At 34.5% G+C, this 256,093-nt stretch overlaps 21 protein-coding genes and 4 non-coding genes across 33 annotated transcripts; 10 read left to right on the top strand and 15 right to left on the bottom strand.

The window, feature by feature from the left end:
- Positions 1-13,492: 13,492 nt before the first annotated feature.
- Positions 13,493-17,055, bottom strand: LOC104906401 (uncharacterized). The gene is made up of 4 exons (XM_010695142.4): positions 16,116-17,055; positions 15,956-16,026; positions 14,775-15,845; positions 13,493-14,566 (listed from the first exon to the last, which is right to left on the bottom strand). The coding sequence occupies exons 1-4, from the start codon at positions 16,402-16,404 to the stop codon at positions 13,835-13,837; spliced, it is 2,163 nt and encodes a 720-aa protein (XP_010693444.2). The 5' UTR covers positions 16,405-17,055; the 3' UTR covers positions 13,493-13,834.
- A 27,278-nt stretch (positions 17,056-44,333) lies between these two features.
- LOC104906402 (hypothetical protein) lies at positions 44,334-51,762 on the top strand. Of its 3 annotated transcripts, none has more exons than XM_048641025.2 (5): positions 44,334-44,611; positions 45,467-45,714; positions 46,272-46,479; positions 46,593-46,681; positions 51,467-51,762. In XM_048641025.2, exons 1-5 carry the CDS (start codon positions 44,540-44,542, stop codon positions 51,483-51,485), a joined length of 636 nt encoding a protein of 211 aa, XP_048496982.1. In that variant the 5' UTR covers positions 44,334-44,539; the 3' UTR covers positions 51,486-51,762. The 3 variants fall into 3 exon arrangements, with proteins under 3 accessions (XP_048496982.1, XP_048496980.1, XP_010693445.2); XM_048641023.2 differs by lacking the exon at positions 51,467-51,762 and adding an exon at positions 47,833-48,875; XM_010695143.4 differs by lacking the exon at positions 51,467-51,762 and having other exon boundaries at positions 44,337-44,611; positions 46,593-46,888.
- On the bottom strand, positions 48,894-50,594 carry LOC104906405 (peroxidase 66). Of its 2 annotated transcripts, XM_010695145.4 has the most exons (3): positions 50,191-50,589; positions 49,719-49,907; positions 48,894-49,610 (listed from the first exon to the last, which is right to left on the bottom strand). In XM_010695145.4, the coding sequence occupies exons 1-3, from the start codon at positions 50,407-50,409 to the stop codon at positions 49,047-49,049; spliced, it is 972 nt and encodes a 323-aa protein (XP_010693447.2). In that variant the 5' UTR covers positions 50,410-50,589; the 3' UTR covers positions 48,894-49,046. The 2 variants fall into 2 exon arrangements, with proteins under 2 accessions (XP_010693447.2, XP_048496973.1); XM_048641016.2 differs by having other exon boundaries at positions 48,894-49,907; positions 50,191-50,594.
- A 2,048-nt stretch (positions 51,763-53,810) lies between the features above and the next one.
- On the bottom strand, positions 53,811-55,745 carry LOC104906403 (peroxidase 66). The gene is made up of 3 exons (XM_010695144.4): positions 55,481-55,745; positions 54,794-54,982; positions 53,811-54,598 (listed from the first exon to the last, which is right to left on the bottom strand). The coding sequence occupies exons 1-3, from the start codon at positions 55,688-55,690 to the stop codon at positions 54,035-54,037; spliced, it is 963 nt and encodes a 320-aa protein (XP_010693446.2). The 5' UTR covers positions 55,691-55,745; the 3' UTR covers positions 53,811-54,034.
- Positions 55,746-59,660: 3,915 nt separating this feature from the next.
- On the top strand, positions 59,661-60,840 carry LOC130590755 (uncharacterized). The gene is made up of 2 exons (XM_057393297.1): positions 59,661-60,007; positions 60,042-60,840. Exons 1-2 carry the CDS (start codon positions 59,886-59,888, stop codon positions 60,838-60,840), a joined length of 921 nt encoding a protein of 306 aa, XP_057249280.1. The 5' UTR covers positions 59,661-59,885.
- Positions 60,841-67,535: 6,695 nt separating this feature from the next.
- Positions 67,536-68,643, bottom strand: LOC104906406 (peroxidase 66). The gene is made up of 3 exons (XM_010695146.3): positions 68,581-68,643; positions 68,247-68,435; positions 67,536-68,127 (listed from the first exon to the last, which is right to left on the bottom strand). The coding sequence occupies exons 1-3, from the start codon at positions 68,641-68,643 to the stop codon at positions 67,555-67,557; spliced, it is 825 nt and encodes a 274-aa protein (XP_010693448.2). The 3' UTR covers positions 67,536-67,554.
- Positions 68,644-81,839: 13,196 nt separating this feature from the next.
- Positions 81,840-81,946, top strand: LOC125496130 (small nucleolar RNA R71). The gene has a single exon (XR_007272832.1). It is a non-coding gene; the product is annotated as a small nucleolar RNA R71 (small nucleolar RNA).
- A 10,228-nt stretch (positions 81,947-92,174) lies between these two features.
- On the bottom strand, positions 92,175-95,091 carry LOC125495474 (protein FAR1-RELATED SEQUENCE 5-like). The gene is made up of 7 exons (XM_057393296.1): positions 94,533-95,091; positions 93,299-94,092; positions 92,842-93,138; positions 92,657-92,731; positions 92,462-92,536; positions 92,345-92,372; positions 92,175-92,242 (listed from the first exon to the last, which is right to left on the bottom strand). Exons 1-7 carry the CDS (start codon positions 95,089-95,091, stop codon positions 92,175-92,177), a joined length of 1,896 nt encoding a protein of 631 aa, XP_057249279.1.
- Positions 95,092-98,491: 3,400 nt separating this feature from the next.
- Positions 98,492-100,449, bottom strand: LOC104906407 (transcription factor TCP19). The gene is made up of 2 exons (XM_048641017.2): positions 100,319-100,449; positions 98,492-99,999 (listed from the first exon to the last, which is right to left on the bottom strand). Exon 2 carries the CDS (start codon positions 99,969-99,971, stop codon positions 98,898-98,900), a length of 1,074 nt encoding a protein of 357 aa, XP_048496974.1. The 5' UTR covers positions 99,972-99,999; positions 100,319-100,449; the 3' UTR covers positions 98,492-98,897.
- Positions 100,450-113,956: 13,507 nt separating this feature from the next.
- LOC104906408 (hypothetical protein) lies at positions 113,957-116,284 on the bottom strand. The gene has a single exon (XM_010695149.4). The coding sequence runs from the start codon at positions 116,154-116,156 to the stop codon at positions 114,207-114,209; it is 1,950 nt and encodes a 649-aa protein (XP_010693451.2). The 5' UTR covers positions 116,157-116,284; the 3' UTR covers positions 113,957-114,206.
- A 3,131-nt stretch (positions 116,285-119,415) lies between these two features.
- Positions 119,416-123,527, bottom strand: LOC104906490 (uncharacterized). Its single transcript, XM_048641030.2, has 7 exons — positions 123,372-123,527; positions 122,434-122,517; positions 122,113-122,334; positions 121,402-121,572; positions 120,918-120,971; positions 120,392-120,538; positions 119,416-119,956 (listed from the first exon to the last, which is right to left on the bottom strand). The coding sequence occupies exons 1-7, from the start codon at positions 123,525-123,527 to the stop codon at positions 119,564-119,566; spliced, it is 1,227 nt and encodes a 408-aa protein (XP_048496987.1). The 3' UTR covers positions 119,416-119,563.
- Positions 123,528-134,499: 10,972 nt separating this feature from the next.
- On the top strand, positions 134,500-142,716 carry LOC104906491 (subtilisin-like protease SBT5.4). Its single transcript, XM_019252369.3, has 11 exons — positions 134,500-134,565; positions 134,721-134,830; positions 134,940-135,037; positions 135,689-135,847; positions 137,460-137,574; positions 140,248-140,782; positions 141,091-141,185; positions 141,280-141,525; positions 141,625-141,739; positions 141,854-142,067; positions 142,169-142,716. Exons 1-11 carry the CDS (start codon positions 134,500-134,502, stop codon positions 142,714-142,716), a joined length of 2,301 nt encoding a protein of 766 aa, XP_019107914.3.
- Positions 142,717-146,061: 3,345 nt separating this feature from the next.
- On the top strand, positions 146,062-149,544 carry LOC104906409 (putative F-box protein At1g49610). 2 transcript variants are annotated; one of them, XM_010695150.4, is made up of 3 exons: positions 146,216-147,644; positions 147,929-148,123; positions 148,953-149,544. In XM_010695150.4, the coding sequence occupies exons 1-3, from the start codon at positions 146,445-146,447 to the stop codon at positions 149,085-149,087; spliced, it is 1,530 nt and encodes a 509-aa protein (XP_010693452.2). In that variant the 5' UTR covers positions 146,216-146,444; the 3' UTR covers positions 149,088-149,544. The 2 variants fall into 2 exon arrangements, with proteins under 2 accessions (XP_019107940.2, XP_010693452.2); XM_019252395.3 differs by lacking the exon at positions 148,953-149,544 and having other exon boundaries at positions 146,062-147,644; positions 147,877-148,072.
- A 186-nt stretch (positions 149,545-149,730) lies between these two features.
- TRNAL-UAG (transfer RNA leucine (anticodon UAG)) lies at positions 149,731-149,810 on the bottom strand. The gene has a single exon. It is a non-coding gene; the product is annotated as a tRNA-Leu (tRNA).
- Positions 149,811-165,606: 15,796 nt separating this feature from the next.
- On the bottom strand, positions 165,607-165,686 carry TRNAL-UAG (transfer RNA leucine (anticodon UAG)). The gene has a single exon. It is a non-coding gene; the product is annotated as a tRNA-Leu (tRNA).
- A 3,298-nt stretch (positions 165,687-168,984) lies between these two features.
- Positions 168,985-169,064, bottom strand: TRNAL-UAG (transfer RNA leucine (anticodon UAG)). Its single transcript has one exon. It is a non-coding gene; the product is annotated as a tRNA-Leu (tRNA).
- Positions 169,065-170,413: 1,349 nt separating this feature from the next.
- Positions 170,414-174,752, bottom strand: LOC104906413 (protein HOTHEAD). Its single transcript, XM_010695154.4, has 5 exons — positions 174,311-174,752; positions 173,237-173,878; positions 172,119-172,516; positions 170,849-171,411; positions 170,414-170,668 (listed from the first exon to the last, which is right to left on the bottom strand). Exons 1-5 carry the CDS (start codon positions 174,387-174,389, stop codon positions 170,632-170,634), a joined length of 1,719 nt encoding a protein of 572 aa, XP_010693456.2. The 5' UTR covers positions 174,390-174,752; the 3' UTR covers positions 170,414-170,631.
- Positions 174,753-189,745: 14,993 nt separating this feature from the next.
- LOC130590693 (uncharacterized) lies at positions 189,746-190,713 on the top strand. Its single transcript, XM_057393242.1, has 2 exons — positions 189,746-190,413; positions 190,488-190,713. Exons 1-2 carry the CDS (start codon positions 189,936-189,938, stop codon positions 190,490-190,492), a joined length of 483 nt encoding a protein of 160 aa, XP_057249225.1. The 5' UTR covers positions 189,746-189,935; the 3' UTR covers positions 190,493-190,713.
- Positions 190,714-212,513: 21,800 nt separating this feature from the next.
- LOC104906416 (uncharacterized) lies at positions 212,514-212,933 on the bottom strand. Its single transcript, XM_010695156.3, has one exon. It carries the CDS (start codon positions 212,931-212,933, stop codon positions 212,514-212,516), a length of 420 nt encoding a protein of 139 aa, XP_010693458.2.
- Positions 212,934-223,255: 10,322 nt separating this feature from the next.
- Positions 223,256-226,009, top strand: LOC104906417 (pentatricopeptide repeat-containing protein At2g29760, chloroplastic). Its single transcript, XM_010695157.4, has one exon. The coding sequence runs from the start codon at positions 223,629-223,631 to the stop codon at positions 225,417-225,419; it is 1,791 nt and encodes a 596-aa protein (XP_010693459.2). The 5' UTR covers positions 223,256-223,628; the 3' UTR covers positions 225,420-226,009.
- Positions 226,010-226,728: 719 nt separating this feature from the next.
- On the top strand, positions 226,729-229,460 carry LOC104906418 (sorbitol dehydrogenase). The gene is made up of 6 exons (XM_010695158.4): positions 226,729-226,993; positions 227,396-227,463; positions 227,892-228,128; positions 228,270-228,560; positions 228,664-228,851; positions 229,106-229,460. Exons 1-6 carry the CDS (start codon positions 226,882-226,884, stop codon positions 229,296-229,298), a joined length of 1,089 nt encoding a protein of 362 aa, XP_010693460.2. The 5' UTR covers positions 226,729-226,881; the 3' UTR covers positions 229,299-229,460.
- Positions 229,461-230,335: 875 nt separating this feature from the next.
- LOC104906419 (zinc finger CCCH domain-containing protein 48) lies at positions 230,336-238,356 on the bottom strand. 2 transcript variants are annotated; one of them, XR_007272442.2, is made up of 10 exons: positions 237,596-238,356; positions 236,920-237,012; positions 235,472-235,561; positions 235,268-235,369; positions 234,524-234,670; positions 234,279-234,398; positions 234,053-234,112; positions 232,044-232,128; positions 230,925-231,022; positions 230,647-230,677 (listed from the first exon to the last, which is right to left on the bottom strand). XR_007272442.2 is itself a non-coding variant. In XM_010695159.4 (9 exons), the coding sequence occupies exons 1-9, from the start codon at positions 238,082-238,084 to the stop codon at positions 230,536-230,538; spliced, it is 1,341 nt and encodes a 446-aa protein (XP_010693461.2). In that variant the 5' UTR covers positions 238,085-238,349; the 3' UTR covers positions 230,336-230,535. The 2 variants fall into 2 exon arrangements, 1 of the variants encoding a protein (XP_010693461.2); XM_010695159.4 differs by lacking the exon at positions 232,044-232,128 and having other exon boundaries at positions 230,336-230,677; positions 237,596-238,349.
- Positions 238,357-242,065: 3,709 nt separating this feature from the next.
- On the top strand, positions 242,066-247,191 carry LOC104906421 (pentatricopeptide repeat-containing protein At2g33680). Of its 4 annotated transcripts, none has more exons than XM_048641003.2 (3): positions 242,066-242,084; positions 242,811-245,010; positions 245,567-245,701. In XM_048641003.2, exon 2 carries the CDS (start codon positions 242,857-242,859, stop codon positions 244,972-244,974), a length of 2,118 nt encoding a protein of 705 aa, XP_048496960.1. In that variant the 5' UTR covers positions 242,066-242,084; positions 242,811-242,856; the 3' UTR covers positions 244,975-245,010; positions 245,567-245,701. The 4 variants fall into 4 exon arrangements, 3 of the variants coding, with proteins under 3 accessions (XP_048496960.1, XP_048496959.1, XP_048496961.1); XM_048641002.2 differs by lacking the exon at positions 242,066-242,084 and adding an exon at positions 242,100-242,271; XR_007272441.2 differs by lacking the exons at positions 242,066-242,084; positions 245,567-245,701 and adding exons at positions 246,519-246,619; positions 247,151-247,191 and having other exon boundaries at positions 242,318-245,010.
- LOC104906420 (stellacyanin-like) lies at positions 245,959-247,687 on the top strand. Its single transcript, XM_010695160.3, has 2 exons — positions 245,959-246,619; positions 247,151-247,687. Exons 1-2 carry the CDS (start codon positions 246,457-246,459, stop codon positions 247,543-247,545), a joined length of 558 nt encoding a protein of 185 aa, XP_010693462.2. The 5' UTR covers positions 245,959-246,456; the 3' UTR covers positions 247,546-247,687.
- A 624-nt stretch (positions 247,688-248,311) lies between these two features.
- On the bottom strand, positions 248,312-250,158 carry LOC109136354 (uncharacterized protein ycf20-like). The gene is made up of 2 exons (XM_048641027.2): positions 249,996-250,158; positions 248,312-248,940 (listed from the first exon to the last, which is right to left on the bottom strand). Exon 2 carries the CDS (start codon positions 248,916-248,918, stop codon positions 248,451-248,453), a length of 468 nt encoding a protein of 155 aa, XP_048496984.1. The 5' UTR covers positions 248,919-248,940; positions 249,996-250,158; the 3' UTR covers positions 248,312-248,450.
- Between the last annotated feature and the right edge of the window lie 5,935 nt (positions 250,159-256,093).

Here is a 256,093-nt window from a genome sequence, read left to right as displayed (position 1 = left end):
GCCATATGAAGAAAAGCAATTAGAAATAGAAAAAAATATGGGACTCATCACTCATGTGATATGAGAGAGATGACCCGGAGAGAGGGTAGGCCTTGGGAGATCTTTGTACGTTTTAGGAACTTGATTGCAGATGACTAACCCATCCGTCTCCATAATAAATGAGGGAAAGATCCAAAGTCCAAACGTTAGCCAAATCAGAGAAAAACTCAACCACCTATCTCCTCTTCCCCAAAGAAAAAAAAGAGAGAAATATCCAGAGTGGAAAATGACTGATGAGGGGGCTGGGACTTGTGAGTGTCGTACAAATAGCGGGACATCTTTGTTCCCTCCACTGAATTTTTTTATCACTGATTTTTGGAAGCTTATATGGTGCTGATGCAAAATGGTCCACCACCATTTGAGAATCACAGGGCTGCGGAAACCTCCAAGGACATTATGATTTATGAGTTAGCCTCACATAGTCACAGAGTTGGATGTGATAGTTGTTTTGTCTCTCATGCCCCCCATAACCTCTTTTTTTTTTTTTGTTTGGAACTCGGATTTAGTTTCAAATACAGGTTTCTACAGCTAGTTAGCTTTCAAATTTTGGAGGAATCATATAGGATGATGTTTTATTATATTTACTAGGATACTTTTTGCCAATTTTGCAGGTAGTAATTTCTTTTTGTTTGAAAGCTGAGGAATTTAGGTAACCCCTTTTGTTTCAGGGTGGGTAATTTCATCTTTTTGCGCCATACATGTTTTTTTGGATCTTATTATCTTTCATTTGCATTTAGCAAGTCTTTTTCTTTGAGTTTTAGGTTTCTTTTTTTGAAGGGAACTTTGGGTTTTAGGTTAGTAACATATATGGTGTGAGAGTTTTTGGTGGGGGAGTTTTAAATGTTGGAAACGAAAACACGAACTATTTCTGTTAGTGTTGTTTGGTACGAAGGATGGGGTAATGATTTTAGTTTCTTTAGATTAAGTATCTCTTGGAAACGAAAACACAAACTACTTCCGTTATTGTTGTTTGGTATGAAGGATGGGGTAATGATTTTAGTTTCTTTAGATTAAGTATTTCATCCCATTAGTTGAAACCCATTGAAAACCCATTCTGAGTGTCCCACATTGGAGTAAGAGGAGAGAATTACTCCTCCTATCATCAATTGGGTTTAGGATGGAACCTCCTAGCTTGTAAGTCGGCTAAACTCTCTTCCTTATTGGATTACCCAAACCCATTTTCATATAATCTAAAAATTAACATGGTATCAGAGCCCGGGTAGGATGTCCAGTCCCTAAGAGGATTATTGCTCTGACATTTCCAGTTAGCTCTGAATTTCTAAGGACACTCACAAGTGAGATGGTGTGTTGAAACCCATTGAAAGTCCACTTATGAGTGTCCCACATTGGAGAAAGAGGAGAGAATAAACCATTTTATAAGATTAAGAGTTACTCCTCCTATCACCAATTGGCACCAATTGGTTTAGGATGAAACCTCCTAACTTGTAAGTGGGCTAAGCTTGCCTCCTTCTTATTGGGTTACCCAGACCCATTTTCATATAATCTAAAAATTAACATGGTATCAGAGCCCGAGGGGGTGTGTTGAAATCCATTGAAAGCCCACTTATGAGTGACCCACATTGGAGAAGGAGGAGAGAATAAAACACTTTATAAGATTAGGAGTTACTCCTCCTATCACCAATTGGTTTTAGGATGGAACCTCCTACCTTGTAAGTGAGCTAAACTCTCCTTCTCGTTATTGGGTTACCCAGGCCCATTTTCATATAATCTAAAAATTAACACCATTCATTACCCTTCCCATCCCCTATGAAATCTCATACTTATAAGTCTTCTCTACTTATAGTGAACAAGACACCCAATAAGAATAGCAATTATTGTAAGTGTTCTTTCTCTTCAATTGATTTCATGCCTTTCTATTTCCTAAGTCCATATTCAAGCAGCACTATTTTGGGCGGATTGAGGTTGTGTTGCTAACTCGTGGCTGATTACAATTAGCGTTTGGTTGATGTAGAATCGCACGAAACTGTAATTTGGGAAGTTGAAATCCCGGGAGTTATATTGCTGAGAAGAAAGTTACACTTCACGAATAAGTTTCACTCCCCACAAAATCGGAAAAAGTTGCTTACCTATCCTAGTTTATTATTTTGTATCATTTCTATATAGGCTGTATTTTGTCCATCACTCAGTTTAAATGTATTTATGTCGGAAGATCTTCCTCAACGTCGACGATATGGAACTTTACCTTCCTTTAATGAATGACTTTTACCAAGTGGCAGTGAACAGTGTAATACTCAGCCTATAAATGATCCTGAATAAATAGACTGGGGTAATGTTGAACTGAAGAGACAAAATGATGAAAGGTTGTGTGGACTGTGGAGGATGAATATGCAAAGAAGTTTATATTTCCAAAAAAAACTTGACTTGTATTTGCATCATGAGAAGCATCTGCTGGCAGTTTTATCTTGATAACACAAGTGGGATTTTCTGCATCCTCTGCTGCTTGAATGAATGCAAGGTGCAGGATATTTTTACCTATTCAAAAAGAGAGTAAAAAAGTGAGACGTAATTACTACGTTTCATATTCTGACCTGAGACTGAGAGTGATAGTTGTTCCTCATGCATGCCCCAATCATTTTATTGCTGACAGTTACGTACATGGACTCCCCTTTTTTTGGGGCTCCAAAATTTTCATCTTTTAGGTAATGTTTTCATTTTCAGTCCATATTTTTAACTTCTCTGTGTGGAAGAAGTTATATGTATGAGAAGATAACTTCTGTGGTATAGTATAGAGCTTACAATTTGGACAAACAAGTCTTCGATTTTGGATTGTTCACAAATCACAATACATATCCAATATATATAAAATTATCAGGACTACTGCATTATTAGGACAATGTGATCAAATTGTTTGTATCAAAGGACCAACTTAATCAAAAGCTTAAGCTGATGGTTGAGGCCCCAGGAATAGATTTATACTCGATCAATTTGGGTTTTTGTCGCAATAACTTTTTGTTCCATAGTGTTGGTTTTAGTTGAGTTATTAATGCTCAACTCTCTATTCTATGAGGTTATGAATTGGTGATTCTTGTAGCGATACATTTTTTGCGATTTGATATCAGTATATCAATATCTCTAATCACGGTCAATCAAGCTGTATTTGAACAAATGTACATTTTTAGAGGTTTTTATTTTTATGGTAAATTATGTACAATTTTTTTAATTTTCATCATCGTTAACATAAATGAATTTCATCTTGAACTTTAGTCTATGTTTTTAGATTTGTTTTTGTTGAAATGAACTTATTTTGTTAAAATAAATTTCATTTTTGTTATTTAAAGCATATATGAATTTATTTTTTAAAAAATAAAATTGGCTAAGCAATGCCTTTTTGTTTTGCTGCAGCAAACTTATTTTGCATTGAACTAAGCTTATTTGTCTGAAAGTTAAAGGACATGAAAAATCTCCAAAATCATTTATGAATGTTGGTGACGAACAAATTTGATAAGCAATAAAGGCCCTTACTGATCATATAGGAAATGAAACGGAGTAAGTGGTTACAACCAACAAGGCTTCTAATGAACTGAGAGGGTTGCTATTTGCCTGTCTCCGTGAGCTTCTTGCAACTTTTACATGGAAGAGGACAAGAAGCCCAATTAAAAGTGCATACAGATTTCCATTAATAAATTGTACTGTGGTGTTGGTTTTTCAATTTGTAAAAGCTAGTACTGTAGTTTGAAAGATTTCCTAATTTATATTTTTATGTAGTACTCCTTTTCAAAAATTAATTTTGTAGATAGTAAAACAATTTCTTTTTACTAGGAAGTAAAATGTGAAATAAACAATATTATCTCACTTTTTTATTTATTTAAAATCATCAATATGGTAACAGACAATCAGCCCAATATTGGGAAACTTGTCCCGTACCATGACATTTTAATAATTTTACTAGTAATTTATACAATACAATATACCATTCACTTGATATGATTAGATGCAGTCAGGTCTCAGGATATGATATAATAGCCAACTGATATGATAAGATGGTATTAAGATATGATATATTAGTCATATAGTACATCAATTAATAAAAATATATGAAAAAAATATTTTATTATTTATAATTTTTTAATATTAATTTTTGTCATAAAAATTACTAAAATGCCAAATTATTAGGTAATTTGTCCAATATCGGATATGGGAATATCATTGCTCATGTAAGGATATAGATGGGATGATTCATTGAGCATTTCCGTGTGACTGAGAGTCTGTTCTCCTTAGCTTATTTTCAGTTCAGTTCAGCTCTAGACAATACTTTTACTCTCACATATCACTATTCATTTCTTTTCAGTTCAGTTCAGTTGTTTTATGCTGAAGAGAACAAACCCTGAGAGTCCTTTGATGATTGTTTTTCTTACACACTATATCTATTTATTATAGACTTCTATAAATGTTACAAAAGTAAGCTTGTTTCTTTTACTTGAGGGAGCTTAGAGCAATTTCAATGGTTATTTAAAATAAAACTTGGTTAAAGATGTTATATCATTGTCTTTAGCTAACCCAGACTCATTTTTAACCAACTAATGGTGTAGCTAAACTATTTGTTGTTGAATAAGTCCCACAATCACCTTTTATATATGAATTCTCACTTATTAAAAAGAGTTATGGAACCTATTTTCTTTTTCGGCAAAACCAGTTTATTTTATAGATCACTTTTTTCTTGGCAAAGCAAAACTCCAACTTATGTTTTAATGGTTTAGCAACTAGCTAAATCTTTCTTCTTTTTTTTTCAAAATTGCTAGCTCCTAAGTCCTAACAAGTTCTTTTTTACACCATTGAAATAGCTCTTGACTCCCATAAGGCCATAACTAGCTAGTGTACCTTGTAACTTTGGTTTGCCACATGTGATCCCCAAGCAACAATATTTCAGTGCTTGATGATGCTCCAGTGGTTAGCTCCAACTTCTTCCTCTTGTTTGGGTCGCATTACTAGATCACGCACCACTACAATCCTTTTTTTTCTCAAGTTTGAAAATATGATTCCCTTATTTGCAACCATTGTATTTGTGGCAAAGTGACACCAGAGGTAACTTCCCCTTCGTTTCCTCAAACACAAACAAGGATAGGCAAAACCCTTGGAAGTTGTAAACAAATCTTATATGTTTAGGACTGCGACACCATAAACAATTGATTGACTTCTAATTGAATAGTTGTAAACTACAGTATTTTTACTATTGTGATTTCAATAAACTTTCTTTGAATTTGAGATCGATCATGAGCTGCATTATCCAACTTGTCGAGCAGTTAATGCTTACCCGCATTAATTGTATGGCAATCCCAAAATATTTCTCAAAGTTATCAACAGATATATTTTGCCAAATTTCATGTATATATGTGGATTTCATCTAGCTTAATTGGTAAAATTTTGTGTAAATGGTATTAAAATTTGAGATCAAATTCCGTTTACGTCTTAATCGCTATTGATAATCTGATATACTCAATGTCTCAATCTATAACATGGAGCCAGAGCCCAGAGTACTCCCATGTATATTTTCTTAAAGTCTCCCAAGTTTTCACTATTTATACCCTACACTTTTAGACTTATTTTTAGTTCAGTTTAATTTTTCTATGACATTTAGTTCAGTTTAATTTCTTTATGGCATTGAGTTTAGATTTTCTTAGTTGAAAAGAATGGGGCCTAAATAGTGAAAACTGAAAAGAGAGGATGTATGTCTATATTGGAGAATTCTAACATATTGTCTAATCATGTTGTCTTGAAGGCTTAATTACATAATAACAATGTGCTTTTCACTTTGATTTTTGGAGCCTAGACTGAAAACCATTGTTGTATGTCAAAAACAATAACAAATAAATCATGATATAAAACTTCACATTTTAAGAATTTGAATAATTTATTAAAATTTGCAAATTTACTGTTTCTATATAACCATCCTTATAAATTACCCTAAGTTGGCAGTTATTAACTTGTTATGGTAGCACCGTTAGCACCAGAGGGGTAGATGAGGGTGTGCAAGGAGCCCAACAGCACAGGGCCCCCAAAATTATAAAGGTCCCAAAATATATTATTTTGAAAATTTTACTTCATATTTGAAGAAATCGAGCTTGTTTCCCACTCTTAATAAATTTGTCAATGATTTATCTTTAGATTTTCAGCATTCTATCTTTAGAACTCACACCTTCCATCTTTATTTTCTATAAATTAGGGCCCAATTTTCATATTAGAACCGGGGCCCCAAAATTTACTGTTTCTATATAACCATCCTTATAAATTACCCTAAGTTGGCAGTTATTAACTTGTTATGGTAGCACCGTTAGCAACTTAGCACTACCCATCTACCTCTTGACAACTTCAAATACTACCTCCGTTTTTTATTATATAACAATTTGACATAAAGTAGAGAGAAAAAATGTCTAATTGTTGTAAATAATAGAAAACGGAGGTAGTATAGTAAATGAAGCTTGAGAATTTGAGATGATAAAGTGATGGAAAAACAAAAGTTGATTTTAAGCATCAGATTCCCAAAACATATAGAAGTATTTGAAATTTGATACTCTTGTTTTGCTCTGTTTTCACGTACGTATATTCGTTCTTCTTGGTTTATTTTTCTATTTTACCTTCTGTATATACATCACTATGTAACACGTTGAAGCCACCATTACTTGCTTCAAAACATTTAAAAAATACAAACAAATGATTTCCCACTTTTTTCTCCATGAAAATAAGTTAAGGCAGCACTTACTGACAGGTCGCTGGGTCAGTAACCATCACTTTCGGCTTTCATAGAAGAGTCAGTTCCAACTTAGGAGAGAGGAAATTAAAGTGTCACTTTTACCCTATTTTCCCATTTCCTTTCTTGAGATTATTCCAAGGTCTGTATATATATAATCTCAATAATTTCTTTTAGCCAAAAAGAAAAAAACTAGGGAGGAATTCAATTAACCGGCTATCCTAAAATATCCTTACGGATGATATATGATCTCAATATTATTACTGTTAGGCAATGTTCTTTTGATGTTAATTTGTTGAACTGAATTAAAATGAATTGAAATTGTCAAAGTAAAGATGCTGAATTGAACTAAATTTAATATTTCCTCCATTTTTTTAGATGTTACACTTTTCTGATCACGGACTCTAATTTTTGGAGAGGAGAGAGATCGAGAGAATGAAAAACAAAAGGGTTCCATGTGAACATCTGATAGAAGAGAGATACAAAGAAATTATTACCCAAAATAAAAGTGTAACATCTAATTTGAAACTTTCTAAAATAAAAAGTTTAACATCTAAAAAAACGGAGGAAGTATAGAAAAATTGAGTTGAATTGAATTAAACTTAAATATCTCTAATTTTAAAACTGAAATTGGAGAAACCCTGATGTTTATATTTGCAATGCGGACTCTGTACCTAGCAGGCTAGCAGCGCACCACATATATGGATACCAAACACATTACACACTTCTAATTGTGTATTTTCATTTGAGTGCCTTTCAAACGTTTATCACACGAATTTAGTAGTTGCTAACTTGCTAACTTGCTACTTGCTAAGTATTGATCACTTTGTTCTCTCGGGTTATTCATTTCACATTTTCGGGAAAAAAAAAAACATTATTATTTGTATCTTGAAAATGATATTGATTCATATTGCAAAATGTTGTATTTTACATTTCTTTGAAAAGTAATTCCGTAATGTTTTTGAAAAATTAACATTTATGTAAGATATATACAAGAAAATAATGGTCTGTTTATTTTTAAGACTGTACTAGTCAGGAATAGAAATAACTCAATATAATGGAGGAGGGTGTATAACATAGTGAAGGTGGATAATATTGCATTGATATTTTACAACGATATCTATGTATTTCATAATTATTCATTGACATTATAAGTAACAGATCAGATAATATGTAGGTTTTTGAAGTGGTTAGATTATATGTAATGCAGGAAATATATTAGATATATGGTGGTGCTAATACTATGTAATATTTATATGTTTTTTAAACAATTTTGACACATATCATTACGATACTGGGGTCATCAAAGAGCAAGCCATAACTTTTCCAACTTATTGAGTTGGTTCAACTTGACTTGTAAGTTGTAACACTTCCAACGAGATTTGAATTAGCTGAGCATCGCCTCTGAGGTGTAAAAGATAATGTTCAGATAGAAGAAGCAACATTTGTAAATATTAATTATAATGAGAATAATTCATCCAAGATTCAAGCCATTTTCTTTTGGGCACATTTTCAATTCAGTTCAGTTTAACTCACTTCAATTGATTTCTTCTCAGAATTTCAATTCAGTTCAATTCAGCTCAATTAAATCTAGTTTAGTTTAGTTCAATTCATTTCAATTCAACTCATCCAAAAAGAACAAACCTTCATCTTATGTTCGACATAACTATTCTCAAAATAAGAAAAAACAACAAAATAAACTAAAAGGAAACAAATAGTAGCAAATACAGGACCTGTTGATACACCTGCAAAACTAGACTTGAGTATTACCAAAAATGCACCCCTTTCACTAAGAAGTAAGAACCCTCCATGAGCGCTTTGAATATATAGTTATATACTGAATACTACACTACTACTCCACTAAAGCTTTCTTTTAATTTCACCTCTTTCCTTTACACTGACATCTGCAAAATTAGAGAGTTCTCTCTGATATTATAGTAAATTGGTAAATAAATGTGGATACATGTAAGAATCTTTGCAGTTTTGTCCCTATATTTTACTGAAATTTTTTATCTAATTAATTCTTTTTCACTGTACCTCTCTGCTCTTCCATCTCATTGAATTCTATGATATGACAATACATTAGTATTTACTATGGCTGAAAATTAGCATGGCAATGGCAATGGCAATGGTAATGGCAATAATGCATGCCAGTGCCCAAAACTCCCGTAAATTATGTTAGGGAAATCAATTGATATTGTTGGGTAAGGATATGAGTTATTTCAAGTGGGTAGAACGCTCCCCCTTGGTCCCTGAGATTAGGGGTTCGATCTTTACTTCCTTGGTGTTTCCTATAGACTAGTAGCCTTGTAGGGGTTAGCTCTTGAACTGACTTAATTTCCTAATATAAAAAAAAAATGATATTGTTGGATAATTTTGGGATTAAAGTTGGGTATATCCGTATAAGTAAATATATTAGCATGAAGTCGTGAACCTATGTTTATTTCTTTTTTGACGGGATGAACCTATCTTTATTTGCTGTAACATGAACTTGCATTAGAAAGTAGTCAATTAGTACATCTTTTCACCCTTTTGCACGAGGGAAAAAAGAGATAAGGTTACCAGGAGATATTTGAATTGTGAAGTTTCCAAATAACCAAACCAAGTATCTCCTGGTTCTTTTTTTTTGTTGGCTCAACCATTAATCATGATTGATTGATTTTAGCACAAAAAGATATATAGATATCAATATCATGATTATAACTGAATAAAGGGTATACATTATTAGTCCAAAAGAAATGAAAAATGGTCATTTCTACAACAATAATTATCAAATAAAAGATGATCTAAAACATCAATGTAAAATTCTTCATTCAATTTACTAGTATAAACATTACGGTAGCACTTCTTTGATATGGTAATATTCCAATCATAAATGAAATTTGATGACTCAACATCTTTTATGCCTGATGTCATAATGAATAGATATTGAAATTTTCCTTGTCGATCTTGGTATTCAACCAATGAATTCGATTTCTCACATCTTCAATCCTACAAATCAAAAGACAAACCATAACTCTAAATGTGGGAGTATGTAGATGACAACTAGCTTAGTTGGTCAAAATCTTGAAAGGTGATGTCCAAAACATGATATTGAATCCCGTATACATCATTTACCCTTATGACACTCTTTAAACCAAAAAAAAAATATGTGCGAGTATATATAACCATCTTATTAATTGAGTAAATCCTCGCATAAGAAGGGAAAATTATAAAAAAAGAAACTAAAAACTGATAAAACTTATAATTAAAGAGACAAAACTAACAAAGTATACTAATAGAGGTTAGGGTTTGTGTAAAACACAAGCCACCTTGCAAATCTTAATAGTATGAGACAATTAATAAGAATTCTTAGCATAGTTAAGGGAAAACTAAAAAGGTTAGACGTAAGCAATTCAACCTTTACATTGTTGATTGTACTACAATGTACTCTTCCTCCATTAGACTAATGATGATAATTGTTAGTAGCATGTTCCAAAATCACTTTATTAGTAGTTTGTCTGCCTAATAAAAAGATCATTAAGCTCAAAATAAAGTGAGTGAAGAAGCTCATCAAAATTGCATGGAGAAATTTTCTTTTGAGGATCTAACCATAGGAAAAGGCAAAAATAACAAACAACCAAAAGTGAAAGAATCAATTTTTTCTTTTTTTAAACTGTCATTTGTTGTCTTTTTGCTTGCCAATAACTACAGTTATTGTTGGCTAGCCACAGTACGGTCCCCAAAGCTTTTTTGCAATTAAACAGAATTTTAATGAATTAAAGAATAATAAGAAGAAAAAAAAAAAAAGAAATAAAGAGGAATAAAAGTATAAACATCCCACGTGTAAATTCCAAATTTTAATTTAGCACTCTCACTCTGTATATGGGTAATTCCAAGCATGGGCTTGGGACCATTACCAACAAAAATATTTTTGCAGCACCTTCATCACGTGAATGGCCCATGTGCAGATGTGCTTCTTCTCCCCACACTATACAATACTCTCCCTTTCATTCAGGTGTGTATTCATTCATTTCTCTGACTATCCTCACTTTGTCTTATCACACAAGTTTGAGAACAAATACTATCATTCCTTTCTTTTAAATTATATCCTCCATTATGTATGTAATTAAGTATGCATGTAAATAGCAAGGAAGTGTGTGATGTGTCTAGTGTTACCTTCATAACTCCAATTCACGCGTACACTAATTGAGCAGTGGATTACATAATTTTATATTTTGTAATTTATGTGAATTTTGGATTTTTGATTCGTTAGGTCTTTTTCCTCCTTAAGTAGAGTTTCCTAATGAAACTTTTCTTCAACCTTTACTTAAAAAAAAAAAATAATCTAATGATATGCGATTTCGATCTGTCAAACACAAGTCTCTCTTTTCCTACGGACATGAAATATAATTAGTTAGTGACTATCATGAGAGAGATCCAATGATATTATCTTATATACGTACTTAAACTTAACAATATATAAATATACATGTTTTGTTAAGAAGCATTATTTTAAAAACTCACAAACCTAGTCTGCTCTTCTCTCTTCTTTTTCCTTTTAAAAAAAAATCCTAACCCTTTTCTTCTCGTTTGGAGCAGCCATCATCTTTTCGATGGTGGTAGCTCCCCCATTCTTCTTTTTTCTTCTAACTTTTATTACTTTTGTTATTATTAATTCCCCATTCTCTCTCTTTTTGAGAGTTTTCTACTCAATTTTGGGTTCTTTCTCTTTTTTTATGGAAGTTTAAAATATGATATGAGAAATTGTTATTATTGGTTAAAGTTCAAGACTATCAACATGAAGGTATTGAAAATTCGAATGCAGTCAACATGGTTAAATCAAGAGTTTTCTTCCCAAACTATCTCAGAATGATAGACCTTCCCCATCAATAGCTGCTTGTTCAGCAAATTCAAGAGAGTTATGGTGTATTGCTCGATCTGGTTCATTATATTTTATTTGACCTCCCCATCATTTGTTCAACAAATACAAGGGAGTTATGCGTTGTATTGCTCGATCTGGTTCATTGTAGTTTCTTTGACCTCTGATTCCCATCAATAGCTACTTGTTCAGCAAATACAAGGGGGCGGGCAACATTATATTACTCGAACTGCTGGTTCATTGTAGTTTTTTTTAAGACGAAATTGATTTGATTTTGTTTTTCTTTATGACTTATTAAAGATTTTGTTTGACGTTCAATTAATGAAATTTCTCTTTAAAAAAAATATAGATTTTGTTTATATGTATTCCTGACCAAAATGTTTTTTGTTGACCAAGATATGGCTAGAGACCTTTAGATAGTCTGTTTGGTATTAAGTTGACTTGAGAGTACATTAAAAATTGTAAATTCTATATCTATGTTTTATATCCATTTACAAATTACAACATTTAAATTTTTTAATATAGACTTTGTTTGACACATTATTTGTAGATTTAAAATAAAATAAGGCTAACCATTACAGCTATTTTTTATCTATAAAATAAGTGAATAAAAGCCGTTGAAAAAATTCCAATTATTTGAAATTAAGTTAAAATGAAGTTACTTTCTGTAACTTGTAGAATGTTGGATAGTTGATTCTTTTTCACAATTTTATCTTTTTATCATGATTTAGCTAACTCTTTTAGATGGTCTTTTTAACTTCTTATTGATAGGTTAGATGTAGTTCGTGTCAAAAAAAAAAACTTTCAACTAATATTTTATCTATTTTGGGATTGTGCCTCTCTTATGCACCAAAAAAAATATAAGGCATTTTGTATCGATTTTAGCTTCTTACTAACCTTTCATTTAATTTATACCTTATCAAATACTCCCTCCGTCCTTTATTAGTTTACCCCTTTTGACTTTTCACATTTATCGATGTAAAACTTTGAGTAATAATATCTCTAATTATGTATTTGTAAAAATTATAAAAATTTAATATTCCAAAACTACATATTGAGACGAATCAAACAATATTATACATGATTATATTTTCCTAACATATAAAGTATAAATGACGGTCAAAGTAATAAATATGAATAGTGTTATAAGTCAAAGTGGGTAAACTAATAAAGGACGGAGGTAGTACTCTATATCATAGTCTTAAACTCTGACGGCCCGTTTCGTAGTCAGTAATAAATTGCGGTAATGGGAATGAATTTCAAGTGTAATTTTATTAGGGAAGTACCCTCAAAATCTCCATGGGGAGGCATTTTTTCTCCATAAGTAAGCAATTTCACCCCTAAACTTTTGTTTTTGTCTCCAAGGGGAAGCAGATTTTATTACCACTCATTACCACCTACAAGGTGGTATTTTAAGAAAGAAAGTGAATACTTTAGGATAAATTAGCATTACCATGGGAATGGACAATGATATTTTTCATAAATTTACACACAAATTTATTCCCATTACCACCATTTATGACCAACTACCAAACAGGCCGTGAAAGAAAAAGGACCTTGTTGATATGGTTGTGAACTTGTGGTTGCTATTGTAAAGTAGAACCATACAATATAGCGTTTGATTTTAAGTATTTAACATATAGTAGAGCTTTAATAGCTCACATTTTTCAAGAAATTTAATTACTTATTAGCATTATTACTTTACCTTCTGGGAATATGGATTCAACTTAGAAGGTGTGAAATGAGTAAACCAAAGAAGGACCTTTTAACTAGAAATTAACCATATACGCCATTAATTAACATAGACTTTCGCAAATTTAGTAAAAAAATTGCTGTTCTGTATGTCCGAGATTAAGGGTCAAAACATCTTCAAATTCGAAGAAAGATTCATAGTATTAAGCTTCAATAAGGTTAACTATATAGTAACAGGAGTAACCAACAAAATACAGTTTTGACTTCATAAAAAGAGCCTTATTTGACTATATTTTCAGGCCCTCATTTACATAAGTAATTAATAGCACTAATAATGATGTTAAGGAAAAACAAACAAGAACCAACTAACAAAATCATTGATTAGCACCATTTGACTAATATTATATACAAATATGGCCCACTCCTAAAAAAAAAAACTTAGAATCTAACAAGAAAATTCTAACTAAAACAAACAAACTTCTTTACATCATCATTAACATCACACTAATCTTTTGCATGGAACTGCTAATTAATCTTTAATTAAGGCAGAAAATTTCTTGGACTAATGAATCCATGATAACACGTTCAATCTCTGAAACAATTTCTCCACCATCTTCTTGGTAAGCAATCATATTACTTTCTACTCCAAATCTTGGTAAATCTTTCTCAACTAGAGCATCAATGTCTTGAAGAGTTTCACAATCTGCACTAGGAAAACTTCGAATTTTTGTGCACAAAATCTTCACCAATTGAAACCCATTTATCTGTCGATAATCCTGCTTATAATCATGATGATAATGATGATGATGATGGTGGTGATGATGTTTTAGTTTAACATAAGGTTTTAACATATCAGCTAACATTTCATCTACTAGATGAAAAAGTAACTTTCTGTTAATTGCAAGGTTTAACTGTTGACAAGAATTATCATCAGTTGTTGTAAGATAATGGGTTGCTTCTAAACTGTGGAATATTGATGGGTCTAGAGGGTGGGAAGGTAAGTACCATCTCATAAAGGAAATAGGGGTATCTCTGTCAATTCCAGTACATTTTAGTATTCTAGTGATATACTGGAACTCCATTATGGAGGTGCCTGAAGCATCCTTCTTGCTCCTCCAATTATCAGCGGCTGGTGCATGCATCGCTTCTTCTTGTCTTTTTTCGTCTATCCGTTGTCTCGGATAACGAGATAACCGTGTGGTGGTGGTGGTCGTGGTCGTAGTACTTTTATTGATGGGTTTGAAAGGCTGAACATTTGACGAAATTCCCTATATTTTTTAAAAATTATTATTAAGACTAATTCGATCATAAATACTTCGATCCACTCAATATTAAAAAATAAATAAAGAACCACTAAAGGCTTATCCATTATCTTTTTGTTTTCGGTTTTTTTATTAATAAAAAGACCGAAAACATAAAATTGATATCGAACAGGCCCTTAGCACAATACGGAAAAACGTAGGTTCAAAAAGTTACCTGTTTGTGAAGTAATTTTGCAGGAGTTACTGAAGAAAAATCCTTCTTGAGGGGGACAAGTGATGATGGGACAGTTCCATGAAGGAGATCACTAGACAACATATTCTTTTTACATTTCTTGTTCGTCGTCATCAAAGGCCGAACAAATTGCTCCTCTTTTTTATTCCTTATTGAATTGTAAAAAGATTTATGAGGCTTCTTACTACTACTATTAGTAGCAAATTTCTTACTTAAGCTCTCATTTTCTCTTCTTGTAACTTCCTTTTGCTCTATTATCGTCTTTGAATCAACGATATCCGAAAATACTCTTGCTACGAGTTGATGATCTGATTTAGACGACAATGATAGATTATGAGTCTGATCTTTTTTGGATTTCTTGGGTTTTGTCGTTGTTGTTGTTGATGATGATAAAAGATGTTCATCTCTTCTTTGATGATCTTTTCCTCCATTATTATGATTATTAATGGTGTTTGTAATATCAACTCCAACTCTCCTACTAACTGTTTCCTTCACTTGTTTCATAATCTGCCTAGCATAATAGCTAGGACTTTTAGTAACTTCTTCATCATAGTTTCTTCCATCTTTTCTCTTGGTATGTATTGCGGAACATGAAGGACGTGCTAACTCCATCTCTTTTACAATGCTGTTCTCCTTGTTGATTTGTAGAGAGAGTCGATGATGATCCACCACCACGTCTGTGGACCGCCTCCTTGTTGATGTTGATGATCTCGGTGTCTCCGGCGAGGAGCGTAGGCCGCCAGAGACGTCGGTGTGATAGGAGGTGGTTCGAGTTGATCGAGGAGTAGTAGTTTTACTTGTTTTGGTGGTTATGGGTGGAGTTGAGGCTCTTATATGTGGAGAGATTTGAGAATGAGAAGATGATCTTGGAGTTGTAGTGTTGGATTCTGGGAGAATTTCTAGGCCCATAAGCCTAGCAACAAGATTTGGTGTCCTTGCACCTGCTGGAGAGTAACTACTTTCTGATGACAAATCCTCTATTTTAGTTCTTGGCACTTGGACTAACTTCAGTCCTGTGTCTCTTCGATTCGTTTTTATCTGAATACCCTTCTTCTGTAAATATCGACATTATCATTATCATTATCATTATTATTATTTACTATTAAAAAAATGTCACTTCTATGATAATTAAGTTAATATATTTTGAAGGTAGAAAAACTTACAACAATGAGTAAATGATCATCCTTTTCTTCTCCTGTAATCGACTCTAGACTGTTTCTTGGCGCTTCTACACCTGAATTACGTTTAAAAAAAAAACATTAGCAAAAAAAAAAAATAGTGTTAATTTCTTTGTATTTGATAATGTAGTTTTAAAAAAGAGACCTTTTAGAGGGGTGGGGTCATCTGGGAGTAAGGAGCTATCTTGAGGATGCAAGCACAACTGAAAATGCTGAAAATCAAACAGATGAAGGACAGCATTCATGCATCCTCCTGTACTTGCTACTGCAGCCGCCGCCGTTGCTGCCGGTGGCGCAGTCGATTTTCTATCCAATCCTTGACTACTATTACCATTACGACCACTACTACCGCCACTGCCACCGCCGCCACCACTAGTCCTTCCTTTCTTGGAGGATGACTTGGTACCCCAGTTTAGGTACCATTCTCTACCCATAACTAAACTAGCTCTATTTTTCCCTCCAATATAGTTTGTTTAAAATTTGTGTAATGGGTCTAAGAAATATATATGTGTGTGCAAAGAAAAGGATAAAATGATAATGCAATAGTGAAAGCAGAAGAAATGGGTCAATCTTTGAGTTAGTGTAAGACTGAAACTTTTTGTTGTTTTTATATGAGAGCACTCACTCCCAAGTATTTACAGCAGCAAAGACCGGGAAAAAGACCAACCTTACTTTCTCCCATTGGGAATTTGAATTTAGTATAAGGATTTCATTTTTTTATTTTTTCTTTTTTTTTTTGCTGACAGGTCCATAACCATGAGGTTTTGCATTCAAAAAAAAACTGGTAAGAGTAATAATAATATTGAATAATGGGTGTTGGTAAGTTATGGTTAATTAAGATTTGTTTAATTGATGTTTCATGGACCACACTATATGTATGCAGCTATGACTATAACTATGAAACAAAATATATAGCTACTGCTACTCTATACATGAGTATGTATCTACACATCAAATTGTTCTAGACTTTTATAGGCTTTTGATTGCTAGCTAGCTGTTCTATTATAAATATTTGAGTGAATGAATGAATTCATATTTGTTATAATGGATTTCTCTATATCTCTCTATTTATGTCTACTTTGACAAAATTGTTTCTGTGTCCCTATCAGATTGATTTATCTATATCTAATTATCTATAGGTCTGGTTGCTAATTTTAACTTTCTTTGTATGTTTGTATGGCTGCTCAATCACAAGGTTTTTTAAAAATTCTATGGTGTTATCATATTCTTAGATAATTTTTCATAGTTCCCTTGTGATTTTAAATTTTTGTCATTTGTACCCGTGTTGTAATGTTTTGAATAAATTAGTTAGTAAGGCAATTTATTTTTCCAATATGCATTTTGTATTTATTTTATATTTCTCACTTCTGGTTCTACAATAATAATATTTCAAAAACTTAATCTATTATTTTTCGTTTTCCCCATTGTTATAAATGTCGGATACACAATTTTGTACATAAGTGGGCAAAATTCTAGATATGTTAGGTGAATGCATTCAGTATGAAAATAATACGTTTTATTGAGTTCCACAAATTATTTTAGGCTTGTACTCATTTTGCTAGCTTCAAAATCAAGAATTTGAATAGAAAATTTTGATATATATATATAAAAAAAAGCAACAATCAACCTAATGAATTTATATCAGATTTTTAATGAGAAGGGTAATATGTCATATTTGATTTTGAAAATAGAAATATAAGATATTATTGGTTTGGGGAACAAAGTTGTTATGAACTTAATTGAGTTTGTGAGATCAAGGCCAACTTGTGAGAATGAATGTTGTGAAATCCATCAAATCATGAATGATATATATTAAGTGAAGGATAAATTTTAATAAGGGAATAAGTAATGGAGTATTGTTCGATTCTAAATATGTTCCATAAAGAACTTATTATTGTTTGGCGTGTTCGACTAATCGGGCGTCTTAGCGAACAACAATCGAGCGTGGTCGTCCGATCGGGCCCGTGTCTATTCTGGATTTGGGGAATTACCGTCTGATCGGGTGGATGTCGCCCGACTTGATTGGGCAGTGGCCCGTTTCGACGCGGAAACGCGTGTTTGATGCGGGGGTATAAATAGGTTGTTAACCTAATTGTTTTAGACTACGAATTAAGTCTAATTCTCTCTATAATCTGGTTTTCCTCACATATTAAAATATTCTCTCTCTGCTCGTGGACGTAGCCAAATCGGTGAACCACATAAATCTGTTGTGTGTTTTTTATTGTTTTACATTCGATTATTTGTTTCTTTCTCGCATCCGTTATGACAAATTGGTACCAAGAGCTTTATGTTCGATCTGGTGAGAAAGATGTCTGGGAGAATGTGAAAATTGATAAATTCACTGGGAGAAATAGTTTCAGTCTGTGGCAAATCAAGATGCGGGCTTTACTGAAGCAACAGGGTTGTGGACACCATTGACAAAGAATCAACAGATTCAATTACCGCTGAGATGACCACTCTAGAAGAGAAGGCTCATTCAACTATTATGTTGTGTCTGGATGATGACATAATCACTGAAGTCGTGGAGGAGGAAACCGCGTTTGGGTTGTGGTTGAAATTAAAGAGTTTGTATATAACAAAATCTCTAACCTACAAGTTGCTTTTGAAGCAATGTCTATTCAGCCTGCGAAGGAATGAAGGTACACCTCTTAGAGCTCACCTAGATCAATTAAATACAATAGTGTTAGAATTGCAAAATATTGATGTTAAGGTGGAGGATGAGGATGCCGCTTTTATCTGCTTATTTCTTTACTGTTATCATATAAAAATTTTGTGCAATCTTTCATTGTTGGTAAAAATTCTGTGTCTCTAGAAGAGGTTAGATCATCTCTGCATACTAAGGAATTGCGCCATAAGGCATCTGGTAGTACAGGTACAGATAATCAGAATTCTGGATGAGGAGCGAGTAGTGGTGGTAAAGGACGTGGTAAAAACAATTTCAAGAAATTTGGAAATTGTAAAGGGGGTCCTAAACTTAACGATGTCTATAGTTACTATAAGGACAAGGGGCATTGGAAAAAGGAATGTCCTAAAAAGAAGCATCAGAAAAATAATTATGGGTCTAGGTCTGGTTTTGCTGCTGTTGCGGCAGAAAATTCGAATTCTGAGGATGATCTTGCTCTAATTGCTAATGAACAAACATATTGTAATGATGTGTGGGTTCTTGATTCTGGAGCGTCGTATCATATGAGTCATATAGAGTGGTTCACTACTTATGAGTAGGTACATGGAGGTAATATTTCAATAGCTAACAGTGAAGTCTGCAACACAGTTGAAATAGGTTCTATCAAGATCTTGACCCATGATGGTACATTCTGCACTTTGAATAATGCCAGACATGTTTCACAGATGACCAAAAATGTGAGTTCACTTAGTTTGTTAGACAGTAAGGGGTTCAGTTTCAAAGGTGGGGGTGGAGTTGTGTATGTCTGCAAGGGCTCAAAGGATGTATTGATGGGGGGGGGTCAAGTGTGATACCTTGTATGTGTTGCAAGGTTCTACTCTCTCAGGTTCAGCTGCTGTTGTGTCATCTGAAATTCAGAAGGAGGATATGACTAAGCTATGACACATGAGACTTAGACATATGAGTGAGAGAAGGATGCAAATCCTCTCCAAGGTTGATCTTCTTGGTGGCCATAAAGTCACAAACCTGGAGTTTTGTGAGCATTGTGTTTTCGGGAAACTACATCGTAGCAAGTTTCCTAAGGGCATTCATAGAACAAAAGGTACTCTAGATTACATCCTTTCCGATTGTTGGGGTCCTTCACGTGTGAAATCTTTGGGAGGTCACATGTATTTTGTATCCTCCATTGAAGATTTTTCAAGAATGACTTGGTTAATTGTTATGAAGTTAAAAGGTGAAACTTTCAAAAATTTCAAGCAGTGGAAGACATTGGTGGAAAATCAAACTGGGAAGAAGATCAAAAGCCTACGAATTGATAATGGTCTAGAGTTTTGTTTGTCTGATTTCGAAGAGTTATGTAAGAATGAAGGGATTGCTTGGCATCACACTGTCAGAAATACACCACAGCAGAATGGTGTAGCAGCGAATGAATCAGACACTTCTGGAGAGAGCTCGGTGCATGCTCTCTAATGCAGGGATGACTAGAAGGTTTTGGAGATAAGTCGTCAGTACAACATGCTATCTGATATATCAACCATGGACCTCACTCTGGAATCAATCTCAAAACACCATATGAGATTTGGCCAAGTAAACCTGCAGATTTCTCAGACATGCGAGTTTTTGGTTATAATGTTTACTATCTTGTAAATGAAGCTAAGGTAAGTTAGAGACAAGAGCTAAAAGGGGAGTATTTGTAGGATATTGGGATGGGATTAAAGGTTATAGAATCTGGTCCCCATATGAGGGTAGAGTTATACTGAGTAGAAATGTTATCTTTGATGAAAATTCTATGTTTAATCCTACTGTGAAGTCTATTGTTGTAGCAGATAGTGGTAGTGTTGATAAATAGGTGGAGCAGCAAGTCACTCATGATGAGAGTAATGATTATTATTTCTAAAGCACCACTATCTTCAATACCAAAGGAAGAGGCGTCTAGCCTCGGGAGCATCCTATGAGGACAAATTTTGGGAAACCCCTAAACAGGTATGGTTTTGAAGATATAGTGGCTTATGTACTGCAGGTTACTGAGTAGGTGGATGTCTATGAGCCATCCACATACTGGGAGGCAGTTAAATGTACGGAGTCTACCCATTGGCTTGCTGCAATGAGGGATGAGATGTAGTCACTTCACAAGAATGAGACTTGGGAGTTTGTACTTACGCCTTCAGGGAGAAAAATTATTACATGTAATGTGTTTTCAGGAAAAAGGAGGGGTAACATCTGCAGAGGGGGTCAAGTATAAGGCTTGACTGGTTGCAAGAGGGTTCACACAAATAGAGGGTGTCGACTACAATGAGATATTTTCACCTGTAGTCAGACATACTTCCGTCAGGGTGCTATTAGCAATAGTTGCACATCAAGATTTTGAGCTTGAGCAGCTAGATGTGAAAGCAACTTTTCTACATGGAGAGTTGGAGGAGGAAATATACATGGCTCAATCAGATGATTTCCAGGTTTCGGGGAAGGAAAATTGTGTTTGCAAGTTGAGGAAGTCCTTATATGGGCTAGAGCAGTGTCTGAGGCAGTGGTACAAGAACTTTGATGGCTACGTGATGAAGGTAGGCTACAACAGGAGTTCATATGATTGTTGCGTGTATCACAACAAGCTGACAGATGGAACTTTGATCTACTTAGTGTTATATGCAGATGATATGTTGATAGCTGCTAGAAACAAGTCGGATGTTCAGGAGTTAAAGGAGCTCCTCGGTGCTCAATTTTTAATGAAGGATTTGGGTGCAGCTCGAAAATTTTTGGGTATGGAGATCTATAGGGAGAGGGCTCAGAAGAAGCTTTTCTTGTCCAAAAAAAAGGCTACATTGAGAAGATATTGTCAAGGTTTGGCATGTCAACAACAAAACCTATAGATAATCCAAGTGCTTCCAATAGTCATTTGTCCGTTGCGTTTGCACCAAAGTCTGTTGAGGAGGAGTACAGGACTCGGGTTCCTTATGCTAGTGTAGTAGGGAGCTTGATGTATGCTAGGTTTGCATTAGGTCGGATCTTGCACATGCAGTCGATGTTGTTAGTAGGTTCATGGGTGATCCTGGTAAGGAGCATTGGTAAACAATCAAGAGGATCTTTCGGTATCTTAGAGGTACGTCAGATGTTGGTCTCATTTACGGAGGTGATATGGCATATTTAGTTGCCGGTTATACTAGTAGAATAAATGCTTATTGCCGCGGTCATTAAGTGCCATGTTGCGGCGGTTTTGACCACGCAACAATTAAGGGCACAACAATAGGTAATTAAACTATTGCTGCGGTTTTTAACCGCATCAATATTACAACGTATTGATGTGGTTTCTAGCAAAAACTGCAGCTTTACGGTTATTTTTTATTTGAAAAATACGTATTGCTGCGGTTTCTAGCGCAAACTGTATCAATATATTTATCTTATTGCTGAGGTTGTATCCCAAACCGCAGTAATAGGTACAGGTGAAAAACAAATTTTAAATTTTTTTTTTTAGCATGCTAAAATTTTTTTAAAGCCAACAAGAAGATGCAATGGTAGCATTTCGCATCTGCAGAAGAGGAGGAGTAGAGCAACTGCGAAGTTGGGACGCGGAAAGGAATGGTGTTGGAGGATGATGGCGTCAAGGAATGGTGTTGTGGTGGTTCAAAGGGTGGTGCGTCAGGTTTTTGGGCTGACGAAAACAGAGGAGAGAGAGAAAATGAGGGTTTTTGAGGGGGGGGGGGGTCTTTTGACGAATGAGATCAACGAAAATAGTGAAAGATTGACGAAGGGTGAACGAAGGAGAGGAGAGAGCGTGTGTGTGTGAATTAATGAGTGAAAAAAAGGGTGCCTAAGGCCGAAGTAAAAAAGATGCGGAAAATCCTAATAAACCTACACACATTTTTAAAAGAGGCGGGCCACACCTTCAACTAACGTTGTGGCCACGCGCCCTTTCTCTCTCTTTAATTTTTTTTTTGTGATTAAGAAAACAAACTCTTTCTTTTTTTTTTCTTTTTTTTTTCTCTTTGATGTCTCTCTCATTTTTCCTATATTTTTTCTCATTTTCTACCTACTCTTATTTCCTCTAAAATTTTACCATTACCACGTTGATAAATAAGGACATTGACAGCTAATAAGAAGCCCAAGTTAGGCCTTATAATGATCCTCGCGTCCCCTTTAAAAAAAGCCCAAGTGTGAATCCGTTTTCAGATAACCCTATCTGAATGTACGTGTAACCCTTATTATTTGTAACCTTATTTTATGATACGAGGAACCCATTACTTCATAATAAGTAACGATTATTATTTATACCCTTATTTTATCATACGAGTAACCCATTTATTCTACAAGTAACCCTCATATATTTTTCAGATGACACATTATATTATAAAAGTAACCTCATTAGTTAATAAAAGTAACCCTAATTAAATATTTGAGTAACCTTATTTATTTGTCGAGTAACCTCATATGTTCACAAAAGTAACTCTAATTAATATATAATAGCTTGAAATGTTTATAGAAAGTAATCATAAGAAAGGTACAAGTATCCCATTAATAAGTTCATAAAAAGTATCCTCATTATATATTTAAAGTAATCTCATTTATTCATAAAAAGTAAAACGCATCGCTTTTCAATGCTAAGGTGTTAACTTTTAGTGAATTAGAGATTACTTTATCGAATGCTAAGGGGTTATTTTACTGACACTAGGGATTACTTTTTATAATGCTAAGGGGTTACTTTTACTGAAAATATAGGTTACTTTTTGTAACTATAAGGGAGTTAATTTTATTATAAATAGGGGTTACTTTTACGATAACTAGGGGTTACTTTTACTAAAAGTATAAGTTACTTTTTGTAAATGTAAGGGGATTACTTTTACTAAAAGTATAAGTTACTTTTTGTAACTGTAAGGGGATTACTTTTACTATAACTAGGGGTTACTTTTTGTAATGTTAAGGAGTTACTTCTACTAAAATTAAAGTAGGTGCTACTTTTGTAATTATAAGGGGTTACTTCTTACGCCATAAACACCACCACATTCATTATCCTCCTTTTCTCTCTCCTCAGCTCCACCGTCAATTCTACCTCCATCATCCTCGATCATCGTTGTTCACCTCTTCTACTCTCCCTTTATTGTACCCCCACCCGGACTCCTCCTATCACTGTCTCTCTCCGCCTCCTCCACCTCCTCCCCCTTCCTCATCCTCTCTCTCCTCGCCTCCTCCGCCTCCTCACCAATCAACACCACCTAACTTCACATGACGACAATGAAGTGATGTTAAGTAGGGTATGCTGGAGCTAAGGCCATCACAACTTTAATGGCGGAAGAAGCTGAGGAGAGAGAAAATGGAAAATGGAGAGAGATAACTCGCTAGATCTCATTGCATTAACTTTCGCCAAAAACTCATCCTCCGACAAGTTTCCGACACCAATCGCCGGCGAATTTCCAGAATTAGTGGAGAACGACTGTGATTGCGATTGCGTCACCGCCATGGATGACGTGGTTGTTGACGCAGATGATGATGATGAAGAAGAAGTCGAAGTTTTGAGGAAGGAGGAAGAGGAGGGAGAAAGAAGGAACTGAGGAGATGGGGATGGCTAGTGATGCGCACAGCCGCACGGTTTCCTTTTCGTGTGGCCTGCGTTACAGAAAACGGAATAATAAACCTATTGTTGCAGTTCCTCTTGGAAACCGCAACAATAGATTAAAATAATATTTTTTAAAATAACACGTGTTTTGTCCTTTCACACATAGCATGTTGTTGCGTACGGGTAAAACAACTAATTTTCTACTAGTAGATTTTGTTGCAGCATCTGACAAGGATTGCAACAATATATTAAAATATTATTTTTTTAAATATATTGCTACGATTCTTCCCAAAAACCGCAGCAATATGTTGATTTTACATTTTACCTTTTCTTTTAACGTGATATATTGCTGCGTATGGGTAAAACTGCAGCAATACCATCACAATAATAATCAATTATTCTACTAGTGTTATTCTGATTCTGATTATGCTGGGGATGTGGATGGTAGGAGATCTATGACTGGTTATGTGTTCACTCTTGGTGGTTCTATTGTGAGTTAGAAAGCGACTTTGCAGCCTACAGTGCCTTTTTTTACTACTACGGCAGAGTATATATGGCCTTGACAGAAGCAGCTAAGGGGGGAAGCAGCAAAGTAAGTTTCAACATTGTTTGAACTTGCTCAATGTTCGTGATTGTTAGTTGCCCTTGTGGGGAAAATCTGGGGTCCTTAGGGGCTAATCTGGTCTGGTTGTCTTTTGAAGCAAATCTATTAGCAGGGAGAATCTGGGCGTTGTGATCAATGCATTTATTTTCCGATTTATTATAAGAGGATTCAAGTCGAGGTGGAGATTCGTAGGAATCAGGTCTTGAATCTGTTCGACGAAATGCATCGAAAAGGCAAGTCTGGAGGTATGCCCGATCGGGTCGGGAAGAGGCGCCCAATCGAGTAGGCTGAGCCGCCCGACCGGGCTAGAGACGAAAGTTTCAGCTAGTTGGTTTTGTAGGGCACTCGATGGCGTCGAGCGTGTTAACATGCCCGATAGGGTGCCTTACCAAACAACGACCAGGTGTGTTCGCCTAATCGGGCCCGCATTTGTTCTGGGGTTTGGGGAGTTATCGCCTGATCGGGCGGTGGCCCGTTTTGACGCGAAAACGCGGGGGTATAAATAGGTTGTTAACCTAATTGTTTTAGACTACGAATTAAGTTTAATTCTCTCTGTAATATGATTTTCCTCACATAATAAAATATTTTCTCTCTATTCGTGGACGTAGCCAAAATGGTGAAACACGTAAATCTGTTGTGCGTTTTTCGTTGGTTTACATTCGATTATGTGTTTCTCACATCCGTTATAGCAGATATCATGTCTAAAAGCTTGTCTTATGGTTGTAGTCATTCGTTGGTTTCCCTTGTTCTTATTAAATTGTCATTCCTCTAACAATTAAATTTTAAAAAACCTCCTAGTTCTTATTAATTGTTCCTTTTTTTCCCTTGCCTTTGTAAAGTCAAGATCCACTCCCCATTAATGGAAATTCCATGAAATCTATCAAGTGTACCATGCATTCAGCATTATTTTCTACTTAATTACCCCATTGGAATACATTAGTTCAAAATTTTGAGCTCTTTCAAAAGATAAGATATCCGAGATATCCCTCCAAACTTAAAACTAGGGACTACAAAATTAAGGTACAAGGTTCAAGGAGGTGGGGGAGCTGTTTGTTGGGGATCTGCAAAAATTAACTCCAACCATTACGCTCATGTGACGTCCTGTTAAGTACTAATTATCCGTTAATTAAAAAACCCTTATGTTATAATTAAATTAAGCACAATGATGATCTTGCTAAGATTTGTATCATGTACTATATTACTTCTCCATTGGTAAAATCAAAATTATATCCGTTAGTTGTTTCATGGGTGACGCAAGAGCAAATTCAAGTATTCCTCTTGGGAACAGGGAAGGCCATAGATCAGGTGTGGCATAATATATGAATACATGACTTTGCAAGGTGTCATCTTCCTCTGTGTTACCAATTTTCATGTCCCTCCTCTGACCTCTCAACTGGTGTATCATGTTATTCATGTATGGGGGTGCTCTTGAGTTGGCCCATTTCCAATCATTCTCTAGTCACAAACTCACAAGAGTGATACTATTTAAGAATAACTAACCATTTTCTACTATCTTCCTTAGTCTCTAAATACATGCAAAATTTGAATATTACCGCTATTTATTTACCAACTTTGTCATATATGTACAAGAAAAGAAACGGTTAAATGTGACCTTATTTAATTCGTTTTAATGCATACTTTCATGATGTTATTTTTTTTTAATAATTTTTACTTGTAAATAAGAATCACATATAAAAGTAATAGAAGAGAGCATTGGATTGATTGTATGCAGGAAATGTTGCATGTATTTAAAAGCGTAAGAATTATATTTATTAGAGGTGATCATGGGAAGGGTCAGACTTAGCCCAAAGCACATAGCTCATTTCGAGCCCACTTTTTCGCGCCAAAACACTATTATTCGAGTCCGACAAAGTTTCAACCAGAGCCAAAATTTAACCCAAATTTTCAGATTTAGGTTGTCCAAGACCTGTCTATATATTTTGCCCAAAAAGCGGGCCAGGCCAAATCGTTGGCCGGACTTTTATGCCTAAAACCTGCTATTTTCCGTGGCTGGGAGGCCTTGTAAACTTAGTTAATATTAATCACCTTTAATAATAATTTATTTGTTCTGACTAAATTTACTGTGGTTCACAAATAATATTAAGGCCTTGTTTGGTTGACAAAACAAATCATGTGAAGTGCAAATTCTTAGGAAGTAGAAGTATATTAAGTTGTTTGGTTGGCAAAACCATGGAAATTTGCACTTCCTAGGAAGTTCTTCTTCCTCCAAAATGGAGGAAGTTACTTACCTAGGTCCCCCTAGGTAAGTAGAGCTTCCCATAGGAAGTTCTACTTTCCATTATCAACCAAACACAATAACACTTCATACGAATTTCAAATATATGGAAAAAATAACTTCTTAGAAAATATGACTTCATATATACAACCAAACAAGGCCTAAGATTATTGATAGTCCTCGTTGGATGTGGATAACGGCTAGGTGAATAACACTTTTTTTTTGTTTTTATGGAAGCAGTCAAGCAGGGAATAACACTTCTCTTTATGCAAGTATTTTAATAAAGAAAATGATGATTATAGAAAAAAATATGTGAGATGACTATTGAAGATCCGTTGTAAGTTTGGAAAATTTTGGAGATCGCACATTATAATAGGTAAGAATCAAACATTTATCACAACTCAAAAGAGCAAAAGGAGAATATTCAACAAAATAAACCAACCTTAATTCTTAGCCCTATTTACATTGTTACTTTAAGGAGAATATGTCAAATACAAGTATGAAGTTTTCTATATTATGAATAATTATTATCTAAATTAGTCTATGATTGGATGCTTATATGTGGTATGGTATGCTGAATTGAGGAATGGGAAGCAATGTAAATTTTATTTTGTTGCCAATTGTTAGATGATAGGGGTTAGCTATTTGCGCTCTATTTGGTAAGCATTTTACCGATTATTTGGGATTGTTTGTTTTAAAATATGGAATGAAAAGGGAATGTACGCAAATAAAATGGTAATAAAAATGGTTATTTTTATTAAGTGTTTGGTTCAAGTCAAGGAATGGAAATGAATAATGATGATAGGGGTTATCTATTTGCGCTCGATTTGGTAAGCATTTCACAGATTATTTGGGATTATTTGTTTTAAAATATGGAATAAAAAGGGAATGTACACAAATAAAATAACAATAAAAATGGTTATTTTTATTAAGCGTTTGGTTCAAGTCAAGGAATGGAAATGAATGCGTGCTAATAATTACCACCAAATAAAGATTTTGTTACTTGAGGGGGAGGGGAAGGTAACATATTGGGGAAATATGTTACCATCAAGTAATAGTAATGTTCTTTCAAAAAAAAAAAAGTAATAGTAATGTAATAAATTGATGAGGGGTTGAACCAAACTAGAAGAAAGAAAATCACTAATTGATTATGTTTTCTGAAACCTAAAAAATTAGTGAATCAAACAACCTTAATTTGGAGTGTTTGTGCGTAAGAACACTAGCTAGCTAGGTTTTAGTTTACATACTTGTGAAAACCTAACTAAGGGCCTGTTCTCTTCGGCATAAAACAGCTGAACTGAACTTATTGGAGCTGAACTGAACTGAACTAAACTTATCAGAGCTGAACTGAACTGAACTGAATTGAATTGAATTTAATTGAATTGAAATAAACTGAATGTAATAAATATATAAATAATATTTTAAAAAAGTAATATGAATATTAAATAATAATTATAAGATAAGTAATAATAATGAATAATAATAATAATATAGTATTTTGGATATTTTAATGATAGTTATAATATATATATTATAATCATAAATTAATAATAATAATAATAATAATTAATGATAATAATGATAATTAATAATAATTATTTTATATATTTGTATTAATATATTAATACTTGATGATGATATATAATAACATAATATCTAAGAAGTAAATTAATATTAATATTACTATTTTAATAATTAGATTTAATAATATAAAAATATTTAGTAATAAAAATAATGATTGGGTTGGACCGCAAAAATTACATCATAAACCGTCTTGACGCGATTTGATTGGTTTATGGGCTAAAAAAAGTGGGTTTATTTGTGCGTTGACCTAAATCATGTTCCTCCTAATAATAATAGTAATAATAATGAGTAAAGCTATAATAAACAAAATAATATATAGAAACAACAACAACAACAACAACAATAATAATAATAATAATAATAATAATAATAATAATACTTAATAGTAATGATATATATTTAAATAATAATAATAATCATAATAATAATAATAATAATAATAATAATAATAATAATAATAAGAGTAATTAGTAAAATAAATTATACCAACATAATAATAATATTTAACAAAATAATTATAAAAGAATGGAGCTGAACTGAACTGAACTGAACTGAACTGAACTTATTGGAGCTGAACTGAACTGAAAATAAGTTGGGGAGAACAGGCCCTAAGTTTTCAATAAGAGTGTTAAGTTTTGGAATGAATGGTCAGCTTGCATTAAAAATAAATTAAAGTCCTTAACATATTCAAATTAGGAAACCACACTTTCATAAATACATGCAAAATCTATTACAACTCCTTTCCTAAATATATACAAAGTCTATAACAGGGAGAATAGAGTAAATGGGGATAATATACTGAATTATTCCCTTCGTTTCATAATATATAACTTACGTTTTATTTTGTGTGTCCCTAAATATTATGTTTACTTTATTTTTTATCAATTTATTTGGATTAAATTTTCTTCAACTCTTACACAAATTTTCTAAAATACTTTTTTTTCAAAATGTGTGCTCAAATTTATTAATTTGCACCATTTCAAGGAAAGTTTATTTCTTTGTGAGTTTTTTTTTTAAGGAAAAGGAAACTAAAGAAGTACTCCCTCTGTTTTTTTTTATCTTTCTCACTTAGAATCTTGACACTATTCATGCATAGAGAGAATCTTCTCAAATGTTCTCAATTTATAAGAAAAAACATAGTCATGTGGGGTCTTGTTTGATTCGTCTCAATTAGTACTTTATTAAAATTCAATCGTTATAATTTTTACTAATATATAATGAAAGATATTTAAGTTTTAAAACGTGCATTGGCAAACGTGCAAAGTCAAAGTAGGAATGATAAAAAAAAAAAACAGAGGGAGTAGATCCAAAACAAAATTACTTCATCAAATATCTTTTTTTAGAATTCTACTACTCCATTCATTCTCTTTAATTCCTGTGAAAAAAAGAAGTAAATATATTAAGGGGCGGATGGAGTAATAAGAATAAATGGCATAAATTGTGGTACAAATTAGTGGCTTAAAAGTATTTAGATGCATGGTAATTATGTTGTTCTTTTAGAAAGTAACTAGTTGTTGACCTAGGCGATGCCCCAAATCATCTACCAATGTGAATTTGAAGTGTTAAATCAAACACTTGAGAGAAATGGAAAAAAAGTTATAGGCATTGGATTGTGCTCGTGAAACAATCTTGCAGTTCTTTTTAAATTTCTACATAATAAAGTATAATATGAATTATTGATCAGTATAACTCTCAACTTCAAGAGAGTACATATATAAAAATATATAATTAATTACAAAGACTATAATACAACCTTATTTTTGAAATTCAGGTTAATGTGTAAGAATATAATAGGATGCAATTAAATAGTATAATGGTGTTGATCAGGGAGGTTATAAAAATTTTAAGAGTTTTTTCTTTATAATATAATAGTACTGGAAAGTAGCACAAACCATTATTACCATTAAGATTAATGAGTATTAATATATATTTGTACTTAATTATTTTTTAAAAAGAGAAATATTATGTTATCTTTAAATAATTTTGTTTCCTACGAAGTCCATGTAGGCGGCAAGTTCAAAAGAAATTTAGGTTGTCTCCTTAATAGTTGTGGGATGTAAGTAATTATGTGTAAATGATTTTCCCCCATAAGAATAATTGGTTAGCGTGTCAAATGGGAGGTTGTGTTTTCGAGTCTTTACATATACGTACATTTTCGTTGATTACTTAGTATCTTTTATTTGAGAGGGGGAAAAGTACATGTCAATATGTGACAGCATGACATTTGTTTGTATTGGATTTTAAATATATATATAGATAGCTAGCTTTTATTAGGGGTGGTTACTGTAAATTGCAACATGAGTACTGACTATTTGTCCAAAATATTTATTTTATCATTCTCAATAATACCTTTCAACTTTCAATACCTTCTTGTTAGCTTTTCAGCTAAATTTCAAAAATTAGCCAGTTTTAAATGTCATGCATCCAAATATTAATTCTACTATCAAAAATGTTTAAATTGCACAACCTTTCCAAAAATATTAAGTGTGCAAAGCGAAATTAGTTGAAAGTTCGAAGAGGTGGTAGTTAAAACTTACTAGTAGTTACAAAGGTGGTAGTTGAAACGCTTTAGTGCATATATATATGATAAAGGTCAACTGACGGAAAGTCAGCTAGGAATAAATTGTGGTTAGATACTAAAATGATAGCTGAAAAAAGTACTCGTACTTAATAAAATAAGTTACACATCATTAATCTAAATAATACTCTCCTATATATCTAGCTATTAGAGATAGATGGTTCTAAATTTAGTTGAAAGTAATAAGCTAACTAGCTTAATCACCAAAAATCATTGAGAAAACCATTAGGAGACTCAGAAACCTACATATACTACTTATAGATTACCTAATCTAGTTGACGGGGTTATCAATAGAGCCTCAATAGAAAACTTTTGAAATATATATACAACGCATGATTTTCATAGTATAGGTAAAGTTGTTTTATTTATTTATTTATTTTTTTTGGACATTGGAAAAACGTACAAGAACTAAAGCAAAATTAAAGGGTGACCATTGGAAGTTGTCCCCGGCGGACCTAATTAGCCAGGTCATGGGCCATCTGAACTTGTGGCCGACTAACCTTTGTAATCCGACACCATTGGAATTGTTGGCCCAGGTAGCGAATGTCAGTGAGAGTCCAGGCGATCGAAATCGGTTGTATGCTATGTTGAGGTAAATTCCGGACCAAGATCTCAGAATCTGTATAGAGCATGATGTGATGATACCCCCGTGCTTGAGCCCAAATCAAGGCCTCCAGACAAGCCCGTGCTTCAGCAACCAGAGCGGAAGAGGCATGAATGCAACTTCCTTGCCCCTCCCGAGCGTTGGTAATAACATGATCCGCCACCCATGCAATACCAGCCAAAGGTGAGGACTTCGCCCAAGAGCCATCCACTTGGATATGTAACTATGGACTCCCACAGAAAGATGCCCCAAAATGGGCAAAAAGGAACCCTGGAGGACCAGGCGTTTCATGCAAAGGCTGAGACTGTGGAAGAGGAGTGGCCATAAAGGTGATGTGTTGTTGAAGGCCTTGGTCTGCTAGAAGGCGTAGTAAAGCTAAATCTGGTACTAACCCATCGAAAATATGTTCATTTCGACCCTGCCAGATAGCCCATAAAATGGCCACAAACAAGGGAAGACGATCACCACTGTACCCATCCTGTTGATAGAAATAATGAATCCAGGCGATGAGCCAATCTTTGAAGGCCATAAGTGGAGAAGAGTTGGAGATAATACCCAATTGGCTGGTTTGCCACGCCACCGTGGATAAATGGCAAAACCTGAAAAAGTGCTGGCATGTCTCAGGTTCGACATTGCAGGTTGGACAAACATCTGACGTGGACAGACCACGGTGTGAAAGGTTAGCTGTTGTAGCTAAACCGTTGTGGAACAATTTCCAGAGGAAAATTTTTCATTTTGGCATGATGCGCAATCCCCATAGAAGTCGAAAAAATTTCGAAACTAGAGGGGGGTTCATGCTGTAGGTATCGTTATTTTGAGAGAGGAAGTAGTATCCAGATTTAGTGGTGTATTGGCCCGATGTGGTAAAGGGCCAAATAGGAGTGTCGACAGGGTTGGAGAACCGCGGAATCTCTAAAGCAGTAATGGCGCGAACAATAGTGGGATGGAAAAACGAATGAAGCCGGGAAATATTCCAACCTTGTTGTTGGGGCAACAAAAGAGATCCTATGGTGACCGTAGCAGCAGTTCCAAGTGGAATGTTATCGCGAAAGAGGGGAACCGTCCCATTGACCCATCGCTCTTTGCCAGCAAGTAGTGTGGAATTTGATCCATTTTTCCAAACATAATTTTGCAAGAGAACCTTCTCCGCTTGATGTAAACCTCTTGCACCCCAAGAGCATTGTGCCCGCACGGAACTTAGTGTAGTAAACGATGAAGCAGGAACCAGGGACACCCTAGAAAAAACTTTGGAAATGAGTAAATTGGAATTCCGGTGCATACGCCACACTTTTTTAATCAGAAGTGAGCGATTGTACATCGTAATACTACGTAACCCGAGACCACCATCACCCTTTGGCATCTGCAAGAGATCTTTACTTCGCCAATGAATTCCTTTTCCAGAGCAATTAGACCAGAAGAAACGGGCCAGCATAGCATCCACCTTGTTAGCTATGGTTGTAGGGATTAAGAACACAGAAAGGATATGGGCTATCGAAGCAATCAGGACAGAATTGATGAGAATCAATTTCGCAGCTTGCGAAAGCGGTGAATGAGACCATGTTGTTATGCGCTGAGAAATTTTATCCAGTAAGAATGTAAAGTGCTGAGTTTTTTTGCCTTGAATGTCCACAGGAGCACCAAGATATGTCCCCAGGGACTCTTTCGTTTCCAACTGTAAAATATCTTTATATTCTTGACCCATGTTTTCAGGAACGTTAGGGCTAAAATTTAACATATGACTTACGTAAGCTGATCATTTGTCCAGAAATATGGCAGAATCGGCCCAAGAGGTTGGAAACTTCCGTGCAGGAGGCATGAGATGCTTTAAAGAAAAGAAGGGCATCATCAGCAAAAAACAGATGAGATATAGAAGGGGCATACCTGTGCGCTCGATATCCATCGAATCGGCGAATATCTGTAGCCAGCTTTAACATGCGAGACAAGATATCCATACAGAACAAAAATAGATAGGGAGAAAGGGGGTCCCCCTGTCGGAGACCACAATGCGCTGGAAAGGCCTCGGTAACCTGTCCATTGACCAAGATGCGATAAGTCACTGTGGAGATACATTGACTAATCAACTGTATCCACTGGGCAGGGAACCCATAAGCTTGAAGAACTTTTAATAGAAACCTCCAGTTAACCCGATCATACGCCTTATTCATGTCAATTTTGAGAGTCGCGAGATGAACATTACTGCGTCGATGCTTATTCAGAACATGGGTTAACTCATGGCTTATCAAAATGTTATCATCCATATGTCGACCTGGAATGAAGGCACTCTGAGCAGGTAAAGTTGTTGTAGCATCATGATTCATGCATATAACTTAGTGTTTTTTTATTTTGATAATCAAAAGTTGATTTATGTTCACTCGGTTCTTGAATTTAGCAAGAACAATGTGTAGCTACTAGGAATCGAACATATAACTTAATAATATTATATTATCATTTTCAAAAAAATATAAGAGGAAACAATATGTTTTTCTCTTGATGCGTCACATGCTCAAATGATGGTCCTATAATATTATAAGTAATTTTTTAAGTACATGTTTTATCGGCAAACTCATTTATACGTGTGAGTACTATCCCCATATATGCATTTAGCAATTACAACCTTAATATATCTTATCGAGATATCCATACAAAAATAATAATCAGCATCACATACATTTACTCTAATCCATTTCTCATTTGGCAATTGACATCATCAATCTATATATATAGACTATAGTACACAATGTGCAATGTAAAATTTTATATAGAATAATTGATTCACTACTCCTCTTGTTTAGAGTATTCATATTTATCTTTTCGTCCTAGAGATTCATAAATCAAGGTACTGAAGGTACAAGTGACTAGTATATATCAAGCCCCATTTCAAATAATTGAACTATTTCATCTAATTTTCATTTAAATCAAGATTCCTGCAGTGGACCCGAAAACAATCACCTCCACTCGGCCACTCCTTAGTAAAGATGTGCAAAATGTTAGTACTTGTTAGTTGTTACGCCATGCAGTTAGTTTGTTATTAGTACTCTTCCTACCTGTTACGTTATTAGGCAGTCGGCGAGGTACGGTATACATTTTACATCTATGCAAATGCAAGTTTGTTTGCAGCAAACTTTAGAGATTATATGCTTTATATGGCCCCCGCTAATAATCCACACAGACTGTCTACTTTTAGATTGGTCCATATATCTTTTCTAATGGTCCTCAACAAATTTTTTTTTTATATTTTATGTTTCAAGGTATGTTCTAAATTAATCCTACTATCCCTTTCACTCTTAACATGGGCATGAAATACAAATTCATATTTATTATATGACGTTATTACATGGTATCTACTAGCTATCTTCCAATATATAGTGCACTCTCAAGCATGAATACATATATAGAGTACCATATTTGATGATGTTACATAATATAGCTATTTTTAGGTATAGCCGTATAGAAGATAAGATGTACATATATACAAATTAAATTTCTTCATCAAGTTTTGTTTCCCAATTTATTTGAGTTGAGAGCCGAATTAGCTAAAATTGCAATTCTTTTTCGAACAAAATCATTGGTTGTTGACAAAATTAAGTTGTACTAGTGTTTTAATTATCTGCATCAAAAGATTTGACATTTTAAATTACAAGTACTTAGCTTGAAGAAAACATGACATAAGTATCCTTCACAATATTAATTAATATTTTTGGTTTACCTTTTCAGTAAATATTACTAGTTCTTCCACCATTATACTCCAAAGTTCGTTCTATAAAATTCTTCCTATTATGTTTTTCACCTTCTTCCATCAGTATTTGGTTAAAATGTCAAATAAAAGGCTAAATTAATGAAATATTGATCTATATTTTGAAATTATACATTCAAACAAACCCATAAAATCCCATTATATATAGACATATAAGTATTAAATACATGTCTTAAAATGAAAATAACTTATGAATTCATGACAAAATTTCACATCATTTAAGGTAATAAATGTTTGATTCAAATTTTTATTTCTATTTTAACCTTCTTATACATAGCCCTAAGGGCTATGTATATCATTTTCCTTATATATATACCAAATTATTTATGGTCAAAGTTTACAGATTTTAGTTGGAAAAACATATAAAAAAAATCTATTATGGTATGTTTGGGAATGTGGAATTCATTTGCAAATTCTGAATTGAACCAATTCATCTGTTTGGGAAAGATATATAATCTGAATTGGATTTGACTCAATTCCAACATATGACAAAATGGGGTTAATAACTAGAATTCTGAAATTCCTCTTAGTACCTTGTCATTTGCAAATCCATCATTTAGAATTCCACATTTGAATTCCATAATTTCAAATGAAATCCATGTTCCCAAACACTACCTTAAGAAACTTTGAAAAGTAGGAGTATATGAAAAGTATATAATGTGTAAGCCATTCCACATATAACAAAGTGACACATACTCCCAGTAACTTAAAACTAGCTACTCCCTCCGTCTTTTTTTATTTGCTACAAGCACTTTTTCACAAAGACCAAGGAGGGAGTGGGGACCATTGACATAAATGAAATTAACTAAAGGGCAAATAGGTAAATTGTGGGACCTATGTATTATATATGGAAACATTTACAAAATCAAGAAGGAGTGATGGCAAATTTGTAAATAAAGTGTGGGACCTATGTACTATATATGTAAATATTTGCAAATGTAGCAAATAAATTGAAACACCCCTAAATGGCAAAATGTAGCAAATAAAAAAAGACGGAGGGAGTACTTTAGTTTCCGCCAAGAAAAAAAAAAAAAGTTGCTTCAGTTTCCTAAACCATTTTCCTATATATTTACCTTTTGCTTACATCATCAGGTATACTTTTCTTTTTTTTGATAGGAATCGATCATCAGGTATACCTTATGCATATACTAGTAATACTACAGTTATGTAAGTAACTATTGCATCTTACTAATATTAATTGTACTGTGGAATCAATAGTTTCATAAGGTACTCTTGTAGGCCATAGATCACCTGGCCTGTGAACTATCTAAAGTATAAATCCATATATGCTGCTTATAACTGCACTTTGACCCAAATTTTGTGGGAATAAATAATTGAATCATGGGAATTGGGAGACAAGAGCTCTCATTTCTCAGTAGTGTCTCTAAGGTTGGCCTGGGATGTTTAAATTGAAGACAGTAATACTAATACTAATAGAGAAACAGAAAGAAATTAAATTAAGCTCTTTCTTGCATAATTAGCCATGTAAAAATATGATTATACAACAGAAAATACTACTGATCACATTAGAGTATAATACATTCACTAATGGCACTAATTTTTATAATGATTTTTAATTAACGACTTCGAATTATATATAAGTATCAATTAAATTCATTCTTTAAAGATAATTCCAAACTCGGATTTTCGAGGTTATAAGAATTAGTAGAGATAACATATGTATGTATATATATATGTATGTATGTATGGATATCTAATTTTAATATTAGGCCAGTCATAATAGAGATGTTACCAGAGCTAACAATTCTTATAAACACTAATAAACATAAATAAAAGTTTCAACTCTTTCTTTCTACCTTTTGTCGTGAAAGTTATAGAAAAACTAATCCTAGATGTTTATATTTTTTTTTTCCTGAGAAGGTAAAGAAATATACAAAATGTTATACTATATTAATGTAATGTTTGGAATACTAGTTAGATAACATCATATATCTAGTTTATTTGAGTGAAGAAAACACTTCATCCATGATCATTAAGCAATTTTTTTAATTTTTTTTGGGGAATTAGCCGAATTACCTAAAGTTTCCTCACAATAAATAATTATATACAATAGGAGCATTATCTTTAATGTCCTATAACTCCCCCCCAATTATTATGTACTTCCATGCACGCACCTGTACTAATTCTCGACGAGAACGTCGGCCATGCATTAGAAACAAAATACGTAGATCAAAAAAGTGAAAAAAAGGAAGAAAAAGCAACAAATTTATCAGATTCTCAAAAGTAAAATTACACACTTTAGAGAAAGATATATCTTCACCAAAAGAGAGACGACAAAGCACAATCAAAAGAACTAAAATGTTAACCTTTTTTTTTTTTACGTAAATACTTAAATCTTTTCTTTTGGCTTTTACATTTATTGAATTCGTTAAAATATTATGCTTCATGTCATAACAGTTTCTTGTGCAACGGCTAAATTTTAACATGTCATCAGATTCTAACAAAAAATAATATAGCGCTCAAAAAACATTGAAGATTCCTCTCAACATGTATGATATTCCTGAGCCTTCACTAAATTCAAGGCTCCCCACAACACTGACACACCCAGAGAGAAGAAAGGAGGAGAGAGAAAGAGTGAGCTCAGATCAACGTAACTGTTTCAAAATTTGAAGTTAGGAAGCTAAATGATTGAATACTAGTATACCATAATGTTAATATGTAAGGATAACGTCTCATTTTGACTATACCATAAAATAATGAAAATGCTACGTAGCTGGCTATTTTTGTATAGATTAAATGATCATATAAACAGTGGAATTATAATATGTGGAACAAATGTAGGCAAGAGGACAACAATTAGGAGCGTCTGTTTGGAGCTAAGGCAAGAGAAAGTAAAATGATTTTTGTTTATGTAAAAAAAAAAAAATAACCCTTTATTATAGGGTCTACTAAATTTCGACTTATTTAGATTTAAGCTGAAAACTATTTCAAACAAGAGAAGAGTTTCATTTATAAACAAGTAGTTTTTAGCAAAATCTTTAAATTTCAACTATAGACATTTAGTTAAATTGGAACAACTATTACTAGCTAATTGAAACACTTGATGGTTATACTCATCATTGAGGTGAAAAAATAAAGTACTTGACGAAAAATATTGAAGGGACAATGTGAATTTTATTTCAACTTATTAACAAGTTTTTTTTTTTTGTGTAATAAGATAATTATTTAATTATTTGTTTTGTATTGTCTACATACATGCATTTGATTACAAATATTTTAAATAAAATTTGTAAAATTAAAGCTTATGTTTTAAATATACACATATCAATAAATAAATTAAATAAAATTACGTAATAATATTAATTTTTCTTTTATACTAAGGAGAGTGGGAGACGATCCTCTTTAGGTTTTTAAATTTTTGTTCTCAATTCTTTGAAAAATTATAACTCACAACAGCAGCAAATATACTCTAAACTAGTAGATATTTTGGTGTATGATTTTATTGAAAGACACATTGGTCTACAAGGGTAATATTGAATTATGAGTACACGAAAAACAGAGATAATATATGTTTTAAGAAATGTTATTGTACTTGACTGATGAGAAAAAGCGTGACTAGAGAGACAGATAAACAAATCTAAGAATAATACATTTTTACATGAGAAATGAGAAAAAATGTAAATCCAACCTTTTAAAAAAATTGTTGCGGCTTTAAGTAAAATCATATATGATTCTGATGAAAATGTGATGTGACTCCAACCTTTTAAAAGAAATTTGTTGTGGCTCTAAGTGAAAACTTGTGTGATTCTAATGAAGATGTGATGAGACTCCAATTTTAATGTATAGGATACAAGGGTAATTGATTTGAATTACGCTAAGGTACTTGACTAATGAGAAAATATGTGACTACAGAGACAAATAAACTCATGTGGGAATAATACTTTTTTACATGAGAAAAGAAGTGACTCCAACCTTCTAAAAAAGTTTGTTGTGACTTTCAATGATGTGACTGATCTAATGAAGATGTCATGTGACTGTAATTCTTTCATTTTACTTGCATGATTTTTCATTTTTGGCAATTCTACATTAATTGCGTCTTTTCGATTTTTGGCAATTTGTTATCTCTTTCTCTTTTATAGCACATGGGTTTTTTTTAATCTTTCTCCTCGATCTCCTTCGTCCTTGTGCAAATACAAATAATGTAAGAAAAAACAAGGAAAGTATATGATATATGTTCAAGGTTTAGTCACACAAGTAAAACGCCACATAGCACTCCCAAACATTAAACTATCTTCATTTATCCATCACATATAATTAAAAAAATTAAAAAGAGTTCAGTATGACAAAAGGTTACGACGCAGTCGGAAAATATGGAGATAAGCAAGCACTAATCTCGATTAAGAACGAACAGATTTACAAGCGATAAATCTGTAGAAAATCCGGAATCCACCAGAAAAGAGTAGGGACTCTGTGATATTATTAAAAGTCAAAAACTGCCTCCCAATAATGACCTAATAATGTTTAAATACTTAACACAAATCCTAATACGAAATTAAGGAAATAATAAAATCTGAAAATAATTAAAATGCTGATTTCGGGCCTTAAACGAACTCGGATGGCTTAGAGGGAGGAAGGAGAATTCTTATTTTTGATTTGTTGGTGAAATTTTGATGTACAGTTTTTAAATATATGCCGTGAAGTGAATGTGAGCCAATTTATTTATTTATTTATTTTGAGGGGGAGCCAAATTAATTATGGTATTTTAGCAATATTATGAATCTTTGATTATGAGCTAGTAACATTATTATTATTATTATTATTATTATTTCATTACTATAATCATAATTCTTATCACCTTCTCGTTAAAAAAATAATTATCAAAGCACCCTAACTATACAGTTATTCCTATAAAAAAAACTGTACACTTATTATTATTATTATTAGGGATATTTCATTTGGTATCATTGTACTTTTGGCTTTTCCATTTGGTACCACAATTTTTCAGATATTCTACATGGTACCACTATAATTTGAATTTATTCTCTATTGTAGCATTGAATTAAGTAAAGTGTTAATTTAAGTTAGAATAGGCTAGAGTTTTACTTCGATTTACATGTTTTAATTTGCGTTAAGATTTTAGTAATTGTTTTAGTCGTTAAGGTCAAAGTTGAGGTCATATTTGACAATAAAAAGACATAGAATATTATGATCATTTTTATGAAAATTTTGACTGAAAAATAGAGCTTTCAGGGTTAAAACGACACCCTAAAATCTTAATTTATTAAATTTTTGCAACTGCAAATAGAAACATGCAAACTCAAACAAAATCGTATTCTTATTCAACCATTAACTAACAATTTACTTAAAAAAATGGTATGATAAAGATTAATATTAAATTAGAGTGGCATCATGTGGAAGTTTAAAATAACAGTGGTACCAAATGGAAAAGCCAAAAATTCAATGGTACCAAATGGAATATCCCTTATTATTATTATTATTATTATTATTATTATTATTATTATTATTATTATTATTATTATTATTATTATTATTATTGTTATTATTATTATTATTATTATTATTATTATTATTATTATTAATAATATAAATTAAATGTATGAGGTGTGCTTGACGCTTAACGTTGTCATATCATAATTCTACCGCCAAACCAAATCTCTTTATTTGCAAACTAGTTTTGGAAGTTTTTTTGTTCGTAAAATATTAATAAGGCAAGTGCTAACGGGCGCCCCCGGACATTAGATAACACAAATATATCTCGCTTGTATTAATTCTATTCCTAAAATAACTTTTTAAAGATTAAATACCTTTTAGCTTTTTTTAGCCTTTCCCGTCATCGTTTGAATACTCAACCTGCTTCTATCTCAATTTCAGCTATTAAAATACAGGTAAATGTTAAGATGTCATATGAACGTCCACCAAAAACTCATTGCAGTGGTAGATGTTGATATCTTGAATTTTAATTTTGATACGGTGGCCATCATGAATCATCATAAAGTTTGTTTCGGATGCAAGCTCGTCTCCTTCTTTCTCATCAGATGTTAGGTGGCTGCATATGAAGCAAAAGCTCGTCTTGTACAAAAGCATGCTCACAATGATAGAGCCCTTGTTACCAAGGCCCGTGATACCATGACTAATACAAAAAGTTTTCAAGTGACTAATATGTTGAACAAGCTCCCTCCTCACCCAAATGGTGAGAAAAGATTCCAACCATCTGCTTACTCACAATCAAACTGTATTTTTGGTTATGTCCAGAAGAATTTGTGATTTCTGGAAAAACAAACACCATTTGGCCTGTCATCTTCTTCTTATGAGAAGTCATCATCGCTGAAATTACTTTGTTGGCAGTGGAAACAAGAATCTCTTGTGTATCTTCTCTTTAACTCCGAGACACAATTGCAAGTCTTGAGCCTTTTTTTGCTTTCTGTCCTAAATTGCTCTCACGGCTTTGAGCGAGTACTTAGGAAAGAATTGCGTCAATGCTTCTAGCGTGCGACGCACATAGACTGACGCATATTTGCATTTTTCTACTAGTGTGGGGGTGTGGTAATTTTAAGGGTGGGGTTGGTTATACTTAGAGTGTGGTGGTTGGTGATGAATCTGATGATGGTACAAGATAGATAAGATGATTAGATGATGAATGAATGAGGAAGGAGAAGACTTTGGGAAGAATCATGGGGGTGTGGTAATTTTTTGGGTTTGTTTTATAAAAATAAAAATAATTAAAAGAACCAATGTTAATAATAATTAATTACATCCGTCAAAAAAAAAAAAAAAAAATTAATTACATAATTATATACAAACTAATAGTTTTAATCTAACGTCCTGGGACGTCCGTTAGCGCGCTCGTATTAATAATTGACTATAAAAGTAACAAAATTGTATAGATATGTATTTTTTTTGTCCATATAACTCTATTTATTAAAATATATTTTTGAATATAATGATTAGGTACAATTATGTGATAGCTAATGTTAACATTATTATGAATTTATGATATATTTCTTATTATAAGACAATCTTTGAAACACCCGTCAGAAATAATGTTATAACAATTAGGTTTTCTTAATGAATATTGTCGTGATACTAATTTGTTTTGATGTAGTTAAGTAAGGCAATAATTTTAGAAGACAAATTTTGTTTAATCAAGCTGTAAAATTATATTCTAAATAGATATTCCAACACGTTTATTAAAAAAGTTATATATAGGTCAAAATATTCTAAAATAAGTACTCCATCTGTTTTTTTTTCATTTCTATTTAATTGTTACACTTTCACTTTTCCTTATATGGTAATCTATCACCTTAACTTGATACACTTGTGTATCTCATACACCCCATCACCCATTGTATCCATCGAAAAATCTTTTCTACCTCATACTTTTCTCTTTCCTCTAATTGATAGTTCTTTTTTACATTTTTCAAAACCAAATATTATTTAGTTGTAGTTCATTTATGTATTTTTGCAAAATTTCCTTAATTTTCTCCCTAAGTGAAGCGTAACAATATATTAATCGTAAACGTAGGGAGTATATGAGTTAGATCCTAGATGAATTTTTTAAATCCATTTATTATCGACATGAGCAGAAATGAACTTAACCTGTTAATCATCCATAAGTATTAGGTAAGGACTAGACCTGGCAAAACTGTCTCAGCCTAATTAACCTACACGAGACTAAAAAAACGTAAGAGGAATTGACATGGGGGATTAAACTACAATCAGACATACCTAAAGTTCTTAGTTTTACCTGGCTTGTATGAAACGCCTCGAATAAAACCGAACCATCCCGTCAACTATTTTAGCGAACCAAACTTTAATTTCTTGTTTTTTTCAATACTCTATTATCTACTTTAATATTATCTCCTACTACCTTCTTTTTTTTAATTGTTACACTTTGACATTTTACCGCATTTACAAATTTCACTTTAACCATCTTTTGTGATTTATATGAGAATAAAAATATAATCATGTAAAATCTTGTTAGATTCGTCTTAATATGTATTTTTATAATTATTGCAAATACAAAACTATAGATATTACTCTTCAAAATTTTGCATTGGCATGCGTGAAAGTTGTAAACGTAACAATTGAAAGAAAACGGAGGGAATATTTGTTTCTCCCTTTCTTTCAAATTATAAGGCATCTAAACCACCTTTACACATATTAAGAATTTAGCGAGTTTTATGTAGATTTACATAGGTTATAAGAAATGACTTTAAATATTGTATATATAACATAAAACAACCTATGATTATATCTTATTAGTATAAAGTGGCATTTGATTTTTTATTGATATAATAGAATGCCTTATATTTTGAGGCAAATTTTTTTAGTTGAAATGGCTTATATTTGATGCAGAGGAAGTTTTGGCTTAAGATATATTTTTTAATTTAAATATTGTCTTGACATAAAATAGACCCATCTTAATCCAAAATCCGACCAAAACCAAACTTAAACAACCCATTTACCACGTATAACAAGGACTAGCTAGAGGTGATCAAGAGCCAGGCAGGGTCGAGTTTTGACAAAAATAAAGTGGCCTGTTTTGGACCGGAATTTTCGCGTCAAAATCCACTAATTCAAAAAGGGCCAAGTAGGCTTTTCGGACCAGATCAAAATTTAGCTTATTTTTCCATATTCGCGTTGCCTGTGGCCCTTTTTTACCCAAAAATCGGGCCGGACATGTCCCGAACTACGGGCCAAAATTTTGTACCAAAAACCTGCCCATTTTTGGGCCGGGCCGGGCCTATATTAATCACTTCTAGGACTAGCATATAACACACTTTTCCATAAAATCCCTTTTAAAAAAAAATAAAAGGACGAATACCATATCATAGCAGAAGCCCAAACCAATTTTCTCCAGATGAAACTTTTGGTTGGAACTTGGAACTTTGGGTTAGTCGATACTCAAGTTATCAATTGGGCTTATTTTTTTTTCTTGACGGTCCAAATTGTGAAGGCAGATTAGAGGATTGGACATGGCAATCCAATCCAGAAGGTAGAAAAAGAGGAGAGAGAAAGTGGGGGAAACCAAAGTGGAAACGAGGAAGACGAGGGAAGAGAGGATGGAATTTCCAGCTATCAAACCTAAGCACAAACTTCAACTCAATTATCTCAAAGGAAACGATCTCATCACTGTAATAATCTTTCTTCCTTCTAAAATTTTGTGTTTTAATTTTATTTTTGTAGTTTTTTTTTTGTTAACTTGAAATTTTGATGAGTATATATTCTAGTACGTGGAAATTTGTGCTATATGTTTATGTGAATGGATGATCCAAAATTGGGAATGAATGTTTATGGGTGCAATTAGTGTTTTTTCTAGGTTGCATTTTCAGGGGTTTTAGTGGGTTAAGCTTTGAGAAGTTTCTTTTTAGCAAATTCAGTTTTTTTTGAATATGGGGGATTCCTTTTTTGGTGGGTGAAAAAGATTTGAGTAGAATTATTACATGTTAGCTGTATTGTGAATTTGTGATAAGAGGGGATTATGTTGAATGTCAAAGAAGTAGTCTTTCTGGGTTATGAATTATGATCATATATAGCTTCTCCATTAGGTGATGCGCATAGACCCTTAAACATTTTAAAAGAGGCGAAAAACATGGTTTCGGCCTTAGGGTGAGGGATTGAGGATGGTATGAAACTAGGGTCAGCATCTATGTCAAATGTTTGATATTAGTAGCTAAGTCCGAGTAATCACTAGCAACTGGCAAACAATATTGCACTTCATTACATCTTGGTCCATCTGACTGTTGTTTATGCATATCCTGCAGTTCTAAGGTGCATTAGCCATATAGCCAAATTAATTTCTATGATGGGTGATTTTAGACTTATAGTAGTGTGTTACTTTTCATGATTTACAAGTTTACATACGTCTTGATGATTGACCTCGTCATTTGTGCGTATATTAAATATTGTTGCATTCTGTCTGGAGTCTCTGGAGGGTGAAACTTAGACATTGATTAGATCTGAATTTCAATCTTGTTTAAGATATTCAGGTTCCAAATTTCTTCACGTCTTCTGAGTCGAAGGCTTTTATCAAATCTGCTGAGTCACTTGGTTTCACGCACCAAGGGAGTCTTGGGCCAGCTAAAGGTGAAGCTTTTAGAGACAATGATCGAACCTCTGTGAATGATCCTAATCTTGCTGAGATAATTTGGGAGTCAGGACTTGACAAATTATTTGAAGATATCAAAATACGAGGGAGAGTTGCAGTTGGGCTTAATCCAAATATCAGATTCTACAGGTTTGTTTTATGGTCGTTTGATGAACATTTTGGGTTCTGCTTATCAATCAAGATTGAAAAACCTTGCTGGATAATACTCTATAAGCCTTTTATTTATTGGCGTACCCCCCCCCCCCCAAAAAAAAAAAAAGAAAAGAAAAGAAGAAGACAAAGTTTCAAATTTAAGTAATTCAATACGCCCTCAAGATGATTATGATCTGTTTTCTACTTTATTTGTCTTGATTCCTAACTAATTAAGATGATTATGAACTGTTTTCTACTTTATTTGTCTTGATTCCCAACTAATTAAATCTTAGATGAACTGTGACTGATAAACAATTTTGGATGTTCATCACTATGGATTTATAGAATTAATGGCTTATCTGTTAAGACATCATTGACCCACGAATAAGAAACTAATGTTGCTCAAAGAGATTTCAGTTGTAGCTCTGATAAGGTAATTGGGGCCGATGGTATAACCATAGCTATTTATGATACTGGAACTTTTGTAACAAATTGTTGGAATAACTCATAGATGGATGCTATACTGAAATGAAGCTCGTCTCTTGCATTCTCAGGTACAAGGTTGGTCAGCATTTTGGGCGTCACATTGATGAAAGTGTTGATCTTGGTGATGGAAAGCTCACCCATTATACACTGCTAATATATTTAAGTGGCAGTCCTCAATCCAAAGGAAAAACTGATCTGAAAAGCCTTGGTAACACAGAGCCCCTAGTTGGAGGTGAAACAGTCTTCTATGGTTCAAGAAATAGTGTGGTGGCTGAGGTGTGTTCTCCTTTCCACTTTTAATTGACTGTATTGGTTTTCTCATATAAAAATATATCTTACTATTGTGCCTATCTACTGTAATATGAACAATCAAAGGATTTAATATGTAGGTGGCTCCTGTAGAGGGGATGGCACTCGTCCATATCCATGGAGACAAGTGTATGTTGCATGAAGCTCGGAATGTCACCAAAGGGGTCAAGTATGTTTTCCGTTCAGATGTAGTTTTTGCTTGAATTAGCTAAGCACTACTATTAATATTATAATTACAATCACACAATGCCAATGCTATCAATGGCCTTCTGGTTACCGTTACATAAATATAATCTACAATGTATATGGTGATGTACATTAATTCAACTTGAATTATTGATCGTGAATTTTGGTGGACATTACTCATTAGTGCTCATTTTGGATGGAAAGACCTCTTTATATTGTGATTTGAAGCAAAATACAAATAAGTTCAAAGTTTCCTATATTGAGTAACATAAAGAATAAAAAGCACCACTGTAGTTGAAGATCCCAACTATAATCTTTTAAGCCCTATTCTCTTTCCTTACTTTGGTATCAAACATCTGTGCTTCCCTATTTTGAGGCTTTTATTTAACCTCAATCGGGAAATTTCTTCATTACTGACTACTCTGATCTTCAGAAGTTTTAGCAAGTGAAAAGTTAGGTATAAATTTAAATCGTCACATGTACCTATTTGAGGTATTGTTGCTATGAATTAACATTGCTGGGACACCATTAATAGCAAAAATTAAGGAAGAAATAGAAGATTTGATTCATTAACTGAAATTACAGCAACATAAAAGATGATTAAAAGCTTTCGAGAGGCTTGTTCTCTCCCATTGAACTACTAAGACCTCACCCAATTTTCTTATCAATATTCAGCGGGCGTTTCTCTCTCTAATTAACCCTATATATTGAGTAATTTCCTTAGCACAACTACCTAGCTTATTTCCCAAGCTAACTAATGAAGATAATATCGAAATTACCCTTCCCCCTAAAATGGATTCATAGCAGTTGTAAGAAAGGAACTTTTCCCAAAATAACAGCATAGACTGTATAGTAGTAGATTATGATTTCCATGATAGCCCCAATTAAATTTCATGATGAAGAGAGAAAAAGAATGACAAAGCTGTTACAAAGGAGTTTTGAACTGAATTGCACTGTCTTGAATTGCTAAGGGTTGATAGAACATGACCATTATCTCTATTCTCTAGAAGTAGTATAAAGCACACAAAAGAAAATGAATGAGGATTGGAGAAAGATCCTGCAACAGCTAACACAGTTTTACTTAAGATTTTTGAGGTAGTTTACCTTCTATGCAATGCTTGCTGCCCTATGCAGGATGGTGGTTGGCTATGCTGATGTCTGATGAGACGTTATTATGGATTTGTTTCAAGTTGTTCGCATAGATGAAAGATGAGTAGATCACATATAAAGATTTATGTAGTGGAGAATGTGGCAAAAGGCTGAATTGGACGCAATATATTTTAATACAAGCAGTTTCAGCCAACATTAACATTACCGGCAGTACGCTTAAAGAGGGTCATGGTAGGGTTGGGGGTGGAGGGTTGGATGTTCTGGTTGACCTTTGATCCAATATGGAACGGCTGTTTCACAGTAAGCATGAAGCACAATCAATTAATGAGCCATTTTAATTTAGTCCATTATAATCAAAGTGTAGAACAGAAAGCCTTGCCTCCATTCCAGATGAAGAACAGAACTTAGAGCCTTGAGATGCTAATAGGTACATGTTTCTTGGAAAATGAATTTGAGCTGATGATCCATAGGATATTCTGAGCGACACTGAGCAAGTATTGGCATGTTAGGCACGACTAGGTTATATGACAGGGACTAAGGATATATCGGAGCATCTGAGCTTCCCCTGGCTGCCTGCTAAGATAACTAAAATATGTAATGTTGCAACCTTAATTTTGGTTTTCCTTCTATAGAGATGGTTTGATTGATAGATACTAAATGACATTGCATCTCTTCGATTAAGTTGCTTTCTCATCCTCCACATTACTGGATCTTTTTTTCTTGTTTTTCTGAGCTGCAGCGTGACTACTTTTGCAACTTGACCATGCATATGAGTTTAAGGACCAAATTTTTTTCAGAATTTCCCTACAAACTTGAGTTTCCCCTGACTGCCTGCTAGATAACTAAAATATGTAATATTGCAACCTTAATTTTGGTTTTCCTTCTATAGAGATGGTATATTTGATGGATACTAAATTACTTTGCATCTCTTTGATTCAGTTGCTTTCTAGTCCTCCACAGAACTGGATCGTTTTTTCTTATTTTTTCTGAGTTGCTACATGACTTCATTGGCTGACTTGACTGTGCATTGAGTTTAAGGACCATACCTTATTTCAGTTTTTCCCAACTTGAGAAATTTTGCTGAGTATATGAAAATAATAAATTTTGCATTAATATTAGTCAGAGTTTACAAAATAAAACTCACATTATTACATCTCTAAAGATACAAGCAATGGGTTACTTTCTCTCTCTTCTCAGTTTCTCTCTTGTATATATGCACATCATGCCTGTGTCTGTACTTAGTTCACTCTTCCGCAGCTCAGCCGCACTTCTCCTACTTCTTTAACTCCTACGTTTCCAAGCTTTATCATTGAAGCTGCAAACTCTTTGAAGAATAAGTTTTGGTTATTGGCGAATGCCTCAATCATCCATCTGGTCCTTGGATCATCATACATGACTTGGTCTGTTCCGAAAACACCCTTTCTGGCGATGATCTGTTTGTAGTAGATATTATCAAATTGTGATGCGGTTGAATCTAAGAACTGCCCTGCGTCTCCGTTATTGTTTGATCTTGGACACTTTTGCCTAAGCATGCTGGCAAATTCGGAGTTCATGCTAGGATCAGTATAGTGTACTGTGCTAAAATTATGAATGCGAGCCACAAAAGAAGAACAATGTGAGAAGCCTAGAGTGTGGCCACCAGATAGCGCGACCAAATCTTTAATCCCCAAACCTCTTTTAGCAAAGGTCTGAATTAGTCGAGTCGCATTCAAGAATGCGGGTGGAAGGTTTGTAGTATCAGTAGCTTTTGACACCCTTCCATCTTTTCTTCCTTTGAGCACGTTCCAGAATGGTCCTCCAGTCTGAAATTTAGGTAGCAACAGTGTAAACAGTGGATTAATAATAATCCATGGAGTACTATCATAGGAAAAGAGTGAAAGAGAGAGATAATGTGAAGGACAAGAGCTTACCATAGTGACAACATCCCTGGCAGCCATGGCGATTATGTCTGCACATGAAACTGTGTGTGGACATGCCTTCTCGAGCTTAGCCTTTGCATCCTCAATGACGTAAAATGCTCGAACCGAGATGTTAGGAGGTCCATCCTTCTCTGCTTTGTTCCCGGGTGTAGAGTCTAGTAAAATTGATGCATCACATCCCTAAAATGATTCAATACATTAGTTAAAGTATATAAAAGAATTTCAGTCAGTCTGGACTAGTTAGAATTAATATTGGTAAGGCTGTCAACTTATGGGCCGCCTTGCACATCTTTTTCCGCCCTAAATAAATTCGATTCACAGCTATAACAAGTTTAGATATGAGTTTTCAAATAATAGTGATTCTACTGGGTGGTGTTGGTTGTATACTTTTATGAACACTAAAGAAGTCGTGCATGCATTCTTTTCTCTCTTTTTTTGTGGGGATGGGGGTGGAGGTTCTTACCCTGATGAAGCAGTCATGGAAGAACATGCGAAGGAGGCGAGCGGGCACTTTGGGATCATATATAGAAGCATTACGAATTGTCTGTGCTATAATATACTCTGCCTGAGGACATGTTTGATCATAATAATGAGCATCGAGTGCAGCTTGAGAGCTGAAAACTGCAATAGAAAGAAAAATTAAGGCTGACAGGAAGAGTGTTTGGGTTCCTTGAGCAGCCATTTGATATTTCAAAGGGAAGAGAATTGTTGTTGGCTAGGCAGGCTTGTTGTGATGGATATTCCATAAACTTGAAGGTCTATTTATAGTTAATGTAGTACAGTGATAGAACCAAAGTTGGCATGGCAAGGACTGCGCTTTTAAGGCACTCATTGGACTCAGAATCCTCTATAAACCACCTCACTTTCTGTACTTTAAGATCAAGTAATTCTTTTTTTTTTTTGGATATATGTTAAGCCCTTGTTAGAAACATTATGCTCTTATTTGTTTAAGCTTTTATTCAGAAGCGTAACTGTGAAGCTAACTGCAACAGTTGTATGTGTTCCCCCTTGTACCTTGTCACATTTAAAGGTTTTGCTAATCATAAGTCCATAATTATATATCTCAAATTGGTATAAAGTTGGGAATTATGAGAAAATCATGTGTTGTTTGATATGCTATTGAATGTTTAGTGTTTGTACTTTTAGCTCTATATCATACCGATAGGATTACTTGTGGCAAAATTTCCCTTCTTAGTTTCACATATTTCCGCCGTTGAGTATAACCTTCTAACAAGAGCTTGGTGATACTTAATTCTCAATCATGACCACTAAGTCGATCTCATTTGTTTAGTTAGTGACTTTGTGTTACTTAATTTGCTATACTTCATGCAACCCGTGATCGGAAAAATGTGAATTGCTATATGCAAGTGATTGGGCTAATTTAACAAAATTTCGTAGAAAATTTCTTTGCTATTTTGTATAGCAAATTAATTAATTAGTTTGAAATATTAATTTAGATGATGATATAATTGCATTTCTATTGGAGTTGGAAAGAAATAAATTGTTAAGAACTGTTTGCTGTGGTGCTAACCAAGGCTGATGGTCCATGTTTGCTTAATATTTCAGTGCTGTGTGGTAAAATTCACCAAATAGTTAGTTGCCTTGTTTAATTTTTTAATTGCTGGTTTTGATTTACAAATACCTTTTGCCTTTGAGAAATATTCTTAATTACCAAGTAAGCTCTTGAAAGTTGAGACTTTCACCCAACATAAGACTGTTGGTTCATACTGATTTATCAGGCCAGATATGTTGGAGTAGTACGGTTGGTGACCTTTGAAGTACATCTACATAATATATGTACTTCTACTACATGTTTTCTTGCCATATTAATGTCTTGGACTGGGTTTGGCCTGTGAGAGGCTATGATTCCTTAGGATTCTTCTCTTAATTATGTAATTCATGTATCTATATGTAACTAATGTTGTCTCATAAAATATTCTATATGACCAATGTATATCCTATGAAGTGTAACCTATAATTTCAACTAATTTAGCAATTTCTCTTGTGAGAAGGGTCTCCTAGAGCTTTTTTCTTATCTTTCGATTGTTAAACTAATTAAACTAATTAAACTAATAAAAGTCCTCTATTTTGGGTTGTAAGAGGGTTACATTGCATATGGTGTAACCACCGTCTTATAAGAACACGAATTTATGTAATGATTATACCCTTTTTGGTGGAGCGAGACATAAGATTGGCGGATCTATATGCAACCTATTAAGTACTCCCTTCGATTTTTATTAGTTTACTCGTGACTTTTGACACTACTTACATACATGACTTTGACTAGCTCTTGTAATTTGTAATTAAGGAAAAATATAGTCATGTGAGATCTTGTTGGATTCGTCTCAATGTGTGTTATCCAAATATCAACTTTTTGTAATTTTGCTTATTGAAAATTAGAGATATTAAGGTTCAAATTAGTGTCTCGGCAAATGTGCCCCAAAGAAAGTGGTAACTAATAAAGTCCAGAGGGAGTATTACCTATGTATATCCTACGTGGTGCGAACGACTATACATTACGAACCAAATAATTTTATAATATTTTTTAAATTAGATTCTCACATTGTTCTTCCTTTTTTTAGTATATACGTGTTACTTTTTCATATTTGTTATCCATGATATTTTATACTTTTATAACATGGAGTACATTGATAAACAACCCAACTACCCAAGTTTGGTGTTGAGATCCTCTAGAGGATCCGAACCCCAAGTTTGAGCTATTTTTCACCATCAATCCCAAATTTGATTGCTCCTTTTCCTTAATGGTCTCATCCCTTGTTGACTTGCTCGGCAGATTAAAAATATTGTGGGGCCCATGATATTAAGTTTTTATTCCCTAAAAATGTTTCTCCTTCACAAATATATATGTGAATTTTTGCTAGATTTATCTCCATATATATTTTATTTTATATCCGTTTATATAAGATTTTACTTATACTGTTATACATACTTAAAGATATTGATAATCAAAATATGCATTGAAGACTGTACAAATAGGTAATAGGTTGAACCCTTCAAAAAAAAAAAAAAGGTAATAGGTTGAACATTTTGAAATGGATAAGTACTTTAAAGTAGACCTGGCAAAGTTGGTCCCGATCCGAAAATCCGGTCCGAAATATCCGATCCGGGTCCGAACGAAACGGTCCAAACTTTGATCCGAATCCGAAATGGTCCCGATCCGGTCCGAATCCCGATCCGAAATAATCTTTATCCGAAACTCATCCGAAATCCGAATGATTCGATATAATCTTACCCGATCCGACTCGAAGGTAAACCGATCCGAAATTATTGGTTTCGATTAGGCTTTGATCCGAAATACCCGAAACATACCCGTTTTTTTATATAAAAAAAATATCATTGGCATAAGTATTCCATTTATTTCACCATAGTCCGATTCCGATTCGAAATAATAGTCCGAATGATGACCCAATCCGAAACGATCCGATCCGGTCCGTTCTCGGTCCGAATGTAACTTGATCCGAAAACGGTCCGATCTGAATTGGTCAGGTCCGATTTCGATCCGAAATAATAGTCCAAACGATGACCCAATCCGAAACGGTCCGATCCCAGTCCGAATGTAGATTGATCCGAAAACGGTCCGATCTGAATTGGTCCGGTCCGAATCCGATCCGATTGGTCCGATTGCCAGGTCTACTTTAAAGTGTCATAATAGGCTAATAAATACTGACTTATTTTTCTATAAATTGCTTTTGAAAATCATATTTTTACATAGCAATGAAAAATAATAATGAAAATTAAACTCTTATTTTCGGAGTGGACGTACAGTGCCATAAACATTTGAGCCCTCTTTATTTGAAAGTACATGTAAACTCAGGCCTGTTTTCCCCAGCTTATTTTCAGTTCAGTTCTGGACAATATTTTACTTTCACATATTACTATTCATTTCAGTTCAGTTCAGTTTAATTCAATTCAGTTCAGTTCAGCTGTTTTATGCCGAAGAGAACATGTCCTCCTTCCTTTCATGAAAAGTTTATAGCGCTGTATTAAATGAGTTCTAATCTTTATGGCGTTTTCATGTAAGAATTTGAAATAGAGACATATAGATCATCTTAAGAGAGTATATAAACGTAAAAAATTCTTTAAATTATTAACAAACACAGAATACAAACCTTCATTATGTTAGAGTATACAAACATAAAAAAAAAAAAACATCTTTACATTATTACATCTCTCAAGAATATAAAGAAATTAAGTAATGATAGCTTTGTTTCTCTCACTCATAAATCATTTCATCTCTCAAGAATGACAGAAAATAAGTGATCTCTTATTTTCTCTCTTACTAGAACTCAGTTTATCCTCCGGCAGTTCACTCTGACTTCTCCTACTTCATTAACCCCCACATTTCCAAGCTTTATCATTGAAGCTGCAAACTCTGTAAAGAACAAGTTTTGATCTTTAGCAAATGCCTCAATTATTGGTCTACTCCTCTGATCATTATACATGGCTTGATCTGTTCCGAACACACCCTTTCCTGCAATGATCTGTTTGTAGTAGTCGTTATCGAATTGTGTTGCAGTTGAATCCAACAACTGTCCTGCATCTCCATTATTGTTTGATCCTGGACATTTTTGCTTAAGTACGCTGGCAAATTCAGCGTTCATGCTAGGATCAGTAGCATGCACTGTACTGAAGTTATGGACGCGGGCTACAAAGGAAGAACAATGTGAGAATCCTAGAGTATGGCCACCAGATAGCGCGACTAGATCCTTAATGTCTAGACCTCTGTTGGCGAAGGTCTGAATGAGTTGAGTCGCGTTCAAGAATGGGGGTGGAAGGTTTGTAGTATCAGAAGCTTTAGACACTCTTCCATCTTTTCTTCCTTTGAGAACATTCCAGTATGGTCCTCCAGTCTGAGAAAATTGAAGTCAGAATTAGAGATTTACTAGTAAACATGAAGACTTGATGAATATAGGAGGAACTTTTGTGGGTTTGGGGACAGAAAATCAGTAAGTGAATTTTGTTCAACACACCTCTGAGGAAAATGTAAATCCACCCATGATAGTGTACAGATGGATCGGATGAATAGAAAGAAGTAAATAACTTACCATGGTGACGACATCTCTAGCAGCCATGGCGACTACGTCAGCACATGAAACTGTGTGTGGACATGCCTTCTCAAGCTTAGCTTTTGCATCATCAATAACATAGAATGATCGAACTGAAACGTTAGGAGGCCCATCCTTCTCAGCTTTATTCCCAGGTGTTGAGTCGAGTAAAATTGATGCATCACATCCCTATTATGATTCAATAGTATTAGTCTTATTCAATGCAAAAGAATACTAGTCTAGAGTGATTACATAAGTTGGGAGTAAGTGTTTATACATTCAAGTATTGATTGGTTGCTAATAGGGAGAACTAGGTAAGTAACTTCCTCCATTTTGCGGAGTAAAACTTCCTAAATTTTTGCCAATTAAACAATCTTACCTTATTTTACTTCCTAGGAAGTTCTGGTTCCCATATATATTTATGTCAACCAAAACCTTGTAGTAGGGTCAGACCCATACTTGATAGTAGTTGTATTAATAAAGAGCAAAGTGGAAAGACAAATGTAAACATGTTCTCCATTAAATAGAGTTTAGGAATTGATGTAAGACCTACACCAAATGAATTTATGAAAATTGCCCTTCCTCTCATGTTATGGAGAACCACTCTCCAAATGACCTGACTCAATATGATTAGAAAAAAAAGATCAATGAAAATAAGCCTTTTCATGGGTTATAGAAGATGCTTACCCTTATGAAACAGTCATGGAAGAACATGCGAAGGAGGCGAGCAGGGACTTTAGGATCGAATAAGGAAGCATTGCGAACCGTCTGTGCTACAATAAACTCAGCTTGTGGACATGTTTGATCATAATAGTGCGCATTGAGCGCTGCATGAGAGCGAAAAATTGCGAAGGAGAGAAGAATAAAGAAGATGGTTTTGGTTGCTTGAGCAGCCATTTTTAGTATTCTTATCTAGAATGGTGTTCGAAAGGCTATTGATGATGGAAGTACCCTGAACTTGGAGAAACTATTTATAGTTCTGGTGCTTTAGTGTAATATGAAGGGAATGTGCTTTAAAGGCACTCATTGAACTTGAAAATTTCTGGAAATTAAACCAACTCTTTAGTGTGCTTTAAGATCAAGTATTGCCATTTAAACTTATGAGAAAATTTTAAGCTAGCATATATTAGGAAAGTTTTTACTCTTCTATGGTTGTGTTTTTATTGTTTAATATAAAATAAATTACTGCTTGTGATAATTTCTGCCGAGTTTCATATACATATATATATTGTTACTCCTTAAAGAGGTAAGATATATAATCCTTCGGTGTTCAAGATATATACAAAATGGCGGTATGTTTAACTGTTATCTGTGGTCTAAACAGTGTATCTACCACCTAGTAATATGAGTTTTTGATCTAACGATATGTTACCATGAAAAGCGTAACTTGGCAGTGGATTTCTTCATATAAAGGAAAATTTAAGGCGGTATAGGTACATGGGTGTTGTTCAACTGATGCATCATGCATGCGCGCGCCATGCACTAAACCAATGCAAGCTTATTATGCATGTTCGAAAGGTTGAGTGCACAACAAATTAAAGGACCGGGGTGTGACTTAGCAAATTGAAATACTAGATCTTTGAGCGGGTGGTTAAGTTTAAGAAAAGTTTGGCTAAATATCAAACAATTATTGGTAAAGAAGATATTGATATCTTTATTAAGGATATAAATATGTTTTCACTTTAAAAACATCTAGTTAAACACCAAACGTTTCAGTGGAGAAAAGGGGTATAAAGATAGGTAACTACGCAAATTTGTGTATTATTGTAATTTTTGGTTTGTACTTCATATTTGTGCATGTTATATTGTATATGACAGTTAAATGTTATAAGAATTAGCCAGTTAGAACTCCATTGCTAGGAGCTACTATTAGTATTCGACTATTAAGGTGCGTTCTTAGGAATGTGGTTGGAAAGATACTAGAAGCAATACCCAATGTCATAAAAAAAAAGAACTTAGAAGCATAGTTGTCTACTTGATCTTGATACTTTGAGAGTAGGTGGTGTTGATCTTTCGAATATTGGCTTTCATATTTTATTTTTTATTTTTATTTTTTTATTCGAAGCATGATTGTCTAATGATATGTGCGTATGTCAAAATTGCTAACACTTTTCCTCTCTCTATTTCTCTAATAAGAGTATAAGACATTTCCCTCTATATCACCCTAATAAGTAATAAGAGGGTTGGTAATCATATACTCAAAAGAACACTTTCCTCAACAAACATAAAGTTTAATTAAGTACATTCTACGGATACATGGTACTCAAACTCATGAATACCGAACTTTTTGATTCTGAAGATAACGATATTACGTTAACTTATGGATGTCGTCGAAGCCAAAATTATTGTTCATACTGATGCATCAACTCGGATATCTTGGATTATGGTGGGTGAGACATGGAGTACACATATTTACGCCTATTGTACATGTGTTCGTTATTTTCTTTTTCTTGCTTTTTTTGTTCAAAGAAGGTTTAAACTTTAAAGGGAGAGGTATAAAGAAGATTATGGCAAAATTTTAAAACCCAAATTGAACTCAAATTATACCATTTTGTTCCTTCTATAGTTTTGTACGTGGAGCAAACATATTTGTATGTGGTGCACACTGCACATGCACATGGGTCGAAAGAACAATCGTAGTGTTTATCACATAGAAAACTCTAAATTTCTCATAGCAATAAATTATAACGAAGCAATTTACACCTAAAAACTTACTCTTCCCAAAACCAGCTTGTTCTTCCCATGATTGTTCAAAATACCTTGTTATAACTGATAACAGTTATAAATATATATGCAACACCTCCTCATGACAAGTATAAGTAGTATAAAGTATATATATATATATATATATATATATATATATAATATATATATATATATATATATATATATATATATATATATATATATATATATATATATATATATAGGAATGAGATCTCGTGAAAACTATCTTTAGGCTGAAAACTGAAAACAAGGGTAACTTTTAACCCCTTTAGGGTAACTTTTAACACTTTTAGGATAACTTTTGCCAGTTTTGGGGTAACTTTATTATATTAAGGGTAGTTGTATATATTTGAAGGATAACTTTATTTATTATAAGACTAAATATTACCACTTTTAGGATAATTTTTACCGTTTTTAGGCTAACTTTTAGCAATTTTAGGGTAATTTCATATATATTTCAAGGGTAACTTTATGCACTTTTAGGGTAATTTATATTGCTGTTTATGAAATCTTATGGTTACATTACTTGGATGTTGTTGCTTTCTCTGATGTAAAACTGATAATTTTAATTTTCCTAATCTTTCGTTTCATGTGGTATTGTCTACTTTTTACTTTTGGTGTTCTCTCTGTTATTTTTATCTTGTTCATTATGGTGTAGCATACTCTGTTTTTATTAGTTTCCAAAAATTGTTATTAGTTGCTGTATTAAAGCTCTTTGTTACCCCCTCTCACTAACATATATTTGGCGAAATTCATACAACCTATTAGCTCAATTGGCAAAACATTGTGTAAGACACAACGATGTAGGTTCGAATCCTTCATAGGTTTAACTATAATCAAAGTTAAAATAAGTTACCCTTAAAATCTAAAAAGTTGTCCTAAAAATGGTAAAAGTTACCCTAAAAGTGGTAATAGTTACTCTTATAATAAATAAAGTTACCCTTGAAATATATAGAACTACAAATATAATAAAGTTATCCTAAAACTGACAAAAGTTACCCTAAAAGTGTTAAAAGTTACCCCAAAGGGCTTAAAAGTTACCTTGTTTTCAGTTTTCAGATTAAGAGCTGTTTTCAGCGGATCCTACCCCTATATATATATATAATATATTATTATATATATATATATATATATATTATATATATACTTCCTCCGTTTTTTTTAGATGTTACACTTTCAAAAATTGTGGTTTTCTAGGCAAAAATTGGAGGAGTGATTAGGAGAGAATAAGTATAGGGGATTAAAGGGTGGGGACCATTGCATATGGGGGTTTAAGGGAAAGGAGGAGAGAGAAAAGAGGGACCACTAGTTGGTTCCCTCCAATTCTCTATTACCTACACCTGATGAGAGAGGGAAGGGGAGCCAAAATTTTGGCAGCAAAACCAATTCCCTCCAAAATTTTCATAAAGTTGAAAATTTGCAAAAAATTGAAATTCAGCATTTCAAACATTGTTTAAGGCTACATTTTCCAAACTCTATCCTCTATATAAACCCCCAAAAATTAAATGAGGCTTATTTCCCAAAATGAGGAGAGAGAAAATATTGTTTAGCACCATGGTTTAGTTTCTTTACAAAAATCATATTGTTCCCACAAATCACTGCACACACATTGCACAGGAACAATTTCAAAAAATTCCTACTTAATTAAGAACTGAAGTTTCCACAAAAAACTTCACACTTCAGTCTTCAAAAAAGCTGGTCCAGCTTATAAACAGATGGGGTCAGCAATGATGGAGGAGCAGGGGAGTTTTGCCTTCAAGAGCTGCTGGAAATAGAAGGCATGGAGGATGAGTTGCTGATGCATGAGATGTGGACACATTACAACAGTGATGATGACAACGAGGATGATGATGATGGAGGTACAGCAGCAGCAGATGGCAGTCAATCAGAGCAACTCACCAGGGTAACCCACAACAACAAAACACAGAAATAGAACACAATGTAAGTTCAACAACCCAAAAACCACACTTAACTTTAACAAAAAGAAGAATGTTGGTTGATGACCTACTTACCTCTGAAGTAAATGGTAAATTTGCATGGGGTTTAAAAACAGAAATAGCAAAAAAGCATGGCATAAGTAGGATGACATTAGATAGGATATGGAAAGATGCAAAAAAACAGAGAGAAGCTGGGCATGCCATAGATGTGAGAAACAAAAAAGCAGGAAGATGTGGTAGGAAGCTTAAAGTATATGATGACAAATGGCTTCAGTCAGTCCCACTTAATCTGAGGACAAGTATAAGGGCATTTGCTGGATATCTTAAAATCCCCCCTCCACTGTTTACAGTCTATTGAAACGGGGCAAGCTGAGAAGTCACACTAGCAGCACCCACCCAAAACTGACTGATGATCATAAGATTCAAAGATGAAGTGGGTGTTACAACACATATTACCAGCAATAAGGACACAATCACCTAAATTTGTTGACATGCAAAATGTTGTTCACATAGATGAGAAGTGGTTTTATTTAAGTCCAGATATGAGAAGGTTTTTTTTTTTTTTTGGTAATTGATATAAGAAGGTTTTATTTGCTTCCTGCTGAAGATGACCCTTATAGTTGCTGTCAGTCCAAGAGGTTTAAGATAAAAGCCATGTTCATGTGTGCCACATCTAGACCTATTAAGGACAGTGAGGGAAGGATGATACATGATGGGAAATTTGGTATCTACCCTTTTGTTGAGTATGCAAGAGCTAAGTATTCAACAAAAAACAGAAGGGCAGGTACTATGTTGACAAAGGCAATTGAAAGTGTTACACTACCAGTTATGAGGGATATGATAGTTAACACTATCATACCTGCCATAATGAGGAATTGGCCAGAAGGTATGTCCAAAGAAATCTACATACAACAAGACAATGCTAGACATCACATTCATGCATCAGACCCACAATTTATTGCAGCAGCAACTCAGAATGGATTCAATATCCAGTTCATCAATCAGCAAGCTCAGTCCCCTGACTTAAATGTGCTAGACTTGGGGTTTTTTAGAGCAATTCAGGCACTACAATATCAATCATTTCCTAAGAACCTAGATGAACTGATTTTAAGAGTGCAGGACTGTTATGATTTTTTTGACCCAGAAGTTTTGAAGTACACTTGGTTGCAATTACAATATGTTATGGTAGAAATACTAAAGTGCAAAGGGGGAAACAATTTCAAGAATCCACACCATGCAAAGAGAAAGTTAGAGAGATTGGGATTACTTCCAGAAAATGTAACAGTGGACCAAGCTGTGATAGATGAGGCAGTTACATACTTGAATGAGAGGTTTGTGAATATAGGAGAAGCATTTGACTACTTAGATGCACATCAAGAGTAGAATGGGCAGAAGATGTGGCAAGTTTTTTTTGAACATAACTACACTGTGTATGAAGGAAAAGAATGGGGAGCAACTTTTTGGTATATATCTAGTATAGAAGAAGATGAAGGATCTACTTGCACAAATACACAGGATCTACTTTTGTTAAAGATTATAGACAACATGAAGCAACACTTCTAAGCAAACCAGAAATTTTTTGGGGGTTCTTGTTTAGTTATTAGACTATTTTGTACATGTTGAAGGACTGGTTTGTATAAGCAGTGATGCAAGCATTTAATGAAGTCAAGCAATTATGGTTGTTTTTATTCTTTTGCACGTCAACAAGTTTAAAGTAAGGTGTGTGTTTTTAAAATCCATCAAGGTTAATTCAATGGCTCATTGAGGAAGCAATGGATGATTTAAAACCTCAACTTATTGGTTTAACACCAATAAGGAGCAAATCATCTATTGCTCTTCAAGCCCAATGTATGAGTCCCTTCATCATTTGGATTTTACTTTTTAAAATACATTTGGGACTCAAGGGGGAAGCAAGAGAGACTCATTGTGTAAACAGTGGGGACTTAACTTAACTCAGCACCCAAAAACAGAAGGCAACCAAAAAACACAAGGCAACCAAAAACAGAAGTACATCATTAGCCATTTGTTCATCCTCAAACCTCCTATCCAAACCAACACCCATAGGCTTCCCAGAAATACATGCCAACCACATACACAAGGCAACCAAAAACAGCCAACCAAAATACACAATCCAACCAAAAACAGAAGCCTACCAAAATTAGAACCCAACCAACAGTTTCATAGGCAACCAAAAACAGCCAACCAAAATATTCATAGGCAACCAAATACACAATACAACCAAAATATATTCATACCCAACCAAATACACAAGGCAACCAAAAACATAAGCCAACCAAAATACACAATCCAACCAAAAACAGAATCCATCCAAAATCAGACCCCAAGCAACATATTTATAGGCATCCAAAAACACAATCCATCCAAAATAATTTCATAGGCAACCAATAATAGGCAACAGCAAACCAATAGGAATTTCAGGGACTCAAATAAATTAAAAGGCAACGAAAAACAGAAGGCAATTAAAAGAGTTAGGATGATAGAACCTCAGGGAGTCAAAGTACTCTCCTTTCTCCTGATAAGGAAGCAATGAGTATCAGGATCAAGTTCTGATGAAGTGCAGGGACTCATTGGAATTTCAAGCTCACCCCACCATCCTCAGCCTCCTCATCATCCAGCAGTTCTTCAACCACATCGAACACCTTAAAACCCCCATCAGACTCAACATACATAGCATAAACAGTGCCTTCATCGTCGTAGACGTTGAAGGACTTAGAAGCACAACCCAAACACTGACATTGTCCTTCCTCTTACACCCCACAATTTCCTTCTCCTTCTCCTTCCCCTTATCCTTCTCATTCTCCTTCACCTCTTGAACTTTACCATTTTTCCCATAGTGTAAAAACACGGAGCCTTTAAAGCACAAACAATCTCATGGGTAGAACGGAGAATTTCCTTACCTTTTCCCCCATCCCCTTCTTCCTCAACCCTAGATCTAGGCCTCAACCTCTGTGAAATGGGTCTGGGGTCAAAGATCTTCTTAACTTGGGGACTCATTTTTTTAGGGTTGGAAGAAGAAGAGGGACGGAATTCCCTTGGTAACCCCGTAACCTGATAAAACTCATCAACCACCACACCCAAAGCCTTGAAGGCATAAGGGCGAAGCAAGTGCTTTGCATCTCCACTGTCATAGAGCCTCCTTGGCCAAGGAGACCCAGTCTGCAATGCAAGCATCAACTCGCGAATAGAGTCAGACTCATCAGCATCGTCATTTTGGAACAAGGCGTCAACAAGGGGTTGGAGGTCAGGCACAAAATTCTTCGGCATTTTTCTAGGGTTTTTTTCAAGAACTTTTGAGGGGAGATTTGAAGAGAAATCGAAAGATTCAAGAGAAGAATGGAGAAATCGAAAGTTTTAAGGGAGATTTGAAGAGGAAGTGAAGAAATCTAGAGAGAGAAAATGAAGTACAGTAGAGAGAGGAAGAGAAGATCAGAAGAGGAGAAATGACAGTGGAGAGAGAGAAGATGAATTCGTAGTTTTAGGGTTAGGGAATTGGAGTGGTTGGGGAAGAACTTTAATGGGGGATGAATCAGTTGGGGAGGGGGTTGAATCTATTAAATTATCATGGGGAAGATGAAAAGGTAGTTGGGGGTTTTAATTTTGGTGGAAATGGTTAAAATCTGATTAGATTAGGTAGGGATTTAATAGGGTAGATTAAGAGTGTTTTAATTTTTAAATGGGTAGTTAGTAAGGATAATATGGACATTTCACAAGGCAAAAGTTACTAAATAAGGAAATTTTAAAAAGTGTAACATCTATTTAAAACCATGCAATTTTAGGAAAGTGTAACATCTAAAAAAAACGGAGGAAGTATATATATATATATATATATATATATATATATATATATATATATATATATTATATTATATATATTATATATATATATGGCTCAGAATATCACCCTTTTACAAATATACAAATTTTGATAATATTACTTAAAAACAAATATATGTTCAATTATTTTCTTTAATACTCTCCCTGGTATCTAAACATTTTTCTATATACAATAGAAACCAACACAAAGTAGGGCGGGAGTGTGAAAATGCAAATCTTTTTTGTTCATTAAATAAGAGATCAGAGAGTGTGTGGTCACGAGAATGTGCAAAATTATATGGATTCAACAAGCTAAGTGAGGTAAAATAGTAAGAATATAATAGAAGTCGAAGATCTTTTCGAAACAAACAACTTAAAAGCAAACTACGAAGATATTAAGATAAGTAGGGAGTAATATTTACAACTAGGTTTTAACCAGTGCAAAATGCACGGAATTTTTTTTATTTATAAATTTTGTGACTTTATGATGTTTCTCCCAAAATCATGGGGTGAATATTAGATCGTGATTTAAACTTTTTATAATCATATCATTTATGAGGAATAGTTTAAAACTGACTTATAACCCGTGCGTTCAATAACTGATGTAATTAATATTATCGTGCGGCGTTGGTTGAAAAAATCTTTGCTCTACCCATTGCTTCACATTGAGGACCAAATAAAATCACAATTCGCTCCATTATTGGGATTCAATCATGCAACCACTTCTTTTCCCACTTCCTGTCGTCCCTACTTTCCATAATCCCTCTCACCTTTACTCTTTTGTTGTATTGAGATCCCGTGATCTTTACCACAAATGAAATTTCAAATCCTAATGCTCGTAACTCTTGATATGGCTAACTGAACCGTGCAAATTACAAACCAAAAATGGAGATTTAAAACATAGCTAGAATTGTTATATTTAATTGAACCTTTCTCCTGAATTTGGGCAATATCATATTTAAATAAAATGGAGATTTATTCGAAAAATTGCTACATTCGATCAATTGAATCTTATGTTATTAAAGAAAAAATTTCGTTCAATTCCAAATTTATTCGAAGAAAGTTATCCAAAAAGTTTGACCACACATTCATTATTGAACACACTTGATATTTTCGAAAATGGAGAAAAAATGAATTTGATTGTGTTTTTATCCATTAACGTTAGATGTGTGAGATTCAGATGTTATCTACATAAGTTTTTATATGAAGATGATGATTCACTTTCTAGATGTTCAAATTGAGATGGAAAAAACAAATTTTATATGTGCATGAAAACTGAGAGTTCTAATAAGCAAGGGTTTGTTACAGTTTGGAACTTTATTAGCAAACTTAGATTTTGTTAAGATTATATTCGGCTTCTAGATAGAAGTAAGATTCTATGCACCTCTCTTAGAATTTAAAGCTTGTAAGTTTCATACTATTTGACCCTTTTTTTATTTATTTTGGAAAGTAAAATATAGAATAAATTGTATTGTCAATTATTTGTTACATGCACAATTCACCCTTTTTTTCATTTTTATTGTGAGTTTGTGATTAGCTAACTGACCCAGGTCAATAATACTTGTTCCAAATGAACGGTAATATATAGAAATAAAAATCAATTTATATGTGAAAATATGTTATATGACATTTTATCTTTTCTTTGAGATGAACACCTATATATAAATTATGATCTCTCAAATTTCGTATGTAAATTTTTTTAGTTGTGATTCGGTTGTTGTGAATAAACTGAACAAATATACTTCTCTGTTTCAAATTACTCGTACACTTTGACTTTCACGCTTGTCGATGCACTACTTTGACTACTAATATCTTTAATTATTATTAGAGTAAAGTATAAATTTTGATTTTCTGAAAATATACATTGAGACAAATCCACAACATATTACATTATAACATTTGATTTTATCTAATAGTAAATAATGCATGGTCAAACCTCATTCATGAATAGTGGAATTTTCAAAGTGTAGCGAGTAATTCGAAACGGAGGAAGTATATGACTTATAAACTTCACAAAGATACAACTACACTAAAATTATGGACAATAAATTTCACTAAGTTCTATATGTAATTTTAATCTTTAACCTTACATAGAGATGCCATACATTTACCAGTTAAGATAGCATATTCCTACGGACTTTAAATACTGCAATGTGATATTTTGTACAATGAAAGGGGTCCCATTGTTATTATACTGAACTTTAAGACATCTCATGCTTGTTGTTACAATTAGGCTACTTTCCTTTAAGTTTTACAAACCTCATGAGCCAAGTAAAAGTTAACTTTTGTTGAGACTTTGTTATCTTTTCTTATCTATTATATATTGGCTAATCCGTTTTTTAGTTGATAGTTTAATATTAGGTGTTAGTACATAAGATGTTTAGACTTTTGTGCAAGTATTAGTACATAAGATGTTTATTCTTTTGTGCAAGCTAAGTGTTAGTACATAAGATGTTTATTCTTTTATGCAAGCTAAGTGTTAATACATAAGATGTTTATTTTTTTGTGTTATACATGAGGTGCTAATATCAATTATTATTGATTTTATCGTGGATCGTGTTTTGTATTGCTAATCACATTGTAACTCACTAATAATTATCATCGTTTTATGGGATACACGTAGTCTTTGTAATATGACGGCCCACGATTTTATAGTTTGCAATAACTTATAATTTTGATGGTATGGATATGTGGTCAATGATCTTATAATTTGAACTTTTTTAAAAAAAACCTATAACACAACTTATTGTATGATTAATACTACGTCCCTTGGTAAACTTTAAGTTTAATATTATAATCTGTTAAGACTTCTGTTTTAATTTGGGTTTAAGAAGAGAGTACAACATGTTCATTTAAATAGTTAATACCTAAAGTAGTACCTAAATTATCAGCTTCTTGCTATAAATTTATTTCTTAATTAGTGCCAAAATAAAATATGATTATTAATTCAAATACCGAATTTAGGGATATGAATTTTTAATTAGTTTCTAAAATACCGTATTTAGGGGATATGATTTTTTTAATTAGTGCCTAAAATATCGAATTTAGGAGATATATTTTTTTTGCAGTTTTAATTACTAATTAATAGCAATCGATTCCTAAAATTTAGTTGATTTGCATTCCATAACAGAGAACTTTCTTAAATAGCTTTCCAATTATATGCCTAAAAAAAAGTAATGCATAACAGAAATATTTAGAGGCAAATACACGTGGCAAAAAATTGTAAAAGATATTACAAAGGATTGACACATCAACAATTCAATTTGCTCTTGACACATAAGCAAATCCTTATTGCTTTATAGTATTATATAGATATAGATACACGTGGCAAAAAATTGTAAAAGATATTACAAAGGATTGACACATCAACAATTCAATTTGCTCTTGACACATAAGCAAATCCTTATTGCTTTATAGTATTATATAGATACTAGTTATTATCTCATCATTTGGGACAATTACATTGTCTGTTATGCAATAGTAGTATACTTAAATAGGGATATCTTTTTTAGCAACTTTTCTTTTAAAAGTTTAGTACTCCCCCTGTTTTTTTAGATGTAACATTGGACTTTTCACATTTACCGAGACACAACTTTGACCGATAATATCTCCAATTGTATAAAAGTAAAAATTACAAAAAATATATATTTGGAAAGTGTATACCGTGACGAATCAAACAAGATTCCACATGACTATATTTTTTCTTATGTATAGATAACAATTAGTGGTCAAAGTGTATTGGATGAGTGCCCAAAGTCAATATGTTACATCTAAAAAAACGGAGGGAGTATTAGTTAAGAAATTTTAGAGTTAGTTAAAAAAAAGCCAGTAACTACAACGCTCTCCCCCTGCAAAACAGTTATCTCTTCACCTTATTACTGCACACAAGCTAATCCTAAGAAACATGAAGAACACTTTAAAAAGAAGCAGATTGTTTTGCTAATCAGGAGAAAATATTTCCTGATATAGTGGTTTTCCATAAAAATAATGCACTACTATTATCTTGGCCAGATTATCGGCTTGGTTCATTCATTTGAGTCCAGTTTATCTAATGCAAAGAGAGTGATATATGGAGTGGTTAAGCTGATTACAGGCAATTTTTTCATTCTTCATTGCATTAATAACAAATATACAATTTGTGAAAAATATAGCAATTAAATTATAGTACTTCAACAAACATATAATTTGGCCAAAACAACAAACTCTTTCTCTGATGTCTCGCCTTGAATTTCGTTTTGCATGCATGGCTTTGAAAGTTGGAACTCAATTCACAGACCTACAATTTGTTCTAACTTCTCCATGATAATGACTATTAACACCCAAATTACCAAGTTTAATCATGGAAGCTGCAAATTCCATAAAAAACAAGGTCTCATATTTGGCATATGACTCAACCAAAAACTTACTCCTATAATCATTGTACAACACTTGATCTGTTGCAAGTACACCTTTTCGCGCTACTAATCTCTTGTAATACTCATTATCGAAAATTGCTGAAGTCGAATCCAAGTAATACCCTGAAGTAGTGTCCCTATGATGCTTATTAGTACACTTCTCCTTGAGCATGTTAGCAAAAATGAAGTCCATGCTAGGATCCATGTCGAAAATGTCGCTAAAACGATGGAGTCGAGCTTCAAAGGATGAACAATGTGAAAATCCTAGTGTATGTCCTCCAGAAAGTGTTACCAAGTCTTTGATTCCTAGGCCTTTCTTTGAGAATGTTTGTATAAGTTTAGTTGCATTAAAGGATGGTGTTGGTAGTAATAGAGTCTCATTTGCCCTTGATACCTTTCCATCCTTTCTACCTTTGAACACATCCCAATATGGTCCTCCTGACTGATACACAACAAAGTAAAATTAAAAGATTATATATAGATTGTAAGCATTATTGTTCATAAATCACTAATTAAGAGATTTACAACGTTACATTTTTTTTTTTGTTAGTAAATCATTACCAAGTTGACTACATCTCTAGCTGCAATCGCAACAATATCAGCACATGAGACCGTTCGAGGGCAATCTGCTTCTAGCCTAGCTTTGGCTTGATCAATCACGTAATATGCTCGAAGCGACATATTTGGAGGACCATCTTTTTCTGCTACATTATCATCAGTGGAGTCTAGTAGAACCGATGCATCACATCCCTAGATGCGACACAATTATCAACATGCATTTCATTACTTATATAGGAAAAAAAGAGTGAATTAAACTAAAAATGTTTCCTGATTTGTATTTTTTATTACTTACATAGGAAGAAAAAAAAAGGTGTGGAGGAGTTAATTGACATACCCTAACGAAACAATCATGGAAGAACATACGAAGGAGGCGAGGAGCAACCTTAGAATCGCGCATGGTTGCTTGATGAACCACTTCTCTAATAATTCTTTCAGCTTGAGGGCATGTTTGTGCATAGTAATAGATATCAAGATGCCTCCCCTTGGTTTGAGCAAACAAGATTGAAAGAAAAACAAGGAAGTGAAAGATGATGTTTTCTTGTGATAAGTTTCCCATTGATGGGCGCGCGTACGTTCTTACCTAAGGAATTAATTGGAGTTGATGGTGAAGGAGCTTGAATGGTGAAATTAATGTAGTTGATGAAGGGAGGTTCCTCATGAAAATGGGGATGCTATTTATATGTAGTACTATATGCTATAAATGTCATAAGGCATAGTATTGTTTTGGCTAATAGTATAGAATTGAACCTTACTATGATAGTCTATACTTTAGTGTCACTCCTTTGAAGCAAACTTCAAAATCAACAACCACTTTTCCAATGATTTTATATATAACCCGTAATGCAATATAAACAAATAATTATGTTTATTATAGTAGTTAGAGGATCATTTTAAACTAATAAGTAAACTTTGAATGTTTCTATGGATTAGAAAGATTGATTTGTTTTATGAAATAACCCTTTTTATTTTCTTTTTATGAATTTCCACTTTGTTAATATGTTTTATAAAATACAAGATAAAGAGTTATCCACCTTGATGTTAGTAAGCCTTACATTATATTTGGTGGATATTTTACTGGTAGGCGTTTGCCGTGTACTCCTAACCAAATATAATTAACCTACTTTCTTGTACACTAAGCAAGTATAATGGAAGTAGGGATCGTATCCACAGGGAGCAAAGGAACTTGATCTGAAATTAGCGAATTAAGAACCCTAGTATGTGCTAAGGTCAAAGTAACCGAATAGGGGGGATTTGGAAAAATGTAAGTGATCTAAACTACTCACAATACTAAAACACGAAGAGATTACAATATAAAAAGGCCTTGGACTCGGTTAGCATCTACCCTAACCTATTTTGTGATCACGAAACCTTAACCCTCAACCTTTCCTATGGTCACCTATCGAGAAGTCGATACTTCTATCCTCCTAGATCGTGGTTTAACACACGATCTGCGTGGTTTGAACCGCTCTTACTATGAATTAACTCAAATGAATCGCACTTAACTTCAAACCAAAGTAGCATTAAAAACGAGGAACACAATAGGATTACTAATGTTATTAAAGCAACAACATTCAAGTAATAAGCTATGCTTCTCTAAGTGCACAAGATTAATGTTCATCATTTAATCAAACCCCTAGTATGCTACATGGAGTCAGGAACACAACAATCCGATTATGCACCTAAAACTAGCATTAGATGATTCACACAACAATACTAGTAACGTTCCTAGCAAAGATTATGCAAATATCATGGAAATACATACAAGAAGCATCACAATGACCATAAGAAAATAGAGAGTAAGAAGTTCTCACAAGTAGATTAGAGCTTCAATAACCAAATCCAAGATGGAAGTTTAAGCTAGCAAAGCCATAAAATTCATTACAAACCTAATAAGGAAGAGTAGAAAAACCTATGGAACTCTCTTTCTCTCTCTACCTTTCTTTTCTAGTTAAAGCTAAACTAAAAGCTAACTTAACATGCTTTCCCTCCAAGGGAGGAAAAGAAAATAAAAAGTGCTACGGCAGAGGTCGCGACTCGTGACAATAGGCAGGTCGCGACTCGCGACACTGATCGCGGGTCGCGACGAGCTCTCTGCCTCAAACCGCACCAAAACACCAAAAATACAAGGGGAGAAGAAATAACTTGGCTTTTGAGGAAGCCATGGAGCTGTAGAACTGAAGTGTGATCAATCCTCGGGCGACGAATAACAATGAAGCTCGAACCACGGACCTCGAAACTCGGAACTCGGGCAAAGCTCGGAAAACCTCGGAAGATGCATCATAAAGGACTACGAACAAGGACTCCAGGATACAAAAAGTGATCGGAGGGCTAAGATAGGCCCTCGAGTGTGCCACCATGTCAACTACTCCCTAGACTCCTCAAATCACAACATCCTCCAGCAACACCTCCTAACGTCAAATCTCTCCTAAATCCCGACACTAAGCTCGTACCGACACCAAAAACGCCTCGAAATCCGCCTAAGATTGGCGGATAACTTGGACACATCTTATTGTATTTATGAAATTTTCCAAACGTGGCTTGCAGAGGGGTAGATGAGGGTGTGCAAGGAGCCTAACAGCACAGGGTCCCCAAAATTATGAAGGCCCCAAAAATATATTATTTTGAAAATTCTACTTCATATTTGAATAAAAAACCGTTTCTCACCCTTAATACATTTGTCAATGATTTATCTTTAGATTTTCAACTTTCCATCTTCAGATTTCTAACCTTCTATCTTTATTTTCTATAAATTTAGGGGGCCAATTTTTATGTTAGAACCGGGGTCCCAAAATCTTCAAGACGACCCTGGTGGCTTGGTGCTAATCTAGCGGTTCATGATATATGGTTTACCCAAAATAATTTTATGGTGCCTTCTTTTTACCTTAAATTTTCCGACTTCATATGTATTGAACTTATTAAAGTGTACAAGAACTAACTAGAGGTGATCATGAACCGGGCCTGATCAAGCTTTTAAAAAGTTGTCCACTGGTCAGGTCGGTCTGGGCTAAATTTTTATGTACAAAGCCCGCTATTCGAGCCATAAATGATGGGCTTTTCGGGCCAAAATCGGGCCGACCTAAAAAATACACTAAAAAGTCATTTTTGGCTTTTCCCAAAGTCAAAAAACGGACCGGGCCACGGGCCAAAAAATTCTACCCAAACCCACCCAAAATTCGAGTCGGGCTGGGCTTTTTTATCAGCTCTAGAACATACATATAAACTTATCGAAAGCGTAAAAAGAAGGGCAAAGAAATGATTGAAATCGGGCAATGTTAGTCCTGCATTTTATTTTTTTTCTACTGCCAGTTGTAGGTTGTTCCTAGGATCATGTGCATGTTTAGTATTGTCAAGTAACATAGAGAATATTCTGATTTGATATTCTAGGATTTTGTAATAGCTGCGCAGTCTTTTTACTCATGCATATATAAGCTGATTTAGTATTATTGTAATAGACAAGAAAAGAATGAATCAATGAATGAAAAAGAGGATGAATTGCTGTTGTCATATTCTTCTTAGAATAAAAGTCTACATGGTATCAGAGCTAAAGTTTCGAAATTTCCTCTCTTTATGAAAAACTCAGTCTTTAATGTTTCTATTAAATGCTTCTATAAAATGCCAGAAGTCAGTAGTTGCATTTAAGTTATGTGCATATGCATTGCCACATTTTGTGTTTTTCTCTTCAATATAATTGTAACTAGACTCGGGTAGTAGTTTTTGTCAGCAGAAATTGAGTCTATTCTGGATATTATAGCAGTTTACAATAATAATTTTAAAAGTATGAGTGGGATATAAATAGAAGTGACTAGTGCCTTGTATTTGCACTCCTCATAGGGTTGTTCAAACACTATTCATGTTGAAAAACTGGAAAGAGCAAGCAATTATAGATCTTGGAAAAGGTTTATGAAAATATGTTTAGCTTCAACAAAGAAAGCTAGGTTTTGTTACAGGGAGAGAAAAGAAAGTTGCAAGTGATGAAGTTAAGGCAGAAGACTATGAAACATATAATAGTATGGTTATTTCATGGATTTTGGCCTCTATCACTGAACCTATCAAAAGTTCATTTATGTTTCTTAATAGTGCTACTGAGATTCGGAAATAACTGGAGAACATGATCACAGTAGCTAATGGTGCAAGGAAATATAAGCTAAGTAAGGTTGTTTATGAAACAAGGCTAAATGGAAGAATCATAGCAGATCTATACTAATATATTAAAAGGCGTGCGTAAACCAGAAACGGTGCCACGTGGCGCTCTCCCTAGAGAGTTTTAGTTCATGTAATTCATGTATAATAAAAAAAATTAGAAATTGCATAGTATAGGTTTTGATCCCGTGACCTCAAGTTCATGTACTAAAGTTTTAACCACTAGACCAAGTTGTATTTAGTGCTATCATATCAAAGTACAACATTAATAAATGAAATTTTTCTTACCCGGGGCATAGCCCGGGCCTAATAACTAGTTACTATACTAAAATGAGGAGTTTGTGGGAAGAGTTGGAGACCCTAAGTGATTTTCCAGCTTTGACTCAGATGAATCATGAGGTGAGAGCATATATAGATGTTTTTAATTGGGAAGAGGAGGAGAAAAACCTATTCCAATTCCTGAATGGGTTGGATGAACACTTTGGGCAACAAAGGAATCACATATTGACGATGACTCCTCTGCCTTCAGTGGATATTGCTTGTAGCATGGTGCAACAAGAAGAGTCACATGAGAGGGAAGTCCTGAAGCCAGTAAAGGAGGAGAATGAAGGATTTGCAATGTTTAGAAGGAAGATGGAACTGATTTACACAAATTGTGAAAAGACTGGTCACTTGGCAGATAAATGTTGGGCTTGCAAGGCTTGTGAAAAAGGTGGACACACCTATGATAAGTATTGGAGTATAGTAGGATATCCACCCAACAATGGTAAGAATTTCAAGGATGGAAAGGGAAAAGGAAGAGATACATTCAGTAAAGGAGGTTTTGTGAAAGAACAAAACAAATTTCAGTCAAAATGGGATAGAAATAAGCAAGAAGGAAGAAACAATGTGATGCTAATGCCTGCAATCAAGGTGAAGGAAGCTTAAGTGGTGGCATTACAGTTCATCAGCTTGAACAGCTTCTAAGAACAAGATATCAGAATTTGAAGGGATTTGACAAAGGAAAAGAACAAGAGTGTTTAACTTGCCTTGTTGCTAAGTTCACTAGATTGCCTTTTAAGAAAAGTGTGTCAAGAGCAACTAGTGCCTTTAATCTTGTTCGCATGGACACTTGGGGCCCTTAAAAAGTGTCAACAAGACAAGGACAAAGGTACTTCCTAACCATTATAGATGATCACACTAGAGTAGTGTGAATACATCTAATGAAAACAAAAGATGAATCTTTCAAGGCCTTCACTGACTTAATCAACATGGTCAGCACACAATACAACAAAAAAGTGAGAAGAATTAGAACTGACAATGCTATTGATTATGATAACAAGTTATACAAACCTCTCCGAAGTACGATTGTACGATTCTGTCCACCAGGTCTTTCGATGTCTCTGGAAATTTTGATGTAATTACATATGGAGTATTTGAATTCCTAGGACTGCTAATTGAACAATGCTAGTAATGGCGGATCTTTTAAGGGACAGGCCTGGCCCCTGCCCCTAAAAGATTTTGAGAAAAAAAAAAGAGTTGCAACATTCTATCTAGCCCAAAAAAGCCCAAATATCAAAATATATGACTGAGTCTATAGTCCAATATCCATAGTTTAAAGAAGAAAATTTGGAGAACTAGAGGGACCACAATGATGTTGATGTTTTTCTCCTCATTTGGAATCACGTGACTGTACTTACTACTTAGGCCATTTCTTTCTTTTTCTTTATTTTGAGCTAGTTTTTCCTTTTCTTTCATTTATTAATTGTTATAATTGTTTTATCTTAAATTTTTCTTATACATGATTTACTTTAACTTTATACTATCTAAAAACTTTAAACCTTGACTTTTGACTTTTTTATTTCATGTGTATATTAATAATTATTACTTATCATGTATAAAAATTAATTTATAACTTAGTTTATTTTAATATTTTATACAATATATATTTATTTGTATACTTTGACCTGGAAATAATGTTCATATATTATAGTTTTTAAACTTTAATATTTAATGTGAATTTTTTTGGCCCCCCGTAGCAAAAGTTTCAAGATCCGCCACTTTATGCTACCACTGATAAAACTAAAACGTACATTGACTACCATCACCAAGTTTTGAATATCTATTCAAATATATTAAAAGAGTGTTCCTAAACTTCTCATACATATGTTTATAATCTTATTTAAAAATATTAACAATTTGTAGTTATTAGGATTCGAGCACATGACCATTGAAGTGAAATATGAGAGTCTAATAAGTATATGTAATAATAACAAGCTTTTTGATCTGTAACACTTTTATTAAGTAATAACATTCTCTTAGCCTAATTCCATTAAAATTATTATTTTTATTCCGAATTCCTTATAAGTTTCCTTTTAAACCAATTATCATGTCATAATACCCATTTTCAATTTTACACTAGACAATATACTATGAAAAGCTAATAAAATCAAGTATGAGATTTATGAATAATAATATATTGGAAAAATTGACAATAGAGGTCTGAACTTTGGGCGATAATTTTTAAAAAGTTTGAACTATTGATTAACCTATGTAGGTAACAACTTTAGGGGGGGTCTTAACTATTATTAGCGGGCCTCAGTGACTTAAAACTGACGATTTTTTTTAAAATCTCACCTAGTTCCTACTTCTCTCCCTCAATTAACCCTTCTAGTGTGACCCAAGTTTTACAAGTTATGACCTATTAAGCCAGTTTCAAGTCACTAAGGCCCGCTAAAAGTTAATACCCCTAAAGTTGGGACCTACATAGGTTAATCAATAGTTCAGACCTTTTAAAATTATCACCCAAAGTTAAGACCGCTATCGTCAATTTTTCCTAATATATTTGATAATTTTAACTGGTGAAAGGCTTATCGCGTACCTAACAAAAATAACCTAACTATTCCTCCTAACTAATGTAGTCGGGCAAGTAAGGATCGAATCCCAAGAGACTAATTGATTCAAAGTAGTTAAATTGACTCTAATTAATACTAAGCAAGTAATCAATATAAATGATGATGAACTAATCTAAATAACTAAAGCAAATGAAATTATCAAGAGTGAATCAAAGACTAAAGACATCTAGGTTTAAGTATCCCCACTAATACGAATTAATGCCACAAACAATCCCTTTTCCCTTAATTAACTAATAAATAACTCATAGGATAGACGCGCCCTAATAATACTAAGGATTTCTTTCGATCAATCAATAGCTTCCCTAACAATGCAATCATGCCTATTTTCATGGAGTCATGCAAATTAAGGACTTTAGACATAGCATCCTAACATCCTAATAAATTCCATCAACTACTTTCGTGATAATTTCCTTTATCTTAAATTAGGGTTCTAGATTCGATTAAGACTCAACTTTCGTTGCAAAAATAATCACATTCAATATATACTATTTCTAGTCATATATTGATAATTATAACCAACCCTAAAATAAATGAATCATAAATTAATTAAAGTTCGGGAATTAGGAATTAAACAAGCATCAATTCATATTAGGGTTCAACCTAACCCTAGAATAGAAAACTACTCACACATGATGATTGAATAAACAAAATAAATATTAAAAGAAAACATGATTAACAATAATAATAAATAGAATAGAGAAGAGAAAATAATACTTGAATTAATTGATGAAATTGCAAACTTGAATGTCGAAAATCAAGACTTGAAGAAAAAAAATGGAGAATGGCGTGATAACGTGAAGCGTCCAAGAGGAAGAAGTAACGTGATTTCCTCTCCCCCAAAAATCTCCTCCTCAAATTCTATCCAAAACCTATTTATATCTATCCAAATACAAGGAGTTTGACTAGGATTTGGACTCCTAAAACACTCTAAAACTAAGATTACGTAATATTGAAATTGGAGACCGCCATGGCCTTGCGGTAAGCTTGAAAGGACCGCCAAAGGGTGGCGGTTTATGCTGTTTTTTTGTTCTCTTGCTATCAAAAGTCCATTTTGTAGCTCCTTAGGCATGGTAATTAATGGTTACCAAAGCCATATCGCAATATATCTTCAAAATCATCGCAGGATAAAGCTATCAATCCATCTGAATGCTCCGCAATCATCCAAGCTTTCGTGCAAATTCCAATCAACTCCAATAAACGCCATAATCCTACAAAAACAAAACAAATACACCCGAGGAGAGCAATAGCGAAAAGTAAAGAATAATAGCTCTAAGAGATTAAATATATGGGAAAAATATGGTGAAAACACACAAATATATCAATCACATAAAAATGAGTATATAAACGTGTTATCAAATTCCCCCACACTTAACCTTTGCTCGTCCTCGAGAAAAGAAACTAAGAAAAAAAAAATATATTCTAAGAAAGCAGCAAAACCTATACTCACTGTCGTAGGAATCACGATTGCACTTAGCACGTGCAACAAGCCCTTTAAACCCCTAGGCTACCCTAGTGGACGAGTAAGGTCTCGTGAAGGTTTTCAGAAGGCATACCTACAAAGCCAAATGATGAATTCCCAAACTGAATAGCAAAACAAGATAGTCATGAGAAACAAAATTCATTTTCTTTCGAAAACACTTATGCGTTACAAATCAACAAGCACAAATCAATTTTCCATGCAAACCAGACTTAGCACCCTCAGTGATCAACCAGTCTTACCACACATCTCCCCCAAACTTGACTCAGTTGTACAATAACAGCTTCTCACTCTAGTTTTGCAAAACAAAACAAAGAAGCCACTCATGTGTTTAAGAGGTTAGAATAAGAATCACTCATCCTAAATGCAATAAAGCACATCAACTTCATGTAACTGTCTTCTTTAGAATTGCAAATTGACTTTCTCCACTTATACTGTTAGGATGCAACACGGAAGTCATGAGTTCTATAAAAAAGGGTGGGCTTGGTTAAAGGGGGTTGGATAACGTTATTTGGGAATGTGGTGTTCAAAAATAAAAGAAAACTTAATCCCACTACAGATTCCAAATGTCGGGTTCAATCCAACCTTATATCCACCAAACTCCATATAAGCTTGCCCTTTTTCTTATCTCACAAATACTTTCTTTCAAACAAAAACCAAGGAACTTGTATGAACATTGTAACTTACATTGAGGAGATAATGCACATACTTGGGGATTATACATATATAGATATATTCTCTTCATTTTTCCCCAATTTGTTTCTTTTTCTCAAATTCATCTCCTTTCTTTTTTTTCTCTTCCAATTCCTTTTGTTTTCAAGAATCGATGTCTCTTTTTTTCCTTTTCAAGTTTCGAATTACTCATAGGGCCTACCAATTGATCCACCTTCAAGACAAAACCTTAAAAAAAAGGCTCTAAGGCATATGATGTAAGGCTATCAAAAAGACAATTATGAGGCTCAAATTGGTTCATCCTAGGGGTAAATATAAAAAGGAAAAAAATTATTGTGGCCTAAGATGTTGAAGCTCTAATCATCTAGATAGAACATCAATCATTCTTCCATATTGCATCGCAAAGTCTCAAATAGTCACAGAGCAAATCCAAGATTCAAGTTACATGAAGGATAACTACACACATGAAAAGAACACGACTGAAATAATGTGCAACAGTCGAATATGACTTAAATTCCACACCAAGGTACTCAAGCTATTATTGTCGATCGAGTCAATATCAAAGGAGACCATTCTAGCCACAAACCAAATCACAGAGGGATTTATGCTATCTTTCATGCAATAGATCATCAATTCAGTGCAAGTCGATTCATAACAAAACATTCAAAGCAATGTGTTTCAAAGTTCTCACTTGGATTGCCATTCAACTTGGAAATATCAAACTAACCTAAAAAGAAAAAACTACCAAAAGGAGACACAAATGAACAAACGACTATATACAATGAATCCCTCCCCCACACTTAGATGGTGCAATGTCCACAGTGCAATAGTAAGGCACAAAAGAAAAGGGGAGAGGTACTCACAAGATCTCACTGAGGAGGAAGAGATGGAGGATAGGGGAACCCTCGAAATTGCATCCAAGTGCTTAATCATGTCCTTCTGCTCATTGACTCTTAGAAGTAGGACCTTTTTCATAAGCACGGATTTGGCCTTAGAAGTAGAGTACGTAGGCACGTTCTTTTATCGAGCATGTAGAGTGCGCGCATTAAAAGATAACTAAGTCATGACCGAGTCTTAGTGTCGCGTACATCACTGAATAAAACAGTCCTCACACACAATATCTTCGATCAAGATCAATGCATTCAAACAATTCAGTCACAAATACTCTCGAAATATTCTGAAATCACGCCAAATTGTTTTTCTTTCGCGCCAAATAGGCCAACAATAAAATAAAACCCAAATTATTTGGTGTCGAATTTCTGCCAAACAGTGCGAATTGAGAGTCGAACTACGGTGCAAGCAGGACGAGGATTGACGTCAATCAATTCAAGCATAAGAAACCCCAAACCATTAAATTCGCAGCAAGTCATCAAATTTCAAGAAGCTAATGCAAGAGAGGAGTGAAGAGCAGCGAATTTAATCAAGACGTGCCGCAATTACAGCCAGATATTGAGGACAAACCGAACCCAATAGTCGAATTTCGACCAAGAACAGGGGAATGTCACCACCAAGTGCAATGGAGTTCAATGACCAAAACGACACGAAGGAGAGAGATGAATGGGTTCAACCTTAAAGTATCAGATTCGAGCATCAAGAGTCAACAACAATGGAGCGCGAATCCCACCTTCGGTTCTTGTTTCAGTAAGTTTCTCTCTCTTCGTTCTTTGTTTCAATGGAGTTCTGTTGTTTTATTGTTGTGTGTCGCTGCGGTAGGGCGAGGGTCGACTGTAGAAGGTTGGTTTTTTTTTTTTTTTGTTTTCGATGGACTTGGTGGAACACAGGAGGGATTGCTAAGGGTTGGCAGTAGGCGGGACTGAACTGCAATGTGGTGGCAGTTCGAAATTTTTTTCTTCGATGGGTTTGAATGCATTACAGGCCGAACCGCGATGGGTTGGCGGTTGTCTGAAATGGGCTGCGGTAGGTTGGCAGTTCCCACTGCTTGCGTGGGACGTTCTCCTCTGCTGTTTGTGTGTTTTTTCTTTTCTGTTTTTTTTTTTCACCTATAAAAAAAAACACCAAAAATTAGGAGAATTAAACTCTAAAAAAGAAAAATAAAATGCTAAGTTTCTAAATTCTATACCTAATACTTAAACTAACTATATTAAACTAACTAAGAATATAGACTAAGGAACCTCTAAAAAAAATAATAAGAAAAGTGAAAGAGAAAGCTTGGGTTGCCTCCCAAGAAGCGCTAATTTAAGGTCATCTAGCTTGACCACCTTTTCGCATCACTCTGAATGAGGGTCGGAAAGTGTGTAAACCGCCGTCCCTTCAATAGGTTCACCTTCTCGATAATCCTTAAGAGTTAAGACGTTGTCCATTTATCTTAAATGAGCCAGTTGCTTCACTCCAAATCTCTACCGAGCCATACGGAAGAACCTTAAGGATTTTGAATGGACCAGACCTCCTTGTGCGAAGCTTACCAGGAAATAGCTTCGATCGAGAGTTGAATAGTAAAATTAACTCTCCTTCATGAAATCCTCGCCGCATGATATGCTTGTCAGGCCACCTTTTTCTTCGTTCTTTGTACAACCTTGAGTTTTCATAAGCTTTTAACTCTAGCTCAGGAAGCGTAGTACTCTCCTTAGATTCTTCGAGTGTCAACACCTCCTTGCTAGGCGCAACATTAGGTAATGAATGTGGTTCCTCTAAGAGCCTCTTGTACTCCCTAGTTTCCCAATCCTCTTCATCAGCATTTCCCATGAGGACAGTTTGCAGTGAATCATTAAGTTGTAGACTAGCAGCTTTTACCTCTATCGCCTCATCTAGAGCATCCACTCTATAGATAGTCTCTCCCATAGAAGGGGCTTCCGTGGAGTTTGTGAGATTGTACTCCATCTTCTCAGTACCCACTTCAAAGGTAATCTTTCCATTCTTCATGTAATGATGGCTCCAGCAGTGGCCAGGAAAGGTCTCCCAAGAATGATAGGGACCTGCGCATCTTCCTCCATCTCCATTACTACAAAGTCACATGGAATGAAAAACTTCCCAACACGGAGAGGGACATCTTCAAGGATACCAAGTGGATACTTTACAGTTCTATCTGCTAATTGTAGGGAAATACGTGTAGGTTTTGGTTCACCCAATTGAAGCTTCTTGCAAATTGACAAAGGCATTAGACTAACACTTGCCCCAAGATCACAAAGCGCTTTTTTTTTCAATATCTCCAAGTTCACAGGAATAGAGTAGCTACCCGGATCTCCTAGCTTCTTAGGAAGCTTATTCTGCAATATAGCACTACATTCTGCTGTAAGTGAAAAGTTGCATTTCCTCGATCTTCCGCTTGTTTGAGAGCATGTCTTTCAGAAATTTTGCATAAGATGGCATCTCAGAGATAGCCTCCAAGAATGGTATGTTTATGTGCAGCTTCTTCAGTATATCAAGGAACTTCCCATATTTCTTCTCTAATTTTGCATAACCTTTGTGGAAATGGAACTGGTGGCGTGTAAGTCCGAATAGGGGTAGGAGTGGGTTCCTTCTTCTCTTCTTCAATAATCTCGTTCTCCACCGCTTTCTCAGTTGAACCATCCTTCCACAGTTCTTTTTGATGGCTCCTTCAAAGGATGATCTTGTAGCTCTTTTCCATTCTCAAAATCACAGCATTGATATGGCCCTTAGATGGTTGTTCATATTACCGGAAAATGACCTGGAGCTTTTGATAATTGGCCCACTGATGTGCAAGTTGGCTTATTTGACTTTCCAAGAGCTTGTTCTGGCTTGAATTTGTTGAATTGTTGATCAGTCTTCTCATTTTGCTTACCTTTGAGCCATGAAGTTAGTTTGTTGTGGCTAAAAGGTTCTCCATCATAATCTCCAAGTTGCTTTTCTGTTGAATTGGAGGAGGTTGCTGATTAACACTTGATTGACATGAGATTGAATGGTGCTCTAGCTTGAAAACCTGGTGGTGCATTAAATTGTTGCGAGGTGGAGGAGGTGGATTGAGTTGTGCTTGAGTGTTCTTGTATGAGAATGCAGGATTGTGCTTCCATCCCTCATTGTATGTGTTAGAATAAGGATCATATGGCCGTTTGGATTGATTATAAAGAGCATTGGCTTGCTCAATTGTCATCCATCATTGTTGATTTGACATTCAGTAGCAGCATGTCCTTGACTCCACACATCTGACATGAGACCATCATAGATGAACCAGCTTGGAGTCGATCAAACTTGTGAGATAGTGCCTGCACAGTATTAGTAAAGTGGTTAGCGCATCAACATCATATTTACCTCCCTTCTTAGCACGATTGCGACCATTTGGATGGTAGTTGTCATTGGCTGCCATCTTCTCAATCAACTCCTTTGCTTCGGTTGGATTCTTAGTCATAAGGGAACCACCTGAAGCAATCAATGTAGATACGAAACTCATGTGTCAAACCATTGTAGAAAGTCTGTATCAACATCCATTCAGGAATCCCGTGATGAGGACATTGTCTTTGCAAACGTAGAAACCTTCTCCATGCTTCATACAATGATTCGTCGTCATGTTGCTCAAAGGTTGCTAACTCGTTCCTCAGCTTCGCAGTCTTTTTTGCCTCAAAAACTTCACCAGGAATGCTTTGGCAAGTTTCCCACATGTATCAAAAGTTCCGACACCTTCATCTCTCAACCACTCCCTTGCTCTATCTCGAAGAGAGAAAGGAAAAAGGCGTAGTCGAATAGCATCCTCACTGTTGATTTTCACTGTGTCACATTTCTCCAAGAAACTAGCAATGTGACTCACAGGGCATTCATTGGGTAACCCTGCAAATGAATCGTTGGAGATGAATTGATGAATTGAGGCTTAAGTTCAAAATTTGCAGCATTGACGGCAGGTCGAACAATGCTCGATAATGCACCAGTTGTAGTATCTGGTACACCATACTCCAAAGAGTTTTAGTTGCTTCTTCACCCATTGCTTGATTCTTATTCTTAATTCGTCTCTTTGTACTTCCTTGCTTGCGTGCAGTGGCTTCGATTTCAAGATCTAGAGGAATCAAATTCTGTGGACCTCTACGTCGAGTTTGCATGCAACAAAGAAAAACTAAAAACAAAAGATCAAATAAACAAGAAATGATAGCCGAAGCAGCAAACTAAAAGAAAAATTAGCAAAAATAAAATCAAAAAAACTAATTTAAATACCGTTAGTCCCCGGCAACGGCGCCAAAATTTGAAAGGCTTATCGCATACCTAACAAAAATAACCTAACTATTCCTCCTAACTAATGTAGTCGGGCAAGTAAGGATCGAATCCCAAGAGACTAATTGATTCAAAGTAGTTAAATTGACTCTAATTAATACTAAGCAAGTAATCAATATAATGATGATGAACTAATCTAAATAACTAAAGCAAATGAAATTATCAAGAGTGAATCAAAGACTAAAGACATCTAGGTTTAAGTATCCCCACTAATACGAATTAATGCCACAAACAATCCCTTTTCCCTTAATTAACTAATAAATAACTCATAGGATAGACGCGCCCTAATAATACTAAGGATTTCTTTCGATCAATCAATAGCTTCCCTAACAATGCAATCATGCCTATTTTCATGGAGTCATGCAAATTAAGGACTTTAGACATAGCATCCTAACATCCTAATAAATTCCATCAACTACTTTCGTGATGATTTCCTTTATCTTAAATTAGGGTTCTAGATTCGATTAAGATTCAACTTTCGTTGCAAAAATAATCACATTCAATATATACTATTTCTAGTCATATATTGATAATTAAAACCAACCCTAAAATAAATGAATCATAAATTAATAAAGTTGGGAATTGGGAATTAAACAAGCATCAATTCAATTAGGGTTCAACCTAACCCTAGAATAGAAAACTACTCACACATGATGATTGAATAAACAAATAATATTAAAGAAAACATGATTAACAATAATAATAAATAGAATAGAGAAGAGAAAAAATACTTGAATTAATTGATGAAATTGCAAACTTGAATGTCGAAAACAAGACTTGAAGAAAAAAAATGGAGAATGGCGTATAACGTGAAGCGTCCAAGAGGAAGAGTAACGTGATTTTCCTTCCCCAAAAAATCTCCTCCTCAAATTCTATCCAAAACCTATTTATATCTATCCAAATACAAGGAGTTTGACTAGGATTTGGACTCCTAAAACACTCTAAAACTAAGATTACGTAATATTGAAATTGGAGGCCGCCATGGCCTTGCGGTAAGCTTGAAAGGACCGCCAAAGGGTGGCGGTTTATGCTGTTTTTTTGTTCTCTTGCTATCAAAAGTCCATTTTGTAGCTCCTTAGGCATGGTAATTAATGGTTACCAAAGCCATATCGCAATATATCTTCAAAATCATCGCAGGATAAAGCTATCAATCCATCTGAATGCTCCGCAATCATCCAAGCTTTCGTGCAAATTCCAATCAACTCCAATAAATGCCATAATCCTACAAAAACAAAACAAATACACCCGAGGAGAGCAATAGCGAAAGTAAAGAATAATAGCTCTAAGAGATTAAATATATGGGAAAAATATGGTGAGAACACACAAATATATCACATAAAAATGAGTATATAAACGTGTTATCAACTGGCACTGGGCATTGTGCGGACCGAAATACTAGTTTGAATGTGTAAAAGTTGTCATGTGGTTAGCATTTGAGGTCTGATTGATTACAACCTGGAATAAATTTAGATAATTAAGTTCATTTTAAGCTAGTGTGTGAATAAAGAGTTTTAAGTTAATAAATTGCTCCACAATTAAGGGAGTTAATCGAGCGAGTTGATTGCGAGCAGAGGCATGTACTTAGACTCGACTCGAAATTACTCGACTCCAGCTCGATTTGCTCGAATAGCTCAACTCAAGCTCAATTTGCTAGAATAGCTCGACTCGAGCTCAAGAGGTTCAAGTATTCAAACTCAACCAAGCTACAAGGTTTTAAACCAATGTCTTCATTTAAATTTATAGCTTAGTAAAACCCATATATAATAGTTGTATATTGGGCCCATAAGGAGACTTGAATCATTGCTTGGGTAAGACTACAAACTTAAATTGCGTAAAGCCAATTTACTTTAATATTAGCGTGCAACAGGCCTAAAGCATGTACCATTTCTAAACAATCCATTATATTATTTAGAAACCCATTATATCATGCATAAATTCACTATATCATGCAGAAACTCACTATATCATTCAGAAACATACTATATCATGTAGAAACTACATTAATTCTAAACAATTCACTATATCATTCAGAAACCCACTATATCTTGAAGAAACTCACTTCATTCATAAACATACTATATCATGTAGAGTCTACATCATTCTGAAAAATGTATTATATCATTCAGACACTCATTATATCATGCATAAACTCACTGTATTATTCAGACACTCACTAGATCATGCAGAAACTACATTTTTCTACATGTTAAAGCACGTGTCATGATATATACTACATCTTCCTGCATGTTAAAACATTAGAATTAAATCCTCCACTATATTGTATATAATTTCACTATATGTTTCCGTGGATAAGATCTACTATATATAAGTTCACTATACCTCTATAAAACTCACTATATAAAGTTAATATCAATTACCAACCCAGTACACACTAAGTTAGTGTGCATCGGTCAATTTAAGTTTTTTAAGTAAGACTAATGTTTTATAGAACTTGATAGCTCCCATCTCATAAAAATCCATCGACATGGGACTAATGCTTGCCTTACTTTGCATCTTTTTCATAGTGGTTGTTTCTTTCATCTTTTTCGTGGTTGTTGTTTCCCTCATCTTTCCTCTTTTATTTTTTTAATGCTTCTTTAGTTAATAAGCTAGTCACTTGATTTCATTCTAATTTGGATAAATAAAAAAGAGAAAGTTATTTAATTCACATTTTCGATGTCATAAGTATGGAAGGAATATATTTTTCTATTTTGTAATATTTAGCTAATATGGATTTTTTTCTACATTAAACAAGATAAATTCCTTAAGTTTAAGTTATAAAATTTATTGAGCTACTCACAAGCTTATTGAGTCGAATACCGAGTTAAGTAGGGTCACACTCAATTCGATTAACACCCTTATCCACAACCAATTTCCAAATTGAATTTGATTCAATTCAAGTTGTCATGTGGTGAAAATTTGAGGTCTAATAATTGAATTAAATTAAGAGGATTATGATTTTAAAAAATTATTCGATTAGTTAATAGGTGATTACATCATGAATCAAGTGAGATATATAACAATTGAATAATATGATTTTCGGATTGCCTTTGGCAAAAGCAATGATCATACTTAAATATACATATGAAAATCAATACAACTACCTATTAGGTAACTTAACCAAGGATGTCTTGGCCTATTGGTTAAAATTGAGGTACTGTGAACGATAGGTCACAGGTTCGAATCCCCCCTCTCCTTCTTTGTACTTTGTACCGCTTTCGTGGCTCATATGGATAAAAAAAACCTATTAGGTAACTTACCAATCACGAATAGACGAATAAAAATAATAAATACTATTGAGTTGTACTCCACTTAATTTTTAATATCTGCCTATAATAAATAGATTACCCACTCGATAGTCAATTTTTTTTCCCAACTCATGCAAATACCTTCAGTTTTAATAGCACTATAGAAGTAACAAATTGCAAGTCAGTAGCCTATCAGACTTCATACTTTGCTTGGATATTGGGCCTTTAGAGCACAAACGAAGAGCTGAGTAAATTATGGCAATTTCTAATAAACGTTGGGCTGTTGAAAGTCAGCTAGTGAAATGATTTGGACTTTGATAAAGATCCGCATAGTACGCAAGGCCCAAATTATTTCTTTAAGTAAGACACAAAAGGCCAAACTATTGCTACTCCCACATTTGCCCACACCGTGGTTGGTATTTTATATATTTTAATTGTACATAAGCTTCACTCGTTTATAACAATTAGACACCCTTCGTTTTGGCAATAAATTTTCTAGTTTTACATAATTTAAAGAATTCATACTTTGCAAGCTCCTATACTACTAGTTTTTCTGGGTGAGTGACCTTATGCGAGGGCAGCCCAGAAGAAATTCATCTTACCACGGGTTTCCGAAAGGGGTCTAAAAAAAAGCAATTGTGTCAATAAATTTGGAATTAGAATAAGAAAGTAATAGTCGAAATTTGATTGAAGGAAGTTCGTTGCATCATACTCATAAATTAGAGGTGATTAATATGGGTCTGGCTCGTGGATCCGACCCAAACCTAAAATAGGCGGGTTTTAGAAGCGGATTTCGGCTCGCGATCGGCTCGGCTGGTCCGGTTTTGGGGGTGAAAATACCGGTCTATGACGACTTAAATATGAAAGTTATGCTAATTTTTTGTCTGGCCCGAATATGGCTAGAAAAAACGACATGGTCCAGTCGTATTAGTGGGTTTTGGCCGGGAACTTCAGTCGGAGACTTTAACTCGAAACAAGCTACTTTTTCTTGCCAAAGTTCAGCTCGGTCCATAATCACCTCTATCATAAATAATTAAATATGTATATTATACTCGTAAGTCGTATACATGTAAAATAGGTAGACCTAAGTTTCATGAAACTAAACTTAAAAACGCAAATGAAAGATGCAAAACTTTCCTTGGTTATATGAGGTGTAGCCATGTAGGTAAGAACTTGGAAGTTCTATTAGAGCATTGATAGAAATGTAAAAAGAAATATGAAAATTGCAATTATTAATTTTATTTAGTGCAACAACTGACAATTACTTTTAACCCTAACAGTTACCTCTACATCTACTTTTACAAATATGGCCCTTTATAGTTTATACACACAATGAGAATTCATGGACCCTCAGTGCCAACAGCCCACAACTTTGGATTAATTAATCATCAAATGAAATATTTCTATAAATCAATGTACGAACCTGTGTCCACGTGTCATAAGATGGAGGAAGAAATTTCCTATGGACGTCTGAAAACAAGCCACGTGTCAAGATATAGAGGTACCCACAAAGAAGGTTGAGCGTGGGGACCCGCCAAGAGAAAGAAGCAATTAGTTGGGCCCACAACCTCCAAAAAAGAAGCTAAAAGAAAAATAAATATGGACCACTAATCACATGTTGAGTGACGACCCCCACAAAATCAGGTCCCACATTTTGAACCACTCTGATGGGTCCACGGGCCACCACCTTAACTTGTTGACCCACCACAATGTGGGCCCCTTTCACACTAAGCAAGCACAAAACCCAAAGTGGAGTAGTGGGGGGACCATTTCACACGTGCATTACTCAAGTCTCACGTGCGATCTTTTTGCTTTCCCGAAAAGGACCACACTCCAGTAAGGAAAAAACTTAATCAACCCAGTGGGTTGTCAACCCACCTTATGTGGCGTCTTAGTTGGCAAATGAAATGGTATGTGGGTGTGCTTACTTGGATTTTCTTTAAATAGCTTTTAATGCAATGTTCAACTATGCCGACAATTACTATTAGACATAGCTTTTAATGGAGTGCATGTTCAGTTATGCAATTAATCTCTATAGTATAACTCATTCTCAAACCTCCTTCAACTCTCCACCTCTGTTCATTTGGCAACTGAAAGCCATCAACAATGGTTGTTATAACTTTCTAAGTTATTTGTTTCTTTTAAAAAAAATATTTATATTTGCTCAGTTTATATTATGGTGTTGGCCACGCACCATAGACTAATGGAACAAATTCAATGGAGTTTAAATCTGCAAAAATAGAGGAAAAAGCTGGTTATGGATTGATGAAGAAAGTGACGACGATGCATTTGATTGGCTCATGATCTCTGTATTACATATTATTCCATATCATGATACCAATGAATATATATATCATTTGATATCAATAAAGATCTTTGTACTACTATATCATTCCGTATCAAATATCAATGAAGAATAATAATATATATAAATCCTATCACATAAGTCACTCTTATTATATATAAAATCTTATCACATAAGTACATAACATCCAATCAAAAAAATCTTATCATTAAAAATGTCGGCAAAAATAATATATTGGGAAAAATTGTGTATAACCCCATTTCTTTGATGAGTATTATACGATATTTCAGTATTTAATAAATTTAACAGCTATTATCCATTTCAAGAGCCTTAACAAATAGTTTTGCAAAAAATATAAAATATATAAATGATGAAAGATAAAAAGGCACTCCTACCAACTATACCTCATAAATGTTTTTGGACATTTTAACTAATGACTTGTGAGGGAAGTGAGTGAGTTACGGCCCTTAGATTATTTGGTTCATAGTTTGCATCCAATGGCTTATAAGAGTAATCCGTGTGCTTTATGCTTTATTATTGTGTGACTTTGATTGCCATGATCTAACGGTTTAGATTTTTTCGATAATAGGGTTTGGATTATGCCTTAAAACACATAAAATATAATGACGAAACTGATTCTTTTTCCTATGTAATTATTATTATTATAATAATTATTTTAATTTTTATTTTTTTAGATGATGATGATATTATAATATCGTTAATATTAAGAAATTTTGCCAAAAAAAGAACTTTTAAAATCTTGAATATGTGAGAAAACACCTAAATGTTTTTTTGCGAGATAAAACTTTAAACAATTTTTTTTGTTGCAAAATGAAACACCTTGTATTTTTTTTTTTTGCGAGATTGTTATTGTTGTTGTTATTATTATTATTATTATTATTATTATTATTATTGTTGTTATTGTTATTTCTAGTTTCTACTACTATTACTACTATTAGTGTTATTATTATTTAGAATTGTAGTTGATTTGTAAGAATATCGACTTGTTTTAATTCAATGGTAAGTCTTGAGGATCAAAGCAATTCTCAATGACAATTCGATATAAATGAAAATACTTCAATAATCTGATACAAAGTGGAATTGTGTCATTTTGAATTAACTTCTGATTTTACTTCGATACCTTGGTCTAATCCGATATCGAGCTATAGTAATTTCATATCATAATTTTTTATATTTGACTTGAATATTAACAATGTGTCTCAAGGGTACGTTCTTTTCAACTTATTGGATATGATTTGGTAAGAGCTTAAATTATTAGACGAGGGATACTACCTTATGAAATCTGATATGATCTTTTATGGCTATCAGATTTCGAGCTTATCAGGTTTCATACGGTTGGGTTAAAACAAGTTTAATAAGTTTCAATTCAGTCATGCTCGGTTCAATAAGTTCCAATTAGGTCAGATCAGCCCTAACAAGTTCCAATTAGGTAAGGTTAGCTCTAATAAGTTCCAATTAGGTCAAGTCTTCCCGAATAAGTTCCTATTAGGTCAGGTCAAATGTAATATGTTTCAATTAGGTCAAATCGGGTCTACTAAGTTCCAATTAGATCAGATTGGGTCTACTAAGTCCCAGTTAGGTCAAATCAGTTGTACAAAGTTCCAATCATGTCTACAAAGTTCCAATAAGGTTAGATCGATCAGATTTATTTAGTTTTAATTAGGTCACGTTATGTCTAATACTCCCTTGTGTACCTTAGATCACTTGAATTATCATTTGATCAAGATTGCAATTTTAGAGCACATCCAAGTAAGATCGATTGAACTGAACTGAATTGAATTTAATAAATATATAATTAATATTTTAAACAAGAATAATATTAATATTAAATAATAATTATAAAGATAAGTAATAATAATGAATGGAGCTGAACTGAACTGAACTGAATTGATTTGAACTGAACTAAACTGAACTTATTAGAGGTGAACTGAACTGAGCTGAACTGAACTGAGCTGAACTGAACTTATTGGAGTTGAACTGAACTGAACTGAAAATAAGCTGGGGAGAACAGGCCCTAAGTTCCAATTAGGTCAGGTCAAATATAATATGTTCAAATTATGTCAAATCGGGTCTACTAAGTTTCAATTAGGTCAAATCGGGTCTACTAAGTTCCAATCAGGTCAGATCAGTTGTACAAAGTTCCAATCAAGTTTACAAAGTTCCAATCAGGTTAGATCGATCGGATCTATTTAGTTTCAATTAGGTCACGTTATGTCTAATACTCCCTTGTGTACCTTATGATCACTTGAAGTACATTATCATTTGATCAAGATTGCAATTTTAAACTAACATATAGATCAATATTCATATTTCAATTAAATCACCCTTAGTATAGTTTAATAGATGATCTTATGATCAAGATTGAATTGCACTATTAAATATCTAACATCTAAAAATCTAATGATTTTAATATCTGACTTTTAAAAATTGGGTCATTGTTTTATATATAGCTTATTAAGATTTTGTTTAAAAAAAAGAGTGTCATATTATCAAAATACTATATAACAATTCTATTCAATGATATATATACATATCATTATTATTATAAATATTATACTTTAATCAATTAGCATATCAACATAAACACATACAAACTATACGCATTAGGAGTACTGTGATAGATTATAGCCAACCCTCCCATTCCATTTTTTAAAATAATTTAAACCACTTTAAAAAATATAACCTTTAACAATCCCATTCAAAGTATCTATAAAAAAAAACAATCTCATTCAAAGTTAATACATAATAGAATTAGCTGTACACTCTTGGAAAAAACATAACGTAATTATGATCATATTGGAACTATGAAAGCCTTTTGGATATCCCATGTGTAGGTTCAATTTCTGACTTCCCTCCTCATCTTGTCGTATATAAATCATCTTTCACTAACCCTACTTCACTTACCTCATATCTAAGCTACAGTAAGAATATTGAAAATGGAGGGGGGGAAAAAAGGTAGCCCAAGTTTATATGGTGCATGCATTTCACAGTTTTCACCAAGAGGTATGAAATCCTTGTATGAAAAAACAATGTCTGACTACAACAAACAAACTTTTGAAGTCAAGAACTGATCAAGCGATTGTTGATCATGGGAGAAGGTGCTAAAATGAAGGAGGCTATGGCAATGGATGACCCGCTTTTTACTCTTGTGAAGATGACTTTTGAAGAGGAGAGCTTACTCAATGGGGGTACTACTTATAAGTCATGCCCTTCAGCTTTTTACCAATCACCAAAGACGAAGAAAAAGCTTTTTGAGGAAACTCCTCCATCATCATCAAAGAAGAAGGCAAAGGTGAATGCTGCAGATGTTCTGAAATTCGCTACGAAGGGTGTTACTGAAGTGGTGAATGTTGAGTCGGACTGATGATATTGCTCCTACAAAGAGCATTTTACTTTCTCTTTCTTATTTTTGTTATCTTGTTTTACTTGATTATTTTGAGAAAACGCTCTAAAACTTGAGAAAGCTCCTGAATAATATAAAGTTGGAATTATTTTCAAAAAATGGTTGAAAGTTTGGAAGTTGGGTTAGTGCTAATTACTAAATATTGCATGGGATAGTTTTAACATTTAACGAATGGATGATAAACAAATTATAATGATTCATAATTGATTATACTATTTTTAAATGTAAATTTTGGTTGTAATTTAAAACATGGACTAGTGTATTGCAACTTTAACTAATTTATCTTGATTTTTTTTTCTCCGAATAATTTCGAACCCACGTGGGTCAATTCCTGGATCCGCCACTAATAAAGATTGGTGTGAAATAAACAACGCTTGTATTGTGAGAATAAAAAGAAACCCAATAAAACAGTCAATCTTTGCAACAACTTGTAAAAAAAGAAAACTGACAAAAAGAAACTCAATAAACCAGACCATTACAATTACTCCAACTTAATGATTTAGAGTCAAAATTAAACTAATAAACATCATCCATCATAGAACATAACTCCACTTGATGAGGCCCCATGATCTCACAACTTCATGACATTTGAGTTAGCCTTCGCGTACAAATTGCTTGAATCTGTTTTCATTCCCTGCTCTTAGTTGGGGATAACTTGAACCTACAAACATAATTAACAAGTGTTACAATAAATACACTAATAATATAATTCAGTAACTAAGAATAACAATATTGTAGTCTTTCATGAAAATCAATTACTTACTTGGTCTAGTTTGTGTCGACGGACCAATCTTGCAAAAATGAAAAAATAAAGTCAATATAATTTGTTGCTTATAACAAAAAATTGTAGCAGATAATATGTTGCAAATATTAAACTTACTGGCATCCCTTGAAAATTAGGATAAGGAGGCATAACATTCCTTTGTGCAACATTATATCCATATTGATTATGAAGCTGAAAAAGAGCAGCATAATTTTTTTTAAAAAAAATCCAAGTACAAGAAGATAAAAATACAAAGAAACATAAAAAAAAGAAATCCAAGTACAAGAAGATAAAAATACGTAAAACACTTACTTGTGCATTGGATGAACTAGCAGGAATTACATTTGACATTATTGGATATTGTATCCCATAGAATTGGGATTGATCCTAAGGTAAAAAAATTCATCAGATACTATTTTTTTGATTTTGATCAAAACATCAGATACTATTTTCATATGCATATAGCATGTATGTAATAATTTTTTTTTTTCGTATACCTGTGACCACTCTCCATATCCAATGTTGTAATCAGATGTGTGATGATTCTTCTTGTATATATCAAACGGATGTTCATTTCCATATCCTTTCCTCTTGCTTGGTTTTTTTCCTTTACCTCTACGATCTACTGGATCATTGACTTTTTGTTGGTGTCCCAAGTCAATGTGTTGGCGATTTTCCTCTTCTTCATTTCCACCTCCTTGTGATGAATGTCTTCCATAAACTCTACCAATTGTATTCACAGTTTGAGGTGCTTCTTGACATCCTTCACCCAATGCCTTCACTTCCAACTTCAACTTAGATAGAGATTCCATAAGAAAAGAATAAGGTTTCTCGTCTATTATTGCCAAAAGTGGCAATTTCTTCAAATTCTCTATACAAAGAACTATGCCTCTTCGCTTGTGGATTTTTGTCTGGGGTGTAATATGGAACCGGGACGGTTGTGTAATCTCGTACCATGTCTTTTCTCCATCTCGATAGGATATACTTCTCGGGAACACACTCAACATCTTCCTCGTGATAAACACGAACTACATGGCAACATAAAATTCCCCTAAATTCAAAATTCTTACACTCACACTTAACATCATATGAGTCTCGATCAAATGTCACCTTAAAATTTTGTCTCCGAGGCCACTTAGCCTTTTTTGTCACTACGTCATATACACAAACTCTTCCATCATCTTGAAATTTTGTTGTACTAGTATAAGTCACCAAACGCACTTGATCTTGAAACTCCTCAAACTTCTTTGATGTATAAAGGCGTTGAAATACACTCTCACTAACATATTCAGTGAAACACATCGTTGGCTTATTAATTGAACGAAAAGTTTCATTTTCCTCATCATTTGCTCGTTTGCCTAGAGCAAGACTATATTGATCAACAAATTCTTTCAGTGATGTGTTCAAGTTCACAAATGCTTTGAAAAAGTTGTTTATACTCTCACTCCTTTGGGTGCTAGACATACCAGCCCAAAAGTCGTCTTTAAAATAAACAGGGACCCATCTATGCCTTAGATCATACATGTCATTAAACCACTTAACATCTTGCAACTTATATTTTTCCAACATATCTCCATAATTCTTTTCAAACTCCTCAATATGAAGAGAATCATGGAGAGCACGTCGTAATGCCTTACGAATATCATCTCTTGCTTCATAAGGATTTAGATGTTTCTTTGCATTTCTTAAAATATGCCAAATACACCATCGGTGTTTGCTATTGGGAAAAACCTCTTTGATTGCATTCCCTGTATTAATGATGATAATAAAATAATATGATAGTATGTTATTGAAATAATATTAAGAAATAAATAAAATACAATAAAAAATTAAATTAAACAAACAATAGAATAAGATAAAACCATGAAGAAATATATATGATCCATGAGATAATATCCTTCAGATAATATAGGATAAAGATAATATCTTTGATAATATTTTTTTTCTACAACAGTTTATTATTTCTGTTTCTTTAATCTTGTTTACCTTTATTAACTTTTGGATTTTATTCTCTTGATTTTTTTTGTTATCATAAGTTGACAACTAAAGTTTGCTTTTGCATGTAGATATGTGTATGTAACTAACATTAAATGAATAAAACAAACAGGTGTTGTAGTTCAAACAAAATTGTATATATAAAAGTTAAATTAAAATGTAGTAGAACAAGTATGAAATTTATGGAGATTACCTATAGCCATGCATTGATCAGTAATAATACCATTTGGAGCTTTTCCAGACATACATGCTAGCCACGTCTTAAACAACCAAACATAGTTACTTGTATCTTCTCCAGAAATTAGAGCACATCCAAGTAAGATCGATTGATTGTGATGATTCACACCTATAAATGGGCAAAATGGCATTCTATATCTGTTCCGCAGATATGTAGTGTCAAATGAAACAACATCTCCAAACTCTCGATATGCAGCTCTACACCTTCCATCGGCCCAAAATATATTTTTAAGTGTGCCATCATCACTTGTGTCGTACATGTAATAAAATTTTTTATCTTTAGAAGACATCTCAATAAAATGTTTTTCCATAGCAGCAAAATCTCCTTTTTGAAGACATAGTCGTCTATGCTTGCTGACTAGATTTCTACAATCTTTCTCCGAGAAAGGAACAACTCCAAATCCTCCATAACGGACAGCAAATGTTGCATAATTTCTACTAATAGGTACTCCTGCCCTCTCATTTGTGATTATAATCTCCTTGTTGTGTGGACTAATAAACCGATAATTAGACATGAATTTAGAATTCAAGGGATCTAAAGGATGGTTATGCTCCAAAACTACAGTAGTGAGTTTCCATTCGTTAGCATTAATGTTAAACGGGCAGTGATCTTAGCTTTACAACCAGTTTTCTGAGTACGTGCCGCCTTTGATGGATCTTTCCCTCTAGAAAAGAATTTTCCTTCTTTTGTACATGCTAGTCTCAATCTTGTGCAATCATTCCCATTTTCAGAATCGACTCCTTTTGCATTTTCTCTACTCCTAATTTTCATTTGAAACCCGTTTTGTCTTCCAAATTCATGGTAGTAACCGATAACTTCCTCATATGATCCAAATGTCATGCCCATACTCGGTGGTACTAGTGGCTCTTCAATTGTTGTGACTGTTGGCTCATCTACAAATATATCATTGCTTTCATTTGAATTATGATCATTTCTTAACATATTGTCATTTTCAATAGTAACATCTCTTATCAAGTCTGATTCAGAGTCTGTACTACATTCTGTACCTGAGCTATCATAACTACAATCTTCTTCGCTATGATACCCAATATTCAGATCAATAACTTTTTTCCCACCTCTAACTAGTTGTTCATCATTTGTAGCCATTTAAATTAGTCTGCATCATTGTTGAAGGCGTTCATTATTAGTGACCATTTGCCAACAAAAAATAAACATAGATCACATTACAATTCTAATTGCCATTAAAAAAAAGTTTTGTCATATAAATAAATATAATTGCAGTATATGGTATTCTTATCCTAGCAATTATTTTTTCAATTTCTTTTTTTTGGAGCATTATTTATCATAAGTTAATAAATTTATCTAATATATAAAACAAAATAATAATGATCTAACAATTAATGGATAGAGATAAAAAAAAATAAAGAATATTTATCTAATACATACATATATATACAGATACAACGATAATATATACATACCTAATCTAGCTAACCTCATCATAAGATCAATGGCAAACAATATTAGTCTAAAGGTCATTTATTCACATATCCATATATATACACAAAGATAATTTGGACCGGCGACATACATACAACTTACATATATAAAAGATCATATAATATACACAGAGATAAAGATTGATAGATCATATACACATAAGTTTTTATGTTAAGATTATAATGAATAGTGACATATTATTTAAAAAAGATTATATATATATACAAAGTTTCTTATATACATACCTTGTTCTTGACTATGAAAATTGTTTAACAAGAGAATTCTCGTACGCTGGCATCAACAGTCTGAAGATCTTAAACTTGATGAAGGTAAGGTTAAATTATCAAGTGATATTTGATTTTTTGTTTTTTTTTCAAATATGAAAGACTTTTTTTGTTGTTGAAAAAATGATGGAGTTTCAAAACTAACAGTAACAATGGAGAAAGATATTAGATGATGAGGTTGCTAAACAATTGAATATGAGGTTTCATGTCCAATGCAAATTTAATTTTTACTTTTAAAATTTTATTCACTTATTTATTGTAATTGAAGTCTATTCTAGTAAATTGAAATTTACTTTGATGATAGAGTCCAGTATCATCAATTGAGTTTACAACTTAATGATTCTAGTAAAAGGAAAGGAAAGAGCTACTGGGAAACTGTATTAGTTTAAACGGCTATCATTTATTAATCCATCATTATTACTACCGTGTGTATAATACATGGGTTGCTATGCTTTTTATTACTGCAAAAACCTTAAAGCTTTAATTGCTTCCACCTCATTTGCTTTAACTGCTTCCACCTCATATGCCAAGTCATGTGGGTTGCTAACCCACTGGGTTGCTCTAGCTACGTCCAGTAATGGATCCCACCAGAATCACATACATTTTCATCTTTGTGTGGGACCTTCCTTTTTTCACTAAGGGTAAAATAGGAATTCCAGACTGTTGAAAATATGTGCTCATTAGAATGACTCAAAGAATATGTGAAGGATCATAGGATAAAGTCATAAAGATGCTTATTTGAGGGTTGTTATCTGCCATTTATGATTTATCAGTACAAGTTTTGAGCACACCAATATAGTTATGGATTTAGGCCTGTTTTGCCTGTTTTATTTCCAGTTCAGTTCAGTTGCAATTAATTCAGTTCAGTCATAATCAGTTCAATTCAGTTGTATTTAGTTCAATTCTTAATTTATTTATTATCATTAGTATTTGTTAGAATTTAATTCAATTCAATCAGTTCAGTTGCAATTAGTTCAGTTCAACTGTTTTATTCATTTCAATTATTTTATGCCAAATAAAACATGCCCTTAGCGTGCATTCAATTCATATGGAAACAAATTTGAACTTATTTGAACTAAACATATTAGACTTGTAATTGAGTTTTATTGAAACTTATTTTAGAATTTTGTGTTAGACCTGATTTGAACTTATTGGATATAAAATTTATTTTTTAATGTAAATATAACACATTCTTATCGAATAGAAATTAACAGCGAACATCAAAAAGATGGATGAGATATGTTATGAAATGGAGGTATAAGAAGAGCGAAAAGGTAGAAAGAGTAAATATTAAGTTATTAATACTTGATTTATGTAAAAGGTTTCTTAATCTACAGTCCATCAACAAATTGTAAGATTAATGAAAGTGCTACACATCGCTACAGACATGTCTCACATATAATGGCAATCTTGAAAATGTACATAATTAAAGCATACATCATTTGCGTCGATGAATTCTCTTGTCGAATTGATCCATGGTCCTCGTTGATAGAGTATAAATCTATTCCTGGGGCCTCAACCATCAGCTTAAGCTTTTGGTTAAGTTGGTCCTTTGACATGGTATCAGAGCCAGTGTGACATAAAGGTCACGGGTTCGAATCTCATCACCCCCTCATTGCTAAGTGGAATATTTAGCGCCAGGTATGAGGGAGACCTGTGCTGCATCCACACTTCAAGCCCAAAGGGCTCTTGCGTGAGGGGGCGTGATAGAGTATAAATCTATTCCTGGGGCCTCAACCATCAGCTTAAGCTTTTGGTTGAGTTGGTCCTTTGACACTCGTCAATGTATGAGCGTATGACAATTGACAGCTAGTGAGTGTAGCTGTATAGGTGCTTCGTGTAAATTTGTGCACCATCGAAGTATCGTGAAAATGTATATAATCAAAATTCATTCTTCACTAATATGATCAAAATTTTAAAACTAATAATGAAATTGGTATAATTTGACCACGAAAATATCCTCTTGTCTTGAGAGTTGAGACTGAGGGAGCCAAGAAGTTGCGGAATGATGCAATGTGTGCAAAAAGCAATAAAGATCATAATATGACTTCAACTTTGTGCAAAAAGTAGCTCAAAGTTGAGTGATAGGAAATGTAAGAAGAAACTTCAATAACCACCATTTACGAACACCTTTTGCAAAAAAGATTTCAAACATTATTGGCAACAAGATGGTATAAACTAAACAATAATAAAAACATTAGTTTGTTAAATTTGGGGAAACTTCCAAACTTAGAACTATCCCTCACAATTTGCATCACAAAATAACTAAATCTAACTAAAATCTTTGCACAATCACATAAAATAGAGCAACCAAATACCCCCAAAAGAAAAGAAAAAAACGGATTAAGCATCAAAGTAGCTACTAATAACTAATTAAACCCACCACTAATAATTCCACCTTCTTAATCACCCACAAATTGTAATGGGTTAATAACATCAAACACTTTGGTGTATGTATGTTTCTTGAATTTGACCATCTAAAATAACCCAAAAAAAACCATCTTACTTACAACTTACATGACAGTCTGACATGATGATGATCATCAATCTATGCTTCCTAAAATTCACCAAAATATCAAACTGCTTGAGAAGAAGAAGGTGGTGGTGTAGTACTACTACTTCCTCCTGTTTGTACTTGAAGCTGAACTTGTTGTTCTTGAGACATTCCTTGATGATTACTCTCACTATTATTACTATTAATTGGTCTACCACTCATCAATTGCAACTCCCTCTTATCATATATCTCCAATGAAAATTCCCTCAACAACTGAGTTGCTGTTGTTGTTGTTGTACCACTAGTATTATTGTTACCAATAATATTATTTGTAGTAAGAGCATTCCCATTACTAGTACCCGAACTAGACGAATGACTAGGTTCATACCTGCCGGATACCATCTCCGACATAAACCCAGATATAGGCCGAGCAGCCAATCCAAACACTGGAGTGGCTGCCCATATATGCGCCTGTTGCGCCCCACCCGCGGCATTGGGCAGCATAAAAAAATTAGTAGGCCAAAGCGGCACAAGCCCCTGGTGCGCGTGTGCGGCCCCAGGGGCTTGTGCCGCACATTGTCCCAATGCCACAGTGTTAGACATTATTGGTGCTAACCCACTAGAAAGAGTGACCCCACTACTAACACCAACATCAGTTACATCAACAAAATCACTATTATTAGTCCTCCGACGTTTTTTTACCCCCAAATCTTCACCATTTACTGCAGGAGTTGTTGGTATCTTTAAAGTCCCGTTAACAGAAACAGCAATAGCAGGAATTGTACCCGTACCCGTAGCTTCAATAATAGCGGGTTCAGCTCGCTCTAAAAGCCATTTTATTGTCTCACCATCTGATTTGTGTCCGAGTTCTCGGGTCAACTGAAAGATCCGAGCAGCGCATGCGGCGGGCATTCGGATCCTCCGACCTCTACCTTCTACTTTTGTGTGACGGTCTTTTGACGGACGTTTACGCACCACTAGAGGTGGTGGTGTAGCTAGTGTCACTGTTTCAGTGGGCTCCACTTTTAATGGTACCGGAATTATTGCTCTTGATGGTGACGTGTCAACCGGAGGTAGTGGGTCTGCCGGAAACTCGCCGGAATTTGTACTGTTGTTGTCGTTGTTGCTGCTACTGTTGTATTCTTCATCTTCCATTTTTTTTTTTTTTTGTTAAGAAATTTAACTGATAAAAATCCAAATAGAAAAAAAAAATTAAGAATTGCCCAGATGAAATTGACGAAAACCCATTAAATATCTCGAGAAATTAACAATACCCAGATGAAAAAAAAGATGAGGAAAAAGAACGAATGAGCGGGGAAGAAAGGAGGGAAGAGAGGTTTTGTATTTTAATTATATTTTTGAGTGGGATTGGATATATATTGTACTATTATCAGATTATGAGAGTGTGAGAATGATTACAATAATAATCAAACAGTAATAATAATGGAAAAAAAGGAAAAAAAAAAAAAAAAAAAGGAAGAAAGATGAGAGAGAAAACAAACCCTAGAAGAAGATGAACAAACCCCACTTATCCGCTGTGGATGGCTTTCTACAAAAAAAAAATGGGACCCTTTTTTTGCTTTCCTTGTTTGAGTAATTGTTTAATTGTAAAAAAAGGATTAAATATTTTGGTTAATTGGATGGGTCTCCACACCGATAAAGGTGGGGTAGCTTATAAATAGAGGAGGAAATCAACGGTTGAAGAGTATGACCCCCCAACTTATGTGGGTCCACAGGATAAGAACGCCTTTGTGGAGGAAAAAGTGGGACCTACCTTATATCGGGGAAAGGAGGAGGAGATGATGGGCCCCGCTTTATTTGGTCAATATAGTTGTCATGATTCATGACACTCTAGTTCTATCTATACTACTCCCTCCGTCCCATAATATAGTGCCTATTTCATTTTTGGTGGTCAAACTTTAAAATCTTTGACCGAATATTCTCATTTGTATATATAAAAAAACATATTCATGTAGGATCTTGTTAGATTCGTCTCAATGTGTAGTTTCATAATATCAACTTTTTATATTTTTTATTAATAAGGAATTGAAGATATTAAAGGTCAAAGTTACGTATTGGAGACCGTGAAAAAAGAAACAAGCACTATATTATGGGACGGAGGGAGTAATATACTAGGTTTTAGGCCCGTGCATAATGCACGGGAACTATTTAGTATAATAACAATGTATATGTATTAGCTATAATGAAAACTTGTAAACGATTCTTACGTTAACTTGATAAAAAAAACTTTGTGTTTAAGAGATATACACCTTTATATTAATTATAAAGTTGTTTAACATATAAATAATACTCATATGTTTTGGAAGACTTCTTTTTAGTGCAAAACAAAATTTATTAAGAAGATACTCCCTCCATTCTATTTTTATAATATTGCAAAATGAGATTTTTACACTATCCATTCACCATCATAACCTTTCACTACACATTATGATTTTTATGTAAGGAAAAATATTGTCATTTGGGGGTCTTGTTAGATTCGTCTCGATATATACTTTCAGAATATCAATTTTGTATAATTTTACTAAAAAGTAATTAAAGATATTAATAGTTAAAATAGTGCATTGGCAAACGTGAAATACTCAATTGTTGCAGTAGAAAAAGAACGGAGGTTGTATAACATAGTCATAAGCAAAGCCAACAACACCTTAAGAGGAACTTTGAAATTCCATATTTTCTCCACACTTTCGATACAATTGAACCGCTAATAACTTATGTATGGGAATTCTTTGAAAAATTAATAAAGTGATGACAAATGAATATAATATACCAATTTTGGCGTAGCCCCACAAAGCCATCATCTAAGGGTTGAGATGACAAAGGTAAATTAATGATCTCAACTGCTTCAAAAAGGGAGAAAAGTTGCACGAACTTGGTCTTATCCCACTAACCACTTAGGGGTCAATTGTCTTAGAAACCCTCTCCACACTACAGTCTTCATTTTTTACTCGAAATGGCCTTAAAGTGTTAGACTTCCCATGTTTCTCATAAATTAGTACTATTAGGCAATTTTTACTCGTGACTGATAAATGGCTACATAAAATTAGCCATGACTAAGAACTGGTCTCGGGAGATATAAAACCTATCATGTGATACGGATTGTCCTTGACTTTTAACACATGGCTGAAAAAACTGTCTTTTTTGAAACATCATAAGAAATTTTGTTCCAACTGACGGAATAAGTACCATATGGGTAAAATACCTTATTCCCCGTTGCTACCTGAAATTACCACAATTTCGATGATATATTGTATCATACCTTATTCCCCGTTCCATCTGACGTAATGAGTATCATACGGGGTTTCCCACTTTACTTTTTTGCCTAAATACCTTATTCCCCGTTGCTACTCGAAATAATCCTTACTCATTAGTTTCTTCCTAAAAACAATTTTAAATATATTAAGCCACCACAATTTTAATATTAAGAATGTTTAGAAAATGATAATTTTGTATAGTAAACAAATATAAATATACAGTACTTGTATAATGTATGTGTGTTTTATAAGTTCTCCATATGATTTACATTTCAATATTATCTTTACATAAAAAAAAAAGAAGTTGTCAAAATAAAGTGCATAGGCAAATTAACAACTTTTCTAATTCGATAACTTATGATCTTTCAACGACAGTTTTACTCTCTTATAGACCAACTAAAATTGAATACTTATAAATCCCTCTTTTGATATATAATTAACTCATTTTGTTGATTCACCTTCTCAATTAGTGTCTGAATGTACTATTGGCCAAGGAAATTTCAATAATTAAATTTTTTCGAACTTATATCGTCATAGTTTTGTCAAAATAAGTTGAAGTGAACCGACCCTCTATGTTGGTTTTCACTTTTTTTTTTACCTTATTTAATTTCTTGTTTCATATATTGTCTCTTGTCTTACTTCTCTCACTTTAAGGTATTGTTCTCCCCAACTTATTTTCAGTTCAATTCAATTCCTAAATTATTATCATTATTATTAGTTATAATTTAATTCAGTTCAGTTCAATTCAATTCAGTTGTTTATGCTAAAGAGAACATCCCCTAACTCTGTTTTTTTTATAAAAAAAAATAAATTAGTATGTATTGGTCATGGATATTATTTGTTAAGATGATTCATATTAGCCCACCTTAGACCACTTCTGGACTAAAGATTAAGTTGTTATTGTTTTTATTATATGTAACCTCTGATCATAGTCATGGTGTGACATTTTTTTTTAACAAAACATCTTTTTATTTCTTATTTGGCAATAAAATCGGACCTACTTTTTACATCTTAAGTATAAGCTATCCTCCGGATAATTCGAATCAAAGCAATTGGATGTCCAACCCGGGCCCATATGACCGATCAATAAAAATACTCCAACACTCCACCTTGGGGGAATATTTTATAAATTAAAGATTTTAGGATGTTTCTCATAAAATCATGGTTGAATAGTAGCTCATGAATTATTATAATAATATCGTGTAATTAAAAATATATTTTGAAACCGACTTATGACTCGTGTGTTCAGCGATTGATGTAACTAATGTCATGATAAAATGCACGGGAAGTTTTTTGTTGATTAGAAAACTAAAAAAAATATCGATTGACTTTTTTATTTATACAAATTCTTTAGTACCACAAATATACAGTAAGGGCCTGTTCTCCCCATCTTATTTTCAGTTCATTTTAGTTCAGTTCAGTTCAGATCAGTTCAGATCAGTTCAGTTCAATTCAGTTCAGTTCAGCTCTTGACAATATTTTTACTCTCATATATCACTATTCATTTCAGTTCAATTCAGTTCAGTTCAATTCAGTTCAGTTCAGATCAGTTCAGTTCAGTTCAGTCCAGCTGTTTTATACCGAAGAGAACATGCCCTAAGTTATTGTTACTTGAGGGTAACTTTTTGTCACAAATACATTAGTTTTCTCAATCTAGAAGTGATCCATTTAAGATTAAAAGTTACCGCTTTTACCAATAATTTTTATTATTCATCTAGATATAATAGTTGGAAACAATTAGTTTTAACTTGTCGAAAAATTACATTTTGAACATATTGCTTTAGACCCTTATAGATTGTACGCATAATTTTCATTTTTTTTTTAATATGTTTGAAGTTCAATACTATTTTAGGTATACTTAATTACATCTAATAGTTGTTTTTGTACTTCATGGTATCTTGTGTAAAGTCATATATATTATGTAGATTACGATCTATATTATATTAGTAAAAGTTACACAAGAAACACATGTCACTTCGTACTATAATTTTTTCCCAACAAAATAATTTTTCTGTATTTTCTATTTTTTTCGCCTGTCCCTTCTACTTTATGGCAAGAAGTTATACGTTTGAGATATGATTTGGACTTGTGCATAATGCACGGGAATTGTTTTTTTTAAGTAGTTGTTTTTGTTCCAAATTTATTAAATCCATAATAATCAGATTTCATGCATTTAAGGTTGAAATAATATAAAATATAAAATTATATTTCATGATATATACAAATCATTTTTTATAACATTTCAAACAATCTTTTTAATCGTGATATATACATCTATAAATAGGTATGTAAATGAAATAAAAAACACATTAAAATACGGGAGAATATTTTATAAATTTAAGATTTTAGGATGTTTCTCTTAAAATCATGGTTGAATATTAGCTCATGATTTAATTTTTTATTATCATATCGTGTAATTAAAATATATTTTTAAAACTGGCTTATGATCAGTGTGTTAAGGGATATAATTGATTTTATTTCCTTAAAGGTTATACTTATGTGGCAAGTAATTGATTTAATTTTAAAATCCTAACATCTAATTGATTTGTTGCCTAAAATGCTAGAATCATGGATAAAATGAGAGATCTTAAGGCTAATGACACGTGGCAGATTGGTGAAATGTAAAGGAGAAATCGAGGAGCAATGTGAGGCTTTGAATAATGGTGGCTTGACACGTAGGCAGAATTTTTCTTCCTTTAATATTATATATGATGATTAAAAGGCGTTCATAAAAAAGTTTGTGTGCCACGTAGCACTCTTCTCTAGGCTCTAATGCAATACTTCAAGTCAAACCCTCAATTAAAAAATAATAGTGTGTAGTTACAAGGAATTGATCACGTGACCTTTGAAATGAAAAGTGGAAGCTTAACCATTAATCCAACATAACAATGTTGTTTAGTATTTCAAAATAAAATATCATAACGTCTTATTAATATATCTCATTAAAAGATTTGCACAAGTAGTTAGATAGCTAACATTTTTATGATAACAACAAGACTATTATAGACAAAAACTCTTACTTCAATTCCATGTAGAACGTTAAGTTATTGCTTTCATCCCCAAACTTTAAAGGGTTTATTTTTCAAAAATCATGCAATTACTTATCATGTCAATACATCAATTTTTCCTAACTTGACAAAAAAAGTTACGAAAAGTAATAAGCCGGAGCATCGCCCGGAACACTCACTAGTTGTTATTTGTTATGTGGATAAATAAAAAGTCATGCATTTCTGAACTTTGTGGTGAATTTTTTTTTGGAATATTATCTTAGCCTCTTAGGTGATCTTGATATATAAGTCTTTTTTTTCTAAATAATCCGACATTTTCACTCCTATTGCAAATAATCTTGAACTTGTATTTTATTATTAAAAAGAAATGCAAATGCCAATTTATAATACTCCGATGAGAATTGAGATTTTTTTTATTTAAAAGGTACACGGAGAAAAGTTAGGGCACCCTTCTTTCATGGGAAACGCCTAATGAATTTAAGTAAGTAAATGATTGAAAGTCGGTCCTGAGTATAGGTTAACACTTAGCTAGATACTCTAGTAGAGATGCAATTACCAATTTAGAGAAAAAATTTGTTGACCTATTCGCTTCACTGAAAACATGTGTATTGACACTCATGTTGAATTGATGAAGAATGAGATGTATGTCGTTAATCAAGTATGAATGCATCATGAGCATGAGTAACATCCTTGCAAGATTCGAATCACTACTTGATTGTCACAAGGCTCGAACTATACATGTTGGTGCAAAATCAGTTGGTTGACTTTGCAAACAAGTCAATGCATACCCAATAGTTAGATACTGAGCGCCACAGGAGTCTTAGTCCGTGGAGGTTACCAGCTTTAATTGGATACAATATTGCTAACGTACTTTGTTGTAATCCAATTAATTAAATTACAACGCCTAATAAACTATGGCGATAAGTATTAAATAGAACAAAAGGTGCAATAACTAATATATTGATTAGAGCTGAACATTTCCATTCAAATCACAAACTTCTAGAAAGACTTTTTATAGCACACAAAATGAAAATTCAGGCTGGACAATTAAAGGGAAAACACGAAGATGATTACTTCCATGAGTTCCGGCTAGGAGATGAACAAACTTGTCACTTTAGGTTATGCTCTAGATCTAAGAACTAAACTATAACCCCAGAAGGGGGTTAGCTAGGCTAGGATAAGGTTACGCTAGAAAAAAAGTAAATTGCACGTTGTTGTGTGTTGTGTTTGTTGTCTTTCACTTGATCCTTCCACTTGTATTTATACTTCATCATTATACGTAACTTCCATGCATCTTTGGAGGGAAATGATTTGAATAATCTATGATTCAAATCATAACTTCCTTTTTTGCCACTGGAATGACCACGTCTCGTTACCCACATAACTTACCCCATGATCTGATTATTGATTCCCCACGTCTTCGTACTGGTTTGACCTCCATCTCCTGAACCTCCCACTTAATTCTTGACTTCTGTTGACTTTCTTTTATAAGCTTTTGGTCTTTGACTTTCGTTGACTTTCTCTCGTGGGTCTCCTAATATGATTGAGCTTCCATATTAACATAAATATTAAACCCTTTGGGGGCTTAATGTAGTGTACCATAATAAATGTTAGCCGTCATCTAAAAATGGTAGTAACAATACCAAATTTACTCATTTTTGGGTAGAAATTCCCCCTATATGAACTCACCCACAAGTTTATTTAAACCCTAAACCAATCTATACAAATATATTAAAGGCGTGCATGACAATGTATACACACCATGTGGCACCTCCACGCAATGTATACACCTCACATGGCACCTCTGTTACTCCACTAGAATTGTCCAATGTGTACACAAGTGACAAGTCATGTCAATTAACAAAAATAAAATTAGCTTGCAACAAAATTTGAACATGTGACCTCTTGCAATTATATATGACACAATTACTATCTCAACCAACTTTTAATCATGTTTTAAGTTTCCACATTATAATATTTGTACCATTTAAATGTCGTGTTTTCCTTAATGTATTTTAATGAGAATGGAAAAAAATGTATATCAAATTTGTAAAAACAGTACCAACCGGAGCAAAGCCCGTGCCCAAATACTAGTTTTGGTCTAAAAAGAGACTGTTTTAAATCACTCTTTGAGCTAATGGAAGACCTATGTTAAAGTAATAAGTGACACATACCAAAATATTTATCTATGTTTCTAGTGAGTCATTGAAAAATTTGTGTTAATTATTGATTTTCAACCCCGAATTATCAAGACCTAACACTAACATCCAAAAACTAAAATTGTAAACAAAAAGAATCTATTCTAAGATAAATAGTGAAATCACGATGAGACTGTCTCATCTAAATATTTGCCCTAATAAGGGAGATTTCAAAAGGTATGAAATGTTGAACTTATTTCATAACTCTTTTTGCCTTTTGAAGTTGAGCGTGTGATGAGTATTCCGCTTAGTCACTGCATGCCTGCCTGAGGATGTTATGTGTTGGGATTTGGAATGAGGTTTATTCAGTTTGTTCTGCTTATAAGGCCTTAGTTAGTGATGTGTGGAGTGCTAGTGAAGAAGCTCCGTCAGTACTAATGGGTTATGGCAGCCAAATTGGCGTGTTGATGTGCTTCATAAAGTCAAAGTATCTGCTTGTCGAGTTGCGTTGGATGCACTTCGAACTCGGCTGTGTATTAGTCGAATGATTGAGAATTTTCCAGCTCAGTGTAGTCTTTGTGGGGCGGTTGAAGAGTCGAGTTTCCATGCCTTATTTTTGTGTGCTTTGGCATAGGCTACCCCGGAGGTGAAGGGTTGACTGGATCCACCTAGGAGGTGCTCGAGTAAGGGTGCTTATCGAGCGAGCCGAGCCCGAATAGCACTGGGCTCGGCTCGAGCTCGTTTAACTTTTCATGGGCTCGGCTTGGCTCGTGAGGTCCCCGAGCTCGGCTCGAGCTCGTGTGTAGAATTTGCAGCTCGAGCTCGGCTCGTGAGCTCGTTTAGGCTCGGCTCGTGAGCTCGATTAGGCTCAGGCTCGACTTTTAATTTTTTTTAGCTTTTCTTTTTAATCTTTCTTCTATTATATATCTTAGTTAATATCTTAAAAGAAATACTTAATATAATTTTTAATATATATAAATAATTTTTTAATATATAAATAATTTTTTAACATAAAAATATTTATAATATAAAATATTTTTTAATATAAAATATATTTTTTATATAAAATAATAATCGAGTTGTTCACGAGCCGAGCCGAGCCGAGCCCAAGCTACTCACGAGCTGGTCAGGCTCATTATTACCCTTATGCTCGAGTGTGGCTGATTGGTGGGGGTTTTGTTTCGCGAAGATGGACGAGGGGTTAGAGCCGTTCATGTAATTATGTTGGCTTTGTGGAGGAGTGGTGCTGCAAAACGTCTATTGAAGGGGAGGGGTTTGAATCAGGCTCGTTTGCAAAATATGCGAGCACCGCATGTCAGCAAGCTTCATGATGTGAGAGTCGGGAACAAGCGAGTAGGTATGCGGGGAGAAGAGCCTCATGCTACGGAGTAGAAACCGCCTGCGGAAGGATGACATAAAGTAAATGTGGATGCTAGGTCGTTGGGAGAGCGTGGTGCAGGGGATGTGCAATGATGCAAGAGTAGGGGTTAGAGATAGTCAATAGTGTGGGCCAATCCAACCTAGCCCACCTCGTGGGCCATGTGGAATGAACTTGTGAAAAGCCTAGTCCAGCTCTACTCGAATTATGAAATTGGTGGGTTGTGGGCTGGATTTTTTGATCCCAACCCACGAAAGTGCGAACCACAAAACCGGTCCGGCCTAGCCCATGAACCATCCCAGGTAATTATTAAATCAAATTGTGTATATTTTAATCAATATATATATATATATATATAAATAAATCAAATTGCATATATAATAATTCAATCAAATTCAAAAATAATGAAATTATTCATTAATATTAATTATTGTATATATTTTAATTCATTTAATAGGTTTATGTAACAATAATGAAAATGGTAATGATTAAATAATTTCCAAAAAAAAATAAAAAAGTTATCATGCTGGTCCGCTAGGCCCACGAACCGCTAGAATCGCTTCCTGAACCGTGAAAATCGGTAACATACTAGTGTAGGCCCATATTTGCAGCTCGTGGACCATCCCGTGAATTTCATGCTCCGGTCCTGGGCCGTGAAATCTCAACCCAACCTGCTAGGGACCGCGACCATCCCGTCCAGCCCGCTTCAGTGCCATCACTAGCAGGCGTGTTGGGGGCCGAGGATAGGGGAGGCGAGGGTTGTGTTAGAGGGAGTTCAGTTGGCAAAGGAATTGAGATATTCATCGATGGTGATTGAGAGTGATTGTTTGTTGGTGATACAAACTCTCTAGAAAAAGGCGCAAGGCTGTAGTGATTTCCATCTTGTTATTGAGGATATTCTTAGCTTAACTTCTTGTTTTAGCTCTATTAGTTGGTCTTTTGTTAAGAGATCCGGAAATCGTGTAACACATGAATTAGCTCACTTCCTTGTTTGGGAATGTGGGAAACGAGTGTGGATCATTGATTTTCCAGATTCAATTGGCGTTGTTTGTTTTTAATGACTTAGTAAATTAATTCCCTTTTGAGGGTCCTTTTAAAAAAACAATGGAGATCAATGTGTTAAACATCTTAAATCAAAGCGGGCTAAAAATTTAATGTCATTAATCATTAATGTATTGAACATATGCTCATTTTAAAATTTCTACTGAGTGAAGTATTAGTGTAAGAGTAATTATTCTAATTAACAATGCATACGATATTTTGGTGTAAATTAGTAGGTTCACACGTCTGTATGGTGAGGAAGGTGCGCACGATGAACATCAAAAACTAGGTTATGAACATAAAGACATATACCAATGAACATATAATAACAGAAATGTACTATTTTCTTTTTATTTGTTAACTATGTACTAGAGGTGATCATGGTCGGGCAACGACTAAAAAAATTCCCCTTTGGCCGGGCTGCACCAAATCCCGGCCCAAATTTTTGGGCTCAAAACACGCTATTTCGGGCCAAAAAATAGACAAAAAAGTCATTTTTTGCTTGCACAAATCTCGTTCGAAAGCAAAAAACCGAGTCGGGCCCGACTGCGGGCCAAAAAAACTGCACAAACCCGCCCAAAAATTGGGCTGGGCCGGACCATTGTTGATGAGATCTACTATGTACATATATTCTTTTGACTTATTATTCATGTACATTTGGCTCGTTAGCCATGTAGTGATGTAGATTGCACACCTTCCTCTGTTCCTCACCATACGGACATGTGCACGGTATATTTATATTGATATTTTGACACCGTAATTTTCATATTTTTTGCCCACTATTTTCCTTTCCAAATTCCCATTATGGTGGACCTTCTAACAAGTAACAACTGACTGAAAAAATCTCTCCTCTGCTAGTAGCCTACCTAAAAAAAAGCGAATTTTGCACTGTATGATCACGTCATCATTCAGTGTGATCACGTAATAATCTGATGCATTTGGAGAAATTTTAAGCGTTACCGTCTCTTTTCATGGCGAAATATCAGATAATTAGATTAATACTCTTCATATTTGAACATAAAGGTTTTGTAATTTCTAAAATCTTACAAATATGTACTAATATTATGGGAGAATTTGCATTTCTGCACTTATTTTTCAAGGAATTATTGAGGGTCTTCCACCTGTTTGTTAAAATGCTCAAGAGAGTTTTTTTTTTCAGTATTGGGTTATTTGGAACACATGGGTTCTTGTTTAGAGTGGTGGGTTTCACCATCAGCTGGCATTATAGAGAAATTGGGTGGGTCCAATTATGTTCTTCTATTGTTATGATTATCAAACATTTTCAAATTCCAATACCATCTTTTTTTTAATAATCTTTTTCACCTGATCTGAAATGATATGAAAAGTGGTTAAAATAATGTTGTTATTTGTTGCTCTTTCACTGATTTGATGGGATTGTTCATGCTCTTATGTGTTTGTGTCTGCTGCTAACATCAGGTGGTTGTTTATCTCTTCAGCAAATTACATCATGATGATGTTCTTTGCAATTGGCTTCTTTATCTGGGTTGTACTTGATAGTCATATAGTGTTAAGATAATAAGGTACAAACTGAGAGATTAATTTGACCAAAAATTCAAGGATTTATTTAGCACTTAGCAGTCACCTGTTTGCTTACCTGATTGTTTATATGTCAGTGAAAGTAACCAGTGCTACCTGTAAGACTTTGGAATGTAGAACAGGTACGAGATTGCAATTCGCTACCTAGTTTTGTTAACATATACTGATTCGCACGCTTTGGATTGTAGTTTCCGGGGGATTAACAGTTTAACACTACAGTCTACACCTAGCTAAGACTCATTGTTTCCACGAAACCAATATAGTTATAAGTCTAGAGTGATCTCTTGCATCTGGGTTTGTCAAGGCTTACTCATATGTTGGACTAAGAAGAACAGAAGGACTGCACATTTTATACCATAAAAAGGCATGACTAGAATTTACAATTTGATGAGATTTACTGCCCATGTAGTTAGCTTGGCTTACTGGAAATTTACCCCCAGAAGAATTGTGTGAAAGAGCCTTTTCTTCTTTGTCCAATCTCATAGGAATTTAGTGAAGCATGCCAGAAAATTATAATTCAGACTGTAATGGTCCCTGGATTGTGTCAGAGCATTACACAAACTCAATTGTCTTTTAAGCAGTCTGACCTACCTTATGCATATGGTAGGTATGGAGCCTTTCGAAAAACTAATTAATTTTTGTTTAGAAAGTAACTTTCTGATGCTGCTTTCTTCACTGTAACGTCATTTTACATATATTTGACAGTAATTCTGTCTTGTGTCTTCTCCTGTTTAATTGAATACAGGATTCCTTTTCTAGATTTTGCATTTTGGAGGGAAAGCCGAATACTTGCCAAAGGAACAAGGTATACATGATCTCTGTGAAACCAACTTATTTACAGAAAGGTTACTTAGAAATGCGAGTTTAATGGTTGATTATATTGATAATTTGATACAGCATCAATACTGTTTTTCAGGGTTTAGCTTTAGAAATTTCAATCCTACTTGACATTGCCTTTGTAGCTTTAGAAACTCGAGTTTGATGGTTGACTCCAATATTACCTTTTACCAACTATGTTGCTTACTGGGAATATGAGGCTGAGGAAATTTTTCTTCTTAGCTGCTACAACTGACTATAGTTGTGTCTTGTTCTCGTGTTAACCTTATCTCAATGTGGCTGTGATCATAGTATCATTAATCATGTTGAAGTTGTAAAATAGGAAGCCTCCAGAACATATTGATGGAGTTTTCCTTGCTTTCATGTGTAAGGTTTTAAGATTTAAGGAGTTCTGATTATTTTCAGTAGCTTAGGCTGTTTTCTGTCTGTCAGTGAGCAAACCATCCAGAACTGCTATAGTTAAGGCAAAAATTGAAGCAATAACCAGATTAGGTCTTCTTTTTTAAGATTTTGGCCAGTGTTTCGTAGGTTAATTTTTATCATCATTCCTCGGGATGCCTCAACCAATTAGCTTCTTCAGAAGCAAAAATCTAACCTTGACCTGTTATCTTCATGGGAAGTGCAGCCATCTGGAAATGATATGCCATAGAATATCCTAAAGGCTACAGTAGCTTAACTAGCAGAGACTTGTTTGAAGAGAAAGAACAGAACCTGAAGGCCAACCCTAAGGATACTTAGCGTTACTACTAGCTCTTGAATTCTTTGTTGAGGTATTCTCGATGGTGCATAAAGCTTTCAGCATCACTTTACTTTTTTATTTCCTAAGACATCAAAGGGTATTAACTTTGTTTGATTAAGGCTAGAGGACACCAGTCACATATTTACGAATTACAGTCTATTCGGTTTCTTACAACTTATCTGAAGGCATCACCCATTATCATAATCCCTTAGTCATGATATGCAAATGAACCCTAGACATTGCTTCTAACTAAATGCTGAATATAGTGAATTAAGAAGAGGATAGGAGGACTCTAGTTGAATTTATATCTATGGCAACACATGCCTTGTTTGGAAACTAACAGATGCTAGATTATATTAGTACAGTTGACCTGGAGATAGCAGATTGCATATAGCAGATTCTGTAAAATTGTCGGTAAATAAAGAATCAGCTATATGGATTTGTATAAATTATAATGTTACAAAAGAATATGTGTGTATTTAGCTGTAGATAGTGGCAAAACGTTAACATTGATGAGTAATCCTTGTGTGAGACAGATGAATAGTAAGAAGGGGGTTACTTTTCATAAGATATTGGGTGACCTTCATGATTAACTTACAATTTGTGGGGTGATTATTATGAGAAATGGGGTGACATGTTCAGCTTCATGTCAGAATTTTCCCTAATTGATATTCTAAGGGCAAATGCCTCTACTTCTAAAATAAATCTACTCTTCAATCTGTTTCTCCTATTAGCATACCAAATTAAAAAACATAGGTTGAACTCCATCTTTTTCACAATCTACACTTTACCGAACATTCTTAGTAAGATTGACCAGTCAATGTATTATTTGGAGTCTAATCTACTCTTTTGGCTTACAACCTACTCTTTTCCAGACGTCTTCATGCACAGTTCGCTGGCATTTGTTAGAACTTGGAAGAAAATGGTTGTGATTACATGTGTATACATGATTATGTCTGGTATGATACCATCTTATTCATCATAATGTGCAGGGCTTTCTTGTTTGCAACACTGGTGTTATGGTAAAATAAGTGAAAGACTTCATGCTATTCAACTGATACCAGTTTTATGCAAGGCATAACTCGTATCACTTGAGACGGATGTTGAAACTCTGGAGTGAAATGATTAGGTGGGAAGCCTACAGAAGAACTCAAACTTGGGCCTGAAATGTTGACAATTTGAACAGAATATGTTTGTCACTAGTGAGTAAGCTATAAGAAGTAGCTGATACTATTTGTTCTTCGAAGAATAACTAAGGGTCTAGTTATACAATTGTAACATGAATTTTGCTGCCAAAAAGGTGCAGAGCTAACAACCTGTATCTAAGTACACTAACAACTTTGATAGGCTTAACCTCAAGCATCAGTGACCTCATAATTCCGAAAACTTGGAAAATCAATAATGGATTCAGAATTTTAGTTCACATTTCGACAGTTGTCTGATTGAGGGCAGTGTATCTCCATCTTTCTTTCTCCACAAAGTCTGCATCCAAGAATTGTGCTATGAAAACCCAAAGTTTGTAAGCATCTGCAAAAGTGGCTATGAACCCAAATGCAGCTGTAACTACTCTGATACCAAGGTGTCCCTTTTCCTTTCGTTTGTTCCCTGGATTTTCCTTTGCTTCACATTTCCTTTTCTCAAGAACTCTGTCCTTTTCCTCTTCATACTTTTCTGGGAACCAGATATGATGCAGAAACCCATAGCTCAGAGATATGCTCTTCCTATCAGCAAGTTTCTGTATTAATATAGGCTCAACCTTTTCTCCTTTCCAATCAAACACATTGAAAGCCAAGGCTGGTCCTCGATCAAACTTTATCTTCGGCCCATATATTTTTACCAAGGGAACTGCCTTATCTGCATTCGGGTGGCGCAGCTTCGTCAAGCCATTTATGAGCCAATTAACAAGGTATCTGCTCCTACTATTCACCAGTGAGAGCCCCAAAGAATCAATATGATCCAAGCACCTACATTCAACTAAGGAGTTCTTATTTCTGCTGATTCTTGTGCTTCTTGGCTTAACAAATAGTTCACTTGTTTCATCTATAGCTTCAATTTCAGAAACTTTTTCTCCATTTATCTTCACACTAGCATCCTTAGTCCTTACTGATGTAGAGGGCTCCCCTTTCTCTGTTCGTGATGCTTGGATAGGTATTGGACCTGAGAAGGAATTGGATGATGATGAACCCAACTCAAGTTCTTGCTCAATCTCTGTTTCAGTACCAGAAGATTCATCAGGAAGGTAAAATAACTTTCTTGCTGAGACAATACTTACAATTCCAGCAGTCGTCGAAGTTTCAAGAATCGAAATAGTCGATTTCTTGACAAAGAGACACCCAAATCCTGATGGGTTCTCCCCAAAAACCTTGTAGAAGGAGCAAATAAGGAAATCTGGTTTGAAGAGAGAGAGTCCCAGACTGTCCATGTCCTTTGGTCCCACAGCACAGGCATCAAGCAGAACATGCCATCCATGTTCCTGTGCCACTTTCATCCATTGGTAAGAGTATCTTGCACCTGTCACTCTTGATTGAAGCTGGAAAAGAAACAGCCCTCTTTTCTTGCTGGTCATTCTCTTGCTGGTGATCATACTTCTCAATTTTGATGAGTGAATTCTTAACCTTGGCCAGGTAAATTCAGCTGCCATTGCTTGTGCTCCTCTCTTCTCTGAGCTACTGATCATTGCATCTACTGCCTCACTGTCATGATCATACACAGTGAGTAGCTTCTTACAAGATCCAAAAGGGTACGATTCTGCAACTAATCTGAAGGCTGAAGTTCTGTTTGCTGTCAAAACAACAGAATAATCTTCTTCACTGATGTTAAGAAAATCCCTGATCCTCTTCTTGATTGCAGACTCTAATTTTGATTCATTTCCTCCTTCAAGTAACTGGTTTTTTAAATTTACTGACTTGTAAGATAAGTGGAATACCGGAAAGTCTGAGCTGTGTGGCCGCAATGGAGGTGGTGAAGAGGATGTTGAAGGATATGTGAGAGAAAGCTGGTTGTGTAGCTGTGAGAAAGAGAACAGGCCAATGCCAATGTAATCAAGGCATACTTGGTTAGACAGAGAAAGGTTGTAATATTCTCGAGCTCGTATTTCGTCTATTTGGTATGTCTCACAATAGTGGGGATAGGTTCTGATAAACTGATCAAATGCTTCTTGCAGGGAAGGAAGACAGTCAGGGTTGTTAAACTCAGTGTTTGGGAACAAAGAGGAAGAGGTTGTGGAAGCAAAAGTGCGGCGGTTTTCAGCCGAAGAATTTCTGGGTTTTGCAATTGTGGATTTATCAGCTTCATTTAGAGTAAAGAACGCAGTTGGGCAGCATCCATGGAAGCACAATTGTGTGACCTCCCGTGTGGAAGGTGCCTGCATTCTTTTGGTATTTCTTCAAACTGTCTTTGTTTTGTGCTCTCTTTTCATATTATTTGCCCACTACTGTTGCTTTTCATTACTCATACAAGAGTTTATTTCATTTTGTTTGATGTGTTGCTTAGTTTGGAAGTATTATAATTCATAAAGCATGGCTCCACTTTAAATGCATTTTTTGGACAAAGGCTCTTATTAGGGGCCATAGTGCGATGACTTTTAACAGGTCATATTGATAGAGTCATTATCTTTTTGTCTATCAATCTACACTTATGGACTGTTATGCTTTTGACTAGTCATAATTCTATTTACCCTTTCATTTTGACCTTTTGAATGATTATGATAATTTCAGAGGAATGTTAGATACACTTTCTTCTTTTTGCACTCTCCTGTTTGATACTCAGCAAGCTAAGTTTTTGCAATTTGTTTTTTTATAAAGGCTACAAGGATGTCTTGACCTAGTGGTTAACGATAGTTCATAGGTTCAAATCCTCCCTCCCTTTCTTTGTACTTTGTACTGCCTTCGTGGCTCATATGGATAAAAAACAAATATATATAGGCAAGTAGAAAAACCCATATGTTTAATTTATTGATCAGTTACAATCACACGAAAAACGGAAGATCTAATGATCCATAAGGGCTTTGGAATTAAACATGGGTTCAAAATCATTCTCAACTACCCCGGTGTCTTTCAAATCATACCTCAAGTATCACAAATTTAGGATTCACAATAATCCGAAGTCCCATGTGAGAGGCTTGTTTGGAGGGATAGAAAGGTGGGATAGGGATAATAAATTCAAAGTAGTGACATTCAACTAATCTAAATGGTCTTTATTGAAAGGAAACTTCAGATCTAATTCTGTGATATTATAATCTAGGATCAATGCACTCCATATATCCATATATGAAAATGGTACTGTAAGGTAATTGAATTGATAGCACTTTGATCAGGCTTGATGAGAGGGCCAGGCAGGAGTGCTCCTAATTGACAGGAACTAGACAATAAAAGCGGTATTATATGCTGATAGTGGCCGGCAGTATCACTAAGAGCTTGATATCTTCCAATTCTCACACCCTTTCTTCTCCTTTTCCATCATTTAAGGCATTGAATAAGTCTTTGTTTTAAAGTCAGGATTTTTAAGGCTTGATTATGATTCTTGTTTGACATGATAATTTGATGTTTGTGAATTTAATTGCAGTTATTTCTGCAAGAAACATATATCTACTTTTCCATGTAAAAAAACAAGTAAACAACTACTCTTTTCGTCCCATTTTATAGTTCCCGTTTTACTTTAGGCACAAGAAATAAGGAAACCATGAGTATTATGTACTTGTATTGAGAGCTGTGTTTTTTGGAATTATTGTCATAAAAAAAAAAGGAATTAGAATATTAATGGGTGCGCATGTGAAAAGAGGAGAGAGAAAGTAAAAAATGTTTTCTTCTTATACTCAATCAATTAGATTCAATGAACATTATCAAAAACCCATGTGAAAAGGAGGAGAGACAGAGTAAGAAGTGGTGTTAAAAAATGGAAACAAGGGAAATGGGAACAATATTTTGGAATACCCAAAATGGAATACGCGAATTATAAAATGAGACGGAGGGAGTAGAAAACAAAAAGTAACGAGGTTCAAAAGTCCATACTCCCTCCATGTCACACAATTTTAAAGGAGTAATACAGTAGGAGACTATAGGGGGGAGGGCCGAGGGGTTGGTTGATTAGAAGGAAAAAAAATTAGATAGAAAAAATTGATTAGAAATAAGGATAATTTGTCTTTTTGCGAGAAGGGACCTTAAAAAAAAAGTTGGCATTTAAAGGCCAAACAATAAAAAATATTGTGACGAAGGACCCTACCATCGGTTTCCGACGTTGACCAATCTTTTCAGGCATTGACTTGCCTCAATTTCTAAATGACACTCCCTAACTTTATAACTGCACTCCATCTAAATACCAAAAACAGACCTAACTCCCTGTCACTTTGAACTCCTTTATTTCTCCTCTCTCTTCTCTCTCCAAAATTTGAAAACCACCATTAATGATGGTGTGCTGCTGAATATTGAAAGCCATCCAACTGATTAATTGCAACTGGTAAATTCACTGTACTATCCTTTATTAAAGTTTTCATCTTTAATCTCTTCATTGCACTAACACAAAACTGTTCGAAAATGAGAAAAAGCAGAGCAAGAAGCAGCGTAGCAGAGCAAGAAGTGGGAAAAGCAGAGCAATGGTATTTGGGGTACAAAGAAGCAGATATAAGTAAGGGAAATTAGGAGGGAAAAATTTATCAAAGTAGGGCAAAAAAAGAGGAAAAAATTAAAATAGGAGTGCCATTTAGAAATTGAGGCAAGTCAATGCCTGAAAAGATTGGTCAACGTCGGAAACTAGTGGTAAGGTCTTTCGTCACAATATTTTTTGCTGTTTGGCCTTTAAATGCCAACTTTTTTTTTAAGGTCCCTTCTCGCAAAAACAAAAAATTCTAAGGTCCCTTTTGACAAATTATCCTAGAAATAATGTAGCAAATAGAAAAAAAAAAAAAAACGTTTTACAAAAGAAATGTTACAAAAAATTAGGATGATGGGAGTATTATTCTTTTGTAATCACATCAGCTATAGAAATCGCAATGAAGTTAATGGTAGTATTCTTATATATACCTTTCTTGCACCTTTAGAGTTCCATTTTTTAAGAGTCATCCCACTTCATGTGTTCATTTTTCCTTTATTGAACCATCTTATTTATGCATTTCTTGTCCTAGTGTAAATGCTCAAGGTTAGCATATCTTAACCACACGCATTCTTGTGAGTGAGAAGGTAGAAAAGTGGACATTTATAGTAGGCTTCAGATAGGATACAAGTTACTTAGAGAAGTGCAATGATTAAGCTAGTGATTTTCAAATCTTAGATATCTAATTATGTACCATGGTATTGATGCTTGACCAATCTTGACGTCAAGAATGCACTACTAATGTAATAGGAAGTTCATGCAATGCAATACATTTATATATGTATATAAAAATACTTTATGGTAGAAAATATTTTAAATTCACTAATGGTAGAATTGTTGATAAAGTTGATGTTTGCTTCCAGAACTGGTTTTTGCTGAAACTGATTTATAAACTTGAGAGGAATTGAGCTTGAAACTTTTTTTTTTTTTGAGTGTTTGGGGGGGGGAGTGAGGACGTAAATTTATTGTCAATTAGTTTTATGACGGAACCTCAAAACTGTGGTTATTTATGGCCAAATTGTTTTCAATGTCACAAGCCCATCTGAAGTATTGCAACATAGAAGTATATATGAATATGTAAATAGCTATCCTTGTCACAACAATGTTGAAATTAAAGCTTATGGTAGATGACATCTTAGCTTGTAAAGACTTATTAAGATAATTAGCCCACGGAAAGACCTTTAACCCCATCTACCTAATGGCAGGTCCTCCAAACAAAAGGGTATACCCTCTTTCAGGATGTTCTTTACTTGCATCTCCCAGATAATCTGCCTTATATGTATCAGGTACATCAGCAACCACTTGCATGTTCACATCTTTTGGTTTGTAAAAATGGAAGTCAGAATTGACAAACTTAATATTTGAAGCATAGCAAGTTCTGGTAAAATCATCTGTTATAAAAGCTCCTGATCCCATTTGGGCTGGTTGAGGTATGCTTGAGGGGCTGTAAACTTTGCCTCCTAATTGCACTACTGTAGCTGCATCTGACATGACTGGAAATAACTCTTTTGGCCAGTAACCTACTGCTTCGTTTGCCTCGTCGCCGAGATTCTCGTAGAGCCACCAAATGCTTGTTTTTGGATCCTGTTATAACACATTAGTACTCATTAGTGATTAAGATTGTTACTTGGATGATGACTTCTTCCAAAAATATACTATAAATCTGTTCAAATTAGTGCCCATGCTTGTGCCTGGAATATATTAGAGTTACGGTAAGTATTTCCTTATTAGTTTGGACTCTAATATAATATACTTACCATAATTCTAATAGAATAAGGCTTTCCTTGGCACGCGAACCTCATACCATGCCAATTGCCATGCCGGCCATATACCCATATACCCCATTGTTCCTTGCTTTTGTGCCTTGGCATAATATTCATGATTTTGTCCTACTTTTTTGTGCTGAAGTTTTTGCATTATAACGTGTTATGCTTTCCCATCTAATAATGTGGCCTATACACAACCCATAGCTCAAACGCATAAAATAGTTCTGCAAACAAGTTTTTTTCCAGAGTTTACCTTGAAGAGCATGAACTCCATGGCATAGACATCTTCACCAAAAGTTGTAACTGGATGATTAACTTCACCCATTATCCGTTTGTGACTCACTTGCACATATCCCGGGCAAAGTGCATTATAACATCCTGTTTTTTGAAGACCATCCGCCTAAAATCCAACAAATTTAACATTCATCAATCATATTGATCAATGTATTAGACTATAAATGAATGATACTGTAGGGTAACAACCGAGCACAACTGACTCGGTTAGATTTGGTTCGGTCAAAACTTGGCTTAAGCGGTTCAGATTAATTTGACCAGGCTTGAGCTCATATAATTAGAGCTCATAAAGTTAAGTTTAAGCTCAAATCTATCTATTTATTAATTTATCTTTTGTTGAGGTGAAGCTTGAATTTTTAGCTGATTTCCAGTTCTAAAATTTTCAGACATTTGTTCATTGCTTTTTTTTTTTCTCTTTTTTTTTTGCTATTAATTTTAGAACATTTGCATAGGTTTTTTTTTTAATGAAATACAAAAAGGCTTACAGTCCACAAACTATAAGTTCGTGATTGAGTATCTCCATAGAGTTGAGGATCTACCTGCAAATATTAAGACACAAACATTGAAAAATAGATAAATTTATAATAGGATTCAATCAAAAGTAGTACTAATACATTCTGTCACTCAATTAATGTATTTATTCTTGGATATTTGATATGTTAAAAAAAAGTAAGGAAATATGCTTGTGATGAAAACAAAGCCAATTTTTTTTGGATATCTTCAAATCTAATAAGTTCAGTTCAGGTCTGATAAGTTCAGTTCAGATAAGTTCAAGGTTATTCAGGTGAAAAGAACGCACTTTTAATAGGAGTATTTACCTATTCATTTTCAACAAATGTATAGTGACTGGGTTGATTTAGAGAAAAAAAAGATTTTTTTTTTGTAAAATGGAAAAATGCCCTTTTGAAAATGAATTTATTGCTAATGATTTTCAAACTAACAAGTGTAAAGACAGAATAAATGACTTACTGTCCATCCATATTCTAAACTGTTATATGGACCATCAACACCAGTACCGAGCCATAAAAGAGCCTGGCTTAGTTGGGGATCTTGAACTGCTGTCAGATTGTATACACTGATTGATGTTTTAGCTCCATATATCTTTTCAGAGGGATCATTTGGAGTTGTTACTGCTGCATACTGCTTAACAATTTGCTTAGCCATTCAGGTTAATGATCCAATATTAACTACTTTGATCAGATTTAATCTAGAATCAGCCAGTTTAAACTATTAGATGGAGTATTTATGTATTTTTCTCCACTATTAAACTTCTAATACATTATGTATAACTTGTTCATACTATATTTCTTTAATTGCACTATTTGTTTTTCACATTTGTCGAGACGATGCTTTTAACGTTAATATCTCTTATTGGGTGTAAGTAAAAAATTTAAAAATTTGATATTTGGAATCCTCGAATTGACACGAATATAACAACACCCCCACTTAACAATGTTTTTTCTTATATAATAATGCGAGATAGTTTAATAAAGTTGGTTGATGAATAGTGCCACAAAACCAAATGATGCAACTAGAAAGATACGGAGGTAGTATAATATATCAAAAATATCTTGGCCTAATGGTTAAGATTGACGTGATGTTTTATACTTCTGATTAGTTATAATATTTTTGTTTTATGACGTGGTTTCATACAAGAATTTGCGTGTATATGATACGTACATGCATGCCAGCTGGTAAAAGAGGTGCAGTTGGATTAATGGGTCTTGAACGATTAGGGTATGAAATTGCTTTTGCTCTGATCAAATCTTCCTTCTGAATCCTTCTGAAAGGAACAGTTCCATAAGGACACTCCTCAAATTCCCTCTGATTAGATCGTTTAATTAATCTTAAATCTCGTCCTGATGTCAACTTTAGTCCTTTTGGAACAGAAGTAGGTCTCCTCTGTTTAATGAACAACAAAATTCTGATTAATTAGTTATACATGATCAATTTGTTAGAGAAAAACGAAAACATAATAAGAATGAAGAAAGTGTAATATACCTGAAGCTTATGATCCTTGAGCAACGGGTTATCAAAAGCAGGTTGCTTGTAGATGTCAATGCAATCAATAATATCACCATTTTTCTTCAATCAATAAGCCAAAACAAAGATATGGCTAGATTAGGATTTAGGACAAAAGAACAATAGAAGATCTTCATTCTTTTGGGACCCATTTCATGCAAAGACATCCATTCCATGCTGTCTCTATTATATTACTGCTCCAATTAATACTACTACCTGTTATTAAATCTGTTATTGCTACAGCCTATAAGGTTTGAACTCGTGACTTTAAGAAACAATGCAAGAAACTTTTTCACTACTCCATACAGTTTCTGTTCACAAATTTTTCTTTATGTTTGACTTTTTGGATCAAAGTCATAAAATCTTGTCTAAAAATTCTCATAAATGGAGTATGAATATATATAAAAAAGAATTAGATTTTACTATGGTACATGTATTTTTAATATATGATCTTTTAAATGATTTGTTAGTAATTGAGACACTAATTAGTAGTCAAAATAGTATATATATATTGTTGAAGTTAAACAAAGATAATTATTTGCAAACAAAGGGAGTGTGTATATATAAAGCTGGATCTCATATGTTTAATCTACAACGACAAAAAAAAGAAGCAAATAGGTCATGTTATCAAGAAAAAGAAGAGATAGAAGTTTTTCCTGCGAAAAAGATAGTTATATATGGAGAAGACTATATGACAAATTGTTTGTTAGCAAACAATAGATAGTTCTACATGCAAGCCCCATCTCATTTCTTCTCTCTTGTTTGCTAACAAATTGTTCGTTGTTTAGCTATACTCATTATATATTGATCGCAAAAGAAATAAGAGATCATAAACGATTAATTAATCTCAAACACCAAAGCAACAAATCATTGCTAGATAGTTATATATTGATCTTATAAGTACTAGTAAAAGTAACCTTGAAGCTCTTGATGGGTGGCTTATTCAAGCTATTAAGTTGCCTCTCAAGTTCCAAATCTTCTTCTGAGGGTCTCGACTTTTGGTTTCCTCCAGCTCCATGGCTTAGAGTGTAAAGCACAATTAAGACTACAACAATATTCATGGGGAACTTCATGGTAATCAAACAAAAGGGTGGTATCTTAATGTTCAGTTTAGATTTTGGAATCAATTGCTTGATTATCTTTTCATTTGATGAATAGGTGGTAGTGGTTCAAACTACAAATATATTTTCTCCTAATTGAGCATTGGGATTTATGCTAAATTAATTACAATAATAAAATTAAAGAAACCCACCAATAATCTGGATACATTAAATGCATAGTGCATATCCTAATTATCCAGTATCAACACTAAGCTAATAATGTATTAAATGTTGAAAGAAGTGGTGTAATTGAAGTGAATGCACAATATGGTGAATGCAGACATTGCTACATCTACTCATCGAGTAGACAACCCACTACTAATAGAATATTAAAAAAATAATTATTACTATGTTGAGTTGGATTACATTACCACAACTCTTAACAATTCTTTATTAGTGGTGGGTAGACAAATTCATGACCCACTAGCCACTAATTTCTACTACCTCTGTTTTTATTTAGTTGCAACGTTTTGACTTTCACGCTTGCCAATGTACAATTTCAAATCGTTTTATCTCTAATTGTATGTAAGTAAAAATTATAAAAATTTGATATTATGAAAGCTTACATCGAAACGAATCAAACAAGACCCCACATGACTATATTTTGTTTAACATATAATTCAATAAATGTGGTCAAATAAGAGAACATTAATAGTGCAATTTGTCAAATGTTGCAACTAAAAGAGAACGGAGGTAGTATATATATGTAGTGATTAACACATTCTTATGTGAGTCATGACTCGTGAGTTGTAACTCGTAAGTTGTTACTAGGGGTGAAAGTTATTCTGGTAAAATCCAAAATCCAATCTGAATTAATAATTCGGATCGGATTTAAATTGTATTCCGATTGGATTCAAATTGAGATTTTTTTTAAAAAAAAAAATTGGATTTTCGAATTTGATTGGATTGAGAATAATAATTGGAATAAAAAATCCAATATAACCGAATAGTAATATGCCTTGTATATATGTCTGGATTGGGCTTAAGTGCTTAACTGTTTTTTTTTATAAAAGAAACCTACTCCATAGCCCAATACACATAGCACTTCAACCCTTCCCCTAAAACACTAATTGCATTTAATTCCTCATTTCCTAAATCCGGTAAGCTGTTGTTGTGCCTAATTTATTTCATTGAAAAACTAAAGTTTTAAAAAAGTCAATTTTCAGATCGGGTCCAATCTAGAGTATGAAAATTCGGATTGAATTGGAGCGAATTCAAACTCTAATTGGTTTCGATTCGTATTGAAAAATTGAAATCCAAATTTTGTTCAAATCGAATTGGATGAGGCCCTAATCCAAATCATACACCGAACTTTCACTAATTACTATGGCTAAACGTGTAAGGATGAATATTATCATAAACTTAGTATTGAAATGCATATTAAACCGTGAAATGGATGCCTAAGAGCATCCCCACTCATGGTCAAACTGGCCATGAAATTAGGTTATCCATGAAGGTTAAAAAACATAGTCTTCCATTATTCATGACTTTTGCATGTTCTAAGTTGGGTCATAGAATGACTCAATTCATGTCTGGGCATCATATGACCCAAAACATGAATCAAGTAATGTAAAATTAGGAGGAAAGGGCCCACAATTATTTTTAACATTTAGATTTTGTAATTTGAATAACTTTTAAAATACAAATAAAAAAAATATAAAGTTTTACCAACGGTCATATTATCTATACTAATATATTAAAAGGCGTGCGAAAGAACGTTTATGTGCCACGTGGCACTCTCCTCAAATTTCTAATGCAAATGCTTTATGTTCATGAATACTCCTCACTCTTAAAAAAATGTGTAAGCGAAAGGAATCGAACACGTGACTTTTGAAATAAAAAGTAAGCACTTAACCATCAATACACTATGACTTTGTTGTTTCATGTTTGAAATAAAATATGATAAAGTCTTGTAATAATTGCAGTCAACTAAAAAAACTTAACAAGTATATACTCCCTCCGTTTTTTTTTTTTTTTTGCTACATTGTTGTATTCACAACCATTTATGCCATGTCACTTTCAAATTGGAGTATATTTTTTGATCCATTTAATGTAAAATAATGAGAAAACGTAAAAAGTAGTATCTTTGGGTCGAAAAAGAGAAAAACAAATATAAAAGTATCAATTTATGGTGGGCCAAATAAGAAAAATGTAGAAATTTAAAAAAAACAACCATTTAAGGAAAATGTACGAATTAAAAAAAAACGGAGAGAGTACATCTTTAACAATCTTATTACGTAACTTCCAAGAGAATTTGATGTCATATTCTCTTACCACAATTCTTTTTAAGGTATTGTTTTCAAACTCAAAGCGTTTTTTTTTACTTATCACGTCGTGACGTGAATTTTTCAATTTCTTAATGGACAAATTAAAAATTACAAAAAGTAACAGAATAAAATATGAAATAAAAAATAATAACATATTTGTTTATTGTAACTGACCCGAGGCATCGCCCGGGCAAAAAAACTAGTTTTTAGATCTATAAAAAGACATCCATTTTGTTATATTTTGAAACACTTCCAAAATTAATTATTTTCTCTCTTTACATTATACACAAAATAATAAATACATACCCAATTTTTTTTAATCCAAATTAATTACTAAATGTATTTAATTAGCATCATAAATACCCAAAATAATGTTATTTATAATATTATAAATATCAAAAGGTACAAATAATGTATTGATGTAGGAGAGAAAAAATAGGATGGGGTATAGTAAAAAGTAGGATATAGAAGGATAATGTTTTTTTTTTTTTTTGAGTCATGAGTGGGGTGCATTTATCAAAATGAGTCATAAAGCATGATCAACTTTTGTAAGTTGAGAGAGAAAGTTGATGAGAGAGAGGGATGACATGTTTTTTGAGGCATAAGTGGGAATGCTTTAATCAATATTCTATCTTAACTTGTTTGAGGATCTATATGATGATAAATAGCGAATTTCCTAAGATTGGAAAAGATGAGAGAGAAAAGAATCCTGAAAAGCCCCAATTCTTTACCCCAAACCCTAAAAAAATGCCTCGTCTTCCCGCAAGCTCTATCATTCAACTAATTTTCCTATTCCTAGTTACTAAATTGCGTGGAATTAGTAATCTCCTAAGTCTGATTTTGCAGTTTTCCATCATTACCTGCAAGTACAGCTGTCAAAAAATACCTGATATGATAATTCGATCCGAGCCTATAATGACCTATAGCTGACTTGCACCTGAAATTTTGGCAAAACAGGTCACCTGTAACCTGCATGTACCCGACATGATAATAATTGATACATGCTCTTTACCCGATACTCTATGACCTGAACCTGAACTGATACCTGTCCAAAAAAGACCGATAAATGAAATGATCCGACCTGACAACGATATGAATCCGATTCGATATCTGATCTGATTAGGACCTGAAACCGATTATAACTCGACGTAACTTGTTATTATCCCAAACTGTTGCGACCCCTTACTTGATTTTACTAGACATGTTGCGACCTGATACATTTTTTTAATATGTTGCTACATGTTACCCGATTTTACCTGACTTGTTGATTGTTGATAGCTCGACTTGTCATTGATTTCACCACATAGTATTATAAATCATAAACTAGCACTGAGTACTATAAAAAGACATATAACTAGATGAACTATTCAAGCATTGATTTTCAATGAAATCTTAAAATAATGATACAAATTTGAAGCAGCGCCACACAAAATTCATGACATGTTCCGTGCTCGAAGCGACCCGAAAGTGTCATGAAACCAAGTATGGTACAAACCAATAACTATCAACCGATTATAACTCGACGTAACTTGTTATTAACCCGACCTGTTGCGACCCCTTACTTGATTTTACTAGACATGTTGCAGCCTGATACAGTTTTTTAATATGTTGCTACATGTTACCCGATTTTACCTGACTTGTTGATTGTTGATAGCTCGACTTGTCATTGATTTCACCACATAGTATTATAAATCATAAACTAGCACTGAGTACTATAAAAAGGCATATAACTAGATGAACTATTCAAGCATTGATTTTCAATGAAATCTTAAAATAATGATACAAATTTGAAGCAGCGCCACACAAAATTCATGACATGTTCCGTGCTCGAAGCGACCCGAAAGTGTCATGAAACCAAGTATGGTACAAACCGATAACTATCAACCGATTATAACTCGACGTAACTTGTTATTAACCCGACCTGTTGCGACCCCTTACTTGATTTTACTAGACATGTTGCGGCCTGATACATTTTTTTAATATGTTGCTACATGTTACCCGATTTTACCTGACTTGTTGATTGTTGATAGCTCGACTTGTCATTGATTTCACCACATAGTATTATAAATCATAAACTAGCACTGAGTACTATAAAAAGGCATATAACTAGATGAACTATTCAAGCATTGATTTTCAATGAAATCTTAAATAATGATACAAAATTGAAGCAGCGCCACACAAAATTCATGACATGTTCCGTACTCGAAGCGACCCGAAAGTGTCATGAAACCAAGTATGGTACAAACCGATAACTATCAACCCGACCCGACTCGAACATGACCCAAACCGCTATTGTCCTGACCTGATAAGTATCCGGCCCATGCATGACCTGAACCTGAAAGCACCCGCCACAAACTTGCAATAAACTCGATCCGACACCACATGGTCACGAAAGATGACCTATCCCAAAATTGACCGCGTCTAACCCGACCGAATCTGAAAGAAGAAATGAACCGAGACAGACCTGACCAAATTACGACCGTTTCCAACCTACACCCGACCTGCTTGATTTAATGACCTGACACGACCTAACCGAACATGACCTGTAACCTGAGATGACCCAACCTGAACCCGACTCGAGTAACTGAATTGACAGCTCTACCTGCAAGCAAGACCGTCTTAAAAATTTTAGGGCCCCTGTTCATGTGCTAATTATAAAGTTGGTCCTTATATATTAAAGTATTATGCATAAATTGTCAAAATGTGATTAATATATATCATAAAATAAGCATTACTATCATATCATCATAAAAAAAAAGAGCTCAGATTTGAATAACATGACTAAAATATGAGACTTTTGGGCCCTTTAAAAGACGAGGCCCTGTGTTGTTGGTCTCTTTGCCCACCCTAATAGACGACCCTGCTTGCAAGGTTGGTGTGTATCATGGCCAACTTACTGCTAAGTGGTTAGAGTAGGGGAGATGAGAGAATCCCTACTCCCAACACTAGCTTGTAGGTAGTGAGGTTCGAATTTGTGACCTCAAAGTCACAATGTGAGTTCCCCACCACCAAGCAAGCTTGCTCTACTTTCTATATAAATGATAGGTGACATTATTGTAACTTCTATGATAGTTTTTAGAGTATTTTTGTAGTTTATTTTCATTTATTTTAATTTTTTAAACCTTTAATTCTTCTTTTTCTATTCTGTAGCTTAATTAAAGTAATTACTTGTTTCTACTACTTTTTAGCTCTTAATTTTAATTAATTAATTTCCTTTATTTTAGTAATCTAGAAATGGTTTATTACTATAGTGTAGTTTTCATAATTAATTTTCTAGTTTTTACTTCCTCTTAGTTATTCTCATTTTTATTATTTATCTTCATTTTATTATTTGTATGTGTGTCATTTCTCCCTTTGTGTTTGGTTTTACTTGTAAGTGGAGCATTTTGGAGATTTGGTGTGCACGATCTAGAATTGTCATTTAAAGTCTATCCTACACCAAAACGTTATCTTATTCAACACCACACGTAAACAACTCCACAACAGCCACAAGCCCACAACATCATCATCTTCCTACACCACACCAAATCAGCCATCCTCTTCCCTAACCCACAACACCAAATTAGCCACCTTCACCTTGTCAAACATCAGTATGCCCTCCACCCTAGCACCTCCACCTCAATCTTTACTCAACAATGTTCCATTTGTCCCAAAACAAGAGGAGCGGGCGCTCTATTCGAGTTCACTAAGACAGGAAGATTGACATAATGTATGAGCGACCTAGAAGCAGGCGCTCAAAGAAAAATGTGCTAAGAGATATATTAAATATTTCAATTGTTGTGATTTATGAAATCAAATCAATGGCGAAAATTGCAAATCAAAGGATTGAATCGAAGCCATGAATCATTGACCACGATTCACGCCAAGCCGCCAATGATGGAGATGATGATGTAGTGAAATTAAAGGCCATGATTTGCTGATTGATGATGCCGACGCGAATTCCACGATGGATCCTATGTGATGAGGCGAGATGTGAAGCAGGGAATAGATTCCCATATAGAAGTGAGCAGCGAAGAAGAACGAAAGAAAAGAGGGGTCTGATTAGGGATGGATAATGGATCATCCATTATCCGCTTAACCCGGTTTTATTAAGCGGGTGAAAATTCGAAATAAACGGGTGAAAAGCGGGTGGTGGATGCAGGTTGGAAGTGGGTGGGATTTTTTTTCATTCGTCACCGGACCCATCACGCGCTTAGCACTCACGCATCATCCATATTATCAATTACACATGTTTATTTACTTACTTTATTACACTTTTTAGTTGAAAGTTTTAATAAATATGTATCTTATGGCATAATATTTTGAAAAAATTGTTATATATCTCCTCACCCCGGACCTAACCACCCGACCCATCCGCTCACCTGGTGGATGACAGATGGATGGATGCGGGTGATGGCTTATGTGGGTGATAGATGGATGCGGGTGGAGCGGATGAATACAGGTGATGGATGCGGGTGAAGCTCCACCCACCCCGAACCCGATCCATTTCCATCCCTACGTCTGATTTATTTTTGGGGATTTGTGTTTTTTATCTCTAGAATTTCTTTTTCCTTTTTTCTTTCTTCCTTTATTTTCTCCTTTTATGCAGTATTGTTTGAAACTTTGAGCTTAGTTTCTTATTTTCCTTTTTAATTCCTTTACTAGTTTTATTTTCTTTTCCCATTTTATTATTCTCTCTTTAATTTTATTAGGAGCAGTATAAATTTCTTGTATTCTATTTTTTAGAGGAGAAAGTGTTTTTAGCCTAAGTTTTATTCACCTCTCCTAGTTTTAAATAGTTTTAGGATTTTAAGAAGGATTAACCTCCATAGTTTAGTTTGGAAAGAAAAAGTGAGAAAACTCAAAGAGATATTGGAGATTTGTAAATCCAATGAGTGACAATTTGTATTGAAGTTCTACAACCAATCAATGAGCATTTCTTACTCTATCTCCTCTTTAATTATTTTATTTTAATTGTTTTCATTAGACTAATTGTTCATACTTAGTTTAATTATTTGTGATTTATTTTATTTAGTTTATTGTTAGATTAATGCTTAGTATTATGTTATTAGTTGGTAATTTCTTTAAATTTTTTACTTTTGTGTTTATGGAGTCGTTTGTTGGTTAGTGTTTGGGTGAAAACCCAATCATGATTGATCTGGGTGTTGGAATATGAAATTAGGACTTGGGTGAAAACCCAATCATGATTGATTTGGGTGTTGGAATATGAAATTAGGGTTTGATTAGACTTCTTAACTGATTAATGGCATGATTACTATGTGCTTGCATTCTAGTTGGCCACTTGGATGTTTGTTTTATTGATACCTTAATCAAGTTGAGAGAGGAGATTAAGGTTGACATTCATGCTATTATCTTGCTTAATTATTCATGAGTGTGAGATTTGAGTGAGGGTTTTGTGAATTGACATTGTGATTATCCCTTGGTTGCAAGTTTGAGACCATGAGAGTGGCTAATTATGTGATCTAGGTAGTTTTATGCACCCTTAAGAGAAGGCTTAGAACTAGTTAAGAGTCAATAACCTCAATTAGTTGCTTGGTTTTTTTTCCCCGGCCCACACGCGTGTATAATCTTCCAACACATAAAATGACCAAACTGCCCCCGTTTGAGTCCACCAAGAGACTCAAACGGTTGGACGCCTAGCCAAGCTCGACTTATGAGTATCTGTCCAGACTTATCTGATAAAAGCATCACAAGTTTTGAGAATATCACCCGCCACAATATGACCTGAATCCATGAGAAAAGCACTTGGGAAGGGATTCAACATCTTCCCACCAACCTGAACTTTTTTTGGCAAGTTCACTCATATACGGGAACAATTAATTTGGCAAATATCCCACCCACTGATTTGTTGCATGTGAAATGATCTCTATTATCCACCAATTTTGTGTTTTGGGTTCTGTAAACAACAATGATGTTGATGCCATGCTATATAGAAATCACATTCATTTAATCATTTCCTTGGATAAACGAAATGAATTTTTAGTCATTTTGAAACTATACATATAGTGGAGAACTGGAATTGTAGTACAGTGCTGCGGTTCCCATAAGCTGTAACTGGACCTTGACCCCTTCTTTTGTACACGTAATTGTTTTTTTTCCCCTTTTCTCATTGGCATGTATTTTGTCGGATATTGCTACATCTATCTGGTGGGTAATCTACCCACTACTAATAGAAGCATTAAAATATTACTCCCTCCATCCCAAAATATAGTTCACATTTCTATTTTGTGAGTCAAATTTTAAAAATTTTGACCAAATATTCTTACTAATGTATACAAAAAAACATATTCATGAGGGGTCTTATTAGATTCGTCTCAATGTATAAATTCGTAATATCATCTTTTTATATTTTTTACTAATAAGAAATAGAAGATGTCGTAAGTCAAATATATGCCTTGGAGACCGTGCAAAACGAAATGGGAACTATATTTTGGGATGAAGGGAGTATTAATTATGTGAGTTGGATTCCACTATCATCACTTACCATTACTCTCTATTAGTGGTGGGTATATTACCCGGTGGGTAGACTAATTATTTTCCAATGAAAAAGTGTATGTAACTTCTGGTTACCTATTAGGCTAATAGCTATTATGCCTAATAATAGCTATTATGCCTAATAAGGTTCTATTGCACATCAATATGTCATACACAACAAATTAACAGTTGATAGTTAATATTTTGATTTAAATGCATCATGCAAAAAGTCTATCACTTAAAATGAAATCTAAAAATTATCTCATTGAAATAGAATATGATACATTTAAGTCATACCCAATTAACCCAAACAATATATCTCCTATATATTATTTGTGATAAGACTTTCTTTTTGTTGGTTATTGTCTTTGACATTGTACCATCTGTATGTTCGTGATCCTTTCTGATTAGGTACTTAATTAAAAAGATATCTCAAATGATTTTGGTGATGAAATATGTGAAAATAAATAAATCAAATGGAGATGGATATTATCATTACTCAAGGTCGTATAATCGCTTGAGTTTGCTCCACTTGCATTAGTTGTTTTATGAGATGGATTTTTCTCATCTATATCACAAGACATAGGCTAATAATTTTAAAATTTCATAAAAAATATGATTTTTTTTAACCTATACCATAAGGCATAGGTTTAGAGTAGGGGTGTAAATTATGCGAGTCGAGTTCGAGTTTGAGTTCGAGTTTGAGCTTGAGCTAGCTCGACTCCACTCGTTAGCATTTCGATTCGAGTTTTGACCGAGTAATTTTTGAGTAACTTGCAAGTGTCTGATGATAAAAGCAATCCTAAAGTTGAAAAATGTCGAATTTATCAAGCTTCTCACGAGTTTTTGAGTCGAGTATCGAGTTGCTCAACTCGACTCGCCAACATCTTGATGAGTTCGATTTGAGTTCATTCAAGTCCGGCTTTGACCGAGACGAATTTCGAGTAGCTCGCGAGTTGTCTCGTCTCATTTACACCTCTAGTTAAGAGCGTCAAATTTTCCATATATGATATTATTATACAAAAAAATTTCATTTCAAAATCCAATCAAACTAATAAATCTTACCTGATTTCTATTTCAAAATTCAATCAAACTAAAAAAATCTCATATGATTCCCTCTATGTTCAATATCTATCCTTATTTATTATTCCTAAATAGATTCGTGTTGCACTATAATTTTTTTAGTGAAATATGGAAAATTTTAACCTGTGCATTGTGGCATAGATTAGAAAAGCCTTAAGAATAATTAGTTGTTTTACATTTTATAAAAGAACTTAAATGGACCCGATGTACGGAACTTAGTGTGCACTGGGTTTGGTAATTCATATTAACTTCATATAGTGAGTTTTATAGAAATATATGTAATGAACTTATATATTATATAATAGGTTTTATTAATAAAAAACATATAGTGAAATTATATGCAATATAATGGAGGATTTAAATTTAATGTTTTAATATGCAGGGAGATGTAGGTTATGTAGTATATATCGTGACATGTGCTTTAACATATACAAATATTTAGTTTCTGGTTGCATGAAATAGTAGTGTTTGAATGATATATTGAATTTCTTCATGATATAGAGGGTTTCTGAACGATATAGTGAGTTTTTTCATGATATAGTGGATTTTTGAATGATATAGTGAATTGTTTAGAAATGATGTAGCTTCATGTTATAATAAGTTTCTGAATGATATATTGAGTTTCTGCATGATAGAGTAGGTTTCTGAATGATATAGTGGATCGTTCAAATTTGATACGTGATTTTGGCAATGAACACTAATGTTAACGTGGATCAAGTCCACGAAAGTCAGATTAGCATCCGTGCAAATGACAAGTTTTCTTCATAAAAAACAAGGCCACAAGATGGGTGATATACTTGAATTGCACTCTTGAGTCTTGTCAAGTCCTCACCAATTTTTTGGGTCTGGTATTCGGGTTTGAACCCCATAGCTAATTTTTATCTTTTTAAGAATATCTGCCAACAACCCAGAAAAAGATAAACTCAAGTTTTATCTTATTGATTCGGATTAGCTAAAACTCAGATAGTATTAGTAGTTTGCTGAGACTAGGGTTCTCTTGCTAAGACTTCTAATTAGACCTGAATTATAATAATTGATAACACACACATATATATATTGCATATAATGTGCTATTGATTCAACAAATTAGTGGTGACATATAGTATACACAAAAATAAACCATGAAGATCGTCACGCTGTTTCTCGTGTTATCGCTCCTTCATGCTACGTCTTTTGCTGCAAAACAGGTAAAATCTAGACTATAAGTTTATTCTTCAATGATATAAAAATTTACCCTTGATAGTACTAAACCACTATGTCGAAAGTAACAAAATGGATAATTTGATATTAATTTAGTTTGCATCTCTAATATAAAAGTTTTGGATCCGCCACTCGTATGTAGTCGTACATTGTATATATGGGAGCGCACTCACATGGTGCAAATCCTAGTACAAAGGATTTCGATCAAGTGACTGATTATCATCATAATTTCCTTGCAAACTTTGTTGGAAGGTATGTAGAAGTAAAGGATTATTTCAATAATAAATTTTGTTCTTTGCCTCAAGGTTTTATTTTATAATTTGTGAATTTATATATTTGTATTTGTTGTGTATATATATAGTCTTGAAGAGGCAAAGGATGCAATGTTTTACTCGTATACGCGGCATATAAATGGTTTTGCTGCTAATCTTGAAGAGCATCAAGCAGCAGAAATAGCAGGTAATTAATTATATGTTTTGATTTATGCACAAGTTATTAATAGTGACAATTTAAATTTTATCTATTTGATGAATCATGTTTGGTTAAGTACTTCAAACTCTTATACTATCATATATATATTTATTAAATCTTAGACTTGTTAATTATGTCGCAAAGAAAAATTTACGTCTTTTTCACCTTTTTCATATTTTTATGTGAGATGTATACGATTTTTTGCTAGTACTTTCTTTGTTTTTGTTCTTTATGAATGAAAGTTGACATAATTTTCTATTATAAATTACGAAAAATCACTTTTATGAGATTTGTAGACACATCTATCAATTGTAATTTTATAATATATTATTTAATTTCAAAATATTAATATTGAAGGGAAAGAAATTTCAAATTTTGATCATAAAGTCAAAATAAGCAATAGAATATGAAATTAATTTTGGGACTTTTCTGGACCTATTTTTTTTAAGAAAAACAAAATAAGCAATCAAATTCAAATTTTCTTTGATTTTATTTTTTTTGGAATTGATGCAACAGGATATTGTTATTACTATTGTTACTATTATATATAATTCATAATTATTGGGTTAGATTATGTTTAATTATTTTTCAATCAATGTGTACATTTTATAATTTTCTTATTAATTATGCGAAAATCAGAACATCCAAGTGTGGTATCCGTGTTCCTGAACAAAGGAAAGAAATTACACACAACACACTCTTGGGATTTCATGCTACTAGAAAACAATGCCAAACCGAGTGAAGCATGGAGCGCTGCCAGATTTGGTGAAGATACTATTATTGGCAACCTCGACACTGGTATGCTCTACATCTACAATAAAACTAGAATTTTTTGCACGTGATGCGTGCTTGAATTTTTTTCAAAACATAAACTCGATTTTATTCGGCACAAGAGTCAAAATTTGAGCATTAAACATACGAAGTATAATTGTTTTTAGTTGCAAAATTTAATTGATTTAGTTTCTATCACTTAAGTCTCTCACCATTCTTTTTATTTTATTTTTTACTTTTAAAAGTTAAATTCTATGAACAAAATAGAAATTATATTGAATTTATTTATGATTCTAATATTATAAGTTTTTAGTTGATTTTTGAATTAAGTACTTTACTTCATAAATTGTAAAGAAAGTGGACACTTTGATTTCAAGTCAATTTTTTCATAGGCTGTAGTTTGTAAGTGAATTTTTAAGTTTTTATAAAGTTTCCTCATTTTAGTGAATTGCAATTTTATGATTTTAGTTGACTTGTGAGTGATTGTTATAATTATATTTTTGTTTGAAGCCCCCTTTGACTTGTAAGTGAATTTGTAATTTAGAATGGGAAGGGGGTAACATAGTCTTTCATTCGGGGACACTATAGCTCCCCCCTTCCCTTATATAATAGAGATAACACAATTTATGCATGTAGTTTCCCACGGCTTAAGCCTAAAAGCCTTGTTTCTAGATCAATTTACTAGTGCATAAAGTTTTAGAGTTTATTTTTCTCTTCATTTATTCAATAGAATAACGTGCACATGTTTTGTAAGTAGCTTTTAGTGTCTTGGCTTGGTCAAAACACTAATTAGAAAAAATAATAGCTTTTGGCAAGGTAGTGGTGTAAGTAGCTTTTAGTTGTACAAGTAGTGTTTTAGTAGTGTTTGTCAAAAGTTACAATTTATAGCTTTTGGGGGGAACGTTTAGTGGTGTATAAATCATATGTTAAAGTTTTGTTTGAGTTTTTAACTAGTTATTCTTAAACAACTACTTTGACAGTATTTTATACCGCTACTTGACAGCTAACAGCTATACACCAACCACTAACAACTCAGCACAGCTAACCGCTACTATCACATCTAAAAACTACCACCACAGTTACTGTTGCCGAACACGCCCTAAAAGCTGGTTTTTCTACCGTTGAAGTGGATAATTAAGATCTGGTTATTGAATTGGTTTTACATTCTTATCCCTCATCATATCTCTTCTTTTAATTGGGGTATAAGAAGGAACAATATTTATGATATCACTATTTATTTGATAGAGAATATATTTAAGATATTTTCTCCATAAATTTAGCGGTATAATTTCGGATATAATTAGGATTACTTAGTTCTTAACTGACAAAGTTTTCTAACAGAGTTAAGATAGACACTTGTGTATATTAATCATATAGATATATAGGTTACACAAGTGTCAGTCCTAAATCTGTTAGAAAACCTGATCAGTTAAGAACTAAGTAATGCTACTTATATACAAAACTATATTCCTAAATATATGGAGAAAATATCGTAAATATATCCTCCTATCACAATTCTCATAATAATAAAAAAATTAATAGACTTGTTCTTTCTTTTTCTGCATATTTGGCTGCATACTGTTCGTACGTATAACATGCGATTATTTCTAATTTTTGCCAACCATAAAACTATGATTAGGTGTTTGGCCTGAATCTGAGAGCTTCAATGACAAAGGATTTGGACCTATTCCATCGAGGTGGAAAGGTATTTGCGAGCACAACAACGTCACCACTGGTCGAGTTCATTGCAACAGGTTCTATTAGTCCCCTTTCTATTATCGGATTTTTTTTACTAGGTACCCTTGAAGTTTTACGAAATTTATCCGGTACTATTTAAGTTTGCATATAAATTATAATGTACCAAACACCTTCAATAATTTATTGGTGTTGGTTATGTTAACTTAATGGACGATCAGTTAATCCTTATCCTAACTCCCTTAATATTTCATATTATGCCTAATAAAGTCTTTTAAAAGTTGACCGCATGTAAAAAAAAGATTTATATCACTATAAAAGGATATTTTTTGCATAATGTGGGTTAATATACGAATTAGGTTGGGTTCGAGTGATTTATGGCCATTTAAATTAACATAATCAACAAAGAGTATCCCGATGAATTTTTAAAAACGCAGGAATACCTCGTGAATTTCGTAAAACTTGAAAACTACGTGAAAAATTCATTCCTATTATTGACCACAACTTGTATTTTTTTTTTTTTGATTTTAATGGTAAAATAGGGGTGGTATTATGAAACAAATGGCAGGTCTTTAATTCATAAATATTAGTATATCACTTAAAATCAATAAAAATGTAAAATACTAAATAGTAGTTGATTTTTTTATAGGATCGATACATTCAATGTTTGAAATCATTCTAATTATCTAATACCAGTTTACATAACACCTTTTTTTTTCCTTTAGTATATTCCTAGCTTTTACTGTCCGCTATGCGTGCGGTGAATGATATTTTAAGCATAACTATTACTTGATATAAAATAAAAGTACGTATTTATTCACCTTTATTTGGTGAGTAAGAAGTATTTAAATACTTACAAATAGTATCTAAAAACATTTTTAAAGTAACTATCAGTGATAAAATTGTATATCCAAGTAATAAAAAACTGAATTCTTTTTGGAGTTTATATTTGTGATTAATTTTGTATATGAGTTGTCTTTGTAATGAGAATGTCATTTCTTTTTATTGTATATGGTATTAATTTTTGGTAAGTTCTTGATTACGATTTTTTTTAATTGATTGGATTTAAATTTAATTTGATTGAATCTTTTTTATTGGCAAGTTTATGTGATTGACAATTATATGAGTTGATTGGGTTTAATAGAGATTTGGTTAAATTTTTTTTGTAAGTTTATGTGTGTAATGGTTTTAACTTTTATGTTGTGGAGGGGTGAATATGTAAATTCAAAAAGGGACACCATTGCTCCCTTTGGCTTATATAATAGAGATTGAACCATAAACAGGGTCAGAGCAAAGTATAAAAAATAATCCAAAATCTTCCCTCCCGTACCGTTATTTATGTCATTTAATCTTATTAATTTATATCAATTATTCTTCTAAGTGATATATACAGCAAAAAAAGGGTAAATACAACCTCTAAAATTATGCCTAACTTAACCCTGGTTAATTAAAAAAAAATTAATAATATCATTTCACAACTATTACTCACCCCATAGCAAATTTAAGAATATAATTTCACTCTACACAAACACTCTTTCCTTTACCACGTAAGTATTCTCTCGTCGCTACGCCCATTTTTTTAATTATAATTGGGCTTCAACTATGGAGGTCGCTTTAATAAATAACTAGTCATATATGCACGCAATGCGTGCGATAGCATGTGAAGTAGAAAATAAAATTAATTGGGTAGAAAATCGTCTTTTTTTTCTTTTGACGGGGTAGAAAAACCGTCTTTACATTTTGTTTTTTCAAAATATTGATGTTTACTTTAAATGTCCTACTTTCCCCCCTTTTTTTCATTCAAACGAGAGAGTTAGTTATGTCTCTATTTTTTGGTGTCCCCCATGTGTTGCCTTATATAATAGAGATAATAACAACAGTTTGGTGAGTACTCAATTGTTTAAATTTTAAATTTGTTGTTATATTATTCAAAGTTGGTATGTCATATTTTATATTTTTCGAGTTGCGATTATGGAAATGGGGTCATTTATCATAGATGGCCCTCCCTTAGGGGATCATTTGTCATAGATGACCCTCCCTTAGGGGATCATTTGTCATAGATGACCCTCCCAAAAGGGGGCCATTTGTCATAGATGACTTTCCCAACGATAGATTAATCTTTTAATATGTTTTGTTGTATTTTAGCCTTCTTTTTTGCTGTATATAGCACATCCCCTTGCTATATACAGCAAAAAAGAAGGCTAAAATACAGCAAAATATATTAAAAGACTAACCTATTCTGGAGGGATCATATATGACAAATGATCCCCTTTTGGGGACGGTCATCTATGACAAATGACCCCCCTAAGGGGAGTCATGATAAATGACCCCCTTTCCATAATCGCAACCCGAAATATGACCTACCAACTTTGAATAATATAACAATAAATTTGAAATTTAAACAATGGAGTACTCATCAAACTGTTGTTATTATTATTTATTAAAGCGACCTCCGTAGTTGAAGCCCAATTATAATTAAAAAAATGGGTGCAGCGACGAGAGAGTACTTACGTGGTTGAGGGAAAAGTGTTTGTGGTGAGTGAAATTATATTCTCAAATTTGCTATGGGATGAGTAATAGTTGTGAAATTATATTATTAAAAAAAATCAAATTAACTATGGTTAAGTTAGGCATAATTTTAAATGTTGTGTGGTTTCTTACTATCCTGTAAATGATCATCAAGAAAATGAGTGTAATACTTTGTACTAACACAACAAAAATCAATCCTGTAGGAAGTTGATTGGAGCAAGACACTTCAACAAAGGCTATAAAGCCTTCGGAGGAGAAGTAGAAAATTTCATGGAATCAGCACGGGACTACGACGGCCATGGATCACACACTCTATCAACCGCAGGAGGCAACTTTGTTAGTGGAGCAAACATGAATGGCCTTCCCCTTGGCATTTTGAAAGGCGGCTCACCGAGAGCACGAGTAGCTTCATACAAGGTCTGCTGGACACCTATTAATGGCAATGAATGCTTCGATTCCGATATCATGGCTGCATTTGATATGGCCATTCATGATCGCGTTGATGTGCTATCTGTATCACTTGGAGGTGACCCTACTGATTACTTTGAAGATGGTCTTGCCATTGGATCTTTTCATGCTGTTCAAAATGGTATTGCTGTGGTTTGTTCTGCTGGAAATTCTGGGCCTACTCCGGGTTCTGTGAGCAATGTTGCTCCATGGATTCTTACTGTTGGTGCTAGTACTATGGACCGTGAGTTCCAATCGTTTGTCGAGCTTGGCGATGGACATCGTTTTAAGGTTTGAACTTTACCATCAATATGTTTCTTTCACTCGATGTTTGAACTACTCACTTCGTCTCAGACTAGTTGCTAGATTTGCTTTCTCAAAAATGAATTTCGTTAACTTTCGAGTATCATTTTGTGACTTCAACTTTTATGATGTGCACATATATAGATATTTAACTCTTCAACATTTCATTTGTCTTTTGTAAGTTATATTACTCTTTGCTTACTTTGATTGAAGGTGGTCTGAGCTTCATACGGTCTTTCCTAGGACTTGGCCTTTTTTTGTTTAACTAATATTGGCCACATTTTCTGATTTGACAGGGTACAAGCTTATCAAAGGCATTGCCAAAAAATACACTATATCCACTCATGTCTGCTGCTCAAGCGAAGCTTGCCAATGCATCTGCTAGTGACGCGTAAGAATAGCAACTTATTATTATCATTTAAACCAAACGTCAATGATGGTTAGTACTTAGTTTCTAGCAACTGAATTATGTATATGTTGTGTAGGCTCCTCTGCAAGCCAGGAACGTTGGATGAGAAGAAGGCGAAAGGGAAGATCTTAGCTTGCCTTAGAGGAGGCAATGCAAGAGTTGATAAAGGAATGCAAGCAAAACTTGCTGGAGCTGCTGGCATGATTCTTTGCAACGACGAATTAGATGGCAATGAAGTTATTGCTGATCTTCATGTTCTTCCTGCAGCACACATCAGCTATGAAGATGGATCAGCCGTATTCAAATACATCAATTCCACAGCGTAATTATTTACATCTTTTCCTACATAGTAAATTACATGCAAAATTATCTCTGTTTCCTCTTTTTTGGTGTTAATTTAGAGCTTAATTTCTTTTTACAGTAAGCCGATGGGTTACCTTACTCATTCAAAAGCAACCTTTAATGTCAAACCTGCTCCTTACATGGCTGCATTTTCCTCCAGAGGCCCAAATACTGTTACACCAGAGCTTCTGAAGGTTTGTTTTTCAGAATATTTAGTACCGTGATTCTGCTTCAATTTAGATTATATAACTCATATTTATCAAACAAATGTCCTAGGTGTACTAATTGTCTTTCTATGTGTTCTACAGCCTGATATCACAGCACCAGGAGTGGATGTAATTGCGGCATACAGTCAGGCAGTGAGTCCGACAGATGAACCTTCCGATCATCGTAGAGTTTCTTACATGATGGACTCTGGTACATCTATGTCTTGCCCTCATATTTCTGGCATAGTTGGTCTTTTGAAGACACTTCACCCTACATGGAGTGCTGCTGCTATTAGATCTGCTATAATGACTACAGGTAATCAATCCCACATATTTCTGTAAGACTGTAACTAACTTAACTGACTTCTTAACGGTAATTACTTACAAATTCCATTTTCATTGTTTTGATTTATACAGCTAGAACTAGAGACAACACTATCAACCCAATGGAAGATGCGAACTATGCTAAGGCCACTCCATTTGGTTATGGTGCAGGCCATGTCAGACCAACTCGCGCTATGGATCCTGGGTTGATCTATGACTTAAATGCAACTGACTACTTGCACTTCTTATGTTCCATTGGCTACAACAAGACTACAATTGAAACATTTTACAATGGTTCACACAAATGTTCAAAGTCTAGCTATAACAAAGAAAATCTTCTGAATTTCAACTACCCTTCTATTACAGTTCCTAAACTTTCTGGCTCTGTCACTGTTACTAGAACTGTGAAAAATGTCGGACCACCTGGCGTCTATGTAGCTCGTGTTCGTCAACCGTTAAGAGTATCAGTTACTGTGACACCAAAGATGATGAAGTTTGAGAAAGTTGGAGAAGAGAAGAAGTTTAAGGTGACTTTGACTTCTAAAGTGAGAGGTGGAAAGTCAGAAGAATACAGGTTTGGAGAGTTGCTATGGTCAGATGGAAAGCACTATGTTAGAAGTCCTATAGTAGTTGCTGCTTAATTATCACTGATATCTCATATGTATAAACTTCCCTTAGCTTGTTAGCAAATACTACTATACTAGTGGTAGATTTTATGTTAGCTTGTTAATTTATTTTTAGTGATTGACAAAAATAATAACTATTTTCTTTAGTTCTAATATAATAATGTGTCGCTACCAATTCCTTGTTGCACTTTTTACTTGAGAAATATGAACAAAATTTTGGTGACTTGATCATCGGTGATATGTGCGTTCAAGTTATAATTTATCATCTTCATTTAGCTTTTTTTAAAAAAATTAATTGGTATGTTCTGAATTATTCAATATGACATCTTTTAAAGAATGTATGAGAAACATGTTGATATGATAATCATATAGCAAAGTATTGCCATGTTATAAATAGGAGATTGATACATCTACCCTAAGTCTCCGATCGAGTAAACTATTCATTAGATACAAACAATAAAAAAAAGTATTAATTCTTCTACATTGGACTTCACTTATTAGTTGTTATTACTAATGTCTATTTTTAGTAGATATATTGGATGATTTACAATGAGTACAATAAAATTTTAGCCACGATACTTGTCTAATCTAGATCATTTATATGTAATCTAAAAACACCATTCATTCAATTAACTTTCATAATTAAATTACAGTTAGTCTTGTAAGAGACCGCCTAATTTTATATTAAAATTAGGCACGGTCCAAGTCCAATATTAAGAAGAGAACATGCCACCTTTTTTAGCATAATAACTAGTTTAGGGTGCGTTCTCTTCAAATTAAAAAATTAAGTTTCAGGTCCAATAAGTTCATATAAGTTCAGATAAGTTACAATAAGGTCCAATAAGGGCAATAAGTTCCAATCAGGTCTAATAAGGTCCAATAAGTTCCAATCAGGTGCAATAAGTTCCAATCAGGTCTAAAAGGGTGCGTTCTGTTCAACTTAAAAAATTAAGTTTCAGGTCCAATAAGTTCAGATAAGTTCAGATAAGTTCAGATAAGTTGCAATAAGGTCTAATAAGTGCAATAAGTTCCAATAAGGTCTAATAAGGTTCAATAAGTTCCAATCAGGTGCAATAAGTTCCAATCAAGTGCAATAAGTTCCAATCAGGTCTAATAAGATTCAATAAGTTCCAATCAAGTCTAATAAGGTCCAATAAGGTCCAAATAGTCAATGTTTAATAAACATTTGTATTATTGTCCACTATTTTGTTATTCATAATTTCATATCACTATTAGCGGATTATTTTATTATTAGAATTATAATTAAAGTACCACAATAATTTATAGTATTTACTTGCATTAGTGTCTATTATTTTATTATTTATTTGTATTATGTCTATTATTTTATTATTTATTTGTATTATGTCTATTATTTTATTATTCATATTACTATTAGCTGATTATGTTTTATTAGAATTTTTATTAAAGTACCACAATGTATAGTATTATACTTGTATTATTGTCTATTATTTGATTATTCATATTGCTATTGAATAATATTATAATCATGGTCAAATAATTAAGGTTAATAATAATAATAATAATAATTACATATAATAATAATAATAATAATAATAATAATAATTAAGGTTAACAATAATTATAATCATGGTCAAATAATTAAGGTTAATAATAATAATAATAATAATAATAATAATAATTACATAATAATAATTAAGGTTAACAATAATAATAATGATTATTAATTTTTGATTTTCTACTAGTGTTTTATAAATAAAACAACACTATTAGATATATTAGTGATGAAAGTTATGTATAGGCAAATATATAAATAGTAATTTTTTTGTTAAATTAATTATCATAAGAGATAATTAATAATCATTATTTTTAAAGTTCCAATAAGGTCTAATAAGGTCCAAGTTATTTAGGGACTCGATTAATCTATTTCGTGCTCAGTTTAATCTATTCAGTAATGATATTTTTAAATCTATTCAGTGACTAGTTTAATCCATTTAATGATTACTTTAATCCGTTCGGTAAGACTACCGAGTTAGTTTTTTTAAAATTATCTGTTGTAGTTCGAAAATTAAGAAAAAAGGAAGGAGAAGAGAAGGGATGACTATGATAGTGTTGGGTTAGAGTGAAATGAAATGGACTTGTTAAAAAAATTGAGTCTTGAGTTCGTCTAATTTTATGTTAAAATCGGACAGTCTGTTCCAATAATTTGTGATTAAACTAAAACTAGAACTAATTGTTTATACATTAATAAATTCATAATTAATAGTTCATTTGATATTCGACAATTTTTTTCGTTTTAAAGATCAACAAAACTACATAAGTGCTATATACAACAAAAAAAAAGGCTAAATACAACAAAACATATCAAAAGACTAACCTATCCTTGAGGGGAGTCATCTATGACAAATGATCCCCCTAAGGGGGGGTCATCTATGACAAATGACCCCGCTTTGGGGGGGACATCTATGACAAATGACCTCCCTAAGGGGGGGTCGTTTATGAAAAAATATAAAATATGACTTACGCGGTAAAGGGAAAAGTGTTTGTGGTGAGTGAAATTATATTCTCAAATTTGCTATCGGATGAGTAATAATTGTGCAAGTATATTATTAAAAAAAAATTAAATTAACCATGGTTAAGTTAGGCATAATTTTAGATGCTGTATTTAGCCTTTTTTTTTTGTTGTATATAGCACTTATGACATAAGTACTTGTGCACACAAGCCAACGAGTCACATTTATTTATAAAGTTGGATGTGTTAGGGTTGGAAAAATTTCTGAAATGGGTCTATCGCATCCCCCTAACATAATAGTCGGCGCCTAAAGTTTTCGTGTTAGGTTATATTATATGTTTGACGCGGTAGGGGTATGGCGGGAATGTGGTCGTTTATCATAGGGGACCCCCCCTATAGGGTGGTCATTTTTGTCATAGATGACCCCCGTATAAGGGGGTAATTTGTCATAAATGACCCCTCCAAAGCGGCGTCATTTGTCATAGATGACCCCCCAAAAGGGGGTCATTTAAGGGGGGTCATTTGCCGTAGATGACCCTCCTAAAGGGGGGGTCATTTGTCATAGATAACCCCCCAAAGGGTAGGTTAGTTTTTAAAGATATTTTACTGTATTTAGCCTTTTTTTTTTGCTGTATATAGCACAACCCCAAAATTAATGGATAAGACAAGTCTATAAGAAATAGAGGGCTGAGATTAAGTAGACAAGGACACCCTAAAGCATACGAAAGATTAGAAGTTGAATGCACGTGGTGAATTATCCCATCAGCAACACAATTCGCTTCCCTAAGAACATGAATACTTATTCTAAATGATATTATAATACATTAATGCTCATCAATTATTTAATTTTCCAAGTTGTACGATTCAGTTGCCAAAGTTCTAACAGAATCAGCGTTTTGAGGGTTGACACAACCTTTTGGCGCCAAAAAAATACTTTTTCCCGCGTTTCCATTCAAGATAATTCGGCCTCAAATCTATACATTCATAGAAATTACAATATTTTCTGTGAACCCTAGAATTTCGCCTTCTTCTATTTTATTTTCCCAAATGATCGTTTTTCTGCAACATATTCTAAGAAAATTGATAAGAGTAATTTTAGTATGAAATGATCAAATACAAATGATTTGCTGAAATTTTGACCCATGATAATTGGCGGGTTGATTCAAAGCATTCCATAAGGTAAAATTTAATCTTCGTTCAGTCTTTATATATGTGCACGCCATCTGTTTGATAAAATTCCTCAGTTGAAATTATGATGACAGAAATGAAATTATTAAAAGGGCACATGGAATCTTTGGATAGGATATCAGAACTCCCAGAATTTATCCTTCATTTGATTCTCTCATTTCTTAAAACTGAAGAAGCTTGTAGGACTAGCATACTGTCTAAACAATGGTATAATGCTTGGGCTTCAATGCCAATTTTGGATTTTGAGCCTCAGTATAGAAGTAAATGGTATTACGTCGAATTGTGTGATGAGAAAACAGTTCAGAGTTATGTGAAATTCATAGATAAAACTATGCGGAGATACTCTGAGCAAAAGTATTTCATTAAGAAATTCCGCCTCGACTTCCCCAAATTCGATGAAAAGGTAGCACCATTTATTGATAAATGGGTGGAAATCGCGGTGGAAAACAAAGTCGAGGAGATTGATCTCAAGATAATTCTCCCAGAGTTGCCGAAATATAGGTTGCCCGAGACTGTATTTTGTGCTAAATCATTGAAATTGTTGAATTCTTCCAATGTAGTACTTCCATATCATGGGACTATGAAGCTTCATTCACTTAAGTGTTTGAAGTTGAATAATGCAACAATAGATGAGTCTATGCTTCAGCGTATCATCTCGTTATGTCCCTTGATTAACTTGAAGCTTCGATTTTGTTATGGCCTCAAGAGTATTTCAATTCCTTGGACAAAAAATAACTTGCATGAGTCAGGTAAATCTTTGGATCACACGAGGTTGCAGTTTGACGTCAAAGCATCAGCTCTGCAAGACTTTATCTACTGGAATGAGGTTTCTTGGCCTTGTGAGATGAATGTGTATGCACTGCGAAACTTGAGAAAATTAGAGATATGCTTTGCACCCGTTACCGATGACATTGTTTCTTTTCTGGCATCCAAACTTTTATCATTAGATAGTTTAACGCTTTCTTCATGCACTATGCTAAAGAATATTGAGATCTCAAGTAAACAGCTGAAGAAATTCGTGATTGTCGAGTGTGATGAGTTAGAGAAGGCTACAATTGACGCTCCAAACTTGCTTTCATTTGTGTACAATGGCCAACCAGAGCCTTGTTTATCTATAATAAATGCCCAAGTTAACTGTGATGGTCACTTATATGTGTTGGTAGAATCTATTAGCATCAAATGGTTCATTTCACTGAAGGAGTTTCTCACTAAATCTAAGATATTCAAGGTTATGGAGTTGAACTTATCAGAATGTACATCTCAGGTATGACATTATGGTGTTTTGTAACTTCATTTACTTGTAAATATACAACTATAATACATCTGGAGCATCTAAAACTGTCATTGGAGATTTCTCTATTGATCGATTGTGATGGTCGTTGTTGACTTGTTGTTTTACGTATAACCCCTACAATGCAATAGTGCAAATGTAACTGCATGATTTTGTTTCTATTATATAAATGTATAATTATGTGATAATGCTTCATTTTTCATAGCATACCACTGTAATATGGAGAACATACTAACTACGTATTGTGGAATCTAAAGATCGAGCTTGCAGAGGATAAACTGAAACTTGTTGGACCACCTTACAAACTCAGAGAGTTGAAGTTACACGAAACGTCCTATTGGATGCTCACTAAATCTTCTCTTTCAGCATTTTTGGATGGTCTATTTTGGAGTTGCCATCCTGATGTTCTGACTGTGCAAACAACAATTAATTTCCAGACTGAGACTGTTGAGGTATGTTATTTTGCAGGGTGATCTGATGTTGTATTGACCTCTAACTTTGTATTGTAATAATTTTCTGAAAAAAGGGTTGTATTCTTCATTGCCATGTTATGGAGACATAATTTGTAGTTCCCCTGTTTCTGGTAGCCAGGGATCAGCACTCAATGCGTTGCGTCCTCTAGAGAAAATTGGATCTGGATTAACATTGATTAATGACGATCATGGGATGCTGCTGGTTGTTATGTGCCATCTTGAAATAATGAACTAATGTTTCATATAAATTCTAAATTACCCGTATGCAGAAATAGTGATGTCATACCAGTGTGCAGAAATGGTGATAAAGCGTTAGATTTGAAGTTTGAATAAGTAACTAGTTGAGTAATTACCCTTTCAATCTTCAGAGCGTCTTAGAGTACTGAGTGACTGACCATTATTATTAGTTGCAGCATTTTTAAAATGATGACAGAATCAATAGCTATAGTTCTATTTCCTCTGTGTGAATACATGACCTGGTGATCCATGAGTTTCATGAATATTTTGTGTTCATGCTTGTACTTTTCAATTTTTTTAATGTGGGCATTTTCTTTAAGTTGCCAGTTTAACAAAATAATGACCATCATATATCAGAGTTGTCAGTGTAGTTTAGGATGGAAGCAGTCTACTATAAATCAACCACAGTTTCTATATTAACATATTGTGGCAGTCATAATAAACAACAGTTTTAACATTAACAGTTCCCCAAAAAAGACATTTAAAGCATTGTAAGATCGAATTGATCGCTTTGAAAGATCAGCAATGGCACATTCAAATTATAATTAATTGTCAAATCTTTGTTTTGTAGTTGCTCTTGGAGGCACTGAAGGACAAAGTGAAATGTTGGAGACATGCCTTGAAACACATTGAAGCTGAAGAGGTGGATTTCTCTGGGTTACTCTCTTGTTCTGAGTTGGAAATCAGGTTCAGACTATACTGGTAGCCGTCTCAGACTTGTGTGAAAGCTTAGAATTGGTTTGATCTCGATGCATTCTAAAACATTCTTCTTTTGCCAGAAGCATTGTGATTAGGTTCTTCCTTCATGTTTTAAGTGCTCACAAGATACATGGTATACTGAGAACTACCATGGTGACTACTGACTAGATAGGTTCTTTTTGAATGATAAATTTTTAGTCTACAAAGAATTAGGGTTGGTTCAAGTGGTGAGCTTTTCCATCTTCCCTAGCAAGATCTAGGGTTCAATTTCCACCCCATGCATTTGCTTGGGATTTAAGGGGGTTGGGGGGTGTCTGGCTTGTAATTGGCCTCTGGGTAGGGGCCCTGTGTGAAGGTAGTCCAGAGGAATTTTTCTTACCAATTTTTTTTTAAAAAATCTCTAGTCCATAGTATTAAAGTTCTACCTATAATTATTCTGTATTAGTACGAAAATATGAAACTTATCTCTAGGGCCATTCCTTTTGATTTTTGAATAGTCGCTGTTCTGGTGAACTTATCAAGTTTTTTGCTTTTGGAGTGGTGTAGTGATATGAATTTATGAAGTATACCTGATGAGTATGTAACCAACTACATGGGCACAAGTGAGTCTTGTCGAGGAAATGTTGATAACAAAAATATGCAAAAACATTTGACAGCTGTGGGATTTGAACCCACGCCCTTTCGGACCAGAGCCTAAATCTGGCGCCTTAGACCACTCGGCCAAACTGTCGGATGTCAACTTAACTATAAACCAAGCAAATACCTAGTAGGGGTCAGATGAGAAATAAAAAAAGCATTTGGTTTTGAGAAATAAAAGAGCTAATCTATACAGATAGGGCTGGCAAAAACTGACCCAACCTGATAACCCGACCTGAAACTGACCTGAAAATTCCGGGTTTGGGTTGAGATTTTCGACCTGAAAAAAAAAATGGGTCGACCCAACCCGACCTGAAAATATAATGGTTTAGGTTCGGGTTGACCTTTTTAACCTGAAAATAACCCGAAATGACCTGATTTAAAAATAACTTATATTATTTTAGGTTAGCCCTTAGCCGGTTAGGTTATAATATTGGTCCAAGCCCAACTCACTTCAACCTGAAAATTTCGGCTTTGAATGTTGAATCTTAAACATGTTACATGTACATTAGCTTTTTGAATTAAGTTGGCAGTTTTTTATCATTGGATATTTAGATTTTTATTTCAGGTCATTTTGGGTCGGTTTCGGGTCAACCCGAAAAATATAAGGTCGGGTTTGGGTTAGGATTTTCAACCTGAAATATAAATCAGGTCGGGTTTGGGTCAGGGGTAAGTGACCTGAAATACAAATCAGGTCAACCTGAAACTGACCCAACCCGACCTGATTGCCAGCCCTATATACAGATATATTAAAAGACGTGCAAAAGATCGTTTATGTGCCACGTGGCACTCTCCTTAAATTTCTAATGCAAATGCTTTATGTTCATGTATACTCCTCACTTTTAAAAAAATGTTAGTGAAAAATATTGAAAACGTGACCTTTGAAATGAAAAGTAAGCGCTTAACCATCAATATACTATGACTTTGTTGTTTAATGTTTGAAATAAAATATGATAAAGTCTTGTAATAATTATAGTTAACTAAAAAGACTTAACAAGTATATACTCCCTCCGTTTTTTTTATTGCTACATTGTTGTATGCACAACCATTTATGTCATGTCACTTTCAAATTGGAGTGTATTTTTTGATCCATTTAATGTAAAATAATGAGAAAACGTGAAAAATAGTATTTTTGGATCGAGAAAGAGAAACAAATATAAAAGTATCAATTTATGGTGGGCCAAATAAGAAAATTGTAGAAATTTAAAAAAAAAAACAACCATTTAAGGAAAATGTACCAATTTTAAAAAACGGAGAGAGTATATCTTTAACAATCTTATTACGTAACTTTCAAGAGAATTTGATGTCATATTCTCTTACCACAATTTTTTATGGTATTGTTTTCAAACTCAAAGCTTTTTTTTTTACTTATCACGTCGTGACGTGAATTTCTCAATTTCTTAATGGACAAAAATTACGAAAAGTAGCAGAATAAAATATGAAATAAAAAATAATAACATATTTGTTTATTGTAACTGACCCGAGGCATCGCCCGGGCAAAAAACCTAGTTATCTTCTTACTTTATGCTAAATTGTTTCGTGAACACCGATTTGATGTTATGCAATATTCTCAATGAACGATTGAACGTAGCATACCACTTTCAAGTAGTACAGAATCATTTGGATGTTCATCGTACTAGTCTATTAGAAGTGATAATGGATCAGAGATGTGTCGGGTGAAACTCTATTCGTCAACAATCTATCACCACCCGATTCATCCATCACTCGATTTACCCTTCATCCATATCTGATTCACCCATCATCAGGTGATGAATCGGATGGAACAAAGATAAGTTATACAAATGCAGTTTTCGCACTTTTATACTCAAAATCAAGATTTGAGAACAACTGTGATATGTCCTAATAGTTGCTTCTATTATATCACTTTCTAGTGACAAAATCACAATTCAACCCAAATGTTACAAATAGACATCAATGATCAAACTATTAATACTTATTGACATATATATGTATGTATGTAAAAATTTATTATATTCTTTCTCCATTGTGAAATAAGTGAAACGAGTCTATCAAAAAACTCTCACATAAAAGAAAAAAATATTTCAATTATTTCAAAACGGATGAAATATATATAATTATATATGATGGGTGGTGGGTGGATGGATGGGTCTAGTGATGGATTGGATGGACCAACATCTGAATCCGACCCGATCCATCAATCACACGTTTATCATATGCATAACTTTGGGTTTTCATCCATAAATTTGATTGATTGGGTGTATGGTTATCTGTCGAATCGCCAACCCTGCATCTTATGGCCTTATTATCTATGTCAGATTTGTCATAGTTCGCCTTATGGATCTGGTATAGTTAACATTTTTTTTACAAGGAAAGACTTGCATTAATTAAAAAATGAAGTACAAACTAATGCTAATACAACTAAACATACAACATATCAGACAACACTAAAGGAGCTTCATTTGTTCTTAGGTACTATATGAGAAAAAAACAAACTATTACATGCCCAGTCCACCTTAAACTTGTCGCGAGCGATGATAGGTATGAATTGGTTATATGTCTTATTGACGAAGAATTGAAACGAAGGGGAACCTGTCGAGATACGAAACCGAGATGATCTTCGGAAATGGATTCTCGCGTCTCATCTAGCATACGCCAATTTCTGCTAGACAATAAATCCCAAGGTCCTTGAACTAACAGATTTAGCTCCTGGGATTATACTGATTGAAGTAACAAAGTCATATTATTTGGTGACTTCCGACCCTTCTGCAAGGGTAACCAGAGCTTAGTTTCACAAGACTATAACTCAAAATGCATATAGAATGATGCTTGTCCCATATTAAATTGGAGGGCCTTTCACAAGACGCATTTTTGAACTATGATGACTTCGAAAGGTATCACATGAACCTAGGGCGAATTATAGTGAAATAATTCACCCAAATTGCGAATTCGAAGATCCAACCGTGCAATCTTTGTCCTATAAGAGCTAACCAACAGGATTAAAGTGACAACCTCCTCTCATCTTACCCAATATTTGAACCCCTAAAGTTGCATAATTGAATCTGAATAAACCTGAATTAAAGCTTAAACAAAGAACATAAAACGAGACATACGACGAAACAAACAAACCCCTGAAACATAAAATCACGCCGTCAACAACACCACCTGACTTTCAAAACTGTAAGTAACTTTCACATACCAACTATTGCTTCCTTAGTGAGCCAGTGAAACATACAACAGCTAACACTAACGGGGAACAAGACACTAAACTCTAAACCGTGACATTAAAGTAGGGGAACGGGGAAGAGGAATCTAGAAACTAACCACTTCGAATTCGAACCGCGGATGGGGGAAAGGAAACCCAAGGCACCGAAATCAGGGGAGTGGGGAAGGGGCAACTAAACCTAGATACTTTGATAAACTAAAAAGGTCGGGGACGGGACGGGAAGCTACCGGCACGCGTTTAATGAAGATAGAGGACGAAAACTTAGAGACCCTTAGGTGGGGTGGCGCGACTACGAGAAGGGGATGGGCGAGGCGACTGCATGGATGGGGGAAGGGATGACTCTATGACGGGGAAGGGGATAAGGAAGACCGTCGACTACAAGGGGTGGTCAAGGGAGACCGTCAAAAAGTAAAAATAGGGGAAGGAAAGGGGAGACACTGGGGATGACGACGGAGGACGCAGGAGCAATGGAAACAACCCGAGAAAGAAAATGGAATGACAACAACGATGTTGCTAGGCTCGCTGGCGACGAGGTTGAGGGGCTAGCCACCAGCAAGCCTATGAAGCGACTATTGTTTGTGTGGGATTTAGGGTTTCGAGAGAGATTTTTTTAGAGTGAGAATAGCCTTGGTAGGCTTGGGGGTTGAGAGAGAACGCACAACATTTTGAAGACACTTCAACGGTTCAACCTACATGAAGTCGATAGTAATTACGGGTTTTTCACTAAATACCCACGACAAATTTAAAAATTCACCATATACCCTCAATATTCCAAAAATTAACCATATACCACTGAGTTTTCGAAAACGTTCACCAAATACCCTTTTTATAACTTTCGTTAACTTATCGTTAGCGTTATTTACGAGTTTGTCATCATTAAGCCCTAACCCTAACCCTAATCCTTACCCTAACCCTAACACCACCCATAACCCTAACCCCTTGGTAGCCCCCACCCTTCCCCCTCCCTCACCGCCGCAACACCCTTGCCCCTCCCCCTGTCAGCACAGTCCCCCTCCTCCTTCATGCTCCTCCTTCGCACAACGCTGACCACAGCAAGTGTCACACAACGCCTTGGTCGATGCCAGATTTCCTTCTTTGCTCCTCCTTCAGCGCACACAGATCTCTTTCTTCGCTCCTCCCAAAGAAACGAATTCGGCAAAACGACGGTGAACGAAGAGGGGTGGGGGAAATCGTCGGTGAACGAAGAGGGGGGGGAATCGCCGGTGAACGAAGAGGGGGTAGGGGAAATTGCCGGTGAACAAAAAGGGGGTGGGAGAGGGGGTGGGGCTGGGCTGGCTGGCAGGGGGTTAGGGTTAGGATGGGTTAGAGTTTACATTTAGGGTTAGAGCAATGATGGTAAATGATAGATTAAACCTAAATTTACTATAAAAAAACTATATGATCATTCAGAACCACAAGGTTTAGTAGAGTGTTGAACTGCCAGTGCATGATATTATAATGAGAATCCAACAAGCATCATTCACTTTTTTATACAACAATATAAATTCTTATATGATATTATTCATTTTATGTAAATCATTAGCACTTAAACAGTACAACATTTATTATTTATCATATAATATTATTATTTCAATAAAAGAATATTAAGTTTATTTTCTTTTTTCAAAAAGAAATCTTAGTTACCTTACTTCACTTATTTACAAAATGTCATAATTTTAAAATGATTCATTACTCCCAAGTTGGAACTAGGAATTTCTCATCTAATGATTGATCATGTTTTACCAATTGTACATATTCATTTCATTGTCAAAAATTTAGCGTTTTAGGTTAAAGGATTTGTTTGACAATCGACTATTGGCTGGTTTGACTGGCTGGAATCATTGGTTGTATGTATTGGCTTTTTAAGTTAGTTGTTGTAAAAGTATTTGGTTAAATTAGTTATAGTTGTTGGATGCTTATTAGAGGGTTTGTGGGCCAACAAGCCAATCCAAAAAGCTGCTCAAGACAACTTTTTTATTTTGGTTTAAAAGCCAGTTAGCCAATAATCAAACATTTTTTTGACTATCTAACTAAATTAAAAAGCCAAAAGTCAATAAAAAAATCACTTACGAAAGATGGCAAAAATCTTAGGAGATGGCGTCTACATCATACCTCTTATGGCGCGCTCTCCAACAAAAAATAAATGTTTTAGCGTCAAAGGTTTAAGCAGTTTAACTCATAATACTCCCTCCGTCTCAATTTAGTTGCTACATTTTGACCGTAGGCACTATTCACATCAAAATGTTGACTACCTTTTTCTCCATATACATAAGAAAAAACATAGTTATGTTGGGTCTTGTTTGATTCATCCTAATTTGTATTTTCCAAATATACAATTTTTATAATTTTTTCATATATAACTCAAGATATTGGTGTTTGAAGTTGCATCTCGTAAACTTTTTAACAAGCACATGTAGCAACTAAATTGAGACGGAGGAAATATTTTTTTTTTGGCGCCAATAGAGTAACTTTCCCGCGCTTTCATTCATGAAAGTTCCGTCCTCAAATGCACTCTATGATTCTCGCTTTTTTACCTTCTTCTATTTCCCCTTTGCATAATTATCCTTTTTTACACAACAATATCCTGAGAAAATTTACAGAGTAGTAATTTCAGTTTTTGATATGATCAAATACACACGATTTTGCTGAATTTCCATTATTGAGAAAATATCTGCTCGATTCAAATCATTGAAAAAGGTAAATCTGTTTATATTACTTTCAATTTATTTAACATGGGAATGTTTATGTGACATTGCAAAACCTTTGATTATAGTAAAAAGATCAGGATTTTACATAGTGCACGCCATCTGTTTGATAAAATTCCCCACTGAAAATTATGATGAGAGAAATGAAATCAAAAAAAGGGCAAATTGAATATTTAGATAGAATATCAGAACTCCCAGAATTTATCCTTCATCTGATTCTCTCATTTCTTAAAACTGAAGAGGCTTGTAGGACAAGCATATTGTCTAAACAATGGTATAATGCTTGGGCTTCAATGCCAATTTTGGATTTTGAGCCTCAGTATTTTGAGAATTTGTATGCTGCAAACTGGTATGATGAGGAATTGGTTCAAATTTATGTGGGATACATAGATAAAACTATGCGAAGATACGCCGAGGAAAAGTATTTCATAAGGACATTTCGCCTCGAGTTCCCCAGCGTTGATAAAAAGTTAGCACCGTTTATTGATAAATGGGTGGGAATCGCGGTGCAGAACAAAGTCGAGGAGATTGATCTCAACATTTCAGAGGTAAATTCGCCAGATTATAGGTTGCCTGAGATTGTATTTTCCGCGAAATCATTGAAAGTGTTGAAGTCTTACAATGTGGTGCTTCCATATTATGGGACCATAAAGCTCCATTCACTTCAATGTTTGGAATTGAGCAATTCAACAATAGACGAATCTATTCTTCAGCGTATCGTCTCTATCTCTCCCTTGACTGACTTAAAGCTTGAGTTTTGTACTGGCCTTAAGAGTATTTCACTTCCTGGGTTAAGAAGCGACTTGCATGATTCGTACGTCAAAGCATCAAGTCTTAGAAACTTCAACTACTGGGGAAAGTTTTCTTGGCCATTTAATGTAGATGTGGGTGCATTGAAGAACTTGAGGAGATTAGAGATTTTTTATGCACCTGTCACGGATAAATTTGTTTCATTGCTGGTATCACAACTTCCATCGTTAGATAATTTAATGCTTTTTTCATGCTATATGCTAAGGAGTATTGAAATCTCAAGTAAATGGCTGAAGAAATTTACAATTGTCGAGTGCGATGAGTTGGAGAAGGCAACGATTGATGCTCCAAACTTGCTTTCGTTTTGGTATAATGGTCAACCAGAGCTCTGTTTGTCTATAATAAGTCCCCAAGTTCATTGTGATAGTCACTTATATGTGTCGGTTACGTCTGTTAGCATCAAATGGTTCATTGCACTAAAAGAGTTTCTTATCAAATCCAACATATTCAACGCTCTGGAGCTGGACTTAACAGGTTGTGAATCTCAGGTATCAAATAGTGGACATCTTGTAACCTCCTTTCACTTGTATTATACAACAATAATAATTCTGGACCATCTAATAAAATCATTGGGAAATTTTATATTGGGTGGTGGTGAAGGGTGATGCTTGTTGAATTGTTGTTGACTATTTTTGTTGTTTCAAGAACAACCCTTACCACCCAATAGTGCAAATTATATCTCTATAAGACAAAGTTCTTATTTTGTAGCTTAATATTACAATATCAGAAAGATACTAATTCTGTTAATGTGGAATCTAAAGATTGAACTTGAAGTCAACTCACTGAAACTTGCTGCTGGATCATCTTACAAACTCCGAGAGTTGAAGTTACACTACACGTGCTATTGGGTGCTCACCGAATCTTCTCTTTCAGCATTTCTGGATGGTCTATTTTGGAGTTGCCACCCTGATGTTCTAACCATACACACAACAATGGAAGTAAATAATGGGACTTCCCAGGTATGCTATTTTGCATGTTGATCTGATTCGATCTGTGTATTTTGTGTTCTTATGAGATTTTGAAAATGAAATTGTTCCTTTCATTTTATAGGAGATACAAAATTTGCACTTCCCCTGTTTTTGACAGCCAGGATTTAACACTCAATGCATTGTTTCACCAAGTGAGTTTTTGCTGGAGATTTTAATAAAGTAGACAAAGGCAAGCCATGGACTTATGCATGGGAAGCCAAGAAGACAAAAATTAACTTGCTTGCATAATTACTGAATCAAAAGAGGCCTTTAAGATAGGTGTTGCATGAAGCAAAATGAAACTAAAATTAAGCAATTGACTGAGGACAGGTGAACATGTACCCACTAATAGTAACAAACTTAACAAAGGAATTCGATGTCATTAACCCACTGTATACCTCCAATAAGATAGAAAATAATAAATTAAGTCTTCGTGATTCTGGAGCACTTCCAATATGTTTCTTTGGATGGAAAACATTGTCAATTAAAATTGATTTTCCATTGAAAATCAATCTTCAACAGAAGATTGATTGTGAAATAGCTTTCCGTTGTTTGTTTCCCCACAGTAAAAGTTAGCAAGGAAAGAAAAATGAAAGGAGAGATATGTGATGGATGTGAGCAGAGAAAGAGGAAGACGAATCATAGGGAGGACCGAAGGATCATGTGACATTGCTGTTGGAGATATAATGCAAATAGAAGTTGTGGTATAGACTAAAAGGGCCATGTTGTATCTGAGAGTTCAGATTTATGAAACTTTTCAGTTACAAAGTCTAGGGCCATGTTGTATCTGAGAGTTCAGATTTATGAAACTTTTCAGTTACAAAGTCTATTCCACTCTGTTTTAAATGTGTTGTAACAGCTGCTTATTTCTCTCCCCTAAATCTGTTTTCTTTCCTTAAATATAGAGAGCTTTTATGGATGATTTTTCTGGTTTAATTTGACAGATTTAGTTTGGCAGATTTCTCTCCTAAAATCTCTCTTCAGTTACACTTTGTTTTTGGCTATAAAAAGTGTTTGCTGTCCTCAGAATTTTACAGAAAAACATATATTCTTCCTCTCTTCTTTCTGATTTTCTCTATCTAGTTCTGAGCATTTCTATGAGTTCTTAATTTCCCTTATTTGAGTGCACATTAAGGGAATAGCTGTGTAAAATCTTGGGGGGCAACGCCACTTCCGATTGCACCATAGTCGGGGCGAATTTTGCTTCTAAGACAGTGTTTCCAACACGTCACAGCTTCTATCACATTAATCTTTTTGGCCCACATTGTTATCCATTTTCTGTTTTTACAGAGCTATATTTTTCTACAATTTAGAAGCAAAATTTTCATTCATCTGCAATTTCATATCATGGATTCATCCTTGTTCAAAACTCTTCCTGATCTCTCAAACTAGAAGCGCTTGATGGTACTAATTACAAGCGGTGGGCTCAAAAGCTCTTGATCTTCTTTGAACAACTCGAGGTTGATTACGTCCTCTCAACTGACTGCCCTCAGCAAGCCACTCCAGCCGCTGCTACTGTTGATGCTACACATTCTGATCTAGATGGTCAAATCGCAAAATACGAAAAACACAACAAATTCGTTAGAGGTCATCTTCTGAGTCATATGACAAATGCCCTATTTGATCTTTTTATTAATAATAAGTCAGCAAAATCAGTTTGGGAGACCTTGAGAAGAAATACGGGACTGACGATGCCGGAAAAAAGAAGTATGCCACTGGAAAGTGGTTACAGTTCAAGATAGTTGATGATAAGCCAATCATGGACCAAGTCCATGAGTATGAAAATTTAGTTGCTGACATCCTAGCTGAAGGTATGAAGATGTGCGAGGTGCTGCAAGCCAATGTCCTAATCGAGAAGCTTCCTGATTCATGGTCTAACTACCGCAACCATCTCAAACATAAGAAGCGAGATATGTCGCTAGAAGAATTAGTCAGTCACATGAAGATTGAAGAAGCCAACAGACTAAAGGATAAGGACTCTTCTTCCTATGAACTTTCTGTTAAAGCTAACCTTGTGGAATCTTCTGTTTCTAAGAATGACAGGTTCAAAAAAGCTACTGCAAACTTCAAGAAGAACAATCAGAATACCTCTGAGAAATTAGGAGTCCAGAATAAGAGAAATGGAAATTTCAAGAAGAACATTAATGGAAAAGGTGTCAAAGGCAGTGGCTGCTATGTATGTGGAAAACATGGTCATAAGGCTTTCCAATGCTACAACCGTCAAGATGCTGCAAAAAATGGACAGAAGCAAGACAAGAGCAAATCTCAAGCTCACCTAACTGAAGATCAGAATGAAATTATTGCTGCAGTGGCTGAATTGAACCTAGTTTGCAACAAAGCAGATTGGATCATTGACACAGGAGCTACCAAACACTTTTGTGCAAACAAGGAGCTGTTCGAGACCTTTGAAGAAGCTGCAAACAGCGAGCAAGTCTTCATGGGAAACTCTAGCAGTGCTGAAGTCTTCGGTAAAGGAAAGATCTCTCTCAAATTAAATTCTGGAAAAACTTTAGCATTGCATAATGTGCTTTATGTGCCTTCCCTACGTAGAAATCTGATTTCTGGTGGACTCCTTAATAAGGCTGGAATTAAGTTAGTGTTTGAAGCTGACAAACTTGTATTGACTCGTAATGGGGAATATGTGGGGAAAGGGTACATGTCGGGGGGATTATTTGTCTTAGAGACTATCTGCGTTGTTGAGTCCATTAATAAAACTTCTACTTCTGCTTACTTGCTTGAGTCCGTCGATCTTTGGCATGGTAGGTTAGGACATGTAAACTATAATTCTTTGAAACGTTTGCAAAACATGTCTTTAATTCCTAATTTAGTTGGGAATGGCCAAAACAAATGTGAAATATGTACTGAGGCTAAACATTCCAGAAAACCTTTCAAGACTGTCACTAATAGACAAACTGAATTACTTGAACTGGTGCATACGGACTTAGCTGACTTTAAAAATACCATGAGCAGAGGCGGTAAACGCTATTACATTACATTTGTTGATGATCATTCTAGATATACGAAAGTGTATCTTTTGAGAACCAAAGACGAGGCGGAACAAAAGTTTTTAATTTTTAAGGCAGAAGTAGAAAATCAATTGGAACGTAAGATAAAGAGACTTAGGTCCGATAGAGGCGGTGAGTACGGAACAACCTTTTTAAAGGAATTTTGTGAGAAAAATGGAATTATTCATGAGTTGTCTGCTCCGTACACTCCCCAACAAAATGGCATTGCTGAAAGGAAAAATAGAACTCTCAAAGAGATGATGAATGCTATGTTAATAAGTTCAGGCTTGCCAGATAACATGTGGGGGGAGGCTTTACTCTCTGCTAACTATGTGTTAAATAAAGTACCCCATAAGAAGCTAGATAAGACCCCTTATGAACTATGGAAAGGCCATGGACCCAACCTAAAATACCTAAAGGTGTGGGGGTGTTTGGCCAAAGTGGGTTTACCTTCCTTTAAACGGGAAAATGTTGGACCTAAGACCTTTGATGCTATATTTGTTGGTTATGCTGAAAACAGTGCTGCATATAGGTTCATGCGCATAAATGATAGATCAATGTGTGAATCTAGAAATGCTGATTTCTTTGAGCATGTTTTCCCTTTAAAGAAAAATGTTACTTCTCATGAGTTGCCCGTGTCCACTCGCACTTCCTCTTCTATGCCTTTAGTTGTGTATGAAAGACGGAAAAGACGTAGAATTGAAACTAGCTCGGGACCTGGTTCTTTGACTACCTTTCTGACTGAACTCAATGATGTGGATGAATTAGATGAACATGTTGTATGCTTTCACTTGTTTGAAGATGAGCCTAAAAATTTTGAAGAGGCTATGAGTTCTATTGATGCTAGTTTTTGGAAGGAAGCCGTTAATAGTGAAATCGAGTCGATTACATCTAATCATACATGGGAACTTGTTGAGTTACCTAAAGGTAGCAAAGCTATTGGCTGTAAATGGATCTTTAAAAGGAAAAGAAAACCTGATGGTACAGTTGATAGGTACAAGGCAAGACTAGTAATTAAAGGTTTCACTCAAAAATTTGGTGTTGATTTCTTTTACACTTACTCGCCTGTGACTAAGATCGCCACTATCCGTGCTCTTCTTGCATTAGCTTCAAGTTATAAGTTGATTGTACATCAAAGGATGTAAAAACTGCTTTTTTGAATGGGGACTTAGAGGAGGAAATTTATATGGTACAACCTCCTGGTTTCGTAGTTCCGGGACAGGAAGAAAAAGTGTGTAAGCTAAAGAAATCTTTGTATGGATTGAAACAAGCTCCAAAACAATGGTATGAGAAGTTTCATAAAACTATTTTGAGTTTTGGATTTGTCGTGAATCGTGCTGATGCGTGTGTGTACTCAAAAATGTTTGGTCCAAATTGTGTGATTGTGTGCCTATATGTGGATGATATGTTAATTTTTGGTACACACATTGATGTTATAAATGAAACTAAAATGTTTCTTTCTTCTAAATTTGAAATGAAAGATTTAGGTGAAACTGATGTAATTTTAGGTGTTAAAGTCACCAAAACTAGTAATGGGTTCTCTTTGTCTCAAGCTCATTATGTAGAGAAGGTGTTAAAGAAATTTAACAGTTTTGATGTTGTGCCAGTTAAAACTCCTTATGATCCTAGCATTCACTTAAAGAAGAATAAGGGTTATAGTGTATCACAATCTGAGTATGCTAAGATAATTGGGAGTTTAATGTTTCTAATGAACTATACTCGACCTGATATAGCCTATGCAGTTAGTAGACTTAGTCGGTATACCCATAACCCTAGTAAAGATCACTGGAATGCTCTTAGGCGTTTGTTAAAATACCTTAGAGGTACCATGGATTGGGGTTTGCATTTTGTTGGGTTTCCTGGAGTATTAGAAGGTTATTGTGATGCAAACTGGGTATCTGACAGTGATGAGGTGAGTTCCACGAGTGGATATGTATTCACTTTATGTGGAGCAGCGATCTCTTGGAAGTCTTCTAAACAAACTTGTATTGCCCGGTCCACTATGGAGTCCGAGTTTATTGCTTTGGACTTGGCCGGGCAAGAGGCGGAATGGTTGAGAAACCTACTAGCTGATATTCCATTGTGGGGGAGACCTGCTCCCTCTGTATCTTTGCATTGTGACTCACAAGCTGCTATTTGTGTTGCCAAGAACAGTGCTTATAATGGCAAAAAGAGACATATACATGTTCGACATGAATCTGTGAGATCTTTGATAGAAAGTGGTGTAATTACTATGGAGTATGTGAGATCTGAGAGGAACATAGCAGATCCATTGACTAAGGGACTAAACAGAAGACTAGTCCTAGATACGTCGAGGGGAATGGGGTTGAAGCCCGTTAGTTGAGGAATTCATGGTGGATACCCGGCTTTGTTTAAACAAGGCTTCTTGTGGACTAACGAAGCCATGGAAAGACTCATTTCTCTGTACTCTTCCCATTCCTATGACTTGTACATTTTGTGAGGTTAAGCTGTTTAAGCTTTTAATGAATTCATATCCCAGGGTTTGGGTGGTCCTATTGAGACGGACTTGATGAATTCACCGCCTTTATGTTGAGAGGTTGAGCAAAAGCTCTTAATGATTTCATATCCCAGGGTATGGGTGGTCTATAGTGATAGGCTTGATGAAATCACCTACTTGAGTGTGAAGGTCTGGCCACCTTCTATGAAAAGACTTTGGCAAGTTTTTCCTAGAGCACTCATGAGCATCCCAAGTATAATGGCCATTGTTGGTAAGTTGGTTATCGCGGAACTCATACTGTTCAAAGGTGAGATATGTGTTGTTGGGAGTTATTTCTTGGTTAAGAGAGTTCCAGATTCGTTCACTCTCTTGATAAAGAAGTTGTCCAAATTTCACTATGTGTTGGTTCAATCGCTAGATACCAACACTTAAGTATCAAGCCTTTTAGATGCTCAGAACTGTTTTTGTTTTCCTTTGCATTAGTGGGGGATTGTTGGAGATATAATGCAAATAGAAGTTGTGGTATAGACTAAAAGGGCCATGTTGTATCTGAGAGTTCAGATTTATGAAACTTTTCAGTTACAAAGTCTAGGGCCATGTTGTATCTGAGAGTTCAGATTTATGAAACTTTTCAGTTACAAAGTCTATTCCACTCTGTTTTAAATGTGTTGTAACAGCTGCTTATTTCTCTCCCCTAAATCTGTTTTCTTTCCTTAAATATAGAGAGCTTTTATGGATGATTTTTCTGGTTTAATTTGACAGATTTAGTTTGGCAGATTTCTCTCCTAAAATCTCTCTTCAGTTACACTTTGTTTTTGGCTATAAAAAGTGTTTGCTGTCCTCAGAATTTTACAGAAAAACATATATTCTTCCTCTCTTCTTTCTGATTTTCTCTATCTAGTTCTGAGCATTTCTATGAGTTCTTAATTTCCCTTATTTGAGTGCACATTAAGGGGAATAGCTGTGTAAAATCTTGGGGGGCAACGCCACTTCCGATTGCACCATAGTCGGGCGAATTTTGCTTCTAAGACAGTGTTTCCAACACGTCACAGCTTCTATCACATTAATCTTTTTGGCCCACATTGTTATCCATTTTCTGTTTTTACAGAGCTATATTTTTCTACAATTGCTTCATTTGGAGGAAACAAATTTTCCATCCTTGGGATAATATTTTCTGTCCATGGGAAAACTATTTTCCACCCTTCACAGTTCACACAAATTAAGTAAATTAGGAAAACAACTTTCTATCCTTCACAAACCAAACACTGTCTTAAAGAAAATTAAACGTGGACTCTGAAGTGTATTACTTAAATGGCAAATTATGGTATTGTTTTAACCTTTATGAATGATGATCATCTGATGCTGCTGGTGTTGTGCACAAACTTGAAGTAATGAGCTAATGTGGTGTTCATTTTCTTTACCACCCGTATGCAAAATAATTCTGTTGTAAAGAGTCACTTGTTAGTTCCTGTATTTTGATAAAGCATTGAGATTTTAGTTTGTATCAATAATTTGTTAGATAATCACCCTTCCAGACTGTTTCAGAGCCCTGACTGTTTTATTAGTTGCAAAATATCCTAAAACTAAATATACTCAATAATTCAATTACTATAATAATGTATCTTCTGTGTATATACATGATTTTGATCCTTGAGATTCAAAATTCTTCCATTTTCATGCTTTTACTTTTCCACTGACTTCTCTTCGCTAAATACATTTTCATGCTTGTACTTTTCCATATGTCTTTGTTCTTAGATCAAAAAAATTCAAATGATTCTACCTTCCATAAGAATAGAAATCTAATCATGTTTGGTGATGGATGTTTTCTTTGCTTGATAGTTACTCAAATGTGTGAATGGAGTTGCCAGTTCAACAAATAATGTATCGTACCAAATCTTGAGCACCATAAACTCCACACTTACCAGTTGAGTTTTGGAAAAAATATAGTCTACTATAAGACTATAAGTTAACCACAGTTTAATATTAACATATGGTTGCTGTCTGCCTGTCTTAATAAACATCAGGTTAACTTTATCAGCTACCCCAATATAGACATTCAAAGCATTATGAGATCGGTAAATTACCCTGAAAGATCTGCAAGGTCAAATTTTTATCTTTATTTGTTTATCTTTGTTTTGTAGTTGCTCTTAAAGGCTTTGAGGGACAAAGCAAAATGTTGGAGGCATCCCTTGAAACACATTGAAGTTGAAGATGTCGATTTCTCTGGGTTACTCTCGAGTTTTGATTTGGAAATCAGGTTCAGACTGTACTGGTAGTCATGTCAGACGTATGTAGGTGATTTGGTTTGATCTTGGTGCATTTTAGAATGGTCTTCTTCTGTCAGAAGCATTGTGATTATTTGCTTCCTTCATTTTTTGAGCGCTCGCGATAGATAGGGTGACTGAGGAACCAGAGTACCAGACGCTTCTCTTTTAAATGATAAATATCTAGTTTGAAGGTCCAACAAATATGACATAGATTCCATCTTTCATGACCATTTATATGAGCTTTTGATCAGGCTGATGTTCTGGCGAAGTATTGTGTGCTTTTGACACCAGATGAGTCTCATATAACTAATTAGAGCAATCTACAAGCCTTTTGTTTATTATTTTTTATCAATTTGGTTACAAGCCTTTTGTTTAGCTTTTTTTTTATCAGTTTTGCTGCCACATGAAAAGGAATATACATGAGTTAATCTTGCTGAGAAAATGTAGACAACAAATAATTTGCAAAAATATTTGACAGCTGTGGGATTTGAACCCACGCCCTTTCGGACCAGAGCCTAAATCTGGCGCCTTAGACCACTCGGCCAAACTGTCGGATGAATATAAGTGTGTTATTATATTATATTACCTGGAGGAGATCAGATTGTGGATTTGGAAGCTTATTTGAAAGGAGAGCTACTTTCTTTATCCTTTATGCTTCAGTATAGCTGCGGTTATATGAATACTATATTTTTAATGACCCTTTTCCATTTTCAAGTATTGGGTTATTATTAACGCGTTTGGTGATGGTTTAATGGTGTTGGCATCATTTTTACTTAATGGTGTTGGCATGATATTTATGTGATCATTTTTACTTAATGATTTTGGCATCATATTTTTGGGATCATTTTTACTCTTTATAAGAGAAATCTCTAAATTTCTCCCTACTTGCAAGGGATTTGAACTTATCCATGTAAAGAGGAAATTGTATATTGTTATCCTTTTATTATTAACTTCTCTATATAGTACCATCTTGAGGCTTTCAATTCGACGTGGTACCCTTCAATTTTTGACATATCTATGAGATACTATCTCAAATGATTATACTTCCTCTTACCACCCTAATCACACACTACTCACCCAGTTAAAGTCATAGCCAGCACTATCATCATCAACCGGATCCATTAGGCCCCTTTTTTGCAGTCCATTAACCATCCATTGCTACTTCCACCAAATTTAATAATAATGACTGGTGGATTAAATCGATGCTCAAAGAGGTCTGCTTGGTGACAAATACAATAGTGGTGGTGGGGATACCAAGTAGTACTTGGTCTAGTGGTAAGGAGAGCACCCCTTCAACCTCCAGGTTGGGGGTCCAATCCCCACTAGAGGCACTTTGAGGGTAGGGATTTCCCTTATCCTTCCCCCTTACTCTCAAGTGTTTGGCCCATCAAAACTCGAGCGGAGTTCGAGCCACTTCTTACAAAAAAAGAAAACTAGTGATGGTGGCCGGTGGGGATTGTAGGAAAGTAGCTAGCGGGTAATTAGGGTAGTAGGAGGTAGTGTAATTATTTGAGATGATATGATATAAAAATATCAATAAATAAGGGATACCACGGGAAATTCAAAAAAAAAATGTCAGTATCACTAGGAAAAAGCAATGCTTCGTTACGTTAACTAAGGTTGTTCAGAGTGCGGTCTAGACCGCACCAAACCGCAACCCAAACCGTTTTTTTGTGGTTTGGGTTGGTTTGCGGTTTTAAAGTTACTGTTTGGGTCATGATTTCAAGCAAACCGCGGTTTTGCGGTTTAGGTTGGGTTTTAATTTTTGTAAACCGAAACCGCACCGTAAATCGCAATTTTATGTGATTTTTAAAATAATTTTTCTAAATACACTTAACAAGGTGGCATACAAGTATACAACTGAAAAAAATAAGTTTGAGGTAAAGAACTTGAAAACTTTTGATAAATTATTATTTATGTTTAATTATTTAGGGAACTTCATATTTATTTGGACTCTTTATATTTATGAACAATTTCTTTTACTCTTAGATTACAAAATTAATGTCGCGGAGGAAAAAAATGGTTAAACTGCACCAAACCGTTTTGCGCGCTTCGGTTTGGGTTGGTTTGGACAAAAGTACGGTGCGGTTTGAGTTGGAAAAATGTCAAAGTGTACATTTGCGATTTGGGTCGGGTTACATCCCAAACCGCACCAACCCAAATCCCGAACATTCCTAAAGCTAACGTTAAGATTTCCATTAATTTCTTACTAGCACCATATGCACGCGTAATTTTAATTTTAACATCAAAAAGTATTAAAAAACTAACTCAAGAGTGTGATATTTATGGTGAATATTGATAAGTGTTATGATTTTTTTATTTGCATTGCTCTATAAAAAATATTTTCTCCAGAAAAGAGTAAGTCGAGGTAGGATATGTTATCTTGTACTCCCTCTGTTTTTTTTTTATCTTTCTCACTTGGAATCTTGACACTATTCATGCTTAGAGAGAATCTTCTCAAATGCTCTCAATTTATAAGAAAAAACATAGTCATGTGGGATCTTGTTTGATTCTTCTCAATTAGTACTTTATTAATATTCAATCGTCATAATTTTTACTAATATATAATGAAAGATATTTAAGTTTTAAAACATGCATTGGAAGACGCGCACAGGAAAGTGAGAATGATAAAAAAAAAACAGAGGGAGTATTTCATAGAATATTCAACAACTCTCCTTTTAAGCAATGATCTAAGTTATGTAATTTATTTATTTAAATATATGTAGACTTTATACTCTATAGGTGTATTTTATGAGTATTAGTTCAATTTAATTTCAATGGATAATAGAGGTTTTTAGGCATACTATGGTGAGTAGTGATTCAATAAGAAAAAAAAGTATAAAGCAATATTATCATATGATATACTTCCTCTGTTTCTAAATAAGTGCAACACTTCTTGTTTTCACGTTTGCCAATGCATTATTTTAACCATTAATATATTCAATTATCAATAAGTAAAAAATATAAAAAGTTGATATTAAAAAAATTCACATTCAGACGAATCTAACAAGATCCCATATGGCTATGTTTTTCCTAAAATGTAAATCACCAAAGCTAATTAAAGTTTAAACTGTGAATAGTAAACACTATGCAAATGTTGCACTTATTTAGAAACGGAGGAAGTATGTTTTTATCTTTATTTATTTACTATCCCAACTAATTGTGAGCCTCAAACAATTTAAAAAATAAATATTCTCTAAGTTTCTTAATTCTTTCATGGTTTCTTGATGCATGTTATTTGGAATTGTTATTGTAACTGAGAGTTTAGATTGTAAGAATCTATAGAAATATTTTTTTTTTATAATTGTGTGAAAATTCATTTAGTCATCAATTTATATTTTCAATTGTGAGTTTCCTCTTTTTACACATTTTTATGTATTTCTTTTTGGTAATTTGAAACTTTCTTTGTTATCCATATTTGTAATTGAGAAAAGAATTAAGAAAATCTTTTCTTTACTATTTTTTGGAAGATTAAGGATATATAAGTATTTAAAAAAAGGGACACCATAACTCCCCCTTGACTTATATAATAGAGATTTTCAATTATTTAGACTTACATTAGAAAGGGGGGTAAATTCTCCGACTTTAATAGGTTTAACGTAATGAAGCAATAGGGTAAATTTTTTAATATTTTTCCTCCTAATATTAGTATAAAGAACTAAAAATAAGTAAATAAACCAAAAAAATGTTGACTTATTGAAGGGAAACAATATAGAGGACATAAAAAGTTTGCTGGTACAACTTGGAAGAAAAAAAAAACCCACTAAAAACACACAACTAGTCTATAGAAAAAACCCAAAAGTAATTTTTGATGAGAAAATGTAGACAACAAATAATTTGCGAAAAAAATTGACAGCTGTGGGATTTGAACCCACGCCCTTTCGGACCAGAGCCTAAATCTGGCGCCTTAGACCACTCGGCCAAACTGTCAGATGTTAATCTATCTATAATTTGCAAACATAAGATCAACTAATCACGTTTACTTTCTAAAGTTTGACTTTTCCTAGTCTCTTTGATAACGGCTTTGAAGAAATTCGATCCATCTATCCTTGGATGCCTTCATGTGGGTTGATAAGGGAGCTATATTATTGTTTGTGTCGTGGCCTTTGGGGAAAACAAAGGCAACTAGTCTTTACCTTACCCTAATTTCGCTATAAATCTCTTCAAATTGCTATCCGAAAAAGGCGATTTGGTACGTACAAGTGTTATACTTTTAAACTACTTGAACAATTAGGTAGCAAATTGCGTTCTCATATCCATTGCCGTGTTAGGTACCGTGAATTAGGACAAATCTATTCACTATATCAATCTTGGTAGATTGACTGCCTAGAAAATAAAATTTAATTTCCTTTTACAACTATACATGTCATGCATCACATAACAAAAAGCAAATGGAATGAAATCTCCAGTTCATGGACATCATGGTACACTACTTTCATGCTTCTCACAATTTTCATTTTAAGTTTCATAGATCTAAAAATTGTATGAATTTTCAATGTGACTGATTGTTGTAACGCACGTAAAATTGTATGAATTCCTGCTAGATCTAAGGCTTATTAAACTTAGTTGTGGTCTAATGAGTCGAGTTATGCTATTAACCAATGCTTATTACATTATTGATTGCAGTATATTTTCATCTCTAGCTGAGTTTTTGCTGCCAAAATATGGATGTGTCGCTTTCCATCAGAGGTGTAACAGGGCCAGGTGAGGCTGAAGACTGCAGTAACCATGGTATTATAAGGCTTGCTTATATCTAAACAACATTGCTATATCAGTAACTTAAACTTATTGTTCTGTGACTGCTGCATATGCTGCATAACTGTGTATGCTCTGAGCTAGACTGTGTGCAAGTACATTGTCCATCTGATTGCTATAATTGATCGCGTTGTTCTTCGTACTGCTTCTGCAGCTCTTTGATCATTCCTGAATATTCTTGTCTCCTTCACTATAAGTACTACGAGGCTTGCTTTATTTTTGGTATGACCTCCAGTGTTGAAGCTACACAGGTATTAGTTCTTCTCTGGTAACACATTCACGTACTATGAGGCTTGCTCGTGATTGAGGCAGTAAGTTTTTTTTCTTGATGTCTTGAATGTACTTGCCTTATTCAAGCTGCTAGAATGCAGATTTTGCTTTTTATTGAATGATCTCATATATAAGAAATGTCAGTAAATTGAATGCCAGAAAGGGTACAAGGATCGAACTTTAACCAAACATGTGAAGTAAAATTTACATGTACGGAGTCCTGTGATCTAATATTACAAAATACAAACTATATGTTCTTCAAAATATGATTTTATTTTGAATAGAATAAGTCATATGTTTTGTAAAGATCTGGTTACACCAGACCAAATGAGAATGTCGTGTAAACAACCACATTATAGACAATCAAATTCTGGGTCCTTTTTTTTCTGACAAAACAAAGAATCATGTATTCTTCTGCTTCCTTAGACAAAGAATCAGGTTTTCTTCTGTTTCCTTCTCGGCCTTTTTAGTCCTATCGTCTTTCTGCTAGAATCCTTTGTCCCATATATCTGCATGGCATGACAACATTATTCTAGTAAGCAAACAAGCAGGGGAAATTTATCACTACAATTACAATCTGACTCATGTAGCTGACTCTCCGTCTATTGGAATTAAGGTTTTGACATTGTTTATAGTGGTAAAATGTAATTACTGGTTAATTCATTATTAAAGTATGACCAAGAATATACCTTCCAAGCATCATGACCGTTGCCTGAGGATTGGTTCCTGGAGACTCATAGAACGTAGACCCATCAATCACTCGTAGACCTACTGTTCCAAGAACCTTATAATCCTTATCAACAACTTTATTAACTTGACAACCTCCATGATAGTGCCATATTGTCAATACTGTATCAATGCAAAATTGCTCCAAGGAAAGTGCAGTGCCAAAATGTCTAGGCCGTAAGTTTAGAGGGAAGTTAACCACGATGTTTATGAGTGATTGTACTGTCATTCCTGGTACGCGGAACTGTGAAAATGGTTCTGATTCTATAACCTTTATTATGGTTTCCATTCCCATAACACACTTTTCTAGGTCTGCTGGATCTTGGAAGTAGTTGAATCTTACTGCTGGATTATCATCTGGATCTAAAGTTGTTAGATGTAGATATCCTGAAGAACGCAGACCAGATATCTTTTCTAGGAGAACTCCCCCATGGATGGTTCCATTTAAAAGAGAATGCATGTATTCAATTGCTTTATCTAAATCATCTTGTGTAGTTATCACGTTAGGCCCATCGGATTGACTAGCCTGCACATTTTCAACAAATTCCTGTCAGTGTCCATATTTCTGATAAGGAACCCCGTTAGACAGCTACAAGTTGTACTAATAAATTTCCGAGGCTAAGTTTGATAATAATGTTTGATCCTCTTTGCTATGTCATACTATTTATTTTTGTGTAGGATCTTTTTTGTTATTACATTGTCATAATCTTCTCTAAGTTGGTCATTATCATTGTGGATCACTCTTGTTAGATGCCAATTTGTAAAACAGTGTACAATACACTCAGTGCACCTTCATTCTATTAAATTCAGGAGTTTTCTGATTTATCAATCAGTTGAAAGCAAAACATACTTTTCCCGAAACATAAATTCAGTATTATCTTAATCATTGTGCCTTTATACTGTGAAGTCCAGAAAACTCTTTGGGGGCCCTGAGGTCCCATATTTCTGAAACATATTCGTTCCCAAAATTCCAATGGTTTTCGTGCTAATCAAGCTCAGAAATGGCTGGAACTTGAGGTTTTCCTATCTTCGAAACGTTTCTGTTCCCCAGCTTCCAATTTTATGCATACATAACCATCAAAAAGTGATCTTCTAACTTGACCCTCTACCCTTGACTATGGATTTGTAGCTATGATAGTATTGTCATAATCTTGATTAATACTTGGAAAAATCAACATTTCTCCGTTCCTGTTTCTTTATTAAATGAAGAGGGGAGATTTTGAGGAATCAAACCTGGGAAGCCAGCATCTGAGCAGCAGCAGGAAGGTTCTGCATAAAAGCCCGGATATTGCTTGAGCCACTTGCTGCTTCAATGTAACTGTCAAACTGAGTGATTCCAACAGCTTGAATTAGGGATGTTTCGACACCAACAGGAGAAGGAACGAAAAGGATATTCATGGGATTATCAGCCATTCCTTGGCCAACCTCGGGCTGGTCTAACACGACTTCGATGCCGTGGAACAAGAGCTCAGTAGCTGGACCAATCCCACTTAGCATTAGCATTTGTGGGCTACCAAGTGCACCAGCTGATATAATCACCTCATTCTTGGGTCCTGGTCTTAGAAATGCTTTGTGCATTACTCCAACTGAATCCTTGAATACCACTCCAAATGCTCTTGGTTTCCCAAGCTCTGCATCAATATCAACAAAGTCATTAGATGATGCTACAAGATCTCGTCTTCTGTCAGAGGGTCTGATCGAATGTGTTCGATTAGACCGCTTAACTTTATACCCTTCTTTTTAACTAATGAGTACATATCTATGCAAAATCTTAAGTTACACTTTTTTTTTATGTAGCAATTTAGCTTTTTACCTTACTTTGTAACATAGGATTGTTGATTTTCCTACTGTAATTGTTGTCTTTCCTACGAATGTGGCATAGATATAGGCCAAGTTTATTGGAGTTACTCTATAGATAAGTCATTATATTCTATGTTTCTCGGACTTGGGCTATGTTACTTATAGATATGTCATTCTTTTCTATGTTTCTTGGACTTGGGCTATGCTATTGCGACTCTATATTTCAACTGAAGTACACTTGTTGGATTTTTGACACTCGTATGTGGATTTGGAACTTATTTTGGACCAAAATCCTGGGAATTATCATTGACACTTCTAGTTGAATCCAAGTAACATAGGGTTTGGGTATCGGGAACACACTTGATCATTTTATACAAATCCAAATCTTTTTGTTTCAAAATGAAGTTCTAATTGTCAGTAGCCATGTTGGAGTCTCGACTTTCGAGGACCCATCATGGGTACTAGACTGACATATTGAAGAGTCTAAGTAACAGAGATTTTGTAGGTGTAACAGAAATTGTGAGTAAACAGAGCAATAGGAGAAACCTCACCTTTTCTACTGAACAAGATTTTCTGAGCTGTTGCATAAAGGTAAACTGTAGCACGTCGAGGATCTGCATACTCTAGCAAATCAGCAGCAGTATGCCTGTAACCACTTCTATCAAAGATAGTCCCTCCAAATTTTGTACCACGAATGTGGTCATAAGTAAATCCATTATAAGGCTGCACTCCTGCTTGAAGCAATCCATTTTTAACTGCAGTCTGAAATTGCAGCATAGGAGGCTCAAAAGCCACCTTTCTCTCAACCCAAGCATAAGATTGGTTCACCAAAGCGTAATCCCATCCAACCCTCGCCACATATTCCGGGGGAGCCCTTGTGTAAAACCCAGCATTGATTGCAGATCCTCCACCTAGGACACGAGCACGCGCGTTTAGGACTCCGTCTTCAGACACGAATCCTTGAGATGGTGAAGCTGGTGAGACATTAGCTAAATTAGCTCCGAACGAGCCTATGTCTTCTACGTTCTTGTTTCCATAAGGGACACCACCTCTTTCTAGCAACAGAACAGTTGCACCATTTGAAAGTGTTGCTGCTAGTGAACACCCGGCTGTTCCCCCACCCACAACTATGTAATCAAAGTAGGAAACTTGAGGAGCTAATGTTGCTGGTTTAACAAAGGTATAATGTGGGGCTGCAACAAGTTTAGGATATTAAACAACCACTATAAACTCAATAAAAAGAACCATAATACTTATGATGTAAGGTTGTTTATAATGTTTTTTTTCTGAAGCTGATCAGTTAATCTCCTAGATCAAACAACAGCAAGCAAAACATATCTCGAATCTGGATAGTATACACTATATTCAAAAGATTATAGTGTTTAACTAGGCATATATTATATACTCACAGAAATAGAATGAAGAGGAACAATACTATTATGTAAGATTATAGTGTTTTTTACTCACAAAAATGAAATGAAGTATGTTTCTTGTCATATTTTTTATGAAAAGATAAAGTCACACAACATTAGCTGCTAAGCTCCAATGTTACTTAATAGTTAATAACTTAATATACTTTCAAATGGAAATCCAAAAAAAAGAAAGAAAAAAGAGAAATTAATTACCTTTTTCAGCAGAAGAAGCAAAAAAGATTGAAAATCCAAGAACAAAAACCAAGACAATTCTGCAGCACCAAGACTCCATGAGCTAGTTATGAACAGGTTTTTTGTGCAGAAGCAACAAAATATAATGGGAGGCAACTACTCCTCTTTAAATACTCTAAAAACACAATGTAGCAAGAAATTTTAGTGCATGGTTTTGAGGTAAAAAGAACTTCTCCTTAGTAACTCTCAAAATAAGGTAATTGTTGTTCAACCACATTTGGGTTTTGAGACTTATTCATCAAAAGATTGCATTAACTTTGCTAGATTCTAGTAAAACCATGCTTAATGCACATTTCTTCCCCCTTAGCTCGCACCATATTTATAATTTCTCACTGAACTTCATTCATAGAAAATTATTCAACACTTTTTACTAATTACTAGTACAGTACACAGCAGATGCAGGAGGTTATTCATTGTGGGTTGTTAACCGTTGAAGTTGGTTCAAACCTGTCTCTTTCTCCTTTATTATTATTATATTTAGTTAATTTCTCAGTTTTACATTTTCTGTTTATATCAACAAAATAAATGCATATTTCCAGATTAAGAAGAACTATATTGAATATTGAATATACTTTCTCTTTTTGCTGATATTGAAATGTTTTGTATCTGTTAAAAACTCGGAAGTACTCATTTTTCTACTCCTTATGTAATCAACAAGCATTGTACTATAATCTTGAGGTTGTGGGATCAACTTTAAAACTTGAGAGACACTTTGAGGGCGAGGCTCTTTACTTTCTAAGGGTTTTACATACATAGGTAGATGAGATTAATGTATAAAAGGTTCTAATACAATATAATACATAATACTTTTATTACTACCCCAAGTAGAAACTTTTGAAAAAAAAATTACTCATGTTTAATTTGGCTTGGATGGAGACTTCCTTTTGGGGAAATGGTAATTTCTTTTAATGAGTCGATAACATTAACATGTGCACCATTATGACATATTATGTTATATCTACGCAGTTCTAACTTCTATTGATATAATTGTATAATTATGAGGTCCAAAATTTGTTGCCTGTGTCATTTAAAGCTACTCTACATTTGTAGTGAGTCTATTGACCAATGCACAAAAGAGTCGGTGAAAATGGCTATTGGTTGGGAATTTTTCTGTGAAGATGGGAGTTTACTATTGATGGACCAATAGTACTCAACACAATCTAAGTTATGGCAGCATTATATAGAAGTAAGAGACGACACTTTTTTACTGATGAGTTGATGACTTTTGCACCTTTTCCTGATCATTTATTTATGACTGACCTTTCTGTACGTGAGTTGGGTCAAACAAAGTCCATGCATATTATTAGGCATGTAAATGTCTTTTAGTTTAAGCCAAGTTCACCCATTAGTGTGAAATGGAAAACCTGAATGGGTTCTGTTTTGGAAAAATTTACCCTTTTAATAACTGGATAGGGACTTAAGGCGTATTTGGGCAAATAATTTTTGAGGTTACTTTTAATATTTCGATTAAATCAAAACTCTAATAATGGTAAAAAGTTGTGTTTGACGAAGTAGTGTTTAGAGTAATTTTTGGTGTTAAAATTAATGTTCTGGAAAAACAATAAATATTAGCTTTTGGGATAAAAGTAGCTTTTGGAGTAACTTTTGAAGATTTTTTTCACCAAATACCCACGAGTTTTCGATTTATTCACGAGATACCCTCACACTTTTCAAGATGCGCGAGGTACCCTCTTTCACGGGGTTAGTCATTAATCCTAATTTTTTTTATTTTCAATCCTAATTAATCACTAATTCTAATCCTAACTCCTAACCTCTACCCCTAACCATAACCACCAGTCCACCACCCCCGCCCCTGCTAGCCCATCAGCCCCCCACCCTGCGCCCCTAGCCTCCGCAGCCAGCAGGCTCTCCCCACCCTCCCCCAACCCTCGCGCCCCTGACCCTTGCCCCCTTAACTGTCGTTAGTCATTAAGGGCATGTGGATGTATTATCATGAAACTAAGGTGTACCCCGTGTATTTTAAAAAGTTTGGTAGTTTCTCGTGAATAAATAAAAAATTCGGGGATACTTGGTGAAAAAAACGTTGCATATAGTTTATTTTTGTTGTTTATTTAAAGTAACAACTATTTTTACCGAACATGCATTATCATAAAAGCTTTTTTCACAGTCAAACTCTAACAACTAATATCCGATAGTTAACCATTAGTACAACGGCTAACAACTACCATAATAGTTACTTTTGCCAAATAGACCCTAAGTTGAAATCGCTCAATTAAGATAGAAAATTATTATAAGCTTAGACTAAATCCAAATAGTGCTAAATGTGAGCTCAAATTTAGCATTCCCCCCCCCCCCTTTAGGCTTTATGTATACATCCTATAAAATATAAACTAGTTATTAGTTCCGGGCAATGTCTCGGGTAAGAAAAATTTAGCCAAAAGGGTATTTTGGGTAATTTTTTTAAAGGTCAGGGGTATCTGGTGAATTTTTTAAAAGGTCAGGATTATCTGGTGAATTTTGAAAAAAAAAGTTGGGTTATTTGGTGGATAAATTTTTTTGTCAGGGGTATTTGGTGAAATAACCATTAATTTATACCAAAGGAAAATGAGAATAAGATGAACATATTATCTTGCAGAGTTGATCGATTAGAGAAATCCTCTGACAAAAAAAACCAAGAGAAACGAATCGGTTAAATAAACAAAAGAGAATTGAAAAATAATGTTCTTATCCTAAAAACAAAAAAAACTTGCCAAATTAGCTAATACCTTCTTGAAAAGGAACAACAAAAGTTTGGGGATTATACAATTACCATAACTATTAGTTATATATCTCTATTATATAAGGGAAGGGGGGAGCAATGGTATCCTCTTTTGAAATGCCTATTTTGCCCCCCTTCTCATTCTAAATTACAATTTCACTTACAAATCAAAGGGGACTTCAAACAAAAATACCAAAAATATAATTATAACAATCACTCATAAGTCAACTAAAATCATAAAATTGCGTAATTTACGTTATGCAAATCACTAAAATGAGGAAACTTTATAAAAACTTAAAAATTCACTTACAAACTACAACCTATGAAAAAATTGACTTGAAATCAAAGTGTCCACTTTCTTTACAATTTATGAAGTACTGTACTTAATTCAAAAATCAACTAAAAAATTATAATATTAGAAATCATAAATAAATTCAATAAAATTTCTATTTTGTTCATAGAATTTAACTTTGAAAAGTAAAAAAAAAAATGGTGAGAGACTTAAGTGACAGAAACTAAACCAATCAAATTTTGCAACTAAAAACAATTATACTTTGTATGTCTAATGTTCAAATTTTGACTCTTATGCCGAAGAAAATCGAGTTTCTATTTTGAAAAAAATTCAAGCACGCATCGCGTGCAAACCATTCTAGTACATATAGAGAGAGGGGTAGATTTCAGTTAAGAACTTAATTATGCAATTATTGAATAGATAATTGAACTTTGTGCTATGAAAATATTGACAGAATTTAGGAGTGATTAGCGAATTAAATTATATACACAATCAAAAGATTTGTGCTAAGATTAATAGTTTAATTGACCTTCTTTATGGGCGTCGCCATCTGGCCTTTGAACTCCATCTCTTAATCTGTATTCTCGAACAACAATTTTGAAGTTCGATTAGTAGCAAGTATAATTGTACCGCTAGCCAATTAATTACGAAGTATAGGAGTGTAACATTCATGGTGAATTTCGAAAGGGAAGATGGAGCAAGGGGATGACTGCAAGGAAATAAAAAACAAATAAGAAAAATAAACTTGGCTGCAATTAGGCGTTGACGGCCACATTACTAAATTATTTCCAAACATAATTATTATTTTGTGAAATTATGAATCATAAAAAGGTGTTAGCTTAGATGGTGAGTCTTTAAAAATTCTTATCTAAGGTCAGGAGTTCGAGCTTGAGCATATATATTTTTAAATAATGATAATTTTGAATAACTGGTTAATTATACATGTAACAAAATTCTAGGAGAAGAAGAAGGGTGCCACGTAGCGCATAAACATTGTGTATCACGCTTTTTAATATATTTGTATAAATATAGATGCTTGTTGTGTGACTCAACTCTCAAGTCCCATGATGAATAAATTTGTAAATCACATGACATAAGTTCTTAATTTAGACGCTTGTTCTGTTTCAATTTATCAATAACTTTTTGCTAAAATTGGGTGATGATATTTCAACTGCCAATGGGATAAATCATTAATTGCATATTGCTGGAAAGTGTGTAACCTTTTAAAAAAAATGCAACAGTAGAATATACACGTAAAAATTGGTTGGCTACAAAGATAGATCTCTGTCTTTTGTTGGGCCACAAATTAATGGCTACGGCAGTGTATATTAAAGGCGGCACCGCGGCCCTCAATACTATAGGCTGAAAACTCTAAACTTTTATTTTTCGTCTTAAAATTACTTAAAATTGCTCAAAAAAATTGAAATTATATTTATAACCTTTTTTTTCCTTTTTTCATAAACCACCACCCTATCACCAGCCATCTCCATCCACCTCTTGCCACCATCACCACCATTGCCACAAGCATCAGCCCCACCTCTAGTCCTCTTTGCCATCTCTCTTTTCTATGTTTTACACAACAACCACCAAGCAGGGATAAAGGACATTAAAAGATGAAAAAGAAAACTCGTTCATCACAACTTAAAAGAAGCAAAAAAAAAAAAGGGAAAAGTAAAGTCAGAGCCGGAATTTGATTCAGCGTCCCTCTGACAGAGTTTTACTTAATTCCACCGATTCTACCACTGAGCCATGCATCATTTACTGAATTAACGCGGCGCAGGATACTTATATTTTAGTGCGTAGTTGTCATTTTTCAGCCATTTTTTTCAGATTTGCAAAGAGATGGTTGTTTTAGCAACACCACTCCACAACCACCACCGGCGAATCTAGCCTCACCACCAGCAACACCACTGCTCAACCACTCCCTCATCGTTCCACCCCCCCAACGCAACATTCACTTCTCTCGCCTCCTCGTGAATCCCTGCGACCCCACACCGCCACACCATCACCCCTTTGCCGGAGGAACGTCTTGCCGTCGAGAGACCACCAGCAGCCAACATAGATTCCCGCGGGCTTGAAAGAAAAAAAATTTATGCTTGGGAGACTGAGAGAAACGTATGGCCAGGATGTTCCTCCCAATCGCCTAAGTATAAATAAAAAAATTTGCTTTCAAGGGTGTGGAGGATGTGGCTGTTGGCAGTGGTATATGGTGGTGTAGGTGGTGGCTGGTGGTGCAGGTGCGTGGTGGTTGTTGGTGCAGGTGGTGGAAAAAAGAGAAGGGCAAAATAGTATATCAAAAGTGGACTCGGGGTGATTTTAAGTAATTTTGAGGCGATGTATAACAATATTTGCTGAAAATTTAACTACAAAAACTAAAGGGATATTCTTCGATGATTGTCCTCCGTTTTTAATAGAAATTTCATTTTTCTTTTGGAAAAGTTGACATGAATAATTCCAACTTGCATTAGTATTCTCGAAATAATCTCAACATTAGATTATTCCAAAATGATCCTGACTTTTGAGGTGATCTTCTCAAAATAAACCAAAGTATCACCTTTCTTGCCTATACTAATCCATTTTAGGTCTAAGATATCTAGAAAAATAATAGTTTGGATTATTTCGAGAAGATATCCCCTAAAGTTGGGATTATTCTAAAATAATCCAAACTTGGGATTATTTTGAGAAGACTGGTGAAAGTTGAGATTATTCATGTCAATTTTTTTTTGGGTACAAGTATTAAGGAGAAATAATAAGTAAAATCTTAATTGTATTAATTCACAATTAAAAATTAAAGTCGGTACACTATACATGAATTATTTATTGATGATGTAGGAAAGTTGGTGATACATAATAAAGTAAAAGCTATATAATATTTTAAGTGGTGGACTCATATCAAACAAGGAAATGAAAAAATCTATTTGTGACATACATAAATTGAAATTGAGAACTCTGTTGACGAACGGATGGAGTATTATAGAATGCTATGTCACAAATCACGAAACTAATTGTGTATTAGAGTATTAGTGCTCAATTAGTTCTAAGTAAGTATTATTTTTAATTTCATGTAGCTTGTCTATGATGTGTCACACACTTTAAAAAAAAAAGTACCATATTATAAGTAACTTTCCTTATACATTAATAATTTATTATTATCTCCATTACAACTCCTGCGATTGTAATCAACAATTTTATAAATGCATTATCGGTAATCTTGTATAGACTAATCAATAAAAATATTGACGTTTTTATATATTGTTCGCGTACTAACCTTGCTGAATATATTTTAAACTAATATGTCAAAAAAAAAATTGTGTGAAAGATTTTGAAGTTTTACCAAAATATCTTCTAATTAATAATTACAACTCAATGAATATTCCAAAAATTCTTCTAATTAGTAATTATAACTAATAACTAGAGATATTAACGATGCTTGTTGAGTGTTGACAAGTGTAAAAATCAAAACATTGCAATGGAAAAGCTCACAAACGAGATATCGTTTTTCTCAAAGTTTTCCTTAACCTAAATTGTGTGAGTTTTTCTTTTCTAGTTAAGAAAATGTTGTTGGGGAATCATGATATGATTTTCATGCTTTTCACCTTGTATAAAAGGTTCTGTTATGAATTTATTAGTATAGGTTAGTCTGGATTGAATTTTCTGGTCTGGTTTATCGTTTGAAACAATTTTTTGACTAATATATTTACACTAATTTATAAGAAAAAAACGTTATAATATGGAATCTTAGTAGATTCATGTAATTGTATCACACATATTATTAGAATAGGCGATATATTTTTAATATAACATCAGACAAGCCAAAGCTTATGTTCTCCTAACAAGCCCATACCATAATGGATTCATGTAATTGCATCTCAATCTAATACAACACTATCTCTAGACACACAATTTTAAATCTCGAATTACAACAAACAATTTTAAACAAGAAACTCAGTAGTCTTACCGAATGGATTAAAGTAGTCACTAGATGAGTTAAAGAATGTGATTATTGAATGGATAACGTAAATAGAGCAAACAGGTTACTAATTAAGTAGATTAAACTAGCCATTGTATTTAAAATGATGGTCCATTCTTTCCTTAATGTTGGGCTTGGGCCATTGTCTATTGATAGACTAGCCTTATATGCACACGATGCGTGCGTCATTTTAAAATAGTGTCTTATATTCACTTAAAATACAAATTTGAAATGAAAAACGATTCTTAAATTAATTTCTTTTGTAATTTTTTTTATTCCATTAGATCATCAAGGATAATTTAGTATTTTTAAACGGGGACACACCATCTTCCTCTTCCCTTCCCTTATGTAATAGAGATAATATAGTAGGATATTTTTTTTCATAGTATTAGAATAAATTTATATATATATATTGGAATATCTTGGAAAGATATTCCTTCTCTAATCAAGGTCCCTAAACATAGTTAGGTCTGATTTTTCTATATATATCTCTATTATATCTCTATTATATAAGGGAAGGGGGAGCAATGGTGTCCTCTTTTGAAACGCCTATTTTGCCCCCCTTCCCTTTCTAAATTACAAAAGGAATGTCAAAATCAAAATCGGCACTCAAAGAAAACTACGAAAATTAATTTACAACACTCACTCACAAATCACTTAAAAGAAGAAACTTTACAAATCACTCATACAATTGAGAAAATCACGTTATAAAAATCATGCAAATTAAATCACTCAAATAATCAGGAAGCTTTATTAAAACTAATTAAAATTATCAAAACTAAAACTACTAACCTAGAACGTCAATACATACAAAAATATTTACAAAAATTTACTTACAAATCACTATTCTCAATAATCATTCACAATTAATGGTGGGCCATGATGAAAAAATAGAGGTGTATTTGTAGTGAAATCAGTTAGAAGTTAAACAAGGAAAAAAATTATTTACTTTTTTTTATAGTGTTTCCTATATATAATAAAACTTTTTACATATATTTGGACCTATCTTTTTCTATTATATACTAACGATTAATTATAAAGGTAAAAAGATTTATGTAAAATATCATTAAAAAATTAAAGTACAACATATCATCTCTATTATATAAGGGAAGGGGGAGCTATGGTGTCCCCGAATAAGAGACTATGTTAGCCCTTCCCATTCTAAATTACAAATTTACTTACAAATCAAAGGGGCATCAAACAAAAATACCAAAAATATAATTATAACAATCACTCACAAACTACCCTATGAAAAAATTGACTTGAAATCAAAGTGTCCACTTTCTTTACAATTTATGAATTATTGTACTTAATTCAAAAATCAACTAAAAAATTACAATATTAGAAATCATAAATAAATTCAATAAAATTTTATTTTGTTCATAGAATTTAACTTTCGAAAGTAAAAATAAAAAAAAATAAAAATAATAATGGTGAGAGACTTAAGTGACAAAACTAAACCAATCAAATTTTGCAACTAAAAACAATTATACTTTGTATGTCTAATGTTCAAATTTCGACTCTTATGCCGAAAAAATCGAGTTTCTGTTTCGAAAAAAATTCAAGCACGCATCGCGTGCAAAAAATTTTAGTATATATATAAGCCAAGGGAGGAGGTGTGGTGTCCTCTTTTGAAGTGACTAAAATACCCTTAATGATCTAATTAATGGAATGAAAAATATTACAAAAGCAAATCATTTAAAAATCTCATTCCAACTTGCCATTTAAAACAAGTATAAATTGGTATATGCATCAAATACTTCAATCAAAAATTAAATGGACAAAATATTTATACCTTATAAAAAAAGATGGCATACATAACGTGCACATGAAAAATCTGAACATTCACTACCTTTGATACTCTTTAATCCAGTTAAACCAACTCATTATTTTTGTTCTTTCTGTTCAATATTCATTCACAAGAAGTTAATGTTAACAATCACTCACAACCTTTTTATTTTTTTTACATTAGCAAATTAATATATCTAAAATTATCTAACTGTTGAATTTTTCACATTTAAGTTTAATCATAAATAAAGTACGAATGGAGTATCTAATAGAATAACAAATTTTAAAATTAACGCACGCATCGCGTGCATATGAAGGTTAGTACTGATTAATATAAGGGTCTGTTCTCCCCAGCTTATTTTCAGTTCAGTTCAGTTTCGTTCAGTTCAATTCAGCTCAGTTCAGTTCAGTTCCGTTCAGTTCAGTTCAGATCAGTTCAGTTCAGTTCAGTTCAGCTCTTGACAATACTTTTACTCTCACATATCACTATTCATTTCAGTTCAATTCAGTTTAGTTCAGTTTAGTTCTGTTCAATTCAGATCAGTTCAGTTCAGTTCAATTCAATTCAGATCAGTTCAGTTCAGTTCAGTTCAGATCAGTTCAGTTCAGCTGTTTTATGCCGAAGAGAACAAACCCTAAATCACTCCAATTACAGAAGTGAGATCTCACTTAATTGAACATGGTATCAAGAGTGTAGGTTCAATTAACTTCCACTACACAATTTTTTTTCTCACCCTCGGATGTATTGTACCTCGCTTCGCTAGCCACTGCCATGGCTAAAGATGATGCCACTACTGAGCTCCCCACCTACGACCGAAACCATTAAAAGCCCACCTGTTGTGCCGCTGCACGCCTCCTTCCATGTGTGGGATATATACGTATACCATTCATGATTCATCCCACAAGGCCAACCCCCTCCCACCTGTTTCACGCAGCAAAAGGGGCATTTTCAAGCTCAATCCTCGATATGACCTCCTCACCCAAGACACATGCCCAGGTCCACATAAGTTTCCCTTACCCAACAACCATTAACATGCCTTAAATGACCCAAATTAATTAGAATGCGGCAAAGCAAGATGAATATGGTGCTCTAATGAAAACTGGAACTTGGGAATTGGTGTTTCTCCCTATGGGGTGAATATCGTTAATTGCATGTGGCTTTTTTAGCAGAAGTTGAAATCTAGTGGTGAGCTTTAAAGATACAATGCTAGACTTGTTTGTAATGGCAGGTCACATGAGGTAGGTGTTGATTGTGATGAAATGTTTAGCCAAGTTTGTAAAAACCTCAAAGTGTTCATACGACACTCAGTTTGGCAATGGCTCACAAGTGGTCTATTTATCAAATCAATGTCGAAAATGCCTTCTTACATAATGATCTATGTGAAACTATATATATGCATCAGACTCCGAGTTTTGTTGATCGATGTACCCCACATTATGTATGTCGCCTACACAAGGACCTTAAAGAAACCTCTAAATACATGGTATTAGCGATTTGCGACCTTTTTTTTTTACATACGAGTTCATCATTACAAAAAGTGACAACTCTTTACTTATTTATGTTAATGATAGTATATTGGTTACCTTCGATCCTATGTTGAGTTAAGGGAACATATCATCACACAACTTAAAATTGAGTTTCCTATGTGTGACTTGAGTCAGTTGAGTTATTTTCTAGGTATTATTGTCACCCGGAAACCATCTTGTATGCTCTTGTCTCAATAGAAATATGCCTTGGAAATTTTAGAGCGTGCTGGTACGGCTAGTTGTAAGCTTGCAACTACTCATGTGCACACTAAAGCCAAACTCAGTGCTGATTCTAGACCCCTGTTTTACATTTCTACCTTGTACAATAATCTTGCTAGTGCGCTCCAGTTTCTCACATTCACTCATCCTGATATAGCTTATGCAGTACAACATGTCTTTTTGTTCATGCACGACCCTGGGGTGGGTTCCTTAATGTGATGCATTGAAACGCATCTTGCGCTACGTTGAGGGCATGCACATGCACTATTGATCATTGATTGCATTTATATCCTTCTTCCTCTACTATTAGACACTCATCATTCCACCTCTAAATATCATTGTTTCCTTGATGATAACCTTCTGATCTCGTGGTCCTTTAAACTACAACCCCCTCTTTCTCGATCCAGTGTTGAGGCATAATGCAGAGGTGTTGATAATGTTGTCGCCGAGTCATGTTAGCTTCGTAACTTAGTCATGTGTTACATTGTCCCCTTTGGCAGGTTACTCTTGTATATTGTGATAATTCAGTATTATTTATCTTTGTAGCGATCCGATTCAATACCAATACACCAAACATGTTGAGATGGATATTCACTTTGTTTGGAAAAAGATAGCATTGGGTCAGGTTCGGGTGCTCCATGTTCTTTCCAAGTACCAATTAGCAGACATTTTCACAAAAGAACTACCTCGACAACTCTTTTTTATTTCATATCCAGTCTTAAAGTACATCCTCCTCCCCTCCCCCTCCAACTTATGCGGGAGGTGTCATAGATAATATGTTAACATATTTTTTCTTTATAGTATTATGATATATTTTTGTATATAGTTTAGATTTATCTTTGGAAAGATAATCCTTCTCTAATCATGTTTTCTAACATATATAGTTAGAACGGATTCCCCTATATATAATGATTAATAAAAATTCTCTCCAATTACTAAGTTTCACTCAATCTAAAACCTAGTTTCAAGTTAGAGGTAGACAAACTCTTACAAAATTAATGATAAGTAACAAGAAATAAAAAAAAAAAAAGGGTTTTTGTTTAATTTTTTTTTCGATTTTTCACCAAATACCCTGACAAAAAAATTTATTCACCAAATACCCCAATTTTTTTCAAAATTCACCATATACCCCTGACTTTTAAAAAAAATCACCGAATACCCTTACTATTAACAGACATTAGTGCTCCGTCAGCCTGTATTTACAAGTTTGCCATAAGTCAACCTAATTAGTTCTAGGTCAACCTAATTAGCCCTAAGTCAACCTAATTAACCTGATTAAACCTAACTAAATCCTAAACTCTCTCTAACCCCAACCCCAACCCCCAACCCTACCCTCAAACCCTAGACCTACCAGCCCCACCACCCAACCCCAGCCCCTCTCCCTCCTCGGCAACCCCCGTAGACCTCGTTTCCCGGCAGCCCCTCTCCCCTCGCCTCCCTCGCGCCTTCCTCCCTCTCTTTCCCTCGCGCCTCCCCTCCCCCTCCCTCACTCTCGCCGGCGAAAAGAAGAGCTTAGGCATAACCCTAATTGACTATATCTATATATAAATTAACCTAGTTTATTTCTGAACAAACAACATTTTTAATTTTCAGAAAGTTGATGCGCTCCATAAAATTACAAAGCCAAAATTAACCTAATTAGTTTTTTTCCTAAAAAAAAAACTAATTATTTTTTCATATAATTAAAAGCTCACCTACTAAACCGGCCGGCAGATGGAAAATAATGAGAAGGTAGCCCCAATGAGTAAATAATCAATCAACTATAGTAATAGCTCTTTTTCATGAGACTACCACATTTTTTTTCATTTTCATGCTCAACTACTAACTCCCATTTTCCCAACATAATGATCTAATCACATACTCTGTGTCTCTGTCATACAACATATCTTGAGTGTTCATGATCTTGAGTGTCTACTATATTATATGTGTTATATTCCAACTGCACAATGCTTGCAAGATCATATATAGGAGGACGATGCATGATATATATAATGATATTCAGGACAGTACTGGATCTATTCCCATAACTAGAATGTTTTGAACTTCTTATAATTTCCATCAATTTCAATTACAATTGAATTTTCTCATTGCACGAGAATCTAAGGCCCATGTCAGATGTCACAATTATTTTGCTTTTTCATCTAAGTAGTACATTTTAGTTTTTTTTTTTTTTTTTTTTTAGGGAAAGTTAAATTCTCATATAATAAATTTCAATAAATTCCACTAAGTTCAGATAAATGTAAAAATGTTCGGTTTGGATAAGTTTAGGAGAATTTAAATTAAGAAAATTCATCTTTAATATTGAATGATTTGAATCTATTTGAGTTATATTCTCTTGTATTTTTTTATTATTTAGGGAGTTATATTAAGAGTTTGTTGTGTTTAAATTATTTTGTCTTATCTTATCTTATAAGACTTTATAAAATCTTATCTTATTTTATCATATTTAATCTTATCTTATCTTACTGATCTTATCTTAGATCTTATTTTTAATGGAACATTTTAACTTATATTATCTAATCATATTTTTATATTATTTGATCATATCTTATCTGATCTTGTAAAATCTTACTCATATAAGTTAAAATAAATTGTACAGAACAAACCTTAAGTATATACCCTAGCTTAAGAACAAAAACTTTTTCACTAAAAAAAAAGGAAATCTTGAGTTTACAACACTTGATTTCATTCAAGACATCCAATATCAAGGCATGTGGAGGTTGCAATAAACTGCGTACAGGCCACAGGGGAACAATTGGGTAGAGGCCAGAGAACAAAGTGAGACATATCACAATAATGGCATTTATGACTGATGAGCAAAGCTTATACTTCTCCAAAACTCACAACACTTTTGAAATAGAGATGTTATAATATTTACAACTAAATCTTGTAGTTGAATCGAGATTGACGATGAATACAAGATCGAAAATCTATCTCTTTCTCGAAGCTCGTGCTTTAAAGCGAACGAATGGTAGTTTACTTTCAAACTTGATAGAGTATGGAACTAAAGAAATGATGGGCCGAAGGAACAATTATTGACGGCTCCTTGCCCTCTTTCTCTTCCTTTTTGAGTACTGGAAAGGGGCGGGGGAAGAAATAAAGCAACCGGAATCGTTCAATACAATATGATCAAAACAGAAGGACCCTCGGAACCACCTATGTGGTGCAGGCCGAGACCTACTTGTTTTCGAGTTTTTATCCAATTTAATTTTAGATGGAACATCTCTATTTTAAGGTTGATTTAAATTAATTCATTGTAATATTACTTTATTTGGTGATATGTTTTTTCGATCTCTCTTCTCATTTATTTTTTTCTACTTCCGTCTTCTTTGCATGAACTTATTAAAAGTTGAGTCTCCCCCTCTCCTCAAGTAACATGAAATGGAACAGGTATATTATTATAACTTTTGAGTGAATTTTTTTTGAAAAAGGAACTATATACCAACTTACTTCCTCACTTTTCACACGTTCCTCTCTCCTCTTACTTATTAATTTGTTCAACCTACTAAATTACATCTAAAAAGGACAAAGGAAATATTAGCCTTAAGAAACCAGCAACTAATATTGTCTAACTCTTGGTAGAACAAGATGTCAATTATAACTTTTGCTTTATGATGACATCTTACATAGATGTTGTGGAATTCATCAACCCTACATTCCTACTACAGTCCAAATGTTTTCAAAAATTGATAGAAAGGAGGATGATGAAATAATTTTTCAAAAGGAGAGACACCCCCTAAAACCGAGCTGGGTAATCTATTGATAGTTTAAGTGGTAGTATATGATGCATCAACCCAAAATTCCGCAGGAAAGTCAGAATGAATAATCATAGTACGAGTCATTTCAATGATATGACGATGTTTGCGTTCTGCAACACCGTTTTGAGTTGGAGTGTGGGGACAAGTTTTTTGAAAAATGTTGGAACATTTATAAGGTAATGGGTTTGAAACTCATAAGGGTATGTACTAGAAGAGGAGGAGGTCTAGTATGCAAAAGGCTAGAGTGCATCATGGCAAAACGCATTGATAAACCAAGGGAGACAGAAGACTGGCCGCGAGTCGCGACAACCGTCGCGAGTCGCGACCAGTGGCCCGTCGCGAGTCGCGACAGGTGTCGCGGGTCGCGACCAGCGCCTCGCGACTCGCGAGCTTCTTCGCGAGTCGCGACGTGTCTTCTGCCTTGGAATGCGAAAAGATGCCTTGACGGTTTTATGTCTGTTGTGATTTATGGCCTCATTTTAATGACCTTTAAGGTCCTTAAATCAGCTGATTAAAGGCCTTTGATGGGTGATTAAAATGGGGGTTATGGATTGACTACTCTAGTCAATGAAAGGTTTATTTCTTATATAAACCTTGGGATTCCTATGAGTGAAGGGTTGAAGAAAATCAGAATTTTCTATTCTATACTCTCTCAAATACTTCTTGCTTAGCTTAAGAGAAAACTTGCAATCTTCTCTTGAGTGTTCTTCACAAACACAAAACACAAGTTCTTGTTGATTCACTTAGAAGATCATCTAAGTAAACTGTTTTCTCTCCATTGTATCTCATTAGTTATTTCGTGTTAACCCGGTGATCCTAGAGGGGCGAAATTAAACTAATAGGAAAGCGTAGTTTCCGTGCCTTGGAGTGGATATCCGGTTCTCTCATTGATCACACACTAACAATCTATTAGTTTAATCTTCTCTTTTTCGGATATGGCTCAATCACTCAAGGACATGACTATGAACTTCCAAAAGTTGGATAAGTTTGAGGGGTGGGCTATCGGAGGTGGCAAAAGAAGATGCATTCTTGTTGACCGCCTTGAATGTGGTGTATGTTTATCAACTCCTATGCCACCACTCCCGGAAGATGGAGAGGAAGAGCCTCTTGAGACTACTAGGAAGAGGATCAAGTGGGAGAATGATGACTACTTATGTCGTGGTCATATTCTCAACTCTCTCACCGACCCGTTGTTTGATCTCTACCAAAATGTGGAGAGTGCAAAGGAACTTTGGGACGCTCTTGAGGCCAAGTACATTTCGGAAGATGCTTCAAGTAAGAAATTCCTTGTTAGTAATTTTAATTCTTTTAAAATGACTAATGATCGGCCTATTATGGAGCAATTCCATGAGGTTCATCATATTTTGAACCAAATAAGATCACATGGTATGGTGATGGATGAGGCAATTGCGGTTGCCTCAATCATTGACAAATTACCAAATTCTTGGAAAGATACAAAACATCTTTTAAAACATAAAAAGGAAGACATGTCCATGGAGCAATTAGGAACTCATCTTCGTATTGAAGAGGGGATCCGGGCTCAAGATGGGGTTAAGGATACTACTCCTAGTATTCCTAAATCTACCGTTAATTTGGTAGAGGTTGGTGGGTCTAGTAAGACCAAGAAATCCAACAACAACAACAACAACAATAACAAAACCAATGTTGCAAACAAGAAGAGGAAGACCCTCTCTTGTTGGATATGCAATGGTCCTCATCTTAAGAGGGATTGTCCTTCTAACAACAAGAAGAAGACAAAGAACACACAACCTAGTGTTGTTCAAAACCAAGGTAACAATGCACATGTTAATGTAATTGAAGAAATGCATTTTGTTGCTATGATTTCTGAAATTATGTGTGTGCAGGTTGATGATTCTTGGTGGATAGATTCGGGAGCCTCTAGACATGTGTGCAATAACAAGGATTTCTTCAAGTCTTTGAAAGATTTGGATGATGGTCCAATCTTGTATATGGGGAATGATTCTACGGTAAAGGCTAGAGGCATAGGCCAAGTAGAATTGTTGTTAACCTCGGGAAAGACTTTAACTCTCCGGGATGTTGTGTATGTACCGGAAGTTAGGAAGAATCTTGTGTCGGAGGTCTCTTGAATAAGTATGGTTTTAAATTGTTTTTGAGTCGGATAAATTTGTACTTTCCAAGGGTGGTATTTTTGTTGGACAAGGTTTCTTTTGTAATGGAATGTTTAAATTTAGTATTGATAATAAAATTGGTACTAGTTCTATTTACATGCTTGATGTTTCTTCTCTATGGCACAATCGTTTATGTCATGTGAATTATCGTAGATTATATGACATGTCAAAATGGGGTTAATACCTCCTTTCGATTTAAAGTTAGAGAAGTGTACACTTGTGCTAAATAAAATTACAAAAAATCCTTATCCTAGTGTGACTAGACAAACGGTATTGCTTGAATTGGTGCATAGTGACTTGTGTGACTTTCATAGTTCACCTTCTTTAGGAAATAAAAAATATTGTAACTTTTATTGATGATTTTTCAAGGTTTTGTTACATATATTTATTATTTACTAAAGATGAAGCACTAGAAAAGTTTAAGACCTTTAAAATCGAAGTGGAACTCCAACTTAATCAAAAGATTAAAAGACTTCGAACGGATAGGGGTGGTGAATATTATAATCCAAGTTATTTTAGTTCCATTGGTGTAATTCATGAAACAACCGCCCCATACTCACCTCAAAGTAATGGTATAGCAGGAAAAATAGGGTCCTAAAAGAAATGGTTAATACCATGCTTTCTAATTCGGGTCTTAATGACGGTTTTTGGGGTGATGCAATTTTAACTGCATGTTACATTTTAAATCGAGTTCCTAATAAAAGGAATAAGACTACCCCTTATGAACTTTGGTGTAATAAAAAGCCTAATCTCAATTACCTTAAGGTATGGGGTTGTAGGGCAATTGTCAAATTGACGGAACCTAAAAGGAAAACTTTAGGTGAAAAAGGAATTGATTGCATTTTTATAGGCTATGCGGTACATAGCAAAGCCTATAGGTTTTATGTCATTGAGCCCAATGACTTTGTCTCTATTCACTCCGTAATAGAGTCAAGGGATGCAATATTTGATGAGACTAGATTCTCATCGATTCCAGACCAAAGGACATGATACCTAGTACTAGTTCCAATGTTGTAGATGACATTGCAAATGATCATGATACTACAACACCGGAAATTAGGAAAAGTAAACGAATTAGAAAAGAGAAATCTTTTGGACCGGATTTTCAACTATATTTAGTTGAAGGGTCAAGGGAGTCAATTTCGACTCAAATTTCATATTGTTACAATATGGAGGAGGATCCTAGGTCCTTTGATGAGGCTATGAAGTCTCATGATTCTGCTTTCTGGAAAGAGGCAGTGAATGATGAAATGGATTCTATAATGGGTAATCACACTTGGATTTTAGCTAATTTACCTCCCGGTTGCAAACCCCTAGGTTGTAAATGGATTTTTGTAAGGAAAAAGAAAATCGATGGAACCATACTAAAACATAAGGCCCGGTTAGTGGTCCAAGGTTTTAGGCAAAGATATGGTATCGATTACTTTGATACTTATGCTCCAGTAGCTAGAATAGCTACTATTAGACTATTGATAGCATTAGCTGCGATTCATGGTCTAGTAATTCACCAAATGGATGTAAAAACTGCTTTTCTTAATGGTGAATTGGAGGAGGAAGTGTACATGAATCAACCTGAAGGGTTTGTGTTAAAGGTCAAGAAACTAAAGTTTGTAAATTGTTAGATCTTTGTATGGTCTTAAACAAGCACCTAAGCAATGGCATCAAAAATTTGATGAAGTTGTGTTGTCTAGTGGGTTCAAAATAAATCAGTCCGATAAGTGTGTATATAGCAAATTTGATAATAACGGTAAAGGAGTTATAATTTGCTTATATGTTGATGATATGCTTATTTTTGGGACTGATTTGGAACAAGTGGAAAAGACCAAAGTCTTCCTTTCCTCTAGCTTCTCCATGAAAGATTTGGGTGAAGCGGATGTTATTCTAGGTATTAGAATAATAAGAGGGAAAGGGTCGTTTTCTTTATCACAATCTCATTATATTGAGAAAGTGGTCAAGAGGTATAATGAGTCAAATTCGACTCATTTTGCTACTCCTATGGATCCTAGTATTCACTTGGTTCCGAGTAGTGGTACTCCAATTTCACAATTGGAGTATGCAAGCTTAATTGGAAGCTTGATGTATGCTATGACTAGCACTCGGCCGGATATAGCCTTTGCTATTGGCAAGCTCAGTAGGTATACTAGTAATCCTAGTATGTTGCATTGGCAAGCATTGAGAAGAGTGTTAAGGTACTTGAATAAGACCTTGGATTATGTCATAACATACAATAGAGAACCTTCTATCTTAGAAGGTTACTCGGATGCTAGTTGGATTTCGAATAAGGAAGATTATTCATCCACTAGTGGTTGGGTGTTTCTTCTTGGAGGAGGTGCCATTTCATGGGCTTCCAAGAAGCAAACATGTATAACGGATTCCACTATGGCATCGGAATTCATTGCTTTGGCTTCTTGTTGCCAAGAAGCGGAATGGCTAAGGAATGTGTTGAGTGAGGTGGACTTATGGGTGAAACCAATGTCACCTCTTGCTATCCATTGTGATAGTGCATCAACCATAGCTAAAGCATATAGTGAAGTCTACAATGGCAAGTCAAGGCACATTGGAGTTAGACATAGCTATGTGCGGGAAATGATAAGGAATAGTTGTATAACTATTAATTTTGTTCGGTCTAGTTTGAACTTGGCGGATACGTTTACAAAACCGTTGTCAAGGGAACTAGTGAACAAAATGAACAAAGGGATGGGTCTTAAGCCTATTGATCAACCTATGGTGAAGGAAAACTCTATTTGATGTCTAATACAACGTTAGATCTCAAATTCAAGGAGGATAGTACTTCTCTAAGAGGTTGGGAGCACTTGTTTAATACATCCCGAGGTTAGTGCTTGTTGCTACAATGATAAAGAGGTTGAATTTTATTCTTAATAAATCTTTGATAAGGTGCTCAATTGTAGGAGCATGTCCGGAAAGATTTACCTATGTAAGCTAGAAGTTTGGCCGCTTCATCAAGTCTTAGGCTTGACTTGGAATGCTTATGAATGGATATGGACACCAAGGCTTCATAGGTGTCGGAGGTTTTAAGAACCTAGTTTATGTTTGTGTGTATTAGTAACTTCAATAATTTGTAATGGTTATATGATTCAAAGCTTTGTCTATCATTATGATCTAAATTATTGTAAAGATTACTTTTACTAAATGGAAATTCAATCGTTAGATATTTCCATGATGCATGAACATGTGTGTTTGCGATTTATAGCAAGTTGAAAAACTTTTCAACATTACCCTATAAATGGGAGGAGGATTGTTGGAACATTTATAGGTAATGGGTTTGAAACTCATAAGGGTATGTACTAGAAGAGGAGGAGGTCTAGTATGCAAAAGGCTAGAGTGCATCAAGTGGCAAAACGCATTGATAAACCAAGGGAGACAGAAGACTGGCCGCGAGTCGCGACAACCGTCGCGAGTCGCGACCAGTGGCCCGTCGCGAGTCGCGACAGGGTCGCGGGTCGCGACCAGCGCCTCGCGACTCGCGAGCTTCTTCGCGAGTCGCGACGTGTCTTCTGCCTTGGAATGCGAAAAGATGCCTTGACGGTTTTATGTCCGTTGTGATGTTATGGCCTCATTTTAATGACCTTTAAGGTCCTTAAATCAGCTGATTAAAGGCCTTTGATGGGTGATTAAAATGGGGGTTATGGATTGACTACTCTAGTCAATGAAAGGTTTATGATTATATAAACCTTGGGATTCCTATGAGTGAAGGGTTGGAAGAAAATCAGAATTTTCTATTCTATACTCTCTCAAATACTTCTTGCTTAGCTTAAGAGAAAACTTGCAATCTTCTCTTGAGTGTTCTTCACAAACACAAAACACAAGTTCTTGTTTGATTCACTTAGAAGATCATCTAAGTGCACTAGTAGAATAAATGCTACTTGCTGCGGTTAAAAAGTGCCCTATTGCTGCGGATTTGGGCGCGCAGCAATTAAGGGCGCAGCAATAGGTATTAATAATATTGCTGCGGTTTTAAACCGCAGCAATATCTGCAGATATTGCTGCGGTTTTTAGGTCAAACCGCAGCAATATATTTAATTTATATCAGATTTTTGTAAAGCATATTGCTGCGGTTTTTAGGCGAAAACCGCAGCAATATGTACTACTACAGGCAAAAAAAAATTTTTTTTTTTTTGCATTTTGTCATCAAATTTGAAAAATAAAAATAATGGAAAAAAATAAACACAACAAATTAAAATTTCTCAAATAATAAAGACATAAGTTCGAAACTAACATCAAAAGAAAAATACTCAAAAACAGAAGAGATACACAAAATTCAAAAACAAAAAAAAATACACAAAAAATACAACACATAAGAAAAGAGATTCAAAAGAAAAATATTACAAAAATAACCAAAAATCAGAACCTAATACTATATTGAATCTCAAAAAATAAAAATGCAGAAAAAAGAATCTGGAGATTTTTGAGGAACAAAGAATTAGAACGACGAGCGAGTCTTCATCTTCACCAGGTGAACCCACGAAGAACAAAATGAATCAACAACAAAAACCTCTTCAGCACTCGACAAATCGTAATCAACGCAACTAGATCTGAAAATAAAACACAACAAATCGTAATCAACAACACGCAACAAAAACTAAAAACCTAATCAATCGATTTCTCATATTCGTAATCATCATCAACGTATACGTAACAAATTACATACCTGTTGGAGGCTACCAGAGACGAACGATCGACCACCGGCGAAGAGGAGAACGATCGACCGGCGAAGAGGAGAACGAAAGCGGCTCGAGAAAACCACCACCACGAATTCTCGCATCAACCCTCCGCATCCCGCATCTCGACGAACGACGATTGAGTGAGGCCGTGTCGAGCGAGGTTGCGACAGTGAGTGAGGAGGAGGTAGAGAAAACGAAGGCTGAGGAGAGAGAAGGTGAGAGAAAACGAACGACTGGAAGAGAGGAGAGAGGAGAGAGAGAGAGGAGAGAGGAGGAGAGAGAGGCGCCTCTCTTGACAGGAGTGAAAGAAAAACCCTAATGTTGTGTTTTATAATTTCAAAAGGCGCCCGTTTATTTTTTGGTTAGTTCAGCATATATTGCTGCGGTTGCCACGTAGGACCGCAGCAATATAGTTACAAAAATATTTTTTTATATATTGCTGCGTCCTACGTGGAAACCGCAGCAATATTTGTTGTTCAGGGCTCCAATTATTTTTAAAAAGTGTCTGTTAGACAATATTGCTGCGGTTTTGGGCGGGAACCGCAGCAATATTGCTAATTTCTATTTTTTCTTTTTTTTTGCGTGTTATATTGCTGCGTATAGGTAAAACCGCAGCAATATCACCGCAGCAAATAGCATTTATTCTACTAGTGGTGGATTGTTCTCTCCATTGTATCTCATTAGTTATTTCGTGTTAACCCGGTGATCCTAGAGGGGCGAAATTAAACTAATAGGAAAGCGTAGTTTCCGTGCCTTGGAGTGGATATCCGGTTCTCTCATTGATCACACACCTAACAAAAAATAATACCATTGTCAGAAAAATATTGAAGAAGAGGAGAATTGTCAAATTCCCTTCCTCCATCACTTTGAAATATTTTAATTTTGCAATTAAAAAGATTTTCAACCATCTTTTGAAACATAAGGAATTTTGAATAAACTTCCGATTTTCGACGTAATGGATAAATCTAGAAATATCGTGAAAAATCATCAACAAACACAACATAATATCGAAATAATTGATTTGACAAAACAGGAGATTGCCAAAGATCACTATGAATTTTATATAATGGATATGTAGAAAGATGTTCAATAGAGTCAAAAGGTAAACGATGTATCTTTCCTAGCTTACAGCCTACACAATCATCATGAAATTTAGAGGTACATGCGATATATTTATTTGAACATAATTTTCCTATAATGCTAGAAGATGTATGATCCAGGCGAGCATGCCACACGTCACCTGACTCCTTAATGGCTAGGAAGGCAGGGACTGAAGGCTCAGGAGGGACAATGCTGGGCTGAAGAGGGCAGACACCTTGTTTACTGGTTCCCTGAAGCAGAACTTCCCCCGTTATCTGGTCCTTAACATAAACAGAATTTTTATCAAAACTCACAACACAATCATTTTCATGACACAACTTGTTAACGGATAATAAATTATGTTTCAAATTAGGGGCATGACAGACAGATGATAAACGGAGGGGACGACTTGCAGTTTTTAAAGTTAAATTGGTCGTACTTTTAATTGGGAGTAAGGTACACTAGTACAGAAAAGGCAATTTGCGTCGGATGTGAAGCGCCTATTTGCGTCGGACCCTGGTACGACGCCAAAGCCCTCGACGCAAATGACTACGAAATGATCTGCGTCGTATGTGGAAACGACGCAAATTAAGAAGCTATTTGCGTCGCACGTTATATACGGTGCGACGCAGATGAGTCTGCCCAGCCAACATAGAGCTCTAATGTGCGTCGCACATCTCCTAGGGTGCGACGCAGATGAGTGATTTGCGTCGCACCTTGGGATACGTGCGACGCAAATTGATATTTTAAAAAAAAAAAAAAAAAATTTGAGAGGGAAAAGAAAATTAATTACAGAGACGTTCATGACTGGAAAATCAATTGAAGGATAGGTTCTGTTGCAAATGCCATTGAACGATTAAATAAAATAATTACATAAAAAAGAATACATAAATTACAGAAAATCAATTAAATAAAATTACAGATATACAACTCCCCAACAATAAAATCGATATACAAAATATGGAAGTGAACTGAAAAAAACTCAAAAAAACCAATAATAAACAGATATACAGTCAATATTTCAGATGGCGGTGCAAAGGAGATCTGAAAACCTTCATCGGACAAGCCTGAAAACGAATAAACAAAAATTTAAGATCTGAAAACGAGAAAAGGAATTTAATAACTGAAAATTTGAAAGAAAATCCTAGATCTGAAAAATAAACCCTAGCCTAGGATAAATGCAATAAAAAAAAAACAATGAATCACATGCGAAAGAAAAAACACGAAACACGAAAAGGAATTTAATAAAAAAAAATCCTAGATCTGAAAAATGAAATGAATTGAAATCAGTGAATCACATGCGAAACACGAAATAAAACGATTAAACAAACTAAACACGAAATACCTGATCGATTTTACATGCGAAACAAACAACGAGATGATCGATTTCATCGGTGCCAAAGAAAAAAATGAAATGCTGAGATCTAAATTCTGAGATCTAAGTTCTGAGATCGGTGCCAAACAAACAATGAAATGCTGAGATGATCGATTTCATCGGTGCCAAAGAAACGAACGAACTTCGATCGATTTCATCTGAGATGATGATGTTCGACGAGAGAGAGAGAGGGGGGGGAAGACGCGGCTGGGAGAAAGATTTCATCTGGGCGTTATTAGATGCGGCTGGGGGAAAGTATTTTTAGGGTTTGGGTATATTAAAAGGAAGAAGTTATTAGACGCGGTATAGAGTTGGGTGGGCTGATGTGCGTCGGATGGGCCAAGGGGTCCGACGCACATTAGCCTTTTGCAACGCATTTTTATATTGTGCGACGCACATTGGGAACCAATCTCTCCAACTGGTGCGTGGAATATGCGTCGCACATAGGCAACAAGCGACGCACATTGTTAATTTGCATCGCATGTAAGGATGGTGCGACGCATATTCTGCGCACCTGCTGGAGAGATTTTTGTGATTTGCGTCGCACAGCTCCCCTCATGCGACGCAAATCCTAACTGTGCGTCGTTTCCGTGTCTGTGCGACGCAAATCAGGGGACGCAAATCGTCCTTTTTCTACTAGCGGTACCATTACCAACTACAACAGAACTAGACCCAATATAAGGAGTTTTAATAGAGAACGTACCATCCTGAGGAGTCATGTGAGATGCAGCTCCCGAATCCGGGTACCAGACTGAGTCATTAGCTTCACCACCAACAGACAGTGCAGCTAAGGCTCGAGTGACACTTTCTGAGGAGGAGGGAACGAAGCTGGAATTGAAACGCTAGGGACAGTAAGCAGCTTGGTGACCTGGAAACCAACACAAACCACATGTATCGGAAGTAGGGGTAGAGATAACATTGTTACTATTTGATGAATTACTCCCTGTAGACGACAAATTATTAGTAATATAATCTAGGCAAGGCATACTATAGGATGACAAGTTAGAAAATTTACTTATACCATTTGAGCGTCCCCGATTACCATTGTTGTTGTTGTTTCCTCCAGAGCCACGATTATTATTGTTTCCACCATTTCCACCATTATTATTCCGAGCATTGTTGCCCCACGATTATTATTACCACCTCTGTTTTCGTTATTCCTTCCCCAATTCCTCCCTCCAGAATTAGTCTGGGAGGAGGAACATGAACCAGTTTCAGTAGATTTAACAGCAAGTAATGCATGATGGGATGAGGGATCAGATGCATCCTTAGAATTTAGCAATCTTTGTTCATGCAGTAGCAACTTGGGACGCAAATCATCAAAACTAAGTGGGAATGGATAAGGCAGGAGGGTAGTAACTATATGATCGTACTCAGAATCATGATCTAAACCAAAAAGGGTATAATGCACTAAATCCTGGTTCGACACAGGACATTGAATTGCAGCAAGGGAATCAGCAATCACCTTAATCTCACGTAAATATCCATCCATGGTCTGGGAAGCAGTCTTTTTAATACGAGTTAACCGACCCTTTAATTCCATTGATCTGGCCATACTAGCATGCATAAATCTAGTTTGTAAACGAGTCCAAATCTCCACAGAGGTAGATAAATCATGCACATCTACAAAAACATCCCTAGACAGTGTGGCAAAAATCCATGATTTTATTTGTTGATCCACACGCAAATATTCATAAAACTGATTATTAGGGAGAGAAACACCATGTTCATCAATAATAGTTGGAGGAGGAATAGAAATCGTGCCTTCAACCATACCAAGTAATTGATGGGAAAGAAGAAAACAGGTAATCAGTGTTTTCCATAACAAATAATCCTCGGGGGAAAAGAGAGTAATAGTTACCAGATTACTAAGATTAGGAGCAGAGATTTGCGGCAGGGCAAAAAGAGAAGCCGAAGGAAAGGCTGGAAACAGCGGCATGCCGGAGAGTTGGGGGCCGGCGGTGGTGGCCGGAAATCCGGGTGGGAAACGAGCGGCAGTCCCCGACGAGGAGGCGCCGGTAGGAGGACTCGAAAAACCAGCAGCCAAGTAGGGCTGCGTGAAGGACGCAGCAAAGGGCGGGGTTGAAGCAGCGAAAAGAGGCTGCGATAATGTGTTGGCATGCGCCGGAGAGGAGATGGCGGCGCCGGTGAGGCCATGAACGGCGGCAGCAGACCATGGCTGCGAGTAGATATGATGCGAGAAGTCCGTGAAAGAAGGGAGACTCGTTGCGGGGTTTACCGTGGCGGGGACCGTACGCGCCGGTGAGGGAGACTGGAAGACAACGGAGGTTGCCGGCGATGGGTTGACGTGGACGACGGCGGTGGCGTAAGAGCAAGCCGGCAGGTCCATCAGAGAAAGAGAGGAAATTTAACTTCCGGTGGAAAAAAAACTGTAGGTGGGTTTTTTTTTTTGTGTGTGTTTTTCTGTAGAAAAACCTAGGCTCTTGATACCATGTACAAGTGTGGGAAACAATTGTGTTAACCTGTTGTAGGTTAACCTGGCATTCAATATATATAGTGTTTACATTATAGACCTATGACTATGAAAGTATCATTCTACCCTTTACATTATAATATTATCTCTTTACATATAATATTATCCAATAACAGCTAGGATCATAATGTTTGTGGTGCTATGTATTTATAATTGACATCTTTTGTGGGGATATCTCTAATAATAATGATTCTACTTTTAGATTTTTTAGCTCTTTTTTTATATATTACCCTCATATTTTATAATATAGATATATATATATATATATATATTATACATATATGTTTTCCAATCTTATATTCATATTATTCTTCTTTTTATGAAATATGATTGTTTTTTATTACATGCATAATTGCATATATTAGACTGTATACCTTTGCAGGCAGGCCCGGTCCTGAGCATTGTTTGGAGGGGCAAGGAACAAGGGCCCAAGGCTAGGGGGGGCCAATCCTAAAAATTTTAAAATAAAACTAAAAAAAAAAACTAATTAATGACCCAAGTGAAGTCAGTGAATCACGCGTCATTTCTTCCTTCAACATTCTGAAACAAACTCTTTGAATTCCTTCCATTCTACTGCTTCTTCACTCCTTCAATCTCTCTCTCTTTCCAAGATTCATTAAATTCTTCTTTTAATTTCCAAAATTTTCTCTAATCTCCATTAAACTCATTGAAATTTTTCATTTTCCCCAAAAAATTAGCTGTTAATTTACCTTAAATATGGCAACGGGAATTTTTTTCTACAATTTAAATAGGGAAGAATTGGATTTCTATAATGCAATACTCATACGATTTAGTCTCAATCAAGTGAAATTATTAAGATTTTATGAAATTAAGAATATGAGTAAGGTTTTGGGGAATTTTTTTGATTCTGATTTGGCTGATTTTCTGATTCGATATTGACGCCTCGTCGTCGGTGGTTGTTGTGTTGCCGGATTGTCGCCTGCCGGATCCCGGATCCTTTCGCAATTCGCAGTCTTCGATTGTTGCTGCCGCTTGCAAGTTGCGGCCTACTGGCACCTGTTTGCTGTCCTGCGGCTGCTTTGGCCTCTGTTCGTGAATGGTGCTGCTGCCCTGCCCTGCCGGCCTGCCGTGTCGTCGTCGGTGGTTTCAAGGTGTTGTTGTTCCTAACTCTTGTCTTTAGTATTCTCAATTCTGTCAAATCGATTGTTAATTTCTGTGTTTATTTATTTTATTTGCAAATTATAATGTTGCCTAAAAAACATTTATCAGGAAGTGAAAAAAGGAAAAAAAAAAAAAAAGGAAAATTGCTGAAGAGTTAATAAAATCACAGCAAGGTGTTGAAGAGCTATTATCATGTATTAGATGATGGCATATGAGTTGCTTGAATAATTTCTTTTATAAATTTATTTGCCAATTTGCATTCGCTTGAACAACGGATTTATTTCATATAATTACTATCAAATTTTTTATTTTGTTTTATTATAATTTGTATTTTTTAAAGGGACCCCAATCTACCATTTTGCCTAGGGCCCCAAAAAGATCAGGACCGGGCCTGTTTGCAGGTGTACGTGTACATACAAGTAACTAATCCCGAATTCCCTTAATAGTTTACAAATGTCACCATGTATATATGAAGACGTGTTGGAGTAAGAAATATCAATAAGCAAATGACACCCTCTCACTTGAGGTCTATAATGCTTTGGGGTTATGCCCTTGAGACATACTGACATTATTAGGAAGGCATGAGTAATGTACTGAGTAATTTTTAGTGCAAAAGTCCCCAAAAACCAATGCTTAACAAAAGTAAATAAAGGGAACAACAAAATATAATTAAGAGAAACACTTTTATACATTTAGAGAACGACAAGGAGTTATGGTAGAACACAAGCTTAACCCCATCATAAACTTGATAATTGAGAAAATTTAACTGAAAGATTATCTCAATTACACGAGAATTCTATGCTAAGAAGCTACTATATCCTAGATTGTTGAGTCCAAATGCTGAGACTAGTGCTATGAAATATGCTAAGGAAACTAGAGAATAGTTATTGTTCTTTATTGTTGACGATCATCTCCTTGTCACTCGATCCCACATTTCTATTTATAGGATTAGTTGTTAGCAGTTAGCTGTACAGGCTTCCCATCTTATGTCATGTTGGAGATTTAGAGCATTTCTATGATAAGATTCATGTTATGTTTGTATAAGTCGTTTGGTTATGCTGTCGTGACTTAACAACTTAGCATATATAGAGGGTGTCCATGTAGAGCGTTCGCTTAGAGTTGGCAGGGATTAAGGAAGCAAAGCAACGGAGTGATGATAGTGTCTATAATCTATGAAAATGCAGCCCTACAAGAAAGAAGGGCTGCGTTTTATTCAAAAGCGCAGCCCTAATGTATAGAAGGGTTGCGTAATGAAGAAAGCGCAACCCTTCCTTTTTTTCCCCTAGTGTCTTGTTTATTGCGATAATGTTAGTGCGGTTTATCTCCCTAGCAATCCCGTTCAACACCAGCGCACTAAACATATTGAGATGGACATACACTTTGTTCGCGAAAAGGTCCCCAAGGGCCTAGTTCGTGTCCTTCACGTCCCTTCCTGCTATCAGTTTGCTAACATCTTCATTAAGGGACTTCCCCGACCTCTCTTTGAGGAATTTCGCTCCAATCTTAGCATTCTCCCTTCTCCTGTTTCGATTGCGGGGATGTGATAGAATATGCAAATATTCTAGATTGACTTTGTGAATATTCTTGCATGTATATCTGTCAGTATCTTTTGTAATCTTTAGTGATTAGCTTCCTAGTTTCTAGCCTCTGTATATACTAGCCTTCATATGCACGCGATGCGTGCGTTAATGTCAAAATTTGTTATTCTATTAGATACTTCATTCGTACTTTATTTATTATTAAACTTAAATGTGAAAAATTCAACAGTTAGATGAATTTAGATATATTAATTCGCTAATGTAAAAAAATAAAAAGGTTGTGAGTGATTGTTAACATTAATTTTTTGTGAATGAATATTGAACATAAAAAACAAAAATAATGAGTTGGTTTAACTGAATTAAAGAATATCAAAGGTAGTGAATGTTCAGACTTTTCATGTGCACGTTATGTATGCCATCTTTTTTTTATAAGGTATAAATATTTTGTCCATTTAATTTTTGATTGAAGTATTTGATGCATATACCATTTTAAACTTGTTTTAAATGGCAAGTTGGAATGAGAATTTTTAAATGATTTGTTTTTGTAATGTTTTTCTTTCCATTAATTAGATCATTAAGGGTATTTTAGTCACTTCAAAATAGGACACCACACCTCCTCTCTTGGCTTATATAATAGAGATACTCTTGTAAACCTAATTACGTCAAGATAATTATTTACAAAGTCAATCTAGAATATTTACATATTCTATCAAGTACGAGTTGATGTTCAAACTAATTATCTTTCCTAATAAAAAATATATATATATCGCCTAGTTTTTTTTTTTCCTATAGCCAGATAATTTTCGCTGTCCCCTAATCAAATTTGATGGGTGCTTTAAAAGGCAATCCTAGTGTCCTACCATACAGATCGCCATTGAGATTTGAGAAAAAAAATTGACTTATTGAACACGTGAATGCAGTAAATTGGAGCAAGGTAGCAAAATATTAATTGTTTTGATTATTATTTTGTCCGGAAATATATTGTGACTCTTTTATTTTATTTTTCTTTTAGTTTATCTTTGTTTTAATGATTAGAAGGTGTCGTGTGAGACATGATGTGTTCGGAACATTTGAACTTGGGACAAAGAAAATAAAAGCAATAAATTGTGTAGTTCACAGAAACACAGGGTCACCTATATTTATTTACCAACATCAACATATATATCATATTTCATTTATAATAATCATGTGACCTTTGTCTACCATTCAAATTCTTCTACTAAATTATTCATGTAACGAACCGTGACTTTGAGCATCGTGGTATGACTTCAGCACTTTAATTCTCACGGTTTAGGTTTGCACTCTAATCCCTTCTTATGTTAGGAGGATCTTGTTAAGAAACTCTTAGTTGCTCTCTCGCAAATAAGTACATGCACTTATAATATGGTGCATCCTTTTCTAAACTACGTTGTTTTATCATTCTTTAAGTTTATAATTTAAAAAAATTATTGTTATTTGCTTCTTTAAATTTTGCAACTAAAGATTCCTTTTTCAAATTTAAATTTAAAAAGTATATGTTCTTTTACCTTAAGTGTAGATGTTCATTTACTATATGTTCTTTTCATTATAACCTTTGTTCTTTTATAAATATAAAACGTTTTTTAATTTTAAGTCGTATGTTCTTTTTTAAAGTAGAAAAATTGTTGAAAAAAGTTTGTTTTCTTTTATATAAATGGTATGTTTTTTTTGGGTGCACAATGAGCATTGTACACCCTAGTGCATAATCCACGCTTTGTTGCTCTCTAGCAGTCCCTCTCTTGATTTTGGAATAAAGTAGTTTATCAATATACTATTTCTTCTACATATTTATTTTCATCCTCTTATGAAGAATGAATAATTGAATATTAAGAACTTAGGATCCACTATAAAAAAAAATAAAGTATCTACTCGTGGTAAAATCCTTTTCCGATCATGCATGTTGTTTGGAAGTAAAATTTGATCATGCATATTAGGGATGGGCGTGGGTAGGGTATGGATCCGCTCCGACCAGACCCTAGACCTGGACCATAAGGGTCTAGAAAAGTTGGATCCGGACTCAAACCATTAATGTTCCCTTCTTGCACATACATATGTATAGAATTCAAATTAAAAAAATAGTTTTTTGCATTTTTACATATTTTTTTGGGAATCTTTATTAAAATACCTCTTGAAACAGACTCTACCGAATCCTTCGAAAACTGAGTTTATAAGCAATCTTTTATTTATATTTCTTTGACTTTCGATATTGCCTATAATCTATAGGGTTTAGGATATGTGTTTAGGATTTAGGGTCCAAATGCCAAAAGTTGGAATGTTAGGATAAATACGAAGGTTTTTCTCTAAAAAAACAAAAAAACAAAAAGATTATTAAATAACTTTAGAGTCTAAGTGTAGGGTTTGAGTAAGGTATGTGTCTAGGATGAATCAAAGACCTTAACCGAACCCTAAGAAGTTCACTTAGACCTGAACCCAAACCCAAACTCTTAAGAATTAGAAAAAGTTGGACCTAAACCCTAAAATTAGGCTCAGATCTGGTTAGGCCGGTCTTGGACTCATACACTCATTCCCATCCGGCCTACTGCATGCATATTGTATATTTTCAATTCTTAAATTATATTTTCTATTTAGTCGAATATGATAATATACCTCTATGTATATAAACGATACTTTCTCCCTTTTTTATTGAAACATTTTGACTCTTTTACTATTCATAATTCACACTTTGATTGTTACGATGATCTATACAGAATGTTAAACGTAGTCGTCATATGAGATCTTATTTGATTTGTCCCAACGTGTAGTTTTTAAAATCTCATTAGTATCATTTTTACAAATACATAACTGAAGTTATTAATGGTCAAAATAGTATCTCGACAGGTGAGAAAATCAAATGTTGCGATTAGAAAAGAACGGGGAAGGTATAAAAATAAGGTATTGTAAAGTTTCATACCTAAAACAGATTTATCATTGCTTTTTTATATTACCCAAAAACAATGAGTTTTTTAAAAAAACAATTTCAAACAATTTTCAATATCTGCTCCATAAAACATAAATTTACTTAGCATAACTTTATAATGGTAGGCTATTTTTTAAAAGATTGCAAGAATTTCAATTTTAGACTTGCAGAGCACAAGTTTAATCAATAATAATATCTTTTGACTATTTTTAATTTCAAAATAGTACTTTGAAAATTAGGCATTAAGAAAAAACAAGTAAAATTTGTGTAATAGCTTTTATTTTTATATCCAAGTAAATAAAAATGTTAAAATAAGATATATAATACAAAAGACAAAGAGTTGCGATATTAAAGAGAACGACGAAATATAAAAGTTGTCATCCCTAAAAGTATATTGACGCAATCAAGGCCCAAGATAATACCTTCAAGGTGGGCGAGCTCTCTTGGACCATTTAAAATATTGTTTGGGATTTTCAAGGCCCAAGATGAGACCTTCAAGGTGGGCGAACTCTATTGGACCATTGAGAATATTGTTTGGGATTTTCGATCGTATATGTGGAGATTATGGGTAATAGACTATGAATACGGCCCTTTAAGATCTAAATTCGGGCTTCTTATGACTTGTTCCAGACAAGGTAGGAAACTTCCATCATGGGCCCCGTCATGGGCCCTATCCCTCTATCCCCTTCGCTAGCATCCGAAGTTGGGCTTCTTTTTTCCTTTTAACAAATGAATTAAATGGGGATTAACTTATATGAAATTTAGAGCCCACCGTGGAAGTGGGACGGTGGTGGAGTTGGAGAACTTCCCATTGTGATAGTTTAGAGTAATATAGAAGTACTACCAAGATAACTACTTTAATTTAATCTATATTTGTATAATGCCAATGCTAATGCGGTATAGTTGTTACACTTAATTTTTTTTTTTTTTTTTGGGTTGCATTAAAGGTGATGATTTAAACCATGGTCATATACACAGACCACAGTAGTACACCTTTTATAGATGATGACTTAAAATAAATAAGGTCAAAAATATACCTTTATCATTTTTCTTTTGAAGGTTTTACAATACATGTACCGTCTCATTTTTTGGATATTTCATAATATATTTTTTCATTTGAAACATAATTACATGGGTTTAAAATATAATCATAATCCTTTTTCTCTTTATCCTTAAGTTGTGTGTCATATAGAAATAGTACATGTATTGTAGAATGAAGGTAATACATCACAAATTGCTAAAGATAAGCTCTACAAGACTACGACCAAGGACCTTTTGGTCCGATGGTATGATTTCCTATATTTCACACGAGAGACCAAGGTTCAATTCTTGGTGGGAGTAAAATTTCAATATTGTTGGGGTGGGGTTGGAATTTGGGGCTTGTTGGGGTCTGTGAGTGAGTGACCCACCATAGAGTTCACGAAAGAGGGGGCAAAAAAATTCTCTACGAGACTACCACTACTAGGAGTGTTATATTACCCATTTTTTTTAATTACGTAATTAGTTATTAGGCCCCGGCTATGCGCCGGGTAAGAAAAAAATTCATTTATGTATATTGTACTTTAAAATTATAGCACTAAATATAATTTGGTCTAGTCATTAAAACTTTCGTATATGAATTTGAGGTCACGGGATCAAAACCTATTCTATGTAATTTCTAACTTTTTTTTTTATTATACATGGATACATGAACTAAAACTCCCCGGGAAGAGTGCCACGTGACACAATTCCTTATATAGGAACGTCTTTTAGGAGCTAAAACTCCGTTTTTTTACTTGCAACACTTTCCTAAAAGAGAAATAATTAATTACTTGAAACACTTTCTACTTTTGCTTTTCCTTTCTCTTTATCTCTCTCCAATCACATGGGGCCCTTTCCTTTTTCCCCTCTCTACTTCTCTCCTACCCAAATTTTACATTGGAGTTGATGAAAAAAAAGAGTTACAAGTAAAAAAAACCGGAAGAAGTAGCAGTTGTTGTAATCCTAGCACATTAACTTTTTGATATATTCATATACTTCAGTTAAACCATATTATGATATTTATATAAATGAAAGAATATGGTTATGTTGGGGTATTGTTTGTTAGATTCGATTATATGTATGTATTTTTAAATTACCAATTATTATACTCTATTTGGTTACTTGTTGTTGTCATTTATTAGCTTACATATTTTGTGCCTCCACCACAGAATAAGCGTTCTCCAAGAGTTCTCCAAGTGTAAGTGTGGTGGAGGCACATAATATCAACGACGTTCGAATTACTCATAAGAAAAGGTAATAGCGGCAGTTGACTTGATTTTAATGGACGCCCTTCTAATTTGTCTTGAGGTGATAACATTTCATCAAAATTCCCAAGCAAAAGCCAAGGGTAAGGAAGAGTAGTATTTTTAACCGGACAATATGTGCCGAAAATTGAATACATTTTTTTGCTTGGTTTGTAAAGTATGTCTAAATGAACCAATCGGTCATACGAGTAGCGATTTTGTGGTGTAATATTGGAGTTATTCCAAAACACTCATATTCCTTCAATATGGTTGATTGGGTCAATACTAATTTATTGTATAAATGAAGTATTTTTAAGAATTCGATGGCTATTATTATTATTAGTTAGTGTTTCAATGATGAAAGAAAATATACGGGTTATATTTGTTCTTTAGGTAGATTAGCTCATTTAAAGCTTGGGGTTTTTACCCTCTTGTATTCGAGCACAAAATCTTCATAAAATAAACAGTTTAGTGAGATAGGGTTATAAACCAGGCCATAAACTATAAACGCCACAAACCAAAGCAGGCCAACAAAAAGGCCTCATTACCTTCCTTCATCTTCTTGGGTGATTTGAAAGATGATGAAAGAAGCCTGTCATAGAAAGCAAACGGGTGAGGGGGTGTATAAACACCCCTGTGCAAACTCTATATACTCCCAAGATACAATCATATTAATGGATTAATTATTTTTTAGCGGTATCTGATTAATTAAATATTTTCAAAATGTACCATTCCTTGTTTAAATAAGAACTAGTAATTAGTCCCGGGTTATGCATCGGGTAAGGAAAATTTTCATTCATTAATATTATAGTTTAAGATGATAACACTAAATGTTATTTGGTTGAGTGGTTAAGACTTTAGTATATATTCTTGAGGTTCCGGGATCAAACATTATACTATGCAATTTCTAACTTTTTTATCGTAGTGAATTACATGGAGTAAAACCCCCTTACGGAGAGCGCCACATGGCACCGTTCCTTGTTTAGACACGCCTTTTAATATATTAGTATAGATATTTATTTTCTCTTTTTGCAAAACCAACGATGCTTATAATCTAAAAGGGGGAAAAATATTCCTATACTTTCACATTATAAGGCACAAGTTTTGCTTTAGCTAACGTTATCATTGGAAACATATGGGGCACATTTCAATCAACAAGAGAGATATATGTTATAAAGTAAGTGATGTTATTGTAAAAGGTGGTCATTCATATGCCAATAAAATTGAGATTTGTTCACGATATGCTCGTCCACTTTATATCTTAATGATTATTTGAAAATGATTTAATCATGAATCTTAATTTTACTCTTTTCTATAGTTCGACTCTCTTCTCTCGTACTAAAATAATAGAAATTCAGTTCAGTTCAGACATATTTAGATCAATTTAGTTAAATTTAATTAATTTTCTCTTACAATTTCAGCTCAATTCAATTCAAAACAACATAATCATAATTGGTTTATTACATAAAGCTTGAACTAACATTCCTTAAAGAAAAACCAAACAATTTTTTTTTAATTGTTTCATTTTAACTTGTAGTAACATTTATCAAACTATAATTTTAATTATTTAATATATAGTTTTCCTCCAAAAAGAAAATTATTCAAGGTTTAAATTATAGAAGTTGATATATTTTTATTTTGCCATATATGTTGAAACTATTTCATAACATTTTAGAAAATAATATTTAGTTCTAAATATATCTAGAAAATTTTGGTCTAAATAAGGAAGGTGATTACTAATTAGTATATAAATTCAAAGTGAAACACATAAAAATTTCTATTTACTTTTATAGCTTTGAGTGTATATAAAACATTGTATTTCCAGTATAAAATGAATAATAATAGGCTTATTCGGCGCAATCTTTTGAAGTAGTTTTTAGTGTTTTGAATTAATCATAACATTAACTAAGAAAAAATAAGAGTGTTTGGTTATGTAGTGGTATGAATAATTTTTGTCTTTTAGTGGTGGAAGTAGTGTTTAGTGTTTGTGAAAAGCTATAATTTATAGCTTTGCGGGTAGTGTTTAGTAGTGTACAAATTAATATTAAAGTTTTGTTTGAGTTTTTGACTAATTATTTATAAACATCTACTTCGACAATTTTTTTTTACCAAACATCAAATATTTTATACCATTATTTTCAGAGCCAGAAGTTATACACAACCACTAACACGTAGAGCTAACATCAAACATTACATATTTTATATCAGCTCAGCTAACAACTATTCTCTACGTGTTTTCAGGACTTACGCCTCCGCAGAGCACCTAAGAATTTCAAATAGTAGTGTTTTAACAGCTTGCAAAACTACGACGCATTAGATAATGAGAATGATGAGATTGCCCCCGATAGCCGAGAAAAGTTGCGACGGAAATGAAAATGGAAGGAGTTATTTTGTAATAATTAAGTTCAATTACAAAATTCCCCTAAAAAAACTTTTAGTCAATTACTTCCGACTTACATTATGCTCTCTCCGTCTCCTTTTATAGTTTCCATTTTACTTTAGGCACGGCAATTAAGGAAAGAAGGATTATTATGTACTTGCATTGGGAGTTGTTGTGTTTTTTGAAATGATTGTCATAAAAAAATGAAAATTGTTTGAATAAGACAATTCATGAAAAATTAAAATAGGAAAAATATAAAATGGAACAGAAAAATGAATAAGACGATTCATGAAAAATTAAAATAGGAAAAATATACACATTCATTATACACACGCATGTACGCTTTGTATACCCAATGTTAAATTTTTCTTGATTGCTTTTGTAGAGTTTTTTTTTTCATTTTACTTATCTGATAAGCAAATAAAGCAATGATCACAAAAATAAAATAATATTTTATTGTATTATACGGACGATATATATAAACTAATAGTTATAAACTACTACACCTAAATGATAATTTTTATCCTTGTGCAATATCGGGAAGAATGAAAATAGCGGACAGTAATAAGTGAACTTTTTTCCTTCTCATATTAACTTTATTAGGTGGCCAACGTTAAAATATGGGGTATAACATATATGCTTAAAATCCGAATTCTAAAACGTTCAAAATGAAAATCATGCAACAAAACTTTTAAAAGGGGGAAGCAAAAGTGAAAAAGACATTAGAGGTATAAATATATACTACCTCCGTTCTTTTTTAGTTGCAACATTTGACAAATTACACTATTCATGTTCTCTTATTTGACCACATTTATTGATTTATATGTTAAACAAAATATAGTCATGTGGGGTCTTGTTTGATTCGTTTCGATGTAAGCTTTCATAATATCAAATTTTTATAATTTTTACTTACATACAATTAGAGATAAAACGATTTGAAATTGTACATTGGCAAGCGTGAAAGTCAAAACGTTGCAACTAAATAAAAACAGAGGTAGCACTACCTAATTCTTATGTCATCTAAGGAACTTTGGGTTCGAAACATAAAAGACATTGTGAAGTAAAGTATTCCTTTTCTTGCGACTTAGTTTGTGCAAGAAAAGGCTGAAATTATACCGTAATCAACTTTTGCAACTAAAAGTAAAGGTGCAATATGCAAAGTTTGTCAAATTTGGTAGGAAATTAGGGAAAATAGAAAGAATCAAAATGGATTATATTTTATCGTTTTCTATTTCACCAACATACAATATATAAAAAAATCCGTACATCCATATAGATAAATAATAGAAAAAAGTTAAATCATCTCTCTTTTTTTCAAAAAAAAATCATATTTCTTTCTTATATGCTTCTAACAAAAATTTAACTCTGACTGAACTAACAAAAAGAGATAGAGAAGCAAACAAAACATAAAGTGTATACAATTTTCGAATTTAGCAAATACACATAGAAAAATAGCTTCCAATATGTAACAAATAGTTTTGAGCGTACCATGTGATACGATGCACCAAAGTGTAGAGTGAATTAAGGTCATGACAACCCAACTTTGTTGTACTATTAGTTTGTATCTTATAACGAATTGTTTTGTTTTATTAATTAAAAAAAGGATAAGTTGGTTTTCTTTCTTAATCCAAAAAAAGACGAGAGAGAAATGATCATATCTACCCCAAAGAAATGATGCATAATATAATAATATTCATCAAAACCATTATTAATACTATATTAATATTTCATCTCCTGTACATCAACAGAAAAACTAAAATAAAAAAGGCCAAGTATACATCTATGAAACAGAGTGCTCTGTTTTCTTCTGTATAAAATTCTATGAAGCTAAAACCTTCAAAAAGAAGATTAAAAAAAGTTGTTAAAATAAGCTACCTTAGAAACTTCCTGTTTATGTTATTAAGATGAGAAGGTACAATCTTAATAACAAGGCCAGGAAAAACATCATCAGGGTCATGAATATGTGGGTTACGTTCAACAATAAAAGGATCACCACACTTATCACTTATAGTATGAAGGGTCTCTCCTTCACTAACAACGTAAATTTCATCACATGGATGATGATCAAGCGAGTTGGTACCTTTCATCATGAGTAAGTTATTATGACCACCATCATCATCATCATCAAAATAAGAGTTGTAATCTTCCGCCCTCAAGGTGATGAACAAGATTAACACAACTATTATGATGGAACAATACCACGACGCAGTATCTGCTATCGTCAGGGTTGCTCTGATACCATTTGTAGCAGACGTAGAGGATCTTCTTTGATTTGGACTTAGAGGAGCCATTTTATTTTGGGGGGAGTTCTTTTTAGTGGGTTTTGGAAGGTTTAGAAATGTTTTTGGGTGTTTTGTTTATAAAATTTATGTTAGTTTTTATAAGATTTTTGGGTGGTTAAATAAGGGAGAAGTTTGGATTTTGGTGAAGAGTGAGAAGTGGGGGAAGAAAAGCGAGAGAAAGTGGAGTTGATTGGAGTTCAACGTTGAGGGGAAAACGAAAGACGTGCATATTGGTATGGAGTGGGAGGGTGGAAGAATTTGTGGGGTGAGCCGACTTTTTATTTGGTATACCAAATCAAATTTTGCTCCATTACACGTCTTTCCTGTACCCTATCTAAGAGGAAAGGCTTGCTTAGTAAGTAGTAGTTAGTGTTGAAATATATATAATAAAAGAATTACAAAATCTAATTAATTAATCAACTTATGCAACAAGTTCTGCCAAACAGTTAAACTAATCAGCTAACTTATCAGTTTCAGCACCTTATCAGTTTCAGCTATACCTTATCAGTTTCAGCTACCTTATCAGTTTCAACTACGTTTCAGGTAGTATTGCCAAACAGACCCAGTACCGTCTTATCCTCTTCCTAAAACAATCCTAAATAGCTGCAACTTTTTATTATCTACCGACTATCTAAGAAAGAAGTAGGCTCTATTTTTTTCGATTGAATTTAACTGTACTGAAGTTAATTTATTTTAATTTAACTGAATTGAAATGAACTGAATGTGTTTGAATTAAACTTAATTTCTCTGAACAGAACTTATTTGAATTAAAATCGTAATAGGCTAACTGAATTGAACTGAATTTGTTTAAACTGAATCGAGTTTTTCATTAATTGAGTATAAAAGAATAGAATCTTGGACTATGTTTTCAATTAAAAATACAAAAAAAGCAAAATAAAAATTAAAACATGCAAGTAGACAAGTGGTTGTCCATACTCCTCTGTATTCTTAATTTTCAAAAATTTATTGAGTTGACTTTGTAAAAAAAATCTAATATTCATTTCTCATAACTTTATATAGGAAAAATGTTGTCACGATTAATTTAATTTTATCAACTTATCATGTGTATTTTAGATTTTTAAAGGTTATCTAAATGATGGAGAAGATTGGTCAATATAATAAGAGGGTTGCGATTAAATTTAAAATTTTTGGTGACTATAATTTTTGTATCCTTTAGAAACCTTTGTTTTGTGTATAAAGTAAGATTAACTTGATCATTTCACCGGTTGTTAGGTGGTTAACTGTTAGTCATTTAGACATTTTTCTTCATGAAATGTGCACAATTAGTCAAGCTTCTCAATTAGTCAAGCCTGTCAATTGTCATGAGCTCTTTGTATTTAAACTTACCTCGATGTGTTAATGAATAATGATACACACTACTAAATTACCCAATTATAAGAAAAATATTTTCTGTTTATTTTAATTAGTAGTGCTTCGGAGTTCATATATACTATACCATCTAATTATGATAGATTTGCTATCCCAACTTATATATTCATAACAAGTTTTATTTTAGGTCCGATTATGTCCCGAGTATTTATATTTTTCATCTGTTAGTAATTTAATTTTAAAATGATTACATCATATATCACTTGTTGTAGTGGTAAATGTATCTTAATTCTTATTAATACTTAATAGGTCATGGGATCAATTCAAGTAGGGCTGTTCAATGTCGGATATCGGATCCGATTCGATCCAAAAATTTCTGATCAGAGGAATTGCGATCGAAAATTTCGGATCGGGTCGTTGACATTTTTGTAAAATTCCGATCTGTATCCAAAAACACGAATTTTTTCGAATATCTGAACCGAAATATCCTAAATCTTAAAATCGGATCGAATATATGAAAATTCAGATCGGATCGGCAGATTTTTGGAACGGATATTTTTGAACACCCCTAAATTCAAGACATCATTATGAGATGGCAAGAGGATGGTTGCAAAAAAGAAATCAAATACGAAAAAAATAAACTTTATGGTTGGAAGTAGGCATTCACTGCCACATTGCTAATTGCAATTCAACACATATTTATAATTTTGTGTAAACATGAATCACTATGCACACCTTTTAATAAATTCGTATCTAGTATCCTTGGTAAGAAGGGTCTCCTAAATTTTATTTTTTCTTACATTATTAAAAAAATATAGTAATACATATCTAGTTTTCGGTACAAGTTCATGTATGATTTTTTTATAAGAGAAATCGGCACAATTGTTAATGGGAATTTGGTGATTTTCTTTTTCTAAAAAAAGTATATATCTAAAATTTAAATTTAATTAATGATTACAGGACCCCAACTAAAGATCGGCATGAACCCAAGACCCAGCCCTGACCCAATTGGACACGATTCATTTTAAGAGTATGCGTCTAGAATTTTGTGACACGTTGGGTTTGGGGTGTGTTAAACAATCGGGTCTGGATCTGGATCTGATAGATACAAACATGAACTTGTCCTACTGACCCATTTTATTTCTTTCTAAAATCTCTAACATGTTGCATGCTATGTGGCAATGCAATCTTTTTACGATTTCATCAAGTAAATTTTAAATCTCTTGTTCTAAATTTTGCATAGTACTTGTATGCCATTATTTCTTATTGATTGATTGTAATGTTTTTTTAAAAAAAATTAGCTAAAAAGTGATGGGCCACAATATCAATGACAAACTTAAAAGTTAAAAGTAAGATAACACACATATAGTACACAAATTGTGGGACAAAATTTTTTAATTCTATTAAAATTGGAGGAGCTTAAGCATACACTTTGAAGGAGGCCGGAGGGGATTCCCTTATCACTCCCTCCCACCACCCCAACTTCCAAATTTCTTAGCCCGCTAACTTGAGTCGGATTTGCCTGCAAGAAATAGTGATTCTATAAACTCTTCATCTTAAAAGCTATTAAGGAACCCAGACGTACCTATTACTCAAGAAATTTCGTAAAACTCTTGTAATATATCATAATGAGGGAATCTGCCTGGATGCTTGTTTGAGGACCTTTACTCTTGTCATCTTGTAAATAGATGAATATAGTTTACTATCAAGTCATCAAGTGGGAACTCTCAAGTCTCAGTTACGTTGTAGACTGCAACTTTGTCTCAGTATGTTTTTCTAAGCTTTTCACAAACAAATTAAAATAGTTCTTCTGCTTCAAAAGTAATGTAGCAATTATACTTATACAATCTCTATTGCACTTTTTGAATATTAGTCTTTCTAGCTATATAAAGCTACAGATTGAGATAAATATTATGTGCATGCATTAGCTAGGTTGTAAAGTTTGACTATAAACATGTGGATGTTACATTAATTTTGAAATGAAGGCCAAGTTCTCATGCATTATCCAAAATAAGTGATGGTAAGATACTAAGATTACGCTGACTCAAGGAAAAACTAATTCACAATCCTTGCATATGGCATAGTATAGCTAAACAAACACAAGTCAATAATATAGGATCACATATTATATTCTCATACACCAAGTTAAGCCTTGCCTAATAGTAGTAGTAAGTATATAATCTTTCAACTTCAAACTTGGGGTTTGATTCCTACTAGGGCACTTTAGAAGAGGGTTTTTCTTTACTAGGGATGACAATGGGTTGAATTTGGATCAAATTATGCATAATCCGACTCCAGCCCTACAAGAAGTCGGATTTTAAATTTAATTCCGGCTCCAACATCATACTCCGAAAATCCAACTTAGGCCAGACTTAAAATCCTGACACGTATGGTATTTGAATTGCTAGGAAAGAAGTCTTGGCCATATCTAAACAACTAGCCACTAAATCAAAGTTGATAAGGTTCAAATTAAATTTTTATATTTATAATCTGATAAATTCATATAAGACTAATAAAATTTGATCATTGTAATTTAGATGAAGACTGTAGACCATTTAATATGGGTGAATAACACAAGATCGTAGCTAAACACCTACCACTTGATTTGACTTAAAATCCTAACATCCAATCCGACTTTTTTTTCCGCCCTATTTTTTATATATAAAAATCTTCTATAATACAAATAATCTAATTATTACGATATAATACCTCTATCTGTTTTTTTAGTTGACCCGTTTTCCTTGGGCACACATGCCAATGTACTATTTTACACCTTTATATCTCTAATTATCAATAAGCAAATATTACAAAAAGCTGATATTATGAAAACATATATTGAGACGAATCTAAAAGATCCCAAATGACTATATTTTTTTAAAGTATAAATCACAAAAGATAGTCAAAGTTTTACATGTGAATAGTGTCAAAAGTCAAAACAGATCATCTAAAAAAAGCAGAGGAAGTATTTAATAATCATATGAAAATTAAACATTATTATTATTTTTAACAATAATTTCTTCAATGAAAAAATCTCAAATAATACAATTGCCACAAAGTGAAAGTCAGATTATACATACATAATACATTAATTTAAAAAAAAAAAGAATTAATTGTCTTAAAGTGGGAGTCGGATTTGGATGTCGGATTTTTTTATGGGATCCGACCCTCCTCCGACTCGGAGTCGGACTTTTTAAACGAAATTGGATTCGAATTATTTTTTGTCGTAGTAGGCTCGGATTTTTTCCTTCAGATCGCAATGGACTAGGTGTCGGATCTATTCGCCATTCTCAGAGTGTCTTCCCGCAAACCCAGACCGGGTTAAACTACGAGAGGTTACGGCCTATCAGGACCCTTCATCTACCATAGGGTACCAAAAAAAAATATATTATATTCTGTCTTATACACACTGCTGGTTTTACTTATTCAGTCATGTATTGATGAAAATAATTTATATAGTTGTTTCAAATTTGTCTTTTATGAAAATTTATTTCTACTGAAAATGCCGTAAAAGTTACAGCCTTCAATCTCATCAAATGAGAAAATACTTCAGGATGGAAGATTATAATAATGCTATTGACTATTGTAATGATCATAATGAAGAAACATACTTGAAGGTGGAAGATTATGTGCTCAAGAAACAAACTAAAGGCGATTGATTGACATGGACGGTTTATGGAAAACGCAAAGTGCAAGGATTGAAAGGAAGAAAATATTTAGGTTGTGAAGGATTACTGATTACATCATAAGTATCATGTGTTCCGTAGAGAGAAAATATTTCGTTGCGTATCAACTATCGAGCTATATTTGACCAAGTGGTAATAATACTATAATAGTACATTTCAATCTCGATGTATGGGGTTCAATTCTCACTGAAGTGTCTATACGTTAACACGAAACAAGTTGAATTCATCTGACCTACCTAAATAATAATAATATTGATAATTAAATATAATAATAAATCTCACTGTGATATAAGAAGGTTGTTAGCAAAGCAAATTCCATATTAGATTGTCTATGTAGGAAATGAGGTGAATAACGAGCAAAGAAGTTTGTCAAACATCACTCTTGCATCATTTGGTGATCATATTCATGTAAACAAAAAAATGTCCAAGATGGCTCTAGTTTTTCATTCACCACCTAATCTTAGAAAATAAAACAGTACGTTTGTCTGAATCGTAGGAGTATATATCAAAGTTCTATGTGAAATGCATGTACAGAAAAGTGGCTTACTGAACTGGAATGTTGCATAAGTGACTAAGTCAACCCTATTCATCTTAATAAACGCTCTTTGGAAATTAGATAGAAGGGTAAGAGAAATCCTACCCCCGAAGTGCTCCAATTAAAATTTGATTATATAACTTTAAAGTTTTGGAAAGTGCGATACAATTTTTTACCATTATACGAATCTTGGTTATCTACCATTTCCTTGTGATGAGATTAGTAAGCAGTACGTTTCTATAATACTTTCAGGTAAAAAAGTTTTTAGTCGTGGGCGATGCCTCTAGGTTATTAACATTTTCATGTTAAAAAAATATCATCTAATGTTACATAGTTTATTGACAGAACGAATTTTAGTATATTAATTAACTTGAATCACATGGTCGAATCTTATACAAAACATATTTCTCATTTTTAAAAGTATGATGATTACATGGAATGAAATACTACTTTTTAATATATTAGTATAGATAGTTAAACATGCTAACTATACATATATACTTAACAAAGTGGCAATCGAAAGGACCAGTCTAAGTTGGTTTTAATTAGGTCGAGACGTTGTCACGTTGAATTACATCAAATTTATTTATACTATCACATATTTAAGTCATTTATTGATTAAAAAATAACATATTTACGTCATTTGGATTATAAAGCTAATTCCGCAAATTAGGTCGAATCGGTTTCCTCTAATAATTATATATGTTGTGATGTCAAATCATTGAATGGTCACTAAAAGATAATTGAAAGATGAATTGAAAGATGACATGCATGCAAACTTCTTTTTCTTTTGTCTTTTATTATAACTTAAAAGATGGTCCTACCAGACAAATAATTAACCCTCGAGATAATATCATACTCCCTCCGTTTCCTCAAGATCTTCCCACTTACTGTTCCTACAGATACCAAGGAAAATCAAGTTGTGTGGGGCATGGTGTGAGTAAAGTAGGAGAGAGAAAGGGGTTAAGATAAATAAACAAATAAAAAGGGGTTAAAGTAGGAGAGAGAAAGAGAGTAAAATTGAATTAATAATGTAATGGTGGACCATATGATAGTGACATGAGAGGGTAAATAGGGAAATTTATTTTGCCAAATAAGGAATAAAGCAAAAGAGGGAAGATCTTTTGGAAACACCCTTAAACGGAAAGAGGGAAGATCTTTAGGAAACGGAGGGAGTATATAATTATTCTACATTTTATCTAGTGCAATCAATTATCCATTAATCAATCTAAGAATTTTAGAATTCTTTTATAATCTAATTCATTTTTTTGAAATTCCTCCTATCTGTCCTAAAATTGAATTTGTCCCGCTACAACACACAGACTCACAACAATTAACCTCTAGGGATACACGGTTTCTACGTTTCCGGTGTTGACAGAAAAGTAGATTGAGACAGCTCTATAATATTGCTCAGATTAGAGGAAATTGGAAGAAGAGGAATTTTTTTTTTTTTTTGGTAAGAAGAAGTGGCTCGGACCCCACTCGGGTCTTAATAGGACAGACACTTGAGAGTAAGGGGGAAAGGTAAGGAGAATTCCTACCCTTAAAGTGCCTCTAGTGGGGATTGAACCCCCAACCTTGAGGTTGGAGGGGTGCTCTTCTTACCACTAGACCAAGTACTACTTGATGGAAGAAGAGGAATATGTGTTTGTGTTTAATCTGTATCCTCAAGGAATACGAAAGCACTGGTATTTATAGAAAAATGGAAAACCAAGAGTTATCAGATAATGGCTGATAATGTCGGAAAACGTTTAGTAAATCAAGTTAATGGCAGAAGATGTGGAGAGTAATTAGGAAAACGGTCGGTTAATCAGTCACAACAAATGATCATTAACCACACATCACCACATACCCACTAAAAACATCATTGCTACTCAACTCAAAGGGTAGAGGAAGAGTAATGCTTATAAACCTTACATTTTCCTTCTATTTTTTCAATGTGGGACAAAAGATTAAAAAAAAACACTTCATATTCTTTTAAGAAAATTTTGCCAAAAAGAACCTTTTAAAAGTTCAATTTTGCGATAAAAACCTTATAAATCATTCTTTGCGAAAACAAACCAAAAAGTAAATTATTTTTGCAAGATGAAACCTAATATCATTTTACAGTGTTCACCACGGACTTTACGGTGTTGACCACTTCTATTTCCCTTCTTCCTCCATAGTTAACACATAGCCACCACTACCAACAGCTGCAGCCAGCCCCCTCCCCTCTGCAACCCCCTCCCCTCGCAGCTCCCCCTCCACCCAGCCAAGGTTGAAAAATTACAGAGGCAGTCGCGTACGGGGTGGGGGGCTGCCGCCTGAGGGGGTGGAGGGAGGGGTTGGGGGTTTGGGGCTGCTGGTGGTGGTGGGGTGGGTTGTAGGTTGTGGGGGTTGGGGGTGAAGTGGGTGTTGCAAGGGTGGGTAGGGGGCTGGCGGCATGTGTAGATAGTGGTGGCTAGGTGGTGATTATGGAGGAAGAAGGGAAATAGAAGTGGCCAACGCTGAAAAGTTCATGGTCAACATCGAAAATGAGTTTAGGTTTCATCTTGCAGAAATAATTTACTTTTTGATATGTTTTCGCAAAGAAAATTTTATAAATTTTTTTTTTCGCAAAACTGAACTTTTAAAAGTTTTTTTTTTTTGATAATTTTTTTTAAAAAAAACAAACTTATAATTTCTACTACAAACTCCAACATGCTTAACGTTACAATATTTCCCAACTAACAGAAACTGACCACCCTCAATATCATGGAATAAAATTAAAACAATGTCCACTAATTCGAAGTTTCATCTTACAAGCTACAAGATGAATTGTCACAAAGTGCCATTTGGAAAGCAATATCTTAACGCTACCAACTTATATTGATTATGATGATTCTAAAGAAGAAAAACAAGGTATGATTTGTTGATTTTCTTTGGATATCGGCTCATAAGTACTTAACGCAACAAGATCATTCATCACCCTCAACTTTTTCTATGGAGAACATACAACCCCTATGGGCTTAAGCTTAACCCTTCTTTATATTTCGTATTCCTAGTTGTGATTTCTATGTTTCTTTTCCAAACAAAAATAATGTCCTTGCAGTGCTGCTTTTTTCAAACCAAATAATAATAGAAGCAATTTGATTTATATGGACCTAGTTCATACTAAAATTATGCACCAGGTTCACATACGTGAATCGTGACACATACTAGTATAATACACAAAACCCCAATATATCACAAACAGATACACTATATAAAAGAAAAATATACTATATCATAAACAAATATACTATAATACAAAGAAACATTATAGCTATTGCAAATATATATATTATATCATAGAGAAACACACTATGCCACAAACAGATACACTATATCGGAAAAAAAAAATGCACTAGATCACACACTATAGCACAAAGAAACATTATCACAAATAAACATAATGTAGCACACATAAACACACTATACCACAAAGAAATACGTACACTACACCACACACAAACACGCTTTATCGAAACTGACAATATATATAATCCTAATCTTCTATATCAGGTTTAATTGTACAATCAACTATATCACGAAAACTAAAAAACAGAAGAAATTGAAGAAAGAAAAAATAAAGCAGTTATGAGAATGAAAATGAAAAGGCAAGAAAATATGAGGAGATAGAAAGACAAAATAGTAGAAGTTGTAATCATTACCAGTTTTACCACCTACATAACTCTATTAGTGCGCATCCCGTTCAGGGTAAGGCAGATTTTTACAATAGGTAGGTTGAATAGTCAGATTCTTTTTACTTTTAAGGGTCAGGCAGATTTTTACAATAGGTTAAAATTAAAACGCGTGTAAAAAAATAACATATAATATAATTTGGTTCAGTGGTTCTCAGTAACATGTAATAAAGTAATTGCTGTTGCCGCCCCCCAGGTTGGACTTTCCGTTCTTGCATTGTCTGCTTTTTTTTTTTTGTTTTTTTCTTTTTTTTTCTTTCTTATTTGCTTTTGTTTTGTTTTTTTTTTCTTTTTTCCTTATTACTCTTTCTCTTCTCTATTTTAGCATTTTTTTTTCTTCTCCATTTTGGATCTTCATTTCATATTTTAAATAGTATCCATCTCCCCGAATTCTAACTCTAATTTTAACCTCTTTTTTTTTGTTGTTGTGATATAACGATTACTTTTTCTTTCATTTACAAATAAATGCAACAATTTGACTTTCGACATTATTCAAATATATTAATTATGACCAAGATTTATTTACAAATACTTAAAAATAAATTTTACTATTTAAAATTTTGTTTTGATTTCTATTTACATTAAATAAATTTATATCAGCTTCTTATAAAGTTTAGTAATAAATTGAAATAAAAGTTGCATCTGTTGATGTGAAAGTCAATATGTTAAATATACTAAAAATGGAGATAGTATTGAATACTTACTATTATTTATTAAGGTTGTGAAAATTAAAGTGTTGCATTGTTCTAAAATATGATATTATGATTTTTCTTTTGTAATTTGGTGCCCCACCAAATTTGAAATCTTGGATCCGCCCCTGATCCCGTTCATATGAGTTTTTTACGTACTATTTTGGACAAATAAAGTATGAGACTCAACTAATTGGTTCGTAAAATATGATTTCATCCTTACCTGACTCCTAAAATCAAGTTTAATTTTTGAATGATACGGTGTTGCCATATGACTGTCCTAAACTCCTACTATTTATCTCAACGGGATCACTTTTTACGCTAATTTTTAAGTGTGCTCTGCGAATAAATATGGAAATCTGTAAACCAACTTTGTGTGGCTTAGACTCAAATACTAAATACATCCCTTACTACAACAAGTACATTACCAAGCTTGTTTGATAGAGGTGGCGGAAAACTCACCTTATGACTTTAAGGTCACAAGTTTGAACCCCACTACCTACTTGTGTTTGAGAGTAATGATTTTCTTATATACTCTACTTCACGAGCATTGACATGTATAACTGAGTCGGCTGACCTGCAAGAAATATTGGTCTAGTACGATTTTTTTTCTTACCAAGGAATTTTCAGTGGAGACCCAACAAAAAATACAAATACATTTTCCTTCTCAAATCCCATAGATCATAAAAAGAAATTACTAAAAAACTAATGTCAAAAAAAAATCCAACTTCCCTCGTTGTTGTCTTGTTGACTGTCATTGATTTCCTATGCAATTCATTAGACCCTTTTCACGTCAACTAGGCAGCTTCTCTTTCACAACCAAAACACAAGAATTACTCAAAAATTCAATCTCTAGTGACGCCATTAAAGAGCTTCATGGTCACTTGATTAGAACTGAAAAACACAAAGATGCACATTCAGTATCTCTGGTTTTGCATTCATATTCTCTCTCTTCATCCACATTACGTAAAGCCCATATTGTTTTTGATGAAATTCAACGACCCACATTTTTGCTTTGGAACTATATGATCAGGGGATTGTCCAAAAGTGATGATCCCATTAAAGCAATTCACATGTATAATGACATGAAAAATCATGGGTTATATGGGAATAATTTGACTTATATATTTGTTCTTAAGGCATGTGGTCGTATTTCAGATGTTGTGCAGGGTAAAAAGATTCATGCTGAAGTGTTAACACTTGGGTTTGATTCATATTTGTTTGTGTCAAATGCATTGATACATATGTATGGGTCATCTGGAGAAATGGGTTCTGCTCAGAAGGTGTTTGATGAAATGTCTGAGAGAGATTTAGTTTCTTGGAACTCATTGGTTTGTGGGTATAGTCAGTGCAATATGTACAGGGAAGTTTTGGGTGTTTTCGATGCGATGCAGGTGGAAAATGTGATGGTGGATGCTGTGACTATGGTGAAAGTTATCATGGCTTGTAGTATGTTGTCTGAGTGGAATATTGCTGATTACATGGTGGATTACATTGAAAAAAATTGTGTTAAAATAGATGTTTATTTGGGTAATACTTTGATTGATATGTATGGAAAGCGCGGTTTGATGGAATTTGCTCAGGGAGTGTTTGATAGGATGAGTGAAAAGAATACAGTCTCATGGAATTCCTTGATGATAGGTTATGCAAAAATTGGTAATTTGATTTCAGCGAGAAAGCTCTTTGATGAAATGCCAAAGAGGGATGTGATTTCTTGGACATCAATGATTACTGGGTACTTACAAGCAGGCAAATTTTCAGATGCTGTGAAACATTTTCAGAATATGATGTTGAATAAGATTAAACCTGATGAAATTACTATATCTAGTGTGCTTTCTGCTTGTGCTCGTCTAGGTTTGCTTGATATGGGCAAGAAAATTCATGAGTACATCATTGAGCATAACATTAGAGTGGACATTTATGTTGGTAATTCTTTAATTGACTTGTACTGCAAATGCGGGGATGTTGAGAAGTCATTGCAAGTGTTTCATGATATGAGTGAGAAAGACAGTGTGACATGGACTGCAGTCATAACAGGGCTTGCAGTAAATGGTATTGCCAATTCTGCTATTCAGCTCTTTGAGGAGATGTTAAACAAAAATGTTAAGCCAACAAATGGAACTTTTGTCGGGATATTGCTAGCTTGCTCGCATGCTGGGTTGGTAGATAAAGGGATGGAATATTTCGAAAATATGCAGAAAATTTATAGAATGACGCCACAAATGAAACATTATGGCTGTGTCGTTGATCTTTTGGGTCGTTCTGGTGAATTGGAGAGGGCATATGATTTGATAATTGAGATGAAAACACCATCTGATGTTGTATTATGGAGGATTTTGTTGAGTGCCTGCAGGCTCCATGGAAATGTTGGCTTAGCTGAGATTGTTTCAAGCAAACTTCTTGAAGAAGATGCTGGTAATAGTGGGAACTATGTACTTCTATCGGATGCATATGCATGCGCAGAAAGATGGGATGCTGCTATGAAGTACAGAGAGTTGATGGAGGAAAATCTTGTGCAAAAGCCATCGGCCTGGAGTTCTATAGAAGTAACCAGCTAGCAGAGTCCACTGTGGTTCTTAATTAGGCCTCTATACCCAGGAGAGTAACTATCCGTGTATACATATGATCCTCAACATTTCATCTGGACCAAAATCATGAAACTAGCCAGCTGAAACACTTGAACACATACCCCAATACCCATGTTGGACAAGAATACGCTAATCCGAGTACCATAGCCATGAGAATCATGAAATTTATTAGCTGACGGCTTCCTAGACCAATGCATTATACGGTGTGCTAGGAGAACTTGTGGTGCTCCCAGTATGAAGTGTGCATGACATGTGCGCCCATGAAGGATGACGTTTCTTTCATGCCATACCAAAAAACACCCATAATGGTGCTCCGGTCCGAAGTGTGCACGAAGGCACGTTGGCGTGTTAGTATGCCACGTACACACGGGTGACACATGACTGGCGAAAGCACTGTCTTAGATACTCGCAAGCCAGGTGCATGTAATGATTTGTTTCCGTGCTACCTTGCCTGAACTGGAGCATATATATGCTCATTTTGTATTGAGATATGTCATTACTCATTTATAGTCATTTGGTGCTTCACTTCTGTTGGTTATATAGCCTATTCTTCATATTCATTTTGGTGGCCTAATAATATTCTGAGATAATTGTATTAGGATAAGGTTTCTGAATTTTTGAAGTTCCAAAAAAAATAAAAATCCAAAGCCTCATTGTGGAGATGCTAGCTTGGTAAATTGCTTTCATAAAGAGGAAGATTTTGCTGTTTCATACAACTCGATAAAGACTCCTTCCACTCACCTAGTCATCTGGGCCCTAGATAAGCGTCAATCTAAGATTTATACATTACATATTATTAAAGCAAAAAAATTTCATGCCTCATACAAACTGAGAATCACACGTTGCCAAGAAAATCTAAATTAATAATCGTGATAAACACATTTTTTTCCATATTAATCCAAAGAAACCTGTCATTGATTCCCATTATTCTAAATTATACTGCTTTTTAAGTTTTCCAAATCTCTAATCAAATCTTTCCTAGGCACTTTCAAGCACTGCAAGCATATAACATGTGTCTTTTTTAACACACGTACACTCGAGTTTATGATAAAAGTTTTTCCTAAATTTTACCTAGTTATTATTATATTAAATATAATACATATAAACTTAGGAAACAGTGACACCAAACAAAATAGTATATCCTACTTTCTCTATTCCTATTTGTTTTTCTTACTTTGACTTTTTTTTCTATATCAAAAAGATTCTAAATAATAAGAATAAACAGAAACGGGGAAGTATTAAAATCAAAAAAAAAAAAAAAATACTACTAAATACTAATAGCTTAAGAGGAAACAATTAAAAAACCTCTAGAATTTGCAATATCAAAATTGTCAATTTTCTAAAGTATAAAACTCTGCTCATCTCATGAGTTAAGATAAACATACCAAGAGAAAAACCCAGAGAAAGAGAGAGAGTGAGAAAAAAAAAAAAAATGGGTAAAGGAGGAAAATCTCATGGAGGTGATGAAGTAGAGCAGAACATGGCTGCTTGGTTGACAGGAATTAACACACTCAAAATCCAGCCATTTGTGCTCCCTCCCCTTGGTATACTTACTATATTACCCCTCAAAACTTCATCTTTTATCTAGTTTTCATTCTTTTTTTCCTTTTTATCTTGCTCTTATGTTTCAAAGATGAGGTATGATCAATTGAACTTTCAAATCACTTGTATATGAATTGACTTTATTTAGTTAAACCATGTTTTGCACTTCACTTAATTTTTCATCAACTAAGAAAATATTGAAATTGATTTTTGATGATACTCTAGTGTTAAAGTTTACTGATTTAATCTGATTTTTGTTGATGAGAACTGATTTTTGCTGATAGAAATTGATGTTTATAGATTACTTGAAGCTAAAGTGAACAGTGCTTAGTCTTGCATTTATTCTAACTTTTAAATCTGTTAAATATGTAATGATCTGAATGTTTTGGTGTGATTTTCTCAAGGACCTCATGATGTAAGAATTAGAATGAAGGCTGTTGGTATATGTGGAAGTGATGTTCACTATCTCAAGGTACTAAAAACCCAGTTTTTTCAGCTTTATCTTCAAATTTTGTACTAAAAATCAACAGAAGATACTGAATGTTAAGTTTTGATTTTCTAGTAGTTATTCATATCTAGCTTGTTAAATTTGCCTCATCAATTTAAGTTCATGTTGTAATATGAGCTGTGCCTAGTAAATAACTGTGATATGCTCATATTGCATTTGGAGAAAGAAATTTTTAGAAAAGCTAAATAACAAAAAGTTGAATGCCACACAAGACGAAGGAAGGGCGATTTGGTAATTGCACTCATGTGGGACCCACACCATCGTATGTTTCTTGTTTGGTTATGTAATCTATTTAAATGTCTATTAAAGATAGAATCTTGACTCATGCAGCCGACCTCATGCTATTGGGATTAAGGCTTTAGCATTGTTGTTCTTGTTGTCATTGTTTGTAGACCTTAAGGTGTGCGGATTTCATAGTGAAAGAACCTATGGTAATTGGACATGAATGTGCTGGAATTATTGAAGAAGTTGGAAGTGATGTTAAGTCATTAGTGGCTGGAGATCGTGTTGCTTTGGAGCCTGGGATCAGTTGTTGGCGTTGTAATCTTTGCAAAGATGGCCGCTACAATCTGTGTCCTGAGATGAAATTCTTTGCTACTCCTCCTGTTCATGGCTCTCTTGCTAATCAGGTAACTAACTACTTGTAAGCTTCTATTAAGTTGCAGGAATATTATCAGGTTTGGCTAGTATTTGGTGTTGAAATTAAACATCAGCTTTATTGAACATATGCCCGATCATTTTAGTGTTTAATGCATGAGTGACAATGGCAGGTGGTACATCCTGCAGATTTATGCTTCAAACTCCCAGATAATGTCAGTTTGGAAGAAGGGGCTATGTGTGAGCCATTAAGTGTTGGTATTCATGCTTGTCGTCGTGCCAATGTTGGTCCCGAAACCACTGCATTGATTATGGGGGCAGGACCTATCGGGCTCGTGACATTGCTATCAGCTCGTGCTTTTGGATCCCCTAGAATAGTCATAGTGGATGTAGATGATTACCGTTTATCTGTTGCAAAGCAACTTGGTGCAGATGAAATCGTCAAGGTTTCAATTAATATACAGGTTTGCAACATGTTTATACATACATCTTCTAGTACTGAAAATCCTATGAAGCCTCATCTGCTACTCTATACCTCCATCTCTTCTGTCTCCTTTGCTATTACAGGATATACCGGAAGAGGTTGCTAAGATTCACAAGGCTATGGGAAGAGGAGTAGATGTAACCTTTGATTGTGCAGGATTCAACAAGACTATGTCGACTGCTCTTAGTGCAACCCGTGAAGGTGGTAAAGTGTGCCTCATTGGCTTGGGCCATGGCGAGATGACTGTCCCTCTCACTGCTGCAGCCGTAAGGTATTGTTACCAGGAAAAGGTTAGATGGAGAACTTGTTCTCTATTGAACAATGAGAAGAAATAGAATGGGGACGAGATCAAGTGACTTTACCAAAGTGCCCCTTTCTCGTATGTTCAGTGGAAAACAGTTTTCCAAATAACCCGACTTTTGTTAGTAATATCTAAGAATTCTTACATGCACAGGAAAAAAGAAAAGGCCCGAAAAATTGATGTGGCAATTATGTAGAGATGACATGTTTCTTTTTAAATAACAGGGAAGTAGATATTGTGGGTGTATTCCGCTACAAAAATACTTGGCCTCTATGCCTCGACTTTCTTAGCAGTGGTAAAGTGGATGTGAAGCCCCTTATCACCCACAGGTTCGGGTTCTCACAGAAGGAGGTAGAAGAAGCCTTCGAAACCAGTGCTCGTGGCGGTGATGCGATTAAGGTTATGTTTAATTTGTAGAAAGTGTGTAAGAATCAAATTATTACAGACATGCATAAATGCAAGCAATAAGAGTGTTAAATGTTAATTGTTGTTGTTGTCTTGTAAGCCAAGTCAGTAAGTTAATCGTTGTTGTCTTGTAAGCAAGGTCAGTAAATGTTATAAATGATATCCTTATAGGAATTGCATCCAGAATTTGAACTTTCCTTTTTTCGAGAATTGTTCTCACATTGAAAAGGGTCTTTAAGAATACTTCATTAGTACTTTGAATTTATGCGTAAATTCAGCCCAAAGTAGTATGTTATTACGTGTGTGTATATATATATATATATATTGATCAGATCCAAGGGGAATAAAAGTTGCCAGTTCTTGTATAAATAGTTTTACGATTAAATGAACCAAGCTTGCTTGGTGGAGAACTCACCTTGTCACAAGTTCGAATCCCACTACCTACTTATGCTTGGGAGTAGGGATTTCTTTACATCCTCCTATCCCAAAGCGTTGACCTGTGGATAGATTGACGGACCTAAGCGAAGTGTTAGTCTAGTAAGGTCCTTTTTCTTATCAACGGTTAAAAAATTAGGATAAAAGTTAAAAAATTAAACAATACTTTATCATCATATGGTAAAACTTGTACCAAAAACCTCAGGAGCTTAAGAAGTCTTGCATCAGCAATATAGGCAAGACGGACTGTCAAAAGACTAGCTACACGATAGTAGTGGTTTTTACGTCATTAGTACAAACTTCACAAAGTGTTTCGGTTCATATATTTATACAAGCTTCTTTTATTGCTAATTTGCAAGTGTACATATGGACCACGTACTCCACATTCGTTCTATTCATTCACAATTTCACATAAATTAAGATAGAAATTGGGCACAAATTATGATAGAAGAAAATAGGCAGGGCTATATTTTATTAGCGCCTTCAACAAATTATTCGTCAAAGCGTATACTGACAAATTCTCTGGGTGGTTTACATACATAGAAGTTATTTGTTACACAACCTCATTTGTTACACAACCTCTTTCTCTCATCAGGCTATAAATACACAACGAATCCCAGCAAAGCTGCTCTAGAGAAAAAATCTCTTCTTCGACCAAAATAGTACATAACAATGTAGAAGACAACTTGAAAATGTGCCAAATCCATGTCCAATTACAAAGGAGCATAGGCCAGAGCTATCTTCTCGCAAAAAATTTCTCGAAAGAAAAAGAAAAATATGTGGCCCTAAGGGCCATGGCAAAAAAAAAGATAAGTTACACAGCCGTCTTTGGTTCTTTTAACCAGTTCCATACCCTCACTTGACCATTCCCATCACCGGTGAAGAATAATCCACTAGGACCTGCTTGAACAGCTCGTATCTCCTGCTTTGAAATGATCTTGCCTCTCTCCGTAAACCTAAAGGAACAATAGTTGTGTCATCTAAAACATACACGATCATATAATATGGCGTAATTCACTCCCGTGATATTCACATAAACACAAGCTGGGTTTACCGGCATGGGCAGCCAATTTTCTGCCCAGCCTGACGAGCCAGGCCAAAAGGGCCGCCTAATTAAGGTCCCAGCCCATAAATCAGCTCTGATAACACTGCTGGTATCACAAGAGAATGTAGTGAATTTCCCCAACTAGCATGAAAACTTACGATGGCAAGTCATATACGTGCACAAAATTGTCATTAGTGGAACAAAGTAAGACCGGCTTTGCTTCTGAATCAAACATCCCGCAGAGAGTGAGAATTCCCTGCATATCAATCATCATCGAGATCATGAACTCCAAATTCATACGGGAGAAAATAGAGTAAAAGAGTGAACTCCCAGCATCAGCTATGAGTGTCTATTTTCTTAGCAGAAGATTATAAATATAAAAAGTTCAAGAAACTTCAGCATATCGATTCCATAAAAAAAAACATCAGAACACTTCAAGCAACAATCAAGTCAAGACGATCCACACGCATCCCACACGGGAATGGTAATAGAAGAAACTCCTTTGTTAAGTCGAAATGAGATGATGCGTGAGAGATGAGGATTTATCATCTGCAAATTTGTGTTTTGCAATTTTCACAACAGACAGGAATAATTGACTCGGTGGGACTTTGAGTAAGAACACTTTGACCCTATTCTGTCTCGGGGGCTAGTAAACTGGTTGATATCATTCCCAATAGAAATAAAAATACAACTAATGAACTAAACAAGTTCCACATGAACAGTCAAACAAAAATTTCATTCCCCTGCTCAAGATCTGTTCCAAGTTCTACTCCCTCAATCCCACTCCCATAAAAACATTGCCACATAACTGCATATTGAAATGAGCTACAGGAGGATACCATACGTCCATACCCTCAGACCTCAATCTAAAGAATGAATCAAGACCTACTCAGCAAATTCAGCAAAATGACGAGCCTTTTTTTAAAGGTACAAGAATGAGCGCTAGGGTACCCTTCTCTCAAGGGAGACACCTAATGAATCAAAAATGAGTAGTTGATCAAAGCTGGGTCCGAGTCAGAAACAACATTCAGCGAGGCAGCAGAGATGGAGAGACCTTTTTTCAAAAAGAAAATCTGCTACCCTATAATAGCTTTCTCTGAACACGAATGGAGCCGGTGTTGTAATGACCAAGAACATAATATCGTCGATTGAAGTATGAATAGACCATGGGAAAGAGTAATGAGTAAAACACAAGCTGCGTACTGTAATACATTTCGCTCCGTCTATATTGGAATTCTATATATGAGAAGAAGCTTTGATACTTGAAAGTTGCTTACCTCCCCTTGTGTAACACCACAATTACAAGAGAACTACATTCACAAGCCAGCAATCCAAGAATTTCAATCCTCCTCTTCCAAGCAACTAAAAATTAAACAACCATCCTCGACCAATCAGATCTAGGCTGAATAAAGTAACAACAAACGAAGACTCTCATAATTTTTTAAATTTTTGTTTCTTAAGAAAACTTCTCAATACTCACGAAAAAAAAAACCAAAAACCTTATACTTCTCCTCTTAGAAGAAGAAAGGATATGAGAACCATCAAGTGAATTAGGAACACAACTATTTAGAAAAGGATGGACAGAATCAGAGATGAGACCCCAAAATAACTCACTTCCAATACGCACCAAGTTTTCTCTGATTTCCAGAAAAATGAGGTAGGCACATTTGACTTAGGCCTATTTGTTTATAGCGATAAGTTGCTAAACCTTTTTAAGACCAATGAGGTAAAAGGGTCATTTTCTCATACGAAGCTGACTATTCAACCAACCTACAGTGACAACAAAAGGAGGGTGCAACAACATACTACCAATTCTTGCTTCCAAGTGAATTCAACTTTTTCTTTTTGTAATATATAGGATTGAGCATGAAATTCACTGCTTACACGTCCAAGCATGAGAGCAAGCAACCCAATTTACTACCATTGCAAGGGCTCCTAAGCAAATCATTCACTCTGAATATCCAGAGCTTACACCTCTTTTACTCAGAATCTAGCAACACAAACCCAGGTCGTTGTCAATAACCACCATGCATTCACTGCCAAAGATGGCAACCGATGAAGACAATAATTTACATACCTTATCTTATCTCATACGCAGGCCAAGTCAAATTGACCCTAAACAAAATATAGAAGATAACAGTACCTACATTTATCAGAATGGAAAACCCACAACATACACCATAATGTGATTCCAGTTTTGCATGTCCAACCAAATTTCATCCCCCTAATAATCCATTTCCTTGTCTAATGCACTAGAAATAACCTCATTAATTAAAGTAAAGAATACAATTCTGTAGTTACCAATCTAATATTTCCTCAACTCTTTAATACTCCCTCCGTCCCAAAATATAGTTCCCATTTCCCTTTTTTCACGGTAATTTATGTAAGTAGAATCTAAGAGAAATAGTAAAAAAAAAAAAAAATAGTTTATTTAAACAAATGTTGTATGGGAAAAGATAATTTAGGAGAGAGAATGGAGAATAATTGGTGAAAGAGCATTAATTGTAACATTTTGGTTGAATAAACAAAGGAAAAATCAAAATTCAAGAAGCAAATAAATGATGGGACACGATTTTTCTAGACAAATTTCAGAAAAATGTGGAACTAAATATGGAATATTTTGGGACACCCAAAATGGAAATGGGAACTATATTTTGGGACGGAGGGAGTACTTAACATTTTCAACTTCTGGACTAGCTAGGATTAAGTTTCATTTATCTTTCTCCTATTAACACTCGGCCTAACCAGATACAGTCAATATTTCCAACCTCTATTTAGCCTCTCCTTTTTAATCACCTTCATTGGCTGGATATTGTAGTACTTACAGCTTTCATCAGGACTCTCATAAGTGGGAGAGCCATACCCTGAACATCAAGTATCTAAAACAAAAGGTGAAGCCTAAAGCATCACAAAGTGTCGTTATTTATGTTTTTCTTAACCGATTTATAAAACCTTGCAACTTGTTTATGATGAGTATGACATTCTCATCCCTTGCACTTTGAATTGATCACCTTACCCCTCAATCCACCCTGTGCCTCTCGAAACTAAGGCATCATCTGCCTACAAGGATAATCTTTGAATTAAAGCAGCTAAAGAAAAAAGAATTATGCATCACCATTCATAAGCAAGTATATCTTCTTAAGAGGGGTACTAAAGAAAGAACATACCAAGATCAACAATATTCCAAACTGGGCAAAGAACATAAATATAACTTGAAGCGAACAGCAAAAATTAACATTTCACAGTTCAGTAATTTCAAAGTGAACAAAGAAAACTGTCAACATACTTGCTCTTCAGTATGAGTATAAGTTGTTTCCAAGTTTCCGCTCTGAGTAGCAGCCCACACCTGCACAACCAAGAAGTAAGTTGTCGGAAGAGACAAGGAAAAGCAGAAGGCATATAAGTATATAACACTGTAGCCATTGGCCAAAAAGAAAAAACAAAGAAGCCATTGCTAAGTCCATATATCACAAAGCAATACATATTCCTAATATCAGCAAACAGGTAATAACCTTTATTGTGTTGTCCAGTGAAGCAGATAATAGAAACTGCTCCCAACAAAGAACAGACATAACAACTGAAGTGTGCTCCGTCAATATCTGTATGCATTGCAGTGTTTCAAGATTCCACACCTGCAAAAAAGCAAGATTAAGTGCGTAGCTGAAGCCAAGAAATAACATATCTTGAAGAGGCAAAGTAAAACAACAAAAAACTCGAAAAGACAGATAACCAGAATATATGTTGTAAAACAGCTTACTCTTATAGAATTGTCCATCGAACCGGAATATAGTCTATTAGCTCCAACAAACATTGTAACGACGGCATGTGTATGCCCTACAAGTGATGCAGCTGGTTCAAAACAATTAGTAGCTGGATTGAATTTCCAGGCTAATATACTCCCGTCCTACAGTATAAGAGAAAACACTTGGCATTTAGCAAACATCACACTTTAATTTGGCATGGAGAAAAAGAGCAATAGTAAAAATAAACTAAATAATGGGGGGCAGATAAAGAGAGAGAGAGAACAAGCTTAAGAGAAACAGGTTAGAAGGAATAGAGAAAAGGGTTGATATCATGGAGAGAAAATTACAAATTACTTATATTCTTCAAAGCAAAAACGAAGGCGAAGTTTAGCACAGACCAAATAGAAAAGAGTGAAGGGGAAAGGAACAATAACAAAAATACATATCTCGAAATAAAACATCGGTGTACTTCCACAATCAGAAAGTTAGGCCATAACAATGAAGTCAAAATAAAATATTAAATTAATATTCAGAAAAAACGAAAACTGAACTCAGTTAGGGTAACAATAAAGACAAATTTAGTTCATGCATTCAGCAAACTTCACTTAAATACAGAATCTTTGAAAAACTGTATTGCATGCGATCGTGCTCAGATAACAGAATAAATCCAGCAGTTGGACCAATAAGCCAATACAAAACGATCCCTTATAACAAAAGCTTATCAAAAAACTAGGGCAAGCTTAGCAGAAAACAATAACCTGTGTGCCAGCAAAGAGCATATCATTACCCACCACCAGAGAATAAACCTGTCCAGCAGGTCCACTGAGACTCATATCAGTGACTGTCTCAATGTTCCATGCCTGCAAATAAGAACAATCGAGAACCTCAATGTGTTAGCTCATCTTACAAGTGGTTGTAAAGAGAGCAAAAGGTCCCGCAAAAAATCTTTAATCCCACCTCACCTTGACCATATTTGGCAAGCCAATAAAAACCCATGGCCCTTCACTGATCATGCAACCAATTTCTCCTCCCAGATGAATAGCACTGACACACTGTAAAACAAGAAACAATTCACGAACAAATTCCCCTATGATAGAGCATATAAAAATTGACAAGACAAATAATTAATCACAAATCTTATAATAGAAGGGAAAAGAGTATCTAATAGCTTACAAAATGGGGAGAAAGAAGGGAGAAGCAAACACAATGACACAATTTAAAGCTGTACACTGCCCGATCATCAGGAACTGATACATCCGGTTAATAGCACCTACTGCAGCAGTTCCATATCTCCAGAATGCTACTATCTATCAACATTTCCCAGATATCATTTATACATTCAAGCTTTCACACAGCATTTATGAGTTATGACCCATCCGTCAGATCCAAAAGAAACCAACAAAGTTGCTGCCTTAAATCAGTTTCTCTTACGGGTGAAAGTTTCTTAGAGATAAAAAGTCACTGGTGAATTATGTTTATATAATTACACATAGATTTTCTAATGTCATTTTAATTATCCAGTAAAAGTATCTCCTATTTTTCATAATGGTTATGCAGAACCTGAATTCGACTGCTAAATGAACCAGCGCTAAGATTTCCTCTGCACTTAATAACCAGAGCTTTCATCATAATAAGATCAACTTCCTTCATGTTGAGCACAATGAGTATGCAGTAAACTCAACTTCTATGATACACCAGTACCTCATAATGACACCAGGATTTTAAAGGTTAGATATGACTACTCAGTTGGTATAACATACAAACACCCTAAAAGACAAAGGTTCAGCTAAATTCCAGCTTTAAACAGAACCAATTACCATCACGTCAAATCATCAACAAGATCCACAGACTTCCACCTGTTCTAGCAGAGTCTAAGAAAAGTCGGTGTTCCCAAGTCAGACCAGTTAATTGGAGTGGTTCTTTCTCGCATACTAACAATAGAGCTATTTAAAATACCAAAAGCCCTGATATATGAAAGTCCTAAGGACGTCAAGACATTGGGTACACTGCCACAAACATAATGCACCGAAAAGTTACAAAGCCAAAATAAAGTTATTGATTCAAGTTTCAACTAGGAGTTCTTGACTTGATAATTAAGAATAGTGACTACATTAGGCTATTTTCTAGAGTAATTGAACGACTCTAATCCACTATCCTCTTTGAAAAACAAGATTATTCTAAGATTTTGCAAAGAATTCAAGGAATATTAAGTATTTATAACTGAGAACAACAAGTAGTATTATATTGGTACTATAAGCTAACACGTTATAATCCATTTGATTAAGACAGGGATAGACAGAAACAATTGATTTGGAATTTCATAAATAAATAAAGGTGTTGCAATTATTTTAGAACAGATGAAGAATTTCATAATGGAAGGAGTGATTCTCAAGTGTCCAAGTGAACAAACCTGTCCGGATGCACAATCCCAAATCCTGACATGCTCGTCTTTACTCCCTGTGTAAAGCTTATCCCCTGATGGTAAAGTGATTCCAGTTACAACCTGACCCCAAAACACATCAATTTAAACCCAATATAAGTCAAGCCCGCTGCAAGCAGAGATATTCCATATTCAAACATCAATTGCAACGAAAACTAAAACAAACAAACAAAAAAACTCCCCAAACATCAATCTAATCCATCAAACATATCTTCAAATTCAATCAACCAAACCCATCAATTTTAAACACTTCGCTACATGGTTACTTCATGGGACACAAGAAAACCTGTAAGAAGTGCATTGTTTGTTTGACAAAACAAGAGTGAAATATCGAAATTCCCACTCCTCGCAAAATGTAGAAAATTGCTTACCTACCTATCCCCCAAGTACATAAATAGATATTCCTATGAGAAGTTACTTCTCCATTGCCTCACCAAATAACTTCATTGCAAAATCTACTTCCTACCACTAACGTGCCCGACACAAATCTCATTCTCATCCACGCATTATAAGCTAATCCCTTTTCTTCATTCCATGATGTGCTTTTTTTTACAAATTAAGTAGCAAAGCAATCCTCATCAATCAAAACATGAATCTAATCAAACAATTAACCAAAAAGTAATAAGTGATTAGTATATATGATTACCTTCTGATGGCCCTCAAGAGTTGTCAAGAGTGAAAAGGAATGACCAATAGACCAAGAATGCAAGAATTTACAATTATCACCATAACTACAATTCCCTTGAACCCAGTAATTACAAACCCTTTCCATCTTCTTAGGAGGACCTGCACCAGCTCCACCACTAACCCTACCCCATGTATTGTTAAAATTAGGGTTTTTACGACTCGAAAACCCGTCGTTTCTTGGGCCGACACCGCCCAGCCCATGGGCCCGCTTAGAACTTCCGCCATTGAAGGAAGTAGAAGCTGAAGAAGATGAATGAGAAGGAAGAGGAGGAGGAGGAAGTTCTCTGTGAAGAAACGCACATGGATTTCTATTGCATCTTCCAGCTTGCCAGTGATAACAAACTTTTTGAATTTGATTTTGACTTTGATTTTGATTGTGATTTTGATGAGGTTTGTTTCCGAGTCCATGGAAGACGCGTTTATTGCTGCCGTTTGATTCAATGTCCATTTTTTTAGGAAGGGTTAGAAATTGAATTGGGGGGATTTAGGAGGAAGAAGATGAAGAGGAGAGAGAAAATTAGGGTTTTTTGGATTTGGAGATGAAAAGTTTTTCCCCCTTTTTGTTTGGGTTGAGTTTAGGAAAGTGATGAATTTGCCGGAGAGGGGACAAAGAAGACGACGGTGTAAATAACTAAATACTCTATTTGCTTAGTTGTAGCTGCGGCAGTTGCACGCTCGAGGAAATTTATTTTCCCTTCGTACCTTTTTTTTTTTTTTGTATGTTGCCTTCATAATCTTTAAAGTACTTTATTAATTTTTGTTAGATTAGATGAAATATGTTTATATTAAGTGTCATGTCTTTATTATTGTAATTATCATTGGACGTCATATGTCACGTTTATTAAATGTCATGTCACTTTTCTTAAAATAAATAGAGTTTCGAATTAATAAAGATACATGTATACGGTTTACAATAAGAATAAATAGAGTTTGATTCACAATGAAAAACTGATATATATTAAATTGATTATACTTTTTAGTCAGAAAGTTATAATTTTTATACATTTGAAAAGTGTTTAAAAAAATACTTTAAAATAAGATTCATCTATACTATATTTAATTTTGTATTAAAGTAATGTATAAAAAGAAATAGTTAATATATTAATATATCAAAGTTACAAACTACAATTTGAATTAGGACTTCAGTTAAAATTAGGCCTTTTGTACAAAATATATTCATATTGTAGAGTTAGAATATTCAAAGTTATTATATTATAATTTTTGTTGTTGTTTGTCGGACAAAAAATATAGTGAATAAGGTATGTGAAAATTGTAAAAGTGCTAGGATTCAAATACATGACCTTTGAAATGAAATGTGAGAGTTTAACGACTAATCCACTACATTTTATTACTTAATGTTTTAAAGTAAAACATAATAAAATCTTATAATTATAAGTAATTATAGAGACATAGACAAAAATTTTGATTTCTAGCACTTTTATTAGCTAATATCAGTCTCTTATCCTAATTTCATTGAAATTGTTATTTTTATCCCCAATACCTTAGATTTTTTTTTAAAAAACAACTTATCATGACATAACATTCATTTTTCAATATCTAGACAGAATATTACGAAAAGCTAATAAAATCAATTATGAAATTTATGAGTAATAATATCTTTATTATATAAGTGAATGGGGGAGGAGACAGTGTCCCCCCCCTGCAAAAAGTCTGATGCCTTAATGAATTTATATTGTCATATATATATTATATAATCTTTTTCTTCTTCCTGTTTGTCATATATATTGATCAAGTTAACCTTGAAATTGAATTTGAAATTTATATAAATTAAATATTAAATGAAGGAGAATGATTTTCCTCTTCTTACACGTGTACAAAAACTCTGATAAAAAATTAAATTGACAATGTAACTTGATTGAAGAAAAAGTAAAAACTAGAATTTCATATTAATATTTATATTGATAATATTTTAAAACATAAATGTTGTTTATTATTCGGTAATCTCTATTATATAAATCAAACTCTTCTACTTTATTAATATTCAACGATTGAACCTGATACACAAATTCTTCCACTTTATTAGAGCACAAGCTTTCTTCTGCTTTATATTTCCTTCTTTCAATACTATATTTGAATAATGATGAACAAATAACTAAAAAATCAACGAAATATTAATTTAAGAAAAATATATTAAAAAATTTAAAATAATAAAAACGTCTGTTCGAATAAAAAAAAATTGTTACACTGATGAATAACTAATTGCGAAAAAAAATGTTAATATGACCTGACGTGCAAAAATTTATAGTATTTGATAATTGTAACTGTGGGGCATCGCACGAGCCAAAATACTTGTTTAAATACATAAAAGGAGTCTGGATTTGGAGAAATTAGAGTTTTGTTTTGAATAAACAAGGTACTATATTATATTATGTAATTTGAATATAACTTTTGCTACCTAATTCAAAATATTATATTTTTTTACCATTAGATAGTGCTTGAAATATGCTACAAAATAAGACCAGTTTACAACATAGTTTTACAACTCATGAAAATTTATTCCATTAAATGAATGGTAAGACATTATTTAGCCTTTCTTTTAGATAAATATAATAATGGCTATGACTATAGTGTAATATATGTGATTATATCATTTTATCATAGCTGCAATTTATAGGATTAAACATATTATTTTTTAAAACCTCGGTCTTACTCAACTAAATAATTTAGTGTTGCAGCAAAATTTATTAATAAACTTTATTGTTACAACTAACAAAAGTAAAATTTATAGCTATAAAGTTACATATATATTAGAGTTATGGATAATGAAAAAATTTGAGTTTGATTTTATGAAAACAACCTTGAATATCGTAGAGAACTTCATCTAAGCATGTCATGTCATTTTTTTAAATTTTTATTTTTTTTTAGAAAAAAATAGGGTTGAACATAAATATAACGTATTTTTTACCAAACACCCCCCGAATTTTCACGAAATTCACCGGGTACCCTCAAACTTTTAAAAATACACGAGGTACCCCTCAGTTTCAACATAATACACCCAAATGCGCTTAATGACTAACGATGTTAATCGTCGTTAGTCATTAACCCTAGTTATTTGATTTAAATCCTAATTAACCCTAATCGTAATACTAACCCTGATCCCTAACCCCCTCCTTCCCAACACCCTCCCACCACCCCCCCACTTCCCCCTCCCCCACCCTCTCACAGCTCCCCCACCCCCTATCGACCATCCCGTAGCTCCCACACCCTCCCCCAGCCAAGTCCCCCGGCTAATTTCCACTTTTGGACTGTTCACTTCCACGAAAAACACCCACCCCTAGTAGCCCTGCAGTGACGAAGAACAACGAAGATGAGAATAGGGAGAAACGATAGCGCCGACGAGGGGGGGGAGGCTGTGCGGCTGCGAGGGTGGGGGGCTTTAAGGCTGCGTGGGCTGCGAGGGGGGTGCAGAGGGGTGGGGGGCTGTCATGGTAGGGGGGTGGGGAAATCGACGGGGGGTGGAGGAGGGGGCTGCTAGGGGTGGTGGGAGGGTGGGGGAGTGTTGGTGGGCTGGTGGTTATGGTTAGGGTTAGGGTTAGGGTTAGGATTAGGAGTTAGGGTTAGGATTAGGAGTTAGGGTTAGGATTAGGTGTGAATTAGGGTTTAAAACAGAAAATTAGGGTTAATGACTAACGACGGTTAACGCTAGGGGTGAAAGTTCGGTATGCGGTTTGGATTAGGGCCTAATCCAATCCGATACGAATAAAATTTGGATTTCAAATTTTCAATCCGAATCCAAACCAATTAGGGTTTGAATCCGATCCAATCCAATCCGAAATTTCATACTCTAGATTGGATCCGATCCGAAAATCCGATTTTTTTAAAACTTTAATTTTTCGATGAAATAGATTAAGCACAACAACAGCCTAGTAGATTTAGGAAATGAGGAATTAAGTGCAGTTAGTGCTTTAGGGGAAGGATTGAAGCTCTATGTGTATTGGACAATGGAGTAGGTTTTTTTATAATAAAAAATCAGTTAAGCACTTAAGCCCAATCTAGATACATAATACAAGGCATATTATTATTTGGTTATATTGGATTTTTGGATCCAATCACCCTCAATCCAATCCGATCCGAAAATCCAATTTTTCAAAAATTCTCAATCCGAATCCAATCCGAACACAGTTCGAATCCGATCCGAATTACTAATTTGGATTGGATTGGATTGGATTTTGGATTTTATCCGAATAACTTTCACCCCTAGTTAACGCCATTAGTTATTAAGGGCATTTAGGTGTACTATCGTAAAATTGAGGGGATACCCGGTGTATTTTTACAAATGCGAGGGTATTCGGTGAATTTCATGAATATTCGGGGACATTTGGTGAAAAAAACGCAAATATAAATACGGTAAGTGCCAAGCCCATCACCAACTCAAAGAAAGGTGAAGGATTTAGCCCAAAATACAGACAGAATAATAAGTTTAGCAGGTAATAGCTTTACAATTTTCAATTTATGCACAGTATTTTCCTCCAAATTTGCATTAGTTTTACAATATCAATTTGTATGACGGGCTTTCGCTCTACATAATTTGAGTCAAAGTTTCTGGAAACGGAAGATTAATCTATATTCAATCTTCGAATTAAGCAACTCTCTGTTTTTCTCATTGTTTTTAAGGTATGATTTTCTAATGCTCCTAATTTCACTCTAACTTGTATTTTTTTTCCTGAAACAATATTCATTCAAGTCAAAAGATTATATTTTTTCTTATTATTTTTGGTCATTTTTGTTCTGCATATTCTGTTGCAAGTTTAATCCAAGGTCTCTATGTGTATTCTTTGATTTGGCAAACCGTTTTATTGTTTTTCTAAACCATAGATTTAGTGTGAAGAACTTCATATTTTGCATATTTAGTTGTGGACTTGTGGATGGAGTTTTGGCATTTCACAATTTGAAAGTATGTGGTTTGTTTTATTCATTTTGTGCTTGTTTTATTGTTTCATTGGCATGAGATTAAACCCTTTTGTAGTTTTGCTTACTATGAGTATATGAGATAATATATGGTGTATCAAACTGTGTTGTTGGATTTATAGATTACTTATATTAGAATTGAATTACATATTATAATCTACAATCTGATTGAGAGAAGAACTTATGATTAACAATTTCGACGAAATCTTTCAATTTCTTATTTTCCTATGTGCTTTAATATTCAGGATTAGATGCCAATAGAATAGTACTCAAACTCTGAGGGTGGAGTTGATGAGTATAGCTCATCGAGTTCTTTTCAAGGAAGTTGTCAGGCTCACTCAGGAACAAAATCTTCAAAAGGGAAAAGCCCTTCATGCAAAAATCATTAAATCAAATTCTTTCTCAAATGTATACTTAGCTAATAGTATAGTCAACTTGTATGCGAAATGTGGCCAACTAACGAAAGCCAAGCGTGCTTTTGAGGAAATCCCTGTCAAAGATGATGTCTCTTGGAGCTCAATCATCAATGCCCATGCTCAACAAGGTGGGACCAAGTCGTCTCTCCTTGTTATGGATTTGTTTAGGCAAATGCGGGCTGAGAAGTTTCTTCCAAGTGCGCATTCTCTTGCTGGGATTTTCACTGCTGTGTCAAATCTTGGTGATGGTCGGGTTGGAAAACAGGTGCATTCATTGGCGATAAAGACCGATCACTGTGGAGATGTGGTTGTTGGAAGTTCAATCCTTAACATGTATTGTAAGTCGGGTATCATACATGATGCCCGACAAATGCTTGATAAAATGCCTGAGAGGAATTCTGTGTCATGGGCTACCATGATTTCTGGCTATGCAGCACGTGGTATGGCTGGAGAAGCTGTGGGAGTTTTCAAATTGATACTGCAGGATGAAGAGGAAAGTAACCCCTTTTTCTTTACTAGCCTGCTTAGTGCTCTGACACTTCCAGAGTTGATCAATGCTGGATCGGAGGTACATTGCGTCGCTGTTAAAACTGGAGTGATACAAATTGCAGAAGTGAGAAATGCCCTTGTTACTATGTATTTGAAATGTGGGAGCCCCGACAATGCCCTTCAAATGTTTGCATTGTCTACAATTAAGAATTCTATCATGTGGTCGGCTATGGTTACTGGCTTTGCACAGAGCGGGGACTCTAAGAAAGCTCTGGAGTTGTTTTCTAGAATGCATCATTCTGGGGTCTCACCTAGTGAGTATACATTTGTTGGGGTGATTAATGCATGTAGTGATATTGGTGCAACTCAGGAAGGAAGACAAGTTCACTCTTATTCAGTTAAAATGGGATTTGAGAATCAAATGTATATCGTAACTGCACTGGTGGATATGTATGCTAAAAGTGGCAGCATTGCCGATGCTAGGAAAGGTTTTGATTGTTTGCTAGAACCAGATGTTGTTTTGTGGACCTCAATGATAGGAGGATATATACAGCATGGCGACAATGAAGAAGCTTTGAGTTTGTATGGCAGAATGGAAGCTGAGGGAATCCCACCAAATGACCTAACAATTGCAAGCGTCTTAAAAGGCTGTTCCAGTCTTGCTGCTTTAGAGCAAGGAAAGCAAATCCATGCCCGTGCCATCAAGTATGGGATTGCTGGAGAGATTACTATTGGAAGTTCCCTTTCGTCCATGTACGCAAAGTGTGGATGCATTGATGAAGGAAACATGGTGTTTCGGAGGATGACCACAAGGGATATAGTTTCTTGGAATGCTATGATATCTGGTCTTGCTCAGAATGGGTGCAGTGATGAAGCTTTGGAGCTATTTGAGGAGATGAGATCAGAGGGTGTAAAGCCAGATAATGTGACTTTTGTGAATGTGTTGTCTGCATGTAGCCATATTGGATTAGTTGAAAGAGCCTGGGAGTACTTCAAGATGATTTCCACAGAATTTGAACTAGTACCTGGATTAGAGCATTACACATGTATGGTTGATGCGTATAGCCGTGCTGGTAGGCTAATTGAAGCCAAGGAATTCATTGAATCAGCAACTTTAGATCACGGTATGTGTTTGTGGCGAATCTTATTAAGTGCATGTCGAAATCACCGTCATTATGAGCTAGGAGCCTATGCAGGGGAGAAACTGATGGAGCTCGGGTCACAAGAATCATCAGCTTATGTCTTGCTGTCAAGAATTTATACTGCTCTAGGCAGGTCAGATGATGTGGGACGGATCATGAGGTTGATGAAGCTTAGAAGGGTAGGCAAGGAGCCTGGGTGTAGCTGGATTGAATTGAAGAACTTTGTTCATGTGTTTGTTGTTGGAGATCAGAAACATCCTGAGATAGCAGATATATCTAGTTGGTTAAGAATATTAACTGAACAAATGATGGATGAAGGTTATCAACCAGGTCATGACTCATTTTTGACGACTTCAACGTGACAGTGGGATTATCCATTCATATGGACTCAAGCGCTGGTACTTAACCTACCTTAATTTAAACTTTTATATCATGAAACCTTTCATTTTTATTTAATTTCCGTGATATATAATGCATATGTCCACTACGTCTTCAACGTACATTTTGAGTGGATGGTAAACCCAGCTGAGATCTTGTTGAGTTATGACTGTTAAGTGGGGTTTTCATCCTCTTTATTAGCTGCTTTAATGTTTCGTCATTTACATCTAGTAAAATCCACTTGGTTAATGATGTAATTCTTCTTCTCTTATTTTTCTTCTCTTTTACCCTTTTGTTAAGCTTAATCTATGTCGATTGCTATGTGTCATAAGAGCTGACTCTGGTTTATATCCTGGAGGGACTACACCACCTTTGATAATGTACATGCCAACTAGTCTTTTCCTGTTTTTCCATATGTTTCTAGTTCTTCAAAGCAATAGTACTATCACATTTATGTCTTCTTATCTTGTTATTAGCGTCAATGGAGTGCAAGTGCATACATACATTCTGGTTATTCTTGCATGGACATTGAAGTCTTTGCATATTCTGATCTTTGTTACCTTTTTTTCACACTAGGATAAACAAGTGTATGCGTATGAAAGCTTGTTCGTTGAGATAAGCCAACTAAAAATACTGTTTACGGCTCGTTATGCATGTAATATTGTAAAGAAAGGCTCGTGACAATGCCATGGTAATAGTATTCATCCCAAATATGTGTTTTCTTCACAAATTTTCACTACCACTAAATACCAGTATACCACCTCTGTAGTGTTGATGGATGATAATGGAAAGTTATGAAAAAAAAAATAGGTATTTGAGAATGGAAAAGTGTTACAATTGACATTGGGATGAGACGTCTTTCATGAAACTAATAATTAAATTCATTGCCACTGCCATCATGCATTACCTAACTACCAAACGGGCCGCTAGGGTTTTCAGGGGATTTGGAAAGAAGGATATATACAAATCAGCAATCGCTTGTCCGCTGCTATAAAATATTGGAAAATGTTTGTACTTGTAATGTTTGTACTTGTAATGTTTGGCCAGCTTTATGATAGTCTCCCAGGAAACAGGAAAGAGGACTACGAAGGCTCCTCCTGTCCTCCAAGCTTGGATTTCCCAATGTATTTGTCCAAATTTACACATTTTCTCTTGGTTGCTGAGAATGTGTACTGTTTCTAGCTTATATCTTGGCTTCAAAATCTGTTGTGTGTGTGTGTGTGTGTGCTGGCATTAATAGGTTTTGTTGCCAGTAGGCCATCCAATTTTAAGTTCAGGTGGGTGGTTTAATCTGATGGCCAACTTATATGAAATTATATCTTAATATTAAATTACTATGGTCTAAGACATGGGTGGACCATATGATTTTGAGTTTGGTAATCTAATTACCAACAAACACTTTATAAATATGCGTTATTGCAGCATGAGTGAAATGATGAGCACATCAATCTTCTTGCTAACTAATTATGGCAAGCCTTCGTTTGCTTGGATTTCTTGGTACCCTGATTTGCCTTTCGGTTGCATGCAGAGCCACCATGTACACGGTTGGTGATACCGCTGGTTGGGACATTAGCTCTGATCTTGATTCATGGGTAACAGGCAAGAGATTTGTTGCTGGAGATGTTCTTGGTAAAGTTCTTTCCCCATCTTTTTCTCCTTCATAGGTTCTTCATCGTGGTCTTATACATGAAAATCTAAGATAAAATCATAGTATTGTATATAAAGTTAGCAAAAACGTATAAACTTGGCAAATTTTGATGTTAACTAGTTTGGTCGGTATATAATCTTTAGAGAATAATCTTGGAGATTTATGTCCAAAACTCGTTTAAACAATTGGCTTCCTGCACCTCTTGATGCAACCCCTTGTGTTTTCTCTGAAGGTTCTAAACTTAAGAGAAAAAAATACAGAGAACAAACTCACCAAAAAGTAGTATGTTATTTTTTTAGCTTACCAGAAAGTAGTGTGTTAACTGAACAATAGCATAACTAACCAATAGGATGGAATACCAAATCTACATTTGAATGTTGTATGTTATGGCCAATACCAATCATAAAGTTAGAAAAGAATTCTATATGTATAAAGAAATATTTGCAATGTTTGAATAGGCGTTTGTATTTAGAACAGATTATATCAACTGTTCTTTTTCCTTGTATTTGCAGCATTTCAATATTCATCATCATCAGACAGTGTATGCGAGGTGACGAAAAAAGAATTTGATGGTTGTGACACCAGCAATGCTATACTTAAAAGTACTTCAGGAAACACAACTTTTCCCTTGACAAAGCCAGGCGAGAGGTACTTCGTTTGTTGCAACCGACTTTACTGTCTAGGAGGGATGAAGCTTCATGTACACGTTGAACCAAATTCAACTAATGCTTCGCCAGTGGCAGCACCTGAAGCAGCACGAAGACCTGCAGGTTTACTCCCAAGAACTTCCAGGAGCACTCAACCTGTTCTTTCTTCCTCGGCTAAGTTCCTTGAAGTTGCAGATCCTTTCTGCTTATTTTTACTCGGTTTTCTCGGCTATCTAATTCTGGGTGGGGGAATTATCTAAGAAGCCTTGTTCATAAGGGTGGGATTTATGAGAATTATTTCTGCTTTTCATTTGACCAGTTAAAAAGTACCTTACGCATTCTTTGTAATTCAAACTATTGAAATGAAATATACTCCTACGCTGTATTACATTCTATGAATCATTTCTTTTGAGTTTCTGAAACATGAGACAAGCCGTCAAGCATTACCTTATTTCTTCAATCATCAGACTAGATTAATCAATATTGCTTTTCAACACCAAGATGGATGCTTCACCCTAAAGCATTTGTTCGTTTCTCGTCTTACAGGCTTACACTGCCTAGCCTAAATTACAATATGCAAGGATCTTTGCACAGAACAGGGTGATAGTCCTTGAGATGTTAATGGAGCAGTAAAAAGTCTTGTATAAGACGATATGACTGTTAGTTATACCAAAGATGTGTTGGGTCACAAAACACCAAATTAAGTACATCTGATCAATCTTTAACTTTTCCCCTCAAAAAAAATAATCAATCTTTAACTTTGCTTAGACCATTAACAAAACTTTTATCCCCGAGATGGAGGTTTATCACCCTGTTCAATAATCAAACTTCAAACTAAGCATTATGTGTCTAAACAAAGTGAATTGCATATTACAAATGGTTTAAACAACTTTATCCAACTTTTGCAACAGAGATGGGATGGAGGTTTATCCCCGAAAAGCAAACTTTTACAGGCATGCAGCTTACCAAAGCAGTGGATTGCTAAAGCCTGAAGTTTATGAATAGCTAAAGCAAGAAGGAATCAGCTTCAAGGAAGTAACAGTAATCATATTTTCAGAATTCAGAAAGAGAATGTTACAGGATCAAAATATTGTATATAGGTGGAAACTAATATCTGGAAGTATGTACAACAAGGTATCATTGTCCATTGACACCAAATCCCGGGTCAACTAGCAAGTTTGAAAGCATCAATAAATAGACCATATGTGAAACCCATCTTGAAATTGTTCAGAAGGGCAATGGGAAATGTTACCTTAGATCGACTATAGTAAAATTTGGTTGCATATTCAGTAAGGAGCACACACAAGACCGCAGCAATAACGTCATTGACACCTAAAGCTCCAAAAGACAAAGAAATTGTTTGTGCCACATAAAATCCACCTAATAAGGCAATTCCCCCAAAGAGTGCCCTTCGAGAAGGTTTCTTGAAATAGTTGTTTGATAGATCTGGTATAGTGCGAATGATGTCTACCAGTCTTCTAGGTCCCACGTTATCTTGCACAGCACGGATAGGACGGAACTGAACTGAAGATGTTGAAACAAGAGAATCAAATCTTCCATACGAGATCTTGTAATTAGGACTTGAGCCGTAATTAAGGAGCCCAATATGGCTCAAACCCACTGCAGTCGCCATGGAGTTGAGGGAAATTTTTTCCCTGCATGAATAGCTAGCTATGTTATGCCAAAGAACTAAACACAGTACACAGAATGTTGGTACTCATCTTTCCATCAATAGTTCACTACTCAAAGCATGCTGCAAAGGAGACAACCAATTCCTCTACAAGTTACAGCTATTGCAGTAGTAGCCATGTTATGCAAATATTTCGAAAATTGAGAAAAGCAGATACGTGATTTGAAACTTGGACGCTTAAACATCAAGCCAGTCATGCTAAGGTTCATAATGCAAACATACTCTGAATATTTGGGAATTAGCAAAACATCCTCTGAAGAAAGAATAAACTTCAGCAGAAGATGAGATAATACTCCAACTGACCTAGAACAACCCTACAGCTCTGACTACCACGAAGAAAATCGCGGCAGTAATTTTGCACTCACATTTCTCATTTTCTGTCCCATGCTTTTAGCCCTCGCTATCTCATGGTTGTAGGAGGGGAAGGTTAAACGAAATCAATTAGGATGGAATTGAAAACCGCCGCACCACTGTCCACAGTCCACAGTCCACAGTCCACACCATCTCTAAAGCTATGCAACAGAACGTAAGTACCAAGCTACTACAGTACTACTCTGAAATAGTCTAAATACTCAAATGAAATCAATATGAACCCATTCATGCTAAGGAAAGGTAGCAGTGCATTGGTTGAATGATTCCTGTTCCTATGACTACCAAGCTCAAATGTGAATACTCAGATCAAATCAACATGAACCTATAAGTCTTTGTCTCCTACAAATCAGAGACTTCTTGTTCCGATTATTCAGAATTCATTCAAAATGATACTAGGAAATCTATATTTAAAATCCACAACAAGAAATTAGAAACCCTAATTCCCAAATGTCACTCGATATTGGAAAAATCAGCCAACAATTAATTACTTACCACTCCATCTCTAAGTAAGAAAGTAATTGCGAAGTCATAAACACAAGTTTCAAAAGCATAGACAAATTGAACAATGGAATCAACAAAGTAGATTATAACATAGTTCTGAATTTCTAAAAAGTAATAATCTTTTTAAAGAACAAACAAAGTACTAACCTTGGCAGAAGCAGGTAGGCGAAGACAGAGCTAACTCTTTTTTGATGGAGAAAGACTAAAAATGGTGAAATCTGAAATGTTCACTTGCCAACACTCAACATTTGCTTTTTAGTCTTTTTCCTTCTTTTCCTAAATTGTAGTACATCTATACATCTAAATAAATTTATGATTTGTTTTGTAAATCTAGAAAATGTAATTACCCATTTATAATGGTTTTTGTATCTTATATGCATTTGTATTGTGGCTACAATTTAAAGCTTAGTATGTATAAAATAGGAAACTCTATTGAGAGAAAATGCTCCCAAAGATGTTAGGGAATTCTAGAGAGAGAAAATGAAAAAAAAACAAAAAAAGAATCACAAAGTGCTCGTTTGGTTGAATGTAGGGAGTGCAAATTCCTGGAAATTTATTTTCCCATTTAGACGTAATTATATTTACTAGGAATTGCTAAATGTTGTTTGGTGATTCATGGGAAGTGAAAGTTCTTTGGGAATTTCCACTTACCTAGGCCCCCTAGGTAAGTAATTTCTTCCATTTTGTAGAAAGTGAAACTTTCTAGGAAATTCTACTTCCCATGAATTTGTCAACCAAACAACACCAAGAAATTTCAATTCCTAGGAATTTCAGCTTCCTATGCAAAAAAATAATGTCAACCAAACAACACCAAAGAACTTTCAATGAATCCAAACCCTAACCCTAACCCTAAGATCTTCGTCTGTAATTTTTTCAACACTGAACCGCCTTTTCTCAAACAATTTTAATTGCAAATCCATCTTAATGCTCCTCCTAAGACTTAAGATATTGTGAGAATTTGTTTCTTCTTTTTTCCTCCTTTGATTGCCTTTGAATGCGGCCACCGCCACCGCACTGACCATCCTTTTGCACCATTGCCCCTACACAAATCAGGCAAGCCACAACCCCTCCACCTCTTCTCCTTGGATTCGCCTTTGAAAGCAACCACCATCATCGAGGCCACCACCGTTACACACCAGCACCTCTTCTCTGAACCCTTTATCGGCATATTCTTCTCGACAACCAATGCAACCGCCAAGCCCACCAACATCGACCATCAATGCTCCATCTCCGAGCCTAGTCAGTAGTCATGATGCGTCCCACAATCTTCATTTTGCCACACCATCTCATTAGCCTGGATAAAGGGATCCATCTTCCCTCCTCGCCCGGAACTGACATTCCTGTTTGGGGTTGTACCTGTAATAACCCCAAGTTTTAATATTATTTAATTAATAACTAATCGTATTTAATCAACTAAAAACGATCCAAATTTAGTATTAAAAATTTCTAAGTTAATTTCTAAGTTATTTTGTTTGGTAATTTTGGGTTAATGAAGCTCATAAATTAAGTTACTAAATTTAGCATCAATCTTGTAAATGATGTAGGACTTAAGGTTAAAAATTCTGATGGACCCAATGCCCAATGCCCAAACCCTTTGAAGCCCAAACAAAACAAAAAGGCCTAGCACTACTCTTCTCCAAAAAAATCAGAAAACACAAAAGGAAAGCAATAACTCCATCTTCTTCCTCCTCCATACGTGGAAGGACAAGAATGGAGATTTCTCAACAAGTCAAAAACTATCTCAGTAAATTTAATTGAGCTTTCACTCTCTCAACCACCCTTAAACCACTGGTTTTCTCAAAACCCCTGAATTTAGCCACTTGTTTTCTTGAATGGTTTTGGTAATTTAAAATTCTGAAATTCATCTACTGAGATGGGGATTCCTCTATAAATAGGGAAGAATGGTTGAGTTTCTCAATCACAAAATCAAACAACAAAATACAGAAAAATACAATCAATGGGAAGAAGTTGAAAACAAAAACTCAATCTTTCTCTCCTCTGTTTTCGGCCACCATTACAACCACCATACAACAACCATAGCCCCACCTTTCTACCACCACCGGCGAGCCTACAGCACCGCCAAGGCTGCCGCCCAGTGGCAGCGACACCACCCCCACGCCACACCTATTTCCTATCGTTCCCCCACACTCGCCTCACTCTCTCTCCTCTGCGTGACACCACCGCACCACCACACAGCATCACTCGCCTTTCTGCCGCCGTCGAGCAGGCATAGCTGCCGCCGACCAACCGCCGCACCTTTCCCCGTCGTTCTCCCTGCTCGCCCATTCTCTCTCCTCTTTCCTTCGCTCGCTCCTCTCCGCGTGCTGCTGCTCGTATTTTCCGCCGCCGCCGGAGCTTCGAGGACGCCGCCAACCTTTCGTGCTGCACCACACCACCGCGAACTACTGTTCGGTTTCGCCGGAGCTCCGAGCTCCCTTGTCTGTTGTCCGTCCCTGCTCAAGAGAGCAGAGGTACTACACTCTCTCCTTTTATTCTTCTATCTAAAAATCTGGTTTTAAATGTTATAAGGCAAGCCTAATTACTACCTTTTACTAATTAAGCTAAGTGGGCCTAAAATCTGATTTACCTTAGTTAAACCAACTTGTTTCAATGGATGCTTGTTTATTTATTAGACTTAAGTGGACTGTTTTGTGGGCTTAATTAAATCACTTGTTTAAATCAAATCTTTAAATAGTTGTGTTAATATTTATGTTAGGGGTTAATTAAAAATGTTATGTTAAACTAATTACCTTCTAGTTCTTATAATCTGAATTCTTTATTAGGAACACTTAGTTTACACAATGAGTTTGTATTTAGTTCATTAGTGGTTAATAGAGTAATAAGAATAACTCATGGGAAATTAGGCAAGAAATGTTGCCAAGGTATTTTCCTCATATAGTCACTCATAATTTTAATTCGTAACTCCTTTATTTGAATATGCAACTATTAATTTATAAGCTTATAATATAGTAATACGATTAAAGCATTAGTAATACTTTTAATTCGAGTTCAAACTATGTTTATAAACAAGTACTTGAAAAAGAATCCTATGAACCATTTGGTCACGAGAACGTTAAATAAGTTACGACTACATAACTTGTAAACTAAGAATACTTAAAGAGCATTTATATTAATGTTTTATTAATTTCTAACTTATAAAAATACTCGTTCTAAAACTTAAAAGAACTCGTTCCTCGGAGCTCAGTAAGGACGATACCAAGGACATAAGGAGAGGACTATTATTATTATTATTCTGCAATCAAGGTAACAACTACTGCTGGTACCCGCAATTCCTTTGAAATGCGTTTTTTTTATGCTACTGAGATGATGATTTATGAACATGTGTTTTTGAGTTGCGGGATTATTACATGATTTGATTACGTATCCTGAGATTTATATGATTGAAAGATACTGAGTTACAGAAGCATACGATCACTGAAATGACATTGTTTATAAAATATTAATGGAAGTTACTGAGTTACTGAAATACACTGATCACTGTTAAAGTAAAAAGGAATGTAACATGATAAAGTAAAGTGAAAGAACTGGTTGGTTGTACCTACTGACTGACTGAAGGTCGTGCACGTACCGTACTGTTTACTGGGGCACTGGCCCGTACTGTTTACTGGGGCACTGGCCCACTACTGTTACTGGTGTAGGGAATGCCCGGGGCCAAGGCCCTTGCACAGTGGTGCATACACATACTGGGAGACGTCCCAGCACTGACTGACGTACATCAACCAGAGTAAAAACTGATGAAATGGAATCATGGACTATTAAAGTGAATTGAATGAATTTTGTTTTCGTAAATGTTTGAATTATTCTTTCCCCCTGTTTTGTAAATAAAATGAGTTGAAATGAGTTTACGTTGCTAGGGTAGTTTGTTACTGAGCCTCGGCTCATAACGTTTTGTATTTATGTTTTAGGTACTGCTGGGGAACGATGTACTGTAGTGGCAAGGATTACCACCTTATTAAATCATCTAGTATTAGTGCTACTAACTTGTAAGGTTAACTTAACTAGAATGTAAGACCATATGCTTTGATATGAGTTATCGTTGTTATGTCAAGTAAACGTTAACGTTGTCTACTTTATTATAATATAAGATGTCTAAGTTATCACTATTATATCTCTTAATGTTTAAATAGTTTTTATGATTGTAGCCTTGCACCTTCCTAACCGAAGGTGCGGCAGTAATGCCTTGACTAAATAGGTATTCCGCTGCTAATTAGATTATCTTAAATAGTGAATTAGTAGTCGGGGCGTTACAGAGTGGTATCAGAGCAAACGGTTCTGAACCATAACGTTTAACCCCATGGTTTTACGTTAAATAATATATTTAAGTTATAAAGAGGATTTAAAGGTACATTGATTAAACTATAGATAAAATAAGGAATTATATTAATAAAAATTGAATTAAGTAAATTGAAAACTAAGAAATATTTATAAAATGAGTGTGAGCGTAGGATACGGGAAATGGGAATGTTTTTACGATTTTATTACAACGTAACTGTAATTTGACATGCAGAATGTCGACCGTTGACGTCCACAACGATGTTACAAATGGTGCTGAAAATGTGCACGAGGAGGATCATATAAAGGATGACCAAGATGATGATTATGAACCCTTAGATAGGAATGCGGAGAGAATGGAAAGATTGGAAAATATGAGCACTATGTTAGCTGAGTTAATCCAAGAATCCCGAAGGAAGGTAGTTGTTAATGAAAATGAGAGTGCCACGATGTTCAAGAAGTTCTCATCTCTAATCCACCTTCATATGATGGTAAGCCTGATCCAGTGGTGTTTGAAGATTGGATTAATCGCATTGACCAGCTGTTTGAAACCTTGCAATGCCCTGAGAAATGGAGGGTAGACTTCGTTGTATTTTATCTCACGGGCCAGGCAAGTTTATGGTGGAAGATTGTTAAGGAAAAGAAAAATGAACCTGGGTTTGGATGGAGCAAACTTCAGGATTTGATGCGAGATAAATTTTATCCTCCTTCACTTAGGAAGCAGAAAGAAGATGAATTCCTTCACTTACACAAGGTACCATGAGTGTTTTGGAATATGCTAATAAGTTCATGGAGCTTTCAAGGTTCGCGCCTGAGCTGGTAACTATGAGCAGTCAAGGATGAACCGCTTCGAGCGAGGTCTTCAGCTCAAATATCAGGATAGGTTGGCATCTCAAAGGTTCACTTCATACCAGGATATGGTTGATGTTGCTGTTAATGTAGAACACGTAGTATTGCTTCGAGAATCTCAGAATAGTAACTTTAAAAGGAGGAATGATGGAAGAAATGATAATCAAGGAAGGGCAAAAAGGTCTAATCAAGGGAGCCAAAATTTCAGGAGAAATGATAGTGGTCAACCTGATTATAGGGGTCAAGGTTATCATGGAGGTAACCGAGTTCAGAGTAACTTCAGGCACCTGTGAACAAACCTCAGGAGTGTGCCAAGTGTGGAAGAAGGAACCATTCAGAGAGTGAATGTCGTGTTGGCTCAAATGCTTGCTATAGATGCGGGAGTCGTGATCATTATGTCAGGGATTGTCCTAAGCCACCGGGAGCAAATAATAGCGTTGGTGGAACATCTTCAGCTGGTACTAATCGCAACCGAAACAACAACACCGCCGGAGCATATCGTAACCCACCCCGACAAGCACCGACAGGAAGAATCTATGTCATGAGGCAAGTTGAGGCTGAGAATGATGACACTGTTATTACTGGTACCTTCTCTATCCATTCTTTGCCTGTCCATGTTTTATTTGATTCTGGAGCTTCACATTCTTTCATTTCCCATTGTTTGCCAAAAACCTGAACTTGCAACCATCATGTGACTTCTCCTCTCTAAGTGTTGCCCTACCTACTGGAGAAACTGTGAGATGTAGAGTCATGTATAGGAATTGTCCAATTGTGTTGGGGAAAGTTGAGTTTCTAGTTGACCTTGTAGAATTTGAGTTATCTGATTTGATGTGATTTTGGGGATGAATTGGTTGACTAAATATGAGGCTGACATCAATTGTGTTAAGCAAGTGTGACCTTAAGCACCTGATGGGCGTAGAATTTCATACCAAAATTTGTGTCAAAACCTCAGAATCCAAATTGTTTATGGGTTGAGAGCTCAAAAGATGCCTGAGTTTGACTATTTTGGGTACCTTTGTAGTGTCATAGATTTAATTCCCCTAAGCCCTCCATAACTGATATACCTGTGGTTTGTGACTACCCAAATGTGTTTCCCGATGAGA

The sequence above is a fragment of the Beta vulgaris genome, chromosome 3 (assembly GCF_026745355.1).
Source record: "Beta vulgaris subsp. vulgaris cultivar EL10 chromosome 3, EL10.2, whole genome shotgun sequence".
In the NCBI taxonomy this organism is placed as follows: Eukaryota; Viridiplantae; Streptophyta; class Magnoliopsida; order Caryophyllales; family Amaranthaceae; genus Beta; species Beta vulgaris.
Note: the sequence above shows the minus strand (reverse complement) of the source record. Positions and strands in the feature narration are given on the sequence as shown.

Excerpts from the sequence above, each read along its gene's own strand:
- LOC104906407 (XM_048641017.2), bottom strand. The coding sequence starts at position 99,971 with ATGGAAGATGAAGAATACAACAGTAGCAGCAACAACGACAACAACAGT.
- LOC104906420 (XM_010695160.3), top strand. The coding sequence starts at position 246,457 with ATGGCAAGCCTTCGTTTGCTTGGATTTCTTGGTACCCTGATTTGCCTT. Across the intron at positions 246,620-247,150 it reads TGTTGCTGGAGATGTTCTTG|CATTTCAATATTCATCATCA; the intron begins GTAAAGTTCTTT and ends TTGTATTTGCAG.
- LOC130590693 (XM_057393242.1), top strand. The coding sequence starts at position 189,936 with ATGACTAATGATCGGCCTATTATGGAGCAATTCCATGAGGTTCATCAT.
- LOC104906421 (XM_048641003.2), top strand. The coding sequence starts at position 242,857 with ATGAGTATAGCTCATCGAGTTCTTTTCAAGGAAGTTGTCAGGCTCACT.
- LOC125495474 (XM_057393296.1), bottom strand. The coding sequence starts at position 95,091 with ATGTCTAATTATCGGTTTATTAGTCCACACAACAAGGAGATTATAATC. Across the intron at positions 93,139-93,298 it reads CGAGATGGAGAAAAGACATG|TTGAAGTTGGAAGTGAAGGC; the intron begins GTACGAGATTAC and ends TCTCTATCTAAG. Across the intron at positions 92,373-92,461 it reads CTAATTTTCAAGGGATGCCA|ATTGGTCCGTCGACACAAAC; the intron begins GTAAGTTTAATA and ends CATTTTTGCAAG.
- LOC104906419 (XM_010695159.4), bottom strand. The coding sequence starts at position 238,084 with ATGGACATTGAATCAAACGGCAGCAATAAACGCGTCTTCCATGGACTC. Across the intron at positions 231,023-234,052 it reads ATACTCATACTGAAGAGCAA|GGAATTCTCACTCTCTGCGG; the intron begins GTATGTTGACAG and ends ATTGATATGCAG. Across the intron at positions 230,678-230,924 it reads CACGTATATGACTTGCCATC|GTTTACGGAGAGAGGCAAGA; the intron begins GTAAGTTTTCAT and ends TTGTTCCTTTAG.
- LOC104906402 (XM_010695143.4), top strand. The coding sequence starts at position 44,540 with ATGGAATTTCCAGCTATCAAACCTAAGCACAAACTTCAACTCAATTAT. Across the intron at positions 45,715-46,271 it reads CCAAATATCAGATTCTACAG|GTACAAGGTTGGTCAGCATT; the intron begins GTTTGTTTTATG and ends TTGCATTCTCAG. Across the intron at positions 46,480-46,592 it reads GAAATAGTGTGGTGGCTGAG|GTGGCTCCTGTAGAGGGGAT; the intron begins GTGTGTTCTCCT and ends TTTAATATGTAG.
- LOC104906408 (XM_010695149.4), bottom strand. The coding sequence starts at position 116,156 with ATGCAGGCACCTTCCACACGGGAGGTCACACAATTGTGCTTCCATGGA.
- LOC104906403 (XM_010695144.4), bottom strand. The coding sequence starts at position 55,690 with ATGGCTGCTCAAGCAACCAAAACCATCTTCTTTATTCTTCTCTCCTTC. Across the intron at positions 54,983-55,480 it reads TCCATGACTGTTTCATAAGG|GGATGTGATGCATCAATTTT; the intron begins GTAAGCATCTTC and ends GAATCATAATAG. Across the intron at positions 54,599-54,793 it reads CTAGAGATGTCGTCACCATG|ACTGGAGGACCATACTGGAA; the intron begins GTAAGTTATTTA and ends CAATTTTCTCAG.
- LOC104906409 (XM_010695150.4), top strand. The coding sequence starts at position 146,445 with ATGATGACAGAAATGAAATTATTAAAAGGGCACATGGAATCTTTGGAT. Across the intron at positions 147,645-147,928 it reads TATCAGAATGTACATCTCAG|ATCGAGCTTGCAGAGGATAA; the intron begins GTATGACATTAT and ends TGGAATCTAAAG. Across the intron at positions 148,124-148,952 it reads TCCAGACTGAGACTGTTGAG|TTGCTCTTGGAGGCACTGAA; the intron begins GTATGTTATTTT and ends TTTGTTTTGTAG.
- LOC130590755 (XM_057393297.1), top strand. The coding sequence starts at position 59,886 with ATGAAGTGGGTGTTACAACACATATTACCAGCAATAAGGACACAATCA. Across the intron at positions 60,008-60,041 it reads TTAAGTCCAGATATGAGAAG|GTTTTATTTGCTTCCTGCTG; the intron begins GTTTTTTTTTTT and ends TGATATAAGAAG.
- LOC104906405 (XM_048641016.2), bottom strand. The coding sequence starts at position 50,409 with ATGGCTGCTCAAGGAACCCAAACACTCTTCCTGTCAGCCTTAATTTTT. Across the intron at positions 49,908-50,190 it reads TCCATGACTGCTTCATCAGG|GGATGTGATGCATCAATTTT; the intron begins GTAAGAACCTCC and ends GAATCATTTTAG.
- LOC104906491 (XM_019252369.3), top strand. The coding sequence starts at position 134,500 with ATGAAGATCGTCACGCTGTTTCTCGTGTTATCGCTCCTTCATGCTACG. Across the intron at positions 135,848-137,459 it reads TATTGGCAACCTCGACACTG|GTGTTTGGCCTGAATCTGAG; the intron begins GTATGCTCTACA and ends AACTATGATTAG. Across the intron at positions 141,526-141,624 it reads AAATACATCAATTCCACAGC|TAAGCCGATGGGTTACCTTA; the intron begins GTAATTATTTAC and ends TTCTTTTTACAG.
- LOC104906490 (XM_048641030.2), bottom strand. The coding sequence starts at position 123,527 with ATGAAGTTCCCCATGAATATTGTTGTAGTCTTAATTGTGCTTTACACT. Across the intron at positions 120,539-120,917 it reads GAACTTATAGTTTGTGGACT|GCGGATGGTCTTCAAAAAAC; the intron begins GTAAGCCTTTTT and ends GTTGGATTTTAG. Across the intron at positions 119,957-120,391 it reads TGGAGTTCATGCTCTTCAAG|GATCCAAAAACAAGCATTTG; the intron begins GTAAACTCTGGA and ends GTGTTATAACAG.
- LOC104906418 (XM_010695158.4), top strand. The coding sequence starts at position 226,882 with ATGGGTAAAGGAGGAAAATCTCATGGAGGTGATGAAGTAGAGCAGAAC. Across the intron at positions 226,994-227,395 it reads ATTTGTGCTCCCTCCCCTTG|GACCTCATGATGTAAGAATT; the intron begins GTATACTTACTA and ends GATTTTCTCAAG. Across the intron at positions 227,464-227,891 it reads GTGATGTTCACTATCTCAAG|ACCTTAAGGTGTGCGGATTT; the intron begins GTACTAAAAACC and ends CATTGTTTGTAG.
- LOC104906401 (XM_010695142.4), bottom strand. The coding sequence starts at position 16,404 with ATGGGTAGAGAATGGTACCTAAACTGGGGTACCAAGTCATCCTCCAAG. Across the intron at positions 16,027-16,115 it reads TGACCCCACCCCTCTAAAAG|GTGTAGAAGCGCCAAGAAAC; the intron begins GTCTCTTTTTTA and ends AACGTAATTCAG. Across the intron at positions 15,846-15,955 it reads ATGATCATTTACTCATTGTT|AAGAAGGGTATTCAGATAAA; the intron begins GTAAGTTTTTCT and ends CGATATTTACAG.
- LOC109136354 (XM_048641027.2), bottom strand. The coding sequence starts at position 248,918 with ATGGCGACTGCAGTGGGTTTGAGCCATATTGGGCTCCTTAATTACGGC.
- LOC104906416 (XM_010695156.3), bottom strand. The coding sequence starts at position 212,933 with ATGGCTCCTCTAAGTCCAAATCAAAGAAGATCCTCTACGTCTGCTACA.
- LOC104906406 (XM_010695146.3), bottom strand. The coding sequence starts at position 68,643 with ATGCGCGATTCTAAGGTTGCTCCTCGCCTCCTTCGTATGTTCTTCCAT. Across the intron at positions 68,436-68,580 it reads TCCATGATTGTTTCGTTAGG|GGATGTGATGCATCGGTTCT; the intron begins GTATGTCAATTA and ends TGTCGCATCTAG. Across the intron at positions 68,128-68,246 it reads CTAGAGATGTAGTCAACTTG|TCAGGAGGACCATATTGGGA; the intron begins GTAATGATTTAC and ends GTTGTGTATCAG.
- LOC104906417 (XM_010695157.4), top strand. The coding sequence starts at position 223,629 with ATGCAATTCATTAGACCCTTTTCACGTCAACTAGGCAGCTTCTCTTTC.
- LOC104906413 (XM_010695154.4), bottom strand. The coding sequence starts at position 174,389 with ATGGAGTCTTGGTGCTGCAGAATTGTCTTGGTTTTTGTTCTTGGATTT. Across the intron at positions 172,517-173,236 it reads AATCTTGTTCAGTAGAAAAG|AGCTTGGGAAACCAAGAGCA; the intron begins GTGAGGTTTCTC and ends ATATTGATGCAG. Across the intron at positions 170,669-170,848 it reads ACGGTCATGATGCTTGGAAG|ATATATGGGACAAAGGATTC; the intron begins GTATATTCTTGG and ends CATGCCATGCAG.